The 285,167-nt window shown below is 40.5% G+C and overlaps 15 protein-coding genes, 3 long non-coding RNA genes and 2 other non-coding genes across 41 annotated transcripts in view; 6 read left to right on the top strand and 14 right to left on the bottom strand.

Moving 5' to 3' along the window:
- LOC129350930 (uncharacterized) overlaps nt 1-1,077 on the bottom strand; it is a 4,258-nt gene extending 3,181 nt beyond the window's left edge. The window contains exon 1 of the long non-coding RNA XR_008604524.1: nt 905-1,077. This is a non-coding gene — a long non-coding RNA (uncharacterized LOC129350930). The remainder of the gene's footprint in view (nt 1-904) is intronic.
- A 1,689-nt stretch (nt 1,078-2,766) lies between these two features.
- On the bottom strand, nt 2,767-29,859 carry camsap1a (calmodulin regulated spectrin-associated protein 1a). Of its 6 annotated transcripts, none has more exons than XM_035949045.2 (20): nt 29,502-29,859; nt 28,787-28,983; nt 18,214-18,476; nt 15,859-16,020; nt 15,698-15,778; nt 13,864-13,923; nt 13,329-13,470; nt 11,690-11,829; nt 11,068-11,164; nt 10,750-10,876; nt 10,022-10,107; nt 9,325-9,409; nt 6,858-9,201; nt 6,635-6,771; nt 6,319-6,527; nt 6,073-6,135; nt 5,721-5,808; nt 5,504-5,625; nt 4,533-4,651; nt 2,767-4,382 (listed from the first exon to the last, which is right to left on the bottom strand). In XM_035949045.2, exons 2-20 carry the CDS (start codon nt 28,980-28,982, stop codon nt 4,092-4,094), a joined length of 4,812 nt encoding a protein of 1,603 aa, XP_035804938.2. In that variant the 5' UTR covers nt 28,983; nt 29,502-29,859; the 3' UTR covers nt 2,767-4,091. The 6 variants fall into 6 exon arrangements, with proteins under 6 accessions (XP_035804938.2, XP_023127977.2, XP_035804940.2 ...); XM_023272209.3 differs by lacking the exon at nt 13,864-13,923 and adding an exon at nt 14,463-14,495 and having other exon boundaries at nt 29,502-29,858; XM_035949047.2 differs by lacking the exon at nt 6,073-6,135 and having other exon boundaries at nt 29,502-29,858.
- Nucleotides 29,860-36,899: 7,040 nt separating this feature from the next.
- Nucleotides 36,900-60,457, bottom strand: notch1a (notch receptor 1a). Of its 2 annotated transcripts, XM_023272164.3 has the most exons (34): nt 60,206-60,457; nt 58,981-59,062; nt 51,542-51,804; nt 51,094-51,432; nt 50,004-50,126; nt 49,688-49,921; nt 49,441-49,596; nt 49,170-49,355; nt 48,939-49,052; nt 48,226-48,339; nt 47,912-48,145; nt 47,708-47,818; nt 46,321-46,513; nt 46,084-46,229; nt 45,880-45,993; nt 45,172-45,291; nt 44,914-45,066; nt 44,583-44,811; nt 44,265-44,466; nt 43,998-44,151; nt 43,692-43,876; nt 43,410-43,542; nt 43,063-43,320; nt 42,866-42,978; nt 42,181-42,752; nt 41,638-42,078; nt 41,375-41,520; nt 41,042-41,255; nt 40,846-40,930; nt 40,570-40,732; nt 40,169-40,467; nt 39,912-40,059; nt 39,709-39,806; nt 36,900-39,451 (listed from the first exon to the last, which is right to left on the bottom strand). In XM_023272164.3, the coding sequence occupies exons 1-34, from the start codon at nt 60,261-60,263 to the stop codon at nt 38,189-38,191; spliced, it is 7,443 nt and encodes a 2,480-aa protein (XP_023127932.2). In that variant the 5' UTR covers nt 60,264-60,457; the 3' UTR covers nt 36,900-38,188. The 2 variants fall into 2 exon arrangements, with proteins under 2 accessions (XP_023127932.2, XP_054875363.1); XM_055019388.1 differs by lacking the exon at nt 45,880-45,993.
- Nucleotides 60,458-82,727: 22,270 nt separating this feature from the next.
- sec16a (SEC16 homolog A, endoplasmic reticulum export factor) lies at nt 82,728-101,457 on the top strand. Of its 4 annotated transcripts, XM_035949034.2 has the most exons (32): nt 82,728-82,804; nt 84,330-86,632; nt 87,230-87,766; nt 87,910-88,061; nt 88,296-88,384; nt 88,568-88,691; nt 89,008-89,206; nt 90,150-90,333; nt 90,453-90,595; nt 91,105-91,166; nt 91,650-91,788; nt 91,903-92,145; nt 92,233-92,330; nt 93,068-93,149; nt 93,270-93,387; nt 93,469-93,580; nt 93,679-93,784; nt 93,970-94,110; nt 94,216-94,329; nt 94,671-94,872; nt 94,961-95,412; nt 95,529-95,573; nt 95,948-96,112; nt 96,207-96,293; nt 96,417-96,473; nt 96,581-96,701; nt 96,832-96,969; nt 97,175-97,257; nt 97,604-97,675; nt 98,085-98,144; nt 99,815-99,883; nt 99,981-101,457. In XM_035949034.2, exons 2-32 carry the CDS (start codon nt 84,404-84,406, stop codon nt 100,053-100,055), a joined length of 6,498 nt encoding a protein of 2,165 aa, XP_035804927.2. In that variant the 5' UTR covers nt 82,728-82,804; nt 84,330-84,403; the 3' UTR covers nt 100,056-101,457. The 4 variants fall into 4 exon arrangements, with proteins under 4 accessions (XP_035804927.2, XP_023127934.2, XP_023127937.2 ...); XM_023272166.3 differs by having other exon boundaries at nt 84,330-87,766; XM_023272168.3 differs by having other exon boundaries at nt 82,733-82,844; nt 84,330-87,766.
- Nucleotides 101,458-105,276: 3,819 nt separating this feature from the next.
- LOC111569826 (uncharacterized) lies at nt 105,277-112,926 on the bottom strand. 2 transcript variants are annotated; one of them, XM_035949027.2, is made up of 6 exons: nt 112,510-112,926; nt 112,254-112,368; nt 111,859-111,971; nt 107,408-107,507; nt 107,100-107,217; nt 105,277-106,931 (listed from the first exon to the last, which is right to left on the bottom strand). In XM_035949027.2, the coding sequence occupies exons 1-6, from the start codon at nt 112,598-112,600 to the stop codon at nt 106,803-106,805; spliced, it is 666 nt and encodes a 221-aa protein (XP_035804920.2). In that variant the 5' UTR covers nt 112,601-112,926; the 3' UTR covers nt 105,277-106,802. The 2 variants fall into 2 exon arrangements, with proteins under 2 accessions (XP_035804920.2, XP_023127992.2); XM_023272224.3 differs by having other exon boundaries at nt 107,100-107,221; nt 112,510-112,925.
- Nucleotides 112,927-113,169: 243 nt separating this feature from the next.
- Nucleotides 113,170-115,522, top strand: rpl28 (ribosomal protein L28). Its single transcript, XM_023272218.3, has 5 exons — nt 113,170-113,199; nt 113,690-113,777; nt 114,520-114,643; nt 115,139-115,257; nt 115,384-115,522. Exons 2-5 carry the CDS (start codon nt 113,697-113,699, stop codon nt 115,471-115,473), a joined length of 414 nt encoding a protein of 137 aa, XP_023127986.2. The 5' UTR covers nt 113,170-113,199; nt 113,690-113,696; the 3' UTR covers nt 115,474-115,522.
- Nucleotides 115,523-119,301: 3,779 nt separating this feature from the next.
- Nucleotides 119,302-127,311, bottom strand: LOC129350893 (uncharacterized). 2 transcript variants are annotated; one of them, XR_008604472.1, is made up of 4 exons: nt 126,926-127,311; nt 126,137-126,295; nt 124,901-125,201; nt 119,302-120,701 (listed from the first exon to the last, which is right to left on the bottom strand). It is a non-coding gene; the product is annotated as an uncharacterized LOC129350893 (long non-coding RNA). The 2 variants fall into 2 exon arrangements; XR_008604471.1 differs by lacking the exon at nt 119,302-120,701 and having other exon boundaries at nt 124,701-125,201; nt 126,926-127,307.
- Nucleotides 127,312-128,877: 1,566 nt separating this feature from the next.
- pdcl (phosducin-like) lies at nt 128,878-148,708 on the bottom strand. The gene is made up of 14 exons (XM_035949029.2): nt 148,402-148,708; nt 148,160-148,243; nt 145,369-145,485; nt 143,490-143,630; nt 143,259-143,402; nt 142,058-142,239; nt 140,776-140,859; nt 140,140-140,386; nt 138,693-138,979; nt 137,473-137,620; nt 135,270-135,628; nt 130,976-131,159; nt 130,387-130,568; nt 128,878-129,945 (listed from the first exon to the last, which is right to left on the bottom strand). Exons 1-14 carry the CDS (start codon nt 148,406-148,408, stop codon nt 129,382-129,384), a joined length of 2,730 nt encoding a protein of 909 aa, XP_035804922.2. The 5' UTR covers nt 148,409-148,708; the 3' UTR covers nt 128,878-129,381.
- Nucleotides 148,709-154,187: 5,479 nt separating this feature from the next.
- rpl37 (ribosomal protein L37) lies at nt 154,188-158,433 on the bottom strand. The gene is made up of 4 exons (XM_023272211.2): nt 158,305-158,433; nt 157,406-157,541; nt 156,627-156,711; nt 154,188-154,298 (listed from the first exon to the last, which is right to left on the bottom strand). Exons 1-4 carry the CDS (start codon nt 158,305-158,307, stop codon nt 154,229-154,231), a joined length of 294 nt encoding a protein of 97 aa, XP_023127979.1. The 5' UTR covers nt 158,308-158,433; the 3' UTR covers nt 154,188-154,228.
- Nucleotides 155,834-155,912, bottom strand: LOC111569832 (small nucleolar RNA SNORD72). The gene has a single exon (XR_002746230.1). It is a non-coding gene; the product is annotated as a small nucleolar RNA SNORD72 (small nucleolar RNA).
- On the bottom strand, nt 157,610-157,689 carry LOC111569833 (small nucleolar RNA SNORD72). The gene has a single exon (XR_002746231.1). It is a non-coding gene; the product is annotated as a small nucleolar RNA SNORD72 (small nucleolar RNA).
- Nucleotides 158,434-161,914: 3,481 nt separating the features above from the next.
- st8sia5 (ST8 alpha-N-acetyl-neuraminide alpha-2,8-sialyltransferase 5) lies at nt 161,915-179,508 on the top strand. 6 transcript variants are annotated; one of them, XM_023272183.3, is made up of 9 exons: nt 161,915-162,837; nt 168,157-168,264; nt 168,591-168,677; nt 171,992-172,084; nt 174,269-174,430; nt 175,170-175,314; nt 175,480-175,592; nt 177,110-177,202; nt 177,316-179,508. In XM_023272183.3, exons 1-9 carry the CDS (start codon nt 162,692-162,694, stop codon nt 177,776-177,778), a joined length of 1,410 nt encoding a protein of 469 aa, XP_023127951.1. In that variant the 5' UTR covers nt 161,915-162,691; the 3' UTR covers nt 177,779-179,508. The 6 variants fall into 6 exon arrangements, with proteins under 6 accessions (XP_023127951.1, XP_023127953.1, XP_023127955.1 ...); XM_023272184.3 differs by having other exon boundaries at nt 161,917-162,837; nt 174,344-174,430; XM_023272185.3 differs by lacking the exon at nt 168,591-168,677 and having other exon boundaries at nt 161,916-162,837.
- Nucleotides 179,509-183,353: 3,845 nt separating this feature from the next.
- Nucleotides 183,354-216,413, top strand: LOC111569827 (lipoxygenase homology domain-containing protein 1). Its single transcript, XM_055019063.1, has 41 exons — nt 183,354-184,548; nt 187,290-187,404; nt 189,102-189,182; nt 190,782-190,966; nt 191,779-191,877; nt 192,190-192,338; nt 192,458-192,581; nt 193,408-193,658; nt 193,735-193,870; nt 194,029-194,189; nt 194,305-194,391; nt 195,124-195,259; nt 195,388-195,542; nt 195,645-195,805; nt 197,542-197,618; nt 197,704-197,900; nt 198,004-198,196; nt 198,326-198,486; nt 198,571-198,907; nt 199,066-199,217; nt 199,963-200,096; nt 200,484-200,632; nt 200,762-200,866; nt 200,954-201,082; nt 201,180-201,347; nt 201,457-201,638; nt 201,778-201,894; nt 202,641-202,803; nt 203,076-203,230; nt 203,414-203,623; nt 205,388-205,517; nt 205,637-205,845; nt 205,978-206,163; nt 208,098-208,225; nt 208,341-208,458; nt 210,277-210,454; nt 213,731-213,916; nt 214,636-214,806; nt 214,963-215,101; nt 215,388-215,543; nt 215,634-216,413. Exons 1-41 carry the CDS (start codon nt 183,816-183,818, stop codon nt 216,112-216,114), a joined length of 7,284 nt encoding a protein of 2,427 aa, XP_054875038.1. The 5' UTR covers nt 183,354-183,815; the 3' UTR covers nt 216,115-216,413.
- Nucleotides 216,414-218,348: 1,935 nt separating this feature from the next.
- Nucleotides 218,349-233,138, bottom strand: ark2ca (arkadia (RNF111) C-terminal like ring finger ubiquitin ligase 2Ca). 2 transcript variants are annotated; one of them, XM_023272163.3, is made up of 8 exons: nt 232,986-233,138; nt 226,359-226,659; nt 225,620-225,745; nt 225,353-225,482; nt 224,697-224,801; nt 224,267-224,362; nt 224,060-224,160; nt 218,349-222,252 (listed from the first exon to the last, which is right to left on the bottom strand). In XM_023272163.3, exons 1-8 carry the CDS (start codon nt 233,044-233,046, stop codon nt 222,135-222,137), a joined length of 1,038 nt encoding a protein of 345 aa, XP_023127931.1. In that variant the 5' UTR covers nt 233,047-233,138; the 3' UTR covers nt 218,349-222,134. The 2 variants fall into 2 exon arrangements, with proteins under 2 accessions (XP_023127931.1, XP_054874981.1); XM_055019006.1 differs by having other exon boundaries at nt 226,359-232,100; nt 232,986-233,124.
- Nucleotides 233,139-239,137: 5,999 nt separating this feature from the next.
- On the bottom strand, nt 239,138-249,938 carry ark2n (arkadia (rnf111) N-terminal like PKA signaling regulator 2n). 4 transcript variants are annotated; one of them, XM_023272160.3, is made up of 5 exons: nt 249,697-249,938; nt 247,660-248,562; nt 242,597-242,767; nt 242,058-242,169; nt 239,138-241,962 (listed from the first exon to the last, which is right to left on the bottom strand). In XM_023272160.3, the coding sequence occupies exons 2-5, from the start codon at nt 248,495-248,497 to the stop codon at nt 241,773-241,775; spliced, it is 1,311 nt and encodes a 436-aa protein (XP_023127928.1). In that variant the 5' UTR covers nt 248,498-248,562; nt 249,697-249,938; the 3' UTR covers nt 239,138-241,772. The 4 variants fall into 4 exon arrangements, with proteins under 4 accessions (XP_023127928.1, XP_023127927.1, XP_023127930.1 ...); XM_023272159.3 differs by having other exon boundaries at nt 247,660-248,565; nt 249,697-249,936; XM_023272162.3 differs by lacking the exon at nt 242,597-242,767 and having other exon boundaries at nt 247,660-248,565; nt 249,697-249,932.
- A 1,917-nt stretch (nt 249,939-251,855) lies between these two features.
- On the top strand, nt 251,856-258,925 carry atp5fa1 (ATP synthase F1 subunit alpha). The gene is made up of 11 exons (XM_023272190.3): nt 251,856-252,012; nt 253,321-253,396; nt 254,978-255,147; nt 255,666-255,839; nt 256,307-256,473; nt 257,329-257,629; nt 257,743-257,967; nt 258,046-258,153; nt 258,234-258,378; nt 258,462-258,612; nt 258,704-258,925. The coding sequence occupies exons 1-11, from the start codon at nt 251,953-251,955 to the stop codon at nt 258,780-258,782; spliced, it is 1,656 nt and encodes a 551-aa protein (XP_023127958.1). The 5' UTR covers nt 251,856-251,952; the 3' UTR covers nt 258,783-258,925.
- Nucleotides 258,926-259,903: 978 nt separating this feature from the next.
- On the bottom strand, nt 259,904-263,948 carry hwa (huluwa). Of its 2 annotated transcripts, none has more exons than XM_023272193.3 (3): nt 262,988-263,948; nt 261,633-261,819; nt 259,904-260,451 (listed from the first exon to the last, which is right to left on the bottom strand). In XM_023272193.3, exons 1-3 carry the CDS (start codon nt 263,549-263,551, stop codon nt 260,285-260,287), a joined length of 918 nt encoding a protein of 305 aa, XP_023127961.1. In that variant the 5' UTR covers nt 263,552-263,948; the 3' UTR covers nt 259,904-260,284. The 2 variants fall into 2 exon arrangements, with proteins under 2 accessions (XP_023127961.1, XP_023127960.1); XM_023272192.3 differs by having other exon boundaries at nt 261,633-261,822; nt 262,988-263,898.
- A 35-nt stretch (nt 263,949-263,983) lies between these two features.
- On the bottom strand, nt 263,984-267,788 carry zgc:122979 (uncharacterized protein LOC641576 homolog). The gene is made up of 4 exons (XM_023272194.3): nt 267,520-267,788; nt 266,725-266,983; nt 265,805-266,358; nt 263,984-264,913 (listed from the first exon to the last, which is right to left on the bottom strand). The coding sequence occupies exons 1-4, from the start codon at nt 267,625-267,627 to the stop codon at nt 264,680-264,682; spliced, it is 1,155 nt and encodes a 384-aa protein (XP_023127962.2). The 5' UTR covers nt 267,628-267,788; the 3' UTR covers nt 263,984-264,679.
- An 11,531-nt stretch (nt 267,789-279,319) lies between these two features.
- LOC111569824 (urea transporter 2-like) lies at nt 279,320-284,492 on the bottom strand. The gene is made up of 9 exons (XM_023272222.3): nt 284,357-284,492; nt 284,039-284,228; nt 283,715-283,843; nt 282,208-282,337; nt 282,060-282,128; nt 281,802-281,949; nt 281,445-281,579; nt 281,322-281,371; nt 279,320-281,206 (listed from the first exon to the last, which is right to left on the bottom strand). Exons 1-9 carry the CDS (start codon nt 284,478-284,480, stop codon nt 280,940-280,942), a joined length of 1,242 nt encoding a protein of 413 aa, XP_023127990.3. The 5' UTR covers nt 284,481-284,492; the 3' UTR covers nt 279,320-280,939.
- A 475-nt stretch (nt 284,493-284,967) lies between these two features.
- The window catches only part of LOC129347320 (uncharacterized), a 2,302-nt gene continuing 2,102 nt past the window's right edge, over nt 284,968-285,167 (top strand). The window contains exon 1 of the long non-coding RNA XR_008599350.1: nt 284,968-285,147. This is a non-coding gene — a long non-coding RNA (uncharacterized LOC129347320). The remainder of the gene's footprint in view (nt 285,148-285,167) is intronic.

The following is a 285,167-nucleotide window of genomic DNA, read 5'->3' as shown; positions in this document are numbered from 1 at the left end:
ACTTTTAAAAGTGGACTATAAATGTGAAGAATGTGAGCAGCAGCAGACTGTGAGCAGCGGAACAGATGTGATCAGAAAGAAGTCATTTTCTTTTTTCTTTTCTTTCTGGTTGACTTGATGCTGTCAGATGCAGATGTTGGAGCTGATTCTGATCTTTCAGGATAAAAAAGCTGCTTTTCCTTCACAGACTTTTCAGGAAGTTATTCTCTCGGGTTTTCTCTGCTATTTATATTTTTATTATCTGTGATTATTTCATTATTTCTTTATTGTAAAAATAAAGTTTGAGGCATAAAGACTCATTTAGTTATTTTAATCCTGAAATCTTTGATGTAGCAGAACTAAACTTCCATTTTCCTTCTTGCACTTCTGATACTAGAACTAAACGTATCTTCAACACAGATCATCTGGTTTTAATGAATCAGCAGCAACATCACAACAACAAATGAGACAATTTTCAACAAATTAATGAAACTGATGTCATTTAAAACTATCAGTCTGTTTTAGTGTCAAATGAAGCTGATTACTGACAACTAGAACATTAATGTTACTGTTTTAATCACATTTAAGTTTCCTGAACGTTACATTAATGTCAACCAGCCACAGTTTTATGAACTTAATCAACCACATTACAGGAGCACAACACACTTCAGCTGTTTACATGAAACTCAACACATTAGCTTAATGCTACGTTAGCTTTAATCAGGCTACAACTGAGCAGCTAGCTCGGTTAGCATCGCTAACATTAAAGCTAATATTTACTATGCTAACTTTCTTCTCTGGTCAACACACACTGAAACAAACTCCACCAACATCTGGAGTGCATGGCACACATTACATCTGACACTAAAGTTGCATATAAAGTGCATTAAAAGCGGCACCGATACGAAAATAAACATTTACTTACCGAACTATCAGAGTCCTTTCAGTGTCTGCTGGTAGAATCAGCCGAAGGCAGAAAACTGGTTAAAACAAGCCAACGGGCAGGAAAACTGTCTGTGGAAAATGTTGTGCTGCTCCACCGATAAATAAACCAACAGTTATTATATCAGAATTAATCCAAACGAGGAGAGCAGAGTCTCTGCTTCCTCCATAGAACCTGTCAATCATTCCAGACCGGACTGTCAATCAAGTAGTCCCGCCCCCTGGCTTCGCAAAACTTTAACGCTCTATAAAAAAAAATCAGTAGTTATTTATTTTAAGATCGGCCACCTGATCTCTCATTTTGACCATGAAAACTAACGAAAAAATATGTCTTTACGGTCTATGTACCGTACTCTGGCTCCACACTTGCTGATGACCACTTCCGGTCTCAGAAAACGAAAAAACGGACCTTTTTTCGTTTCTGTCTCTTACTGATTTTACTTTCTTGTTATTCTAAATATAAAACAAAAATCAAAGCATTTTAAAAAAATCGTATATCCCTTTTTGATCATGAAAAGGAGAAACGCCTTGTATTTCAATTTTATTTTTTGTATTTTCAAACGAAAATCAAATAACCACTCGTTTTTTGTTTTTCAGTACCCGTTTCAGAACGGAAAATCCAATTACCAGATCCGTACACGGACCGTGGTGGATGTCTGGTGCGTGTGGGGGGTGGGCTATGTGTCTGAATGTTTTTGTAAAAAAAAAAAAAAAAAAAAAGTGGGACTGAAACGAGGGAGAGCTCGTGTCTCTGCAGGATGCAGCCGAAAACTACAGTTGAAGTTGTCGGCTGAAAAACTACAACTCCCGGCAACAACGTCACTTCCTATTGATGGGGACGGGAGCCTCTTGGGTATGGACACATAAGAATCATGTGACAGGTCATGGCCACAACGTGATCACGCTTATTTCAAATACCAGTGGTCTGGTTTATAAAGAGTTTTGCTGTGTGCGCTTTATTGTGTATTTTTACAAACCCATCACTGCAACGACAAAGCACCCTGAGACCTGGTGAATGTGTGAAATGTTAGTGTAACTCCCCAGATTTTATATGCAAAAATAATTATCGATCTATCTTATCTGGTTTAAAATTTACAGCCAATCAAAAATCATTCTGCAAAACGTAGCGCCAGCGCTACCCTGGGTTCGAAAGGGTTAAACTGGGGTCTGCTCAGTATTTCTAGAATTGTGACTCTATTTTCCTGCAGCTTGGAAACCTATCATACTATAATATTGCTCACAATTCCAGGTCAATGTGCAGTGCTTGACATTCAGGTCAGAAAGATCAGTCTATGCCTCATTAGGCAACAAAATCTTTTGCCTTAATGCGCTCACTTTCAAGTATCATTAGGGAGACTGTAATGTGCTTTACACCAAAGAATGACCTCTGTCTAGACACCTAGTCATAAGGGCCTGAAAGGAGGAGCTATTTGCCTTTCTGGCTGCAGGTTTTTCATCTTTACAGCAGAGCAATGCTGAAATTCTGCTCGAGAGATCAGTGGTTTCTTGGTTAAGTGCCTAACCAGAAACCACAACTATTAGCTGATGTTTTGTTCATCTGGCAGCTGACCTGATACCGTCCACCATTTTTTTTCTCCATTTATTCCATCTCTAGTTTTGCCTTTAGCTTCCAACTGTTGTTGCCAATTATATAGAGTTATGTAATTTATGTATGAACGGCTTTACATTGTTTTAGAAACACATTTTATCTCCAACATGCCCAGCAGAGACAGAGGTAATTAGAGCAGAGAGCAGCAGAGAAACAGAGACAGATGTGACGAAAAAGACAAGAAAGGCCACCAGTGAGGAACAGATGCACACACTGTACACACAAACCACTACAGCTTTAGCAAGAAAACATACCTAGTTGCATTTTATTATATCTCTTCAAAATAAATAAACATACAATTTAACACAATGAAATCAGACTTAGAACATCTGTGGACGCCTGTAACAGAATAAACCTCAAAATAGTGCCTGCTTTTTAGTAAACATAACTTGTACGTAACATACAAAAAATACTACTCAAAAATGTACAAAATGCAGCAAACAAATATCAAGTATTGTGCAGTTTTCCCAAACATTGTACCAGCCGCTGACAATCAGTCATTACAGGGAAATTACTAGTGCTGAGCGCCAGAAGCTACATTAAAAATGCACAGAATCCAGTGAGCAGTTAATGAGCAGCAAACAGCTCAGTGGTATAGCTCAGTCATTTTGGTTCGGCAATATGAGCCAGTCAGAGATCTCAGATGGCTCATATGGGCGGTGGAATATACATACGAAGTAAATACAATATGCACTGCTGATATGGTATAATGCAGTCTCAAAAGCGCTTCCTGTTTGGAACAAATACTAGTAGAATTTCCCTTAGTGTAAAAATAACATCATTTGTCTTCCACCTTCACAGCAGCACACAGCTTCCAAAACTAAAAAAAAAAAACAAAACACAGTTGTTCTGTTGCATAACAGAAGTTTTAAAGCATAATCATGAGAGTAAACACATTCAGGGCTGAACGCATGAAGAGCGCATTCAGCTTTCCCCCTCCCTAACACAAAGACTCACACACTTCCCCAAACACACTAGATAGAAAACAAGACGAGACATTACCATGGACTAACATCCATTCCATAGGTACATAAAAAAGTCTGTTCAAAGCCCCCTCCTCAAAAAAGCATGTACCAGCAGTAGAAGTAGTGTCTGTATGAGCAGCCCGGATTAATCACAGAAGTAGGTTTTTTTTTTTTTGTTTGTTTTGTTTTTGCTAAGCTGAAATAGCAAAACTTACAGACGCTATCAAGTTCATCGCTGCCTGTCTGTAGTTGCACTTGTCAGTAGTACGCTTGATACTGTGAGTAGATCCAGTAATATTCAACTCCAGGTCCAGTCTCTCTTCACTGCTACATAAGGAACCAAGTGCCTAACTGATGTAGGACGTACCCACAAATTAAAATACTGACAGGTGACATGCAGAATAAAAACAAAATGAAAAGAAAAAGGAGAGTACATTGAGTTGGCAGGTGTTTCATAATCTCTAACTGCCACATCCTTCATTAATGAGAACATCTAACCCTCCCCACTCTAATGACAAGTCAAGATTATTGGGTCCTGCCCAACAGTGGTGGATAGAACAGAAACTGGTGCAAGTGTCCTCCTCCTCACTTCCTCCTCACTTCCTCCGTGCACTCCCTGGTCTTTTGACCTGCCAGAGGTGGTTGTGGATGGTCAGAGCGTCCACGCTGACCGACACAGTCTTAGCGGGGATGACAGTGAACTGCTTGCGGTCTGAGCTGTATTTGTAGAGCTTGTCGATCATCTTGCGGCTGATATGACGCGGCCCTGTGCCTGTGAACTTGACTATCTCCTCGGTGTCTGGTGAGTACGAGTAAATGGCACGGAACTGGCAGCCACCATCGCGGAAAAGGATGATAAGGTGATTGGACTCACACTTTTCCAGCTCCTGTAAATCAGGAAGAAAAACATAACTTTTAAACGTGGCAAAACTATGAGTAATAAATTAAGGTTCACATACAGGTTTACAGGCACATTTTCTATGTATTCAGAATGCATAAGCACTACTGATGAACTCGTTCCAAGTGATAACACTGACCTCAAGAACAACATTCTTCTGGGACTCATTAACTTTTCCAGCCAGACAGCAGTGGGCGATGGCATTGATGATGATTGGCTTGTTGGACTTTGAGCTGGGCTCTTTGAAGAGTTTAGGACCTTTAACCAACAGAACATATTAAAAGTTGAATAAAAAATAGATGCAACTCAACTGTTCAAAAAAATAGTTTACAACAGAATAAAGACTGACTTAATTGCCTTCTTGCTGAGTTAGATGAGAAGACTGATACCATTCTATCTGTGTCTTCAGCATGAAACTGGCATCAGGACTTGCATAAAGGCTATAAGTAGGGCCCCACTTAACACTAAAAACTGTTGTTAATATTTTTTTCTTCAAATTAAACAAACATGTTGAACACTAAACATATCATTTGTTGGTTCTGGTTTCATATTTAGCATACAAATATCAAAATGTTATCAATCCTCTCTCGTAGCTCTTGGCAAGAAAGCAAATAAATGCATTAAACAAAATTTCAAACCATTTATTTAAGGGTGAAATTTGTAGAATCAAAAAGGGATCTGAAATAGAATATAACATTCCTAATTCTGTTTTCATTAGTATAATGTTTTTGCAAGTTTAAAATGAACCTCTTATATCTACAAAGGGTTCTCTGCACTGTGCTGCCACATTTCTACAGTAATTCAGAACACATGAATCAAACACTGGCTGTAGAGAGAATCATTTTAGTTTTTAGGTTAGGCAGCCACCATAGGTTCTCCTACAACCTTGGAGAGAGGAAAGAGAGGAGTGAGGGAAGGGTACTTAGTTCTGTGCTGACTTTTCTGCAACTTCAACTCTAGATGGCACTGAATCCTACATGCTGTTACTTTAAAGAATATGACCAAATCATAAATGTATTTTATTTATCTTTAACCTATCTTCAAACAAACCAGATTTGTTTGCGACCCTGAAAAGGAATCTTTTTTGTCTTTTTCTGCATTTCCGCTCACCATTGTACTCAGTTGAAGTGATGGATGAGGCTATGGAGCCGTTCTCCCAGTCTCGCTCCATGTTCCTGCTGGATGCCCTGCTCAGCAGGGGGAATGACTCCATGGAGCACACAGATCCAGCCCTAGAAGACACACTTATGAGTCAATCAAATAACTACAAAACCACACAAGATGGAAATGGATTACCTTCTCTGCGATTATGTACAGGAGTTCTCACCTGTGTGATTCTGCACCTCCAGAAATGACACTGTCTACCTCAGTCGCCAAAGAGAGCGTAGATCCTCGATGACTGCAACTCAGATCAGCTGAAAATGGAGAGAGAGGTATTTAGCATCACTTATTTTCAGAACAAGCAATGACCCAAATTTATAGTAAACAGTTAACCTCTGACAGTTCACAACCCTGTGACACAAATGACAAATGGAAGGTAGACTTGGCTGCTCTAAAAAGACTCATTGATCTTTCTAGCATGTAATCCATGGCTGATTTCCAGAGTTTGCTACATAAACTATTTTAATCAGCTGTGCATGCTTGATATCACATCATGCAGAGCAGGTTAGAAGGTTCACCTCCCCTGCAGCCTGCTGCTGAGCCCTGGCCTTTGATCAACATGGACACCTTCAGAGAATTACCTGCACAACACACATGCACAGACTCAGAGGACGACAACAAGTACACAAATGAACTGAACACACACAGCGGACTGTCAGATTATGTAACACCCTGTAGACAAACACACAGTTGTAAACACACAATAATGAAGACAACATGGAGCACCAGACAAAGACATGCAGACAAGTGCTAGATGTTCTTACGTGTGGTGGATCCTTTGGAGAGGCTGTTGGACTCTTCACGGTGCAGTGATTTAGGCCTGTTCCTGCGGGATTTAGTCCGTGGACGAGGCTTGACCAGGCCCTGCTCCTCCATGAGGGCTTGCTGTTTCCTCCGCAGGTATTCCTGTTTAATTAGCTCTCTGCGTGCCTTTTCTTCCTCCTTACGAATACGGTCCTCTTCCGCCTTTCGTCTTGAACAAAGAAAAGGAGATTTAACACAGATTTTCACTTTGCTAGAAGGACATATCCTCGCAGACACACCTTAGAATTCCTCATCAGTATTAGTGTGAAAACTTACCGAGCCTCATCACGCTTGATTTCACTCTCGGCTTCTTGCTGCTGTTTGCGCAGTCTTGCCTCTTCAGCTTTGCGCTGCTGTTTGAGGAGGAAGGCAGCTCGACGTTTCGCCATTTCATCCTCCGCCTTCTCATCATCCTTTATGATAAAAAAGATGGTCTTGATGTGCTGAATCACAATTTATACACAGAAGCATAATAAATAAGCAAACATCTGAATTTTACCTTAAAGAAGAAGCCTAACACATTCTTCTGTTCTCCTTCTGCCATGCCATCTGTAGCGTCTGTGCTGCCATCCTCCAGTCTATCTTTCACCTCTGACAAGTCTACCTCAATGAGTTGACCCTTAACCCTGGTAGAGTCATCGCCACCAACAAACTCCTTCCCTGAGATGACAGCTTTGATCTCTTGTTCTGCATCCTGTGAGTCTGAGTTGGATGCATTGGAGATGACTGGTGGATCCTGTGATTGAGGTTTATCTGAGCAGCGTCGAGTTCCTTCTCCGATGCCGTCACGGACTCTGAAGGTGGTGCTTCTCTGAACACTTTTATCAGTTCTGGAGCTCTCGATGATACTTCCTGTCTCAGCAGAAAGTATGCAGTCTGGGGACGGGACGTTTAACTTCACCAAAGCCGCCCTGCTGTGTTCTTTACTCTGTTTCCGCTCTGAGGCTTTGCTGCGTTGGCTGGAGCTAAGCTTAGGAGGACGTCGGGCCGGGACAGGATTTCTGCCACTGATATCTACAAAATGAACTGCATAAGATCTGGAGTCTGAGGTAGAGAGTTCTGTTTGCGCTGTGTTGGGGTTTGTGCTTGGGTCTGATTGTACAGAGTCTGGGGGTGAGACCACACTCTGCTTCATCAGCAGGTCTTGCTGTAAGGAGAGATGCATCATCTGCTGCTGAATAGAACTGATAGCTTCATTGAGTAGATCTATGGAGCGAGAGCATTCATTCAAGTCAGGTTCAGCCCCATTATCTTGAGACATGGGGTTCAACTTGTTGTCTCTGTTCACCTGTCCTCCCTCAGTTTGACCTGCTCTTGCCTGCACCTTCAGAGCATCAAGACAGGAATCATCTCTGCAGGAATGTGTCTTTGATTTACTCCTGTCAGCAGCTGTTAGCTCTGCGGATTCCTGGGGGTGTTTCAGGGGTAAAGGAAGTGTGTCACTTCTCCCTCCACCCTTCTTAACAATGTTCAAGAATGCTGCTTTCCCCAGCTTTAGTCTCTGCCTTGCCGATAAGGTCTCCATCTTCTTCTTCTGATACTCTATTGCACGTCTTTGCTCTTCCAGCTGCATGTGAAGTTGCAGCAGCTCTGAAGGCACAACTGGAGGACTAGCCATCATATTCTTCCCCAACACAGTGCTTGGCTCCTTCCCCAGCCAGCCTGAGGTGGGCTCACTCCTCAGTTGCCAGGGAGGGCAGGGGGCAACCTCAGAGCCATCAGGTGTGGTCTTCTGGGAGCTGCTGGTGCTTGAGTATCCATCCCGGAGACCAAGTTTAAGGAGCTTTCTCTCTGCAAAGCTTGTCATCTTGACACTGGCACTGCCTGACGCGCTGCAACTGCTCGCCCAGGATATGGTACTGGGGCAAGGGCTCGAGCGTCCACTACCATCCTCCTTATCATCCCGCTCGCTAACTTTTGAGTCTTCCCGCAGTTTGGCAGACTCCCCTTCTCCCTCCCCAAATTCAGTCAAGTCTCCCTCCTCTAAGAACCTCCCCCTTCCTCTCTTTACCACCTCTTTAGTCAGCTCCATCTGATCATCGTCGTCATCATCTTCTTCGAGGTCTGCAATGTCAGAGTCAGAGTCATGTCCGGCCTCCAGCCCAGTGGAGAAAGGACTGTGACAGTCTGATTCTCCTGACAAATGTAAGAAAAAGCCTTGAGACTGTTTCTTCCCAGACTGAGAGATGCCAGCTGAGCCCTCAGTGGGTGGCCTGAGAGAGGTAGGGACTGATTCTACCATCAGTGTGGGTGTACAGATACTTCTGTTTGACTCAGCCATGGGGGATTTTCTCTGTGAGGCGCTTGGGACATTGATAGCTGCTTTCCTTGCACCTGCCACTGGTCTAAAGCGACTCTCGCCACTCTCCTCCTGCTTGTTCAAGCTGATGCTCTTCTCTTTGGCTGGCTTAGGGATTGCGGGTATCAAAGGCTCTAGAAAGTAGCTGTCTGCCTGGTGGTCCAGAGTAAAGGGACCCGTATCAAGACGGGGAGAGCAAGAAGTTTTAGGAACCCTTGAGGTGGAGGCTGCACTCTGTATTTCCAGCTCGTCCTGCTCCATGTCACTCCCAATTCGTTTACGAGAAAAGGCAGAGGGGTGGATGACAGCAACCAGTTCCTCCTCCTCTATTTCCTCTTCTTCATCCTCTATGCGCATGTGACTGAGCAGGCTTTGGCCACTGAGTCTGTGCTGGGACAGACCTGACCCCAGCATGTGTTTGGGGGTGATGCTCATGATGTTAGAGGCTAAACTGTCTTTGCTGATGGAGCGAGCAAGGCTGATACTGTCGGCATCGTCCTCCTGGGCAAAATGCAGAGCATAGGGGGCTGGCTGTGATAAAGGTCTGGATAGGTTAGGGAGACAGAGGGATAAATATGGGTTAGGTGAACTCAGTTACAAGAATTTTGTGTATTATTTCCATCTTTGCTACAACAGAAACTGTGATGATTGTAATCACATTGCTCACCTCGCCCTCCTTTCTGGCCAAGCCAGTATGGAGCCCTGATGTTGTCCTTCTGTACGTGTCAGAGAGTTGGACCTATTTCTCACATCTGTGCAGAGAAAATACAATCCATATTAGAAACATGGCAACTTTTTTTTCGACAAACTCCCTTTCCCGAGATGGAATATCAAACTGGCAAAGTATATTGCTTTGAAAGGTTACAACACTAAACTTTCAAACAGCTTAATACCATGTTTTTGTTTGAGATGGACATTCACATATGGAAAGGTACACAACTTAGGTACATTTACATCACCAAAATGTTCCTCCTGCTCGCAGTCCTTTCTTATTTCTTATTGGCTTAGTAGAAGTTCAGGAACAGGACCACAACTCAAACACTTTCAATCATATGCCTATAAATTTCTGCCCTGCAAACCAGATGGTTCTCCTTTCTCACACCTCACCCGATCTTCCTCCCTTATTCTCTCTCCTACCTCTATCATCTTTCGCAGAGTCCCCTGAGGGTCTATCGAGCACAGAAACCATGATTCATCCTGAAGCTTTTCCAGCACCGCAATCATCATCCTTCCCCAACATCCCTATCTACTCCCCTTCAATAAACAATTCATCTGATTTGAAGCTGTGGTCCCTCCGTGCAAAAAGACCTTTATTTGTGACTTGAGGCAGCATCAGAGCCTGAGTAAATATTTCCTTATATTACCTGAAGAGCTCTCCTCAGTCACCTTCTGTTGTCTCTGTCTCAGGGGCAGTAAAGAGTGAGATGGACTTGTTGAGCTTTGTTTAGTGCTGTAAGACAAACAGAAAGAGGTCTAGGTTTTGCAGTTTAATCTGACTTTGTCAGCTGAACAATAAATTAACAGTCTAAATTTAGTTAAGTAAATCTGCACAACTGGAAATATTGTAGAGTCTTAATCTTGATATGTAATTTAGTGAGGTAAAATTGTATTTTATGTAATGTATTTTATGCAAGCCAAACATTCCCCTATCACTGTGTATCCAAATGAATGCTAATGTAATTGTAATTTACAAAGAAAAACACCTTTGCAAAACTGTTTGGGATTGTGCCCCCACATGTTTAGTGCAAAGACATTTATAATATACTAGTACTGAGTAGCATGAAAGTGCTTTGTTAATGTATAGCAGGAATAACCAAAAACACAGATCACGTGTGACTTTTCCCATACTAGCTAGTGTATAAATACTAGGAATGTAATATATAATTTACTTAAGTACTATGTTTTATATTAAGTTTTATATTACAAGCACACAAATACACAAAACGGCAAAATCCAACAGAGAGAGAAAAACGAAGCAGTGCCGTAAGGCCTGTCTACAATTGAAAAACAACGATAACTGGCAAATCTGTAACTTGAACATTGATCGGTCTCTGTTTGGTGTTTCTAGAAAAATTAAATTAGTGTGTGATACCTGAGGTCTGGGCTCAGTGGCGTGGTCAAAACATCTGCAGAGCTTGATGATGTCAGGAAACTTCGTTTGGTAACGTTAGAGATGGGTACATAGGATCGAGAACTTTTAGGCTGCAGCAACAGTCTCACTGTGGAAATAGTATAAGGGGATACAGCCCATTAAAAGAGATCCTTTAATATAGTAAACTGTTGTTTAAAAAGCCTCAGGCAGTTCAGCAGATTACAAAAAATGCACAAAAGCCATCTTTGTACAGCTTGTGATTGTGTGCTTTTTCTGCAGCTACATCTCAGACTAATACACAGCAGAGAGATGTTATACCATCTTTGACTTCCTGAAGATCCCTGGGCTGTACGAAGTCTGGCTTCACATTCTCAAACCACCAGAAAAGCTCAGCAATGAAGACCATGACATTATTCTGCAAGACACAATTAACAAGGTCAGGATTAATAGCAAGATGTGACAATAAATACTCCAGCCTGTTTCTTTAAGTGAGACGTTCCAATTTCTGCTGAACGTCACAGTTAAAGGATGATGGTACGTCGAGTTTCTCTTTGGTTGCTTTAAAGACAAATTATAAGATGACTCAGAACAAGATTAATGGCACCACAAGACCAAAACTACAAAGACCTAAAAAAAACTTTCTTGTTTTATGCAGTCTAACAGCAGAACAAATAGAGTAATAAATTCAGCAAAGTGGCTTGGCAATGTGGGCAAAATTGTAATAAATACCTAATAATATCTGCCATTAGCCACCATAGAAAATTAATTACATAAAAAAGTAGCAGCAAAACCTATGAATGTGCTGAATGAAGTGTGAATTAAAATTTGTATTTATTTTTTAAACTGTTACAGGCTCATATTATTTGAGTTTTGCAAATTTTACTTTAAAATTGCTATCAGGTAATTTTAAGGGTGACAATAACAGAGTTTCTGGACTCACCTTTAGTACTGGCGGAGAGTACAGCAGATCCTCAGGATTTAGATAAAAGCATTTGTTCAGGTACTCATTAGAAAACTCCCTCAGTAGCTGGATGTTGTACACGCTGTCTGCTATAGAAGGAACCTCCTTCAGACAGATATCTGCACAGAACAGGATGACAACAGTCAATAGCTTTGCACTAATACTGTGCACTAGAAATGTTAAGAGTTATATCAAGAGTTTGGCATTTTTAAAAATCTAACAAGAAGATTGATAGTACTGTCATATCTATATACTACATATGAGGTTAGAGGTAGCTGACTGATGGCTTAGCTGTATTTATGTATATACAAAAAGGCCACACACACACAACATGAAGATTATTTTGTCAGATGGAGCAATCATAGGGCAGTACACCACCTAAAGTACCTAAAGTGATGCAATTGGGATGCAAATATAAACAACATGGAGACTGTGGAGCAACAGTTTGCTTTAAGACTAATAATACTTGACAGTGACAAATAACAAAAGCAGAGGGCTAAATGAGTCTGTATGAGAAAACAGTTGGAGAGGTGCAGTAAACCAGTATTTTACTCGTCAGCAGGAACTCAAGATAATGTTATAATTAGTAGTTTTACCATCTGTAGCTAGCCTCAGCGACTAAAATGTTAACTTGGCGGCCAGAAATAAAACCGACTGTAAGAGTCTCTTGGCTCTTGCTACATATTTAGCCCCCAGGCATGAGAGAGTGCTATGGATCTTTTTATTTGACTCTTGGCATGACAGTAAATAATTGGGTCATTTCATCTCAAATCATCAAATTTTTAGAAAGCTTTCTGCTCAACCATCTACTGCGTGAAAAGTGAAAATGTGCCCACATTTTAAAAAAGAAGTCTCTTGGTTACCATTTTCAAACTCCAGAAATTTTTTCTACTTGGATTAGGTTATCTACAAATTTTGTTTTTTGTTTTTGTGGTACAACTTGTCATACCTGCTCAATCAGTAAAAGTTCAACACACACACAAAAATAACCAAGTATGCCAAAATAAAAAAGCATTTTATATGTTTTGTTATTATTGTGGCATGCAACAACATATGGTTCAGAAAATATCACAGTTAATGAACTGTGCTCAAAGATGAGACTTTTCATGATGGCTTAAATTTTTTTTCATATTTCAACTCATCCACATTCAGAGACAATTTGATACTTTTACAATTATTGCAGATTCAATGACATGGTGAGAAATAACAGTAAAATATGTCAGGCTTTTGCCACTAATAGTTCCTGAGATATTGTCATTCAAACATAGCTTCAACTTTCAATGTGCGCAAAAATGTGCGACAGGCAACAAAAAAATATATAGTAATTACCCCAGAAAGTACTTGATATATGCATCTAAAATTTCACACTCACACCATTTCAAATATCCATAGCTTATGTTAAAAAAGTTTCAAGCAAATCCAGGGTGGTTGAGCAGGAGGTCCCTGATGATGTGTGATGGAATAACTCTACTGTGTTTTCCAAAATGTCCAGTGATCCCGTGAAAGGATCATATAACGTCAAGAAACAGAGTGCTGGACCGTGGCTTCAGGAAGTGAACAGCTTTAGTATTTTTTTTAGCATTTTTACAGTGGATCCAATGACTCAGTTTTACCATACCTTCCAGTCTGATAAGTTCTGGGCAATAGAAGTGGATCACAGCCAGCAGAGCTGTGCCGTCACACACATCCTTGAACAGGTCGTCCAGCAGGGGGAAGTGCTGAAGTGTCCGACCTGATAGGTGATCTCTGCGGTAACGCACCTACACAGCACGAGACAGCCCAAATTTACAGTGTAAACAAACTTATCTAATCAAACACTGAGTCACATGTTCACTTGTCACACACAAACACAACATTTCTCACTATGTAAATTATTCTCTGCCTCTCTTTCACAAATATTCTAGAGTAGGTGTAACTGGCATCTAGTGCATCATAGGCTTTATTTATCTGATATCAGATCAGGTCAGGGGGAGTCTTTTAGAGTGTCCGCTTGTGCATCTGACCGGTCATGTGGTGTATTAATGCGTGTCATAACGACTGGAAACGATGTTCAGGTATGACAGTTTAATTAAGAACAAGGTATATGTTGGTAGATATGAAAGGGAAAAATAAAAAAAGGTGAGAATGAAATGAAGAAAAGGTGAGTATATTACCACACGAGAGAACTCCACAGGCTCCAATAAGCAATGGGCCAGAGCATGCATTATATCAGGCTGGTGAGGGAAGAAAGAAATGATCGGATAGAGGTTAACGATGAAATGAGACAAACTGTGAGTGTATGAGTGGAGTTATTGAAACACGAGGCTCCACATGTTTCTTTATGGGGAGGATGTGTTTGAGGTGCCTGGATGCTCATGTTACCTCTGCTGAATAGCAACAGAAAAGAAAGTGTAGAGATGTGTTCATGTTTTGGGAAAAGGAGGCGATAAATGCAAAAGGTCCGTTGAAAATGAACAAGGTGAAGGCAAACAAACAGGGAAAAACCTTGTGAGCGTGATGTTTCTTCCTTTACCACTAGGGGCCACTGTGGTTTCTTCACTACACACATTATTGCATTTATACACAAACACACCCTCCATAAAAATAAAAAAAAACTGTTTTCATTTGATTTCTGGCCTATCAATCCTATTAGAGTTTATTGTCACCCTCGTTCTCTAATGTGCTGCCTGAGCTAACACAGACCAACACAACAATACACACCTTAAACAGACGTACATACACTCACACGTTAATTGCAAGCGGTTGCACTTACAGGTACAAGCTTCCAGTACCATTTGGAAGGAGACTAGTATCCAAGAGGCACGAAGGGAAGGAGTTTTTGGGGAGGGGGACATAAACAAGAAGAGCAGCAGACAAGGGTCAGATACAGCAACAAGGAATCAGATTATCTCCTGTTGGTGAGGAGACAAATCTGATGGTAAAGATAAGTGGAAAGGACAAGAATGAAAGATTCAAGAAAGCCTAATTCTACAAGAATAAGCAAAAGTCAACACCATTACTCTTTGAAAGATGGCTGAAGAGGTAACCCAGTAAGACACTGCGCTAACACTTGTGTTTTAGTAACACAGTTCAAAGGAAGTCGACTAAATGTAGGGGCTCAAATTAAGAGGACCACCAAGGACGTAGAATGACAAGTGTGAAGCATAAACTGCTGCTTGTGTTAAACAAACTACTAATACCTATACTGTTGTAATCTTAAAAATGGGTTGGCCAAGTTGTAGCCCAACCCTAACAAGATGATGCCATGGCAACACTATATTTCCCAAAGGCTCCAAATTATTAGAAATGTAAATTCTAAAAATATAGTGTACAATATGACAGATTTCCCAAATCAAAACAGGGTAAAGAATAAAATGGAACTTACTAGTTGGGATTTAAGACAAAGGAACTCTTTGCACATGTATTTCATCAGACAGGTGCAGAAGAGTGGGACGAGTATATCAAAGCATTTCAAACTGTCTCCTGCACACAGTCTACCTTGGAAAATTACATTCATTTACAACATTTCAGTGCTAAACCTTCATCAGGCAAATGGTTTGTTCCAAAGCCATCTTAATCTTAAGACAGCTTCTCTTTGTAACAAACCATTTGCCTGATGAAGCTCTAACACCAAAATAAAACAGTGTGCATGAGTGTTTGAAACATAGAGTTACGAGTGGGAGACCCACAGCCAGACTTTGAAAGACCCCTGACATAGGGTGTTCACACATAAAATCCAAAAACACATGTTAATCTGTGATCAGAAGGTGATGTGAGGATTACAATGGAAGCAGGAGCAGCGAATCTGACAGATGATGTACAGAAGGAGGAGATGCAGAAATGTAACATTATAGCCAGAGGGACAACAGACAAAAGAAACACCATCACTAAAGAAAGATAGTATTCAACACAGAGGAAGCTTTTGTTGTGAGACACTGAGAGAAAGAGACAGGGTGACAGAGTGTGAGACGAGGGAAAAAAAAAACAAATTGACACATTGTGTTTCACCTTCTGGTGGCTGGGAGACTCCAGCAGATGCTGCTTCATTTTACACTCTTTTTCTGTGATCTCCCTCATCTTAATGTTCACCTGAAGCAACAAAGATGTTGTATGAACGCAGACAGAAGAACACAAAAATCCACACATTAACACCAATGTTTGGCTGTTACCTTGTTAATCCAAAAGACCATTGCATCTTCCAGGTCAAAAGGAAGCTCCTTGGAGGCACTGAAGTTTGAAAAGCGCTTGACACTGGACACCACCTTCTCTATGCTGATCATTTCCACTGTGTAGGCCATTATCAGGGCATCAATGAGGTGGATGTGGGAGTTCTGATGAAAGAGAGATTTTGAGCTGAGTTGAGGAAACAAAATAATTTCGAAGGCTTTTCCAGCCACATATCACAGATTATACAACCCTTCTGCTACTATTTCTATGTACACAGTAAATCTTTCTCAAAATCACAAGTCTGCTTCTAATTTACAGTTATACTAAAGCCGACAGTTAATCAGAATCAGATTTAATGGCCAAGTATACACACAACATAAAAGGAATTTGGAATTTGTTGGAGTCACTCTAGGAATAAAGAAAAGAGAATAATAATAAAATAACTATAGAAAAAAATGTAGATAGGTATTTACACAAATAGAAAAGAAAATATATCCACAGTAGTGCAAAATGACAATTGCTAAAGCGAGAACAGCGCATAGTGCAAAAATATTGCACAGGTATTGTATAGAAAGTTAATAAAAAGTCATAAGTATTTTAGCTGAGAATGGCTCAGCTGTTTAACAGGGTTAAGGCAGTGGGGAAGAAGCTGTTCTTGTGTCTCGTGGTTTTTGTGCACAGTAGTGCCTGCCGGAGGGGAAGGGGGAGAACAGTTCATGTCCAGGGTGAATGGGTGAGTGGGTAAGGGTTCGTTTACATGTAATTATGGCCTTGAAACTCTTCTGTGTCTCTACTTGAGTTTGATATTAATCTCTGGAAGCAGGAGCAAAAAACACATTATTTGACATTTTTTATTCCTGATAAAAAAAAACAAAAAAAAAAAAACACCTTAAACTGTTGCTTCTCAGACAACTTTTGTCCTGTTGTGTTTTCTCACCTGTGGGATACAACTAATACCTCACCAGAGTGGGATCATATTAAATGAAAAACGCTGAGCCTTTGGTTCATTTTGCCTCATTAATATTTTAGTTACAGACTCTAAAACCTGTAAAACAGTCACATTCACTGATGCATTATTTATCTCAGCAGTCTTGACTCACTTTTGACTCTGGAAAGCAGTCATTTTAGCCTTTTACTAGATGGTAAATGTAGGTTTTCAGTTCACTAGGTTATACTACTGCAGAGAATGTATCCTAAGTTTAAGAAACATGAATGCTTCTTTAATAATGTTTTGGCTAACAATTATTACAGCAAGCCTTTAATATTTTTTGGCTTCTTGGGGCCATGGAACAAGCTATAAAACAGCACTGGCATTCAAAATCATGATTTGAAGCAGTGCGATTAGCAAATAGCAAATACTACAATTGAGGTTAATGTTATTGCAACGTGTCCACATTGAGTTTAAACTGTTGTCAACAGTATCTCAAATTTAGGGCTCCCTCTTTGAAGTCACCCTTTTGATGGTAGGTTGACGACGCATCACAATTTAAATCTATTAAACAGTGAATATTAAACTGAACTTTGGCTTTTTTGTAACAAATCAAAAAGCAATCACAAAATTGCAAAGACATACACTACCAGACAAAAGTTTGGACACACTTTCTCATTCTTTGAATCATTTATACACACACTTTCTCATTCTTTGAATGAGAAAGTGTGTGTCTAAATGAAAACCAAGCAAAATAAAAGGTCATTTTACAGGGAAACAGGCAATGATTGCTGTTGCTTTTTTTTTAGCAGTTACAGCTGCTAAAATATTAATCACAGAATCTGAAAGTATCTCAGAGTTGTTAAAACTTCACTTGACTTGCAGTAAAACTTAAGGTTCTTTAAATCTAGACAAAGTGAAATATGTATGTTAATATCAATCAATACTGCTGCTTGGTTTTTAAATTGCAGCTTGAGGCTGTCTGCAAAGGAAATGAGAAAGTTTTGCTGCTTTGATCCTCAGATCGGAGAGAGGGGAGAAGAAATTAAAAAGCAGACCATGGCTCTCTCTCAAGTTACTGCAACTGAAAAGATTTTGAGCAAGGCCTTCAACCTCCGAGTGCTTCACTGAAGCTGCTGAGTGGCTAAAAAATCAGGCAGTGCTTGCATTGAGCACCTGACAGATGTGGATGTATGCAGCTGTGTAATACTGAACAGCAGCTTCCTAAAATACTGATTTCAGCAAAACACCACTAGAAAAATAAATATTAGAAAAGAAATTCAGAAATGTAGATGAAAAACCATGCACAGCGTAAATACAATATCCCCTGGCACTCTCCTGACTAACTTAAGTTAATGTACAATGCACTAATTAACTTACTATTATTAAGCTAATGTTGGTATTTAATTTGACTTCAGGTACTACCAACCATTTTGATGGGGAATGAACTGAGATCCAGATCAGACACTGGTGTGTTGTCGGCCTCCAGGACATAGATGCCTTTCCTGGACAGGTTCTGGATGACAGACTGGTGGCTTTGGAGCGAGGCAGCCTGCTCAGCATGAAGGATGTGCCCACATACACGGCAGTAGAGCTCTCCAGACAGCAGCAGGCGGATGATGGGGGGCTTGATGTGTTCCTGCTCATACTGGTCTGTATAGAAGGGATCCCGCAGGTCTGCAGGGATGTCATCTGGAAAGAAGAAAGGCGACAAGAGCACATGTATTTTTTAATTACTTTACGTGTAAATGATGAGAGATTTTATTTTCTCATCAAAGTCGTATGATTCCACAAATCCACACTCAAACTATTTTCGTACAGGCACGTGTTCACCAATGCCTCACCATGTTACATAACATAGAAGCTCCCAGGTCGCAGATTTCCTAGGTATTAGACTGTCTAAGACGAAACCAGTGCAAGAGCAGGGTGCTGAGACAAAGTCAATGGTTAAAAGACATGCAGGGTAGCACTGCAATAGGCGGACCTGAGGCCTTAAGCCAATGATTTAACAGGATTTAGCGGTGATGCATAATCTGACTGTGTTGTCCCAGCCACCCCAGTGTTGTCCTGCTCGTGGACACAGACATGGGGAAGCTATTTTTATTTGCCTTCGACATGTTAATCCAAAGGCCTGAAGCACTCAAGAAATTCAGCTTCCAGCATTTTCTGGATAGATTTCAACAGGAGGCAACAGGAGCACTGTTGTTTCTTTCCAAGCAAGAAACCAGCAAACAATCTGATAGTTACAAACTGAATTTAAACTTAGGCTGATGGGTATTTCTTAAACAAATGTGTTAAATATTACAGAATCATCCCTAAAGTGAAGCTTACTTAACAGCCTGGTGCATATTTTAGTAGTTCTGTCCACCACATTAGTCTAGATTGTAAAAATTTGACTTTGCAGATACATTTCAGATATGCAGGGGTATGCTGATTCCACTCAACAAGCTCTATATACACTTAAAAGCCAAAACATTAAAACCAGTTGCCCAGTATGATGTAGGTCCCCTTCATGGTACCAAAACAGCCCTAACCTGTTTCATCATGGATCCAGAATATCTTGGAGTCCCCTGTGATGTCTGTCACTAGAAAACTAGCAGTGGGTCCTTTGGCTACTGCGGATCAAGCTTGTTCTAGCACATCCCACAGATGCTGGATCAGGTTTGGATCTGAGCCAACACCCACGTCCCCTGGTCTTGGTTCTGAAGCCATTACTGTGCAGGCCACTGAGCAGGACACTGAACACTCCACAACTGCTCGGGCATGCCATTATCAAGAAGGGTTGTCCTTGATCTGCCACAATGTTTAGGTGGGTAGTACATGACAAAGCAAGAGCCACAAAAGTACCATGACTCAAGGTTTCCCAGCAGAACATTCCTTTATAAGAAGGTGATAAACGCCCTTCACTTCACCTGACAGTGATTTTAATGTTAAAGCTGATCACTGTACTCTTTCTTGCACTTAGCCAGCCGAGAGGATCGATAGCACTCTTATATCAGTCCATTAAATATGAAACAGGAGCCAGGAGGTGGTTAGTTTAGCTTGACATAAGGACTGAAAGCAGAACAAAACAGCTAATCTGACTCTGTCCAAAGTTTTAAGAAAATCAGTCTGACAGCACATCTAAAGCTCAGTAAATAACACTTTCTATCTTGTTTGATTGAATAAAAAATAGAGTATTGGCCAGGTACAGTGACTTCCAGGAGTCTCCATGATTGCCTTAGTCTGAACCAGATATGGAGATATATGACAGGTTGATTATTCACCTGTGAAGAGCCAGCTTGTTTGAGCATGTTTCCAATGTTTATGCTAAGCTAAGCTAAGCGTCTCTGCCTATAGCTTCATAATTAATGCTCATAAGGAGATGGTATCGATCTTATTTTCTAACTCTCAGCACAAAGTGAGTAAGTGTATCCCCCAAAATGTGAAATTGCTCTATTGTCATTACTCATGACAATAGAGCAACCCTCAAAGGCATTCAGACTGTGGTGAACAGATTGCTGAGCTGCTTTCTCATTTACCATTGCTATAAAACTACAGTTGCACACACAGACTTTCAGAATTCAGCATCCTTATTGATTATTTTGTATACATTTATCAGTTTTCTATCAAATAAGTGGTTTACACCCTGTCCTGATTTGTACAGACACTAAAATGAAGACATTTAACAAAGAGGATAAACAATTATATATCAATATTTTACAACTCTGAAGGCATTACAGTAGAAATAACAAAAGCATGTTTCCTCATTTTGCTTCACATTAGAGGCCATATTGACTGCGATAAACAGACAAAAACAAGACATCCCTCAGTGGAAAGCACACACAGCAGGCTTGGATTAGAACTACAGCATGCTGTGAAAACCTCAGCTGCATCTTTTACAACAGACTGCTTGCTTGGCACAGTCTACATACAGGATCTATCTCACTCTCTACTGATGTAGTGCTGTCATATGTGCATGAGAATCCCAGATCATGTGAGAAAATGCTCATTGTACAAGCCTCCATGTCTGATTTCATGTGGCTTGCTTTCCTCCAGCTCCGTTCCAAACACCATTTCTTGCACTCCCGGTTCCTCAGCCTCAGCTGTCCCAGAAGGCCATCTTGTCCTTTCTGGTTGCCGTGGCGATGGCGATGGGGAATGCCAGCATGGCCAGGGGAGGGGGCTGGGTTGCTGTCCCATCTCCCGCTCATTGGATCGTTTTATGGTCCCTGACATCGGGAGGTGTATGTGTGGCGAGAAGAATTGGAGGGGGGTGGCAGGCTCTACTCGCTAATCCCAGCTGCTAATACTCCTTAGATATTTATTATCCACCTGATCCAAGCATTAAAACCCACCCTGGTGTGCATATGTGAGTGTGGGATATAAAGAGGAGGAGGTGTAGGACAAGGCTTTGTTTCTATTCTTTCAGGCGCAAGGTCAGATTGACCAGCAGAGATCTTGCTACCAGTAAAAGCAGGGCCGTCAGACTCGGGCTCTGCAGGCCAAAGATGCAACTATTGTTTCCAATAAGGAAAGCATAATGGAGAATCCTCCCCAGGAGATAGCATAGCATAGCTTTTAAGCTAAAACACTCATAGGCACACTTCAGACCCAACAGAAAACAATGAGAACGGTGGAACCAATCTGTCAGGTTCTTTAGTTTAACCATGTTCCTGCTTTCAACGTGGCAACTGAGCAAGCTCTCAGACATTTCAGTACAACTCATAACCACTGATTCATACTATACACAACACATAGAGCATATTCACATTTGATTTTATGATTTATGGCACTTGCACATCCTTGAATAATGTCATGCAGTTACTCTGCACAATATCAGCCAATGTTATCTGTAGTTGTGGCATAAAAGCAGGCATGTATTATTTACATGCCACAGTAAAAAAGGAAAAAGTGTTAAATTAGTAAATATTAGCCTTTTGAGTACTGGCATACACCAGGGATTCTCCAACGTGTTATTTAAAGGTCCGAATTTCATTTTAGTTCAAGGTCAGTCGTCTGCTAAGATTTTCACTAACAAACAAACATCTAATCAATTAAATTACAACTTTTAAGCAACATACATCAAGTTTCCAGACAATCAAAATGCTTTTGAGTCAAGTAAGAGAAATAGTCTTGTTTGCCTGCAATTAGCTGCATCACTGTGACCCCTAAACTTGTGATTACACCACAAATGACATATCTGTCTGATTCGGCCTATATAGCAGCTTAAGAGGTTAGTTCATATTCATTTCTGACTCAAGCATATTCATGCATTTAAACAAATTGTAGAAATTGTGTACTAGAGAAAATGAGACAGATTCTCTATGTGCCATTTGGCAGCTGATAGCAAATTCTCAGTCCTAATATTGATGTGAGAACCCAACGGCAACAACACACACCAGTCTCTCCTGTAGTCAATGTTGTCATGAAAACAGTGTAAACAATAAGGAAATAAGCTAAATTAAAACCACATATTCATCATTATCATTGGGGATAGTATGACTGTGAATAATTTCCAGCTACACTGTGATGTCAATAACAATTCAGTGCGTAGTTTGTCCATTTTCAACTTTTTCATATGTTCTTTGTCTGTTTACATATGAAATATTCATTAGCCAAGGTTTTAATTATCAATAAAAGTATCGATCTTAAAAATCCACGATTATAGAAGTTACACAATATACCACTGTACATTCTCAGAAACTAAACAAGCAACGCATTTATTTTTGTCTGTGCCGAGAGTGACAAGTCACAGCCTGATAGAACATGAAACTAGCATTATTGTTGGTAAACATGTCTTACAAACGGAAAACTAAGATATATAATGCAGAACCTGCTCCAATTGTCAAATTTATGAAAACCCCAAATGGGAGCTACTAAATGATTTAGGAGTACTTCACACTTCTATTTTCTATTTATTTTTCCAAGGCAATTCTGAAAATAAGAGAGTAAGCTTAGGATTTTGTAGCGGTATAATTAAAAAAGGCCAGTGGTCTTTTAGTGTTCTGTAATAACATTTAGAAAAGATTTCGAGGTTTCTCCAAAGGTCATTAATAAACATGTCACGAGTCTAAACAAACAGGCTGTGTTGAACAAAGACACAAGCCTTCAGGTACAATCCCATTAAACACTTAAACATGTGACTGGCTGTGCTGACTTTCACACCAGTACAAACAAACAACACAGCCGTCCAAGCACTGCTGTGTTTGCGAGTTTGTTTTGCAAACCAGGGATTGTATCACAGGAAACAAACAAGCACATACCTCCAATACATTTTGGATTAGTTACTGTAAATAATATTGAATTAACAGGAATGGAGCATTCCTAAATGTTTTAAGTTGTCCTAAATTATGAAATATTCTTATCACATTCTCAGGACAACCACATAGTTCTCTAATATAAAGCCATGAACTGACAATAATGCTCAATTAGGTGTCTATCAGTATTGCAGGATATTGACCAAAATCTTTAATGCACTGCAATACTGTGATGGTAACACTGAGTAGGGAGAAGAGAATTAGCATGATGTGATAAACCACAGCCTTAGTTTAGGGGCATCTTGAAGGTACCAGGCCTGGTGAAGATACACCAATTCAAGGACTAGAGGCTGAACAACTGATTTAAACTGTCATATGAATCCCATGCAGTCTATTACATGGTTAAAATTGAACTGAAGTTGAATTTAACAATATACACACGGACAAAATTGTTGGTAGCCCTCGGTTAATGAAAGAAAAACCCACAATGGTCACAGAAATAATTAGAATTTGACAAAAGTAATAATAAATAAAAATTAAATGAAAATTAACCAATGAAAATCAGACAATGCTTTTGAACCATGGTTTGACAGAATTATTTTAAAAAATAAACTCATGAAACAGGCCTGGACAAAAATGATGGTACCCTTGATATTTTGTTGCACAACCTTTTGAGGCAATCACTGCGATCAAACGATTTCTGTAACTGTCAATGAGACTTCTGCACCTCTCAGCAGGTATTCTGGTCCACTCCTCATGAGCAGACTGCTCCAGTTGTCTCAAGTTTGAAGGGTTCCTTCTCCAGACGCCATGTTTCAGCTCCTTCCACAGATGTTCAATAGGATTTAGATCAGGGCTCATAGAAGGCCACTTCAGAATAGTGCAATGTTTTCCTCTTAGCCATTCTTGGGTGTTTTTAGCTGTGTGTTTTGGCTCATTATCCTGTTGCAAGACCCATGACCTGCGACTGAGACCAAGCTTTCTGACACTGGGCAGCACATTTCTCTCTAGAATACCTTGATAGTCATGAGATTTTATTGTACCCTGCACAGATTCAAGACACACTGTGCCAGATGCAGCAAAGCAGCCCCAGAACATAACAGAGCCTCCTCCATGTTTCACAGTAGGGACAGTGTTCTTTTCTTCATATGCTTCATTTTTGCGTCTATGAACATAGAGCTGATGTGTCTTGCCATAAAGTTCCAGTTTTGTCTCGTCTGTCCAAAGGACATTCTCCCAGAAGCTTTGTGGCTTGTCAACATGCAGTTTGGCAAATTCCAGTCTGGCTTTTTTATGATTTGTTTTCAACAAAGGTGTCCTCCTTGGTCGTCTCCTATGAAGTCCACTTTGGCTCAAACAACGACGGATGGTGCGATCTGACACTGATGTACCTTGACCTTGGAGTTCACCTTTAATGTCTTTAGAGGTTGTTCTGGGCTCATTTGTTACCATTCGTATTATCCATCTCTTCCATTTGTCATCAGTTTTCCTCCTGCGGCCACATCCAGGGAGGTTGGCTACAGTCCCATGGATTTTAAATTTCTGAATAATATGTGCAGCTGTAGTCACAGGAACATCAAGCTGCTTGGAGATGGTCTTATAGCCTTTACCTTTAACATGCTGGTCTATAATTTTCTTTCTAATCTCCTGAGACAACTCTCTCCTTGGTTTCCTCTGGTCCATGTTTAGTGTGGTACACACTATGTCACCAAACAGCACAGTGACTACTTGTAACCCTAAAAATAGGCCGACTGACTGATTACAAGTTTGTAGACACCTGTGATGCTAATTAGAGAACACACCTTGATTGAACATGTCCCTATGGTCACATTATTTTCAGTCTTTTCTAGGGGTACCATCATTTTTGTCCAGGCCTGTTTCATGAGTTTATTTTTGAAAATAATTCTGTTGAACCACGGTTCAAAAGCAGTGTCTGATTTTCATTGGTTAATTTTCAAAGAATTTTTATTTACTATTACTTTTGTCAGATTCAAGTTATTTCTGTGACCATTGTGGGTTTTTCTTTCATTAATCAAGGGATACCAACAATTTTGTCCACGTGTGTATATATATATATATATATATATAGACTTTACAAATCCAATTGCAATATCCACCAGAAAAAAAACACATATTTTCCTAAACGTTAACTAAGTTCTTTGCAGCAAGGTGTATAGATTTTTATTTTCTGAAACAAAAAAAAACAATGAAAGCAAGGATTCCTTGATATCAGTGGGTACTTTGAAGAGTGTCAGCAGATAACTGATTGATTCGTAGGTCATTTTTAAATTATAGCATTACAAAGCCAAATTAGATAAACAATTTATCATTTCAAGGAGAAATAGCAATATTCTATAGGTTCAGCTTCTAAAATGCAACAGTTTGCTTTGCCCAGATAAGAAAGTAATTGGCAGATAAACTAGTAATCACAATAATTTGTAGTTGCAGGCTTCTGAAGTGTGCAAAGCTACATGCACTGTGAGAACTTAAAGTTGCAATAATTAGCAAGTCACACAACACTGGTACTGTTTATTCTATGAGGAAGGGCTGTGTAGTTGTGCGGTTAAATGTAGAAATCAGTCTCTTGATTAAAACATTTGTTAGGATTTCTGGCACACTGACAATAGGAGGAGCCAATCAGATTAAGGTAAGCAAGAAGCTTGATGAGGTGATGGTGGTGGTTTGGTGTTTATTATGGGCTCCTCATGTCAACACAGTATTGAGTATTGGAGAGGTACAGCTCTAACCAGCAAAACAGACCTCATGATATTTACATCAATGCCAAAGCAAATGAAATGCTACAGCTCTACTTGAGATATCAGTCATACTCATATGGCACAACACTGGTGGAAGATGCAGAATTTTTCAAGTCTCGTAAAGTTACACCTTCCCTCTGAAAACAACATGTGCATATCTGAATATGTGTTAACATATTTGCAACAGAATGTAAGAGTAATCGTTTTCATTTTAATGGCAATGCTTCCTAAAATTTTAGGGTTTGGTCCCATCTCAGATGCAATTTACTGAGCCATTTACAGCAACACAGAAGACGACACCACAGCAGGGAAAGAAACACTTAAACGGCAGTACGCCTGACTCATAAAACAGATATGATAACAATGAGTTTTCCTTTTCTAAATGGCTGCCTGTGTGTCTCCCTCCAAATGCATCGCTGTCACACTGATAATAAAGATACAGAGATTCGCAGAGCTGCATGAACAGCACAGCTGACCTCCTGCTCACACTCCTTGGAGAGCAGCCATTGAATGACACAAAAACCCACATTGGAGGAGTAATTTCCAGACATTTACTTACAGCCTGCCTATGTAGAGCAATCATTTTTAATGTTTTAGAAGACCTCATCAGAGCTGGCAGGGCTAGTGACCTGTGTATAAAAGACTGATCACGAAATGTCAGCCAAAGTCTTCACACACAAACATGAAGGTCTGAAGCATCCTGATATGAAAATGTTCTCCTTAGAAATCTTGCTGACGTGTTTGATTGTAAAACAAAACACACAACAAAGCGTGCGATCCTCTTTGAGAATGCTTTTAAATTTATCATTGTAAACCAAACAATGATACATGTAAGTCTAGCAACTATATTAACTCATTAATAAATCTATGAACACTTCAATACATGACGAACTATGTGGAAACCGGAGAGCTCTTTCTGGATCAAATCACAACATTTGCTGTTTTCAGATTTTAGACCATGTAATGACAACAATACTTCTAAATCTCTTTCTGCACAGTTGCACTTAACATGTCTGACTGCATTATCTTCTGCAATACTGTTTCATTGACACCAATATGCTGTTGACAGCAGTTTCCTGCATTGATATATGGGATATTTAGATAAACTGCCCTAAAAAGAAAAAAACACTGAATAGACTTTAAAAAGTAAAACACTCATCTTTATGAGAGAACAGCAAAATACTTGTATTTTCTGAGTGTGACTGTAGATGACTGCAGTCTTGAGATCTAAAATGCATGAAGACATGGGTGGCTTACATCAACAGTGTTTCAGTATATCAGCTTTTAGCACTCATTGTCTACTATACAGCTGCAATGGATCATTTTTTCATTCTTTCTTCTTCTTCTTATTTTCCTCTCCTCTCCTTACTCTCCTTTGACATGACTATAGTCCACAAAATGTAAAAAAATTAAATTAAATTTAAAAATAGCCAAAAAATTAAAGCCTCCACATTATATTTTCATTAATCACACTTTTTGTGTGTGTCTCAGCCAGTTTACTATCACATTTTACAAGGAAACGAAGCAAAACCTTACATTTGAGAAGCTGGTTTTGGTTGAAAAGTGACATTATTTATCCTAACAACTGCTGACTGAGAAATTATTGGTTGACTAATTCCGTTGACTTAATTTTTCAATCCCTTATGTACAGTTCTAGTTTATTCATTTGACTGCATTATTTACTGTGTTTCTTCTGTGAAGCTAAACTAATGTCATGGTCTTGAAATACAACATCTATTAGTACAAGAACAGCAATGTACTTCCCAGGCTGAGTGACTATATATAAACAGATGTTGTTAAAATATATATATTATTTATCTTATGAATAAACATAATCTTTATGAAGGTATGCTGTTTTTACTCTCCTGGAAAGTATGCCAGAAAAAGAAACCGTTATTGTTAAGACTTATTTAATAGAATTCAAGGTCTGTGCAGCAACTACTGTCCATAGTGCACAGATACCATATAGACTATAACTTGTGCAGCTGCTTATCTTTTATAAGTACTAAAAATATAATCCTCCTCTAAAATGTGGCTACATGACCACACAAGACAAATTGTCAAAGTCTCATAATCCAAGTCCAGTTTAAGATTGATTTTAATTGTGACTTAGATCTACATTGCAAAGGAAATGTTCAGAGTCTCCCAAAATATCTGGACAGTCACAATAGTTGTGAGATTCATAAAAGCCTACTAGGTGACCAATAGAAAAATACATGTATCACAACACTGAAAATGTTTTGACTGTAAATGAATTAGGCTGCCATGCAAGCTCGAAGATAGCACTCGAAATAGCTGTAACAAGCTTCAGACAGATGTCTCAGTTCATCCGATATGTAAATCTTGTTCAAGATTACCTGCATTAGGATAAAATGGCATTGAATCGTGTGATATGTTAATAGTTTTTTGAAAAAAAAAGAACATAGCAGGCCAAGAAACTGCTCAGATCCCTTCCACCAGCAGAAAATATTGACTGGAGAAGTTCAACAGAACTACCATTATTTTCCAAAGAAATTTCAGCAAAGAGCACAATGTAAAAAACAAAAAAGGGTAAGAAAAAAGGGCCTAATTTAGAGAAACAAAACTGCAAAATAAATTAGCAGCAGTCTCAAAGTCAGGCCCAGGATTGCTTTCTTAAAAATGACTTGCTGCTATATCTATCCCCACACATTACTTCACTCTTTACTTTCTCATTTCTCCATAGTCTCATAGCAAACAACAAACTGTGAGCCATGCTTTCATTTTGTGCTACTAATCAGCATGTGTCTTAGCATAATCAGAGTTAACCTAAGCAATCTAACTTTTAAGACTAAAATAAGTCTAATACAATTTATACTGTTTTCGACAGACAAGTCAGAAATCTTTGTGAAATTGGCCCCAGAGTTCTGTTCATGCGCAGCTGATGTTTGCTCCAATAAATGAATAGAACAAATAAAAACACTGTAGTGTGAAAAAAGACATCATTCAAGGTCTCAGTGGTGCGAGACAAACTCAGAGAAAGCCTTACCTATACCATAGGCTTTGGCAAACAGCCAGCGGAGATTTGCTTCTATTTTGGCTCTTGCGGAGTCGTAGAGCTCCAGTGGTACAACCTGAGCCTCCACGCCTCCTCCTCCGCCTCCACCTCCACCACCATCATCATCGGCTGCTGCTGCTGCTCTCCTCCAGGTGCTGTCCCTGCCAGCACTCACCTCCACATCCATCCTGCAAAGACGGACACAGAAACGTTACTGCTAGTAGCAGCCGACAGCATTACATCATCAATATTAGAAACAACAACCAGGGCCTGGCTCACTGACAGCACCTGCTCTGGGACAATAAGAAGCACAGCACACACTCACCTTGTCTGACCTGCAGGTGCAGTAGGTGTCTGCTGTCAGTCACTATGATTCATGTACCATGGTCATATGTATGCACCTTTAAATCCCAATTAGCAGCCATTTATTTGCATGTTGTTGATTATTAGCAGGTTGAAGTGAAATAAAAGCTATACTGTTGGACATAAATGAATAGTAAATCCAGTTTAATTAACTAAATAACACAGTAGCATATTTGACAGCTGCTGATAGATATTTTGTAGCTTGTCCAGGGTGAAAAGGATGGCCAGTGGCTGACCTAACATTAACCTAGCACCGCTAAGTTCACTGTAATAACGGTAGGGTAGCTAGCTAAACTGCGCACGAACACCTCGCAATTTAAGACGACAGACACGACAGACTCACCTCTAAGAGCACATTTGGTCCTCTCCGCTGCTTTGTGATGGATGTATTGTGTTAAAACGCCGACATGCTGGCCTGGCTTCAGCTAACGGTGAAATAACAGACTCCTCCCCGCCCAGCGATACAAATCTCCGGCCTCTCAGAATAAAGCTGCGGCTGGCGGCTGATGGTCGTTAATCCAATAATAAAAAATGTGATTGGCAACCGTCCGGAAGTCTGTTTTCGAGGAAAATATTAATGTCCCACGGCCGGCTGCTTCATACAGCGGCTGTCATCGCCTCTGACAGAGGACTAGCGGATGTAGCGGAGCCCTGTTGTAGGAGCCTGTCTCTATGGGGACGGACGGGTGTTACCTTCAGTCAACTCGGCTGCAACACACCTGTCCGCCTGCTGGGGGCGCTGACGTTCCAAACACAGGGAGTGACAGCTCTGAGTACACACTTAAAATATTGTACTACACTATACTATACTATGATAGATAGATAGATAGATAGATAGATAGATAGATAGATAGATAGATAGATAGATAGATAGATAGATAGATAGATAGATAGATAGATAGATAGTATTTTCTAGTGAAGTGCAGTGTTGTATATTACAAAATATTGTAGTGCAGTATAGTGTAGAATTGTCTAGTATTGCCTAGTGTAGTGCAACATTGCTTAGCATAAAACAACATACTGCAGTGTAGTCTGGTATCGTATTGCATAGTATGGTGCCTTAAAGTGCAGTATAGTACATTATAGTACAGCATAGCACAGTACATAATAGTATAGTATGGTACATTACAGTATAGTACAGTATAGCATAGCACAGTAAAATACTGTATAATATAATGTAGTACAGTACATTATTTATATGTGTGTGTGTGTGTGTGTGTGTGTGTGTGTGTGTGTGTGTGTGTGTGTGTGTGTGTGTGTGTGTGTGCGCAAAGCATTTCCCCACGGCTGTCCCTTTAAGTTAGAGGTAGTACTTTTGGTCAGATTCCAAATTGTTCCTGGTTAGACTGAGGTGAAAGAGCTGGAGGATTTCCTGGTGGGGTCAGTTATCCGCTGGGTACTTTTTGAGGTATTTTTTTACTGGTGTCATTGCCAGGGTCGTATCGATGTTCGTGTATAGGCTGTTCACATCCATTGTGAACGGGATGCAGGGTTCCTGGATTTTCATTTTTCTGGATGAAGTCTTGTGTGTCTTTGAGGTGGCTGGTTAGACAAGGGGGTGAGGAAGGAATCCAGGTATTCAGCGACCTACTCCCATAGGGATCTTGTGGGGAATGGTCCAAGATTCTGGGGGTTTATGTATGTTTGGTAACAGGTAAAAATACCTTGGCCTAGGGGTGTGTTCTCCCTTTATGTAGGCTTTTTTGGTAAGTTTTTTTTTTTTTTTTTTAAACTAACGTCTCCAGAATGTTTGCGATTCGATTTGCTGTTTGACGGTGTATTGGTTGTTGTAGGGGTATGTGATAGGTCTGATCCTGTAACTGCCGGAGAGCTTCGTGGACGTAGTCAGTCCTTTCCAATATAACAGTGCACTTGTCGGTTGTGCTGGTAATGATGAATGATATGGCTGCATTTGAATCAAAACTGAGCCTGTTTGAACAACAGCTTGATGTTGGAAATTTCACACACTTTCCTGTTCCACAGTCCCAAGTGTCACAATCGGATTGATTTTCACCCACCCCTTACTGTGCCTACCTCAGAATTGAAAGAGTTTTCCTCCCAGTTCGCGGACATGTAAGCATCGTGGGTGTTTGGGTGCATAAAATAATCACTTATCACACATTCTGGATCTTCTCATAACTTTTAGTGAGCTCTTCACGCAATACATGCAAGTCTGCTCAAGCCCCCCGCTCCCGTACTCTTCTCTTCTATCCCTTACACCAGGGGTGGGCAATTAATTTTCATATGGGGACACATGAGAAGCTTTGACGGTTGTTAAGGGCCGGACCAGTACACTTAAAAGCTCTGCTCAATATATATCTCAACAAAAACAGTAAATTACACAATACAATGATGTACAATGCCCAACTCTTGAATCTCTGCTCTCAGATCCCAAACTCGTTTAAGCACCTTGTCCAGACTGAGCCATCTGACAGCTGTCTGGTAACCAAGGTCACCATGTTCACTATCATCTCCTCCAAAAAGACAACAAACTGTCTGTAATTCAATGCTCTTGCCCTGATGAAGTTAACTACTTTAGCTACATCATCAGTCACGTGGTTGATTTTTAGCACTGACTTACACAGCACCTCCTGATGTATAACACAATGCAAAAAAATATCAGTTTCTGTTCTGGGTTTATCTCAGTCACTTTCTCTTGCATCCGTTTCAAAAGTCCAACATTTTTCCCTGTCAAATTTGGACAGCCATCAGTTGTAACACCAACCAAATTCTCCCATTTTAGTCCCAGCTAGTTCATGCGTGTATTTACCTCAGTGAACAAATCACTCACCGTCGTGGTTCCTTCATTGGCTGCACAGCTGCCAGCTCCTCCGTCATCTCAAAGGTTTTTGTTAGTCCACATACAAAGATGAGTAACTGGGCTGTGTCACGGACATCACAGCTCTCGTCCAGAGCCAAGGACAAAACGTCAAAATCGTCCACTGTTGTGCAGCTGAAGCTCCAGATTTTCGGCGATGCTCTCCACCCGCCTCGTTATGGTTCGCCTCCAAAGGGTCACATTAACGAACGCTTCTTTTTTCTCCGGGCACATAAACGCTGCAGAGTCCACCAGACATTCTTTTATAAACTCTCCATCAGAGAATGGCTTACTGTTTTTGGCGATTTTGTAAGATGTTACAAAACTCGTCTTGACTGCTGCATCCCTTGATGGGAGCTTTGGTAAAACAAAGTCATTGCTGCTTTAGCAGTTTAGCTAGCAAACCTTCAGACATCCTCCCCGCTCTGCATCAGTCAAATGTTTGTACTTCTCGATTATAATCCTTGAGCACCGCGACCTGTTCGCCACAAACTAGCCCACAGCTTTACCTCTGACTTCAGTGAAGAAATACTTGGAAGTCCATGTCTTGTTAAAAACTCTGCATTCGGAATCAATCTTTCTTTTTTGCCGTTAGCTGACATCTTCAGCTAACGGCAATCAGCATAAACCTTATGCAAAGTGTGGAAAGCACGCGCGAAAAAACGTTAACTTAGCAGATCTTTCAAAATAAAAGCAGTGCAGGCGTATTGTTTGCATGTATTGTGATGAAATATATTTGCACTGCCTTTAATATTTTCCAGTGACCTCATACGGGCCAGTCAGGGTCATCCGGCGGGCCGGATGTGGCCCACGGGCCGTATGATGCCCATGTCTGCCTTACACCAACCCTTTGCTACCTCAACAGCACTCCCTAGCCTCACTACCATTTCTGTAAACTCACATACTGTATGTGCAACCAACAGCACAAATATAATGAAAAATAAATACGTCTCCAACATTACAATATTTCTATCCAATATTTTGCTCATTTAAAAGGGTAAGTCCTTGAAACTCATGCTGGCATTCACAGAGAATCCATTTGCTTGTGACGTACAGGTTACCTAACTTCTTCCCTTCCTCTCCTTCCACCTCCCCGCCTTCCTCCGTTGGGTAGTAAAGGTGCATCACCTTGTGTTGGGGTGTGGACCAGAGCACTACCCTACAGCTATTGCAATGCAGTCTGGGATTTGTAGGATCAATAGATGCATCATTTGGATGACCCTGAGAGACGAATTGAGATGTGTCACTGGTTTTCCAATAGGTTGGATGAAAACATCTGTTTCACCGAAGACTGTGCTTTTCAGTGATGAAGATTAGATTCATGTGAATGGTGAGGTTAATAGACAATGTTTGACACTGATCACAAAGCAATCCGCATTTTGTGGATTATTCCAAACAGCAAGGAGAGCAAAAAATTATGGTGTGGTTTGTGGAAAGCTCATGTGTTGGGGCCATTCTTCTTCGATGAAGATGTAACTGGTGAGACTTTTCTAGCCCTGTTGAGAGATCAGTTAATGGCCCAACTTGAAAGTCTAGGCGAAGGACTACCTGATTAGTTCCAACAAGATGGGGCCCCTGCCCATTTTGCCACGGTGGTAAAAGAATGGTTGAATCATGTGTAGTGGTTGCCACGTTCACCAGACCTTAGCCCCCTGGACTTCTTTTTCTGGGGTATGCTAAAAAGGAGAAGGTGTACTCAATGAAAATCACAGATGCAACACACTTGAATGAACGCATAAAGAGTGAACGTGCTAAAATTGACGGCAATGTGGATTTATTACATCGAATTCACGTGAATCTTACAAAGCGCATCAACCTTTGCATCACAAATGATGGAAATCATAGTGAACATGTTATTTGTTAATAATCCTGTTAAATAAAATGTTCAAAAATTAATTTTCTTGAAAATATATACTTTTGCCCAAGTGTTCAGACTGAGGGACACCCTGTATGTATGTGTGTGTATGTGTGTATCCATGATACTTTGGAACTGAACCAGAGCTGGTGCATTTTAATAAGGTGCTTAACCAGAAGGGGGTGATATTACTCTATGTAAAAGTGAATCAGGTCAGACACACTTTGATTTACAGAGCCAATCAGTGCTCCAAAATCACATACAAGAGAAACACAGGAAAACTTTGTGCAAGAGAGAGGAAGTAAAATAAAGGTCAGTAAATTGATAATTCATGGCCTATAGAAAACTTCCCAATAGAGAGACACTGAGCTAACCACATATTTCACAGCTCTGTTGGTTCATCAACTCAGCTGACTTGTTTACCAGCCTGTATGTTTTCATTACTGGCTTCTTCTACATATTTTAGTTACACAACTGACAAACAACTTGTGATTAAGTGGTGCATAACAAATAAGAATTGTGTTTATTAAAATAGGAGAGCAAATAATTGGTATTTAACTTTTTTAAAAAAGTGCATATAACAGGCCAAAGTCAAGTTACTTTATTGTTGTTTTTGTTGTTGTTGATTTTAACAACTTAACAGGGCTTCGTATGTATGTGTCTATATACAAATACCCTAAAACATAATACAGTCTCCAGCTAGCACAACTGAAGAATTAACATACCCAATCCACCCTCCACTCCATCTCAGAAAATAACAACTTATAAAATAATAATAGGAAGAAAGATTTGGTTGAGGATTGTGTTATGTCAGGATGACATTGCAGCCTGTGTACATGTTAACTATTAACTATTCATTTACAATACATGTTGGATTTTTCATTTTTTGAAAGAACCTTTGACGAATTTGAAGCTGCAGAGGGTTTCTTATACATCTTCTGCTGCTGCCATCTTTATGTGCAAAGCCTGCCCTCTCTAGATAAGCTATGAAGGAACTTCAGATGTTGTGAAACACTGACTGCTTGGCCCTTACAGCAATCATTTTTGTCAAAGGGGAGAGCTGTGGATAAATTTTAAATCCATCTACCCACACGCTGCCTACCGACCTTTTTCTGTAATAAAGGTATGACTTTTTGGGCCAGTAAGAAACAAAGATTTGTCATTTCTTTTAATGTTGCATTTGTCTTGACATAAACCTAATATGAAAAGCTGTGGCTGCAGTGGAATATCTATGGACAATATATTCTGAATATGCTCTCTCACTGCTTCTCAGAACTGTTTTATTTGATCACACTCCAACTTAAGCTTATTTTAAAAATTCAACAGACTGTGCAGTTGTATATTTTAGCGTATCATATAAGATCGACTTCCTCCCATTGTGCAAAAACATGTATGGTAAGAAAACCAGTGATTCCAAAATAGACAATGGTTGTTAGGGTGAGCGTGCATGGTTGTCGGTCTGTTTGTGTTAGCCCACCAGGGTGCACCCTGCATCACACTTAATGTCAGCGAGGATCCAATATTTTGTCACCATCTATAGGATAAAGCAAGTACAACTACTGGATGGATGGATAGATTCTATCCATATAACCTTACACAATAAAAACACAGTATTTGCATCTGCAATGAAGATGTAATGTTGCATCTTAACACTGTACACGTCGTGAGGGACTTTCCGATCCACTGAGAGATGCAACTTAGATAGATAGATAGATAGATAGATAGATAGATAGATAGATAGATAGATAGATAGATAGATAGATAGATAGATAGATAGATAGATAGATAGATAGATAGATAGATAGATAGATAGATAGATAGATAGATAGATAGATAGATAGATAGATAGATAGATAGATAGATAGATAGATAGATAGATAGATAGATAGATATAAATGAGGAGAATATTTTTTCATTTGAGTGGTAGTGTGTTTTCCATTTTGGAAGTATATGGATAATCTTCGAGGAAATCCTTGTGCTGGGATTTTGGGAGCCATGAAGGCCTTAAAGGCTCCGTATCTGTGTTTTTTTTTTTTTTTATTTCGATTTGGCTTTTCAGTTCAATTTAGTTTCAGTTGCTTTCCAGAAGGAGGATTCTTATTCTAGATTAGGATTTAGTTGTGTTAAGTGTCATTTAAATGTTATTATTAGTTTCAGCATTAGTTTTAGTTTATATATTTAAAGGGTAATTTGTTTGGGGCAAATATTAAGGATGTCAGAACAGATATTGCAGTGCAAATAGTCATGCAGACATTCCAGTTTCAACAAAACATACAATACTGCATTCTCCTGCATTATCATGGTGACAAAACTGACAAAAACTAAAGGTGGCTCCTTTTTATAATAATACATTTTTAAGTCATTTCCTAAGTACACAAGGTCATTTCAGTTAGTTTTTATATTCTAAAGTCTATTTTTATATTTATGTAAATTAACAAAATCTCTTTTCACACACAGTTTTTAGTTACCTATACCAACCACTGTGCACACCTCCAAATATATTCTCCATCACCAAAGAACTCTGATGCCATGCAATCATTGTGACTGTCAGTTTCATGTGAATACAAGGCCTAGACAACACAATAACCTTAAACAACAGCATGTTTAAGTGATGAATAGATGAAAATATTCACTGCTCTGTTCTTTCTTCCAGTTTAGCAACAGATATAACACAGACTCATGTGATGTTTGCAATCACAGCAAGAGGTTTAACCCTTTGATGCACAACATGGGTCAAAAGTGACCCAAATCCGATAGAAAATGGGAATCTCCTGACTCACACTGTGCATCAAAGGGTTAAGCAGATATCAGGTCATTTATAGATATATAGGTAATAGATTAAAAACTGTTTAAATTACATTTCTGCTTCACAATAATTAAATCGAAACCTATCTATTCTACTCTAAAATTTCAGCTGAAATGAACTATGAAGCTCATTTCAGTCATGTTTTCACCAGTGGAGAGCAACAGACACCAGTTCCTGTGGTTTATTTCTCAGATTATTAAAATAGATGTTTATCAGTTGCATAGTATTTCAGGAGAGAATAAAATTGCGAAAGACAGTCATATTTTAAAGCTTAACAGTAGCTTTTATTGAATCAAGACAATTTTTACAAAACATTTTTAATCAGGAAATATTTCTTTGCAAACTACAACTTTGCATGAAGATTGATTTTGAATTACTTTTTTCTTTTCTTAAAAACATCTTTACCTCTGGATTAGTTTATAAAACATGACATTTAGACACCCTAAACCACACTCCTTCACAAAGTGCAGGCGATGTCATTAAACACAAAGGTCCCCATTTCTTTCACAAACAATGTTTTCCATCTTGAAGACATTTTTGTACAAGAAATCTCACAAATACATTGCTTTTCTTAGGAAAAACAAAACTCACACTGGCACTATAATAAACTGTGGCAAATGTAACATTTCAATGTTCTACAACAGGTCTGCAATTTAACACTTTATAGGTTAAACACGGTAACCATAATCACTGATTTAGGATACAATATGACATAAAGAAACAGTCCTTAAATCATAAATTATCACAAATCAATTACTTAGCTCCAGCCCAGACCATTATTTCAGAAACATACATTAAGATTTGTTTAGATGCTTTTCTACTCATTTTGAAAAGCATTTCTCAACCAATAAAGGGTTTTGTTCTGTGCTTTAAGGTCCAAAATCTCCAGAGTTCCGTATCTTATAAACCTTTGCTCAGTTACTGTCATTGTAATTTTGTTCAGAAAGAACAGCGTAGTAAGCAACATTATTAACGGTGATATTTTGTATATATATATATATTTGATCAACATCTAACACAGATTCAGTGATAAGACTTAGTGAAATGTAGTTCAGTAACAAAACCTGTCACTTTAAAAGACAAAGGAGGTTAAAATATAATTAATTAATACTGAAAATTTCAAATAATCTATAAAAGTTGAACAAAAAATCTGTACAAACATAAAGCAAGCATAACCCAAAAATAAAATTTGACTGATGCACCAAAAGATTAAAATAAATCCAGTGAATATATCAACACAAGACACAAATAAATAGCCAGTGTACATATCTAGGAAAGATATTTTTGGATATAAACTCCTTTTCAGCAATTTCTAACCTTCCCATACATAACAAAACAAAAAAAAATGAAAAAGCATAAATATAAAAGCATCTTCTTTATTTTTCAGATCAAAAAAAGCACATAAATAAATACAAAATTACTAAAACTTATCATTAGTATAAAAACTGATAATAAAAAAGGAGCATCTTCAGTCTTGAGACAAGTTTGTCATTTTCTTTGTGTATGAACTTTGTATATACTGTTTTAAAGTTCGGGCCGTTTTACAAGTCTCTACTTAAACTGGTCTGGGATTAGATTCATCTGTGAATGGATACTCGTGGGCGGGCTGGAGATGCCCTCCGACCAATCAGACATGTTGGAATGTGGGGACGAGCTGGACCACTGGTCAGGGGAGCCGGGGGAGGGCGTCAGAAATGGGTGGTCGGGCACCTGCAGCTGGTGGTTAGGGGTGTTGTCCATGGGGCCTGAATAGCTGTGCTGGGAGGGAGGGGTGAGAAACTGGTTGCCAAGGATCTGCGTCTCCTGCGGCATCACCGTGTGGATTGGCACGGAGCGGCCCGAGCCGTTGTTCTGCTGCATGTCGGAGCTGCTCAACTCTACATTTGGAAAACTCTGGCTGAGGGGCTGCCCGGCTGTGGTGGAGTTGGAGTTCTGGTGCTGGAGCTGCCGAGAGCGAGCCTGCTGCATCATGTGTGCAGATGAACCGAGGTGGCTGGTCTGCAGATTCTGGTATCCCATTATGTGAGACAGAGTGGCTGTACTGACGGCATGCAGAGCACCCATCATGTTGTGGGTTATGGATGGCGTCTGGGTGAAGCTTCCTTGCTGACCAACTCCTGGGTGCATCCTGGAGACCCAGTCACACTGACCTCCTCTGCTGCCACCTATGGATGCTGTGCCCTGACCGTTGGGGCTGGACACTGGCAGGTGGGAGAGACGAGGCGGGTTTGGGTCAAAAGACATGCAACCCATATCCTTACCCATGTTCATCTGGCCCATGTGGGAGTCTCCATTGCCTTGTAGGTGATTTAGAGACACCGGTGGGGACTGCTGGAAAGGCGATGGCATGGGAGGAGAGGCCACATCGGACAGGTAGCCATGAGGTGACTCAAGGGAATCAACTGGGGAGAGGACAGCTGATGTGTCAAGCAGATTATTCTTCCCATCCAGTGACTTTTTCTTCTTCAACCTGTTATCTTTTCCCCCATCCTTGCCTCCTTTTCCCCCGGAGCTCAGCTTACGAACCTTCTTGACAGAAAGGTTGGGCTTGAGGTTGCTAAGATAGTCATTGGGTGAGCAGAGAGGTGGGGAGAGGCTGGCGGCGCTAAGTGGGGCGCTGTGAAGCCCAGGACTCCGAACCACATTGTACTCATCCAGAAGGCGGACGATGTCGTGGTGCATGCGCTCCTGGGCAATATCTCTGGGCAGCTGGTCAAGGTGGTCAGTTATCTCACGGTTGGCAAAGTGCTCCAGTAGAACCTTTGCTGTCTCGTAGCTGCCTTCACGGGCTGCGAGGAAGAGTGGAGTCTCCTCCTAGAAGACCAGAGAAACAGTTAATATACTGTGGACTATCTGCTGAATATTTATCTGACTTGCCGGTTAGTTATGCTCCTGCTAGATCCCTAAGATCCTCTAATGCTAGGCCTCATTTCTGATTTAGTAAATAGCTTTAAACTAAACCTTAAAATGTATCTTTATAGCTTTAAGTTTATGTAGTTTTTAATGTAGTTGCATATAATTTACTGGCACCAGATGTATTTATTACTCTTATAGTGGCATCATTTCAGTACCTTGTTGTCCTGCATGTCTTTGTTGGCACCATTTTTCAGCAACACCATGGCAGCCTCCACATTATTTACAGCCGCAGCCCAGTGCAGAGCAGATTTACCTGCAGAGAGAGTGCAAATTCAAAGGTTTAATGATCATAATACACAGTACAATGAGGCAGCTTTAAAGACGTGTGAAGGTGATAGATTGATAAAATATTAGCTACCAGAATCATCAGTGGCGTTAGCGTCGGCGTGGCAGTTGATAAGCTCTTCGACCATGCCCTCAACTGCCAATCGGGCTGCCAGAATCAGCGGCGTTGTTCCGTCGTGCATGCGGGCGTCAAGATCGGTGGCGCGATTTCGGATTAAAATCTGTAAGGAGGCAGATTTGTTTGTTTAATGTTTCTAAACTGCTGGACAAATTTTGTCAAAAATAAAAACCCTGGAGTAATGTGACACTCCTGAGAAAGGAGGCAGTTACCTGGAACACTCCCTGTGCATCCGCTGCCACAGCTGCATGAAGCGGCGTGCGGCCCATGTTGTCCTGAACGTTGGCGTCGGCGCTGGACTCCAGGAGGCGTTTGGCGGCGTCAGAGCGGGCGTACCGGGCAGCCAGGTGGAGGGCGGTCTCACCTGTGCGGTCAGTCTGGTTGTGGAGGTTGGCGCCCTGGTAAATGAAGTCAGAGATTATTTCTGCTGACGGATCCTCTTCCTCTTCACTGTTGCCAGTTTCCAGCCCTCCACCACTGCAGGAGGCGATCATCAGGGGAGTGAAACCATCTGAGAAGGAAGACAGAGGAGCATAATGAGATATTTAGAGGGTTTTGAGGATACAAAAAGATATATTAATTCGTAAAGAATGTATTTTAACAGTGTACACACCTGGTCCTCTGACATTGACATCCATGCAGTCATTCTCTATCTCTCCCTGAGGAGGCGTAGGGGCAATTGATGTAATACGCAGGTCAGCTGCATCCAGATGCTGCTGTGTCCATTTTCTGTGGTCGGTATGATCACTCAAATCCAACATGGCCTGCTCCTCAAACTGAAAGAGTCATCACAGTGTCAGTATCAATACCACACAGGAAAAGGGTTGAGAGTAGACAGTTATTTGTCTGCTAGGACAAGAGGAGACTCGTATCAAACTGTTCATCTTACCCTGAAGCGTCTGCACTCTGGATCCTCATCACCCCATTCATTTTGATTGTCATCCATAAGATTGATGTCAGAGTTTTTCATAGGCCTGTTGAAAAGCAGAGGACAATTAGACTACCTACATTACATCAAATGATAAAAACACACTGTCTGCTGCGAGCACAGCTCCGTTATTATTCTACTTTCAAACTCTACTTACTTCAGTCCAACAGAATCCTCTCCCAGTGGCTCTCTGCGTTTCTTTTTACTGGGCTCCGATGCTTTGAATCCTTCAGGAAACCAGAGCTGGCCATGCTCTCGTCGTCGTTTACGGGACACCAGAACACCTAGGCAGATGAAACCCAGAGCAGCCAAGCCCAGGAAGACTACATACATGGGATAGAGCTCTGAATTGGGAGGAGTTGGTCTCACACCTGAAAAAAATGTTTAAATCATCATATATTATTTAGGATGTCAATACAGTGACCATTTTTAATGTATACATATGTATATGTATTCAAGAGGGCAGAATGGCTGGATATGGGTGACATACTTGTGACAGCTTCAATGTATGGAACATTCAGATTCCCACTGGAGGCCAATGCTCCAAGGAATGCAGCCACATCTGTGGCACTCTGGAAGCATTCAGTCGACTGCTGGTAACACTGACGGTTGTCAATCTCCAGGTACACCACAGACCTATAGGCAGAAATCGGTAGAAACATTAACATTATACACTTTACAGTAATCCAAATACAAACCACTTTACTGTTTAACTTTTATTGCTATGTACTGCTATGACTTTGTGGTACCCACCCTTTGACTTGCACAGGATCCAGCTCTCTGCGTTTCCGTGGGCTGACCATGGAAGTCATACTCTCCTTCATCTGACCCAAAACACTGGCAGGCACCGAAGCCCACTCAGGCCAGCCATCTGCCGAGCGCTTCAGCACATTATGCTTAGCCAGGTCTTGTTCGTTGCCATAATAAGGGAAGATCATGGGTTCTCCTTTGGCATCACGGCGGAACACCACATTAGTGTGGAGAACACTGCTGAGCTCTCTGAGGAACGATGAGGAACGATTTTTAAGTTGTTCTGGGGGAATGTGGACCACAAGCACTAAATGTCCGTCAGCCAGCTTCTCTGGCATGTTGTTGGCACAGTCCAGACCATCCCATTCACATTCTGCATTGTTGCAGCCCTGGTCACAGTGACCATCAGCATAGTGGTCTTTACAATACTGGTCATAAAGAGGGCTGGAAAAAAGAATAAGAATGGGTTAATATTCTGCAACAATATGACAAGTTCCAAAATAACCTTGCTGATACTAAATATTTTTTTCTGTTTTCCAGACTTACTTGCATTGTCCTTCTTGTCCTTGGCAATCAAAGCCATCATAGAGACACCCAGGGCTGTTACATTGGCCATCACACTTGCCATCATTGAAGTAGCGCCAGCACTGCAGAGCAGCGGAGCAGTTTTGCCACGGATCATCAAAATTAAGTGAGCAGTCTCCTCCATCCCAGCCGCAGGCATGATTGTTGCACAGTGAGTCGCAGATGTGGTTCCCCGCCCACTCGTCACACTGTGGAATCTCGCAGCTCACCTCCACTTCCGGAGGTGGGGTGATGTCCCGGCCAAACCCTCCAACGAAGGAGTAGTCCAGTATGTGGCACAGCAGGCCATTGAAGTTGCTGGGGCAGCTGCACTGGAAGAACGGAGCATCTGGGGTGATCTGGCAAGTGCCACCGTTGTAGCAGGGGTTAGAGATGCAAAGGCTGTCAGTGGGGGTTTGGCACTCAGGCCCAGTGAAGGTTGAGGGACACAGGCAGCGTGGGCCTAGGTGGCCTGACACACATGTGCCACCATTTCTGCAATTCAGACTCCCACACGAGCGAGAATCATACTCGCAGGAAGAACCAGTGAAGCCCTGGTGGAATAGAAATGGAGTTTATGACTATTGTGCTAAACTTGAGAAAAAAAAGACTGCAAAAGTAATTTAAAAGATGCAGTTGTCTTAGTAGATCATATAGCTGTACTCACAGGTGGACACTTGCAGATGAACCCATGAGGTGTGTTACTGGCAACAGCACAAGTCCCTCCGTTTCTGCAGGGTCTTCCTTTGCAGCCATCAAACACCTTGTCACAGCGCTGACCTGTAGAACAAAAGGCATGTGTGAGGTTCTTCTGCAAACATTTAATCTCTTTTATATTTGTTGCTGCTGGTTGCGTATCAGTACCTGTGTATCCAGTGCGGCATTCACAGCGGTAGCTGTTGGTGAGCTGGATGCAGTTGTAGGAGCCTCTGGGGTCACAAGGGTCTGACAAGCATTCATTGACATCGCCTTCACAGCGCTCACCCACATAGCCCGGAGGGCAAACACACTGGTAGCCTCCAATGCGGTCCACACACTTGCCATTGTTGAAGCATTTAGGTTCATTTGTAAGCGGGTCGGTGGATGGGTTGCAGTCATCCAAGTTAATCTCACAGTGCACACCTACAGGAAACAGAAAGGTTGGGTTAGACGACATGCATATTATATTTGTTTGTTGACTTATCAGTTATATTTGGTATGCAGGTATGCACCTTGTGTTCCTCTGGGACAGGAGCACTTGTATGTGTTGATGAGGTCGATGCAGGTGCCTCCATTCTGGCAGGGCTGAGACTGGCATTCATTGATCTCTTTTGAGCAGTTCACACCATGGTATCCAGGGAGGCACTGACAGAGAAAAAGAAAAATCATAACTTTGCCTAGGTGTCGGTGTTAGTGCGTTACCAAAAGCAGATCAAGAGAGACTCTAACAGAAGAAAAATAAGCAGCCTGTAAATGTCAATCTGTACTGTATGTGTAATCTTATATCTCCCTACCTCACAACTATAACCTCCTAGATAATCAGTGCACGTGGCTCCATTCTGGCAAGGATTGGGAGAGCACTCGTCCACCTGTTCCTGGCAGTAACTTCCAGTGTAGCCGGCTTGGCAGCGGCAGTAATGTGTGTTTCCAGCGTCCAGACACTGGCCAGAATTCCTGCACAAGTGAGCCACTTCAACACCTGCAATCAAAGACAAATGAAGGAGTTACAGAATGTGACAAAAAAAATCACACACACCAGACTTACATTCAACAGATTTAAGACTTGAAGCAAATATAACACATGATGGAAATGGTCGTACCTTGCTGTTTAGCTGCTACCTCACAGGACACACTTGGGATGTCACAATAGAGGCCAGTCCATCCAGTCTGACACTGGCAGGTGTAAGAGGCTCCCTGCTGCCAGCATGAGCCTCCGTTTTTACAGGGGGAAGAGTCACACCAGCGGACAAGGTTCTAAAAAGGAAACAAATATGAAACTAATGAATAAACTACATAAACGGAGGTACTGCATGAAAGCAGCACAAAGTCCTGTATGATTACACAAACAACAGAATATTTCTCCCTACCTGACAGTTCATTCCCGTGTAGCCATGAGGGCAGGTGCACTTGTACGTCCCATAACTGTCAAGACAAGTGCCTCCATTGAGGCATGGCTTGGAGTCACACTCATTGATATCATACTGGCAGTAACTGCCAGTGAATCCAGGCAGACACAGACACGTGAAGGCGTTGATTCCATCCACACAGGTCCCGCCATTGAAGCAAGAGCTGTTGAAACAAAAGGGAACAAACATTTGAAAGCCTTACTTAATTTCCACCTGCTTTGATTATGCAGCTAGTCTAATAGACATATAATTACAGAGTATTGTGAGAAGGTGAGTTACCTGTCAGTGCAGTCGTTGGTGTTGATCTCACAGTTGATGCCACTGAAGCCAGGTGGGCAGGTGCAGGTGTAGCTGTTAACACAATCTGTGCAGTTGGCCCCATTCCTACAAGGGTTGCTCTCACACTCATTTATGTCCTGCTCACATCTGCCACCACGAAACCCGGGCAGACAGGTACATGTGAAACTGTTGATACCGTCGCGACACAGACCTCCATTACTGCAGGGATCTGAAACACAGAAAAGAGGATGTGAGGTCACCATTCAAGACTGATGTGTTAAATCTGAGAAAATATCTGAACTTGAATTGTGTCATGACATGTGTTCCTTACTTGGTTTGCAGTCATCGATGTCTGTTTCACACTTCTGGCCAGTGTAACCTGGCTGACACTTGCACTGATAACCACCCATGGTGTTGTGACAAAGAGCACCATTGCGGCATGGGCTCTTCACACATTCATTGATGTCAATCTCACATGTTTGACCTTGAAAGAAAGAAAAAGAAAACATTATCACACTGCCCAGTGGACATATAGATTGAAAGATACCCATAGAAAAGCTGAACATGACATAAATGGATAGATGTATACCTTGCCATCCTTCAGGACAGATGCAGGAGAAGCTCTGGTAGTCTTCAGACTCCTTACACATTCCACCGTTTTTACAGGGTCTGGGGCTGCAGGGGGCCAGCAGGGTCTCACAGTTTTCACCTGGTAGCAGAAAAACAATCAGGGTCTGCAGCTGATTCAGCTTTAGACTATAATATCTAACACCACATCACAAAATTAACATGAATCATATCAATCATATCAATCATTAACATATATCAATTCCTCTAAATTTGCAAGTAAAATATTTCATTTTTAAAGTGGCATCAATTTCTAAATCCCAGTTTCCATTCCACTTCCTTATCCATTTCCATGACGACTTAGCCAAACAGGAAGGGCCTTCCTGTTTCCTGCTATTGTGCGGTCATAGACAGGAAACAGGACGTGGCAGGAAGAGGGAATAGGACTCTGAGCAGCGTCCAGCTCTCCAGCTTATATTAGCCACCGTGGCATGTTATTCCAAAACACACACATTCTGTTATCCCTGCAAAGCAGACAAGCAGATCTTTCCACACAGAGACGCCAAAAAACAGACATCCTTGTTAGTATCCGCTGGCCAATGTTTTCTAAAACAACACAGGATGGGATACTGTGATTGTGTGGAAACTAGAAGCTTGTCTTTACATTTTGAGACAGAGCTGAGACAGCAGCAAACTTAATTAATGAAAGATAAGCAGCGACATGTCATACCAGTGTAAGGCAGCAAGCAGTTGCACTTGTATCCGGCCACATCGTCGATGCAGGTGCCCTGGTTAAGGCAGGGGTTGGAGGCGCACTCGTTGATGTTAGTTTGGCAGTTAGGTCCTACAGTAGCGGGATTAGAGAACACACTTGGGTTAGGTATAGGCCAACAAGGCACCCATTCAATCTCTATAAGCAAAGGTTGTAACTGACCGGTGAAGCCGACTCTGCAAGTGCAGTGGTATCCACTGGTCATGTCCTTGCAGGTTCCTCCGTTCATGCATGGGTTCGACTCACATTCGTTGTTGTTGATGTCACAGTTTTGGCCGCTCCAGCCGGAGTCACAGGTACATTTGTAGCTTCAGTAGAAATGAAAATGCAGTTCAGTAATTGGCTTTTTGTTTGTTTGCCCCACTTTTTACTACACCTTAAATTTGGCTCTGTGCTCACCCATTGATGAGGTCCTGGCATCGGCCGTGGATACAGGGGTTACTGCCGCACTCGTCCACCTGTGACAAACAGGTGGCGTCATTGTAGCCCTCTGGGCAGAGGCAGGTGAAGCTGTTGATGCCATCGACACATGTGCCCCCATTATGACAAGGGTTGATGGCGCAGTCATCAATGTTGATGTTGCACATTGCTCCTGCAAGACAGTAAGGCGGGAATTTAGGACAGTGTAGCAAATATGGGAACTGATAAATATCTTCACTGGCCATTCTGGCAGCCAAACAGCTGGACACTTTGCTCTCTAGTGTGGTTTTCTTTTAAACCTTTGTGAGCTGCAAGCTGAGGTGCTCTGTGTAGCTTTGGGCAACAATAGCGAAAGAAGGAGCTGTAGTAGCTCCAATGTGTGTCTAGCTTGGTGGCCCCTGGAGGCCCTTTTACCTCTCCTCCATGGGTTGAATGGGGCCCTGTTGAATAGGCAGAAGGAGGGTTTCAGCTGGATCTGAGGGAGGGAGGTGCTGCCAGGGGAGAGGGGGAGGGCTGTAGCTACTCTCCCTATTCACACACACCCACACCACCCCCCATCCAGGGAGAAGTAACCTCACCCAGGCCTGTTTACAGGGACAGAAGGCCAGACCCATTTCACACACGGCCGAGTAACAATTAAACCCCCCTCTGATCTCCTACCCAGCTCCCTGCTCCTATGCTCTTCATCAATCAGGAGGGGAGGGCCCAACTGCCTGATCTTCAGTTACAATAGTCCTCTGTCCCTCTTTGTCTCAGTCCTGCCGTGCCCTCCACACTCACCCCGTCAGCACAAAAAGATGGAGGGGAGGAAAAGGAGGAGTGATGCACAGCAGCACACACACTTGTTCCCCCCACTGCCCCCTTTTCAGCATAATCACACAGCCACTACCAGTCAGAACCGGCTCTGTTGGACCATGAAAGGGAGGAACACAAGACCGGCCCACTTAGATAAGACTTTGTCACTGAAGTTCTATACAGGTAGACGAGCGCCAGCAAAGTAAATGAAGTGAAAACACTTCACTCAGTAGTGAGTGGAGTTTGTCATCCAGTTACGCACTAATAAACATCAGATATGTAATTAAAGGCCAGTCTCTTTTCCTTTTAAAGTATCACCTTACAGAGTCTTTCCCGGCTCAGCGTCACAGCCTTTTCAAATGGCAAACAAAGTTACTGCTTTGTGTGTGTGTTTGTGCATGTATCAGGTTGGGGGGGCTGTGTTCGTTTTCTCTACCAGGCCTCCCTCCCACTCAGGCAATCTGACACCATTGTTCTGCAGGAGTGGACCAGCCAGCCACCTGTCCTACCTGCCTCTCCCAAAGCTCAGGGGACCCTCCCCCTGCACCTGTAAAGTCCACCCACTGCTCACCTGTGTAACCTGGCTCACATGCACACTCGTAGCCATTGATTTTGTCGATGCACTTCCCGTAGTCGCAGGGTTTGCTCTTACAGTCGTCCAGATTCACCTCACAGTTGAAACCTGTAGATTGGAAGAAGGAAAAAAAGATAATGAGAATGCAAACATTTTCACTGAATGATTTTTAGAGGTTTTTGAGGATAACTAAAGTCTTACCAGCAGTGCCTTTAGGGCAGGAACAGATGTATGTGTTCTCCCTGTCTTGGCAAGTGCCACCGTTCTTGCAGGGCTGGCTTAGACACTCATTGATGTTGGTCTCACACAGGCGGCCAGTGTATCCAGGGCGGCAGTAGCAGGTGAAGGAGGCCAGGCCATCCTTGCAGGTGCCATAGTGGCAGGGGTCAGAGTAGCACTCATTGATGTCAATTTCACAGTGCTGCCCAGTGTAACCTGTAAAGGAAGAGAAAACTTCTTAGTAGCAGAACAAAAACTATTACAAATTACCTTAGAAGAAAAGCAGTTTAATGTACCTTCAGCACATTCACAAGTGTACTTGTTGGGTCCATCAGTACATTTAGCTCCATTCTTGCAGGGGGTGCTGGCACACTCGTCAATATCCACCTGACAGAGATTCCCTGAAAAGCCTGCGGATATATATTTTTAAGTATAGAATTAAACTTATTTTCAGATTATGGAACAAATTTCAAAAAGAATTTATCTCAATATATTCTGTGAATCATATCTATAGTGTGCATAATGTGCAAATCGACTACAGAAAAACTCCATTTGCATCTGAAGTGGGTCTGCAGGATGTCGAATGTCCTAACAAACTACTCCTCAACATTCCCTCCACCCCCTCCTTTCTCTGGTCTTACTGTGCAGTGAAATCTTTCTTTCAAACCACAACACAATGGCCTCCAGCTTACCAACTATAAACCAATCCCTGCCCCCAATTTTGGCGCTAAGCTCAAATACAAACTCTCATGCCCGCCAAATATGCTAATGTTCCTGCAGCCTGCTCTGCTCTGCCCAGTTCACCCCTCAGTGACACAATTAGAAGAAGTAAATCATTCACTTTCAATCTGTGAACCATGTGTACAATATTCAGTGACAGATAGGTTAATGATCCACTCCTTTATTGCCTCTTCCCTGCTCCTATTGTCTGACCAAAAAGGAGTTAAATTAGACCCAAAGAAGCTTACTTTTACTCTAACATTTGACCAATTACCAGATATTTTCTCACCTTTAGGGCACTCGCAGTGGAAGGAGTTGATCTTGTCGATGCATTTGCCGTTGTTGAGACAAGGTTGGCTGGCACACTCATCTGTGTTGATGTGGCAGAACACACCCTCATATCCTGCAATGAGATAGAACTGTTAAATGTGGCTCAGATGCTTCGAACAAAAGCTTGCATGCATGAAGATACATGTTTGACCCTTTTTCTTTTTCTTGCAATATAAACTAATGTTCTTACCTGGCATGCAGATGCAGTGGAACCCTCCGATCTGGTCCAAACACGTGGCATCGTTATGGCAAGGATTAGACATGCATTCATTGACGTCCATCTCGCAGCGTGGTCCTTCATAACCTTGAAGACATTTACACTGGAAAGATCCTTTTGTGTTGAGGCATCGACCACCATGCTCACAGGGGTTGGCACCTAAAACATTTAAAGTACAAGTTTTATATATTTGCAGAGATTGAATATGTAGGCCAAATCAGAAGAGAGAAACTTTATAATTTACCAAGAGAGCACTCATCAATATCCAGATTGCAGGCTGAGCCGGTGTAACCTGGGGGACAGGTGCATATTGCTTTGCCATTGACGGGGTTAGTGTCACAGTTGGAGCCCTTTTGACATGGGTTGCTGATGCAGGCATCATCCAGGTGGCACAGCAAACCTGAAAGCATCAATATATTACATTTAACATCTTCATTTGGACCATGAGCTGTCTTGTATAGAGTGTCTGGAAGGGCTGCAGATGGCCGAACCTGTGCGTCCATGAGGGCACTCGCAGAAGAACGAGGCCACGCGGTCGTGGCAGGTGGCGCCATGGTAACAAGCCGCACTGGCACAGTCGTCGATGTTCTCGCTGCAATCGTCACCTGTCCACCCGTTGACGCAGACGCAGTGATAACTGCCATGGGTGTCGTGGCACGTCCCGCCATTCTGACATGCGTTGGGCATCAGCTCACACTCGTCCACATTTTCAGTGCAGTATTGGCCTGAGAGAAGAAAAGAGCTTGAACATACTTTGGATTGAAGCTTGTGAATAAATTTTTGAGTGTATTTTTACTGAAAGGTCACCTGTGTAATGTGGTGGGCACTGGCAGTTGTAGGTGTTCACCCCGTCCACGCACACACCACCATTCTGGCAGTTGTGACCTGGACAGTCATCAATGTTGTGCTCACAATGCTGACCTGTGAAGCCTGATGGGGGAAAAAAAGACAGTGAGGAGTAACAAAGACATAAAGCACAATCCGGAAACACTTGCTTTTTGTTAATAATAATCAGACCTTTCCTTCCTCTTTTTATCACAGTGCACTCAAAACAGATAAGCTGTCTAATTCCTCGTGGCAGACTGATTTAATACCCTGTAAATGAGGGTGCAGCTTGTCTCCTATTTAAACATCAAAGGCTTGAGTGGGTGTTTTACAGGCACGATAGTCTGATTAACAATCAACCCCACAGCTCTGCAGGTGCCCATGCTGCTTCGCTATCTAAACGCATTCCAGCACAGACACCCACCAGAGACACAGCATGGATTAAACTTTAACACACAACCCTGTAATATCCCTCATTCATCTGCATGTTGACACAACAAGCTTTGTGCTGACCATAAGCACAGCTTCAATAGCAATAAATTTAAACTTTTCTTTAATGCAACATTTAGAATGTGGTTTGGAAGAAGAAAAGTTTCTCAGCAGCTGGCGTCCTGCCTCCAACAGCCTCAGCTCTGCAACAGCTTTCTGTACCAACACAATAAAAATGGCAGATAGACTGGCTGTATTTAGCTGAAAAACAAGATATTTTTGTGAACCTGTGACCTCATGGACAGGGCGTGTAGATCTATACGTTTATATGCATGTGCGTATCTCTGGCGCTGTGTGGCCTCGCTGGTGATTATCAGAAGGAAACGTCTGTGTGACTGCATCCTGCCAGTGGAGACTGGCAGCGAGAGAGCGAGGAGGGGGGCAACCAGAGATTGCTCACTCCACCCAATCAGATTTTACTACAACAACAGACTTGTTTTTAGGTCAACTGATGTAACAGCAAAACAAAAGTAGTGTGTGTTTTGTTGCTACACTAACCATATGCATCTCCATATGTCAACAGAAAGAAGTTAACCGCCTTTATTCTGCTTGTTCATGCATAGATAGATGTTGTTTGTGTTACCTGGCAGGCAGCTGCAATCGTAGGCGGTGTCTCCCTTCTGGACGCAAGTGCCTCCATTCTGGCAAGGTGAGGGGCTGCATGGCATGTAGGGGGTCTCACAGTGCTGTCCAGTGTACTCTTGAGGACAGCGGCAGTGGTACGAGCCCACCTCATTCACACATACGCCACCGTTGAGACAGGGCGATGGAGTCTGGGCACACTCGTTGACATCCTGCTTGCAGGTTTGTCCATGGAAGGCCGGCGGGCAGGTGCAGATGTAGGTGGAATCAAAGGCTGAGCACTGGCCGCCATTTGCACACGGATTGGAAGCACATGGGTTGGCAAGCTGGCAGGTTTTGCCTTGAAAATAACACAGTAAAAGAGAGTTAATCATTAGTGTTCATGGTGAAGTAAGGGAGTAAGGAAAAGTGTTGTCATGTCATAAAGTTTGAGGCTTTTATCTCCATACCTGACCAGCCTGGTTGGCAGTGGCAGCGATAAGCAGTGAGAGTGATGAGATCGCATGTCCCTCCGTTGCGACAGGGGGAACTCATGCAGGCGTGGTTGGTGGGGGTCAGGCATAGCCGGTCGGTGAAACCCAGGCGGCACACACAGCGGAAATCAAACGTGTTGCCATGGGAAACGGGTTTGCATTCGCCACCGTTGCGGCAGGGTGAGGGGCTGCAGGGGCTCGGATACTGGCACCGGTTGCCTACGTAGTCACTGGGACACCTGGGAATGTACAGTGAGGAGGAGGAAAACAGTGATGATTAGAAAACCAGGATCTCCCCTTTTTTTTGTTTAAATCATGAGAGCAATTATCTAAACCAAAGGGGAATAATAGGAGAGTGGGGTAAAGGGGGAGGAGTGGAAGTTTCCCGCCCAGCAAAGTCCCACTGCAGCGAGACGGGGACAGCATGTTGTTCTAGTATGTCTCTCTGGATTAGACTCCCTCAGAACCTTGAAAACACATTCTGCCGGGACAACAGACGCCACAACACAGTCTAGCCGTAACAGTCTGTTCCCATCTACCTTTCGCCCCCACGCTGTCCACCCTCATCCTGAATGACCGTAGAGATCAAGGGGCCTGTGCCGCCTATGGATGTCCCATATGAAGCCCTGCATTCAGGCCCTAAGCCCTTGGCTGCTTCCCTCCCATCCAGGCCAAGGACAGTAACTGCTCCAGTCCCATAGCTCAAACTGGCAGCTTAGTGAAACATAGAAACTCAGGTTTGAAGTTTCACAAAGATAAAAACTGGCCACCCATCTCAATAAACAGCAAATTACAAAGAATTCACTGATTTTCATTTCCCATTTGCGAGCTGCTTAGACATCATTTTATATGCAGGTCATACAAGTCCCATCTGTTACGTGAAGGGGGCATTAAAAGTCAGCAGAAAAGTGTTTATGTTTGAATTGGGGCTTGTGTGACAGTGTGTAGTTGTGCGTGCGAGTGTTTATGTGCAAGGGAGGGCATCTGTTGGCCTCCTCGTATCTCCACAGGGAGCAGGTGCGCATGTTAATGAAGGCAGCTGTTGGACAGGATTCCTCCCCCATCCTCCTTTCTCCTCCTCCTCTCCCCTTATCCCTCCTCCTCCTCCTCCTCCTCCCCTCTGTCCCCTTCTCAGATGGGGGCGCTGACAAGCCAACCTCTCCTCCAGGGACATAAAGAACCCATGTGAAGTCAGCTGTTGCAACTTCTGTCTCTTCGACTCCCCCCCCTCCTTCAACCACGCCACTCATTCTTAATTCCTCTCTTCCTTACCTGTTTCCCTTTTTGATTTCCTCTTTTACACAACATTGTGTCTTCTTTCTCTGTGTTTTTCTATGCATCTCTGCTCTGACGCAAATTCAGCTTTTTAAAGTCTGTTAGTGTCCCGTTGGGGCTTTTTATAGCTCCCAGCAGTTTGCTTTTTACAGCGTTCTCCTTATGTCACACATGACTGCTGAAAACTCCATTGTTGACTTAGTTAGGTGGGACCAGTCAGGGAGTTTTTAACAGTCCTGTGTGCCCCAATAGGGAGCCCAGACAGTTGCAATTGGCAGAAGACTGTAAAAGCATTTGGGGGAGCTTTGAAGTTTCCACATGCTTCCCATTTCACTTCACCATGAAAACAAACTGAATAACTTGAGGGAATTCACTAATTTAACATAGAAATCTCACCCTGTATAATGAAACAGAGATCTGATTAATTGTGTGTGTGTGCACTCGTGTGTGTGTCACCCCACGCTAACTGACTGTAATAGATCCCCTTTGTCCCGAAGTCAGTCCACTCTGAGATAAAGATCCACCCACATGCTGAAAAGACCAGCAGCACACACCACGGCAACAGGTCTCTCCCAGCGATGCAATGTCCCCTCAGGCCGGAGCAGATGCTTCCCCGACCTCTGACCCTCAACACTTTTGTGACTGTGGGATGGCCTCCCTGCCTTCTCTCCCCTCTCTCCTCTGTCCCTGCTGGGCCTGATCTACCATCTGTCACTCTGAGGGTGACTTTACCCTCCTCTGACACAAAACCAACTCAACTGCACACTGGAAATGCCACCGCTGTGGAAAATGTCATGTGAAATGATTGAGGGTGGCGTACAGTAATCATGAACCCGTGTATGACATCAATACTCCTGTTTCCTGGCTGCTTATGAAACTATTACATGATCAGCGTCTTTTTTTCTCCTCTCCTCAACTCTCACTCCTCCCTTTCTTTGTTGCTCTCTTTAATATTTGTTTCTGCCCTTTCCTCCTCATTCATTTTGTCTAGTGAGCTGATGTTCCCTTGGATGTGTCTAATCATTAGCCAAGACCCGACCCCTGGGGTCCACATCTGTTAGTAAGACAAGAACAGAACAATGTGGCTCAGCTAGAAAAAAATGAAACGTGCAGGATCTGAAAGGCTCTGAACACCAACGACAATGAATTTATTGCACAATGCTAGATGTAATGAGTGAAGAACAGTGTGCCAATAAGACACGGTGCAATAATCATACAAACATGCATATAAACATTTACAGTACAACTACCAAGTGCACTGATTCTTTCAAAGGTGACCTGCTGTAAATGTATCTATTATCACTCAAGCTTAGAAGTAATTAAATTGTTAAAAAAAAAAAAAAAAAAAGCTGTTAAAAAAATTTCATGAGAACTTAATAAACACACTCGGATGTAAGTGATGTGGCTCAAGAACAAAAAATGCTGGTGGTTGAAAGTGAGGAAAATCTACAATCAGATGCACTTAAAGAATATATGTTGATATATTTAGATATTGTTGATATATCAACCAAAGGTATCTGAGGAATGGACTTAAATATATACATATTCTAATAATACATGGATAAACCAACATGTTTTGAAAATAACAATGTTATTCTCCTATACTGACACTGAGACAAAGTCTGAGATAAATAATAATAAATATTTCATACAAGTATCGGTTCTTCAATCGGTAGTTTTGTGAGAAATCAAGCTGATTCCTGTCTCGCTCTCTCAAATATGTGAAGTTGAAAGATTTATGAGGGTCGTTCAGAGTGACAAGACCTGAGCAGCGGCTGGACTAATGACTGCGAGATCACTTTTCTGCACAAAATAGCAGCAAACACACACCAGGGTCATAACTTCAGCAGAGTGTGCGTGTCAGATACACTTTGTTCTGCTGCTGGTAGATTTATTCAAGTGGCTCACTAGTCTACACACTGTGAGACACCTTACAGTTGAAGATAAAACACCTCACTGCAACTCCACTTGGTGTGATGGTTATCAGTGACCTCTAGCCTGGAGTCTATCACTCAGATTACTATCAGTCAGGTGGGCAGATAACATGTGACTACAGCATCCTCAGTCAGAAACCATTATTACACAGTATGTTTATCAGTCTTTCTTGCTTTTCGTAGTAGAAAAACTTATTTGTATTTAGTGTCACTGGAGATGATGGGAGTTCACTAGCTGTCCTAATGTTTTCTTGCACGTATGTCATTAGAGGCAAGGGTTAGAAAAAATAACTATGCATCTTGTAAAAGAGTTTCTACATTGGACAGCTGGTGCTGCTGGATGTGAACTTTCAACACCCACTACAGTGAAACAGCCACTTATCTGTGTCCTCTGACAGCACAGCTCTGATTGACCCGCTGTGAGGATCTCCAGATCAGTCCACTCAGGGGCCCCACCAACAGCAAATGTGAGAAAATGTGTCTTTGTATTGAATGTTTTCTGTACAGTAGCTTTATGAGTGTTTCCAAAGGTTTAGATATTGATTTTGCTTCTATGTTTGGTAAAGAAGATTGGCAGTTCTTCCATCACCGACCTCGTTTAGAGCTCCATCAGAGGGACCCTGGCATCTGGGGAATGGGCCCAACCAGGGGAGTGGCAGCCTTACAGCTTAAACCCCAATAAAAGCCCAACACCAGCAGGCACACTTAACCCCACCATGCTCCTGATTCGCTTAAGCCCGCATGGAGCTGAGCCTTCACAGAGACCTGCCTGGTAATCCTATAGGAGGACAAATGAAGAGCGGCATTCCTTGAGGGAGAGTGTAACATCTCTTTAGTGGTGGTTGACTCGCTCTAGACAGTCTTTATGGGTGAGACATTTTATCATCAATATGCAATACCAGACAGCTCCGTGCAAGGTCACAGAGGCCTGATCGCACAAGCAGCCACAGACTTTCAGCCGATTCTCCCTTTCGCATCTATTTCTGTCGGACTTCTCGCAACATTCGAGACATGTAGGGAGACAGTTGAGATGTTTTCGGGGTTTATTATTAACATCTACCTCTGACCAAAACAGTGTCTATTTCAGCAAAGCAGCATCAACAGTCAGTCAGTCATGCAACAGCGGGGCGGAGGGCAACAACCTTTCAACTTCGCTGTGCCCTCATTACTGACTCACAAATGGAAACGAAATTTGATTCACACGATGTTGTGCCCTCACATGCTTTCGCACTGCCTACATAACAAGACCACTACAATTGCATGGGAAACAGGAAGTCCCAGACCTTCAGATAACCTCTTACTTCACAGAATCATCACCGAGTGCTTCCCCATTATAGCTGTTTGTTGTTGTTTCCACATGTCTGGTACCACCACAAACTCTGCACCACGGTACTTTACTGCTGACAACTTTCTGATCTCTACGAAACTCAAAACCTTTTGCTCAAGTTTCAGATGTAAGCAGAAAGGTCTTCAATCAAACAAACTACGGTTCTATTTCCTCCCTAGTGTAAGGGTTTAAAACAGGTTTCGTATTCCTCTCTTTGTTATTTTTAAGTATTTTAAATATCTCTGTGTAGAATGTGAACCTCTTCAGATAAATGCTGTCTCATGAAGTGGTAAAAAGCTTTTTGACAACTGTTGCTATTTTTGCATAAAAAGCATACAAAATTTAATCAATTACACAATAAGAGGCCTGTAGAGACAGTCACAGCTATTTTTGGCTCAAGTAAACTTTATTCTGCCTGTTTCCTCTAATTGCAATGTGTCCATTTTTGAGAACAAACATCTTGATGATATATTTGTTTACTATCCCGTACAAATACTACAGCACTTAAACCCACTCATGGACAAAAAGAAAAGCTAGATTAAGTCTGTGGTTTGTGGAGTAAGTGACTTTTACTACATTCTGTCTGTGTGTTTTCATATTTGGACCACCTCAAAAAATGTAGAACCACTCTCTGCCTCAGGGCAGACAATGAATGATCAAAGACAAAAGCAGATCGCAATCCAAATCAGAGGGATAAATACACAAGTTCCAAGCCTTTTCCTTTTTTAAGGATGATCGGTGTCCTAAGGGGGGACTATTTTTACAACCAGGAAGCAGTGAAAACATCCTCTCTGAACAGATTTGCTCTTAACACAGTCCAAATAAACTCATCCTTAAGACATCTGATTACCACAGTTTACGCCGAGCCTAACCTCGTTCTCTATGCCAGCATGTGATTTCACTCTCGTACTCGTGGGAACTGTGTTGAAAGCAGATTTAAATCTATCTTACCACTCAGATCTGTGTCGCCATATGCTTGCACGCTGCTGAATAAACCACAACGCAGATCGTGACTCACTGGTAACGTCAATAGCTGCGTGCATGGGTTTAAAGCATTTTAAACCTTTTGACCTTCCATTTAACATCTTGTGATGGGAACTGCACCAATCTTCTACTCATGCAATCAAATCTGAATCTGGGCTACTACATTCACCCACAGTGCCAGTTCTATGCTTCTTCCTAACCACAGCTGGACTTTCCACCTGTGTCATCAACACGAAAGCAATTCAAATTTGCCGGTGAGAATTCAAAAAGTGAATTTGGAACCGCCGTATGCTACAGACGCTACCCTCTGACCCCTGAATTTCCCAGTACACCCCATGACTGATGGCTGCTCAGCTTGGCAGAGGCGATGATTAAAGAGGAAAGCACGGAGGAAGAAGGAGAGAGAGAGAGAGAGAGCGGGTGAAGTGATGCTCTTATCCTGTCTGGTTTTAATTGGACGGAGCAGAGATGGAGACCTCAATACCAGCTTTGTGGGAGTGGAGGGAGTTTCTGTGCGCACACGTGTGGAGATTTGTGTGTGTGTGTGTGTGTGTGTGTGTGTGTGGAGTGTGCAGATTAGATATTGTGAATCGGTGGCCCTGGGCTACTAGCACAGGCCTTTCAATGGCTCCCCCTTGTCCCCACAGACCAGAGAAGCGGCTGCCATGACCACATGCCCCGAGGGTAAATCAGGCCACCTCAGAGTTTCCTTACAGATGGAGGGACCAAAAAATGATGCCACAACTGGAAATCACAATACAAATGTTCTGCTCTCTAAGCACATCTGTTTCTGCTTCAGGCCTGTGTGCAGATAAAAGCTGACATCCGCGTTTCACCTCATCTTTTAGTGTCTCGCACAACAACATCTAAGAGTGAATCAGCAGGCTCACAGACGTACATTAAGGTCAGCTAAAGGGAAAGCGTTAGCATATCATATGTCACGCTATTAGCATCAATCCACAGGCTAAACAAACAGCCCACAATCTGCCTCTCTGTCTGTTCCCACTTGTTTGCCTTCAAATTTCTGCACTTTATTCCAATTAATCTCACTCCCTCGACATCCAATCCAATTACATTTCACAGCCATCTGGCTTTCAAATGGAGATCACAAGGTGGGGGTGGGAGGTGGAGATGGAGGAGGGGAGGGGTGAGGATCCATTCAGAACGAAGGAGACAAGCCATTTGGAGGAGGGGAAGGGTGAGGTGGGGGGGTTGGTGGTGGTTATGGCAGGGGTTTGGTGTGTGTTGTGGTGTTTGGGGTGGCTGTGGCATGATGGGAAGCCCCACTCAGATTAGTCACACAGCATTATTCTGACTGCAGGACAATGGGTGACGGGCGGCGGGCGAGCCCCAGCTGTCGCCCATGAAAAGGCAGAAAAACAAGATTTAGGACTGGACGCGTCCTCTCACTTCGCTGGGGATGGGGTCCTGCATTCATTAACGGGGTCTGCTGATGGAGGAGGTGGAGGACGGGGGGGTGGGGGGAGCTTTTGTCCTGCTACTCCTCTTTCACCTCTCCAACACTCTGGAACTCTCTTATTTTATTTCTTCACTTCTTAAAAGTCTTTTTTTCTATTTAAGGGAATGTGTGCACAGAGCAACACGGGCTTCTGGAGGGCTACTGGGGCACACCGGCCCAGAAGAAAACTTAAGGGCCTCTGGTTGCTGGGCACGGGGCCTGCTCAAAGGCTGGAATGAAAGGGGGAATATGTGGCCCCTTTTTCTTTCTAAACATAAAAAAAGCACTTTCAAGTACCAAAATTACGCTACGCTGCACTACTAAGGCAAATTCCAGAGAAAGCACAAAAAGACAGCAGTAGATGCTGTGCTGTGGCCTGCAGTGGAACATCTGGTGCATCGCATGTTGCTGATTTTTCAGGATTCCTGCTACTTACTTGCACTCTCCATTTCCATTGATGGTGGCTTCACATCTTCCTCCATTCAGGCAGGACTCAGTTGGTAGGGAGCATTTTAGACCTGTGGAGTGCATGAAAAATATTAGAACACACCTTCAATTTAATAAAAAAAAAACTCAGTGCAGACAGTGTAGCAGAAGTCTGTACTGTTAAAATGACAGGATTAAGTGGGATTATCCAGAGTTGATGTTATTTAGCGGGAAATTATTCATCAGTGAGACTTTTAATACCTCTTTACTCACAGGAATGTACATTTTTAATGCACACACGCTTTGCACATCCTCATCTTTTAATTGATTTGTTACACGAGTGTCCGTGGGGGATACTGTGGACACCGGTGAGGCCAGAACGCGTGGTGCGTGGCTTTAGTGGAGGAGGGGGGGGGCACGCTTTTTTTTTGCGGGCAAAGCGCAGCAGCTGCGGGGCTCAGATGCGGAACAAAAGAAATCAGAGTCCAGCACGAGCCATAAAACACTCTCCTCGGGCATTGTTTACCGGCAGACGGGAATAACAGCACCTCCTCCTCCCCCCCTCACCCACAACACTCTCCCACACATGCAGACAAAAGGTGCCCTGCCTCCCCCCCCTCCTCCTCCTCCTCCGCGTCCTCCTGCCCCAACACACGCACCGACTTCCATTATCTGCGATGTTATTTAAAACCTCAGAACACTTTAAAAAGAGGACTTTCAATAAGATGTACCTTGATTTTTTTTTAAATAAACGTAACCAAAAATGTTGAGAAGTTGTTCCAATATGCGTAAAAGTCCATGTAAAAGGTTTTAAATCATTTAAATAAGTCACAGTTGCACCAAAAGTGTAAGATTGGTCACAGTATTAGAACATGACTGGACAGTCTGTGCAGAAAACATGACTAGTGTCAAATCTCTTCCACTTTATTGAACTCTGAGGTAGTCAGCAGCCAAGCGCAACTTTTTGGCTTCTCCACTTGTAGTGAATTCGTTCCCACGACCAAGGAAAGCTCTTAAAAACAATCCAAGTCCATCAGAGATTTAATATGCTTCAACCTGCCAGTTTCTAACCCTCCTCTCATCATTATAAAGCTGATAAAACAGACTAATCAAATAAACTGAGCTCGTGTCTTTAACTGATCTTCCACTGACTTCTCCAGTTCCAGCTTTAATTCCACATTCACCTTAATGCTCTGCAGCCTGCATCAGGATTTACTCTGTTTCAGAGAGTTTACCTTGTGAGATGACGATTGCTGGAATCAGAAATGTTAGTTTCACAAAGAAACGATACATTCCTCCTCTTCAACTTCACAAATGTCGTGGACTCCCGCGTTGGGTTCGCATAGATCCGCAGTTTGATAGTCCAGGAGTTGAAATAAATATCCCCAGTCAAAAGGAAAACAAAGAAAAAGGGAGTAAATCCAGCAGAGATAGGAGAAAAGTCTTCAACGGGACTCTGTTCATAGATGTTAACCTGCTGCTTTCCGAGTTCTCAATGAAGTCTAGAGGCAACTCTACAAGTTCCTCCCACTCATCCTCCCCCTTTCTCCTCCTCCTCAGGCCTAATTCGAGCTTCCTCCCTCCCCTCATGCTGCAGGAGGGACAAACTCTCACATCTCCTCAATGTGCAGCATTAAAGTTATTCATATTTGACAGTGATGTGAAAAAACTACGACAGTTAGGCTGTTTTTTTGGAGGTATTTATACTTTATCAACTCCTTTTACTGCCCCTTCATACAACTTCTGTGCAATCTTTCACAGGGAAATATTGCAATTTATACTCGCATATATATATAAATACTGGCCTATACATACTATTCAAAATAACATTTTGGAGATACACTATAAAAAATGCTCATGAAAAACTGTCAAACCATGACAGTAAAATTCTGTAAAAAGTTTCATGCAGTTTATATAACACTAAATCACTGTAAAAAAAAAAGTAATCAGGAGAAAACTCTTGCACAGTTATTCAATAAGTGCATAACATTCAATACTGTAAATCTGACATTTATTTCTCAAAGAATTCAGTTTTTCACAGTTAAATGTGTATGCTGTTGAGCTGATGATGAAAACATGCCGTAATATTTAAAACAACTAACATTTTTGCATTTATTTCAAGTAAAAAATACAGTTTGTCCCGGTCAAATTGATGTACTTTTTTGTTAACGGACATATGATTTAAAATTTATGACAGCTATAACCAGAATTTTTACATATATGTGATGCTACAAATACACATATCTGTGAAAGAGAGCTACAGCAGTCTGGCATTTGACTATGGATGTGTTTCTTTTCCTGAATCCATGAAAGCTGCAGTTGTTAAGGCCTCTGCACAGAAAGACAGTCTGAGATCCTCAGACATTAAATCTTTAAAAACCCAAAGCTGATCTAATCTTTTATTGGAGCATGACTGTGAAAGTTGTTTTGAAGTGACTTGAAAACTTCTTTTTACTGTAAATGGCCTTTTGGACACATTTCAGTCTGGTTTCAAACTGCTTTACTGTTGATAAAAGGTGTCTCCCTACACTGTCCCAATAATGATTCAGGTAAAACAAGGACAATTATGGACCATACACTTCTACTTGACTGACTTGGAAAATTGGCTGGATTATTTGATCCCACCCTGACTTCAAATGTTGAGGGCAGATTCATGCTGGTGACAGTGTGGAGTCCCTCAGGGTTTGATTTTCAGGCTGCTGTTATAAAACCTGTAAATGCTCCCACTACATTAAATCCCACCTAGCAATAGTGTGGCTTATCCCAGATTTGTAGACAGAGCTTTGACTCATTCTATCTATGCTTAGAGCAAATACATAGATTGATGTATATAAATACAGACAAGATGGAAATCAAACGCTACAACTGAGCTTAATGACTGAGCACCAAAACTGCACTATAAAAAGTGTATTTTAGCTGTGTTTAAACTACTGTTTTGAATAAATCTCTCTTATCTTTCTCCTTTGGTCATGGGAATGTGTGGATTCTATCAACCCGAATTTATATTTTTGCTCTTTTAACTGGTATTCCAATTTACGCAAAAGTGTGAAAATTAGGTTTACTGCTAACTTTCTCCTTTTTTGAGTAGCATTACAGAGTAAGGAAAAGGAAAGAACTGCAAGTCTAATGACAAAATCATGTTTTAAAGTTGAATTTTACGTTGACTTTCCTTAAAATCAAGCTGCAGCAATGCTCATTTTAGAGAATCAAAGGATTTAAGTATGCAGTGGCATTAATATTACTTGCTATCTTAATTTGGATTAACTTAATTCAACTGTGTGTTACCATTAGAAGCAATTCATTTAAGTAGGTAAAACAGTTCTCTCTTTAGTGTAAAAATCCATTTTAGAAAATTGTCTTTATTGAACAAAGTCACTGCAGTAAGCGAGTCATCATTTAATTATCTTAAATAAATCACACATTAGAGATCTTGTGTTCCAAACTAAATTTAGATTAACTTACTTATGCGTAAACTTCCAACAGGGTGTGAAACTAATGCAAACTCATCTACTGTCTTCCCAAAAAAACCTGGTAGATGACTTCAGCTCATTAGTCAAGCTGCTGCCCAAGTCCAGACAAGAACCAGGAGAACTAAGCACATTAATCCTGTTCTTAAAACTTCACTCTCACTTACTTATAGAGCTTATAGATTAGACTCGTTCATAAATCACTGAATAACAACACAGCCTTTAGATGCTTTCAGAGATGAAACCAGCTATGAGAATAATCATCTCAAAAATGCTTTGACTGTAACCATATTTAAATCAAAATGTATAACTCCTCCTGAGCTATTAATGTCTGCTGCATTTTTATTTCCCATGTTACATTCAAAACCTATTGCCACATTATTACACAATATATTTGTTTTAATTTTATGTGCTTTTTCACTTTGTTCTGACTCTTCAATTGCACTTCATTCAGTTGTAATAGAATTTTTCACTGTTTCATGGCTTATTCAAGTAATTCTAATGCGTTTCTCTGCTGAAATGTGTTATGTGAATGATGCTAACCTGCCTTGTCGAATACAATACATAGTAATACTGCATCGAGCCATTCTGCTGCATAACAAGCAGTTTAACTATAAAGTTTTCAATACATTTTGCTGGTGATTTAAACTTGAAACAGTAAGAGTAGATGAAAAAACAGACCTGACTGCTTTTTCCACACTTCAGATTTAATTAGGTGTAAAATCAGACACTGAAACTGCAACCAGAAAAGCCAGTCTGTTGTGTTTTTGTCCCAAACTACACACTTTGCATGTGTGTATGATTTAACAATCCCAATCCTCATGTATCTCCTTGAAATGTGATATTACAGAGTCCTTTATTTCGGGTAATAAAGATACATTTCACTGCTTGCTACAGTTTCACTTTCGTGTCATAAATCAATACCTGGATCCTTGTTTTGCAGGATCTTAAAAGCACACGTATGCAGCGTGAAACTGCACTGTATTGCTGTCATATTTCATCTACAGTGTACAGTATTGCACAGATAGTGACACTGCATGTCTATACGCGATTCCAATTATTCTTTTTTCCCTTCTCTCGGGGCAAGCGAAACTGTCAGGGAGTTGCTGCTGGAGTTTCAGCACCCCAGGGCAAAGATTATTTTCTTATGAAGCCCACGCACATGCTGGTCCTTCTGTCGGTGTGACTGCCAAATGGACCGCCTCCAAAAGGGGCTAGGTCTCTTGAGGTGCATCAAGTGTGGGAAACACTGGGAGAAGAGAGAGAAGAAAGAAGGAGTGTGAGCAATTCAGCTACAAATTTATTGCACAACAGAAAAGCAAATGTGGAGCGCTGAGGGAATCTGTTGGATGCATGAAATAAAAGAGATATGTATGGGCATGCAGCATGATAGTATGCAAACACCTGACCTACCGTGAGAAATGTCAAATCTATCAGGCACACGCTCAGCTTAAGTCATAGTATGCTGTTAACACTTGCCCTCCGGCATCCCCACCACACGTAGTAAGGTGTGGTTTGGCCCTTAAATCACAAAGTGCTGATTTGAAAAGAAACGCTGGCAGAGCGTGTTGACTTTTATCCGTCATGAAACTGGAGCTCCTGTTTTTGCTTGTCCGACTCCGTCTGACTTGAGATGCTTATTTGTTTGGGGATAAATTTGCAGGCCATGAGAAAATGCTCTGTAATGGATTCACAAGGTTGGAGAGGGGAAGACCCAAAGCTGGGAAAACAAATTCTATCAAAGCTTAATATAGCAACAAAATCTAGAGAGGTCGATACAAAGTGCAAGAAAACAGAGTAATTTCTTTAAGATTAATTATAAATGGGGCAGTATGAACCCTGACCGCTCGGGGCTGCAGAATCAGACCTGGAGCACATTGCATTTCCTACAAATAAGACTCCCTTCCTTCCTTCTGTGGGAGCAGGAATGGAGCGAGGTCAGAGGTTGTGATAAAAAGTGTCTGTCTTTGACAAGGACTACATGATGTCATCTCACTATCAGACCTCACAGCCCGACCAGAGCTGGAGATATTACTGTTGGTTCACATCCACCCAGTTGTAACAAAATCTAAAAAAGCCCGGTGACACAAGAGAGTAAGCAGCCACAGGATAATCTCATTTTTTCCTTCCGTCACATAAATTCAACATGGTTATCTCTGCTGTAAAATATGTGACAGTAAATTACCCACTGTTAGTTGTACTACTTTCAGAGAGAGTTAGTTATGTAGTAGAATGACAGCTGTATACTGTGACTTCAGGGTCAGTTGTGTCATCCGATTATTGTGATATGACTGCTGCTATAGAATCACAGGATACACATTAAAAGCAAAGCAGCTCAGTAGTCAGTCATTTCCTGTAAACGTGTTAAAACAACATTGTAAAACATTGCAGATTGGACCCTTTCACCAGTTATTAAAGTAACTAAGTAAATGTGCTCAATTAACTTTTTCACATTTTAGAATTAAATATTGTTCTCTCATGTATTAAGATCCTTTTACGACAAATATTTTACACAATGAGTAATACAACAAGCTTTTAAATTGCAACACATGGTTGAAGATTAAACCAATTACCAATGGCTTCTGACAACAAAAAGCAGAGTCACATTTCAGGTGTTAGTAATTCTATCACATTACATAATAATATATCAGTCAGAGAGACCAAACCAGTATTTTCACTTTATTTTTGCATTGTTGTATTGGTACTTTTACTTAGATAAATAATCTGAATACTTCTTCTACCACTGCCTTTCACTATAGACCTGTAACAAAAAAACAAACAAAAAAAGCTTATAATTATGTAATTAAGCATGACACTGAACCAGGAATCAGGACTCCATTTTGATACAATAGTTTTAATTAGAAATTTGTTGACTTTTTGATTAAATCAGTTGAATTTCCAAAGTTTAGAGCATCCCTTTAAAGATAAATCAAAAGTGGTTTTTTTTTTTTAAATCCCTCCGTGACTTTTCTGGACTTTTTCTTGCTACTGAAGGATAAAATAAAAGCAATTTTGTGAAACACTGACATTTCCAGCTTATAATAATACAGAAAAGTTGACATCTGATTTGATTTATCATGTTCTTACAACAGCATCTGTATTAATGCTTCACACAGAATTCCATAACTTGTATTTCTGTTAGTGTATATGTGTGTGTACCTCATTTAAATTTGTAATTTAATCTGACCATAAGAGAAAATCAAAAAATAAACATTCACTAAAGTTAAATGAGTGGTTGCTCTTGTATATGAAACATGGAAATAGTAAAACAGACAGACAAATATTATAACTCCATATTTGTTCAATTTTGACAGAAAACAGCATCTTTTCTGTAAATAAGCCTGATAAAAATATGTTAATCATTCATGCAGACTACGTGCTATGAAGTTTTGGAGATACTGGTGCTTAAATGATGCAGTGGTTGTGGAAGGTTTTCTAACAACTACTGGTAAGATTTTCTATTTTAAAGATGACACAGATCACCAACAATTTAAAAATCCATCATGTGATCTTGTTCCCTGAGTAAACAATAGCTTTGTGCTTGATCTGCTATAGCTGAAAGTAGTTCACACCTTTGTCTTTGCCTGCCTGATTTACTATTTACCAAAGGGCTTGGACTGAAATGTTTGCTGTTTGTTGGAAAACAAGCCCTTTGTTGCCTATTGAAAGATAAGTGATTGGAGAAGCATCACTTTATCAGAGGAACATTGTCTCCCCGGTGGTGTGGAGCCTCTATTTGTTTTCCCTCTCTGGAGTCCAGGATCAGACAGCAGAGGTCCTCAGGTGTCCCAATTATCACCTTCTGCTGATGGCCTTCACTTTTTAGACAAGCCTCTCATGTAAGTCATGCTAATGTCGAACAAGCCCAGACACTCAGCAATGAGGAGGGTGTTATAGATCAAGCACTTTGCCACATGTGGATCATGTCTAATCCCCAGTGGCAGGTCAACACACAAAACAGAGCTTATCATCCAGGTGAGAGAATGAGACAGCAGAAGGGCCCCACTTAGCACAGATAAATATGATCTATTGTTGATGTACGCTGAATAACATGCCCACATCAGGTTAAAATATCAATTTGAGAGGAGTTTAATGGGGTAGATTTTGGAAGAGTATGGTCTTGTAATGTCATTTTGCATATAGACATTAGCATGTATGTGTTTGCATGTGTGTGTGTGCTCACATATCTGCTGCAGCAGGACAATGGGAGGCAGGAAGGTGGCAGCTCAGTGCTGTCCATGCAGACATACCTTTTCAGGGTCCTCCCCCCACCTATACAGCCCAGAGTGAGAACAGTGCAGGAAATGGGCTCTAATTCACAAGCTTGTGACAGAAAGGACAACAGGAGAAAGAGACACACACAGCTGTACTTCTATACTTGTGAGGACCTCATCGGCATCGATCACAACCAAGCGCATTATCCCAACTTTAACCAACATAATTAAATGTCCAACCCAAGCTGATCTTAGCTTAATTCTAACCATAAGCTCAACCTTTTTAACTTTTAATTTGCCCTTTGATCTTTTAATATTTACCACCTTTTTTGGCTAAAACAAAGATTGGAGGCAACCTGTTCAGAATGAAAGTAATGAGCAGCACATAGTGATTCAGTAAGTGAGTAACCCAATAGATGGCAGAAAAGGTGAGAAACTGCTGTTTTAATGTGAATGCTTTTATAACAAAGTAAGGAGCTGCGTGTGCATGCGTGGCAGTCTGCATCAGTCATGTGGAAAACAATAATTGGCCTCAAAGGTTTGTTCCATAGTGAGGAATGACCAAAAAGACATCCCCGACTCCAGTGTTCCAAACTCAAATTGGTCCTCACAAAGATAGAAGACACACATTTACACACATAGGACTTAGTACAGAAATCACCTGTATCAGCAAATCACCAAAAAAGACCATAAATTAGATTTGCTGCTCCACTAAGCAAACATTCAAAGGCTCTATAGAGGGACATTGCCTTGGCTGAAGACTGGAGCAGTGCAGCAGGCCAGGCAGTTGGTCTTTATAGGCCCACTGATCCGAACCTTAATAGTTGCTCGAATGGGTTGGGGTTGCACAGTTGGAAATCTGTACTCCACTCTGTGAAGCCATATAGCAGTCCCTGTCTGTCTGCCTATCTGTCTGTCCGCTCGTCTTTTCACATCCACCTCCCCATCGTGCCCCGAGGTCTCTCTTTGACCAGCATGTCAGTGTGTATCTCCTGCCAGCCAAATGCTGAGACATTGAACAAAGACACTTGTTATCCTGATGAACCCACAGGCCCCGACAAGCCATCACACCAATCCCTGACCCCCCTCCTCTGCAGCCAGTCTGTAATCGGGTCTGACTTGTGTTCTTGAGTTAAGAGAAATGATGAGAGACAGAGTGAGAGTCAGACAGCTGACACAAAATGACAGAGAGAACTGAGAATGTGACCTCCTCGTGCATTTCCTGTCGACGTGCTGCTAGTCCACAGCAGAGAGGAGAAGTAAACCAAAGTCTGAATCTGCTGAAGGCATTAAAGGCATAAAGTTGATCCTTGAATGATGCCTGTTTGTGTGTGTGTGCACATGAAGACAAAGTGTGAGACTAGGAGAGGAGATATTTGTTCAGCCGGGAAATTTACTGATGAGATTAGGCGCTGGAGCTCTGGTTAGGGGCTTTGGAGGGTGTGGAATGTAAACAAGAGGCAAACAGAGAGAAAGAAGACTCAACCACCCTCCTCCCTCCCCATCACCATCACCACCATTATTCTTCACCCTCTAGGGCTCCAAAGACAAATAGGGTTCAGGGTCCAGCCTCTGTAACTTGTGTTGACTTTATTAATGGAGGTTTCTGCAAGCATCTGTGTATCAGTCTGAAAAGAGCTTTGAGTGCAGTGTAGCTTTTCTTCTCTGTCATAACTTATCAAACACTGGTTATAGTGCGGCACTGTAAAGAGAGCAGTGATGATGAAAAATGACCTCTCTCTTTCGCATACATCAGTGAAGCTGGTACTAATGGACGCTAATGGATACCAGTATGCCTTCTGATAGTGGGCCAAGTTTTGGGGTACACAGAGAATGTTTATACAATGTCAATAGTCAAGCAAACCAATTAGAAAGTCCAAACACACAGATCCGGACAGCAGTGAGTATTGACCGGGCAGAAGGCAATCAGAAAGGCATCTAAACTACTTTATGCAGTGATAAAAAGAAAAACAGGGATGCCTAAAATGTTGTATTTCATAGCAGTTACAGCAAAACTTACCTATTCAGTATATGGTGCTACTTATTGCATTTCTTGCCCCACCTGGCCTTGTCATAGTGAAGATGTTTTTTCCTGGTCTTATATTTTGTGTGTGAATACAATTTTATTAATACAGATACACAACTAAGGGTCAACAGCCATAGCTGCTGAGGCTTTATCTAAACACAGCAACTGAAGCCCACATAGAAGGGTCAGAAACAGCAGTACTTCTGATGGCCACTTGAGACTAACTCCAGAAGCAAGTCGATCCCTATAGACCTAGATGTTAAAATGCCCAAATTTACAACAGAAATAAGCATGTTTACAGCCTGGTACAAAAAACGGTTTTGGTCTCTATAGCTAATATCCCTGGTAATTACAGCTGCACTGAGGCTTAAACTATATTGACATTTGCATTAAGGCTTTCAGTTACGTATAATACAGGGAGAAGCAGATGTTCATATATAAAAATTTAATAATTAAATCAATTCATTAAATGTGGAAATGTTTCTCTAAATGTGTGAAAATTATGACTGGTGACACCAGATGAAAAATAAAGTTATTACCAAATGCATATGATTCAATCTCTGAGGAACCCTGAATTTCTGTTCAAAATTTCTTGATAATCAATTAAAAATTGCAGTCTTTGGCCAACCAGCAATGCAATCTCTGGAGCTTTATGGTTAAAAACAGCATCAACGCTGTAATGAGCTGGAAAAATCATTCAGTAATGAACATCACAGGACAATAATGCATCTGGACTTTTCTCTGTACTTATGCAATATACACTACCAGTTAAAAGTTTTAGAATGCCCCAGTTTTCCAGTTTTTTAAGTTGAAATTCAAGTAGTTCAAGTCCAATGAATAGCTTGAAATTATAAAAAGGTAAGTGGTGAACTGCCAGAGGTTTAAAAAAAAAAAGCAAGGTTACCCAAAACTGAGAAATAATGCACATTTCAGAATTATGCAAAAAGGCCACTTTCAGGGAATAAGAAATGGGTTCACAACTTAAAGCTGTTCTGCAGCAGGGGAGGTTGATCAAGCTTTGAAAGTTGGTGCTACCAAATCCTACAGGTGTCCCAACTTTTCTTGATTACTTACAACCCACTCTGTCTGCATGAAAGTAGTGTTGCAAAGCACTATGGCACCATACCATCCAGGGCATTATTTGGAGAGTATTGCACTGCAGAAAGTAGTGTGTTCCTGTAAAAATGGCGAGGAAAAGGCAATTAACAATAGAAGAGAGACAGACCAACAAAACACTTAAAAATGTAGGTCTTTCCTACAGAGAAATTGTGACGAAAGTCAAGGTGACAGTGAGAACAATTTTCTTCACCATCAAAAGGCTCAGAAACTATAGGGGAAACTGTGACAGTAAGAGGACTGGAAGACCCAAAGCCATAGCAGAATCAGAAGACAAGTTTCTGAGAGTCAACAGCTTGAGTGATTGGCGGCTCACAGGACAAAAGCTTCAAGCACAACTTAATAGTGGTCATAGTAAGCTGCGAAGAGAAGACTTCAAGTTGCAGGTTTGACAGGTCAAGTTGCAGCAAGGAAGCCATTGCTAAGATGTCAGAATAAGAAAAAGAGGCTTGCCTGGGCCATGAAACAGTGCCAATGGACTACTGAAGACTGGAAGAAGGTATTCTGGACCGATTAATCAAAATTTGAAATCTTTGGTTCATCATGCAGGATTTCTATACGCCGCCAAGTTGGTGAAAAGATGGTTCCTCAGTGTATGACATCAACTATTAACCATGGAGAAGGAAGTGTGATGGTCTGGGGCTGTTTTGCTGGATCCAGGGTCGGTGATTTGTACAGCGCCATGCAGTACCCTCTTGTATGCGTCTAGTTGGTCAAGGGTTCATCCCACAGCAAGATAATGACCCAAAACATAAGTCCAAGATATGCCAGAACTACGTTAGAAAAAAAGAACAAGATGGGAAGCTTGGAAACCTGCAGTGGCCAGCACAGTCTTCAGACTTAAACGCCATGGAGCTGGTTTGGGATGAACTGGACGTAAGAGTGAAAGCAAAGCAACCTACAAGTCCCACACATTTATGGGAACTTCTGCAACAGAGTTGGGAATAATTTTCTGAAGAATATTTGTTTTCCATTGTGGAAAGAATGCCATAAGTGTGTTCAACTGTTATATCTGCCAAAGGTGGTTGCTTTGAAGAGTCAAAAGTTTAGAACACATTTTGGTTTCTGATTTGATTTTTTTTAAATGCCATTTGTTTATTTGTTCTATGCCTTCATTTTAGAGTCCAATGAGACATTAACATGCATTGGGGTGTTCTAAAACCTTTGACAGGTAGTGTAGTTTAAATGGGACACATGGTCTTGCATATCACAAAAGAACATCATCTGCAGGGAAACTGTAGACTTACCGTATACTATGCAGTATCGCTAATTAACGTGCTTTGGCTCATTCTGTTCCATTTATACCTCCTTGTATCCACATGCTGGTGCTGAGGTCATGTGTGTAACCATTTGAAGATGAAATATCTGGTGACCAGGGAGCCTTTTTTCAGTTCCCCTCTTTTATTTTAGGGCACACCTGATATGCAGCCCGACTAGTGAAGGAGGAAAACATTCTCCAAGGGGCTCTAATCATGAGTGCGTGGGTGTGGTGAGATGTATGGAGGACAGTGACAGACCATGCCCCAGTGACCATGATTGAAAGAGTTATGGGCACCGCATGACTTTGTGGCTACAAGACAACCTCAGGAATTTGTTCTGTGGCCTCGAGATGTTGACTGTAACTCAGCATGCATGTGTGTGTGAGAGAGAAAGGGGAGAGGTAAGTAGACAGAGATGCTGAGATTTCCATTTACCCCCCAGTTGCACGTTCATTACAAATCCGTCCAGAGCAAAGTGAATGTTAAGACGCTCCAAATTAACCCTGAGAGTGACAGAAGCAGCCTCAGCTGTCTGTGGTATCACTTTCCATCCAAATGGTATGGATGGGGGTCTGACAACTGTCACCCTGACCTTGCTTCTCCACACAGCTCTCCCAAGACTCACTACACTCTGGGGCAGGGTGGGACGAGATTACCAACATTCACAATCTCCCCCGTCTCTCCAAAAACACAGCCGTCTGCCAATCACAGTCGCAATGGGGGAGCTGAATGCACAACGTCACAAACATGTCTGGATCTCAGAGTATGCGTCTGTTTGTGTCGCTCTTGCATGTCACCTTGAATCACAGCAGAGGGTGACAACTAGCCAGCCAGAAATTGCTGACTGGTTTATTGGCTGATTAACTCACCACATCTGATTGACAGAAGTAAATGCCACAGAGATAAGTCACATACTTTTGCCTTTCCCGTCCACATCTTAGCATATCGATTGTTCTCTCAATTCATCTTCCCTGAAACTTTATTTTCATCTTATCATCTGTTCACATTTTAAGCTGACAGAGAAAAGATGTGACTTCTCTTGTTATGTGGATTTTATCACGTCTTTCTCTCTCTTGTTCCTAAACAAGATTAAGTTTTTATCTTTAACTATCCATAAACTATGGTGCATTATATTTACTTACTGCTAATTTGTTTTGGTGTCTAAATGTTTTTCTTCTTTAGAATACTCTCAAAATTATTTGTTAAAAGTTCCACAATGCAATTATCATCATTTTTAAGACATAAAGCTGTCAATAATGACATAAAATCATATTGATTAGTAAGTAAATCTCAATTTACCACTCACCATTGCACTAATTGTTGACTGGCTCTAATTTACAGAGTTGTGAGGGAGTGAACAAGGGAGTGATTTTGGACTCTATGGGTGCTAATGTATGTGTTTGGCTGTATTTTTGCACCGTACTGCTAAAAGCGAAAGAGTCACATCTTAGTTTAGCATGTTGTTAGCCTTTGCTAAACAGCATATAGCATGTACTGAAGCTGATTTGGATGTTTGCAGGTATTTGTTCAAAAACCAAAGTATTGGAATTCATCAAACCACCCAATATCTATACCTGTTTTATCCTGTGATGTGTTGAGGAGGGCTGTATCCTTTCCTAGTTGACACTGGGCAATAGGTGGTGCACACAAAGCATGTCGCCAGTCCTTTCCAGGGCTAACACAAAGAGAAAAAGCAAATATGCAAACTCACACCTATTGCTAATTTAGAAACACCAATGAACATACCATGCATGCTTCAGGACTGTGGGAGGAAATCAGCGCCCTCGCGGAAAACTAACACATTCTACACAGAAAGGCCTCAGCTGAACCCAGAACTTTCCTACTGTGAAGCAGCAGAGCTAACCGCTGCACCGCTGCACACTGCTCCGCCTCCACAGGCGTGAAAGTCTGTGCACAATTTTGCAGCAATCCAGCAAATGCCTGTCAAGATATTTCACTCAAAAACTATAAATATCAACCAAAATGCATTGTCTGTACTAAATTTCATGGAAATCCATCAAATACTTGTGGAGACATGGCACAAAACACCAAAAATATAACCATGTTGGTGGCCCTTTAGAACAAAAGTCTGGAGATCAGCAAAGCCAGATGGATTCATCCTCTGGAGATTCTAAATTTCTGTACAAAGCTTCATTGCAGTGTGTTTACGGCATGGTAAAAAGAAAGAGGCTGTCATATGTATTCTTGAGGTGAAACTCTACATTGCCGTTTTCCTTGAGCCCCACTTGTGGTTACAGTTGTCTGGCCAATCAAAGAAAGAGGTGACATGGAAAATGCAATGACAGGGGCCGTTAATCCTGCCAATGACAGACATGACATTAGCTGTTGCACTTGAATGAATTTGGTCTGAACATGTCTGATACTGTGTATATAGAGTACAGATCCTCCTTGCTGACACCAAATTTACTTCTCCTGGCTCAGACTATATTGTCTGCAGACTGAGAGGCCATCAATTAAAGCCAGAACTGTGTCTTCACATTAAACTGGTATCTGATACCCGATCAAGGCTACTGGTTTCCACCAAGGCCAAGTGAAGGGGCGAGAGGAGGGAGGGGAGGGTCCTCAGGGGGATGCTGGAGGGTGTGTGAAGCAGTGGCCTGCGTGCCGTCGGCCAGCCGCCCGAGGGGGAGGCACATGGTGCCAACAGCTGCCTTGGTGAAACGCTAACCCCTCTAAATGCTCCGTCCAGTAAACAACGCTGGGTTGAACACATGCCAATGGGGGAGCCTGGGTGAGGAAAGGGTGAAGAGGGTGAATGGGGCGACCCAGCTGACGCCGTGGAGAAAGGGGAATTGACCCCTGTGAAATGCCTTATTAAAGTGTGGTGGTCACCATTCTGGGGGGCCAACACAGGACATGACAGTGAAGGAAACTCAAAACCATCCTTGGCAAACTAAGCGTGGTGCAGGCCACAAGCCGCAGACAGGAAGCCCCAGATTCAAGAGATACTTTTATTGGATGTATTTACACAGACTGAACACGCCACATGCATGAAATACTGATGACAGATGCTTTTATTTTCCTTACTCAAAGGCTAACCATGCTGAGTTTATTTTATCTCACGACTGGATGCTTGCTGGAGAGGGACTCTCGGCGTTCATCTTTCACTGGCCCAGTACAATGCAGTCAGGCCCCTGTATAACTTCATTTACCTTTTAAATTGATAAATGAAATGCACTTTGCAAGCCTCTTGCAACCATTGGGGCTGGTGAAGGTTCCCATGCTCCCGGGCCCCCAAGGGAGTGGCAGGAACAGATGTGACGTCTACACTCCCCCACTCGGCCTGTCCCTCCCACCTCCAGTCTCTCCCTCTGCTGCTTGTAAAACAATCCATCTTCCACTTGTAAAAACATTACTTTCTACTTCTATCGTCCCTTCCCATAACTCTCACTTTAATCAACAGAAAAACAAAATTAGCCCTAATTATGTAATTGCATCCAGCCCTAATTGATGGTTAAATGTGATCCAGGGGGGCTGCACAGTGGTGTAGTGGTTAGCACTTTCGCCTTGCAGCTAGAAGATCCCTGGTTCGCGTCCCGGCTTTCCCGGGATCTTTCTGCATGGAGTTTGCATGTTCTCCCTGTGCATGCGTGGGTTTTCTCCGGGTACTCCGGCTTCCTCCCACAGTCCAAAAATATGCTGAGGTTAATTGATTATTCTAAATTGCCCGTAGGTGTGAATGTGTGAGTGATTGTTTGTCTGTATATGTAGCCCTGCGACAGACTGGCGACCTGTCTAGGGTGTCCCCTGCCTTCGCCTGAGTCAGCTGGGATAGGCTCCAGCCCCCCCCGCGACCCTAGTGAGGATTAAGCGGTGTATAGATAATGGATGGATGGATGTGATCCAGGGCCATTAGCGTAATCTAATGAGTGCCCTTCAAGCTGTTATTTTAATTCACTCAACAGGCACACTCAATAGTGCACATACGAAAGCAAATTCACATCAACAAAGTAAGCTTCAATATTCAGCTTTTTTTTCCCCTCCAAAAGTCTGAAATCAAATCAGCAGTTTGAATCAGCAGGGTTAATATCAGGCGCTTCACTCAAGTACTTTTCACATGTCTCCAGGAAAGTCAGCTGAACTCACCATTGTCTTATTATTAACGCCCTGGGCAACAACATCTCCATCTGGTGGTATTTTCAACAGCCAGAAGATAATCCATCCATCCATCCATTATCTATACACCGCTTATTCCTCACTAGGGTCGCGGGGGGGGCTGGAGTCTATCCCAGCTGACTCGGGCGAAGGCAGGGGACACCCTGGACAGGTCGCCAGTCTGTCGCAGGGCTACATATATAGACAAACAAACACTCTCACATTCACACCTACGGGCAATTTAGAGTAATCAATTAACCTCAGCATATTTTTGGACTGTGGGAGGAAGCCGGAGTACCCGGAGAAAACCCACGCATGCACAGGGAGAACATGCAAACTCCATGCAGAAAGATCCCGGGAAAGCCGGGACGCGAACCAGGGACCTTCTCGCTGCAAGGCGAAAGTGCTAACCACTACACCACTGTGCAGCCCGCCAGAAGATAATAATAATATAATTCTCTGGCTTCTTTCAGTGTTATTTGTGACACCTGCTGCTACACATAAAAAGTATACCAGGGAAAAGGCCAGGATCACTTTTCAAAATATCCTCTTGAGGTGCGATGATGCATCAGTGCTGTTGTAGTTTTTCAAGAAAGACTGAAAATCAAAAGTTATGAGTAAGTAATATTTCTAGTTTTATCAATGAAGTGACAGAAAAATGGCACAAAACCAGCTCAAACTCTCATGAGAGGAAAGCTGCCATTCTGAAGAGAATTTATAACAAACTGATGCTCATAGAGGGTCTGAGGCTGGAAATGTGTCAGTTTATAGGTGTATACTTCTCTTGAGCATTACCATTTTATCCCAGTTATTCTGAAACTTCATGACATTTCAGAGGAATGAGATGTTCTACTATTTACCCCACCACATTTATCCAGCAGCTTTGATTATATGCTGTTTGCCAATTCTTACTTTACATATTAAACCTATGAGCATTCTAAGAAACCATTACAGATTCCACTTCCCAGTGTTATAATCTATAGTCAGCACTGCTCCCAACAAACCACACACACACTTACTTGATGACATTTAGCCAACTGTCATGTGCAATAAACCCAAGTGCAATTAATTTGTGTATATATTCTTAAATTGTGTGTTTTTAGTATCCTGGTGTGTATTATTTTCTTATTTTGTCTTATTTATATTGTATATATAGTGTATATATTTTATGTCTTAATTTCTAGATGTGTCCTCTTGCTTTTCTTACTGTCACTTTGCCGCTGTGAAAGTTTCCTCTTGTGGGACTAATAAAGGATATTCTATTCTATTCTATTCTATTCTATTCTATTCTATTCTATTCTATTCTATTCTATTCTATTCTATTCTATTCTATTCTATTCTATTCTATTCTATTCTATTCTATTCTATTCTATATATAATACTTAAAAATAGCCAAACAAAAACCAGCTGAAACACCAAATGTTGCTAATATGCATCAGTGAATGAAATATACAGTTGACTCACATTATGTTGATAAAACTTAGGAAAGATTTTGATGACAGAAATTGTACTGGGATTACATTGTTAGATTTTTGTAGTCCTACTTTTACTTATAAGACACCTTGTAAGGCATCTAATTCCAGTATACCACCTGTTTATTTTCTCCTAAAAAGCTGCATATCTGCAAATATTGAGCAATATGACGCAGTTTGATGGATCTCTGATGCAGTCAAAGCTCATCATATAACACTGGTTTATTATGAGGGGATATGAGAGATTCTCTGATAGGAGATGCTCCTCTATCATGCTAATCTTTGCTTCCCACAGTGTTAAACCAGGCCCACACTTGCCCGTGCAATCTCTTCTATCGCTGTATTAACCACAGGAGTGCATGTGTGGTTGCTTGTATGGTAAAATTATTGAGAACCGTTTGGAGGTTTGGACTATTAGAGTAAGAACATTTTAGCAAAGGGAAAACATTTTGACCATGGCTTACTTTTCATACCTCTTCAATGGGTTTTTTGAGGGTCAAAACTTGGTTTTAGGGTTAAGGTTGGATTCAGTTTAGCTTAGTTTAGTTGTAGAAAGATGATGGGAGTCTAGACCTAAATATCTGTTCTTCTCTTCAGAACTTATCTCTGTGCTTAGCTGCTATCTCAGCCATCACACACCTGCTAAACATGACAGCTGAATACAAGCATACATGCCTCAGCAAGGATAAACTCACTCCGGTGCTATTATCTAGAGACCCTGCACCGTTTACAAACCACAGGGCTCAGGTTGATGTTGAGGGGCTTATCAGGAGTTTAGACAGTGGTTAACCAAACATTAACCACTCTCTAGGCTTTCTTGCAAACATGACCTTAATGAGGGTGTAGGTAGAGTCTCTGAGGACAAACACTGTCAGTGCCACAATCACTGTGTACCCACAGTAAGAGACGGCCACAGCTAGTGCTGACTGGCCGGCTGTAAGGAAGTCATGAGATCTGCAGAGTGCATATTGACCATATGGAGCAATTGGGTGTTTCCTTACAAGCTGCATTTAAGTTTTAAAAACTTCACTCTAAAAAAAATGTTTGGGCTAAGTGAGGGGAATTAGCTTTTTCTCTATAATCAAAGGTATTTTCAATTTCCATACTGAATCATTAGAAATTGCCCAACTATGTCAAGTAGGGAATAGCAATCCTGAACTTAAGCAAAGAAAATGAAGCTATCAAGTGAATTTTATTAAGTTACCTCAACTTGAATTGAGTTTTAAGTCAGCTAACTCAGAAATTCAAGTTTAAATTACACACAATATTACGCTGATGTAAGTACCAGTATTATTGTATCAACACAACTCATCAAAATAATGTTTGCAACATGTAGGCTTTTGTACCCTACAACCATGCAGCTAAGTAGGTGCTGGAAATTGGTTCCTTGAATTACTTTCTGGAGTCTAGTTACAGGAGTTTCTACAGTTTTTCAAATCTTTATCATTGTATCAGAACAGTGATGAAGCTGATTGGTGCATACTGAACCAGGGGAGGACGGAAGAAAAATTACAAGCGATGTGTCTGTGGTTGTGGTGTGCATTTACTGCTGGGGTGCAGATGTTTTTTACTGTGTGTGTTTAAAAGAGAGAAGTAGTGAGTTCATACCATAATATGAAACCTAAAAGGCCACATCAAGCCCAGAAATGTACGCCCTGAATGATGTAATCAGGTGTACATTTCGGATTTTATATGCACCGTATACTCCTTTAATAAATGCTTGCGTCACAGTATAATGTAATGAGCAGAATATTTATTAAAATGCAATGTATTTGGCATCGTCCCATTACCTGTTTACTCAGCAGCCTCCACTTGAGGTTGCCTACAGGGCAAAAGTGTCATTGACAAATATATTAATGACAATGTACAACCTTGTATTTTCTTATTATATCATAACCTTATAAAACTATTATTAAGTAGCTGCATGCACTGCTTATAAAGTAGTATTCACCTGTCATGTTTGTGTTACTCATTTGTTTGATTGAAATTAGATTTACTGATTTAATAGATGTGAGTGCAGAATGATACAAAGCAGACAATCAAATACAGGTGAAACTGTAAAATAATACGTGGAAAAACCTGCCGGTGCCACGAATCAATAGCCTCTTCTGTCATTCATGTTGAATAACTGCCTTTCTGTGTTTAAACAATGTAAAGCAGCAATTGCTCCAAAAAAACATAATACAAAATGATCCCTTTTCCAATGCTTTAGATCAGTGTGATTTATTCCTTTTTTTCCTGTTTTTGCAGAGACACTGTTCTTCTGTTATCAGCAGCTAAGTCTTCACACAGGTGCAACTTGGGATTACTCAACCCACTCTTCCCGCACCATGAGGATGAGCCAGGGGGTTTTAGATGTAAACGTGAAGGTCTGTTCCAACCTGCCCTGTGGCCTGTAGTCTCCAGACACAGTCTAGTGGGAGGGCAGGTTTCGGTTGACAAGTCTGAGCGAAAGTGGAGGGAAAGGAGGTGTGTGAACAAGACGTAGTTATACTCGTATCGTGTGTTTAAACACCATGCTGAGAGAGCATGGTTTCTCTCAGTTGAGCTATTAGTCCAGAATTTTCCATGGTGGATTTTTCCATTTCTTTTGAAAAAGGAGATTTGCACATGTCGATTAGAAACCCAGTGTATGTCATGTAACTCCACACCTCCCAGTGAAGAATGGCATTGAAAGTAACTTTGCACTTATTCATCACAAAGTATTTAAAGAGATTGTGTGCAAACTTTTAGACTTTTGTATTGCATATAAGGTAAATGAAATAGTTTAACATATGCTAGAATATTATGATTTATAAGTTGATTCTATGTTGCTATTTTACTAATTAATATCAAATCCTGAACATGTGTAATTGTAATCATGCCTCATTTTTGATATTTTGATATACATTAAAGAAAAGTGCATGTATTTTAAAATGTATATTTGCAAGCAACATTGTTCGCACATTTAAACAAAAATTATTCAAACACAACAAAGTCTACATTTATGCACCTGTCCTTTTAGTGTCACTTAAATGACTGTGCACCTAATTCAATACATGCATTTAATAAATAATCTCTAAAATAAATCATGAGGGTTTTATTTACTATAAATTATTTTTTTCTTCTAGGCTTTATAGGTAAAGTCAGAAATACAAATTCAAATTATTTGGATTTCAAAAATGTAATGAAATTCAAATCTGATCTAAATTAGGAGCATAAACTTTTTTCTTTTATTGTTGTTAATTTTTTTTGTTGCAAATGATTTTCGTCGTAGAATTTTTTTCAGCAGTTTTTTTCATCCATTTACTTCTGACATGGCAGTTAAACTTCACATATCTGTAGAATAGTTCTACAAATATTTTACATGCCCAGCTATTTAAAATTCCATTAAGACATTTTAAATGCAACTCAGCAGCCTATGACTATGAGCGGACTGTGCTCCACATTTCCATTAACATCCACAACTGAGTCTATGTATGAACTCCTCTATATCCGCTGGTGGAAATGGGACCCGCTGTTTAAATACATTGATAAGTGACATGTTGTATACTATCCAGTTGTAAGTCACAATGCAACATATTTTATGACCTTAACTAGCAATGAAGTGAAACTATAATAATGTACTGTAATTATTTTTCTTCTGTACTGTTGACTACATGGCAATGCTTTCAATGAAACAGTGCATTATAAGAAAATGGCACCACAGCTCCCCCTAGTGGACAAACAAATGCTTTGTCCAAGCTGCCAGCTCTCCTAAAATTGCTGTATAGCTTTGCCGTAGAAGTCTAATATAACCTGTTGTTACCTATGCACATTTATCTTTGTATGATTTGAGCACTGTTCTGTTGTGTATTTGTTGTTTTCTTCCGTTGTATTCTGCCATCTCATTTTTATTATCTATATGGTAGTCATAGATGAGGCATGTAGATGTATTTATCACATTATATTCATCTTAGCACTTTTTGCTTGATTACAGTTATTGTGCATATTATTAATATGTATATATTTTGAATATACTGATTCTTCATTTTCACTCCTGAATGTGAATAGTCAGTTTTGGCACAGTAATCTACACTAAATTACTGTGCATGGTTTTATACCTTCATATAATATGTATGTAGATTTGTTTATGTTCTTAACCCTTGTTTTTTTCTTGGGCTATTTTGAGCTATTGCTACAATTAAATATAGTTCCACTGGGTTGATGACATATGTTCTGAGTAACAAAGCAAAGCTGTGGACAACCTTTCACGCTCAACTTTTGGCATGTGCCACACAGACATATGTACTTGTTGTCAATGCGTATCTTAGACAAGTCAAGTCACTGTTATTTATATAGCACATTTAAAACAACAGCCGTTGAGCCAAAGTGCTTATCAGCCTTACTGCTTGGGGGATAGAAACTGTCCTTGAACCTTGAGGTTCTGCATTTCAGAAATGGCAGGAGGGTGAGGAGATGGTGCTGTAGGTCGGTGGGTTCCTGACGACGGTTGTGGCCCCTCTGAAGACTCTCTCTGTGGACAGATGTCCTGTAGAGACGGGAGGGTCGTACCTGTGATGCGTTGGAATGATGTGACCACCCTCTGCAGGTGCTTCTGGCCACTTGTGTTGTTTTCCTGTACCTAACATGATGCTACTATTAAGACTCGACAGTGCACTGGAGGAAACTGCAGAGAAGGGATGGTGGCAGTAAAAATGTTCTCAACCTCCTCAGGATGACTGTGCTGACCCTATTTACCTCAGACACACCGATACACACTGAGTCATGGTGTCAGTGGCTTCTCTCCTTCCTCAGGTCCACTATCACGTCCTTTGTCCTTTTGACATTGAATGTATATTGTTTTGAATTTTTACTATGTTAACTGTCTACGTATTTTGGGGGCCACGCCTGACCAGAAACAACTGCTGTCTAAAGAATTTGCAGTCTCTTTGAAATATTTACTAAAATTTTAATTCAAATTTTGTTTCCAGTTTGCCTGATTAAGTGAAGCATAACCATTTGTTGTTTTTAGTATTGCACTGAAATTACATTGACACAGTGATTTTGTTAGTCTCCAGTTCCAAATGTTTAAGGCACAGTCCTGGACCTTAATAGTTTTATTGTTTTTTTTTCCTTTAGAAAATAGTCATGTCTCATAACTGCTCAATAAAAATTCTAAAGGCAGCACTGAAATAAATGCCACCATAGTAAACATGATGTATTTCTAATTTTAAATATATCTATTATGAACACTAAACAGGGAATACAAGGGCATTTTAAGCAAAGATCAACAATAAAAAAAGTAACATCAGGAGTAACTAGAAAAGCAGACAAAACCAGAAAGAAAACTACAAAAACAACTTCACATAAAAGGAAGCTCTGAGAAGAGTTTTAGTAGTGAAATCAACATCTGCTGAAAACGCACAATCAATAACACCTACAACACTTTTTAGGAACTCAAACCATATTTTCTACAGTTTTGAAGAAGTCAACTTCTGGATTGTAAACACTCCAGTGCAACACTAAGTTTTGTTTGTCACCTCTAAGCAACAGATTTTTAACTAAATACTAATAGTTATTTGTTAGGAGACTTAATATGTGATTTTTTTTCTCCTCACCAGCACCTGCATCTCTTCTCTTGGACTATCTAAAGGGCCAGTCACCTAAAAAACTATAAACTTATCACATATCATTAAGAGTAATTTATTTATGAGACATGCCAACCTCACCCCTCGGTGACTCTGAATTGTTTTTATTGCAAGGGCAACTTTACATGTGATTATAGCTGTAAATCATCATAAATAGGATAAATTTCAGGGCTCAGTCAGCACTCACTGTGGTATACATTTAGAACATGGGCTAAGTGAAGGAAGAAACTGGGATGACCTTGCTTTGCATGGAGCACAATGTCTCAGACTCTGAAGCAACGTGAAAATGGTGCCGTTATCAGGTTGAAATGTCAACGTTTATGGGCTGGGCTAAACCCCCACTGTGTCAAAGTCTTGTCAAAGCCTTTGCATTGCCCATCATTCTTGATTGCATCTAATTGATTAAGATTAACACACAGATTGACCCTTTAACAAGCCCCGCCCCATCGTGACGCTACCGTTGTTTGGCCCGTGACGCTGCTTGTACACGTAGCCTAGTAGGATGTGTTCATTGAAGATGGTGGCGGTGTGTCAGACTCACTGTCCTGGACATTTGTAAGAATTTATTTATATCTTTACACATTTCCGACATCGGGTAAGAGTAAATATATAACACTACTACTAATGTTTTACTCGGAACGGTTTATTCTGGTGACTATAACAAGCGTGAAACTGTTACCCCTGTAGTTAGCACAGGCTAGTTAGCCAGCAGTGCTAACTAAGCAGCGATGCTAACGCTAGCTGAGCAGGCAGTGAACCTGTTAAATTATGCTCGACGAGTGCCCAGCGACCCGAAACTTATCGCTGTGTGTCCCTGTCACTGCGGAAATTGTACGGAAAGGACAAATATTTATTTTTGTTGAGAAATTCTTAGCTTTGGGCAAAACCAGGCGACTTTAGGTAGCAGTGTTTTGCTGTGTGTTATGGCGTTCATGACATGTATAGCAATGTAGCGTTACCGTTAGCTGTTGAGCAAAGCACCCAGGACCTTTCCTCTTAGGCAGCTTAATGTGTAACGCTACCTTCATGTCCTGCCAAACCAAACAAGAGCCAGTCATCGGTGATATTACAACAATTGTCAAGTATCGGAGTTAAGTCGAAAGCTTACATCTCAGTAGGATAACTTTGTGACTTTTGTAAGTTGGCAGGTCGGCGGTGCTAACATTAGCTTACTAGGCTGCAACGGCTCCAGATGGATATATAACTCCTGGCGGTTGAAAGATCCGGGTTCACGCGACTGCTTGCCTGCTACGTTACCTCTGTCTGTGGCTATTGATCTCCCTTTGTAACATTTGAAATGCTCATTGTCAGTTGGTGTTAGTTCCCCTGATCTTCTGTCAGATGCACAGTGTTTGTATCTGACAGATGATACAATTTCGTCAGAGCATAGTCAAGAATCTGCACATTGCATGTGTGATATCGTTATTTAAATGTGGTCCTGTTATTAACCTTGCCATTGAAAGTAAGAAAACGGTGCAAAGCTGGCAGCGGGATTATTTGACCATAACATCGTCGAGTTCCGGTTTCGATCATTTCGATCATTACAATCAACATTTTTTCTGTTTTCGTTTTCAGCAAAACTCACGAAACAAGTGTAATTCCAATGCCGTTGAGCTCTTTTGTTAGTCATTAGTAGAAGCAGAGACAGATTCAATATGTCCTGACAAAAGCTGTCTGTGTATCTTAAGCTGGTACTTAAGAATTTCTGTTTTATCAGTAACAACATCAGTCTTAGCTGAGCTCAGTGACAGTTTTCTTTGCATGTGTGAGTTATGTGGACTTTTTGAAATGTTTACATGTTTCCATTGTTTAAGACAAGCAATGTGCATTTAATGAAGCAATATGTATATAATTGGATGATATTGTTGAAGTTTGCATTCATTGTAATCAATCACTCGTGTTGTACTCAGTTTTGTAGTGTCGATCACGATGTGTTAGGAGTGATGCAGAAATTGCCACATTGTACCACTTGTTATAATGAGACCATAGACTATAACACAAATAAAGGTGTGGTAAAGTCAATCAAAGAGGCATATGTAGCTTTTTGTTAACCGCTCCCTCTTTCCTTCTCTTTACCCAGCTACGCCTGACTTCTGTCTCTTCAGTGATATCTATTGGAGTGGCGTGGTCCTCGGACCTGTTAGCTCTGCAGACATGCAGCCCCCTCCTCGGACTGGACCTCCAGGAGCTTCTGGCCCTCCTCCTTCTGGGCCCAATATGTTCCGCAGAACCAGGCCTCACAAGCATACAGCAGCAGCAGCAGCTACTGCCACAATGCCACCTGCTGCCCAGCCCATGACTGACCCTTTTGCTTTTGGTAGAACTCCTCCCCCTACAGCTGCAGGTGGTCTCCCAACAATACCTAACAGCAACCCTCCACCAATGCAAACCCCACCTAACACAATGTACTCTCAACCTGGCTTAGGGCTGCCTCCACAACCACTGATGATGGAGGAAGTCCCAGCTGCTCCTCCTGGTCCCCCACCATCCTCTCTTCCAGGAGTGCCCCTGTTCAATCCTCACAGTACAGCATCTGCTGGTGTTTTCCCCGCACCAGTTCCGACAGGTTATGCATCCCCACATAGTGAACAGGGCTATTTTAATTCGAGAGAACAGACACCATCCATGCCCACAGAATCACCACCTATGGCTGTAGCTCCAGCACCTAGTCAGACACCTTTTAACCAAGAATTTCAGGGACAGCCTGCGCCTCTGACTGTGCCCTTCCAGCCACTGCCTCCCACCACGTCCCCTTCTCAGTGGGCCCCTGATCACGGAAGTCGCCCCCCATCTGTTCAGAACTATTTCCAGCCTACTAGCGACCCACAGCCTTTTAATATACCTCCACAGACTCAGATGTATCCCTCCCACAGCCCATCACCCCATCACAACACCTCCGCTCCCCCAACCCAACCTGGACATCCCCAGAACCAGGCTCCTGTTCCTCTTCAAAACCCAGTGAATTCACCTAGTTCTCAATGGCCAGACCCAAATGGACCCCAGCAGCATAATTCCCATTTCCAAACTCAGAGTTATTTCAGTCAGAGCTCTGCCCCCCAAGACTCATGGTTTAACCAACCTCCACAGGACTCAGGCTATCACCAAATGGGGACTGGCCTGGGCCATCCACAGCTTTTGCCTGACTCTGCTGGATCTCAGCCTGTGTCCAATACAGGACCTGGACCCAGTTCTGCCCCTGCCCCAGTTCCATACTCCCAGGAGTCTGGTACACTCTCAATGTTCTTTAAAGACAATGATGTGGAAAATGAGGAAACACTTGCAGGAGAGAGAAACAAGGCAGTGAATGGCATTGCTGGGTCATTTCAGCATCACAGCAGCCCACAAGCTCACAGTGGCCATGCAGATGTTTCTTTGGATTACCAAGGAGCTTCTGTTCAAGATCATGCACACTTACCTTACATGAGTGATGGCAATCATCCGCCACAGGGAAACACGCAAAAGCCACCTGATTCCCAATTCGATCATGTGGAGAATTTGGAGTGTGTACCGAACCAGGAAGTATTGCCCAGCGAAACTCATGGTAGTCCTGCTGCTGCAGCACCCCATGGAGTAGACCAGTTTGAAACCGGGCCGAACCTGGAGACTCCAGATTCAATTCCAAGACCAATTAGATCTGCCAGTGTTTCATCCAATTATAGCAACATGAGCCATGGCAGTGGAACTAGCTCTCGTCGGCACCAGGGAGTAGTAGGTACCTTTATTCAGCAGGAAAGCCCACGTCTCACTGATGATGTTAGTCTGTCAGCCGCCACTGGAGGCTACTTTGAACAGATTGACAGTTCTCCTGCTGGAGATGTGGGTGTGCAACAGAATTCCCTGGAGCAGATGTGGCCTCCTACACCTAGTCCTCCTAAACCAACTGGTATTTTTCAAGCTAGTGCTAATAGCTCTTTTGAACCTGTTCGCTCACATTCAGTTGGGGTGCGTCCTGCTGAGGTTGATAGGGCTAAAATGGTAGTGGAAGGTGGTGCAGATTGTACACCAGGCAACATGGAGCAACCACCAGATAATATGGAAAATATTTATGGCCCAGGACACCACCTTCCTGCTGGGGCTGGAGGTGGCATACCTCATGTGACACACCCAGTGGTTCATTCTCACTCTCGGCCTTCATCCCGTGCTTTTGGGGCCAGTCGGCCCTGTGAGAGTCCTGCTACTACCCTGTGGGCTCAGAATGACCCCGCTAGTTTGGCCGCTAATATCCTCCTCGCCCCTGCTGCACCAACAGTTCTCGCCCCTTTACGTGAACCCAGTGCTGATGTCATCCAACCTCCAGAGGATTGTCCTCTGGACCAGCAGTCCTCCCAGAGAATTCAGCAAACTTCTCAGCAACACTCAGAGAACCTAGAGAACCCACCAAAGGTGAGTGAGGCAGAGCCAACTGACTCTCAAGACAGCCTGGGCTATGCATCTCTCCTTGTTTCTGGCTCACTCCACCAGCCTGTTTTGATTGCCCCACCAGTGTCCAATTACAGTGTGATTCCCCCAAGTACTCAAGCAGCCAGTAAAAGTAGCCTTAGGGAAACTACCCCACCTGTGAGATCACTTGCACAGGGATACGGTGCCAATACCTCCCAAACACCTACTGTAACTTCTAATCAAAATCCACTCTTTGCTCCTGGACCCTTAAGCTTCAATCCGTCTAACCAGGCTCCGCTCAATCTGACTCGAGACAACACAGTAGCGGCAGCACCACCAGAAATCACAGCTCCGCTGCCGTCTCAGCCGGTCGTCCCTCCTCTTTCTAGGAGCCAGTCATTGGGTGGAGACAGCCACTCTGCTGTCCAAGTTAATCCACAGGCTTCTCTTGTGACTCCTGCTGTCTCGAATCATAATCAACCATCAAATTATGAACTGCTTGATTTTTCTATGCACCAATCACAAGCCCAAAGCCAAGCACCTGGCCACCCTTCCTCTCTACATGAGTCTCCACAGTCTAGTAATGGATTTTACCTACAGGTCACCAAAGATGCTCAGCAAGGGGTAAGAGTGGAAGGGAATGCCTCTGTGCAGACCCCAGCTTCTACATCTGCCCCACAGATACCACCGGCACTCTCTCAAGCAGCTGCCACCACCCAGCAGCCCCCAAGTGAGTCTCCTAAGACATCAGATTCTCAGGCTGCACAGCAGGAACAGAAAGACGCTCCTCCTGTTCCTGTGAGTGGAGCACAACCTTCCCTTGGCCAGTATGCAGCTCCAGTGCAGGGGCCTGCTGCAGGAAGTGCTGCTCCTCCTCCTCCTCCCACCGCGGCATACCCTCCTGGGCCTCGAGGACCTGTACCTCCAGGGGCTTCCCAGCCAGCTCCTGCAGAACCACCTCGACCACCCTCCTCTGCAGGCAGCCATCAAAGCTATGGGCCTCCTCCTCCGGGTCCAGGACAGATGTATGGTGGCTATTATGGTAACTATGGAGAATACCCAGATAGCAGAGCACCATATCCTCCTGGTCCGTACCCACCTCCACCTGGGGATCCTAGGACACAGCCATATTATCAAGTAAGTGTAAATTCTTTTTTTCTCTATGCTAGCTGAAGTTGTGCAATCCTCACTCCTGATGAGACTGTCATGTATGAGTAAATGTTGCCAATAAATGTAAAAATGTGAACATCAGTTTGCTTATTGGTGCTTTTATCTCTCAGGATGGTTCATACAGGGGCAGAGGAGATCAATGGTATGGTAGATATGAGGGGCAGGCCCCAGGTTATCGCGATCCAAACTACCAGTACAGAGAGCCTCAGCCAGAGCGACCCAGCTCCAGGGCCAGTCAGTATTCTGACAGACCCTCATCCAGGTTTGTAACACTCTTTCTCAGTCTTTCACCATTGTGTATGTCACAATGTTTCATTGTAGCCGTTCATTTGTTCATGAAGTTTTTAAGTATCTTATTTAAGAGAATATTAAGAGCTAGGCAAAGAATCCTCTGTTAAGTATGGTTTTGTGTCATGTAAGTTACTTTCTTAGCTATATTTAGGTGGTTGTCACACTTGACCTGTAAGTCTCACCTTTTGTTTACTTTTTTCCAAAGGCAAGGCTATCCTGACGATTACCACAGAGCAAACCGAAGTGCCTATAGTGAATATTATGCAGATTATCCCAAGCACTATGATTATGGAGGTATGAGCACAGAGCTGAAAGCTGTTGTTATTTCCTACCATAAATCTGAACTTATTCTCCCCTCTTGTTCAGTGAACATGTTTTAAGCTAATTATTTCATGAAAGGCATTAATCATTGTGGGTATATTAATGTTTTCTATATGTGAATCACCTTCTCTTTGTCTCTGTATTTTCTCTGAAAAGGATACAACTATGGACAATATGACCCGCGATATAGAGGATATTATGATCAGTCCTACTGGTCTAATTACGATGATGCCTACAGAGCCAGAGACAGCTACTATAATCAACATATGTATCCTGCCAGGTATGCAGAGAAAACCATTTGCACAGCCTAAGTGGTGCATGTCAGTGGAATTGTTGTCATTACATTTGGCAATAGGTAATGTCAGGCAAGATAAGAAACTGTTGTTGTCTCTATCTGCTCTATGATGCATATAAGTTCTGTCTGTTCTTATGTATCACACTAGATGATATATTTAAAACAAATGTCCAAGGTTATCTAAGTTCAAGTCTTGTGAAGTTGTTTGCTTTCTCGTGTGTTCTAATGGGTCACATGATGCATTATAACAGGTAGCTGTGTGTGCTATTTGATTTACAAATGCTGTTTGCTCCACTCGCAGGAAAGATGGCTATGAAGACCAGTGGCGCTACTATCCTGGTTATGATGCCAGTTTTGATGATGAGTACCGTCGTCGGGGAGAAATGTACGGCGACGACTTTGACCGACGAAGCGTCCACAGCGAGCAGTCTGCACACAGTGTACACAGCTCTCACAGTCACCACAGCAGACGCAGCAGCTTCAGCTCACGATCACAACAGGTAAATAGATTTTGCTTGTATGCATTTTCTAGGTGTTATTATAGGTTGCTATCATCTGGTTCAACCACAGCTCAGAGACTTCAGGACTAAGCCACACATGAATATATTTTAGACTGTGGACTGACCGCTGCTCTCATTGCTCTGTGCCTGCCAAGCAAATTCCTCCTACCTTTGATACCTTTAGTTGTGGCTTTCTTTAGCACTACACAGATAAGCTCATGAATAAAGGCATAAACACAAATGTAGGCAGTTGGAGTTGAGGCAAAACCTTTTCCCACTGAGGACTGACATGTTGATGCTTTCTGCTTGTAAATTCACACCAGAACTCCTCCTCATTGTCACTTCTGCAAGACCCAGACGTATAAGTTGATAGTCAGTCAGGAGGAAAGGTGTTGTTTTTTTGTTTATTTGTTTTATCATAACTGTTGAATCTGTTTCAATGAAGATCTTTGAGTTATTGAGTTCTTATATGTTTGGTCAGCTTTATTAATATTGATGCATTCAGTCCTTTGACAGTAGTTTCTTTCTTATATTGTGTTTACAGAAGAGTGTTTATCCATGTGCTTGTGCAATAGAGTACTTTACATAACTGCTTGCTAAGTTGAACAGAGTACTTTTGTTGTTCTTGAAATGGCTTACTGTAACCTCAAAGACAAATATAAGATTATGTTAATTTAAATATTTAAAAGTTTTATATAGGCCTCAATTGCATTTTAATTGCATTTTAGACTATTTGTCACTCATGCAATGAAATTATGTCAGAAGGCACAGAATGTGACTGAAACGAAGTCGAAAATGTTTCACCACAATTTTTGGATTTTGTAGCTCCACTTCTGTATTGTGTGAGTGGAAAGAAAAAAGTCTGTTTATGCTAATGTTTAATTTGTCCTCTTATTTCTGATACATTCATATATTCTCCCTTTAATGCTATATCTTCCTGCAGAGCCAGGTATACAGGAGCCAGCCTGACTTAGTATCAGCAGTTTATGACACCACATCATCAACTCTGGCTGTGGACTATTCCTATGGGCAGTACCCGAACCAGACTGATGCCTCCCAGAACTACAGTCAGTACCTCTATCCTTCTGAGTACCCTGCAGAAAGCACCTGGATCGCTCCAGAGCAACGTAAGTAGGCAGTTTTTAGTTTTAGGAGAGTTTGCATTTTTTCCCGTCCTTAAATGCCAGCAGTTTCCTTTCTGTAATTCAATTAAGTGCTCCTATTCTGTCTATTATGTCCTCTCTAGCTCCCCCTCGTCCTGCAACCCCAGAGAAGTTCACCATACCCCACCGCTGTGCCCGCTTTGGACCAGGTGGTCATCTGGTACAAGTACTGCCAAATCTCCCCTCAGCTGGACAGCCTGCTCTGGTTGATATCCACAACATAGAGGTACATTTTTAACAGACTGTGTGTTTCAGTGTTGCATTGTTGGAAGCTTTTGTTCATTGTGTTACGAAAAGATTTTTTATTTTAGAGGTGAGGTAACTGTAAGAAGGAATATCAGTATACAAGAGGGCCTTTTTGTTGCCGTTTTATTGTGTACATGATAGAAAGCAGAACAGAATAGGTTTCCCTTAAACTGCAGACCTTTTTGAGAATGTTTCTGATTCAGGGGTGTTAAAAGAACATGAGTATTGTGGTTTAAAGAAACCTAACAGACTGAGCAGTGATGAAGCTGTTAATGGATTGTGTATCTTTTGAGAAGATTTTCTTTTGGATAGATACAGGCAAATAATTCACTTTTGTAGACTAAAAATGTAAGATCTGCAACACTAAGTGATCGGAAACCATTGACGTCATGTAACCTGCAAATGTATGAGTGATTAAAAGAAAAAATACTCGAGAATACATGAACACAATGTACGGAATAAGAATATACCCTACACCTATTTCCTCAGACCATGCTACAGGATACAGCGGATCAGGCAGAACTTCGAGCGTTCCCAGGACCCCTTGTCAAGTAAGTGTGTTCTGCCATCTTTATCCATCATTATTAGATCTTAATCATTAACTTTTAAATCCGAAGTTTGGAGATATTTAATATTTTGTTTTTGTCAACAAATCCCATTAAAAAGGCTGAATGTTTGTGTTATTTAGGCTATGCTAATTTATACATATGGGGTGGACACAAAAATACAAGCACTTGTCAGTAAAATGCAATTCAGCGCTACAATCTGTAAAATGACAGTGAAGTTGAGTCTTAAGCCTGAAAACACCAACTGAAAATTGAAAGCCTGATGCAGGTAGGATTTATTGCATTACTGTTGCATTAATTCTGTCAGGTGTTCCTGATAAACTGGCAGCTGAGTGTGAATTCATACACAGTAGAGTTTATTTTTTGCTGCATTCGAGCGTCTTAAAATCACTCAACAGTATATAATAGGTAATGTTGATTTGAATACTCACTGCCATCTTGTCTCACATCTTACATTGTGTCCTTCAGGGAGGAGACACATAAGGTAGATGTGATAAAGTTTTCCCAGAACAAAGCAGTGGAGTGTTCCCGTGATAACAACCTCCTGGACAGAGACTCTGCTCGCCTGCTCTGGGACTTCATTATGCTGCTGTGTAGACAGAATGGGGTAAGACTGTCCAGACATAACTGTGAATCTCTTGGGCATAGAACTGAAGGCGGAAATGTGACCTTTTATGTTTGTTTGAAACAATGTCCTCACTGTCACACTCTATTTCTTAAGACTGTCGTCGGCACAGACATTGCTGACCTCTTGCTGAAGGAGCATCGCTCAGTCTGGCTTCCGGGCAAGAGTCCTAATGAAGCCAACTTGATTGATTTTAACAATGAGCCTCTGGCACGAGCTGAGGAAGAGCCTGGAGCTGGACCACTATCCCTTCTTTCAGACACTTTCATGACTGTGCCAGAGAATGTTGGCAAGGAAACCGAACGCTTTAGGGAACTGCTACTTTTTGGCCGCAAGAAGGTATGAAATGCACATAATACCTACATTATTGTAATGTAATTTTATTATGCAGGATCTGGCATATTTTCAACTGTTTCTGTGGAATAGGATGCACTAGAAGCGGCCATGAAGGGAGGTCTCTGGGGTCATGCCCTGCTGTTGGCCAGTAAAATGGACAACAGGACACATGCACGTGTCATGACAAGGTGAAGTACCAATGATATAAAAAACTATGATGCCTAAGTTTGACTGACCCTTCATTATGTGATGACTGCATTCACACTTACTGTTAAGTTTTCTTGATCCTGACAGTCCTGAGCGAAGCAGAAATTGTTCATGTAATTATTGGCCTGTTTGGTGTTTACAGCGGCATTATTAAATACAAACCAAAAGATGCAAAACAAATCACATAGATAAGGCTGGAACCTAATTGGACAGCTTTTGTGATGTATATTTTGCAACCAAACGTATTGTACTTCCACAGCAGTGCTGTCTTGCTGGGCTAAATGTGCTTGTTAGATATTTGGAACAATATATATAATGATATTTCTACTAGTTTGTAATTCACAAAGAGCTCAGAAATAAATGAAGGAGTGAAAATGGCACCAGGAATTACTGTTTTGTAGACAAACAAAAATATGCTGCAAGGAGACAGTGGTTTCAGTGCCTGCACTGAACTATAATGGACAACATGGCATAGGCATAGATTCTGTTTTGGTTTGTTTATATGTATTGGACTGCACCAGAGTTCCTTTGGAAGCAGACTTTGATCCACCTGTTAAAGAGTATCTTGATCTGCTTGTGTGGTATGTGTCAAGGTTGGCTGCTTTCACACTTTAAATAAACCACACAAACCGGGCAGTTGCACAAGAATTTGTTTTAATTGAACCCAACCTGCAAAAAGCGAACATCCTCACTGACATAAGCTTTCTTTGATGTATAGGTTTGCCAACAGTTTGCCGATCAATGATCCTCTTCAGACAGTGTACCAGCTGATGTCGGGGAGGATGCCTGCATCAGCCACTGTAAGTATTGTTTCATTTTTCTGTCCTTGATTACGAATCATTTTCTAGTCATTTTAAAGGAGTTGTACAGGTGTCATTTTCAAGTGTGTACGCCTCAGTTGAGCTCTTGTGTTCATCCAGTGCTGCGGAGAGGAAAAGTGGGGCGACTGGCGCCCTCATCTGGCCATGGTGCTGTCTAACCTCACACATACTCTGGACCTGGATACTCGCACAATCACCACCATGGGAGACACTCTTGGTAGGATTATATTATAAATCTAGTAACTAACAACGCTGAACTTAACAACATTCATAGAACACTTGTTGTGTCTTGTGCCAGTTTCTAAAGGGCTGAATGATGCTGCACATTTCTGCTACTTGATGGCCCAAGTTGGTCTTGGAGTTTTTACGAAGAAGAGCACCAAGATGGTTTTGATTGGCTCCAACCACAGGTTAGTGAAAGAGGCAGACATACAGCGCTTAAAGATCTATACGTAGTTTACAGAAAACAAGTCACACGTATAACTCTATCATTGTCTCTGCATTACAGTTTGCCCTTTTACCAATTTGCAACCAATGAAGCAATCCAGAGGACTGAGGCCTATGAGTATGCTCAGTCTCTGGGCTCCCAGCCCTGTTCACTGCCCAATTTCCAGGTAGATTTTTATTGGTTTTACCCACCAAGATCCTAAAAACTGACTGTATGGACTATATTAAATAGATTGAAGAATTGCTCTTATTTGCATTTCTATTATATCTATGGCTCAGTACATGATTACAATAATGTTTCACTGGGATGTTTTTGAGCAATGACACTCTTCTGTTTATTGTTTCCCATTAGGTGTACAAGTTGATCTATGCATGCCGCTTGGCTGAAGCAGGCCTGAGTGCTCAGGCCTTCCACTACTGTGAAGTTATCTCAAGAACTGTCCTCATGCAGCCTGCATACTACTCCCCTGTTTTCATCAGCCAGATCATACAAGTATGCACTGATTATCGTCTGTCCCTCTTATCCCCCCTCTATAGTCATTATAAATACATGCCAGTGTTCACATTCTGACAAATGTATTTTTTACACTGTTAACAGATGTCTGAAAAGCTGCGGTTCTTTGATCCACAACTGAAGGAGAAACCAGAGCAGGAGTTGTTCAATGAGCCTGAATGGCTGATTCACCTCAAACAGCTGGATGGACAGCTCAAGGTGAGTAGGAGGAAAAGTATTTTTAGTCATATGAGCTAATTTACCAAAATGATATTCAAAAATTTAGCTCTCTGGAGAGCATAGGCATTTTCACTGTAATATGTGTACTTAATTGTAATGCTAGTTGGTCGAGGGAGTCACAAAACATATGAAAAGAATTAATCTTTGCTTTCCTTACAATTTACGAGGTCCAGAAAGGACGTGTGTAAATGTTTTTGTTTTACCCATTCACAATAATCCTGTTGTGATGATTTGTTTTTCCAAATTAGTTTTGATGTTTTATTGTTTTTTTAGTCATTTGTACTCATGTAACAATTGCTTGATGCTTTTGTTTTTTGTAGACTGGCGTGATTACATACAGCGCCAACAGAACAACTCCTACACAGTTCGACTGCAGCAGCCCCAGCTCTGACTTGGATCAGCCGAGTCCACCTGAACCTTACAGTATACCGCTGGAGACGGATGGCCTAACCCCTGACAACCCACTCATGAGCTCACTACTGCCTGGATCTCAACCACAGGCAGTACAGTTGATGCCTCCAGGTGTGTATGGACATGTGGAAGGTTTTTTTTAACTTCTCTGTATTATGATATGAATTCAAAATGCTCATCTTTTTGTACTTTGTTTCAGCTCCCACCTCCATCCTCCAAGATGGGATGGCCCCTCCTCAGCTCTTACCCCCCAGCGATGGGCCCCAGTTCTACCCAGTACACCCCAGTGGACCACCAGGCCAGATCCCCATCTCAGGCTACCCTCCGCAGGATCCTGGCTTTGCCCCTCCCCCTTTCCAGCCTCAACCTGAGCAGCCAGAAATGTATCCAGGAGCCCATCAGCAGCCGTGTCCCCCTCCACAAATGGGCCAGATGTCACCACACATGCTCCCTCAGATGCTGCATTCACCTGTGCAGATGAGCCACCCGCCTCCGCAGATGGCTCCACACATGCCCCCCTCTCCCGGGCATATGCCACCTGTAGAGCAGCAGGCTCTGCCAGAGATGCCAGCTGGTCAACCGATATCATCCTCCCCACCCAGAGGCTCTCTCACACCTCAGAAGGACTTCTATGACCAAATGGCTCAAATGGTCAGTACCTGGTGGTCTGAATGTCTGAAAAACATCCTTACGTCATCCTTTATGAACTTCTTAGTATGTGCACTCCTCACTAAAATTCTTACTATGTTGTCTTTGTGGCACTGCAGGGTACTGGAAGATCACGGGCTGCTTCACGATCTTCAATGTATATGGTGCGTGCGTGTCATGTATAAACTGCTACTGTACTGTATTTTCTTCTGTTTAATCTGTCTGGTGCTAGTTTGTGTTAGCCCTTGTTTTCAGAGCCAACAGGGAGCAGAGTGTCTTACATGCTCAAGAAGGCAGTTGTTGGGCTGCTCAGCTAATCACATGCTAGACATGGTATTTTAACTTTAGTCTCCAGAAAAGGCCCTTGAATTTTTACAGTGTAGTTGTGGAAATCTGTGGAATCTGTCCATAACATCTATAAGACAAAATTAAATTAGTTTAATTATCACATTAAGGCCTCCCGTTAAGCTCAAAAGACACTTTAGATAATCAGACTGTAAGTATATACTTTATTCTTATCAGTATTTCTCTTGTGCAGCCATCAGGACGGCGCTCTCGCACAACCTCCGAGTCTTCCAGTCACTCAATTGGAAGAGAACGGAGCAACTCGGCTGTGAAGCAGGCGTCTCCCCCTCCACCTTCCATTCCCGAACAGCCCCGTAAAGAAGAGGCCAAGAAAGTCAAGAAAGACTCACCAAAAAAGGTCCATGTTCACACATAAGTTCTCAGCTCTTCAGTCAGCGTCTCTCCAATGTTCACTGGTGTTCAGTGCAGTTTTCCTTTATTTTCACGCACAGGGCGGTGGTGGTGCTGGCTGGCTGGGCTGGATCATGAGGGGGAGGGGGAAGAATGAGGCTCACTTGCCAGATGACAAAAACAAATCTGTAAGTGATAGTTATTAAATGTGCATGAAGTATTTCCACTTTACTAATTTTACCAGGTTTTGTTTATGTAGTTCTACATGCCAGCTGTGCTGATCAGAGCCCTGCGTTCTTTATTATTATCAGATTGTATGGGATGAAAAGAAGCAGAGATGGGTTGACTTGAATGAGCCTGAAGAGGAGGTCAGTAATCGTTCAGAACTGGAGTACAAGCCAGAAATATGATTTTTCAACAAGCTTGAAAGCTTTATTTATCAACCAAATGTAATCATTTTCTTACAATCTGTTAGAGTAAGCCGCCTCCGCCGCCTCCCTCTGGTTTCCCCAAGATGGCTCCGATGCCTGGCCCTGGAGGGCCCCCTGCACCCCCGAGTAGTGGCCCTTCAGTCAACATGTTCTCCAGGAAGGCAGGTGAGAAGGGTTGTACACTGTAGTTTTTGGCTACACAAACACTATGCTTGACCTTGCACAATCCCTTGGAATATAGGATTACTTGGTCTTTTAAATGTTTCTTACCACTCATGTGTTTTTGTCTTCTCAGGCACGAAGAGCAGATACGTGGATGTTTTGAACCCCAGTAGAACTGCTAAACCAGGAGGAATGGCCCCAGCGCCAGCAGACATCTTTGCTCCTTTGGCACCGATGCCAATGCCTGCTAACCTATTTGTGCCTAGTTCAGGTGTGTGACATGGATTAAGATTAAACAAACACTGTAAAATACTTAAAATATGTACATACAGTACATACAGTATGCATGAATGTTACAATACAGGAAAAAGCCACAACTCTTGGTAGTTGTAGATGATTTCTGTTTGATTTTGGAAGATGGAGCTACAACGCAGTGAAGGATTAAAATGAAGTGTTTCTCGGTATTTCTTCTGTAGCTCCTGACGATCATCAACCTCTGGAGGGCAGTGAAGGAGGAAATCAAGAGCAGAATTCACCAAACGCCAGCGCTGCTCCACAGGTATCTAATATTTCTCTTTGTTGCTAACTCTCCTGATTTATTGTTTCTAAAACCTTTTCATGCTGTTGCTTTACTGCTATAAATAGATTGTGGCTTTCAGCATGTCTGTGTTTTGATCTATTTTACGTCATTGATCAAATGAAGTAAAGTACCACTCAGGTGTCAAATCTCAGACTATGTCAAAACAAGTTAAGACATAAAACCTTATAAGAGATCCTTTATAACATGTAAAGATAAAAGGTGATGTTGCTGGAGGTTGTAGCACATGATGTAGTTTAGTCAGTTCACATATTGTACAAAGTTCTGTTCATTCAATATCTCTTCTGTTGCACTTTAATCTGTTCAGATGTTCAACCCAACGTTGTTGCCGCCTGCCCCAGAAGGTCCTCCTGTGTCTGATGGCTCACAGTCTGGAGAGGTAAAACCAATCAGTCCCTGTTGGCTGCTTCTGTAGCTACCATTGTGCCACCACAGAAACATGTTGCTCAACAGCTAACAGCCAGCGCGTGCAATTTGCTTATTTGTATGACTAAGTTAAAGCGAGAAAGATCAGGAGAATGCATGCATGTCAACTGAAAGTCTTTCCTTATAATCATGCTAAATGCTTTGTTAATTAGTGCAAACTCTGTTCCATTTGTCGCTGGAATATAGTTCTCGCCATGTCTGTTTTTTCAAGAACCATAATTGTTCTAACGCTGATTTATTCATTTTCATTCTGAACTGGTGGGTAGTGTGAACAAATCTAATCCAGTGCATGGGAGATTATTAATATGGGTTTGTGGTTTGTGTTTTTTGTCTACTGTTTATTTCCCTCCTGCTGTCTTTAGCTCTCACGTTCTAGCTCAATGAGTTCTTTATCACGCGAAGTGAGTCAGCATTTAAACCAGGTACCTCTAACTGGACTTCAGGCGGTCCGTCACTCTCACCCCCACCTGCCACCCTTCTAACTCACCGCATCACTAGCAGCACGCTTCACCATTTGCACCCAAATCTTTGCTGCCCCCATCAAACCCAGGATGTCTGCCTGCTCGCCTGCCTGCTGTCTCCAGCATAAATGAACTCTACATTTGTTAGGAAAAGCTCAACCCTGCAACTAGTCAACAAATTATAACTAACTATAGAGTTTGTAGTGAAGTTTCTTAGATGATTCTGTGGATCTGAAAGTCGGTCTGTAGGTTGGTGCAGAGCTTCAGTCCAGACTGAAACATCTCATCACCTGTTGAAGAGATCGCATTAACATTTTGTGCAAAAGTTCAAGGTCCCGAGAAGATGAATCCTACTGACTTATGTGATCTCTAAAGATACAAAATGAAAGTTGTTAATGTTGTCCAACAATTCCTTGGGGCAGCAATGTTAAAAACGGCATGGCAGATCTGCGTCAACAATATCTGCCTTAATTACAATTTGCTAGAGTAACTGCATATGGATTCTCTTCACGTAGCAGTTGTTTTTTCTTTGCTTCTCTTGAGTTCATGTGGAACACAATAAATACCATCGCCTTTTGTTAAAGAGAAGTGTTTAGGAAAACACAGGCTGTCATTTTCATAACTATTCAACTGCCATTACTGTATCTTACTGACACGGAGTAACTGACTTTTCTCGTGCCACCTTGAGGTCGACGTGTGGTTTTAAATGAAATGTGGTTTTGATTGAATTGTCATGAAATTTGGCACAGATATTCATATTGTTCAGATGTATTCTGACAACCCAAGCGATCCCTTCACTTTGCATTTAGGGTCTTCATTTGATTTGTTCAGTACTTTGGTTTAAGAACAATTTTTTTTTCAGGGCTTATAACTGCACATTTGAGACTTTTCAACATAATTCTTTTGTGTTGATTGGCTTTCTGGTTGTGTGTAACCCATCAGATAGTGCTGTAGAAGGGACATTGCTCAAGGCCACAGAGCAACTATAAATAGACAAAGGCAAAGTGGCGCATTTCTAAATTTTAGTGTGAATTGATTAGAAAAGATAACACTAATGCTAATTGGAAAAATGCTGAAAATTGGATCTGATCATCATCTAGGCTGATAATTCAGGGACCAAATGCCTGTGAATCTGTGACATTCTCACCAGCCTCAGCTGTACTTTTTGTTAATTAGCAACTGTTAGCAAGTTATACCAGGGTTATGAACATGGTGAGCATAATACCGTCAGCATGTTAGCATTATCGGTTTGAGCTTGTTGATGTTAGCCTTTAGCTCAAAGCAGGTCCAGCTTCACAGAACTGTCTATAAATGAAGCTTTGACATGTAAAGTTAACGATCAGAGAGTGAAACATGCTGGAGACTGTTGCAGGAGGCCTCCCTGCTTGTTGTAATAGGAGCACACAGCTTCATTAACCCGTCATAAAGCTTGCATGACTACTAAAATAGGTGTAACAGTGGTTAGAGAAACCGCTTTGCTGTGATTCCAAATCTTCTTTCACATTACTTTCCCACTTTCTTTTACAATGTCTGTGTGACATTGGGAGTGCACTCTTCTCTCCATCTCTGCTGTAAACTAATGGTACTGTATCGCTGCACACACTTCAGTAACTTTACTTGTCTTTGGACAGAGTCATCCTGCCCCAGGAACTGCACCCACTGGAGGCGTCACCTTTTATAACCCCGCACAGTTTGCACAGGTATGGATTTTTAAACTAAATTTCATACTTTAGAAGTTGCAATATGCTTTCTTTCCTTTTCACTCTATAATCCTGTTGCCTTGCTGTTGTTTTCCAGACGAGTGCACCATCAGGAGGTGGACTACGCTCTGGCCGATTGGGCGGTCAGCGCCAGTACCCAGTGTTGAAGTAAACATCATCTCACAGAGAGATTGTGTAAACAGACTTGTTGGATAGAACTACCTGGAAGTAAATGAAGCACATGGACATCCTGCTCTCTGTCTTAAGGACCCTGCTTTCTGCCTGCACCTAAGAAGAGCATAATCACAGTCTCCGTCATGTCAGTCCTCGTCCAACAGCTTAACCACTCGTCTTTTTCTTTAGCTCTGTTACTGTCACTGTTTTTTAAAAGGCACGTTGTTTTCCTTCGAAGGGCTTATTACTGCATCCAAACAGAAAATAGACGGTTCTATGATTAACACATGTAAAGGCTTATCTGTGGATGCATCCATACAAAAACCATATGCCCACGTAGGCATAATTTAGTGTACAATAAATATGTTTCTCCCGTAAAGCTGCCCAGCTTCTCCTCAAATATGACTGTCAACAGAACGATTATCCCATGTTCTGTTATAGATTTCCCTTTCTGTCCAAAGTCCAAAGGTGTGTGATTGATTGTATGAGTGACGGGTAGAAAGAAAGTGGCACCTTTTTAATTTTATATTGTGGACTTGTACACGCAGCTCTTCGGTGTTCTTCTGTCAACTGGAGAAAACATTTTGTGTGAGAATGAACTGTCAGTAGTGCTTTGTCTGCCGTGTCGTTTGCTTTTCCTCAGTCACTCGCCAGTAAAGGAAGCATGTTGGATGACACAGGAAAGAGAGAGAAAGCCTGCAGTGTTGGGATGTTGCTCGTTTCAGATATTTATTTAAATGTCCTCCTGCCCATCAGTTCTTCACTTTTGAAGATGTGTTCGGGGTCTTTCGTCCAAGTTGAGCTGGAGTTTCTCTATCGAGGAAATTTCAATATCATCGAATCGAGGGTTGGTGTTCAGAGCAGCAGGAACCAGCATTAAAACTGCATTTTAAGTGTCGCTAGAAATGAATCTATCCAAATATTTGTATATCAGATTGATTGTATTTATGAGCTGTAGGCATAACGGTGTGTGTGCGCGTGTACGTGTGTGTGGAGAGCAACTAATTTTTTTCTGATAAGCTTTGACAAAATGCATTTATGATTGATGAGATAAGATTCATATTCTGATCATTTGTATTGGCCGCTTCTGCAAACAAATAAATCTTTATCGAAATTGTGACCTGAGAGCTAATTGTACTCTAAACATTTCTTGTCATTTTAATTTACTGATGTGATGTTTTTTTTTAAAATTCAGTCATTTGTCATCCTAAATGTTTCTGAATCAATGATTTTGTAGACATCACTATGATTTTAAAAGTTCCCCATTTGTTTCAAAAAAGCAGTTGTTTTCCCCAGTGTTTTAGAATTCCTCATGTAAAATTCCTGACAGAAAAGCGTGAATACAAAAGGTAGAAGCAAATGGTAATAAAGGTATTTTTGCGCTCTGTAGCACTTTGAAAGAGACGTCTACTGGTTTCATTCATTATATAAAACAGTGTTTTAAAATAAAGTGAATGAGGAAAGTGTGGCTGTCAGCCGAGTCACAGGAAAAACTGCCACATTATAAAGCACATAAATATTAATGCAAATGTGACCTGAAGTCCTGTAGTGATACTGAGTAACATTGAAGGTATCAAAGCTTGAGCTGAGACTGCACTCATTTTTCTTCTGAAAGTGGAAGGTTAAATGTATTGTGAACTGAATAAGTGTGGCTTCCGAAGTTTTGAATTAGAGCATGACTGATAAAATAGCCGGGTCAATATAGAATTGCGGGACAGTTTATAACATAGGTGACATTTTTGCTGTTTTCAGGCCTAAAATCAACATGGCCGCTTATAACCAAACACCACATGACATTTTTAGAGAAAGAGTCTTCTAAAATGTTGAGTGAAATTAAAAGTTATTTATAAAGATATTGTAGTAAACCTGTTAACATGATAAATCCACACTACTTTATATTAAATAACTCAGAAAGCCTTGGAGTCTTGACAGTCTTTTCTTCAGAAGGAAATTACATCATGTGGAGCAGGTCATGTGATCTGGAATTAACACACTTCCTTGAGAGGTATTTTTGTAATGGGAAACTTAGTTGAAAGCCATAGTCATAAATGGTGTCACCATCAGATAGTTCATAACATGATTTTCAGCTTTAATTATATTTTTATCTACAGTCAGGTGACAAATTAAAGGCGTCTCAGTAATGTGTTGGTCCACCACACCAGCTTTAATTTGTGCTGGCATTTGATTCTCAGAGTCTAAAATCTATTTCATATCCAGAAGATTGAACACCATTTTTACAAAAGAAATTTCATTTATAGTTTGGATGATGGTGGAGAGTAGTAACACGTTAGTCCAGAATCTCCCATAGGTGTTCAACTGAGTTTAGATCTGGTCATTTCAAAGGCCATAGCATGGAATTCACACATCTTCGTCCTAATGAAACCATTCAGTTACTCCCATGTGACTAACGAATGGAGGTACTGTCATCCTGGAAGAGACGACCCCTATCAGGATAGAAATATTTCATCACAGGATAAAGATGAGCTCTCAGAACAACTTTGTACTGGCCTCTACAGTAAGGGAGAGCCACTGAGTCCATTCTATTCACAGGTCAAGTTTGTTTTTAGTCGCCATCCATCTATAGGTCGCAAAAATCATCCAGACTGGATAGTTTGTATCTAATATTAATCATATTGGATACAATTACCCACGTTGAACAGCTGCATAATTTTCTTAAGACGCTAACACTAAGCTAAATGCTAATCCCAGTTTATGCCACTTGTGTATCAAACCCACAAATATTTACTGATGATTTGAAGGTATTTCTAGAATCCTGAAGCCATTGGGATGAAACAAAACATTATTTGCTGGATGAAAAAGAAAGGTTTTTCACCTGTAACTCTTTATTCAAAGATGGCAGCAGGTGTCTAGAATGCTGCTCTGTGATTAAATGACTTCTGCTGCGAGAGAAGCACAAACTTGACTACACTAACAGTAATCTGCCATTTAGATATTTTGAGCCACAACATTTCATTTATGAGCTGGCTTGTTTGTTTTTTTTTAAAATGTGCACTTTTTCCCATTTTCATGAGCTTGACAAAGAACTAAACTCATAGCTCTTGGAGACAATAAAAATAGATCTTCAGGAGGTTACATTTTTACAGGGTGAGTGTGCAACATCTACATAAACTCCAGTGGTTTGTGTCTTTTTTTCATGCCATGCATTGTTGCCAGATTGTGGAGGACGCTTTATAAGCATAATCTTAGTACTATAAGACATTTTAATCTTGTAAGGTATAAAGAGGAGGAGTTGATGACAAAAACACTGTGACGTGAAAGGTGCAGGGATTCAAAAAACAATGAGAAGTTAAATTGTTGCACTGTGGTTCACAAATGACCATGTTTAACAGTTTTAGCAGCAGTGGCAGTCATACACAGCTCAGGGGAGCATGAATGTGTGTACAACATTTCAGGGCAATGCATCCCACAGCTGTTTTCAGAGTGAACCACATTGCCATCCACAGAGTCTTGTCACTGTCTGCTGCATTTTCTGTTTCAAGTTACAGTTACACCACGACTACAGCACAAAAACAAAAACAAATAGCAGGATGGTTGGCAACATTTATATGTGCACTTCCTGTAGAGCAGACCTGGGCATCCTACGGCCCGCGGGCCACATCCGGCCCGCCGGACGACCCTGACTGGCCCGCATGAGGTCACTGGAAAATATTAAAAGTCAATGCAAATATATATCATCACAATACATGCAAGCAATACGCCTGCACTGCTTTTATTTTGAAAGCGCTGCTAAGTTAACGTTTTTTCGCGCGTGCTTTCCGTACTTAGCATAAGGTTTATGCGCTGATTGGTTTGTTGGTTAACTTCATCCCGGGAAGATGTCAGCTAACGGCACAAAAAGAAAGATTGATTCCGAATGCAGAGTTTTTAACAAGGCATGGACTTCCAAGTATTTCTTCACTGAAGTCAGAGGTAAAGCTGTGGGCTGGTTTGTGGCGAACAGATCGCGGTGCTCAAGGATTATAATCTGAATCGACATTACGAGACCAAACATGGCGGAGAAGTACAAACATTTGACTGATGCAGAGCGGGGAGGATGTCTGAAGGTTTGCTAGCTAAACTGCTAAAGCAGCAATGACTTTGTTTTACCAAAGCTCACATCAAGGGATGCAGCAGTCAAGACGAGTTTTCTAATGTCCTACAAAGTCCCCAAAAACGGTAAGCCATTCTCTGATGGAGAGTTTATAAAAGAATGTCTGGTGGACTCTGCAGCGTTTATGTGCCCGGAGAAGAAAGGAGCGTTTGTTAATGTGGCCCTTTGGAGGCGAACCGTAACGAGGCGGGTGGAGAGCATCGCCGAAAATCTGGAGCTTCAGCTGCACAACAGTGGACGATTTTGACGTTTTCTCCTCGGCTCTGGACGAGAGCTGTGATGTCCGTATCACAGCCCAGTTACTCATCTTTGTATGTGGACTAACAAAAAAACTTTGAGATGACGGAGGAGCTGGCAGCTGTGCAGCCAATGAAGGAACCATGACGGTGAGTGATTTCTTCATTGAGGTAAATACATGCATGAACAAACTGGGCCTAAAATGGGAGAATTTGGTTGGTGTTACTGATGGCTGTCCAAATTTGACACGGAAAATGTTGGACTTTTGAAACGGATGCAAGATAAAGTGACTGAGATAAACCCAGAACAGAAACTGATATTGTTGCATTGTATTATACATCAGGAGGTGCTGTGTAAGTCAGTGCTAAAAATCAACCACGTGACTGATGTTGTAACTAAAGTAGTTAACTTCATCAGGGCAAGAGCATTGAATTACAGACAGTTTGTTGTCTTTGTGGAGGAGATGAGAGTGAACATGGTGACCTTGGTTACCAGACAGCTGTCAGATGGATCAGCCTGGACAAGGTGCTTAAACGAGTTTGGGATCTGAGAGCAGAGATTCAAGAGTTGGGCACTGTACATCATTGTATTGTGTAATTTACTGTTTTTATTGAGATATATTGAACATTGCTCTAAGTGTAGTGGGGAGCTGTTGTCTTTCTTTATGCTTCACAGTCATCTTAATGTAAATTTAGAAAAACTGACAACACCTCATAGCGTTCATGATGAACAAAAACTGACATGATAAGGCAAGTTTCAAATCTCTGCCAGCTGATGGTCATATTGTTGTAGAATAAGTTCTGAGTGATGGCTTACTTGCTTCGTTTGTAAAAACAGTGACTGCTGAAAAGTAATTAAAGCACTTGGAAAATCAGTTTCACATTTTAAGTATGTCTTTATGATAGTAAATATCTACAACTCAATAGGCAGCAATCATAGTTTGAATGAAAAAACAAAATCTTTCATTAAATACTTGTGTTCTGTGTTCCACATTTTCATTATATCATTGTATTGTTTCATTTACTGTTTTTATTGAGATATATATTGAGCAGAGCTTTTAAATGTACTGGTCCGGCCCTTAACAACCGTCAAAGTTTCTCATGTGGCCCCGTATGAAAATTAATTGCCCACCCCTGCTGTAGAACCTGACAAGAAAATCTTCCCTTAAGGCTCACTGTAAACAGTTTCATCAAGTGACAGGTCAGTTTGTTACATTAATCTTATTTCTCTATTGGAAAGCACTTCAGGTCAACGTCTGTTCTTTTAAATGTTCTGTATATATAATGGTGACTTGACAGGAATTCTGATCTCATGTTTAGAGCCTGATCACCTTTGAAGGATGCGATTGTCGAACTCAGTGTTGTTAAATTAGACAGTCAGACTATAGAGAACTCTCTACTGGCATCCCCACCTGTTCTCTTCATTTTCCTTGCATTTGCTGCTCCTGTTGCCCATTAACATTGACAGCTGAAGTGAACATCTGGACAAAATGGAGCTGGAAATTTAGATTGTTCTGTTTTTTGTAGTTTTATCATATAGTGGAGGAAATACTTGCATTTAAAAGTGTAATCTTCAGCTGCTGAAGTATAGCCTGCAGAGCCTGCCATTGTCTCTAAAATCCACTGGAACATGCACCAGATCTTGGGATAGGCTGGGCCATGACGAATCCACCCATTAAGTCCTTTGCAGGCCGGGAGAAGAAGGACAAATTTTTAGCTGCATTTAAAAGAACTCTCGAAATGCAGCGTTAGAAAGATGCAGCCACTGAACTGAACACAACAGTAGTTCGTCCAGCAGAGCAGCTCTGACTCCGTTGATCACAACACTCTCAGCACTGACTGCAGCACATGCAGCAGAGCATGCATCATAGCTGAGCAGGCGGTGATGGGGAGTCCTCACAGTAAGTTGATAACTAGATTTTAAAATAGCTTAATTGCAAGTTAATAAACGATGCCGTCATTTCTCCTTTTCAGTATAACTCAAGCACATACGTAAAGTACTTCTAAAGATTTGTTTTTACCTCCTAAAATCTGTGCTGGCTCCAAAATTCCAGTATCAGTTGGATTCAACTCTTGTTGTGGAGGTTTGGCTTTCAGGTGAAACAACAATGGTAAATCATCGTTTTTCAATAGACACTGGCACATAATCAGTCCGTTTATCTGAGAAAGATCATCAGTGCTTCCATATCAGAGGCGGAAAACTTTGTTTGAGTTGGCAAAAAAGCTCTTCAGACTCCACTCACACTTTCTCCTCAGTCCATACACAACAAAGAGGGCTGATTGTGAAATCAGTAGCTTGTAGTACCAGGATCTCCTGCAGTGACTTGTCACCTCTTACCAGTCTTATATCATCTTAGTTCATCAATAATCATTAATGTGTTTTTGTGTTCGTCAAGTGTTACTGGAGTACAGAAAGCTCAGTTCTAAGTTTCCAGTGCTCCTTGTGCTTTCTGAACAGCATTTTCCAGAACTGTGTGGTCAGTGAGCAGCTGTTGGAGGGCAGCTGGCGCCATCTCCAGCAACATACCTACATAGATACACAAGAGTACAACAGTGATGTCATTAATATTGTGCTTATATACAGTATTTAGTCTTTATTCACACCTGGCAAGGCCTCTATGGTAAGAAAAACGGATTCCAAAATATATTACAGTGGGCTAATCAATTATACATAGTATTTACAGTATCAGATCACCTGTGATATCATTTGCATGAAGTGGATCAATTTCCTCCACCAGCAAGAAGAGCTTCTCTCCCAGCTTGTCAGTATCATCAGCCTCAGATGAGTCACTGACGTCAGTCTCCTCCACATTCTGCCTGAAGGAAAGCAGAACCATTAATACAGTTCTTCATATTATGTAAACCTGATCTGCTATGGCCCGTTTAGGCAAACTAAAAACTGAGCTAAAAATGAAAGAACATGAAACATTCACAGAAAAGAAAATGAATATGCCCTTACAAGCAAATATGAGTGTATTCTAGAAACTGTAATAAGCCACATACTCCTTTAGTGTCTTCAGGGCGAGGGTCACCTGCTCCTCCAGCACTTTGGGGTCTGAAAGGAGGTTTAACACGGCATCTTTGTGCTGCTCCAGCAACATTCCTAAGGAGGAATAGGGAATCACATTTTCACTGTAATACATACTACTAAAAACATAAAATTATACCAAGCCTAGGTTGTTCTAGCTGCTCTGTGAGGCTGCATTAAGGTGCAGCAATGCTTTGAGATAAAAGCTAATACAAGCACAGCAGGATGTTCACAATGACAATGCTAAGGTACTTTTTTTTACACATTTCTTTTATTTAATTTTGTGTTACCTGTGAGCTGAGGAGAGTGTGATAGTTTCTCGGGTATTTCGACAAAGCTTTTGTTATTAGCATGGCTAAAAATGTAGATTGGCTTCGTTCTATATCAGTTAAACAGTAAACTGGAAAATCGAAGTGAAAGACCAAAACCCATTTTATATTTTGCAATTTACAAATTTATTCAGAAAGCTGTTCAAGAAAAATAACAGAGAAATCAGAAGCAGCGAGGCCATCATTATGAGGAGTTACTACAAAGGTAACTTGATCATATATCTGCTTTAGATACAGCTAAGCTAAACACGGAATTGATTTATTCTAGAAATTGTTTTAAACTTGGCATACAGTTGTTACAGCTTGTATTGTAAATCCCTCTCTAGTCATTGATTTAACTCCTAAAAACTGATCTCTATCTATGAGAGTTACCCATATAGACATTTTTCCAGTCTCTGCATTTTTCTCTTACCACCCCTCCCTGTTCACTGCAGTTTAAGCACACCAGCTCACTTACAACTCTGTTCAAACACTGTGGAATGTCAAGTTTGTGGAATGTCAAAATTGTCCAGTATATCTCCAAAAGTCTGCTGTCCTCCTCAGCCTCTCACTCCTGTGATGCAACCATCTGGTCACGGTATTTGCCTGTCATCTCTTTGGGCAGCGGCGTGGTGCAGGACATGGCACCTGGCCCTCCACCTTTTTCACAACATTTTGAAAAATTACATTTTTCGACATAGTATACTATGGCGTTTTTTTGCGCCAAAATTCATGATGATTTTTTTTTCAAAGAGAACCTTACCATAGTGTTTTTCATGGCCTCCTTTACATTATTTCATCATATGGCACATTTCTATAACATGTTGAAAAATCACATTTTTTTTTCGACATAGTATACTATGGCGTTTTTTTGTGCCAAAATTCATGATGATTTTTTTTTTCAAAGAGAACCTTTCTGGAGTGTTTTTCACGGCCTCCTTTAAATTATTTCATCATATGGCATGTTTTTAAAACATGTTGAAAAATCACTTTTTTTTTCGACATAGTATAGTAAGGCGTTTTTTTTGCGCCAAAATGCATGATGATTTTTTTTTCAAAGAGAACCTTACCATAGTGTTTTTCACGGCCTACTTTACATTATTTCATCATATGGCACGTTTCTATAACATGTTGAAAAAATCGCAAATTTTTTTTCGACATAGTATACTATGGCGTTTTTTTGCGCCAAAATTCATGATGATTTTTTTTTTTCAAAGAAAACCTTTCTGGAGTGTTTTTCACGGCTTCCTTTGAATTATTTCATCATATGGCACGTTTTTATAACATGTTGAAAATCGCATTGTTTTTTTCGACATAGTATACTATGGCGTTTTTTTGTGCCAAAATGCATGATGATTTTTTTTTCAAAGAGAACCTTACCATAGTGTTTTTCACGGCCTACTTTACATTATTTCATCATATGGCACGTTTCTATAACATGTTGAAAAAATCGCAAATTTTTTTTCGACATAGTATACTATGGCGTTTTTTTGCGCCAAAATTCATGATGATTTTTTTTTCAAAGAAAACCTTTCTGGAGTGTTTTTCACGGCTTCCTTTGAATTATTTCATCATATGGCACGTTTTTATAACATGTTGAAAATCGCATTGTTTTTTTCGACATAGTATACTATGGCGTTTTTTTGTGCCAAAATTCATGATGATTTTTTTTTCAAAGAGAACCTTTCTGGAGTGTTTTTCACGGCCTCCTTTACATTATTTCATCATATGGCACGTTTTTATAACATGTTGAAAATCGCATTGTTTTTTTCGACATAGTATACTATTGCGGTTTTTTGCGCCAAAATTCATGATGATTTTTTTTTCAAAGGGAACCTTTCTGGAGTGTTTTTCACGGCCTCCTTTAAATTATTTCATCATATGGCACGTTTTTAAAACATGTTGAAAAATCACTTTTTTTTTCGACATAGTATAGTAAGGCGTTTTTTTTGCGCCAAAATGCATGATGATTTTTTTTTTCAAAGAGAACCTTACCATAGTGTTTTTCACGGCCTACTTTACATTATTTCATCATATGGCACGTTTCTATAACATGTTGAAAAAATCGCAAATTTTTTTTCGACATAGTATACTATGGCATTTTTTTGCGCCAAAATTCATGATGATTTTTTTTTTTCAAAGAAAACCTTTCTGGAGTGTTTTTCACGGCCTACTTTACATTATTTCATCATATGGCACGTTTCTATAACATGTTGAAAAATCGCAATTTTTTTTCGACATAGTATACTATGGCGTTTTTTTGCGCCAAAATTCATGATGATTTTTTTTTTCAAAGAAAACCTTTCTGTAGTGTTTTTCACGGCGTCCTTTACATTATTTCATCATATGGCACGTTTTTATAACATGTTGAAAATCGCATTGTTTTTTTCGACATAGTATACTATTGCGGTTTTTTGCGCCAAAATTCATGATGATTTTTTTTTCAAAGAGAACCTTTCTGGAGTGTTTTTCACGGCCTCCTTTAAATTATTTCATCATATGGCACGTTTTTAAAACATGTTGAAAAATCACTTTTTTTTTCGACATAGTATAGTAAGGCGTTTTTTTGCGCCAAAATGCATGATGATTTTTTTTTCAAAGAAAACCTTTCTGGAGTGTTTTTCACTGCCTACTTTACATTATTTCATCATATGGCACGTTTCTATAACATGTTGAAAAATCACATTTTTTTTTCGACATAGTATACTATGGCGTTTTTTTGCACCAAAATTCATGATGAATTTTTTTTTCAAAGAGAACCTTTCTGGAGTGTTTTTCACGGCTTCCTTTACATTATTTCATCATATGGCACGTTTCTATAACATGTTGAAAAATCACATTTTTTTTTCGACATAGTATACTATGGCGTTTTTTTGCACCAAAATTCATGATGAATTTTTTTTTCAAAGAGAACCTTTCTGGAGTGTTTTTCACGGCTTCCTTTACATTATTTCATCATATGGCACGTTTCTATAACATGTTGAAAAAATCGCAATTTTTTTTCGACATAGTATACTATGGCGTTTTTTTGCGCCAAAATTCATGATGATTTTTTTTTCAAAGAGAACCTTTCTGGAGTGTTTTTCACGGCCTCCTTTAAATTATTTCATCATATGGCACGTTTTTAAAACATGTTGAAAAATCACTTTTTTTTTCGACATAGTATAGTAAGGCGTTTTTTTGCGCCAAAATGCATGATGATTTTTTTTCAAAGAAAACCTTTCTGGAGTGTTTTTCACGGCCTACTTTACATTATTTCATCATATGGCACGTTTCTATAACATGTTGAAAAATCACATTTTTTTTTCGACATAGTATACTATGGCGTTTTTTTGTGCCAAAATTCATGATGATTTTTTTTTCAAAGAAAACCTTTCTGGAGTGTTTTTCACAGCCTACTTTACATTATTTCATCATATGGCACGTTTCTATAACATGTTGAAAAATCGCAATTTTTTTTCGACATACGGCGTTTTTTTGCGCCAAAATTCATGATGATTTTTTTTTTTTTCAAAGAAAACCTTTCTGTAGTGTTTTTCACGGCCTCCTTTACATTATTTCATCATATGGCACGTTTTTACAACATGTTGAAAATCGCATTGTTTTTTTTGACATAGTATACTATGGCGTTTTTTTGCGCCAAAATTCATGATGATTTTTTTTTCAAAGAAAACCTTTCTGGAGTGTTTTTCCACAGCCTGCTTTAAATTATTTCATCATATGGCATGTTTTCACATGAACTGGAGATCAATTCTGAAGTAGAATAATGCCGTAGAAAGCTCGACCCCACAAGTTGACAGGATTGGTTACTTTGGTTTATCATGTATGAAAGCCTTAAAGTCTGAATCTTTGTTTTTGAGACTGTTATCGGTACACTGCAGTTTTAAGATGGAAATGTTCAGTCATGGTGTTGAAAGCCTATTTCAATAATGATGCATCTTCCAGCATATAAAACCATACAGAAATGTTAACTAGGTAATAAAAATAAAAATTCTCCAGACAGTGTCTTTCACTGAACCTGTTCTGAAAGTAAAATCACTCATTATTTGCTTTGTCTCTTAGTGAAATTTCATTGCAGGATATTGGATGTTTATTGAGTCTGGAGACATTTTGCTCACCTGTGATTTTCTGTGAGTGTCCAGTGTTGTAGACGTCCACCAGCTCAAACAGCTGCTCGCCCAGAGAGTCAGATGACACAGACACGTCATCCTCATCCTTACACGTTACTTTGCTGTAACGAAGTGCAATGACATGAGAATACACAATTTTAAGGAGTGTGATACTCAAATATATTTCACAAATGTGTCACGTACACATGTATTAATTGTTTCTCTTTTCTGAAATAATATTCTAGGGCAGAAAAAAAACTGATGTTGACCCCAATTACTGTTTGACTGTTTAATAATCTGTATTTACAATGACAGGACCTCATGCATCTAAAAGACTACTCCAATCTGTTGGGAATCAGTCAGAAGTTACTATTACAACCACCACCCCATGCCTAGTCCTGTACCAGGGTTCCTGTGGCAGCTGCAGGGCTCTGAGGGCTTTCTCCACAGCTGCCATCAGCAGGGACTCATCCTGTAGCATCTGACTCAGCACAGGACCTGGCAGCTCCAGTAACATCCCTGAAACACACAGCCAGGCTTAGAGACTTTGGTCTTACAACAGTTACTATCATGCAGTAATACTAACAACATACCAGTTACTTCTTTTATGTATAAAAAGCATTATTTTTAATGTCACAGAACAATAAAATGTCACCTCACCTGTAAGTTTCCCAGCATCCTCTTTGTGTTTGGGGTAAATCAGAGAGTACAGCTGCTCACCAAGTGTCTCCAGATCTTCTTCATCCTCCATGCTCAGCTCCTTACATCAACTTACTGGTTCCACCTGCCATGCTAAACCGGACTGTAACTTTTAAATTAGACTTTCACCTCTGACAACTTTTCGGTTCACATCCTCCAATCACATCAGCACCTGGACAACATCCACAAAACACTGCACGAAATCGGCATCCAAAAATGCAGATTTTCTCTACAAGGCTCTTGCTGTTTACTCTGGTCGGGCTCCGCGTTTACCCGTGCCTTAAAATATAAAATATCACTCCCGTGTGATGCGTTAAAAACGGCTGCAGAATTTCTGACGGTTGTCTGTAAACACGAGGCGCACAGCAATGACGTCAGGCTTTCACCCACAACGGTGAACGTGTTCCTCCGCTGCTGTTACGACTAACTAGTACTCCTAGAGATGACCCTCAAAATTTAGTAAATAGTCCTTAAAATTCAAAAAGCTACCATAAAGATATTTTTTGTTCGTTAAGTGTGTTTTCATTCATAGAAATATGGTTTAACTCTTAAATATCTTACAATAAAGGTAGGTTTGTGTGCGCAACGATCTGAGACAGAGGTTCCGTAAAGCGGTTTCCGCTCTCTCCGGTCCTTTTCCTCCGCTAAAAGGTAACGTGGTCGCTTCTGCAGCTAATAGCCGGTCACTAAAGTAGATTTATTCTGCGTCTATAATTGTATTTACACTCATAAAGTAAGACATTATTCTTGTGTTTAGTGTTATGCACCACATTTGGCAGTAAGTGTCCCTGTTACATGTAGAAAAATTATGATAAACTTGTCACCACGTCGCCCTGGTTAGGCCTCGTCGTGTTCGGTCGCTAATGTTAGCCAACCGCGCTAAGCTAATTCAGCGACTCTTCGTGTTTTCTTGGTATGGGCGCAAACATTAAAATAAAGCACCATATTTAACGTTATAGCTGTTGCTCACTGTCTAACGATATCACTGGTTTAATTCGGGGCACTAAGCTAACTCCTCCAGCTAAGGTTAGCGGCTGAGAAATGAGAAAACATGAATGACGCCTGTCAGGAGCGGCGAAGGTTTCAATGCGTTGAGCTGCAACTGGAAAATATTCACTAACGCTTGATCCTTTTTTCTCAGGTTCACCATGTCGTCCCATTTGCAGTGGATGGTCATCAGGAACTGCTCCAGCTTCCTCATCAAGAGGAACGGACAGACCTACAGCACTGTGAGTACACTGCTGAGACTGAAAAACCTGAACATCACAGTAGAGTGTGACCACACCTGAGTTTGACTACTGAAATGTTTGGGGTGATTTCGATATTCAGTCAAGTCAATAAAAGATCTGTGGTGCCAGATATTTTGCTTTGTCTTTGAACTTTACTTACACACTTTATATATGTATACTTATATTGCGTAATTCCTACACTGTGAATGGATTACACGTATGTTAATATGATAACAATGTATTACTGAAAACATACTGTTAGTATTTATCTGGAATCTACAACTATTTTAATAATAACCAAGAAGATCAATAACTAATCGGAACCTACATATTTGCTGTAAATAATACTTCATTGAGATGTGTCTCTAGCTATTTATATTTTTCATGTCTATTTAACAGGCAAGGTTCAACATTCATTCTTCAGTCTTGATAAGTACTCATGACATGTAGCAAATCAGATGGTGCTGTGGGCGAAATACTACTCTAGACCACAGAATGATGACTACAGATAGACGATGCTACCTCAGAGGCAAAGCATCACATTTTGAAGTATATTTATTTTATTAATAGTTGGGGGTTTTTTTTGGTTGTTTTTTTTGTTTTGGTTGACCCCTAGTATGTACTATGGAACTTTAAATTATCTCCGGTTGGATCCTGTTACTAACAAGATGGCAGGATTGGGCTTGATAGTGACATATGCTGTTCAATAGGATTATCTGAATTTTATCAATTTGCTTAACAGGAGGCCAACAACCTGAAGTCCAGGAACTCCTTCCGCTTCAATGGGTTGGTGCACAAGAAGACTGTAGGTGTGCAGCCAGCAGCCGATGGCAAAGGTGTCGTTGTGGTGCTGAAGAAGCGTAGAGGTAAATATCTGACGCTGTTTCTTTTAATTGTTTGGATGACAACACTGTCCAGGTCTGAATCGTACATGTTTGAATGTAAAGAAAAGCACTTTTTCTTTGCAAGAAAAACTGACCTGAGTTTGTTTAAAGGATGCTGACAGATTAATGATATTCATCTACGTGTTTGTTGCATGCAGATGCTTTGGAGTCAGTGTAAATCCTACTTCTACAATAATTAAAAGTAGACATGTTCATGCTTGAAATTGTAGAAATTAAAATGGTAGTTCTCCAGTAGATTTGTATCTGTACTCACTGTTGCTACCTGGAATCTGCTGCCATACACTGAGCTGTAAAGTCAAGAATCACGTGACTGAATTGAGCACTGTGCATAGAGAAATTTCCAGAGCAAGTTTACGTAACCCAATGTTTTATCTGGTGGAACATATTCATTGTTGGTGAATCAGAGCTAGTGTGAGTACTTTAACATGCCTATTTTGGTTTTCTTTTGTTACACAGGCCAGCACAAACCTGCCACCTCTTACGAGAAGATCACCATCAACAAGAACTCTCGTGCCACCCTCAACAGCCTGAGGCACATCATTCGCAAGAACAACTACAGGAAGGACCTGCGCATGGTGAGCTCAGCTTGTACTTTTAGAAGGCAAAATGTGATATGTAGTTAGCGTTTTGGTTTGTGTAATGGTTTAGGAGTATCCTTTATACATTAGAATTTCAAAAACATGTCTGTTGTGTTTCCTTAGGCTGCCCTCCGTCGTGCCAGTGCTATTCTGAAAAGCCAGAAGCCTGTTGTCATCAAAAAGAAGCGCACCAGGGCTGCCAAGACAGCATAAACTGATACACAAGATAAATAAATAAAAGCGTTTTGTTTGGAAAAAAGCACTGTGTTGTCCTGAGTCCTAACTTAACCACAGGTCTTTATTAAATTGGTTTCTAATGTGTTTCTAATGTGCAGGATTTCCCATGTATCTGACACTGATTTTTTTTATGGTAATGAATGTTTGGACAAAGTGTAGACCTGGTCAGATCAGCCACAGGAGAGTGTAGTTTTTCATTCAGCTGAAAAAATGATGCACACAAAGGGAACTGAATATTTTTTTTTCCTCGTGTGATAATTCAGTGGAACAAATAGTTTGTTAAATGTTGCTAATTCCCTTCTGTGCACCTGACACCCCACAACCTGATGCAGTTGGTTTTGTCATCATTACAAATTGTTCAGTAAGTGGGCACTTAGTTTTACTGACCTATTTCCAAGTTTGTTCCCTTTACCTCTGCTGCACCACACTAAGCTCTAGGGGCTGTTAGGGTCAGCTTAGGTGAAATCTCAATGTTTATTTAGGGACAAGAAGTCCTGCAGTGCTTTTTATATTCAGCCATATTTCTACCGGTTAAATATTTATATATGAATGAACTTGTAATACCTGCTTGAAGTACATCCTCTTGACCTCATTGGTCCAGTGTTGCCCCAGTTATTACATTGAGCTGCAACTAATTAAATAGGAGGATCTCTGATTGATTATCTTTGCATGCAGCTGAAACATTCCTTCATTTTTCACCATTATTTTTGACAAATTCAGCACGAACACTTGACAAAGTGAGCACCTAGTTTTTTGTATACACAGTCTACGTAGACAGCATATCATTTTCATTTGAATAAGATCATAATGAACAGGCACTCTGCTGCTGTGGTAACTGATGCAGAAACATCAGATTGATTTTTCAAGCAGGCCACTGGTAGCTTTCTACCCGTGGCTCTGGAAAAAACGAACGCCACACTCCACCCTTGATGAGTTTAAGCTGAATAAATATCCAGCACCAATTCTTTCTGCAGTGAAGCACACCTCTGCAAAGGGGATTTAGATGTACTTCTGTCAAGGTTCCGTGTCTCTGAAGATGTGATAGAGTCTGTGTGGCGGACGTGATGAGGGGAATCAAGCTTTTCTTCTTGCCCTTGACTCTGCTGGTGCTGGAAAGTCGGAGCTTTGAATTACAGGATACGATTCATTCCCTGATAGAGGAGAACATCCACCTCCATGACCAGCTGGAGAACCTCACCAAGGCCCTGAAGGAGCTCAAACAGATGCTCTGGCATCATTCAAATGGTAATGATTCCTCCTTACCATTTATACTTACATTTAAAACATAGATTAGAGGAAAAAAATATTGGGGATTTGATTTTTAATATTAAAGGAACTCAGCAATACTCAAATATATTTGTCATAGTAGAGAATTCCTTGAAGGGTTCTTCATATTCTTAAACACTAATGTGAACTAAATTGAAAGACAAAGAAGTAAAATATTACCTGGAAGCACTTCTGATCATTTTACTGCTGTTTTTCATCACTCGTGCACTTTGAGTATTCACAGCATTACCATGACTTAGCTCTGAACATTTTCATTTCACCATGTGAGGGCTCAATTGTTCCTGCATGTTTGTTGTAAATTAAATAAGCACGTGGAAAGATGTTAACAAAGACATCCTGTGTTTATATTACAGATCCAGACCATCATGAACACCACGAACATCACAACGAGGATGTTCAGCATCTGTGGGATGAATGGTCACTACATGGTGTGTATCTTATTCATGTCATTTAAATAAGTAAAAAAGCCATACAGAAAAGTAAGAAAAATCCAGGTCTTCCTTTTTTTAATATGTTAATGTATATGTGTATATATATCTGTGTCATGTTTCTGTTGTAGCTGCTGCAGGGGGAGTGAGTTTGAACTACTTCTTGTAGTTTAATAGACGAGAACAGCAGATAAATCCGATATATTAATAGGACAGGAAAAAAGAAAAACAATGCTCTCATCTCTGAACTTTTTTCGAACATTTATTACATTGAAGGCATGTAAAAAGTTTACTGGACAAAGTCTATATTTGGTGGAGCTGCAAACGACTTAGTGACATCTGAAATCTGACCCTAACTACTAGCTGCTTTCTGTAAGAAAAAATAAAAAGTTTGCTATATTTTAAAGCTTGTTATAATATGAATTGTGTAAAATGTTCATCTCAAAAGTAACTAAAGCTATTATATATATGTAGTCGAGTATAAAACACAATATTTTCCTCTGAAATGTAGTGTAAATAAAGTTAAAAGTAGCATGAAATGGGAATTGCACTAGATTCTACTTGCATGGAGTTACTCTCCTCTGCTGCATTTCAGTGAATTCCCAGTGGTCATGTAGTGGCGGTGTTCACTGCATTGAGGCCAGACCATTAATTAACGTCGATTTCACACCCATGCAGACGGCAGTATGGCTTTACGGTTCATGTACGCACCATGGAGATAGCAATGTGTTCTGTAAATAATCTCAAGCCATAAGTGAGATTTCTAACAACACACCACCAGCTGCACTTAGTAAAAAGCTGCTAAAACCGTCCTGTATGAGGCGATAGTGACAGTATTTCTCCCTTCCTGACAGGCATCGATGAAGAAACACATCTGCTGTTGGAACATGCCTTTTGTGAGCACAGACTGCACGGCTCGGCCGCTCGGCTGCATGAAGAAACAAGCGTCCCCCTGCTGGTGTTCCCCTGCGTCGCCCTGCTGCTCATGAGCTGCCTGTAGGCTGCATTAGCCCCAAGTCACAGCTGTAGCCGTCGTCCATGTCGCTCAGGATTTTTAAGTTGAGTTGCCCATCGGGGATAAGTTCAAGCAACACTGTGTAAATTGATCCAATTGAACTGTGAGCTTTGTTGCCGTCGCTGGGATTAGCAGCACCCCGGACTCTTCCTGTTAGGATGCGATTATCGAACTGACAGGATCGGATGAGTTGACCTATCAATCTGTTACACAAAACACCTCTGGGGAATTTACTGCACTGGAAAGTTGATGCTGGTGTATCATAACAGAGAAAGCTGTTACTATAGCAGGTTAAACCCAGTGACTTGCTATTTATTGTAAATGTAGTTCTAAACAATGTTCCCTCTAATTTTTCATGAGTGTGAGCAAACACACAATCTCCCTGAGCGTCCTTTGGACCACTGTGAGCAACATCAGACGTGTGCACTGTGGTCACACCAGCATCACATCCATTCAAGTTACATGGTTCATTAAAAGAATCAAATTACAGCATTTACATTTCTGTTAAAACACTTTGTCAACAGGAGCCAGTTGAAGGCTGCAGTGATTTTAGTGACACTACAATGTATAAGAGTGAAGTTATTGAATATTTGTCTCTCTTTACTGTTGCAGTGGTTTTGCAAATTGCAGACGGACCCTGTTCACTCCATAGACACCAATGTTATTCCTGTAGCTTGAAAGACAGCTACTTTTGATAAAACTGGGCTTGTAGCACATTGTCTGCCTTGCAACAATGGGAAAGAGGCACCGTTTATGTTTTGACAACCTATATCTAATGAGTTATTGATGCTGGAAGTCCGAATCTATGAATATCTTTCCAACTTTACTGAACTTGGGGCCACTACCACCTAAGGAGTGATATATTTAATTTTGAAAAAAGCATTTAGCCATACTTAAAGCTTTAAGTGCTTTATTAACACGGAACTAAAAATTTTGTATTGTTTTATTATCACAGGTTCTGTCTGAAAAGAGGTGGCATCATTTTAAACAGTGAAATCAAACTAATAAAATGTAATGACCAACCAGTGAGCAATACTGGATTCTGCAAAAACATAAACAACTTTTTTTTAAAAACTAAATCTTATCTTAACACAGTTAATGTATTAACTTATTTATGTGTGGATGCATGTATTTATTGATTTATTTAGTACTGTTAACATAGCAGAGTTCTGAGTGAGTTTTTCTTAAGATAGACAAAGGCCATTTATTGATTACATATAGGCTCTTAAATGTTTATTAAAAACTAAAACGCATTAAAAAAAAAAACAACTTAGGCATTTATTGAATCACTAAAATACTGTAGAGTACAGACTACATCAGCATGATTATAAGCATCCTCTGGTAAATTAACAACCAGACACTGATGTCTCTCACCATATGGACTTCAGGAGATGACTGGGGGATGATAAACTGTGACCTACTGGTTGGGTTCTCTCTGTTCTCATGTTTCTTACATGTTTGTCCCCTGACAGCTGGGTCCTAATGTTTTTTGAGCAACACACCATACTATGACGTTTTTACAATGATGGTTCTACTATGGAACCAGTTTGACACGTTCAGGTGTTCTTTGTGTGAAAACTCAGAGATTTCAGGTATCAGAAGGTGGTTTTCAACTTTCTTTGTTAACTTTCTGCTTCAACTTTAAATTAAATTTCCTTCACTAACCCAGCCCTCTGGACTTCCAGGAAGCTGTGTTCCTATTGGCTGTCCAGGTGGCTGCTTGGTGTTATCAGGAACACCTGAGCAGCTCAGTGTCTTCCTGCTTTATTTAGCTGCAGACAAACATTTCCTATGTTTCTCTTCACCACTGAACCGGGTTTGGCTCCATTACTTTAGCTTGTTCTTTAGGCGTTGGCTTGCAGCTTCCAGCAGTAAAATTGTCTTTAATGTGTTTCTTGGTGTGTTTTAGGGCTTTGTACTGGATAGTTGTCTTGGTAAATGTGGTTCTTTAGCCACAGTTAGCACATGGTGCTAATGTGTGCAGTGATTAGTGGATTTGGTCCACCTGAGTTGTGTCTTTATCTTGGCTGTAGTGAGTCTTCAGAGGTTTTTGGTCAGACACATTCTGTATTCTTGTTTGTGAACCAGCGTTGGTTGTCCAGAAGGTAAGAGTTCCTGTCCTGATTCTCTGTTCTCAGAGGTTCTCTGGTAGGCTGCAGGAGACTTTAGCGTTTGGGTTGTGCTAGTTTGGTTTTTGTATGGTTTCATTTGGACGACTATCTTGAGGCCCCTCCATGTGGTTTAGTGAGGTTTTCTGGAACAGTTCTACAAAGCAAGCTGCAGCAGAAGAGACTTTGAGAGTTTTTAGGAAGTTCTGGAGACCAGACTTTGGAGCAGCAGAAACATTTGTCAGCAGTTTGAGCAGGAGAAGGTGAGCTTCAGAGTAGAAATGAGATGGAAACCTTCTTGACCCGTGTGGTGAGGTCCTGTACGAAGAGTTTGAGCAGGTTGTGAAGAGTCTGTAGTTCTTTGGTCTGAAAGCACAAGAAGAGTCGACTCATTAAAGGAGAAAACAGGAGATATTGTTGGTTCTTCTGTCGCTCTGCAGTTTCCTTAGACTGAATATCAAGTTTATATTTTAAATGATTTCCCATGTGAGCCCAAGAATACTTCAATAAACTCCCTCCATCCCCTGGACACAACATATTTTATTACCATGTTAAATCTTTTTTGTTTGTTTGTTTTTGAGTTTTAATCATGGTTTTAGCATAGATTTTTCTCTTTGCTTGTTTAGTTTTGTAATCTGTGTGAAAGGTGCAAAACAAATAAAGCTGAATTGATAAACTGAATAATTGACTAACTCCTGACTGACAACAGAAGTATTTTCATTGTGATTTAAGGGTTTGTTTCATTTGTAAGGTTGGGGTTAAAATCTTGACAGAAAAAAAAGATTAAAGAAATAAACTATAGTAAAAAAGCAATTAAATCAAAGGAAAAAAACTATAATATAATAAAACTTTTAAAAAGAAAATTAAACATTAAATACAATTAATTTATATTCGACAAAATATTTAATTAGATAATTAAATGGAAGATACAAAGCATGTAATTATGAAATTAAACAATTTTTTAAACAAAAATATTAAACATTAAAGATGAAATATTTTAGATAATTAAACATTTAAAAAATACAATTAAACAAGAATATTACACATTTAGAAAAATACAAAACATTCAATTAGATTATTAAACCTATAAAAGTCAAAACATTTAATTAAAAAATTAAATGTTTAATTAGAAAATTAAATCTTAAAGACAATAAAACTTTAAATAGGAATTAAACAGAAATTCAATGAAGCATTAAAGAAGAAAATTAACCATTAAAATGTGGTAAAATATTTAAAAAGAAAAACCTTAATAAAGATTTAATCGAAAAATTAAACATTGGGAAAGTCTGAAATGAAAACATCAAGTTGTTTCTTTAAACATTTCCTCTTTCTATGTTCTTGGTTTAATTGTGGACAGATTTACTAAGAACTCATTTCAGAAAACTGATTTCCATATAAAGTCTACTAGTAGTTGAAGGTATCGATCAAACTAATGTTACCTTCTGATCTCCACAAACTTTACCGTTCAGTGAAGAGAATCAAAGTTTGTTCAGGATTTCTAAAAAACCCACAGGTGAAAGTCTGAGAAGAACTCGGATGGATGGTCTAAATGTGAAATCAAGACTCATGGTCACAAGTTTTAAGGCTTCTGTTAACCAGAAAGTTCAAACTAACAGAGAAGTACTGAGAAACTTTTACGATTTCAGTCCTCAGACTGTCGAAAGGTTCAAACTAACAGAGAACTACTCAGGAACTGAGAAAATATCAGCCCTCAGACTGCCTGAAGGTTCAAACTAACAGAGAACTACTCAGGAATTTAGAAGATATCAGTCCTTGGACTGTCTGAAAGTTCAATCTAACAGAGAACTACTGTGGGACTTAGAAAATTTCAGCCCTCAGACTGTGTGGAAGCTCAGGTCCTGAGGACTCGGGAGGTGTGGAGGCTTTGGAAAGTCTTGGAACTGAGGGTTCAACCCTTCAGCACAAAGGCTGAAGTCCAACCTCCTGAGAAAAACGGTCGAGTCGAGATTCAAGTTAAAAAAAAAAAAAAACTCGAAAATGGCAAAAAATAGATGATAAATACGCAAAAAAAAGAAGAATTAGTATCTGAGCGAGTAGCTCAGGGGGTAAGAAGACAGACTCCCAAGCGGAGGGTCGCAGGTTCAAGACCCACCACTGGCCTTTTCTTTCTTTGTCTTTGTCAGAATTTTGAGAAAACTTAAGAAGGGTCTGGTCTTGAACCAGCGACCTGCAGCTCCATAGGCAAATCCTTAACTCACTGAGCTACAGATCAGATGAAAAGAAATAATTTCGTCGTCCCTTTGGCATCGTTGTTCCTGAAGTGACCATATGGGCAGAGCCAAGGCGGAGTCTGGGTGGAGTCAGGGTGGAGAGTAGGCGGGGAGGTGGGTGGCGGCCTCCCCCCTCTACTCCCCCACCTCCCCCCACCGCCCACCACACCTTCCCCCGCCCGACGAGTTCTTCGAGTCTCGACGAGTTCCTCGAGTCTCGACAGGTTTTCCCGAGTTTCTTGACTTTCCACCAGGTCGGAGGCAGAACAAGATGTCATGAAGAGGTGTTGAAGTCGGCCAGGATGGAGTGAATTTTTACAGCGAATAGAAGGAAGACGACTAGAAGAGCAGGTCTTTAACCACCATCCATAAAATCCATGGAGTCAGCTCCAGAGAAATGAAGGGAGCTCAACTTTTATCAACCTCCATCCAGATGTTCAACTTGATATCTTTACTTTGACATTTTTAGCACCACAAACCTTTAGTATCACACTTTATTATCCTTTATTAGGACTTTAATGGAATCCACCAGCAGATTTAGTTTTTGTTGAGAAACTTTATTCTTGTCGTCGTGGGACTGCAGTATTTAAAACTGTTCCTTCTATTTCACCTCATGTTTATTAGTTTCAGTGGAGAAAGTTTGAATTGTCAATTAGTCTCTTAAAAACTAAATAATAAATAGGATTTGTCAAGAGGTTTAAATTTCTTACTTTGTCATATTTTAAATATGACAAAAAAAATAAAAATAAAGCATCTTGAGACAATTTGACCTGTAATTGGCATTATATAAATAAAATTGAATTAAAATCATATGTATCTTGTAATGTTGGAGTAAATCAGCCATATATGTTAGAAAACACATTTTCTTTGTCCATTAATCTGTTGATTGTTTTCTCCAGTAATTCATTTCTTGTTTTGGTTTATAAAACGTCAAGCCCAAATATATTCAGTTTACGGTCATAAAAACCAAAAAGATTTACATTCATGATGCAGGAATGAGGCAGTTTTTCACTTTTTATCTTAGTTTAGTTAGAAAGATAGTTGATAATGTGTGAATTGTTGCAGCTTGTGAGCCGTAGAAGGTTTTAATCTTTGGGGCCGAGTGTCAAAAAACATTTAGAAACCAACATCAACAAAGCACTCAACAAATATTTGAACATCATTAAAGGGAAATCCAACTTTTGCATGACAATGTCTAATTAAAGGACATTTATTTCCAACGTAAATGTGTGATATTCATCCTCTGGAGCTTTCTCTTCACATCGTCTTCCACCTGGACTGGTTTGGTCAGGAGCATGTGCAACAAACATTTGAAAAACTGCACTTTAACATCAATGAATGACACTGAAGTTTAATCTCTACATAAATGAGACTGAGTCTGGATGTGCTGCTCTGTCATTAACTCTTAAGTTTAGGGAAAGTTCAAACAAAAGAGGACAGTTCAGATAAGACTTGAGAATGAGCTTATTTTCAACAAACATCTCCGACTTTCTGAGCTTCAGCACCTCCAGCAAGATATTTTAACAACAAGCAACTCAAGAGATCCAGAAGTTGGAGAGAGTTAGCTTTAGCTGAGCCAAAGAACATGTGGGACGCTAACCTAGCAAACATTTCAGACTTTCCTCTGTGAATTCTGAGAAATAATTTCCTATTTAATGACAGAGCTACACATCTTAACTCAGTCTCATTAAAACAGACTCTAATTCAGTGTCATCCATCCATATTAAAGTGCAGTTACCCAAAACGTTTGTTGCGTGAGCTCCAACAAAACCTGTCCAGGTCGAAGGCCACTTTGACAAACAGGAAGTGGAAGATTCCAAGCAGACTTATAGAAGGGGGAACCAGACTGTACTAAGTGTCGTCGAGTATAGAGGAGTGTTTTGTGGGTTTTTAAGGCTGATAATGATTATTAGTGAGACATTTGGAGTAGATATTCATTTGCAGTAAATGAAAGTATTTAAAATCTTGAGTTAAACTTAGAAGAACACAAACTCTAACAGCAAACTTTGTTGATACGTTTTTGTTTTGTTTACAGATGTTAAGGTAAAGGAGTTTTATTTGTGACGTATAACCAATCAAATCACTCCAGAAGACAGAGCGACCACAGGTAGATAAAGGTTCAGAGCCAAAGTAGCACCATTTTTAAATGTATTTATTACCGTAAATCAGTAAAAAATAAAATACTGATAATCAGTAAATAAGTCAGCCCACAATTACTACAATTCTACAATGTATGTCTCTTTCCTTTGACTTGTTATTTGTACAATATACGATGTATATGATGGCGTTTTTTCATACCAAATGCTATACTATGATGTTTTCTAAGAGACATACGATGCTACTCTGTTCTGGCCCTGGGCCGCTGCACTCCTCCTCTGTTGTTTTCTGGATTGTACTCAGCTGCATGCCTTCGTCCACCAGGCCTCCGTTGACTCGTCCCGCCTGCCGTCTCTGGAGCTGAAGCTGGATTGGAACAGACCAAAGTACAGTCCAATCACGATGCCAGCTGCCTCTCAAAAGGCTCCTTCATCTGGCAGGTGGTGGCACTTCTTCTGAGGGGAAGCTGAGCTGGCCCGGCAGAACTTTGGAGATGTGTTCCAGTGGTTGGTGGATGTGTGGGGAGATAGAGAGGGACCTTTGAATTGTTCAGAAAGGAAAACAGGAAACCCATTGGTAGTTTTAGTTTAGGGTGCTACTGCGGTGTGATTTTGGGTTTTAAGAGGTGAACAGGAGTTTTTTTTCGTATTGATTATCTTTTACTTTGTTCCTGGTTGGAATGCCCATCAATGTCAACATGAAGTTCACTTTTAGTTCTGTTGATTTATTTTTATTTTACCAACACCCATTTGTTTTTAATCCCCTCACATGTTGTGTTGTTGTAAACTTACTCTTTCAAATAAATTCTCGTCTAACCCTCTGGAAACCAGCGTTTGGACTGTTTTGGTGTTGCTCCTCACCTACTGACAGCTGTGGACTAAAGGCTATACTGTGACGTTTTTAGAGCGACATGCTATACTATGATGTTTGTTGGGCGACACGCTATATTATAGGCTTTTTTAATTGACATATTATTGTGACTTTTTTTTGTTTTAGTTTTTTTTGTTTTTTTAGCAACATATAAGAATTTGAACAGTTTTAAAAGTTACTATACTTTTACTTGTGCAATGAAATTATTATTCTATGGCATTTTTTAGATGACATATTATATTCTGATGTTTTCTTGAATTACATACTATTTTGACAATATACTGCACTATGACATTTTTTGAACCACATATCATACATGACAATTTTAGGCAACATCCTATCATTTTGCACTTTTTGAACCACATAATAATCTATGTTTTGTTTTTTTTTCTTGCCAACATGCTGTACTATGAACTACAGGCCATACTATGTTATTCTTGAGTAAAGCATACTATACTTTGACATTTTCTGAACTACATCCTATACTATAGCGTTATACACAGAGTGCTTTGGTTACATGTTGATTTATAATCTAGATTTTTTTCTGTTTTGTTTTTTGACAGGATTACCACAGACCTGACCGTGAACACCGTTGACACCCACCTCAGGGAGACGCTGCCTAAGATCTCAAGGCTGCTTGGTCGTGGTCTTTCTGGCACGTACTCTTCCAAGATGAGCTGGGAAGTTTAACACTGATGGAATGACACCAGATCTAAGCCGACAAACTTCCAATTCCTCCTCAACCCATAGTCTCTGGGAAACCTACATGGAGTAAGAAAAGTAGACAGAGAAGTAATTAAGTCTGTACACAACATATTAAAAAGGCACATACATATTAGAAATCTAATAAATTAAGTACAAAGAACTGAATTCGCCAATATACTGGAGACCAGAGCTATTTAATTTGATAAGTATAACCTTGTTGAGTAACATTTCAATTATTTGAGAGCCTAAAGAACTGCCTGTAATCCCAATCATAAAATGGGTTTGGAGGAAGAACATAGATGGTAATCTGGATATACATGAGTTAGGCTTTATAAGTACTATTGGTAGTATTGGTGGTAGTAATAGCAATGTGACTACTACTAGTAGTAGTGGTACACTACTGCTGCTGATACTGGCACTGCTACTACAACTTGTAATACTATTACAAATGCTGATACTACTTCTACGACTCTAACAGCTGTTTATACTACTACTGCTGCTTGTACTTTTAGTATTACTACTACTGCTTGTACAACTATACTACAGCTACTATTAATCGTCTGGTATTTGCTTGTCAAGCTGCTAGCTCGCCTTAGTGTTTTGCTAGTGGCTAACTAGTTAGCTCTCATAGACTGGAAGCTCTCAACAAGATTTCATCATGAAAAAAGAGCCAAAAACTATTCTTACCTCTGAAAAGTCATTCCAAGTTTCCTTGTCTCAATCGTACGACGCAGTGTGTAATTGTATGCAGCACAGTGAGCCGGCATACTTCTTGTTTCCGTTTTCACGCCGTCTACATCAACGGAATGCACTGAAACTTTGACCCCACTAGCTTAGCCTCGCATTAGCACGCAGCTCAAAGGGACGTGTCCTATCTACTCATTCATATCTATGAGAACAAGGGTGGCTGCACATAAGGACGCCTGACGTTGATTAGCTGCGTAAATACCATTATATACAGTCTATGACAGGGGTCACTAACTGGCGGACCGCGGTCCGGATCCGGACCCAGACGCCGTCTTATACGGACCGGACCTGTAATCAGTAAATTGTAACGGGATTTTAAATTTGACCGGTCGCTTGTGTTTACGGCATTAGTTACCAGCTCAGGAAACACACAGACCAATTACGTACGAGTTCAGCCATCCCACGTGACGCTACTCAGCCAATGAAGTCTCTGCATTGCAGCTGCTAAACGTCACAGCTCTGCGTTCAGAAAACAGTTGAGAGGTGAGGGACAGACTGAAAAGGAAAATGAATAAAGCGACACCGAGAGGGAAATAGCCCTGCACATGCTGACCATGTTTGGCTCAACATACAGCTGGAGGCACCTTTCTCAACTATGAACATAATCAGAACTAAATATCGTTCCAGACTGACCAATGAGCTCCAGATGTGTTTGAGAACGGCCCTGACACCATTCAGACCACAATTCAAAAAATACTGGCAGGGCAAACTGCAGCTCAGTTCTCCCATTAAGCAGCATGGGATATAAGGGGAGTGACAAGACAGGGGGAAAAAATGTAAAAGTGTTCAATTGTTTACATTTTTTGAGATTACGTATTGTTAAAGATGTATATAAGCTGGTTTGGGTTGTTTAGTCATTATTTTTTCAAGTTCTGCACTTAATTTTAAGATGTACAGTTGTATCAAAAGTTATTTGTTAATAAATGTTGTCAAAATGTTTTTGAACCGTACTGAATTTATTTGATTTGATGGTCAGTTATTGATTACATTCACACGCTAATAAAACTTCAAGGTTACATCAACATATATCGCACTAATTGAAGTTAGACTTTATGATGTTCCGGACCTTTGCTTTAATACATTTTCTCTGACTGGATCGCTTTGAATTTTAGTTGAATACCCCTGGTCTATGGTAAATACGTATGTGAATCGCATCATTGGCTGCAGCAGCCAGTCACCGGTCACTCACTGACTCACATTGAAAAATAGCACAGAATGAATTGTTACGTGTTTATTTTATTTACAATTTAGGTTGGATTTTTTTTCTGTGCGCGGAGACCGTGTCAGCAGTGCACAATTGCGCACGCGCGCATCTTAGAGGGAACAGTGGTTATAAATGGGATTAACCAGGAGTGTTTAACTTTAAATTACTAAAACACATTCAACTCAATGAAAAAATTTATATTAAAGCTGTATTTGTTGATTTTTGTTTTTTATTCTTTGACAGAGTTGAGCAGAGGCTACAACTGTGGCAATAGCATTAACATAAAATTGCATTCCTGGCCACATTAAGCCCTATTTTCCATCTGCTAAATGAAATATTTGCCTCTATTGCTACTACATGGTTCACTAAGTGTCTGTCTGCCACTTGGTGCTCAGCAGTTTGTATGCAGTGGGTTCATCAGAACTTGTGTGTCTCCTGTCACGGGAAACACTGCTGATGAAAGAGGACTTATTGCTCTGTAGAGCTCAGGGAATGTCAGGGAGTGTCAAATCATTTGTGCGAGCTCCTCTGCACGTATTACACTTAGTCGTATGATCCACTGTTGATATAAAGAATATTGATTAATGCAGCTTCAACTTCACTTGAATAACTTGTAATAATAATAATAATAATAATAATAATAATAATAATAATAATAATAATAATAATAAATGCAACAAACAGTGAGTCCAAACACTTTACAGTTTATTGTTCTCACTATTTGAAACGGTACAGCACATATAAAAGTTAGAAAATTAACTAAAAGCCAGTTGGGCTGAAGGTTTTATCTTCTGTAGAGTGAAAACATAGAATTCGGTGGAAATGAAACAAAACAAGGAAATGTGTCTTAACACAACAAATAAATAGTTTACAGTCACAGCTCAAACAAAACATTTAACCAAACACCTACAGCATTCTCTCTGTTTAACAACATGAAGATAGCAAGTATTTACGCTCATTAAATATAACTAATGTTTATGATGGAATGATATGAAACCCACTGGTGTTTGTTGTGTGTGCGCATTTACTTTTGGTTCTGCTTCGATGCTGGTTGTGTAAGTGGTTACATGGCAATCCAGGCTCAGTCCGTCATCACTACATGGGTCCACATATATATATAAATTATCTATAGTCCATGCAGACTGTGTACGCATGATTCCCAAGCAAATAATGCATGTTAGATTTGTTGGCTCTAGTCTATATCAAGGTCAGAGTCCTCGTCGCTCACAGTGTTCTGTATGATGGCTCCGTTGCGGATTGTTTTGGAGACGATGGGGGGCTTGTCGGGCAGCAGGCCGTACTCCTGCAGCAGGGCCTCCAGGTCTACAGCAAAGAAATCTTCCCCGAGCTGGTCTGTGAGCCGCACAAAGTTGCCGATCAGGTCGCCTCCTTTGTACACGAGCAGAGCAGGCAGAGCACTGTCTCTGAACAGTGCGCTGGTGCTGATGGCTGAACTGCGTACGCTGCAGAACTTGACCAGCGGGTATTCCTGAGCCAGACACATCAAGCTGCCGCTCATGGCCTCGCAGCCCGGCACTTCTGGCTCATAGATGTGGATCATGACCAGCGTGCTCTTGTCCTCCTTGTCTAAAGCCTCCAGGAAGTCCTCTCCACTGTTGAGCTCGTAGACCTGCTCGAAGCGTTTGCCGCGGCAGAGCTGACGCCGCATCTCTTCAATGCGCTGCATGCGGTAATGCTGGAGGAAGTCTTCATCGTCCTCTTCTTCCTGGAGCATGTTGTACTCCTGCATGGTCATCTGTAGAGCGCACATAGCGGAAAACATTATGCTTATTAGTGGTATTGCCAAGGGTTAGGAGAAGATTGACAACATACAGTCAGGAAAACTAACGTAGCTTAGCTTAGCACAAAAAAATGTGCAGAGGGCAAAACAGCCAGACTGGTTCTTTATTAGCTTATTAAATATGTTGTTCCCTTAATACGTTAAAGCTATGCTAAGTTAATTCAACGTTACAATTACAGTGTCAATAACTTCAATATCCATAGCTAGATGTCAGGAAAAAGAGGATGTATAGTGGATTTTGATTGCAATCTTATATGATTTTGATAATTTGGATTAAAAATTTGCCTTTCCCTACAGCAGGAACTCTATTGGAAAGTGTGGCACAGCTTTAAGATGGGTCTTCACAAGAATTTCTTTCTCATGTACAGCATATTTTTAACTCCTCATCCTACTTACTTTGCCCTTGATTTTTTCCTGCAGCTCTTTCTGTTTCTCTTTGTCTTTTTCCAGGTCGAGGTCAGAGCGGCAGGACATTGACAGCTTCTTGATCAGTCTTTCCATCTCTTTCTTCTGCTCTTGTTTCTGCTCCACTTCCAGCTGCTTGTACTTCCTCCAGTCATTGATCACACCCTTTGGTCCTGAGATAGAACAGCCACTGTCATTGTCCCCGCAGTAAATATATTCATATACATATCCCGATGAATGATTATTCAAAGTGAAACACCAGTGTGGGTTTAAAACTATGGAATTTGGTTATTCACAAATACAAACAACCAAAGTCGAAAATATTTTGATTGTTACAATGGAATGTTTAGTATGTATAATCCAGATTATTGCAGTCTACAAATCATTTATATCTTAAAATCCAATTATGTGTTACTAAAATTTTACCAACGTTAAATTTTTGGTAATTCTGTTGATACTTGGGAAAAGTAGATAAATATCAGACACACTGGTCACTACAACTCTTTCCCTCTCATATATTATAGTTAATAGATTTGCAAAATAGTGTAGTTTTGTGACTGTCTGTCTGAGATTATGGTACCTGTGTTAACAGCACTTCCATCTGCACTGTAGTCTATCTCAGGTTCACCGACATCAGCGTTCCGAATGGTCTTTCTCTCCCCATCGTCATCCTCATTGTCGCTGCCTTCATCCTCACTGCTGCTGTAGTAATACTGCAGCTTCTCCCCCAGGAGCTTGTCATCCAGGGTCGTCATGGCAGCAGCTCACCTGCCAGATAAAGTAAATACAAGGACAACAATGTGAACTAATCTAATGCATTTACTCCCTGTGTTTACAGACTGTATTTAATGAAGCACAACAACTGCGATGTTGGTAATTTGACTAATAATTTGCATGAGCATGGCAGCTGACAACAGGGCTGAAGGACACACAAACACAGACATCACATGCGATATGAGTCACAGCTTAAGTGAGAATGGTCATCTTTGAAAAAAAACATAAAAATGAGGATATTATATTTACTGAGCTAACTTGTTCCTTTACGTCTGGAAAATATGATTTGTAGAGTGCAGGTTTTCTGTAACACTACAGCGCTTCTTTTCTAACATATTTTGTTACACTCTGTATGTGTAGCCCTGTGATAGACTGGTGACCTGTCCAGGGTGTCCCCTGCCTTTGCCCCAAGTCAGCTGGGATAGGCTCTAGCTCCCTGTGAGCCTAATAACGATTAAGCGGTGTATAGATAATGGATGGATGGATTATTTTTGTTACAACCTTCATCAAAACAATGCAGCACCTGCAATTTGGATAGTGCACTGGGCGATACTGCAATTCAGACACTATTTCAATTATTTGTTTGGCCCTAGTTCACAGTAACAACATTATCACTTGCCTCATCTTTAACCCTTTGATGCACAGCGTGGGTCAGGAGATATCCATTTTCCATTGGATTTGGGTCACTTGTGACCCATGTTGTGCGTCAAAGGGTTAACAATGGCCCATCTCTTCACACTTACACTCATTGTCACATTATAAACACACAATTTAGTGTAATATAATAATCCACACTGACAGTCATCCCAGCTGTCACAGGTCGGATATAAAGAGCTTAATTCAAAAATAGGACATCTACACTATACATAGCTTATAATAAGTGTGTCAGTTTATCAAACTTGGGCTGAAAGGCCTTTTATGATGCACTGATCCGTATCTAAGCCAGCCTGAGTGCACAGATGGAGGCTCATGCCAGATCCATACTTCTTACATATTAGGTCTACCGCTCTCTTGTTAGGTTGCAAATTAAAGACAATGGAAAACAATTTCTCCCCCCGTGTTTAAACATGTCTCCAACACTGACAGCAGCTCCGAGGGCCTGCAGCCAACACCTAACGTTAACTCAACTGTCCGGGAATCTCCGTCGATGTTACAGCAAAGATAGCAAACTGTTCAGTGTTTGGGTAATTTCTTCATGTGCTCGCACATTACTGAAAAGAGGACAGAGGCAATCCAATTAGCCTACTTATGTAAGTAGGACCGTTGGCGGCTGTGAAAGTGAGCTAAGTTAGCTTTAGCCAACTAAGCTGGCAAGTTTTGCTATGCTGACTTCCTGTGACAACATTAGGTTTCCGTAAACTAAAGGCATTAACTTCAACTCGACTTCGATACAATACACTGCTTTAAAAACAGAGAAGGTCTTTTCTAACGAATGTTTGTCGTCTTACCTTAATTTTATGGCCAGTAAGATGTCACCAACAGCCACTGTTCACTGTCGCTAAATCTGCTAGCTTAGCTGCTGCAAGCCACTCCCCTGGACTCTGACGCCTTCGAGATTCACGGAGATGTCCAATTTAAATAAAAAGCGCAAAGAAAATCTACATTTAGCTCGAAATTACTATTCAAGCTATGTTTATCACGTGAATCAAATTGAAGTAGCTACGTTGTGTAGTCCATTATGTTTTTGCCACCCAAATTATAATTTAAAACTAACTGACTTTACTGTAAGATTGCACTTTACTAAGAGCAATCAAACGCAACACATCTGACATGTAAAATCTGGGAAGATGCTAGGAGTAGTGTTATGCGTTTCCTACTTTTACAACTAGAGGGCAATATGAATCTGAAATATACCACTTGCACTACAACTACTACTGCAACCTTGGTTGGCAGCACCAGGTTTGCCAAGTCAAACATTTTGTTTTCATTGTTACTTGTTTTCTTTCACATACTTTCACACAAGTTCCCCTGATAAGAGTCCAACAGGATATGGTTCCACCTTTCCTTCTGTTAAGGCAAACCACTACAGAATTTAAATCATCAAGACAAACAGCAAGCACACATTACCAGAATTTGCCATAATGTCTGTCTGGATACTTGTGTTTTTTCCAGACATAAATAATCCCTTACGTATTTAAATACACAGCAAACAGCAGAGGTGATTCCATTCCATGCATCACATTAATCATCACTGCATCACCTCTCAATATTTGACTTATTTGAAAGCTGACAAGTAGTGTTTTGAAAAATCAAAACAAATACTTTACAAAGACTGTATTGAAAACACAGGCCTCAAAGTAGAAACCTAAAGCAACAAAAGTCAAACACACTTGTGATTACTGACACACATGTTAGAAAACCTATGAACACTGAAACGAAATTGAGCATACCTGTGATTTCCAGTTAGCCTAATTCCATGAAAATTGTCATGAAGTGACCCATGAACACCAGAACTTTTCTCAGTTTTGGACTATCTGTATATTTGCATCATGACTTCACGTGAAAAGAAATTGCCGGATGTATTAAAAAAATAACCTGTGAGATTTTCACAATGTTTGGCAGTGGATGTAGGAAGATCAGTGACCAACTAAACATCAGTGGAAACAACTGCAGCAGTAATGAACATGCATAGAACAAGCTATAGTACCACTAATCAGTGCCAAAGAAGGCATCATCCTGAACTGATGCCCATGACATTGCGCTGCTTGTACAATCTAACTCTGAGAAACAAACAAGCAAGTGCTTCAGATGTGGCACAGGAGCTATCAGTGGGAACTGTAGTTTCTGTGACAGCTCAGATAGTGTGAAGGACAGTTCATAATATCAGCCTTAATGTTTGCTGTTCAGCTCTAAACTGCAAGATTGTACTTTGGTAAAGAACACGAACAGAAGCCTGATTAATATTGGGAGCACATTCTTTGATCGGCTGAGACCAAGATAAATTTGTTGAGCTCAGATGGGTTCCAGCACATGTGGAATGAATCTGGTAAAGGCTATCACAGTGAATGCATAGTCCCAACAGTGAAGCACAGAGGTGGAAGTGTTATGGTATGAGGCCGCATGCGTGCAAAAAATGATGGGGAGATTTATCGATGACACCATGAATGCCTGTGGCTGTATCAGAATACTAGCTGACAAGGAGACTTCCAGACTGCAGAGGCTTGGCAGAAGAGGAATATTCTGGCATCATAATGATCCAAAGCACCCTGCAAAAATCACATAAGCGCTTCTAAAGAAAGAATAAGTGATAACTATGACCTGGTTAAGTATTGCCAGACTTGAATTAAACAGAACATTAAAAAGTAGAGCAACACAATTCCTCCTGCCCCTAAGGTGTACTCGCTCCTACTGTGAGCTCTATAATTCTAATATCGTAAATCCAAAATGCTACCTTTTAACTTTTACAATGCAGGTTGGAAGGAATTACTGTAGCGTCATACAATTGCTGAATCATTTGCCATTTAGGTGATGATGCACAGGGTTAGGCTCCCTTCTGTTGTAAACTTTATATCCCTCACATCCTGTTTATTAAAAAAATGTGCCTTGCGGTATTGGCTGAGTCTCCCCTCTATCTCACGCCAAAAGAAACACAAGATTTACCAGAAACAGTGGGCGAGAAATGGAAGCGGGAATGGACACTCATGAGAGATACAGAACAATGGATAGTAAAAAATATTTAAATCATTGCCAGTTTAAATAAACGGACTATAATCCACTTTGTGTCTATAGTTTTATTTCTGTGAATGCTTATACTGCATGGCAATAAATTCTTGAAAATAAATCTACAGACAGCACATACCTTTATTATCAGACAGTGTGAACATGTATAGTTGTAGTATTTCAGTCAAAGCGATTTACAAGAACTCATATGTTTCGGTCCTCTCTGATGTGTTTGTTCAAGTGTGTGAATGAAAGTGAGCACATTAAGTAAAAGGCAGGTTTGATTTCATACTGAGCTCTGAGTCCTGTGTGACTCTCCAGTGCTGTTCAAACAAGTATAACTGTGTTCTCCACACGCACACCTTTAACACTTGTTTGTTTTATAGCAGCCACCTCTTTCACCTTCACATAGAGATCTCAACACATTACGTTCTGGGTCATAGCTCATCAGTCCGTACGTTACTGCCATCTTTCTCTTGTTGGGAATTCTCTTCTGTTGGAACTCTGAAAGCCACGTAAGGACACGTCCTGGTGTTCAGACAGACCAGCTTCTTGAGTGTGGCAGAGTTTACTATGTCAAAGCCGACTTTGCCTCCGAAGGTGCTGGGCTTCCAGTAATCTGGTGAGCATATAGGGTTTCCCAGGAGGCCTTTGAGGGAGAAGGGGGCGCCCATCTCCACCATGCTTTCTCCAAATATGGCCCCCGGTCGTGTTTTCTCCAGCATCAAGCCGGGATAAAACTCAACTGCGTCAATATCGCCATAGTACTCTTCAAGCGTGCGGGCTATCTCCTCATTATCTGGAAATGAAGGGAAACAAACAAAAACGTATTGCACAGTTTAAAAGTTTATCAGTGACAGTGCACTGAGAATTGATCATTCTAAGCCACACTAGCAGCATGGATCTAGCCAGGTCTCAGTAATCCTAGGAGCTTCAGTAAAAGGGCACTGGACTTTTCTTTCAAGTTCTACATGCAGGACTAAATACATCTCCCAATCCGTCAGTTAGAACTAAAGAAGCATCTTTAACGAGAGGTGAAACATCTTCAAGAACCTAAAAGAGAAGTCCAGTAGCTTTTTGCTAAAGCTCCTCGGATAGTGATGTTAATGTTGGCAGGTCTGTCCACCTCTTTGGTCCGGACTGAAACTTAATTATCTGACAGATTACTATGACATTTTGTACTGGACTATTTTAAGAACTACAGGACAGCGCTGTGAAATTTGGCGACGAGATGAAGAAGCCTTATCGCTTCTCTGGACTCCTCCTGATGCATCACCAGCAAGTTATAGTTTTTTATTTGAAACTTTAATTGAAACTCTGCAGTAGCTATGCATTTAATGAAGGTTAAACATTGGTCCTGTCCTTTAAAAAGTGCCGTATGAGAGTCTTTTGTACTTTTCCAAAGTTATATTTCTCAACAAACTTAGTGAAAACTATGTGACATTAGTTGTTATTTCATGTTTAATGTTGACTGTTAATGAGAATATATGCACAAATCTACCGCATGGGGGTGAGACCAAGCTTTGTGATGATGTATAAAAAGGGTTGGGAATTGGATATTCCTGAGATTCTGATGAATGTGTAGCGTCAGTATATAAGTATATTGTATATTGTAAATGAGTATATTGTTTGTTTATTTTCAGGTGTTCTTGCACTGGGACACTTCTGTGTCTCAAATTTTGTAATCAGTGTGCCGATGCCATCTGCTGCCAGGTGTCCCAGATGATAAATCCCAGTCGTTTTGATGAACTCACGACTTTTCCGTGAAATTTGGTTCAGCCATATTCTATTCAGAATGGATTATACTAACTTTCCAATCCCCTGACTTTCATTTAATTTAGGTCATCAGATGACTTTGTGCAATACTTCAGTTTATGACAAATGATCTACACAGCAAATGACATTCAAATCAGTCCCAGCTGTTTTGTGTTTAGTTCTAATTCGCAAAGGTTGATGCAATATTCTAAGCTGGTGAACACAGTATGTATTATATCAGGTAAACATCATCATTGTCACAGTATTAGCATTTAGTTTCTAGTATTTTAGCAGGGCCTCACAGAGTCAGAAGTTAAATGGACTAAGATGCAGTTTTCACAGCTCTGGACTCCATTAAACAGCTTTTAGGGTGTGAATATCATTTACAGCACCAATGAGCAGATGCTACATTGAATGCAACAAGAAATTCATATACCTTGGTGAAGAAAATGAGCTAAAGTGGCATATTTTGTATGCTGATTCTCAGAGAGAGGCTCTATGAACTGTGATAACCTCTCAGGTCTCTTAGTGAAGGAGCTGGAAGCACCCTCAGACTCAGACAGAGTGACAGTAGACTCTGCCATATGTTTCAGTGTGACATGGAAACTACATGTTGCACACCAGCATGAAGTTAAAATACAGTTTGTACATTTATAGATGGCAAGCAAATCACAATGTCATCAACAGCAGAAGAATCTGAGCATCTTTCACAGGATCACAATGAAAGATATAGAGAATACTCTTTAAAATGCCTGCAAAGGGAGCAGATGCATTTATTCCAAGAATGCACCTTAAGCTGTTCCCATAAACATGTAAAAGCTGTAAATCACATTCTTTGAAGGCTGCACTTCGTGTTGTGTGGGCTGCACACAGAACAGTTTGTCTTACCGGTGAATTGACTGAATGATGTGTACGGCTTAAGGTTAAAACGTTTCCTGTACTCGTTGAAAGGCTGCATTCGGAGTTGGCGGGACTCTTTTATCGCCCCCACGGCTACTTTGGTCACCACAGCATTGATGTTATGGCCTCCACCGATCTGTAAGACAAAGGTTTGAGGATTAAAATGATTTTCAGTCTGTGAGATTTCTATTTTTCAGATGGTTTATGTAAACAAACCCACACCCAAATGCCTGCCTTCATGCATGCAACTCTGCAGTTTGACACGTTGACATCTTTGTTTAGTTTTACTGATGCAGCACATGCAAGATTGTGCCTTAGATATCATCTACGTATATATGCAGCATAGTGCTCAGCCTTTACGCACAAACTAAACCAGTATATATATATATATATATATATATATATATATATATATATATATATATATATATATATATATATATATATATATATATATATATATATATATATATATATATATAAAGTATTAAAAAAAAAAAAACAAATATATAGTTTGTTTCTAAAGAAAGCTTTTTATTCCAGGTCGCATCATTTACATGCTACGCTAGATAAATAAAGTTGCAAACATTATTTTGGTAATTATTTCAACTTAATATTGTGTTTAATTTAAACTAAAATTTCTGTGTTGGTTAATTCAAAACGAAATTATTTAGTTCTTTACTTTTTAAGATATAACCTGAATGACAGGGTTAGATGATGCAGATCTACGGTATAATACTTCTTGTTGAATTTTCTGCTGGACTGTATGCATTTACATGTGGTTGTAATTCAGCTATTGCATGGGCTGGAAAATTTTATGAAACTAATTCTGTTTCCAGTCTATTAATACATTTTCCTATATTGCAGGCAAAGGACAAAAAACCCTATAAAATATTACAATTTTCTATTTCCATTAAGTATATAAAACTCTATTTTTGTTGCAAGACAGTCATGTGTTATGAATCATTGTCTTCCCTCGTCACCAGTTTCAGTTCAGTGAGAAAAACACTTAACATAATTATGCTTATCACTTCCTGAGTACTAAAGAAGCAAAACAGAAAAACCAAGTGTGAATGCTAGAAAAAAATACTTCACACAGTTCCCTGTAATTTGCCGTTGACAGCTACTAAGTGCATAACTTTGACTACTGTACTCTGAAAATTGTAAACTTCTTATGTGCTATCATTACAGTGTTTGTGGTTTGCTACCTGGCCAGCAGGCTGCCGAGAAAAGGCATCCACCAGCTTCTCCACGCCGTAGTGTGTGAGAACAGACGTGTTGAAGAGGAACTGTGTGTACGACAGCTCATCTCCATTTATAAGAAAGCTGTCGGGCATCAAAGGGTGCCAGTGGTAGAGCTGGCTGAACTCCAGGGCGATACGATTCCCGTACTGGAAGTGGGAATTAAACAGCAGGGTGGGATCGAACTTCAGATGCAGCAGGTATCCGCTGAGGTGCTGCACGTACTCCTCAATCACTATTCGTATTGTCTCACCTGACAAGAGCATGCAGAGACACAAAAACAAAGAGCAGAAAGATTAAATTTAAACTCAGCATGTTTACACTGAGTCATGACTGAACAGGTTCATACTCAGGTTGACACTAACAAAATGAAAAGGTGTTAACAGGCACTATAATTAAATAAATGACCTCAAATACACAAAACAAAACAAAAAAAACATTTTGAAAGAAGCATTAAAGAAACTGTTTTGTTAGTGTTAGATCAAAAGTAAGATACTGTTAAATATGAGGCTGTAGTCAGTTAGCTTAGCTTAGCATAAAGAACAGGGTCTGTGTGAAGGCAACAAAAAGTGTCTGCCTACTTTCATTTATTGGCCATTAGATTGTCCAGCACATAAATTTCAATAAAACCCTATAAAACTGTTGTTTCTAAATGTGAAAAAAGCACCTTAAATAGTTAATTAGCATAGCATATCTAGTATAAGTCAAACTCGTACAAAACACCCATAAGTAAAGTCTCTGCTGACCACCTAGTAAACTACTCTGAATTAAAATATAGTGCAACACATAAAACCAAAAATATATATTTTCTGTAGGTTTTGTATGAATTAATCTAACAGAATGTGAAGCAATCATCTCTGAGTTTTAGAGAGGTCAGTAGCTGTTTGTTGTTAAAAGAGGGGTAGATTCAACGGAGAGCTTGAGCATTCCACACATGCTGATGAGGTAGCAACTAGTCGATCACCAGGTAGCTGCACCTTAAAGGATATCTTTCTTTATTTTTCATTTTACTCTAAATGGAGCCATAATTTACAAAGTGTATATCATGCTGAGCTGAAAGAGATGTGAAAGTAGCAACCAAGACCATAAACCTATTAGAAAAATTTTCAGTGACGTCACAAATCAAGTGAGAAATTGGGGGATTTTCTCATAGACTTCTATAAGTCAGACCTCGTACTCTAACCAGAGGAGCTGCCCTCTGCTGGCTGTTAGAAAAAATACAGGTTTAAGGCACTTCTGCATTGACTTCATTTTTGAGACCATGTCCAGCTTTAATGTGCCAATTATCTCTTTCTGAAAGGCTAACCTGACAGTGATGGTGCTTTTAGCTTCAGAAGACATCAAGGTCTTATCAATCTCCAAGAAAACAAACATACTGTCCAAAATATTCCTTTTAAACTGTGTCCGACTCACCGATGATGATGAGCCGTGTGGTCTGGAAAAGCTGCTCATCGTCCCAGGTGGGATGCTCTGCTTTCAGGATGTCACAGACTCTGTTGTGCTCCCTCAGCCACAGGGTGGCGTATAGTCCTAAACCAGGAAGAAGTCCAAACACTTCCTGCCCGATGGCCATCTGCTGGTCCACAGGGACTCCAGGAGGGTAGCTCATCTTAACGGATGCTTCAGCTACAGAGGGAGGGTACATCTCTCCATCAATTAACTGACGGGTAAAAATGAGAATTAATGTTGATACACTGCAACTCACTTCAAAATCTGATATTTATGATTTTTTTCTCTGAGTGCTATATAGATATATATCAGTTTAAGAAAGCATCTTCAGCATGTTTACACCTTTAACAGTTTGCAGCTGCTCTTCTGGGTGAACAATCTTGGCAGACATATCACCAGCTTGAGAAACATTTTTGGCTGACGTGCTTGCTTGATTAACGACAATGCCATCACACTGTTTACTCTCTTCCCATGAAATGGAAACAAAAGCCAGGTGCTAGTATATTAGCACTTAGGATGACAGCATGTTTATCATTTGTGCCAGTCTTGATGAACATGTTGAGACGGGACATTATAAGATAATGGTTTTAACTCATTTACCTGATATTTAAGTTTTCCATCTTTGTGAATCCTCAGCTGGAGTTGACGTTCCAGGTTGTCTCCATAAACGTGTCCTGCATCCACCTGTATAAAGGAATGAGAAAAAAACACACTACATGATACAACAACATTCTCCTCCTGAGACTCGGCCCATTCATTTATGCCCTCTGTACCGGACATTTGTGTTTCATCTATATCTTTTGACTCATTTGAGCTACCCTACTACATCCTGACGTGCTTTATAGAGGACATCCTGGCCTTTCCAATGATATCTCAAGAGATTGGGTGGGATGAGGGGAACTTTGTGTTCATGTTGAGACAAAATGTAGACTAGCAGCAAAATGCACCAAGAAAAGAGAAAGGTTAAGTCAAAAATTTTTACGATATCGTTGTTTTACCTATGGAATCATATATTTTCTTGTTTATGAATATGTCAGGAATTGCAAATTGGGGTCAGAGTTCAGTTAAAAGTTTTGCCAGGAAAAATAATAGCCCCTTTATGAATGTCAGCTGTTATGGACATGAGAATGATTTAATGGGGTTAGCTAATAGCTAACTAGGCTGGCTAGTACTTTGTTTACATTCAAATTTCTGGCTCAAAATAGATTTCTTTGTGGGGTAATAAACACACTGAATGTAAAGTAATAAATGTAATAAATAAATAGTTGTTTATTACTATGTTACATTCAACCTCTTAATTTTTTACACTATTGCTATTTAATTTAGTTTCTTAAAGTTTCATCGTTTTCTTGTTGGCCTATTTTGATTTCGAAGTGTTGCTGTTTTGTTTTGTTTTTATGGTAAAATTGTTCTGTTGTCTCTAAAATAAAAATATTTTTATAAAACTCTAAATTGTGAGTTGTTGTTTTAGCTCCAAAAAGGCAATAAATCACAAAAAAAGTTACAGTGAGAGATACTTTTTTTGATCTGTTCTCAGGATAGAGCAAAGCTCTCACCAGCTTTTGTGGCTTTGTCCAAACAAAAATAACCCATTCCACCGACAGGCATCCCCAAAGCTTAATGATAATGAACATGTCGCCTTTTGTTCAGTCAATCCACAGAAAAACAAAACTGTAAAAAGCCAAATTACCCCTTTAGAAGTGTTATCTGTGTGCTTTATACTGCAGTGCACTTTTTAAATTATTGGTTTGAAATGATTTCTGTTGTTTTATGTTTGCAAATACTTACCACAGCATAGAACTTGCCATCATTTTTTTTTCTTTTCCTTGGAAAGCACTAACTATGTATACAAAACAATATAAAAAGCTCTAAATGCACCAACCCCATGTGCCAGTGCCTTGGTGTAGCCCAGGCCCATGCGATTGAAGGTCTTGAAGAACTGGTGGGTGAAATGTTGTGCGAAAAAGGCGAACATGAGGTTGGAGCCCTGGGGGTCGGCTCTGAACGTCCTTCTCTTCAGAAGCGTGTCGACCAGCAGCTCAGGGTCAGGTAGCCCAGACATGCCTGAATAGAAAAACCGCAGCGTCACACAAAACAAGTGAAAACACAGATGCGCCAGTCATAATACTGAAGATGTGTGTCTGTGGAAACAGTTAACACATCCACAATGCGCTTCTGAACAGTCCAAGGTCTGTGTGTGGTGAAAAGCTTAGTTAGATCTAAAACAGCGCTGATCAAAGGACGTGTTCTGAGCTAGATATTAAAATGATCCACTAGTGGAAAGCAGCATGTACATACTACTCAAGTGCTGCACTTAAGGAGAATTTTAAGGCATTTGAGCATTTTATTTGGCCAAATTGTTGAAGAAAATATTCTCAAGGAGATGTGGATTGAAATAAAAAGGGAATTATTTAACTGTTATGTACAAAACACTGTGGGTTTCATTATTAAAATGATTGTTTATATAACATAAAATAATGCTGTAAAGTGTAAAATAATAATAGATAATATAATCAAATTACCACATGCTCATTTCACCACTGAAAGGTACATAGCATTACTATGAGTAAAGATGTGTAGCATTTTTATACTAGTGCCAAAACAGATATTCGGTTTTGGTGCATTGGTGCATTTTTTGCTACAAAATTCCTTTTTCCATTGACAGAGGAAGCCAGAGTTTTTAAATACTTAACAAAGACAGTCAAGCAAGCATCTTTTCATGAATAAATTCAAATAATTTTCTAAACAAAATCCGATTTTAAATCAGAAACTATCTGACCAGACATGTGATACCAGGATCTGTTGGCATAAGTTTAAATGTTAAATGGTACAATTAGCATGTTTCAGTTGTTACTTCTAAAAATATACCACTTGAGAAGTATACTTAAAAGTACAATGATTGATTTTGGCCACTTGAGGGCAGTATAATGAATAGTTTGGTTACATATTTACACGTCCAGTCGATGCAGAGCAGAATTAGCATTTATGTGAAGTCATGCTTCTGTCCATGTCATGGATCTAATTCCAGAAATGACTGTCTCTATTTCCCTCCTCAGGTAAAAATGTGGCTCCATAAAGCTAACCTTTGACCCCTATAGGTGTGGGGCAGTCCTCGGGCACCGGGGGCAGAAGCCGAGTGTAGTAGCTCAGATTATAGTAGGACTCCCAGCTGAGGTAGCCATATTTCGAGTTGAAGGTTGGAGGGGTGGGTATTAGGTTGGACCTCACTGTTGGTGCAAATAAAGAATCATCAGACAAACTGAACCTGTGACGGTCCTGAATCGATTTCTTAGAACGAGCCGCCGAATCTGCACCTGTCAAAACCAGCCGCATGAGGACGTCCCGTAGGAAGGTGTAGTTGATGATGTCCCACAGCCAGCGGAAATGGGTGAGAATGTAATGCACCACATCTGGGCCGGGTTTGAGGAACTGACGCACTCTGGTCCAAAACTCAGCTGCAGGAGAGAAAATAAATGCTGTTACTGGAAGTCAGGGTCTCTGGGAATTAAGAGTGGAAATTCACTCAACATTAGAAAATCATTATGCCATAGTCCAACAGAACGCTTAGCAAGCTGGGTCTTGTTTTCATCGCCTGGTTCCAGTCTTTTGAGTTGCCATCCGCATCTCTGGACACTGATTCACTGAATTAAATCAAACGGAATGAAAATTTCTAATTATCTCATTTTTAGGCAAAGCACCCTGCTTCAAGGCTGGCCCAGGACGCCGAAACTTCAGGGGCCCCGGAAACCCCACGGTTACTGTAGGTCAGCTGATTTGTGTTGATTAAGTTACACATGAATTTGAGATAACATACCTGCAAACCACAACTTCAGTGTACTGTCTGCTATCAGAGCCTCCCTCTACCTCTACTTTTTGAGTTTTAAATGTTGTATTCCTCAATTAACTTTACATATATAGTTAAGTAATAATATATAAGATCATATCATCAAACCAATTCTACACTGCAAAGCCGGTTAAAGATTTTATTACAGCACAGAAACTGCATGAACTGATAAGGCCTATTAATAAACTGACAGGAATTACATTCCACAACAGCTCCAGTGGGAAGTTAACATTCGATTTTATTTGATTAGTCAATGACAATAAAAATCATTGTCAGTCATTCTGATGATCAAATAATAATTTCACTGATTAAACAACAATATGAGGATTTCTTTAAAGCATAATCTTGAATCATCATATTTGGACTAACGGAAATTTGAAGTGGAATTTTTCACTATTTTCTAACATTCCATAGACAAAATAATTCATAAATTAATTTTGAAGAAAGTGTCCAGATTGTGTAATTTATGACCCAGTGTATTTAATTTTGACCATTTCTTGGCAAACAAAACTTTGTATTTTTCTGTAACAGCCTATCAATGCTGACAGATGGATGCTGAAAAGTTTTCTTTTTAATTTAACTTCTTTAAAACATACCTTAAAAAACAGGGGGTGGGTGAGGGTGAAGCAATTTTCGGTACAGTTTGTATTGGAGTTTGTGTTTTTACAAATTAAGTCAACAAGATTTTCATTCTTATATTTACATATTTATTATTATAATTGCAATTGGTGTATTTAAATGTGTATTTTCTCCTTTTACTTTGAAGCCAAAGCTGGCCTGAAGCTCCACGCCGATGCTTTACAGCGGATTCTGGATGTACATGTGTTTTCTTATTCCACCTTATGTAAGAAGTGATAATATTATTTCACATGTACATTATCACTCGGTACCATTTCCCCTTTTCCTGTTTGGCCTTGCTTCTCTTACCCTCCCACTCCGTCTTTTTTTATTGTCCTCTCACACAATTAAAGCACCGGTTAACTGACATTACGCATGATGTAAAGTCAGTCAAATGCATCCGGTCTGATGGAGGACTGAATGTGAGGATTCTTTTGTTAACGAAAAGAGCAGCAGAGCTTGTAGGTGGTTCTGCTGGAGAAATCAGCAGAGATGGCCCTGATCCAGCTTCTGCCTCCGTTCCTCCAAATTTTCCACATATTTGGGTCTAGACGAGAAGATTTAACTCTGTGAGCCAGGAGCTATCTTGCACTATTTCCTGGTTTAACAACAAAAACATTAAACAATCTTCTGACCCTTGTTTCATGTACAAAATAATATTACACATTCTTCAAAAGTGCAATAATAACAGAGGATATGAGAGGAAGTCTCATAATGTTAAGTGGACTCACGGACTGTGCAGTTTTCACCGTAGAAGCCGGTGCGAGTGCAGTCACACTCATACTTGCCCTCACCATAGCGAACACACACACCCCAGTGCTGACAGGGGAAATAACAGCATGGGTTCACTGTGAACACAAGAGGGGAAAGTCATGCCAAAGTCACGCTTACATAAAACAGGAAAGCAGATCATATATGAAGATGTGACATGGAAGATCAAATATTGACATGGCATCGTTTCAATTTGACTGCAGCTTTGCTTCGTGCCAAAAGATCCATTTCCCACAAAGAAACATCTGCCTCAGTGCACATCTGGACCACTGCCTCTGAATTTCTAAGCTGCAAATAATGCGTCTTTCAGCCAAATATAAGGTCTGAGTTTGAGCCTTGAGGACTTGGTTCATTAAAAATGCATCTGTTAACAAGGCCAAGGGATCCCGTTTTACTTCCTGCTCGCACTACAAATCTTGTTTTTCAGGATTTTTGTAGAAATTATAGTCAGTCCTGAAAAAAACAAAAACAACTGACACCGAAAAAAAATCTTAAAACTAGTTTTTTGAGCTGACATCAGGTGAAAATGTTTCAGTTAATGGCTGTTTTTGCTATTGTATTATTTGTTATTATATAAACATTTCTCCAAACTGTCTTGGGAAAAACCTACATTAGGATAAACAAAGAAAAAATGTAGCCTAGACTTGTGTAATTGCAGTTCACTGCTCATTTCCAGACAAACATCATCATATCTTCAATTTAAACCAAGGACAATATTATTCACCATATCAGTTATTCCACATAGACTTAGGCTAAATTGAATTCTTGCACAATTCAGTCTGGTTTAGTGTCAAATTACAGGAACGTTGTATTAACCCCATGTTAATATATGAATAAATGTTTTTATCTGTGTCAAAGTCCAAATTTGACATTTTAAAAAAATGCCTTTATTAATTTTCGGATAGATAGAAAGATAGTTGAGATACAACATGTCCATTATTTTTAGGGTTAGCTTTGTTGAACAGACTATATATATATATATATATATATATATATATATATATATATATATATATATATATATATATATATATATATATATATATATATATATATATATATATATATATATATATTTATACGGGTGCATATTGGACATAGCATACATGCTAATACTGATACATCAGTGTCAGGCAATATTAAATATTATGAACCAAGCAATATATCAGTCGACTCCGGCTTTAAGCACTGAGTTATTTCTTGGCCAGGCACAAGAACAGTCTCTGCAACTGCGATCAATGAAGAAATAATCCAATACATAAAACAGCACATTGATTTTTACAAATATACAGTTTTATAGCGAATTTAATAACCGGTATATAATGTATTAATTAGTGACTCTCCAAAGGACAGGCAGGCAGACTAACTGTTTCCAGCCTTTATGCTAAGCTAAGCTACTTACTTTAGTGATAATGAATATATAAGGGAGGTTTTAACAGCAAACTCATCAGTAGAAGGCACATAGCATGTTTCCAAAATTTATTCCATTAGACAGTAAAGATAAGATGAAACAAATCTTTACAGGTCAAACAAATCAGTGTGGGAAAGAACAGGCACATGAAAAGGCCTTTGTTCTTGCACAGACAGAAACAGAGGAGAGAGAGTGGAGGAGGGTTGTCTGATGCTTTGGCGCTACTTCGAGTTCATACATGCTTGGGTCAGGATAAGAAAATGAATCTTCCTATAAAGAGATAAGGCAGTTTTGGACATCCCTTTAGCCTAAGATTTGTCCACAAGATTATAATACAGATCTCAAATATGCACATAATCTGAACTGTGTGCTAAACTGTTAAACATCCAGTAAAGAACTTGTAAATACTTCCTTGCACATGCAGAGACATGCTTCTGGCAGCCCCTATCTTTCTATCTCTCTGCAGCACACTCAACAGATCAGCAACCTCATCTGACAGCTATGTAAACTATATAGACACCCTCTGATTTCACAGGTCGACAAAAGTTCAAATATCACCCGTTTTGACCTTACATAAGACGCTCCACTGCACTGCAGACTGAAATTAGGAAATATATCCCTCAGACTGAGCCTGAGGAGAAAGTTTTTGTCCTGGGCTGCAAGTCTTCCTGTGTGGGCAGTGATGCAACATTTCATTCTGAAATAATAGGAGCTGGCAGCACTTAAAGGCTGGAATCAGATGGACAGAATGAAGTGGGGGAGAAATGTGTGAGAGCTGATAACATTTGCCTGAGGGCCAGGATGGTATATTGTGTATATAAGAGATGTGAGGAGGCCATACCGGTCAGGCAGGAAAAGTCTGCTCGGGGGGCTTTGCTGCTAGAAATATAAATATTTCAGTGCTGAGGGCTGACTTTCTATCTTCAATGAAACTAAAAGATAAAATGTTCAGATATTCGATCTCATTTACTTAATTATAAAACAAGCTGATATGCCTTCTTTTTGATAGGCTTTCCTTGTTACAGTCAGTTTTAGAAGAAAAATAAGATATCAGGCATGACGTTGTGTAAATTATCTTCTTTGCGGTCCCTCTTCTACATGGTGATGTCATGCTATTGTACTAGGAAGTGGCCTGCCAGGGCCTGTCTTTGTTTATTGGGGTTACAGGAATGCAACCATGCTCAGAGGAAGACCTGACAAAACCACAGGAATTATGAAAACACAAGCATTTGATTAAAACCCTACACGTGTTGCCTGCATCACACCCATTAGAGCAACAGATGAACAGGTTTTTGTCAGACAGTGAGCTTCAGATTCACACCTGCTGACCTCTCACCTACCTGTGCTGGAGGTAACCTCATCCCCCCGACACACAGGCTCCCGCAGCAGCAAGAGAAGAGCGCAAACTGATCCTAGGACAGAGGCTTCCACACAAAAAAAAGTTTCAAATCAATTTCTGTCTAACAGCAGACAGATTAAGTACTTGGCAATCACACATGCAGCCATCAGCTCGGCCCCAGTCTGTGCCTCATTCAGCGTGCTGGTCGAGAGAGGCACCAACTGGGGCTCCAATCACACGTACCTCTCATTACAGCAGCCTCAGTTCAGGAGAATTTCATTCCAACTCATAAAACAGTAGGAGAAAGTGCAACAATCCAGCCTTTTGCAGGAGATGCCGGTCGGTTCGGAGTTGTGAGGGGGAGATCCAGCTGCAGACAGAAGAGACGGTGACAGAGCAGCAGCAGTCCAACAGGTTAACTCCAGTCTGTGAGTGCTGCAGCTCCGCCGCACTGCGCCTTTACCTACTGTCAGAGGGGGAAAGGGAAAGTGGGACGGTGACTTCAGCCAAGCACAGGTTTCACGTTCTTTATCGCCTCCTGCTGGTGTTCTCTGCTGCTTTTACACTGTATGCTTCCCCAGTCCTGCCTCTCTTTATATCTTCATATTAAACCAGATCCAAACAACACCAGCTGTCATGTTTTTCCATGTCTTCTTATCACTCTTTAGTTTGGAGCTTCATACTACAAGTACGAAATGCTGTTCAGCTGCAAGAGGCTGTTTCATGGGAAGGAACCTCCCACCTTGATCTCTTCACTGTTGGTTTATTTTAGTAGGTCATAATACTAGTAGAAATAATACAGTTGACATTACCTCAAAAAATGTCAGATGCAAAGAGTAACCCCACATTCTTTATAGACTATAATTCCAATTTCTAATGAAATGACTAAAATGACTCCAAAAAAGGCTGGATGGAGAATTTTAATCGTGATCGTTGTGACTTTCTAGTATGACTTTATGTCTTGTAAGCAGTGAAAGATATGGCAGATGATGAAAAACCATCATGTTGATTTGTCTTACATTTGAACACTGTTTTTGCAGTAATATTTGCAAAATGTGCATTTACCAGCATCTGTGGTGTCTTGTAAATCCAATCCATCCATCCATCCATCCATCCATCCATCCATCCATCCATCCATTATCTACACAGTTATAAAAAATACATATTTTAATATACACCAGTAAGAGCCTGTAGTCATGCTAGTGGCTCTGTGAGGCTGTAAATGTGTTGCTTTAAGCTACATGCTAATGTCAGCAAACCAAGACTTTCATTTGTCTTTTTGAGGACTGTCCCTCTGTCATATCATTAACCCTTTGATGCACAACATGGGTTAAAAGATACCCTTATTCTATTGAATATCAGTCACTTTCGACCCACATTGTAGATCAAAGGGTTAAGTGCACGAGGGCTCTGGTGTGGACATTTCATTATGTGCCCTATATGACTTTGCAGAGGCACATGCTCATAATCCATCATCTATACACAGCTTAATCCTCATTAGGGTCATAGGGGAGCTGGAGTCTATCCCAGCTGACGTAGGGTGAAGACAGGGGACACACTGGACAGGTCGTCAGTCTATCAGGCAAATAATCACACTCACATTCACACCTACAGACAATTTAGAGTTACTAATTAACCACAGTATGTTTTTGGACTGTGGGAGGAAGCTGGAGAACCTGGAGAAAACCCATGCATGGACAGGGAGAACATGCAAACTCCATGCAGAACGATCCCAGGAAAGTTGGGACACGAACCTGGGATCTTCTGGCTGTAAAGCAAAAGTGCTACCCACCAAGCCACTATGCAGCACCCACATGCCCATAATTCGTAACTTAATACATGACGTATAAACATAGTTGTTCTGCCGTTCAAACCAAATGTACACAAACCCAGCCTGGATGGTTGAGGGGAAAAATCTGCTCTCTGTTGTGTTTATTTATTGCCTGTTTGTAGAGCTGTTTGTCTTTTCAGTTAAATCTCTTTATGAGATTTACAGATGTTTCCTGACTTTTTGTGCCTTGCTAAGTTGTAGAAACACAGAGCAGGTAGTAAAACTGCAAACAAAACATGAGTCCAAATTCTTTATACAAAAATGGCAAGCAAACTGTGCTGTCACAATAGTGTGTCCCCTTCCTTCTTATTATACCCTTAAAAACCACTCAGACACTCAAGCACTACAGCTGAGACATCAGTCTGGGAGGGTTCTGTGTTCAGGCCTTAGAGAGCAGACTGGGTTTGGTCCAGGGAATGGACTATTTGTTTGTGATCTTGGTGTGCGCAGTTTACATGAGGTGATGTTGTGCATTAGTGGCTAAAGCTGGTGGTAACTCTTCTAGTGCTTACAGTCACTGTTAGACTGTACTGAGGAATAAGTGCAGCAGAATCAGTCCACATGTGATTCCTCTCCTTGTTGATGGACCATTTTTTGGAGACTACCAGAACCAGGAATAGGGATTTATCACTGCTTGGTAATCTAACAGGCTCTTGGCAACACTTCACTTGTGTCTTGTGTGTTTTACATTTAAATGTGGACAAAGGAGGAAAAACCTGAGGCCTAAGGATGCCCAGGTAGAAGGTATTAGGGTTGCATTAGATCAGGGGTGTCAAACTCATTTCAGTTCAGGTCCCACATTCAGCACAATTTGATCTGAAGTGGGCCGGACCAGTAAAATCACAGCATAATGACCGATAAATAACCACAACTCCAAATGTTTCCTTGGCTTTAGTGCAAAAAGTACATTCTGAAAATGTTCACATTTCAGGAATTATCTTTTTACAAAACATTATGAAGGACCTGAAATTTCTTAAGAAAAATAAATTCAGTTTCAACAACATTATGCCTCAGTTTATCATTTACACATTACAACTTCCAGATCACAGAGTGTCTACAAAGGAACAAAACATTTAGTCACAGGTATCTGGAACTGAATGATATAGTATTTTACTTTATGATCAAAACGACAAAAGTCAGACAAAAAAAGACAAAAAACAAGACAAAATATTGCAAAAATGAGACAAAATGACAAAAATGAGAAACAGAATGACAAAAAAATGAGACAAACGACATGAAACAAAACAAAAAAAGGGACAAAACATTAGACAAAAAAGTTTCAAAGCAACAAAAAAATGGACAAACGACAAAAAAGACACACAAAACAGCGAAAAAAGCAATACACAAAATGTCAAAAATAAGACAAAAAACACAAGCAAAATAAAAAGAAAGCACAGAACGACAAAAATGAGAAACAAAATGACAAAAACATCAGACAAAAGACAAAATCAAGAAAAAATATAAAAATGAGACACAAAACAACAAAAGAAAAATGAACAATCTAGTATTTTACTTTATGATCCAAACAACTTGCCATGGTCTAGAAATTAGTTTTAATTTATAGTTTTACAAATTTACAATCTGCAGTTCATGTCTTCTCTGTAATTTTTACACTTTACAAAGTCATCCTGGGGGCCGGATTGGACCCACTGGAGGGCTGGTTTTGGCCCGTGGGCCACATGTTTGACACCCCTGCATTAGATGGATCAAACTAAACCAGTGTTTCCAGAATACACTTTGAACTTTAAATCACTGCAAAGCACATCACAGTCACTGGATTCTATATAATTAAATTGCATATAAGTAATTGTGCATACATACAATTTTGTTGGGCAGATTCTTTCAGTTTCAACATAAAACAACGTGTACAATATGTACTTACGTGCAAGTATGTGGTAAACCTACAACTGCAGAACAAAAGATGTTATTTTAATCTATAAATTTTAGATTAAAAGCAGCGCCCATAGCAGCCTCATCAACAAAACAGGAATTACAAGAGATGAACTGTAGTTGCAACGTACGACTTGTGCAAAGCGTGTTTTACTTGCAGAGAGCTGGAGGAGGAGAAACCCTGCAGCAGTATCAGGAGGTATGTTGAAACACTGCATGCCGCAAAAGCCTTCAGGGCTTATCTGTGATTGAACCACACTCCCCCATGCACATCAACTTGCAAGATCCTCCAACAGATAGAACGATTAGGTTTGCTGACAGTGCAAAGACAGGTACTGGAAATGAAGGAAAGGAATAAACACCCAGAAACAAAGGATTTACTGTTTGTGTGTTCTGTGAGGAGTTTTCCCACGTTTTAGGAGGCATTATGGTTGTCTGTGAGGCGTGACTTTAAAACATTTGTCAACTGGAAGCAACCAAATGTCAGTTTGGGTTTTCTCCCAGCTTAAATCTTGGGCATATCTGTTGAAATATGTACTCAACCTTTCCTAAAACACCACCTACTGCTGCTGGTTTTCTTCACTGTAGTGCCTCCTCAGGCGTTTTGCAGCTGCACCCATAAAATCCAGCCTTTTGACTCATTTGTAAACCGAATTCCCTGCAGTCGTCATCTGAGACATTTCAGCATTGTTTGGCTCCTGGTAAATATTTAGACTCGTTTTGTTGTTGAGGATGTTTCAAAGCTGCGGATTATCATTTATTTTTCAGCTGAACTTTAAGTCATGCAGGCAGAGGTGCAGCTGGAAACTCTGGGCAGCCGGAAAACAATTTGCCAGGCGCCATGCAGAGTATGTATATAAGAAGGGCTCCTGGCCAGCTTTAGGCCCCTGAATGTGACTGTTTTGCACCCTCAGAGGCAGGGCAGAGCCTTCTGTGTGTAGATGTTATCCAAAAGCAGCTGCTGGGCCGATACACTGGTATTTAAACTGCTGCTTTCTACAAATACCTTTGTCTCAATCAATCTCCATTGTGTGAAAGAGACGTTCGTCCAGCTGCTATTTGGAAACAGTTCAACTGAATAATTTGGTTTATAAATCTCAATCTCAGTATATTTCCCAAGGCTTTCACAGTAGTAGGAGATGAAACAGAACAGTTTCAAGCTCTTGTATTGATTGCATGAAATACGTGGAGGCAAAACTGGGTGAAATGTGGCTTTCTACAGCTATTTCAGAGTTTAACATCATACAGAATCGTATTCAAATGAGCAAAATATGATTAGACAAGCATTTGTACATGATTTGTCAGAACTTTACTTTTGACAAAAAGCAAAGTGATTAGGTTCAAATACTTTAAGTGGAAATCCTGTGGTTTATTATTAAAGAGGTGAATTATGCTCATTTTACACCTCCTGTGTGACCCCTTTTCCCAGCATGATTACTGCACCCACACACCCATTTGGCTCTTGAATAGGAAAAAACAATGATACATAACAAGAGATTTTTCTTCCAGCCATTGGGCAAATTCTTATTTTCCTATGATCCACAATAAGCAGTACGTTATGTGATTACTTTTACCTTTAACCCACAGATAATTAAAGATTTATTGGGCAGTTTCACAGGACTTCACACTCATTTCTTCTAGCAGCTTCTCAGCTACTGATTTGAACAGGCTTGTTTTCAGTGCAGGTTGTTTGTCCAAATAATGAGAGGCTTTTAGCTTAAAATGCAGGACATAACCTCCCCCACCTGCAGGCATTTCACAGCATAATGTGCACAGGTTTGAGATTGTTGGCACATTTAAGTCCAATAGTTCGGCTGATTTGTTCAACAAAATACTTAATTTGGCTAAAATCTATGTATTTTCCTGTTATTTTTGATAAACAAAATGTCTATTATGGTTGAGGGAAGTAAACCGTCAACAAAAACATGTGAATAAAACATTTTTTGTGCTTGTTTTTAATCATTTTGGTGCTGGCTAAAATCTCTTTGGGTACAAACGAAGTCCTGTCTGCAGGAAAAACCTGACAGAAGTCATTTGTAGTTTTCATGCTAACAGGTCCTGCTGGTCTCACTGAAAAACTTCAAACATTGATACAACTGCTCATGTTTCTAAAAACTTTATTTCAGGTTTTCTTAGTTTTGATACAATAACCCAAACTCTTTCATTTTTTTAACGGGAGATTTGTATAAATGGACGACATGAATGTCACCTGCTGTGAATTAATCTACTGATAACATCAATCATGACCTTCGTGTTTGGCTTCAAAGGGCCGACAATAGCGCTTTAAAGATCGAGACAAGACTGGAACTCCTGTTTAACATCACATTTATTTAACCAAAAATGTGTCTTTTAGGATGAGCTGGAGGCGGCCACTGCAGCACGTCTGGGTTTGGGGGTGGTGCCTTCCCGGAAACCATTCCTGGAAAATCACAGAAAACAAAGGCAGCACATTAGAGTCATCTTAACAGAGATAAAAAGGAAAAAAAGCCGCATTCTAGATTACTTTAAAAGCTTTACTTTTCCCCCCACACAGTTGACTTCACTGTCAGTAGTTACGGGCTGGTTACAAATTGGATTGCTTGATGATCTGGTGGCACCGCCGTACAACTGACTGATGTTATGACATGAAGGAGGTTACTGTTTTGTCGTGTCAATAAAAACTTTATCTAGAGGAGGCACAGTGCTGACAGATTGAAGGAAACTGAAATGTGGCATCTAATTACAATAAATAGCAGTTTTAAAAAGCAGCTCGACTGGTCCTAATAGGGCTGGTGCAGGTGTAATAACAATGACTCGGTTCCACAGAAGCGTTCCAGTAAACGCTGAACCAATGCGCCAAAAACCTGGATCTGATTCAAATAAAAGCAATGTGACCTTCGTTAATAATGTCATCAGTTACAGTTGCAATAAAAGCAGGTCAAAGGAAATCTGCTGCCAAAAGACATGAGTCAGTAGAGATGAACCTGGTCTGAACTCCACTGCAGGACTTCTGATCTACTGTGCCTTGTGTATTTTAGGCCGAGATTAAACTCCCTTGTGGCTGCGCACACGGACAGCTGAGGACACACAGTCGGTCTTTCACTACTTTCCAGTCTGTGTTAAGGACGTACTCCATGTGCAGCAAGAGTCAAATAAAAGAAGTCGGTGAGCTTCATCATTGACACTTGCATAGTTGCAGATGTGGAAACCATAACGTTAGCCTTTGGTACCTTTGAACTGAGGTAGTTCTGCACAATGAAGTCACAACGAACACAATAAGCTCAGTCATATTTAAGAGTTTTTGTTACTTACCCATCTAAATTTCGTAACAGCTGATAAAACTGTGCCACTAAAGTGATTAATAATTTAAGTTCTAATTACAGACATTTTTCTGGCGACTCCTGGGACTCTCTCAAAGCCTTACTTCAAAACAGCTGCTGTCTGGGCTCAAAGCCCAAGCTACCACAATGGACTGACAAAAATTAGACTGATTCATCAGAAAAGTAGCCAAGATTTATTTTTGTAAATGTTTCATCAGCATAGTTAAGCCTACTAAACCATGGATCATAATGAACAAGTAAAATGGGAGTCATATATTTTATTTAATTAGTGGCAGATGTAAACTTTTCTTACATCACAGATCTGTATTTGCACTGTTTTTATATTCTGTATGTTGATACTGTATTTTTGTACACTGTGTGACTTTGTGGAAACAGCATTTAAAATTTTCTGCATGTACTGAACATGTAGAGATACTGATAATAAAGGTCACTTTGACAGAGCAATGACAGAATAGCTCATCATAGTTAGCAGTCAGTGTGTGACTGGGATTCAACAGGGATTGATATATGATAATGCATTTTGAAATATACATATACACAAACCTTTTGTAGGTGTAAATTAAAACTATCACACTGTTCCCAAAGGAATTTCAGCCCCACACTGACATTAGTCACCGATCTTGTCTTACAATGACGCTTACCTCAGAGAAAATACTGATATCATGATAAGTTCATTTGTTCAGACATTTATTTTTCACCATCATTGGTAAGCGGCATTGACGAGGTCTAACAGGATTCTACACGTGCTGCACAGAATCCCACCTTTTTTTTTTTTGCAAAGCATAAGCAGAATTTATGTAACAAATCTGTGATATTTCATAGAATGCACATACTATTTTTTATTTAAGACAGAATTTGTAAATGTATGGTTGTCCCATGACCTTCTGCTCAGTTCTGCACTGCAAAATAACCGAGGAAGGAAAACATCTCCTAGTTTAGGCAAACCTGCATGTATACAGTCTCCGAATAAAAAGCTGCTATATGGTACTTTAAGTTAAACTGTCAAAGCCGTTTAGTAATGACATTTATCTTGAAGTTATTGTAAACACTTGTTTAAAATTGTTTATACCAATAGTTGTTTGCATATATCCAATATCTTTCCCAAACCACAAGCAACAGATAGTAGTCACAGAATTCTTTTTTTTGTAAATATTTCGATTGAAATGCAGACATTCTCTTCAATCTTGCTGATGAAAGTAAAATGCAGGAATCTTGCTTACATTTCCTGCTACAAATATGTGAACACTACACACAACTCGGCAGCAGATCCAATGTTTGTTTTAAACTGATAAATCAAATCAATTTGCCACTATCAGGTTTACGCATAAAGTAAGCAAACAGGTCCTCGCTGCAGAATGAGCACACGGCTAGCAGAACATCTAGAAAACGCTTATAGTTCTGTTATGCTTAACATTAGTACACCTCACCTGAATCTGCGGTAGACGACCTTCAGGTGTCTCAGACGGCCGGTGCCAGTGGTGTTCCTCCTCTTGGCCTTGGCGCTCCAGTTGTCTATAAAAAGAATATCACAATAAGTCAAGGCAGCCTGGCACAGATCAATTCACATAGGTGTAGAGTGGAATAACAAACCAAAACATTGTACAAAAACAAGTGTTGCACCAGAATAGAGAAGAATACATATTATTTAGTGAAAGCTTTAACAGTCAAATACTCTGTGCTGAACTGCAGTGTTTACAGAGAGCAAATGGGAGAAAAGTATGGAAACACATCACAAATGTAGTAGAATATTCATACTACATCATGCTACCAGTTTTTCATAATACTTAATACCTCTGTGTGTATCGGGAAAATGTTTATTATGCCGATTCCAGCTGTGTGTAGATCAATGAAATTTAACTTTTGCATTGTTTTTTGTACTTCTGGCATTCCACGTGTGTCATACAGCACAAAATCTTGTTAAGATCTCTCTTGTCACAGGTGTGCTGTTTCCATACAGGTGCAGGGCTTTATATCCCAGTAAACAATGAGCTCACAGTCAGTAAATTTGTCTAGAAGGCTACATCACTGCAAGCTGTAACACTAAACATGTTGGAAGACAACCACTGCAAGAACGTCTATACTGAAGACATGCGTGTTTACTATTCTCCTGCATGTTCAGCGGCATTTTTTTCAGGCTGACAACACACTCCAATACAAGGTTTCTAATAAAAATACTCATAACTACACTTATCTTTCGGTCACTTACACTTTCTCTTGCGCTTCTCGGGGTAGCCACACTTGCCACAGGAGGATTTCTGCAGGTGATAGGCCTTGGAGCCACAGCGACGGCACAAAGTGTGCGTCTTGTTCCTGCGCTTACCGAAAGATGATGTCCCCTTGGTCTGAGAGGTGAGAGATGACAGGTCAGAAACAACTCACTAAGACCTCAGTGCAAACTATAGCTAAAGTGGTCTTGTCTCAGTTAAAAAGAATGAATCACAGAAAGTCATTTGTTCAGACATTTGTGTTTAAAAGCATCACTGACAAGACATTAGCTTCGTACTGTACGTGAGAGATGCAACAATATTGAAACTCACTGGAGTAGTTAGCCAAACAATTCAAATGCAAGCGCCTTCATAGCCACTAAAGGCAACGACTAACGTCCTCTCCAACAACATAAAAATCAACAAAACGCTCATACAAATCTTCGTTTGGGACAGAGGTGTAAAGACCGTGTGTACACTCAGCTACAGGAAACACATTCACTACATGATGCGACTAGCTAGCTACGCTAACCACAGCGGTAAAGCTAGTTAGCCATTTCACAAATGAATAATTTGTACTGGATAAACAATGACAGGTCGTCGGTGTTAGTTATTTACCATATATAAACGAATGTATTTTAATTCATGTTATATATCTTTCTTAACACCAAATGAAGGCCAGTCTGTACACCGGACCTCAATGCTAATGGAAGCTAATAAATGCTGGATGGATGCGACTAAAATCAACGTTTATTTGATTAAATTAGTGCTTCATCTTAAAAATACTTCGTCCAAACGGTGATTTTGTTTATCCGACAACATAACATCCACAGTCCATGTCAGATAAACGACACAGTAAACAGATGTTTAAAGATTTTCGTCTGCCATCGATGCTTCTTACCATTTTCGTCCGGTGGCTAAGGGAAAAGAGACCGGAACCGGAGCTGGCGCTGCATCAAATTACGTCCGTGCGGAGTCCTGTGTAACACTGAAATGTGACCCCGTCTAGCATTTTGCCAATGAATCGATCTAAAATGTCAGTGAACAGAACTAGGTTAAGTTGAATTTAACCTATACTTCTCTTCGTCGTATTTAAAGAAATTGTTTCTTTAGTAGAGTCCAGTTTATTTCCATACAATGCCTCTTATCTATTTTTATTATGAGAATAAAAGCCTGCCAGTGCACAAACCACAAAAACTACAAATACTTGTGCAGCATTTTCAAAATATCCCTTTCAATAATTATCAAGAATTTATTTATCATATATTTTGTCGTTTTGAAAAAGCAAACAACCCACATTGCCAAATTAAATACATTTTTGTATACACTCTATTCTCTGAAAATACTGATTTATGAGCTGCAAGACAGATAATGAAAAATATTGTAGGGTAAACTGAGGTAAGACGCCTTCCAAAAGAACAATTTCTTAGAAATAAATGTGATATGTACTAAAGAAGTATGTGTCTGTGGACAACTTGGTACTTTTACATAATAACTTTATATAAAGTTTTTGATGCTCTGACTTCTAAATGCAACATATGTTTGATGGATCTTACAAATGGTTTGACTGTTTGAATATCCATTAAATTAGAAATGATGGGCTCAGGACAAAAGTTAATATCACTGGTATTTAAATTTCTAATAATAATGTCATATGATTAATTACCAAGAATTTATCAGTGCATCTTCCCTCAGAAGTCTTTCTCGTACATTTTCACATTTCACAAAATATTTGTTATTTTTTCCTTGAAACTAATGGATAAACATTTTTATATATACAGTACAGTCTTTATATTCTAAACAAACAGAGGCTTAATGTGTACTGTCAAAATGTCATATCAACATAACTCAAAACCCTTTCTTTTAATTAAAAAACAACAAACCTTGTTAAAATGTCTATGTGGAGTTTTTTATATGCTGGAAGACATATCAGGAGCAAAATAAACAGTCTGCACCATTTCTGAGTATTTCCTAATTGAAACTGCAGTGTACTGATAATCATCTTAAAAACAGTAAGAATAAGATGTCAGATACAAGGCACAAAGGAGTGTCCTTTGCATTGGTGTCTTGACTCCGCCTGAGTAAAGAGCTCATATCTTGAAGGAGTTTATTCAAATCAATGCTTCTTTGTGTGAAGAGAACTGATCAAAGTCTCTTGCATGCTTATTTTGGAGATATGCTCGGCAAGTCCAACTGGTTGGACCAGTCCCTGGGGCAGACCCAGATCACAGAGCTGGAGGGACTACATATCCCATCTGACCTGGAAGCATCTCAAGAGCTGCAGGATTTGGCTCACAGTAAGCTTGTGTGAGCTACTTTTGCTCTCCCTGCTGGTACTAGAATCTAAACCAGATAGAGAACAGATTGATGGAGGACTCAAAGTGCAAAGAAAATCTTTCAAATATCTTTCAAATTAGTTAATCGGAGATTTACAATTATTGTAGGTTAATGAAAAATGTGTCCCCCATGTACATGTGTCAGTCAGAAGTTGGTCCAGTGGTTGGCAGAGAGGCTGATCACTTGGGGATGGGGGAAATATGTCAGTGTTTCAGACGACCTCATGTATAAAAGTCTGACATGATTATATATTGCATCAAGACAACAAAGATACTCATGTTCCACCATAATGTGATGCTGTCGCTGAAAAAACAACACTTACAGCAAACCAGGGACAGTGCTGATGCAATAACTCACAATAAGAGGACAATTTCTCAGATCTGTCAGGTAGTAAATAAGTTGTCAGCAAATGCAAAAGACTTGATCGGTTTATTATGTTTGCTTTAGATCTGGAAAAAAGTTCATGTGTGAATCACATGGGATAGTTTAAACCAGAGGAATCAATCCGCCTGGACATCCAAGGCTTTATCCCCAAATGTTTTTATAACCCTGGATCCATTCTTCTTTTATTCCATTCAGAAAACAGGCAAGTAGTCTCCATTTTAGGTCCTCTGTGTGTCATTCAAGCAGCAGGTTGATTTCATACCACTTGATAGTTGCGCCTTTTGTGTGAGAGTGTGACAGAACGTAGAGAGTTTGTCATTGTTGGCATCTGGTGGAAGGTATTTAACTAATTCACTAAGACATGAATGGAAGGCCTCAGATTTAAGAAGCATTTTTCAAAGGAAAAATAATGAAGTCAGTGAGGTGCTGGAGGAAGAGTCATATCTCAATCATTAGGAGAATTTTCAGTGTTTTTCATCAGAAAAAACAGACTGCAGATTTGGTTTCATTTTTAGTATTTTTTTATTTTGATTTATATGATAAGATAGGACAAGATAAACATTATTGATCTCTCACTGGGGATTTTCACACAGCAGCAAGATAAAAATGACGCATCCCAAACAAAAAAAATCCAAAAGTAGAATAGAGATTTTAAAAATAAGGGTACTAATGGACTATGTACACCCTTTCACATGTACAGATATGGCATTGTGGATACTTGTACAGAAAGGATCGGACACATATTGTGTGTAGAATTGTACACAAGAGTTACAAAGATAACTTGTTATTGCACTCAAAAAGATATAAAGAGAAGTAGTGTTGCATGATGTTATTGCACTTACAGAGCTATAAAGAGAACATTTTATTCTATTATGGGACTTTCTAGGTGAATTTTCCCCTCGACAGCACCTACATCTCTTCACATGGACTATTGGTCACCCAGTTTACTTTGCATTAATAACTCATAAGATATACCAGTCTCACTCCAGCTGGTGGCTAAAACTAGTATCCCTGGTCCACAGTATATATTTTTTAGTCTCCAGACATCCCTTCACATATAATTCTAACTTTAAATAATTAACCAAGACTAACTTAAATGCACGTAGTTTGAGAACCACTGCTCTAACAATCCTGCACTCACTGTGATAGTGAAGGGGAACATGGGCTGAGCTTAAAGATGATGCGGGATAATCTGACTTTGCAGACAGCACAATGTCTCACATTTTCTATTGATTTAATCAGAAATAAGCATGAAAATGGTGCAATTATCAATGTAAAATCCGGTTTTGTGGGCTGGACTGAGCGCTCAGTGTTCAAGATCCTAACAACGCCTTTATGTATGTAGCACCTTTCAACAGATCTGCTGCTTTCTGTTTAAGTGCATACAGCTAAAGCAACTAAACCTGTCTCAGATGGACTTTAATGACGTGATCTAAAAGCAGTAGATGAGAATTCTGGCAGAAATCAGCACTAATGCAGTTATTAGCCTCAGTGCAGGAAAGAGGCACTAATCTATGTGTGAGTCATGACAACAGATTTATGCAATGTTGTGGGTTAAAAACTCAACCCCAGAAACTCTTCACTTCAAATGAAATCTTTGAAGCAGCCGAGCAAACGGCACCATACTGTAAACGCAATGTACGAAATCGTTCGCCACTTTGACATGAACTCCAGTGAATGATAAAAGGACAGAAAGTGTGGAGGCAAATGGTGGAACATGAAACCACCTACAGGAACCAGTGATACTGCAAAAACAAGCTCATTAGCAGTGGTGCAGCAGCCATGTCAAATGTGAGGAGATTCCAGTGGAAATGCTCATTTTAGATGCTGTAATCTGTTCAGTTCAGTGGCAGCTTCTGTTCGGGTGATTTGCTCGGTTGTAGAAGTTGTGGGCGCGCAGGTGCATCCTTGAAAAGCAGACCATGACCTTGGGTTTTGGCTGAGTAAGGAGCATGTGAATGAAACGCGGCGCGCCCCCGGCTGCCAGGCTGAGAAAAGGCGCATCCTCCTGCTTCTGCATTTCAGTCACGCAGCTTTGCTCAGATTGGAGATGAAGCATGAGGGATGTGTGTGTGTTTTCGTTTTTTGTTTTTTTCAACTCCTGTCCAGCTCATCGGTAATTTAAAGACATAAATCGCGCTTTGCGTCGACGCCTTTGCTTTGTTTGCGTCGAGATTTTCCGGATTTATCGCAGACTGAGAGCGCGTAATTTTGGATCATCTGCATTGCTTGCATCCGACCGAGCGACCGCATGTCGTCGAGGCGAGTAGCGCGAAAACAGAAGTCAAGAATCTCAAATTATATAGCTTATGATATTTAATGTTTTTGCACCTGCGTCTGCAATAGATATATAAACATCATTTTGGAATTGGGGTGCAGGGTCGATAAAAAAAGCGATACATTGCGATGCTCACCATCCAGCGCCAGTGATGCTGCGGTCAGACAGCAGCAAAACAGCCTAGAAAGGTGATGGACGATGTCCAGTCCAGCGGGTACAAGACACCTGCCATCCCGGTCCTGAATGCAGCGCAGAGAGACACCTAAGCGGGTCTCACCGTCAGCCCTGGATGCTGCGCCGAAGGATGGGATACTCCGACCCATCGTCGGGTAAAGATATACTCGGCAATAGGTCTCTTTGTTTCATATTTATTTGCGCATTTGGACTCGTCACACTTTTGCAACAGATTCTCTATGGGAAAAACTACATCAAGAGGTAAGTGTAGATTTTCTTTTAATCCTCTTTAATCATCATTAACAAGCAATTAGAGCGCAGGCCTCGATATTAATGTCAGAGTTGTAGCTGCACACTGCTGTAAGGTTAATTTTCAGCCCTAAGACGCATGAATTCATTGATTCTAATTAATGACTGAATGGTGAAAGGTTAAATATGAATGATAAACTGTCCGGTATAAATGGGAGTAGTCTGGATGAAGCACATGTCAGGACGCATGGGGAAAACAAGCTTTAGTGGCTGGAAAGAACAAAAGCAATTAACCATCCATCTTTTTTCCCAGTGGCATAGTAAAACAATCTCCATTGGATTTATTTTTTTGATATTTTATGAAAATGAAGCATCACATTCATACCATACACAGTGCCTCAGCTGTGTATGGTAATGTTTTCCCTTTCTTTTTCCAAAGATCTTTCTTTGATTTTTCCGTTTCAGCCTTCTTGACTGGTCGTAGCCTACATCTTACAGAGGCATCAGATTATCCTAATGCATACTAAAGCTCCAGGAGCTGATGATGATGATGATGATGATGATTACAGACAGCAACATGTTAAAGATGATGTGTATTTCTTCCTGATCCCTGTTAAATAAATCATTTCCACCAAGACTAGTGCACAGCTGCTGCAGAGCCACGCGTTGTAATATTTATAAGAGCTCTGCAACAGTATTTTTGGTAGCCCGCTTTCAAGTCCATTTATTTGCTAAATTGCAGGCCGCTTCCCTCTTCACTCTATGAAAAATTCAGTGTGAGACGAGCAGATGCTGAGAAGCTGGGATGTTTGATCTTTAGGTGATTTTTAAAAAAAAAAAAAAAAAACACCAAATCTCACTCCAAAACAGGAAAAACAATCCAAATACCCCACCTCCAGGTATTTTAACAGACAGCACATGCATGCTTACGTCAAAGCAAACATACATGTGCTGCAATCTGAAAGCTCCCCCACAGCTACCTCCCCCCTCCTCTCCCCCCCGCCACCCTGCTGGGCTGGTCTGATGATACTCAAATTGGATTCATGGCATCCTGACCTCTGCAGCGAGATGCATGAATCCAGACCCGACACACACACAACAAACACACCTCTCCTCGCCTGTGCCCTGACTTTACTCCTCATTCTGGGAGAGAGAGAGAAGGAGAGAGGGAGAGAGGGGGAACAAGCCACACAACAGAAACCAAGTGGGCACAGCGGCAGCCATTTCACTACAGTCTGTCTGCACACACACCTCAGTGCAAGTGGGGGAGACAGGGAGAGACTGGAAGGGAGTGATAAAACTGGATGTGTTTGCCTGTGTGTGTGCGTAACGGAGAGAGAAGACGTCATGAAATCTCCCCGAGCGTGAACGGTCAGGAGTCCACATGGGTCCGACCACACCCAGCCTCTTCCCCCACGAAAAACCCAGGCCTGAGAACACGTTGGCAGCTTTTTTATCGCTGCACTAATGCGCTTTGGGGCTTCGCTGGAAGGGGAAAAAAAATGCAGTTCTGTAAATTACCTGAGGCATGTCGGTTTGAACGGCTGTAGAGGAGACATTTGGGTGCCTGCGGAGTCTAAGCTCAGGGATTTACAGTTTAGATGCATCATCACTTTTACATCAACTCACCCCACAGTGCAAAGGATTTCTCTTTTAGATGTATGAGGACACAAATTAAAGCCAAGCCATCCTGTAGATGTATTTTATTTTTATAAATCTGGCCGTTGAGTTCCCTCAGAGTTGCTCCCGGCCTGCCTCCTCTGAAATCAGGTTGAAATTGTGGAGGGTTGTAAAATGGCAGAGGGCTTATTAAATGATCACAATTAGTGACACACTTCTGAGTAGGAAGACAAATTAAGTTTCAACTCTACTTGACTTGAAGAGGGTGATGTCTAAAAATACCCTCGGCTAGAAAAGCTGCAGGCTGGTTCAGTTACAAACCGTTCAAAATTAAGTGGCTTCGCGAATTAGACAGTGAATAATGATTATCTCTTTTTATCAATTTGTCAGTCTATTGGTGAATCATTCATTTAACCTGCAGTACAAAGCATTACAAACTGGTTAAAAATGTCCATCCCATCTCACTTGTTTTTCTGGGCAACACTCCTGATTCAATTTACCGTGATAAAAAAAAAAAAACAGCTGATCCTCACATGTCAGAAGCTGGAACCAACAAATATTTGCTTGATAAATGATAGAAACAGTTTTTTAAATTATCAAAGCTGATGTCAATTCATGCACATGTGACTCTGTGAACCTCTTTTAATGTGTTATGTAAGTGGGCTTTCATCAGGCTGTTGAAACAGCTGCACAGGAGTGTACTGACTGTAGCAGCAAATCACAGCACTTAAAACATGTTAAAATGTAATACAGAGAGGAAACAAGAAAGTATTTTAGAGAACCAAATGGACAATAAGTGAATTTCTTGTTTTGGTACAAACAATAAACTACTTACCCGTCTTTACCGTTAGAGGAAATTTGCCTGGACGGATGGCCATCTGGATCGATGCACCCAGCCTTCCCTAAAAACCCAAGTCACAGAACCTATTAGTATTAAAGTCCTTCCTACTTTCCAGTCCCAGAGCCTCAGGGGAAAATTAGTGCACATTAGTGCTGCAGAGCAACTTTGTGCATGTTGTTTGTCTACGGATGCTCAGATTACTGTCTCAACTGTGCTCTTGATTGAGTCAACGGGAGATCAACGAGTCGCTAATGTTTAAATATAAAAACTGCTACTCTTGACATGAGATTGAAGGTTATATTGGTCACTGTCATTTTGAAAAATTTCAGACTTATGTAGTCTTATGTACGAGTTGCATTAACCAACCTGATGCATTTTAGATTAAAATCAAGCCTCAATAGGCTGCATGTTTTGGTGATGCCGAGGACGTGTGTAGGAAAATAGCAACTAATTGTGCTGCTTTGATTAGCTCTTATCCTATTTCAGGCAGATGTTCTAAAGCGAGGCATAGACATCTGTGATTTCAGTGTGTTCACTTCTGCAGCCACTTAGTGAGTGTTATGGAGATGTTGAAGTGGTACTCAGAGAAGCCAAATGTGCCTGCAGATCAGTATTGACACGGTGATGAATGCTAGATCACATAATGCACCCAGAAAGGCTCTTTGGGTTCGGTCTCCCCACTGAAATACACCCACAGAGCACTCACAGAAATGAGTCACACATGAATACTTGCATGATAATCAGCCAGATAACAGGAGAAGTTACACACCCACGGATATTTGGACATATGGAATGTGATTAGTCTGCTCGCAGAGAAAGAATTTTAGTATGTTAAGCAAATTCCAAACATTAAATTTTATGACAAACCTCTTGAAAAGACCAAAACCGATGCATCCAAAGCCTGATAGGCCTTACTCCTCTGTGCTACAGAGTGCAGGATTTGTCAAAAAGTAGGTAAAATACTGTTTCACTGGGTGACATTTTCTTTTTCACGATGATGAATAGTCTGAAGTGAACCCAACATACACCATTCTGGGAAATGCACCAAATCTGCAAATGAAAAAAAAGCTATTTCCTCCTGTTTGAGTGGCATTTGCTAAAACAGCAGTGCCAGGAGCTTCAGGAAATCACTCTTTTTTTTTTTAAATAGAAGCACATATTTGTTTAAATTCTGTCTTTAAATGGAGCCAGTGGATGTTGGGGTTGAAGGCTACAGACAAGTTATGGACCTCAGAAAGGATTGATCTAAAGGAGATGGAGTTACACTTTCATGGTTTTGTTCTTTTCATTAGATTCACTGGAAATAACACAAATGTAGAACATTGGCAGTTTTATCTCATAGTTAAAATTGTCCTTGATATTGTGTAATTCTTTCATTGTTCTCTTTTGAAGAAATCCAACACAAAGCAGGGCTGTTTTTGGTTTACTGCAAACAGGCATGTCTCTAGACCTGCTCTGTCTCCCTAAAAAAATCTGTTCCTATACAACTAAACTCCATCCTTATTTACATTTTACAAAAACGAGAAAAAAAAAATGATGTAGAAGGCAAGACTTTCACTTTGAAGAAGCCACAAAGTCCATGGCAGCAGGATAGCAGCATAAGTCTACAGCAGAACCTTCAGCCAAGAGACCAGGGTTTGTGTCCAGTGAGAGACCATCAGGGACTTTAGTTTTCATTCATAGTTAGGTTTAGACACCAGAACTGCATTTTCACAAAAATACCTATATGCAAGAAGCTCAGTTAAGTTAAGGCACCAAAATTACTTGATTAGATTTGGGAGAATATCACGATACGGGTTAAAATATGATCCGTTTTGCAAGATTTTCGAAGCTTCTCTTCCATTTTCTGACTTATCGGGGTGATAAGTCCTTTCCCATCTAATATATAATTGGTTGAAAAGGAGAGGCTGGAAAGCACTATAGCAAATGGTAATAAAATGCTGATTTGAAATGTACTTATGATACCGAACAAATGTAATCAGAATATTCCCTCAAAATGTAATAGACATGCAGTTTAGTTGTATGGGATCGTCATTTTTGGGAGACAGGGCTGCTCTAGAAATAGCTGATCACTTCATGGCACATTTATAACATCTGTATGTTGTAGGGGCTAAAAAGCATCTGCACCAAATGTCTTCCTCTGTGATGGTAGCCATTAAATCTCTTCAGCCGAAGCTGACATAACCTCACTTTTAGTCTCTAAAATGGGTTTAGCCGAAAACATTGGTTCCTGTGTTCCATAGTATGTTTTTCATAGACATAGAGTCCACCTTTATGCACAGTTCCAAGTCAAGATCCTGCTCAACTGCATTTATTTACCCGCATTAGGTTGTCAGACTGAACCGTTTCCACAGTTTAACTGATATTAGACATGATAGGGAAACTGATCATTATGTGTAAATCTCTTTAATCAGGCTGAAAAGATAGTCGAATTTGGCAACTTTATCGTATCTACAGTACTCTTAGCAGATCGGTTGGCACCTCTCTCTTAGATGTAATTTGACATTTGCAGCAAATTGGCACAGATTATTGTTCCTCCCTTAAATCACTGTGACTTTAATATATTGACTTACACGTCTAACACTTGCACAAGCCAATGTTGCAAAGTGTGAATGTCTGAATCAGGATAGTGGCAGCAGCCCAGCAGAGCATAAATTAACCATTCAAACCATGGTGTCATTAACTAAAAATATCATTCTAACCATGTTTGGTGTCATACTGTTTTTCTTGAGCCAAAAAGCTGGTCCCCCTTCATGTACCTGTGTGTGTGAGTGAGCGCATGGATGTGCAGATGTGGGTGAACATGTGGGCTTGTGTTTGCAGAAGAAGGACAAATAAATCCCAAATAAACTGACTCATTTTCTTACTAGTGCACAACAGTTTAGCCGACTCAAAGGGGACGAGACAGGAAATTGGACCGGTCCCGTTAATTTCTCGGATGATGGATCTCTGAAGCCTGCGAGAAATGGAAGGAAAAGGTACCTTTCCATCGTGACTGATTGCACAACACCTCTGAGAAAAGAGAGTGTGTGTGTGAGAGCGAGAGCGAGTGAGAAAGGTAGAGTGAAAGAGAACACAAATCCATCATAGTGACGACCCAGCCCTGCATGCGTGGACTGGGCCGCTGAGACGCCCATGAGTCTCCTCAGATGCTGTAGAAAGAAACACAAAAGCGCAGCACATTTACACTTTTTCTTCTCTACTTGTTTTGACATCTGCAGGTTTAGGAGGTTAGCAGGGGTGGTGGTGTCACAGGACTACATCACACATTTAACTCTAACTTAACCTGTCTGCATGTTGACAGATGTTTCCGTCAGAATTTTCAGCCAGATTCACAGCTCTCCGTAATAGTCACACCCTGCCTAGCCGATATTAAGAAGAAAAAAAAAAGGTAGGCCAGTTTGAAGGCATTTTTAGTCTTTTCACAGAAACCCAAGAATGCCTCTTTCTTTTTCATTAGTCTGAAAGGTATAAACTCTCATATTTTTTCAGTGGTGGTTGCACTTCAGATTTGCTCTTGCATGTTGTCTGATCCCGTCCACCTCGACCTCAGACCCCTGAACCCCATCTCCCCCTCCTCTCCCCCTCCAGAAGCTGGTTGAACCACGGTCTCCTGTTGATGTACTGGCTTCTCCTTGTTACCTCTGTGTCCCATCCAGCACCCATTTCCAAATGCCTTGTCCTCCTCAACCTGTGTCTCATGTGTTCTGCACAGCTCTGTGTTTATGCTATGTACATAGTGTGGACACTTCTCTCTGCTCCCCCTATCTCCCCCTTCTCACATCTGCATTGTCTCTCTCTGCGACCTGGATTTACCCCCTTTTCCACTTTCCTTTCCTTGTTACAAGAAGACAGGAAGGTGCCAGATTTTTCTCTCCAAAGCTCCAATTTCTCATTTTTCACTGAGCAGTAGATGTCAATATCTGTGATAGACAAATGCTGGTTGCTCTTTCTCATCCTGGATTGGTTTTGAACCAGCATTGTAGAGCTAAACTAAGAGATGAAATTCATCTCACCAAGTAAAAGTCTTGCTTTTAGAACTGAACAGAGAACACTTGCAAAGGTTTCATCATCTTAGCTAAAACAAGAATGAACAGCTCTATTCAGTGTGTCAGATATATTCTATAAGGCCGAAGCTCCTCTCAGTAGAACCTCAGAAATACACTGCATCATCAGGTGGATGTAGACAACCAGTTTCATCGCTCCTTATTTGTACAGTTTCATCCCAGCATCTTGTTCCTTTTCTGCATCTCTCCATTGTATTGCTCGTTGTGTTCTTTTATTACCTTTTTCTTTTCAAACTCACCTCATTTTCCTTCACAGCCACAGGTAACGTTTCAATTTTATTCATCTTTCAAAACACTAAGCTCCATATCTCAGAAAAAAACATTCATTCTACTAAATACACATCACAGCTGCCGCCAAATCCCTTCATGGTTCCTGAACAATTAAAAATATTTTATACTATCCTAAGAGCTTTCTTGTGCCCAGAAGGAATATACTTGTAAACAGATTACTGTAGACTTCCGTGATTTTAATTAAAATTTCACAGAAAAGCAACATTACTACTGTGCAACAGCAGGGAGAATTTACCCAAAAAGATACTCTATGGATCATTATTTATACAAAACAAGTTTAGTTAAATGGAGCCAGAAAGAGATGAGTCAGTCAGTTTTGTGGCCCACTGCCCAAAACTAACAGGAAATGATGGATCACAACTAAAGAGATCAACCCTCTGGGAGCGAGACTATTTACAGCTGGATCATTTGGCAAATGTAAAACCTTGATGTACATTTAGTGTCTATTTATCACCACCTCTGTTGTGTCTGTTAGCTATTGGAACAAGGATAAATTTGAAAGTTGAAAATAAAATATGAATGAATAATATTTCATATTTTCCAACTGTTTATCTTCTATGTTAATGTTTAATTATCCTTCAGTTAAATATGTCAAAACACCTTTCTCGGGCAGTTTCACAAAATAGACACTTGAGTTTAATTTCTATTTAGGTACAACCTTGGTTTAAATTAACTGGAGGTATAAAAATGTAAAAGCACATTCAAAAATGTAAAATGTGTTGAACCGAAGTGAAGTTAAGTGCAGTTATTGTTCTGAAGCCTCCATTCAGCATAAGACACAGAATTTAATGTGGATTTAACTCATCGTTAAAGCAGGGTGGACAAAAGTGCCAACTACAACATGATCATATTTTGAATTTCCCTTGTATTTGCTTAAAGGACGGTATATTTACCTATGATAACCTAAAAATGTAGAGCACAGTTAGAAAAATCTTGCATGAACATAAATTTGTGACTGGTATCCATCTAAAGACAGCCGATATGAGCTGACATAAAGCTGCAGCAGCAGAAACACTGAGCATGTACCAGATGCTGGAATGTAATGAGCAAATAGAGAAATGTGTTATGTCCCCTTACAAAAGTTGCACAGCCTCACTTGAATAGATGACCTCTGAAAAGCCAAACAAAGCTCCGAATTTTGGAACTACGGCTCAAACTCCTCCTCAGAGATTATAAAGCAAAGTTACAGTTATGTAATTCTATTTATAGCCTAATTAAAAATCCCTTTCTCTCCCAAACACGATTGCACATCAGACAATAGGAACAAACAACGTTGCACTGGTGGTTTCCTTTTCCTCTCTTTTCAATTTCCATCCTAACCGCCTCCACTCCATCCCAGACACACACTCACACACATTTTAACCAGACCACATTTTTTTACAAAATGCTGCGCTGCAAGAAATGAGGCATCAGTGCATGAACAAATGGCAACCAAGTGACATCTTGGTTTAAATTGCACAACCAGCATGAATCCCCCCAGCTTTTTCTGCACAGTCATTTTGTTAAATCGGCTAAAGCACAGCCACACCACCACACTGAAGACATTACTTTGTGTACTTTTTGGTTATTGTTGCCATTTCAATGTAATAATTGTTTTACATGTGTCCAAAGTGGATTTCTCTAGATTCTTCAGCTCTAGTTAACTGAGGTTAAGCTCCAAAAATCATTTCTAGGATTACTCGTTTGCATGATCACTGGTGTTTGTGTTTATGTTTACCAAAATATGAGGAAATCTCAAAATGTCATGTTATTGCAGCCAGCACAACTGACATACAGGCTTAATTATATGCTCAGACAAACGCACAGCACTCTCATGTTCATATCCACCAGACACTATCTAGTCCACCATTTTAACAAGCTATGCACTGGAAGTAACACTCCTTTTCCCCTTCCAAACTGTTTTCTGTTTCTCTTCTAAATTAATGTACAGCATAAATACTCATTTGAACCTCACAATACCAGTATTACACCATGCAAGTTCTCATCTTAACTAGTCAAAGACAGGAAAATATGAGAGGTCACATTGGTTTAGACTAAGATGTAACAGAATCTGGTGCAAGTGTCCAGTAAACAATATGTTCCTCTCCTGTTTGTGACGCCTAAAATCAGTTACATCACTTCTGTCATTTGTCATCCCACAATGCTATACTGATATTCTAGTATTTCATAAAGTTAAGCCATAGATGTTCTATAGTATTTATGCAGTATTTTTTTTCTTTACTGTACCCTTTAAACACACTGTTTTGAATATATATTGCATTTTATCTCCACAGTTTGTTGTTAATTCTGTTGATTCTCTTGTGTGCGAGCGGGTGCAGGCAGAGGATGACTGTGTTTATCCCTCCAGGTATCTGGAAAACTATGATGGCTCCTTTGAGTACAACTCTACTGCATGCAGGGAGCTCAGACAGGAGATTATGGACGTCAAAGTCCTGACAATGTGAGTTTTCATTTATGATGCATCCAAAACTTGTGTTTTATCCCCCTGAGGTGATCCTCAATAATCTGCCAGGTAGGTAGTTTTTGGAATAAAGTAAATGATGCATGTTTAGACAAAGTGCAGGACTCATACTTTGGAATGAGTGTTTAGATGGAGGCCGGTGGGAGCTGTACAGCTGGCAGAGAGTGGGTGGATGGCAGCGGTGGAGTGAAGCAGAGCGTGTAGGCAGACTGGCTGGCAGGTAGATTACCTGAAGCCCACAGAGACGGTTTGTGTCAGACAAACCACATTCACTAAGGATAAAAAGAGGATTAGATGCGATCTGGCAAAGACTGGATGAAAATCCATCGTAAATGTAGTGCAGGAGCAGGGAGGCAGCGTTGCCCATCAGAGAGAAAACACAAACAGATAAACAAGAAAACACGAGACAAAAAGGAAGGGAAACAGGAGAAAACAGAACAGTAGGCTATGACAGTACATATTATACAGGTCTGTGGAAACCAGTATGAATAATCATCATAATTTTGAATAGTAACTAAAATATTTGCAGCCCTTTAAAATTTCATAGATGTAGAGTAATGATTTCTTGCATAATTACTTATTTTTGGTAGAGGAGAAAGAAATAAGTCTAAAGATTTCAACATTCCAGCAACACCAGTAGCAGTAGGACCAACTTTCCTGTTGAACCTATCTGTTTGGCATCACATTGTTGAGTTTGTCTTGAGGCTGGAGGCTTTTCTTGACTAGGAGAGTGAATATAAGCTAAATGCTAAATGCATCCTAACATGCTTGTACTGACAGTGCTACATGGGGGCAACTCCTCTGGTTGAAAAAGAAGTTAGCTGGTATAGTCTATGAAAAAATGAATGTACTTCTCCCTTGATTTGTTACTTCAGTCAGCGGGTGACATCATAGTTGCTTCTTCTATATGCAGTCATGCACAAAACATTGAATATGCTGAAGCTGATGGTCATTAGCTTTTCAGGTATTTGGTCAAAAAAGATTTGGACAAATACAAATTTTACTAATGATGATGGCAGATTTTACGTTGACTCGTCCAATAGTTCTTGAGACATTTCACTCAAACCACAAATGTCAGCCTCACAGTGGAGCTTTGAGTGGAAGGGAGCACAAAAAGTCTGACGATTGATCCTCTGGGGGACTGACCAGCTGCACAAAACTTCACAGCAATGGTTGCCATTTCAGTCTGGACCAGAAGTAGTGAACCAGTTGATTTATGGTTCCAACTGACCATACAAAGGATGTGTTGTGATTTAATATTCATGCAGATTGCAAAGATAACATTCAAGTCACAAATACTTATATCAAAATTTTAATTAATTGTATACCATTTGTCTGTTTGTCAGGTCATTGATAGGATGCATTTGATTGCACACATTTTTTCATGACTTTTAATTAGTGACTTGTCATTAATAGGGACCAGCCTGTTTAAAAGATGAAGAGCTGTTGAGTAAAATCGATGTTTTGACCATGCATGAGTTTGACAACACTAATAAAGAGCATGCTGTCTACTTCATTTTCCAAAAAAAAGAAGGGAGCGCAAAGTAGAACTGAAGGAGAGCAACTGTTAAATAATGCAGATGGCACATAAAATTCAGATTATTGCCAGCACTCGACAGCTGAGCTGTTGCTCTCATCTTTTATGATCATTTTCACTGCAGAACACTATAAATAACACATTTACACATCATGCAGAACATCACTGGCCAGATTCATTACACTCAATGACTCAGTTGTGCTCACAGCAAATCTGAGCAGCATCTTTCTTCTGGTATGAGTATGAATATTGTCCAGTGACCTTTTGTGCGCGTCCCTTTGGCTGTTGAACTTTATTGTTAAATGAATTGTGGGCACTCGATGAAGAGCCTTGAGCCACTCTGGCAGAGAACAGCTGCTGATACTCTGCCAGGCAGCAAAATAAAGCTGTGGGCCTGCCTCCCACTGCAAATCCCATTACCCAGTCATCTCAAAGGAAATGTCAGCTCAAGGACAGCTATTTCAGACAGGCTTGATGAAGCCGCCGTCTTCCTGCTAACGAGTCGAGATCCAGTGGAATCAGTAGAGCCACCAGAGTCCTCACTGCAATTTCTGGCCCCTCCTGTGTGCTTGTGTTCTTGAGTGTTTTTCCTTTTACAACATTTCTTCACTTTACTACCCCTGTAGAAACATGGTTAATCGGAAAAATCAGGGCCATGGGTGTCCTCCCTCACTCTACAAGTCTCTCTGCCTGTCTGCCAGGGTGAAAACCTCAGATCTGTTTGAGAGGTGGCGGAACCTGCAGGTGTGTAGGTGGGAGCAGAACAAGGAGGAGACCAGCAACTTTAAGTAAGCATTACTCACTCTGACTCAGGAGACTGTACATCTAAACGTCTAGACTTGAGAAAAAAAACCTAATATTTTCTGACTATTTTTTTTCTCTATGTTTCTGTGTCTGGGGTCGTGAGACAGTTCAGCAAACACACTGCACATTTATTTTACAATGTTTTTTTTAACATACTTACAGACAGACTTTAGGTGAATAGCTGGAAGTCATTGATAAATGGCTGTGCATTTCTTCTGTTCAAGATCCATCAAACGTGGTTAAATCCAACAAATTTTCATTTGCTCTTTATTTGTGAATCTTTTTGACAGTGCCTCTTATGCAAATTATAACTCAGAAAGAAAACACAAATAGCACTATTTGGATTTCACCTGTTGTCTCATGTAGTAGAATAAAATACTATAATTTCTTTGTCTGTAAAAAGAAATGTTAATATGGAAATATAAAATGCAAATGTAATGGAATTATAAGGTTTAAATTATTTCTTATTTTAGTATAAACTTAAAGCTTTTTGCTCACTCCTGTATTTTGTCATCAAATGTACAAATGTGTCTCAAAATGCTTTCCATTTCAGTGCTCAAGGTCAGCAGAGAAGGGAAAAACAAATTGGATGATTTGTAATTATTACACACAGTCCAAACAATTAGGGGGTAAAAAATGTCAACAGAACAGGTTAAGCAGGTTTCGTGTTTCTGAGATGCATTCCTCTACAATTGAACTAACTTTTACTTTTCTTTCCTGAAGGATGTCTCTGTCTCGCTGCTGCAATGCTCCGTCCTTTCTGTTCACCACCAAGAGGAACACTCCTGCAGGGACCAAGCTGAGGTACGAGGTGGACACCAGTGGTATCCTTCCCATTACCACCGAAGTCTTTAAGATGTTCCCAGATGTGAGTTCATCACTTCTTTATGAGGGTGTCTTATCTCCCAGACTACCTGCTCTTTTTATTCAACCGTCGGCCTGATGTTTCCAAACCCGGTGATAAAATCTATTTAATTTCAAGCCCTTCTGTTCTGTCTGTGTGACACTAACACACCATGTCTGCTTCATCCAGGATATGCCATATTCCAAATCGCAGTACAAGAAATGTGCTGTCATTGGAAATGGCGGCATCATCAAGAACAGCAAATGTGGAAAGGAAATTGACTCAGCAGATTTTGTTTTTAGGTATGCAAGATATAATCTTTCAGTCTTTGCTATATGAGGGCTGCAGTGTGATAATCATGAGTAGACTTTGGTTTAAGATGGTATATAATCAGAATGTTTCTACATACACTCTGTAGATTGGGGCTATTTTACTTGTGCTGCACTTAGTAATAATGAAGCGCTCACATGAAGATCCCCAACCATTTCACTGAACTTTAACAGGATCAGTTCAAAGCTGTTATTTTTTGATTGAGCAGTTTTCCACCTGTGAGTTGGCTGCTGCTAAACCTTAACTTGTCAACAATTTTTGGCAACTTTTGAAACAAGTATCACTGACTTCACACAGAGGTAGACAAAAGTTGACTTCTCATTTCCAGCCATGGTGACTGCCAATTTGCCGCATGAAGCGATTTTCGCTGCTGGCAGTTTGTCACGACCTGGTTCAAAAGCCATGACAAAATAATGAGATACACGCTCTGAAAGCTAAGTGGCTCAAGCACTTACCAAATGGGCATATTTGCCGTGAGCAGTGGGTACCCAGTGTGTGTTGCGTGTCTCTCCACACCGTAATATCAAATAAAGGTTAAAAAGCCTGAAAACAAGTCTTTAAAATGAATCTTAAAAGAAGACTTGGATGTAAGGTGAAGGCCAATAATGAATTTATTTTAACAAGAACACGAAAAATATATTCATATTTCAGTCGGAATTCTGTAATAATGAATGAATTCTGTCCTTGATAGACACCAAGGCTAAAGTCGTATGTCGCAGCAAAAAAATCTGTATTGGTAGAAAACTCAAGTGAAAACATTGAACACCACATTGCTATGACAAAGCATCATTTGTTAGTCCTCATATTAAGTGCAAAATCAGATTACTTTGGTCATTTTGGGATGTGCACTTTGCTGCTGTAATCTTCAGCTGCTATTTTTTAATACCACCAAAGAAAGGCTTTTAAGATGATGAATTCCGTGTGTATGGTGAACTTAACTGTATATTAAATTACAAGTCTGGCTGTGGTTTGGGGTATAAATATCTGAATATAGAGCAGCCAGTGATACCCTACACTCAGATATGGCATTGAGGACCAGCTTTCCTGCAGCCATTTGGTTATTTTGAATTCTCTTCTTATGTAATCTATAAATAATTAATTAGGACACCACTTGGCTTTTATAGCACTTGGTTTGGTGAAGCTACTTGTGAGAGCAGACAAACTCACTGTCTGATCTGATCTTGACACTTTAGCTCTTGGTTTTGGAAAATGCTAAAAAAGACAAACTCTTCTTTATATAACTCTAAGTAAAGCTTAAAGTTTCAACAAGAAAAATCCAAATCTGGTATCTTTGCATATCTAGTTGTGCTTGCTAAGCTATTAAATATCCACTGGTCATGTCTAGCAACAGCCAGTTATGCTTGATCTGTTGTCCAAGCTCCACTCATCACAACTTTTCTATGATTATTGTGCAGCTCTCCATTAGGTCTCACAGTCTAAATAAAATGAAATATGAAATCTACTGAACTGTTAATTTCCCTTTTTGCAGATGCAACATACCACCCATCAATGACAAGTACTCGGCAGATGTTGGCACTAAAACAGATCTGGTGACAATAAATCCAAGCATTATTACTGAGAGGTACTGTAAATATGGGTCTGAACAAGAAGTCGTATGTCTTCGTCTCTTACTCTTCTTCTTCCTTTAGTCTTCTTCTCTTCTGGCTTTTGTCATCTGTGCAATTTTCTCTGCAGATTCCAGAAGCTGGAGAAATGGCGGCGACCGTTTTATGAAGTTCTCCAGAATTACGAGAACTCCTCAGTGGTGCTACCGGCCTTCTACAACACCCGCAACACCGACGTTTCTTTCAGGGTCAAGTACATGCTGGATGACTTCGACTCCCAGAGAGGCGTGTTCTTCTTCCACCCGCAGTACCTGCTGAACGTGCAGCGTTTCTGGGCCGTGCAGGGCGTCCGGGCCAAGCGGCTCAGCAGCGGCCTGATGCTCGTGACCGCCGCCTTAGAGATGTGCGAGGAGGTCCACCTCTACGGTTTTTGGGCCTTCCCCATGAACCCCTCCGGCATCTTCATCACTCACCATTACTACGACAACGTCAAGCCGCGGCCCGGCTTTCACGCGATGCCCCATGAAATTTTCAACTTCATCCACATGCATACACGTGGGATCATCAATGTGCACACGGGGCAGTGTACGTGATTTGTCTGCAGTAATGTGTGAGCGCAACATTTTACCTTTTAGTTTGTTCCTTTTCTGCTTCATCTCAGTTCACTATTTCCTCCCTAGTTAAACAGAGAGTTGGCCTTTGGAGCGCACACTTCTTCTGCTCCCATTAATTCAACTACATGTTGAAAATTGCTTGCTTTAATTGCCAACAAATTTCTCTATTCAACGTGTACCTTAAGTTTCTTACTTAGCCAGTTGAATCGCTATGGTTATCTCTGACTGACCATAGGATGCTTGTTTTTAATGTGAAAAGTGGTCTTCATAGTGATGTTGTTTCTGTGAAGTTTTCTAGTGGCTCTGCTGTACAGAGGTGTTGTTTTCTACTCGATTGCACAGATATTTACGCTGAAACGGGGCTACAGTGGGAGTCTTTGTGCCCCTCATCCCAGTTCTCTCTATCTCTTCTTCTCTATCTTGGACACTCTGTGGGTGTGGCAGCTTTTAATGTTTGTGTAAAACAAAGCCTGAACCTTCATATTGAGCTAATATAAAAAAACAAAACTAAAGAAAAAGGATAAAATTGTACATCTAATTGTCTACTTTTGTAATCTATTTCCTATTCACCAGATTCATTGGGTGAATATTTTGAAAACCCTATTGAAATGGCCTGTTTTCAGCGGCCTACTTACCCCCATTCAAAAACAATCCGATATTTCTGGTGAAAAATTATCGGAGCACGTTTGTCGTGGTTTTGGAAACCATCTCAGCAAAACTTTGACTTGCACGGCCATCCGATTTGTAAAGCTACATAGCACTGTTGAGCAACCCAGCCTCTCGCTGTCATTCATGTCTTAAGCCATATTGCCTTATGAGGTATCGAACCCCTCTGTATGATCTGCAATGCACCCGAGTGCTTTGCTTATCTACAAATACATCATCATCAAACTAAAATCTTAGTTTGTCTCTTGAATTAAAGGACACTTAAGACTTGCTAAGGTATAGAAATCCATGTGCAGTTCTCAGCATATATTCTATTGGAACTACTCCCTGTAAGCTCCATTCATAACCATGTAATGCTCTGCATGACTTTATACTTGGCGTTGTGTGTGCCTGCTTCAATGATCACTGAAATATGTTTACACTTAAGCCTCTATCGAAGCTCACAGTGCTTTTAGAGATGTATTCACGAACCTTTTCACAGAGAGATTCAAGTGAAATGTGTAATGCAGTTCTCATTCACAATAGATGCAAGAATGAAGATGGTTGCTGCCCCTGTGCGAAGTGCTACAACACGTTTATTACTTTCATTTTCCACTTTAAACTGTGAACATTCAGTTTGCACTCAAAGCGAGCATTGTGCATTTAAGTACTGGAAAGCTGTGTAGGTTTTTACTGTTTATTTTGATGCAAAAGATTTTAAAAGATTGTAAATTAATAGTTTTGTCACTCGTCTGTTCATGCTCGTCCATTATTTGCTTTGCATTTGAGTGATGCACTGCTAATACGATTTAAACATGCTGTTTCTTTACCATCTATAAAGACTCTTTGTGTGTTTATGCACAAGAGACAAATAGGAACACCAAAAATTTTTGGCTTAACCACTAAATTGTTGTATGTCACAGCTGAATTAAGAATGAATAAGGAGAGGAACTGGTCTATGTAATGAATGGAGGTAATATATAACACAGTGCTTCTTAACTGACTCTGGATCATTTCTTTCTACTGGAACTGTGTTTGTAAATAAACTTGTTTGGATTTTCTCACTTGTATGTTCATGGATTCATTATTATTATGTGTGTGTAAGAGTGCACTGAAGTATGTATATAAGTGTACATTTGACACAGATAGCAGGCATTAATATACAACCTGATTTATATATAGTTTATATTATTTTTTTCCATCACGTATAGTATGCTTGCTGATTTTGCACATTTCAGATGAGTTAGGTTTGGATTTGTTTGCTCCACTTAGCTCCTTAGAGTTCCCTTCCACTCAATATGTTTTGCTGATGTTACACTAAACTGTGTTTTCTGGTCAGAATGATGTATGTGCAGCATTTGACACTGTACGGTTGTTTTTACACCCATCTGCTGCAGATGAAAGTTTTCTCCAAGCTGACCCTAAAAACTAACTTTAAGACATGCATATAAAGCACAGTTTTCAACCCAGTTCAACAAGCCACCTAACCCGTATGGAGACACACAAAATTTATAACGGGACTTACATTATGCATTAAAACATGCATTTTCAATAGATTTAAGACAGTTATTCCCAAAGAGGTACTCATACCACTTCTGAAGTAGCGAAATGATACATGGAACGACTGTAGAGTAACTTGGCTCAAGTTTGTTGGAAAATTTAGGAAGATTTGGTTAAAAATATACAAACAAGGACAAAACTGTCAATATTCTTCCATTAAAGAAAGAAAAACCTGCCATGGTAACTGAAATAACTTGAAACTGACAAAAGTAATACTGCATGACATTTTCCTGGAAATTAACTAATGAAAATCAGACATTGCTTTTGAATTGTAGTTCAGTAGAATCATTTAAAAGAAAAAAAACAAAAGCAATGAAACAGGCCTGGACAAAAATGATGGTACCCTTAATATTTTGTTGAACCACCTTTTGAGGCAATCACTGCAATCAAGCAGTGTCTGTAACTCTGAATGAGACTTCTGCACCTGTTGACAGGTGTTTTGGCTCCCTTCTCATGAGCAAACTGCTCAGGTTTGAAGGGTTCCTTCTCCAGACTACATGTTTCAGCTCCTTCCACAGATGTTCAATAGGAATTAGATCAGGGCTCATAGAAGGCCACTTCAGAATAATCCCATGTTTTGTTCTTAGCCATTCTTGGCTGTTTCTGGCTGTGTATTTTGGGTCAGTAACCTGTTGGAGGACCTCTGACTAAACTTTGTGGCTTGTCACTATCCATTTTGGCGTTGTTTTTTTTTTTTAAGTGATTTGCTATCAACAGTGGTGTCCTCCATGACGTCTTCCATGAAGTCCACTTTGGCTCAAACAGCGAAAGATGGTGCCATCTGACACTGATGTACCTTGACCTTGGCGTTCACCACTAATCTTTTTAGAAGTTGTTCTGGGCTCCTTGATTATCATTCGTATTATCTGTCTCTTCAGTTTGTCATCAATTTTCCTCTTGTGGCCACGTCCAGGGAGGTTGGCTACAGTCCCATGGATCTTAAAATTTCTGAATATGTGCAACTGTAGTCAGAAGAACATCAAGATGTTTGGAGATGGTCTTATAGCCTTTACCTTTTACATGCTTGTCTATAATTTTCTTTCTAATCTCCTGGGACAACTCTCTCCTTAGGTTCCTGTCCAATAATTTTTCATTTATTATAACTTTTGCCAGTTTCAAGTTATTTCAGTGACTGTTGTGGGTTTTTCTTTCTTTAACTGAAAGGTACCAACAATTTTGTCCACAGGTGTACATGTTGAGCCTACTAGATGTTGTGAATAAATAGGAAATGAAGCGGCAAGCAAGGAAGACTTAGCAAATGCATACAGTTGACTGACTACATTTTTGAAAATGATATCTGGGTAATAATATGGACAAACAGTTTAGCAATAATTAAAAATAATACATACAGTTGAAGGGGTTGCACAGTGGCGTAGTGGTTAGCACTTTCGCCTTGCAGCGAGAAGATCCCTGGTTCGTGTCCCGGCTTTCCTGGGATCTTTCTGCATGGAGTTTGCATGTTCTCCCTGCTAGCTAAACAGTTTTACATTGTTAATTTGCTAAATGTCGCTAATGGAAAATTGGTTGAAATGTCCATCTAGCTAAAAGTAATGGATTAACAGATTCAGTTCTTAGTTAAAAGTAGTTAATGGACAAATTTTTTGAATTAGTTGGGTACTTGTAACACATCAACACTTATGTAATATTTACTGTACCAAAATGATAGGAAAAAGTTAGTGAGAAGTTGCCAGCTGATTCAGTTAGCTACAACTTATGGATTACAGTCTATGGGATAAACAGCCTAAACTCTTAGCTAACTTAGTTACAATGTATTTTAGTTTAAATAGTGAGCTAAAAATAATGAATAAATTGTTGAATTTCACTTTCAACACTTTGTTTAACGTCAACTGAAACAACATTTGGAAGACGAAGACTGTTGACAATGAAGGTAACACTACTTGGGCTCATGTAGCAGGAAACAAACTATAACGGGATTTAAATCACTGTGCATGTTCAGTTATATTTTTTGATTGAAGCCCATGCTGAATTAGGATTCCAGTAAAAAGTTATGATTTGACTCCAAAGACTGAAAACATTAAAAAGCCAGTTCAGGCAGGTGTTGCATCACTATTTACATGCAGCTACATCTAAATTAAATACAATGAGAATTTGGAAATTATTTACCAGCTAGGAAGAACTACAGGAACAACAATACAGGATCTTCATATATCTTTGTACATATACACTGTATGTATTGTTATACCTGTTATGTTTGGAGAATAATTCCATTAAGTCAAATGAGGTTTGTCTCTGCTGCCATCTTGTAGATGGGTAATCTGATGTTGAAAGATCAATATGACCAAACTCTGCCCTTCCCCTTGATGCCTACATTATCGGGTGTCAGATGGCAGCAATAAGGCTAATGGGATGATTTGGCTCATAGTCAAGTGCAGATGTGTTTGCCAGCATGATAGAAGAGATAAACTAAGGAACTCAGACTTGCGAAAGACAGAAGCCATATACACAAAGAATACTGTGTTGTTTTTTTCAGATATTTCAGTGGTTGATTATATTTTTAAAAATAATCCGTGTAATGAGTAATGCCATGCCTGAAAAAGAGAGCTAAGGAACTTAATATTGTCTAGATAATGTTACTTTGCCTTGAAATGGTTTCAAAATACCATTTCTCTCACTATCAAGCAACACAATAATACTTAGCCTATTTGATTATTAATTAGTTAACGACGCATCTTTTTTTCTGAGCAAATAATCTGAGAAAATTTCTAAAATAATTTCTGACATTGCATATTCATACATTTACACTGTGTTGATCCAAATTACAAATGAAAATGTTCAGCATTAAATTACTGAATCAAATTCTGATTCTTACTAATGAATTAACAGAGTTGACATGAATTTAAATAGTATCTAACCAGTAGCATCCCTTAAACTCACATGGTATAGTTTGAGTGTTTGATTAGCAGACAGTCGTTCACCTAAAAGTTGTGGTTTTGCAGGTTTTATGAATCAAAGAAACAAAATGTAAGTTGCTATTTGTGCTTTTAGGCAGTTTTTTTTGACAAAACTAGGCTAATTGTTTTTTTCCCTCTTTACAGTCTTTATGCTTGGCCAAGCTTATTTACTGTGGCTTTATATTTACTATATATGCTGGATAGTCTGGTCAATCTACTCATCTAACCCTCTGCATGAAAGCTAACACATATTTCCCCAAATGTGAAAATATTCCTTTCATTGCAATTGGCTGAAACTTGCACTGAATGGAATAAATCATTGCCGCATGAGTGTTTGACGATGCAGTCGGTTTGTTGCGGTCATGAGGTTCCTTTGCCCCGGTCTTGTGAGTGTGATTTAGACACATTGCTACAGTCAATATACAAAGAGAGGCAGTTGTAGGGGAGTGTGTATGTGTTTGTCTATGTGTGCCTGTGTGTGTCTGTCTATCTGTCTGTGTGGTGTGACTGCAGGTAAAAGCGAGACGCCCCGGCCCGTAAAGCGATCCTGACACCATGAATAATGGAGAGTGCCGTGGCAGAGAGGATAAGTTCTCTGGGCAAGGCTCCTTTTTCACAGGGCTTTCTCCCATGGATCACGTGAGTGCTGAGGTGACAGTAATTTTTCATGAGTAGTGTGTGTGCGTTGTATGGCCATATAGTGCCTTGGTACTAGATGTCCAGGCTGCCATCCCTCTGTCTGTCCGCTCTAAGTCAGCATATCTGCAGCCGCGAACATCCAGTCTGCTCCGAACCCCAGAACCTCACCGCAGCCAAGGGTCAAATGAATTGTCTTACACTATTAGAAACTCAAGGCAGCACTTACGAAACTAAAGGCCAGGGAAGTGGATGAATTAAAGATGCCGTCGAAACAGAAAAAATCCACAGCTTCAGAAGAAACCGAAGAGGTTGATGACGAAGTGGAGGAAACTGAGCCAAAGTTAAAGGAGAGGAGTAATGATGTGACCCATGGGGACACCACAAAAAGAGATAAGAGTCGGAAGAAACACAAGAGCGCAGAGAGCTCTGAGAACCAGGAGGCCCCGGAGAGAGAGGAGCCTAAACAAGAGAGTGAAAAAGTAAAAGAGAAAAAGAAGAAAAAGAAAGTAGATGATGATGCTGAAGCTGGTGCTGTGATTGAAGACAATAATGATGCGGGTGAACAAAACAATAACGACCCCTCGACCAATCCCAAAAAGGAGAAATCAGAGAAGCTCAAAGAGGAAGTGACTGAAGGAGTCAAGGAGGAAAAGAAGAAAAAGAAGAAGAAATCCTCTGCAGAGAGTCCAGCGGGAGAGGAGGATATGGGGTCCAAGGATAAAAAGTCGAAAGACGGCAAGAAGAAGAAGAAGTCTCACGATGACGATGAGGAGGAGCTTTTAATTGAGGAGCAAGAAGAGGAAGAGGACTCAAAGAAAAAGAAAAAGAAGAAAGGAAAGAAGGGATCTGCAGACAGTGATGAAGACAAAAAGAAAAAGGGGAAAAAATCAAAAAGTAAACAGGTGGACTATGCTGCAATCTACCAGGATGAGCTGCTGAACTACCACACAGACTCCTCTGATGGATACGAAGATGAGTACTACAAAAAGAAAGGTAAGAACTAACATTGTAGTGCAGTCAGAGAGGCCTCACATGCTGCATTTGAAGTAAGTAAATATCAGCTCCCTGACATACAGGACATACACAGTAAGGTTGCTGGAGTGCACCGACTGGTCAAACCCTGAATCCAGGTTTCCCCCAGTTCTCCTCAGCTCTGATCAGGAGCACCCGGGGAATCCCTCTGTGATTGACCTGGGTGAAAGCACAGTTATGTTCCACATGAATGGAGCCAAACAGAGGCTTGGGGGCAGACAGGTGCTGGGTGCCGTCCCAGTCCCAGGAGCTGGGAACACTGCTGGGGCAGGAGGCAGGGCTGGGAGCCAGGGGAGCTTTCTTAAAGCAGATCAGGGGCTCTCAAACAGTGGGGAACAGACCCTACAGAGGGGCACAAGATGGTTTTGGGTTTTTTTATTTAGTTGAGGGAGGTTGATTTATAAACTAAGACAATAAAGCCAGTGTGGCAATGTAGCGTACAACAGGAAATGTTTTATTTATTTTATTAGCTGCTGATTATAGACATAAAATGGCCAAAAGTTTCTGATCCACTTGTGATGAAGCTGTTTTAGATTATCATGAAATAAGTTATAAAACCAAACTAAAGGTCTATTGCTACCTTCTCCTGAGTTTCAGGTGTATTTTGTCATTAAATCCCCAGAAATAGGCATTGAGTGGACCTTTCACTTAAGATTATTGTTATATCACTGCTCCTATAGTCAAAATGAATCTTGCATATGAAAACTAAAACAACAATAGCAACTGTGTCATTTTACGTCCACCTTGATTGTATTTGCAAAAGTTCACTAACAATATTTCAGTTCCTTTGTAGCAACCACAGCAAGAGATTGTTGTTACATTTCGACACTCCATTGGGTTAGGTTATGGAAAAATTGTAGTCTTTGTTAAATAAAAGATAACATGGTGTGATGCGTTTCCCTTCTTAACACTAAACTGAAACTATAATCTTTCCCAACATTGACCTTAGTGCTTTTGTTACCTCAACAATGCAGAAGATTCAGAACATAAACTCTGGCCTAAGAAACCAGAGGACTGCCATAAAAGAGCAACCAGCTATACTCAGCCGTGTTTTGCTCGAGGAAATTTCACATAAACACCTACAAAAAAGTCTGGACTAATTAAAGGTAATGAAGTGCCGGCTCTTCGCCCTGAGTCCACTGGGATAGGCTCCAGACCCCCACGATCCTACAGAGGATGGACGGATGGATGTGCAGATTATGAAAGGAGCAGCATTTATTACTGTTTAGCATCAGTAGCACCTGAGCACTTGTCTTTATTCCCTCACTAGGTCACTGAGGTCTCTGACACTCAAGTTTATCTCAGCTCAGTTTTACCAGGCCACTGTCTACCTGATTTTATCAGGTGTCTCTCTTTCTCTTTAATCTAGTTTTAAAAGCATGGCTCACTGTTAATTAGGTATCCATGTCCCTGCTGAATTGACTTTGGTCAAATTGCTGTTTATCAGCTCTCTATGTGTTCTTTCCTCCACTTCTGGATGCTTGTAGGTCATTTGTCACCTATCTCCAGCTTACCTGAACTTTTGTCTTTCATTGTGCCCTGTTCCCTAACGAATTCCTTTTTGATTTTTGGAGTGAACCTACAGTTATTCTAATATTTTGACTCCTTTAGTCCATCATGGCTTCTTTAACATTCACACAAAACAATCAAAACCCTACAAGGAGCCAAGTCTACCTGTGTACAGACTGGACTACACTTTTGTTTCTGTCTAGTTAGGCTTTTTAGTAGAGTTCTGACTCACAGTCCAGTACCTTGAATTCCACATGACAGTCACTGTTATGTAATCGCAAGACAGTGAAGTTTACATTTACGTACAGTAAAGCAGCAGGACTATAGGCTTACCATTGTACATTCAGTCCGTGCCGGTTCATCTCCCTCTAAAGATTTAATGTTGTTGCAGAACTTAAAGGAAGGCTGTCTGACTGGTGTGCCATTTAAAATGCTCTCTACAAAAACTGCTGTTTCTTTGTTTAGATAAAAAACAAAGAATCTAAAACACATAGTATAGCTCAGGTAAGCAGTAATTTTGTCACTTATCGATAAACCAAAGTATTAGACACTACCCATAAAAATTAAGGGATTCTCGGATTTGTTCAAAGCCCACTGAGGGTAGCATGTGTGTCTGTACCGTATTTTATAGCAATCCACAAATCACAAAGGCCAAACTCATGCTGGGGCTACAGGTAGAGTCAGGAGATCACTAAAGTCAGTCTGATCCATTCTCTGCACATCATAAATGGCTGAACACATTTTATGGCAATCCATCAACATTTAAACATCATAAACAGAAACTGGACAGATCTTACAGGCTGCTGAGTTGTCGACTTGTTTACCTTCTCATCGACTCCTTGCCTTAGTCAGATGAAGAGACACTTTTGTGAAATGTGAGAGAGGTTTGGCTGGTGTATCATGCCAGACATGGATTCACTGCAGATTCGCCGCATTAAATTCCCTGGCAAGTCTGCATGGAAGGAAACATAATGCTCCCTAATGTTTATAGATTATTGGACATTGTCTGAGGATGTGACTTTGTGTTTGTCCTTTTGTTCAACTTATTATTCTTGAAATGAGTCACTGTTTGGCATCATAGAATTTATTACCTATGCAAGGACGTATTACTTCAGAATTATGGTTTATTACAGAACAATGCAACTTTTCATCTCTCCTTGTCTCGCTTATTTCCATTCTCCTCTCTGTTTCAGTGTATGAGGTGGTCACTGTCACTGGTGATGTAAAGGGAGCCGGGACAGATGCTAATGTGTTTGTTACCCTTTTTGGAGACTTTGGCGTCACGCCCAAGGTTCACCTGGCAAGCAAGTGAGTTTAAAAGGGTTTCTGTGGATGTTAGTCAATTTGTTTGATTAATATATTGTTTTGAACAGTCTAAATTAGCATTCAATGGCTCACTGTGCTCTGATTTGTTTGCACTTAACATGTCATATTTTGTGTGTTCTTTTTCAGCTAATGTAATCAGTAAGCTTTGCTCGTTTGGCACTTTTTCAGTGTCAGTTGTTAACTTTTAATCTTTTCTATTCTTCTCTGATCCTCCAGCACAGAAAAGAGGTATTTTCTAATCAGTCTGCAAAAGGATGTTTATGACTCTGACCTTGTGTTGAATTGTATTGTGAATATAACGCTGTATGAGAGAGACTTCCTGTTCAACATTAACCTGATGGTTGCAGAGCCCATGAATCAAGAAAAATTTGCACTTGACCTACTAAGACGATATCCAAAACTTCTTTGATGCCAGAAAAAGAGAGCATCTTTATCGCAAAGGTTTGGTTGTAAAACAGGAATCTCTTTTCTATACAGCTGAATAACATGTCGGACTCAGAATATCTGGAGTAAGGAGGAACTATGTGACATGGCCGGTCTTCTTTTCCATTTAGAGACAAATGAAAGAAGACCACGATGTCATTTACGTGGATGATCAAATGACTCTCAGGGGATCTTATCAGCAGCAGGCTCCTTTTATCTCTGCACACATTGATTGACAGATACTTTACCTGTGCAGCGTATAGGATATACCAACTTATTGTTGGCCACTCTGGACCATGTCACCCACACCTTGTGGTGGTCTCATTCATCCACTTCAGACAGCATCAACATGCCTTGTATTCAGTATCTCCATGCTGTGTGACTGTTGCGTTGCTCAGCTGATGAAATACCATACATAGATGCTGATGAGTCTTTTTTGTTATATAATAAGCATATTGTATAGTAAGGAGTTTCACCTTACTCCGATATATGTTAGGTCCTGCCTGTATTGTGTCATGATTCACTAAAGGTACCACATGATACAGGTAAGGGAGGGTTGCTTTGTCTCCAAGCATATTTGCCCGACTGAACAGTTGAGGCAGATTAAAAATGCAACTCTTTGGAAATTCATTGTAATTCTAACACATTCAAATTGCATGAATTCCAAAGTTTGCAGTGGGTTTGCTTTCCGCATAATCAGTGTCTCCTCATCATTCTCTTGCAGGTGATTTAACACTGAGAATGAGGGCATGTATTCATGTGTGTTGGGCAGTATTTCATTCTTGGCAGTTTATTGCAGTATATGACACTGTGCACCTTAATTATGTGAGCTCTGGCATTGTCTGTGGGTTGAGTATAGCAGGGAGGGGGGAGCAGATGGAGATGTGGGTCAGACACAAAGGCAGGTATTCTCTGTTAATGGAAAAGAGGGTGTCTGATTCGCAGTGTTTGGCAGAGGGGGTCTGGTGCGCTCACAGGCCCAGTTCGCCTCTGTGAGGGGTAGACATACATGAGGAAGAGGGAGTGATGAAGAGGCTGAGTCTCAGTAAGGTTTCAGATTTTACCACTGCTATGGGTCCACCAGGGAATCCTAAGCCGGATCAGTCAGGAGATGCCATTCATTGTTCCAGTGTTCAGCTCCTTTGTCAGTTTGGACAGTTTATTTTCCTTCCCATAATCTCTCTTCAATTAAAAGAGAGAAAAACTCAATATGTCTTTCTCACAAATTCTGAATGGGCTTTTTTTTCTATTTACAGAAGCCGGACTGCATTTGAGAAGAATAAGACTGATGTTTTTCGTATCAAAACACACAACGTGGGTCCTTTAAAGAAGCTGAGGTACCATATAGCAAACTTGATGTATCAGAAACTTCCTCTACTGACTGTGATCTGTGATAACCTACACTACCAGTCACAAGTTTGGACACACCTTATTGTTCAATGCTTTTCATTTATTTGTAATATTTTCTACGTTGTAGATTAATATTGAAGACACTTTTTTAAACAGTTTTCTTGTTTACAAAATAATTCCATATGTATCGTTTTATAGTTTTGATGTCTTCAGTATTAGTCTACAATGTATAAAATAATTAAATAAAAACCATTGAATGAAAAGGTGTGTCCAAATTTCTGACTCATTGTGTATATGTGAATATATACTAAATGCTATAATGCCCCTTTGTTGATGACATAACGGACTCCCAGAATGCACAGCTACAGGTCAAAGATCACATCACAGTTTATACGTTATAATCAAACGGTGCTCACACAGGATAACAAAAGCTTATAGAAAGGATTCCACAGGAGCAGTTCTCACTTTTTTCCAGTTGTGCTGCTGGCCATCAAAGGCTTTCATCCAGTGACAGAAGGTTAAGCTCCATCTGTTGTTGGGAGTTAGAGCCTTACTCGAGAGGAGGCAGAGTTGCATCACTGCCACCACACATGAACAGTGAAATGAGGAAACCAAATGCATTAAAAAGCCAGAGATCGATAAAAGATGCTGCAGATGGTGTGCTACATCTTAGAAATGAAGAACTCTGAAAATGAAAGAGTTTCTGTTGCTTTTTCCACAGCACGTTGCACAGTTTTTTGACAAAGCAGTCTCAGGGCAACCAGTACTTTCTATCTCTTTTCACATCATGTGGGGACAGAGTTTTCTCAGCTGGATCTGTTGATATTCAAGCTGAACAGCTGCTCTAGAACATTCTTTACTATGCAGAGCAATCCTAAGTCAAAGATCACTTACTAGTTCTTCAACTATTTTCAAGCTCAACCAAGCTTCAGGGTGGATCAGAAGTTCTAACAGTGCTACAGATAAAATTACAGCAGCTACTGGAGTTGCATATGAGTTCTATCCCCAATAAAACTGATTGAACTCTACTGTAAAACAAAACAAACAAACAAAAAAAAACCTCTGATATGATTTAGCTCACTGAAAAAACTCAGTATTGGAAGTTAATCATGAGTGGGGATTATTTAGCCAAACGAGAACTTAACATGAATGTACTTAACTTGTATTCAACAACAGAGTGAACACAGATGTTATTAAAGCAGACTGTCAGTAGATAAAAAGTGATCACTCCCTATGTGTAGTTTAGACTACAAACCTAGAAGCTGATCATTTGTGACATTGAAGAGGGCAAACTTTTACTCATGTCCTGAAGTCTATAAAGCCTGTAGGACTTTATCTGTCTGCATTCGACATGGCAACAATTTATAAACTGAGTGCATTATTCATTTTGTTATTCTACCCCATCTTGTGCAATCTTTCTGACATTCCTGAAATGTGTGAGTTGCAATGCTTACAGACTGGTCTACCACTGATGAAATTAAAAAGAAACTAATAAAAGTCCTTGTACGTCTGATGCGATGAGCTCATTTGAGATTACCTGCAGGGCGAATTCATGCCAGACTCTGACTCTCTGTTTATCTCCACAGGATCGAGCACGACAACACAGGGATGAACGCCAGCTGGTTCTTGGACAGAGTTGTGGTGACCGACATGAACCGACCCCATCTGCGCTTCTATTTCGCCTGCAACAACTGGCTGAGTCGGGAGGAGGCTGACAACCTGTTTGTCAGGGACCTGCTGGGCAGCCTGAACCCCATGGACGTCCCAAAATGTAGGTCACATTAGGACAAACGCATAACCCAAACACAAAGGTTTACAGAGGTTAAAATAAAATGACAAATGACTAATGACTGAAATACATCCTCCACATTTCAGACCTAATCTCTCAGCTTAAACATTGCAGTAATATAATGTCTAAACAGTCATTTATACATACGCATGCCTTGACAGCTCACAACTAATCAGACTGAGCTTCTATACTAATACTATCTCACTGTCCTGGCAGCACCAATTTCATACTAATGTTAAATATTTTCAAAAAATGTTTAATTTACAAATGCAAGTCATGTTCAGTTACTATGCAGCCATCACAAATGAACCAGAACTTATTATTTGATAAAACCTTCAGTGTTAGCAGTATGTGTCTGGCCACTTGTACACAACAGTATCTGATGGCCTAAAGATCTTCCTAATGTTTCGGGTTGTAATTGAACTCCATCAGAGTGTAATCCTCAGGTAAACCTGCCCATGTGTCCTCTGTTGCAATGTGATATAACATGCTAGCACCTGCAGTCAATCAAGCTGAACATTGTGAGACCGAGGCTCAGGTAAAGATGGCAGGACACTGTGCTGTAAGGGAGTGGTCACCGCAATATGGCACTAATGAAGACACAAACACACACAGACTCACACTGGTATGAATATTTAACATGGAAGCCATCTCAGTGAGGATTAGCAAGGAACCTTCCAAATGGCACGTCTATCTAATTACGATTACATAGTGCAATCAGCATTTTACTACCTTGTTAGTTTTATAGTCTGTTATTTATGTAAATTACATGTCTTATGTGTCATGTTTTGCAGTGAATAAATACATCGTGAGTGTGTTTACTGCTGATATGAAGGGAAGTGGAACTGATGCTGACGTCTTTCTGAATATCTTTGGAGAGAATGGTGACACAGGTAAGATAGCAACAAAAGCTTTATTTCGTTGTTGATTATTTGATTGATGTACAAAGTAATATATTCTCATATAACTAGAAAAAAATGCTTGTCACAATTTTAAGATAGTACATTTGCAATTATACAAACAGAAAAGCGTTAAATTGTCACACCTACGAAGCTGGAACCACTAAGTGTTTAGCATTTTGGCTTGATAAATGGAATATTTGGCTGTTATTTTAGACTATTTTCACTGATATCAACTAAAGCCATGTCCTCACAGTAACTTCAGTGAATGCTACTCATATCAAAATGGTTTGCTTGTTATAAAAGGAGAGAGAAGATTGGACAGCGACAAAGACAACTTTGAACGGGGGTCAGAGGACAAGTTTACAATAGAGGCTCCCAACCTTGGGAGGCTGAGGAAAATCACCATCGGTCACAACAACAGAGGGTCGTCGGCTGGATGGTTTCTAGATAAGGCATGTACAACCAGCACATACATGTGTAACCTTTACAGATGTACATAAAGACACTCATGTTAGTGTCAAGAAGTTCCTTTGGGCTTAATAGAGTTCTATCTTGTAATGTTTCTTCACAGGTGGTAATAGATGACATGGGGAATAAAGAAGTATATGAGTTCCCAGTTAATCGTTGGTTTGCCATGGACGAAGATGACGGCAAAATCCAGAGAGATGTGTTGGTTGGATCCATGCAGCCAATGGGTGAGAAAAAAAACAAGCTTTAACTCCAATATCCTTACATTTTAGCACACATTTTCAAAGTAGTCTAAAATATTGTGCATAGTTTTCAATTTTTCAAAGAGGATAAAACCACTTTTGGATTTAAATCTATGACATGCTTCAAGTCTCTGGAAAGTGTTTCCTATTGAGACAGATGACTGACGTTGACGAGAGCAAGTATTTGTGATTTCAACGTGCAAAAGATTGTAGAATTCCACAGCCTTGAATAACCTGCAAATGTTAATACAATCCCACCTTTTTATTTTCCCATGTAGTACTGATTTATTCACATACTGAAACTGTAAAACCACCAAGAATTAATTAATGCCCGCTTTAGGATACTAACATGAGGCTCGCTATCACTGTAGAAAACACTGGGTTCAGACATTGTTGGAGCTCAGTTAAATGTGCTTATAATGCACTATGACAATGGTTTGCAATAATAAATCATCTAAAGGGCCACTGGAACAACTTGCTGAGCACCAAACAGCAGATGAACAGAGTTAGTGAGTGGTGGATTTACTAAGGTTCTATCAACTGAAGAGTCAAACATTTCCCTCAGAAATTGATAGAGAACATAAATACTTAAAGAGCATGGATATTTTACTCAGTTAAAGAAACAACTGTTTGCTAGTAAGTACACTGTCAACTTAAAAACTAATAGTATTTCAATGTTTATGTCAACGTCCACACTTTAGGCCAAAAAATATTTCAAGTTTAATAAATGGATGCAGGCAATAATGATACACCGTGTTCGAATTCAGTGTTAAATAGGCAATATTTTATGTATTTTTCTGGATCTACTTAGGAATCGTTTACAATGTGCAAGTGATGACTGGAAATGTGAGAGGTGCGGGGACCAACTCTAAGATCCACATGGTCATGCACGGTGCCAAGGGCATAAAAAACAGCGGCAAAGTTTTCCTTGAGGGTGGTGCTTTCGAGCGTGGCCTCATTGACATTTTCAACGTGGAGATTTGTGAACTGATCAGCCCGCTCAGCAGAGTCACCATCGGGCATGACAACGGTGCCGTCGGCGCTGGATGGTACTGTGAAAAGGTACTATGTGTTTCCTATTTGTTACAGAGTGGTTCTCAGAGTGTCATTCATCCTCCAAGCACCATTTCCCTTCCAGGTGGTGATATACTGTCCGTTCACGGGCATTGAGCAGACATTTCCATGTGGGATGTGGTTGGATGAGGATGAGGGGGATGGACTGATTGAGAGGGAGCTGTATGAGATGGTCTCTCTCAGGCAGAAAAAACAGAAAAGTAGGTGGCCTTTACTCAATGAAAGAACAACATTTCACACATATTAACAATTCAAATCACATTTATTTATTTATTTAGGTATTCCATGAATCTAAGAAGTTAACTCCTGATTAAGAGCAGCCTACCTTAGCATCACATCTACTCTTTTTCGACTCCAGAGTATCCGTGGTCCCTGTGGATTTGGACTTCGGATGTGAAGGGCGCCGGCACAGATGCCCAGGTGTTTCTGCAGATCTATGGCGAGAGGGGCAAGTCTGATGAGATCAAACTGGAAAACAACTCAGACAGTTTTGAACAGGGGCAGCTTGATAAATTCATTGTAAGCCTGGGATCACATGCTAAACTGAGTTCATAACAGCTTGTTTCATTGTTAATTTTTCACACTAAATAATCTTATTTCAAGTATGTATTTTACTTTGCTGGGATCCCTGTAGATTGAGATGCCAGACATAGGAAGACTGCTGAAACTGCGGATCTGGCACGAAAAGAGGCATCCATTTGCTGGCTGGCATTTAGCGAAGGTGAAACTCTTGTTCTGCCTGTCTGATATGTCAGTGTAAGCTCTTAATTCTGTTGTAGACTGTCAGCTCTGGGCAGTGAGTTAGGCACTGATATAGACTTTAATCTTACACCTGAGACTATGGCTAAATCATACTGCAATTCACAGTATTCCACAGACAAACCCCCAGTTTTCTGTGGATGACAATGCTGGTCGATCAGTTGATCACATTGGTCCTGATAGAAGTATCTCAACCATTCTTAAATTTTGCACAGGCACAGATAATCATATCAATTGCAATCATAGCTATTGTTATTCCTTGCTTTTTCTTTAGCGTCATGAGCATTTGTCATTTTAAGTACAACATCTCAAAAAAATGATGGATTGTCCTCATTTTTTATTTCCCAATTTAAAATCACCCAATCAATCACATTCCCATTAGCAACAGCTAATTGACAGATGTTAGCATGTTATGGCACTTAACTTAAAAGGTTATAATAGTAAACATTATGGCTGTTAAAAATCAACACATTAGCATTGTCCTTGGAAGCATTTAGTGTGCTGATGTTAACATTCAAGCTCTGCTGTCTAAAACTTCGGCATCAAGTAGCTGCTAGCAGAGCTGAAGACTTTAATTGTTCTGGTAAATGCATATTAATGACATTGCTGCAGTCTTTATTTGTGTAAAGAGAAGATCATGGACCAGAGATGAACAGTAAGATATATGTTATGTTCCAATGGTGATTTTCTGCAGGTCACTTTGCTCAAGACCCTTACCATGGAGAAATATTCATTTGAATGTGGCCGTTGGCTGGACATCAATGAAGATGACAATGAGATCGTCAGAGAGCTTCCAGCTACAGGAGCAGTGATTGATGAGCCGCTGCCCTGTAAGAACTGAAAACTCAGACAAACTGTACACAAACTGGCTGGTTTTTTTTTAAAGGTCTGGACATTGTGGGAGTCCTGAGTGAATGTAGCTGCTTTATGTCATATGTGTCCTCTGTTTACTTTTTAGTGATAAAGTATCGTGTGACCATCTGCACTGGTAACGTCAGTGGCAGTGGCACCGACGCCAGCGTTTTCCTCAATATCATAGGTGACCTGGGTGACACAGGGGAGCGACTCATGTTTATGAGCAAAAACAATGTCAACAAATTTGAAAAGGGCAACGTGAGTGCATTATTAAATAGAAATTCACACTAAAACAGGTAAATGTTGTTTGGAAAGTAGACTGTAAGCATCTTTACCCAACTGTCTCTCTGTCTTCCTCAGCATGATGAGTTTCTCATTGAGTCAGTGACCTTGGGCCAGGTGCGTAAAGTCCGTGTAGGTCATGATGGCCGTGGTGGAGGCTGTGGTTGGTTCCTTGATAAGGTGATGGTCAGAGAGGAGGGCCAGCCAGAGTCTGCAGCTACTGAGTTCCCCTGTTTCAGGCAAGGCAATACTTTACACATGACTTACAGTGGTAGTTTACATTCATTTGCTTTCTATGAGAAGATCATTTCCACCGTACAGTAAGCATGAAGCTAAAGCCAGCAGCCACTTCGCCACGTTTTAGCATTTTGACTGGATGCAAGGAGAAACAGCTAGCCTGGTTCTTAATTAAAAAAAAACCCCATATCAACACCGCTGAAGCTCTCTACTCACAAGTTATGTCAATCAGCATGTAAAAGTGTCAAGTTGAAGTTTTGCAGAGATGTATGTGCAAGACGATTTATTGGCATAAACTCAGCTGATTAATGATTGATAGCACTTATTCAGTTCCTGGACATTTTCTGCTTCTGTCATATTTTTATTCACTATTGGCAATTTTTTCAGTGCAACATAGAGTCCTGCACCTCTATGGAAAGAGAACAACTATGGCTCTTTTTTGCAGTACAGCAAAGTTATAATGCCATAAATAATAAAAAAGAAAAAACACAGCCTGCAGTTCAGCCCAGTTCTGCCAAAAACTCTCTGAATTTGCGTCACTAATAACTTGTCAGTTGCGGAGTGCAGAATTTTTTGGGTTTTTTTACAGTATCTGGTTTGAGCAAATAGTTAATTTGTTATAAGTTTTTAAATGAGTCATGTAGATCAATGTTTTTTTAATTGCGTCTCACAATTTTATGTTTAGATTTAATTTGTGTTTCATTGCCAATCATGATATCTACAAGGGTTGTCAAAAAGTTTGAATAATGACAATTCTTTCTGTTTCTTTACTATTTCTTGTTCTGATGAGTGATTAACCTCATAATAAGCGTACAGGCATGATAGCAGTATTGATCTTCTCATCTCACACTCAGCAAGAAAAAATAAGTGTATTTTCCAAAATGTTTTACTATTCCTTTAAATAAGTAACTTTTTTTTTATGTTAAACACACATTTTTTTCTCAAATTGCTTTATCTGAAACCCACTGAGTCACATGCCAGATGGACAAAATAGTGCCTACAGTTGTAAAACCCTCTTAAGTGATGTAAATTGGCCACGCTTATGTCCACTAGTTCTCCAGTGGCATGTGTTTAAGTAGTTAGGCAGCTGATGGATGAGTTTGCCATTACAAATGGACACTAAATGCACGCGGCCAGCCAGTTCTCTCCCTGTGTAACTGGAGCCAAACCGCAAGGCTGAGGTGCAGTGTTACTCTGGAGGAGTCTCTTCCTGTCTGTCCATCTTCTTAGTAGGGAAAGGTTTGATAGCATCCCATGCAGAAACAGTGTAGAACAGGTAATTGTTTTGTTGCTTTAGAGTTTTGCGTTGCTTGTCCTGCTCATGTTTTGTTCTCTCTCTCTCTGTGTGTATGTGTGTTAATGTGATTCCATTTCCTCATCAATGTGAATAATCTTAGGATGCTTAAAATGTTTAATTTTTTCAATCAATAGTTAAACCAATGAAATGTAAATGTTAAAATGCATAGATCTGATCCAAGGTTGTTATTTATTGTATGTTTGGGTATCATTTCTTTTTTGTTGGTTCTATTAAATAAGGGTGGAGCACTTTCTTGAATTTGAGAGATTATGTCTTACGACAGTATTCCAGTTGTAAAGTTATAAATAGACAAACAATACTTTAATCTTCTTACCACATATTTCCATTTTCAGGGACGTTTAAGACATGGGAGGATTGACCTCATTCTGTGTTTACTGCTACAAAAATACAGTTGTCAGTTTCCATTGTATTTCTCTTCAGGTGGTTGGACCGTAATGAAGATGACGGACAGATTGTCCGTGAGTTAGTTCCAGCTGGAGATGGACTACGTCTCTTCAGTGAGTGCATAAAGAACATTTTTAACAAATGATTCATCGTGGATATATAAATTACATTAAAACGCTTAATTTTGCTCCTCTTTAGATGTCAACTACCACATCGCAATCAAGACAGGTAGTGTGAATGGGGCCAGCTCCGACTCCAAGGTGTTTGTCAAGCTGTATGGGGAGAAGGGTGATACTGACAAGGTGATACTGGCGGTATCTGACAATGACCTCAGGAATTACTATGAGACGGGACAGACTGACATCTTTATATTGGAAACCTTTGACATCGGAAAGGCAAGTTCTTTAGACACACATTATAAACCTCAAAGTGAACAGAGGTTCAGATATTTCTTTGTGTTTCCTAATTGTATTTTATCTGTGTATTCTGTGTTTGCAGATCAACCGTCTTCTGATTGGTCACACCAATGAAGGCCTGCGAGCTGGATGGTTTCTGGACAGTGTGCAGATCTCTGTTCCAGTTCACGGGATGCAGTACATGTTCCCAAGCCACCGCTGGCTCTGCAAAGATGAGGCTGATGGAAAAGTGGAGGTGGAGATCTATCCCAGTGAGGTCTTGGAAATCGAACAATGTAAATGAAAAAAACTTAAAAAGTTCTGTTGTAATTTATCAGTTTAGACAACAGAAGTAAACTGAAACATGTTTGTCTTCACTGTAGTCTTTCCTTTTGTCATAATGCCGTCATGCCTCTCTCTTACAGTGATCAGCTACGAAGTAACTGTGGTCACAGGTGACGTGCGTGCAGGTGGGACCAATGCTAATGTTTTCTGTCAGATCTATGGAGATGAAGGAAAAACTGAAGTCCTCGCTCTAAAAAGTCGCTCCAACAATTTTGAACGTGGCACCACGGAGATCTTTAAGGTCTGTATTTGGCCTTGTGTTATCTCCATGTGTGTTGGATACTAACATTCCTGGTTTGACTGCTGTTTCGTTCCCACAACCTAGATTGAAGCTTTGGATGTTGGTAAGATCTATAAGATACGTATCTACCATGATGGGAAAGGTATTGGAGACGGCTGGTTCCTGGAGACGGTGGACATCAAGCGGCTGACAATGGCTATGGTGCAAGTTGAGGTGAAGAAAGAGGAGACAACTAAGAAAGACAAGAAGAAAGACAAGAAAAAGAAGAAGAAAGATGAAGAGGAAGAAGTAGAGATAATTGAGCAGCTGCAGGAAGTGGTGGAGACATTTACTTTCCCCTGTAACCGCTGGCTGGCCAAGGACGAGGAGGATGGGGAGATCGTGGTTGAGTTGCTGACTGAAGATAATGAAGAGCTGGAGTGTAAGTAGAGCATGAATGTAATGCGTTGACCCCTTGATATCTGCCTCTAAAGGCTGCAAAGCAATGCTCTAATTGTGACATTCTCCGTCAAATTTGGCAAATGTCACTCTATGAATTATTATAATGTCACTGATGATTTACTGATGTTTTCCTGCCAGTGAACTCATATGAGGTTCATGTGTTCACTGGGACAATGTTTGGGGCGGGAACTGATGCCAACGTGTACATCAACATCTATGGAGAGACTGGCGATACGGGGGAGCGGCGGCTCAGGAAGTCCAACAACCTCAACAAATTTGAGAAAGGAGAGGTAAACTTTGTGGCTGACGGTCGGCGCTAAATGTGACAATTAGAGTGTTACATAAACCTCTCTGTGTAACAACAATAGTTTGGCACTTGAAAATATTCACTGTCTTGTCAAGAGTTACAAGTGAAGATTGAGGACCGTTAGCTTAGCATGAACACTGTAAATAGAGGATTCAGTTATCCTAGCTCTGTCCAAAGGTACAATAAATCTGCCTACTAGCATCTCTAAAGTGACCTGATAATCATGTTATATCTCATTTGTTCATTCCATTTGAATAAAAAATAGAGTTAAAATGGTAACTTGTTGTTTTGTTTTTTTACGTCTCTGCTAATTGCTAATGACTACATGTCTCCAGGAAGCCGCTGCGGTATGACAATTTCTAGTTGTAATTTTTAATTTGCTTTATGCACTAGCCTACTTACTAGTTAGCTTTCAGAGCTTCATATAGCAATATACAGAGTCTTACTAAAGTATAGGACATGTTACATCTTCTCTTCATTAACAAGAAGCATGCTGTTGCCTTTGGTTCTCTGCAGAGGCTTTATTCTTTCACTGTTCATAATGTATTGTTAAGCTTGTTATCACTGATACTGTTTTGCTGGCTAAGCCGCTTGTCAAACAAATGTTGGATCTCAGGAGCCTTGTAAGTTAAATGAAGATCAAGTAAATAAGTAATGAGGTTCTCATGAACTGCTAACCTGTGGCATTTCTTGACCCTTTGTCACCGGTTTGTTCTTATGTGACCCAGGAGGACATTTTCAACATCACAGCAGTCGACCTGGGGATCCTGAAGAAGCTGAGGATCCGACATGACAACAGCCAGGCCAGTGCTGGCTGGTTTTTGGACAGAGTGGAGATTGTAGACAATAAAGACGACACCACGTAAGTCATGAAGATGTTAGTGAGACAGCAGTGATCTATCAGGACTATAATTTAACTGCATCTTTATACAAATTCGTTGTATAATTTAACGTATTTTTTCTCACCAAAAATAAATATTTAAATCATTTATTTCATGAAAATGTATTTACAATTTGATGAGTGATGCCAAATCAGTGAGCCAGGCTTCACAGAACAGCATCATCCTATGGAGCAGACTGAGCCTTTGCACATTAAATGTCTGTAGAGCTCCACTGTGTGGTGTGAAATGGTAAAATATTCTGACTTGGGATCATTTAAAGGAAGCTATAGCCCTACATAGAGACTCTCATTATCCCAGTATCCCTATGTTCAGTATGCTGCATTCATATGGTGCATATTGTGCTTTAGGTACTTTTTTCCTTGTAAACGCTGGCTAGCTGTTGATGAGGATGATGGACAGCTTGCCAGGGAGCTGGTTCCTGTGGATGAGGCCTTCATGAAGAAGGGAGATGATGATGAAGAAGACTCTGAAGCTACACTGGGCCTGGAACAGAAAGGTGAGCAACATAATGGTTGCACTGAGAAAGAGAGCAATGGTAGCGAAGTATCAAACTGACTAAACTTTTAATATCTTAATTAATAAGGATAGTGTCATAATAACACAAAGAGGTTTATTTTTATTGCAGCCATGTCAACAACATACACAGTACGGTTAAAAACTGGTGACAAGAAGTACGCAGGAACAGATGCTAATGTCTTTATGATCTTGTACGGTACCAAAGATGACACAGGTAATACTTCGGACCGTTATGCTGCAAAATGTTTGTCTTCGTGTGAATATAAATTATTAAATTACTCTATGTTGTGCACATCCACAGGGATAATTAACCTTAAGGCTTCAAAGACTCATAAAAACAAGTTTGAGCGTGGTATGACTGATGAGTTTACTGTAGAAGCTGTCGACATTGGACCCCTGAAAAAGCTGCGTGTTGGACATGACAATCGTGGTACATTAGGATAGTCGCCTCTCTGTGCAGTAATATTACACAATTCCTCAGAATAAATCTACATATGTGATCACAGTCATTTCTGTTGATGTTTAAGGAGGAGGATCAGCAGGCTGGTTCCTTGACTGGGTGGAGATTGATGCCCAGTCTCTGGGACAGAAACTGCGATTCCCCTGCGGTCGTTGGTTGGATAAAGGAGAAGATGACGGAGCCATTGTCAGGGACCTTTTCCCCAACTCTCTTCAGACAGAGTTTTATACACCATGTAAATCACAGTGTTTGCTGCAATGTGTTCTACATCACATTTATATTGATTATTTGTCGTTTGATGTGCTTTTTTTTTGTCATTTTTTCTGCTTTTGTTTGTTTGATAGTTGTCCCTTATGAGATTAAAACCTTTACAAGTGACGTGTTTGGAGCCGGCACAGATGCAGATGTCTTCATTGTCCTGTATGGGCGAGATGCAGTGTGTACTCAGCAGAAAAGTCTTTGTGTCAACAAGAGGGAGCGGAGAATGTACTTTGAGAGAGGAGCGGAGGACATGTTTATTGTTGAGGTACAATAACATTGTGAAATTGTAATAAAAAGAGGAGGTGCATTCATCAACAGCAAGATTCTTTGTGTGTTTTTGCATTTACAGTAGTGAATGTGAAATACTTTGTGAGATCAGCATTGTTTTTCTGCTTTGTGTGCAGCTAGAAGATGTGGGGGACGTAATGGAGAAGATCCGTATCGGCCATGACAACCGTGGAGTCAATCCAGGCTGGCATCTGGACAGAGTGGAAATCAGACGTCTGCTCAGGAAGGGAAAGGTACCGTCTATAAAGGACAGACAGTGGTGGAGGATCTTCTACTCCATTCAGAAAAAATAGTTTAATACTATTACAATGGTGAATTATCATTACTGGTGCATTAGTGTGTAAGGAACATTATAGAGTGGACTGCAGTGAAGCTCATTTGAACTACTTTTTATGGTATTGGTGCTTCAAATTTTATCAGGTGATCATATGCTTTGTGTGAGTCAGTAAACACAAGCTGTCAGATAAAACCATAAATTGTATTGGAATAGAAGTAGAATTTCATTTTATTTCAGTGCAGTTAAACGTATTAATAATACAAGGAATTCAAGCAAAGTACCTCAAATTTGTGCTAAAGTTGGGCAGTATAAGTAAATACAAAGTTATATTTTATCTCCGGCTTGATGACTGACGCAATCATCACAGAAACATTGTGTCATATCAAAAACCATACAGATTAATCAAAGATTTTGATCTCAGTATTTCTAAAGTAATGCTTGAAATTCCAAAAAGTTGATGTAGAGGACTTGTGTTTCTTCTCACTCACACCTCCTGGTGACAGAACAACTCTATTTTTGGTCAGCAGGTGGAGATGTTCTCTTCACAGATAGATGGGAGTATTTCAGCAGAGTGGCTTCATTTTGTATCTCACCTACTGAGTCAAGACTGAGAAAAAAGCAAAACACTGTGCACTGATTCCCCTTTTAGACACAAACACACACAGATTAAGTCATATGATTAAACTGTCTCTGTCTTTGTAGGGTTCAGAGACGATCATCTTCCCCTGTGAGTGCTGGCTTGCCAAGTCAGAGGATGATGGAGAAACAGTGAGAGAGCTGGTGCCCTCTGACATCATCACTGAGAAACTTTCACGAGATGGAAGTCTGAAAGTGACTGAAGTCGAAGTGGAAGATGCCCTGGAGAGTATGTAGACTGCAATATTATACACACAAACATTCAGAAATATCTGCAAGCTCTGTCTCCTTGCCGTGTCCTGCCTTTTCTTGGCCTTTCTGTGCATTAGTTTAAAAACCAGACAGTTTTTCCTTTGGGTTCTCTATATCCCCGAATGAGTCCCTGTTATGACAGCAGCATCAAACAGCGATAGTAAATCGCTTTCTTCTCACACTATTTTGTGGTAATTGCCTCAAACCGATCCCCTGTGTGCTTGTCTGTGATCATCGTCCCCATTACAGCGCACACATACAAAGTGTCAGTGATGACAGGTGACGTGTACGGAGCCGGCACCGACGCCAACGTCTTCCTCACGATTTATGGGGACCTGGGGGACACCGGGGAGAGAAAACTGAGCAAGTCGGAGACAAACAGCAACAAGTTTGAAAGAGGAGCTGTAAGAAAGCACACATTTAGTGACCGTTTTTCTGTCTCTGTTGTTTACTTTTCTCAACTACATTTTTTGAAATGAAGACAAACAATCCTGACATGATAAACTGCAGCAGCTTACAACAAATTTATCTTACAAAAAAGTACAAATAGCACAATCATGCTATTGGATCAATGGCTTTTGTTCCAGGTGGACAAGTTTACTATGGAGGCAGTTGACCTTGGTCAGGTTTTCAAGATAAAAATTCGCCATGATAACAGTATGGTGAGCGCCGACTGGTACTTGGACCAGGTGGAGGTGTTCGATGTTGATACAGAGGAGGTCTTCCTCTTTTTGTGCGAACGCTGGCTGTCCAGGAAGAGGGAGGACAAACGTATTGAGAGACTCTTCTATGTCAAGGTAACATGAAAGAAAAAGTGTGAAAGAGAATGCCTTCAAATCACATGTACAAATGGTAAAAGAGATATCACATGATGAAAGATGTCAAACATAAGCAGAAACGAGAATAAATGGCAGTAAGAAATTTTACACAGTAATAGGCATTAAACAATTAAATGGTCTGTTAACCCAGTTTTATAGTATCTACTGCTGAGGTACTGAAAATCTGATGTCTAAACACATGGCGCTTTCAGCTAACATGCAAACAATGACAATGTTAATATGCTGTTGTTTAGAATGTTTAGTGTTTACACTCTTTGTTTTCTTAGGTCAGCATACTAACATGCATAGGTGTGGATTTTGGGAAGGGGATGTATGCGATGCGTCACTCAAGATTTAGACCACATGCAGTTATCCACTCAAATAAAAATATGACAAAAACAGAGAACTTTTGTTTTTGAAAAACTCTTATACCAGTACTCATAAATGCACCAATGTCACCAATAGGGACAGGTGCTTTTTTTCTTTGGAACTGAAAAAAAGAGGACAGAGGTCCTCCTAAAGACATTAGGATATGTCTTTTCAAAGAGAGTCAAAAAACTGACATTGTTACTGTCATAGTTGGTATATTTAAACTTTGAAGCCTAATATTTTTTAAAAAGTGTTTTTATCAGTTGTGGCTAAAATATATTCTTACCCTCAGTCAGTGTCAGTAACACCTTAGACAAGTACATGATTCCTAAAAATCCCCCAAAGCATGAACATCAACATGAGCAGAAATCTTGTTTAGTGGTTATGAATAATTAAAATGATTTTAAAAGGTGCCACATGCACATTTACAGAGGTTACTTCACCAAACAAAAGACACAAAAGAGAACCGCAGAGTAAATGTGTGTGTTGACTCAGTTGGAATAATGGCAAATGAGAAAAGTTGATTGACTGGAGAACAAATATTTGAAAGCATTACAGATGCCTGAGAGCCTTACTGCGTAATGTACCATTATGTTTTGAATAGTCATCTGGTGCCTGAATGCTTTGTTTTCCTTTACATAAATGAAGAGATTTCTACCTTAAAATGATGCAGAAAAGGCACAAATTGGTGCACAAAAAGGTGGGAAAGGTCTCCCAGCCACACACCAGTTAGTAGATAATAGATTGTCTTTAGTTTTGCAATTATCTTGACAAATTGAACATTTCAGCTGATGGTGGCACAAAAAGAAAAGTCAGGAGATCACTAAATTTAATACCATTCATCCTCTGTACACCAATAATATCTGTACTAAATTTCGTGGCTATTAGTCGGATAATTGTTCAGATATTCAGTCTGGTTAAATCGATCAGCCACCCGACAATGTTTCCATCCACAGAATAATGCACAGGCCTCACATTAAACCAAACTTTTGGTCTTTTTTGAAAAATACCCATATGAGGAAAACTGTTGGTCGCAGGTTATGTGCATCATTTCCACTAAACTGGATCTTGTTTGTGGAAAAACAATTTTTATATTTAAGTTTTTAACGCTCCGAAGTATCCAAATGACATTCTCATGTACCTCCTTTAGTGGGACTTCAGAAGTAAATAAAAATGAAAACCTCAACAAATTAACTGTTACTATTTACATACTCAACACCACCAGAAGTATATATGTTTTAGAGAGCATTGTATTTTATCGTATACATTTCAGCGTAGAAACTAATGGTAATAAATATTTATTGCATTGAATGTCAATCCCCACATGTGTTGGTTTGTTTGTCTGTGTCACTAAGCAAGTGTTGCTTTTTTCAGGGCTATGAAGGAGTCAGAGAAGGCCTAAACAGTAAAAAGAAGACCTCAGCGCTCACACTTAAGAGCGTTGACAGTAACATGAACAAAAAGAACAAGAAGAAGAAGGAGGAAGACGAAATTGAGCTCCCAAGTAAGAATAATCGAGCCTTCAGGATGTCTCATTCATTCACTGCTCTGTGAATGTGTGGTATTAATTGCATGATCATGTGCATCAAATGAATGAATAAATGCTGTGCCCTTCCCGTGCAGTCATACCGTACCATATCACCATCTGCACCGGACTGGAGCGGGATTCGAGCACCGCCAGCAGGGCTTTTGTGATCATTATCGGGGCCAATCACACCCAGACAGAGAGGCTGTGGCTGGACCTGCCAGACGGGAGGAAGGGCTTTGAGGCTGGTTCTCTGGAGAGCTTTGAGTCCCACGGTTCAGATGTGGGGGAGATCAAAAAGGTCGAAGTGAGTGAGGGGTGACACTTTTAGACATTCACTGAGGATCGTGCACTCTCACGCACACACACATGTACACTTAAGCACACTGAAAAATACACCCATGTCGCTTGAAGTGATTGTTTCTCTCCTTCCCTGCAGCTCGGCCATGATGGGGCCACTCCAGAGAGCTGCTGGCTGGTTGATGAGCTGTCTGTTGCTGTGCCAACCAAAGGGGTCAAATATATCTTCGCTTGCAAGTGTTGGCTGGCCAAAGATCGAGGAGATGGGCTGACTGCTAGAGTATTCAACGTGCTGGATGCAGAGGCCATTTCTATCTCCCAGAAGGTATGTAAATGTGGACAAATTACCATATGGCAGATAATATACATCACAGTTATATTAAATTACCTCACATGACAAATGATAATGATCCGTAAAGGGAACCAATGGAACAATTTACATTCTGAAAATTAATGTATTAAAATATAAACATGATGCAATGATAATAGATCAGCTTTTTAACCTTAATCTCTCATAGTCATGATTACACATGAATAAACAATAACTTCTAGTTAATACCTTTGAATGGTAAATGAAGATCCAGACGGGTTTGAAATGGGAAAAGGGTTTGAAACTCACCAAGAACCTGAAGTTTCTTAATATTATTGTGCTGTGACACCAGAATTGTATCTAAAAAGCCTAATTCACAACATTATCAATGTAGATTTTAACTATCAATGGAGTTTTATTTATTTTTAATTTACATGTTTAAGAAATTTGTGATTTTTTTTAAAAAAAATTTAAACAAGGGTTTCTCTTTGTGGCAGAAACTGAAATAGTTTTGACAACCTTACATGTGATTATGTTTATACCGGTAAATGTTTGTAGTCTTTTTATTTGTGCAGACCTTTAATAAAATGAGTGAAAGTATGACTGTAATATGTGAACTATGATTATAAATGATGGGCTGCACAGTGGTGTAGTGGTTAGCACTTTCGCCTTGCAGCAAGAAGGTCCCTGGTTCGCGTCCCGGCTTTCCCGGGATCTTTCTGCATGGAGTTTGCATGTTCTCCCTGTGCATGCGTGGGTTTTCTCCGGGTACTCCGGCTTCCTCCCACAGTCCAAAAATATGCTGAGGTTAATTGATTACTCTAAATTGCCCGTAGGTGTGAATGTGTGAGTGATTGTTTGTCTATATATGTAGCCCTGTGACAGACTGGTGACCTGTCTAGGGTGTCCCCTGCCTTCACCTGAGTCAGCTGGGATAGACTCCAGCCCCCCCCGCGACCCTAGTGAGGATTAAGCGGTGTATAGATAATGGATGATTATAAATGATGTGTATCAATCCCAAGATATTACAAGAAGATGTTTTTCATATCTATTTCTCTAGCAGTATAGCAGTCACTACTTGTTATGGGGGGGTCAGAGAACCCAGGCGCAGACATGGATACAGGAGGAATATTGGGAAGGACTTTATTTAAACCAAACAAGAGCTAAGACAATACAACAGGAACCAGGGTTGAGGGGTAAACCAAATCTAGCTAAATATGAAATATGCAAAACCAAACAAAACTATCAAATCCAACACCAAAGTCCAAAGGAAAAAAACCCAAACACTAACAACTACACTAAACAGAGTACTCACAAACCAGGGGAAAAACTAGACAGAAGGGGCAGGGAAGCTATCTTGGGGAATCCAGGGGGAGAGGAGCAGAGTACATGGGGGCTGAGGCAGTCAAGAGGTAGCAGGGCTCAGTGGGGAGAACAGGATCCAAAAGGGGAGCAAAGTCTCTGAAGGGCTGTGATTCTTTATGATCCAGCAAGGTGTAACTGAATGAGTTGAGCTTTATACTGCAAGAGGTGATTGTGAACAGGTGTCCAGAGTGAGCTGATTACTGCAGCTGACACTCATTGTAGTAATCAGCAGGTAGCAGAATGCAGGCAGGTGAAGCAGGGAGAGCAGGAGGGAGAGAGACAGGGAGAGAGAGAGAGACATGAGGGAGAGGTGACAGACAGACAGACAGAGGGAGCCAGAGAGAGACAGGTCAAAGCAGATACAACTCAGGACTCAAGGGAGAAAGGAGGAAAAAGAGGAAGAAGGGGGAAAAAGGGCAGGGGCTGGAGCAGGATCATAACACTACTACAGTCACATGGATTTACATTTTCATTGTCCTTCTCCATAGTCCTGCCTATATTTTAACTGTTAAATACAGCTTTTCCAAACATCTTTTGCTTTTTTTGCAGTAAAATGTAATAAGTGAAATGTTTAATCTTTTCAGGTTATTTATGAGTTGACGGTGGTGACAGGAGATGTGCAGAATGCAGGAACAGACACCCTGATCTTCATGTCTGTGTTTGGGGCCAATGGCAGCACAGAGGAGATGCTGCTGCAGAAAAATGAGGACAGGTGGACAAACATTTTCTATTTTTATTTCCATATTTCCACTCGACTTTGAAATATAGAGAGAATTTCATTATGCTTTCAGATATAAACTCTGTGTTGTTTGTGCGGTGGACAACAGGTTTGAACGTGGTCAGGAAGACACTTTCAACATGGAGATCGATGACATCGCCCCACTGAGGAAAATGAGGCTTCGTATTGATGGCTCCGGGAGCCGACCTGACTGGTTTCTTGACAAGGTCAGCTCAGCTTATCCAGCCTAGCATCAGCACGCAGAAACATATACGTTCATGAGATGTTTCCATGGTACAAATGCTAAAGATTTACAGCAAAAGGAAACTGCTGAGCTGAGGTTTATCTGTTTAAAATAATTCATTCACACACACTCAATTGTCTTTATTCTTGTCAAAGGAGGGCTAATTGGTCATAAAGAAGAAACCGCAGATCTCATCCATAAAACATTAAACCAGGAGCATAAAAAGCAGAACAGTAATTGTTATCTTCTTCCAAAATCAATAGCACAAAGCAATCACAGGTTTGTGTTTTTCATCCTGGCACTGTATGCTGTAGGTCACAGGATCATTCAATCTATTATATCACACAGACACACATCTATCCTGCCCGCAGCAAAATAGTCAATGATTCACCCACCCACAAAAATACAGGCACACACACACACACACACACACACACACACACACACACACACACACACACACACACACACACACACACACACACACACACACACACACACACACACACACACACACACAGACAGCAGGGCTGAGAACTCCTAGAGTGAGCATATTGACCCATTTTATTCACCATGCTGTTGTTGCTTGGATTACAGACACTTCTAGCAACCACACACACACACTCAAACAGGTTCAGAACGGGCGTATATGGCGTATTGTATTTGAGAGAAAACATTTTATTTTAGCTGTTAAATACTTAATATTTATTGTATATTCCTGCAATATTATCAACTGCATTAATGCACCATACAGAAAATGGTTTTCTCTTGACATTACCCCGTGAAAGCAACATCACTGCCCACCTCCAAATTTAGTCTGAAGTCTCAGGCAGTGAGCTTTGATGAAATCGAACGCATTTCCTATGCAAATGTCTTCTGTGGTAAAGGCACCATGCCTGCAGAGCAGCAGAGCAGTCAGGAACAATACCGAGCCCTGTCTGTCCGTGCCTGGGACTCAGCGACTGTGAACATCTCCTTGACTTGACCCTGCACAGAGCCTTGTGTGTTCAGCATCACAAGCAGATGTGCTGCCTTTATGGATTGCTGGGTCTGTGTATTGAAATGGACACAAGAGTGCACCGGGTTGACTTCCAGCATAGTAATCTGCTGAAATAAATATGCAGAATGGGGAGCTAATACGAGGGTGGCTGCCCGAGCTGACTCTTTGTATAACAAAGAAATGTTTCCCTTTAGGACTAACCAGGATTAACCAGACACCTTGAGAAGGCAGAATTTGTTTACATATTGGTAACACGTTAGTTATCCATCCATAATGTGGCAATGTAAAACACACTACACCTAGAGAAGATTACTAATGGTCTGCTTCTAGTAAAGGCAATATCAATCAGCTGCTCCATTTTGGTCCAGACTGAAATATCTCAACAACTATTAAATGCATTGCCATGAAATTTTGAACAGACATTCACAGAAACCAGAGGATGATTACTATCGATGTTGATGATCCCCTGACCTTCCTTCTAATACCACCTGCCAGTTGACATTTATGGTCTTGATTGAAATATGTCAATAAGTGGATGTATTCTTATGATGTCTGGTACATATTTTCATGTTTCCTTCCAGCTAAATTTCAATAACTATCCTTTGTCTTTGTATCTTAATTGTTAATTAAATTAAATGAATTAATTGTATTAAATACCAGCAGAACTGATGACATTCCCATCAACCTCAATGTATTTTTGTTTTTTTGCAATACGTCATAGCTCAGGAGTAACTATAATACTGGTGAAGTTTCTAAATGAGATCTTGATTACATCTAAAAAAGCTAACTCTGTGCATCCAGGTGATCATGCGCCACCTGACAACAGAGGAGGTGTCTGTGTTCACTTATGAGGACTGGCTGTCAAAGACACACGGACCTAAAAGGACAATGATATGTGAGATGGCTGCTGTGGTGGACGAGGAGGTCATGGTGGAGCTCACCACATACATCATCCAAGTCAGGACCAGCGATGTTGCAGGTAAGTCCTCAACATATGCAGGTGGTTCTGTGGGTTCATATTTTCCAAGTTGTGACAAGTTAAAACATATTTTTACACATGCAAAGATAAAGTCAGAGTAAGGGCTACTGTTTTTTTTCCAGCACAGTTATGAAAAAAATATTTCTGTGCAACACTGGGTATGTTTTCTGTATTCCAATACTTAAAGTAATTCATCAACATTCATTCATCAAGCACCGTTTTCTAACCAGGATAGTGATTATTTAACCCTCCTGTTGTCTTCATTTACGGGAACCAAAAAATACTGTTTCCTTGTCTGAAAAAAATCCAAAAATTCAACGAAAAATTCCCCAAATTTCCCAAAATTTGCAAAACCTTCAGGAAGAAAATTCCAATAATTCCTGAAAAGTTTCCCTTAAAACTTTTATTTAAAAAAAATTTAAAAATCTCCCAAATTTGGCAAGAAAAGTCTTGGAAATATTTTCAAGAAATGAGTAAAAATCTTCCAAAAAAATCCTAAAAATATTGAAAGTGATTACATACATATCAGTAAAACTTATCGAGTGAAATTCACTGGATTTTGGTAGAGTTTGTCTGTGAATGTTCTTAAGAAACGCTTTTTTTAACATTTCTTTTTTTTTTTACACCAAAAAATGTTCAAAAATGTCCCAAAAATGTTGAAAATGTGGACATCAGAAGTTTCACTGTGAAAACATTTTTTTCCCACATTTTCAAACATTAAAAGAGGTCAATTTGACCCGCAGGACAAAATGAGGATTAAAACAACATTATTCTCATCATCACAGGTGACATATGTCAGTGTTTTTCTTTGTCACTTAAGTCAAAGATTCTTGTTGTTCTATCTGAACATTTCTTGGGGACTTGAAGTAGCCCTGAATGATTTGGGGACAATTTTTCCAAAAAATATCACAATTTGTTTGTTTTTTAAAGTCAAGCTTCAGTTCAGTATTGTGTATTAGATTTAAACAATGTGACAGCTCATAAGATGCCATGAAATGCTTGACTGTCAAACAGTGAGGACAGCATGAATTTTTTAAACCACAGACATGACAGTTTAAACTGTCGGTCAGACATGCTGCAAAATGTACGAGTTGTGAATTAAATAACAAGGCTGGGCTTATGTCAGTAGAACCACAGCATGCATGCCTGAACCATGTAAAAACATTGATCAATTAGCAGCAAAACAAACCCATTTAACTTTAAAAAGCTTCACCTCCTATTTCTACATTGCAGCCTTTGTAAATTATTAAATGCACGGTGTCAAATTGCAATTGTGATCTGAAATTGATTCATTGTTTAGCTGTAGCATAATGATATGAAACATTTCAGTAATTCTCAAGCAAAAAGCAAAAGATTCTTGTGGAGGAGAAATGTGTTTTTCATCCTTCCTATCCTACTATTCATCTTTCAAATCCTCAGATTTATCTGCCACAAGTCTTAACCTCCATGCTGGAAGCCACTGATCTAAAGGGTGCTGTATAAAACCACATAATAACTGAAATGTTGAGGGCTGATCTTTGGGGAACACATTTATGATAACATTTTGAACAGACCTGTGAGGCAAAGGAACCTGAAGGTTTCAAAGGCAGTCAACAGATGAGGGCACTTTGGGTCTAGTTACCAGACATGGCAGTGCAATCTATCCATCCAGCCTTTCATCTCTTAGCATCCTTGGGCCCAACCTGACACTGACCCAGAGTGAGCAGAGCAGCTCAGACATCGGCTTTCATCAGTCACATCCTCCAGTGGCCAGCAGAGACATTTCATCTGTCAAACGTGTCCTGAGTCACATCATTTCTCTCAGCTGTTCGTTTTTAGACCACTTTCAAAGGGACGCACCTGAGGGCGTCCTGCAGGTGCTCAGGATAATGCTGTTCACCATCCTGCAGGTGGTTTCACATTGAGGAACCCTCTGATCAGTGAATGTTTCACCTACGACCTTCCAGAGACTAATTACTGCATGTCTGTCATCCAGTGCCTTCAATCACAACCCAAATCTCAACGCTGAGTTAGATGTTTCATGTTTTAACAATCCTCATTCGACCTGTCCTTGTGCAGAGGTTTGTATTTTCCAGGAGAAGCGGAGGTGGAATAATTCATGTTTGACTCCCACATGGTAATGAAAGAGATCCTCTTCAGAGCCCCTCCACACTCTTGCTCCATCTTTTCTTCATGCAGTATTTTCTATAGCTCAGTTGTGCTGCTGATCAATATGATAGCATGGCGAGAAGTCTGAGCCGACTTCAAAGGACCGCTCTGTGCCCCTGGCAGTTATTGGAAGCTAAGATGTAGCGCTGCACCGCTGCTGAGGCTGTGGAAGGAACAGTGAGGCGGGCTGACAGACGCACATACACACATATACAGGCACACACACATGCAAACAGCATTAAATTTGCGATTCCATGCATAATCTAATGTAATTATTTTTGTGATTTTATGAGTAAATGCATTTGCAATATATTGTGAAGAGGTACTGAGTATAATAAATATATATGGATGTTGGTGGAAAGAAAAATAAGAATTTAAAGGTAACCAAAACAAATGTTACTAACATTTTAATTTCTCATTAAAAATGCAGGACTGTTATTATATCAGCGTTCTTACTTGCTCTGCAGAGTTGAAAAAGAGGACACTGAAAAAAATGCTGCATACTGAGTGAGGCTCGTCCTCACCATCACCTAATACGCATTCACTCAGTATCTAACCAGCTGTAATAAAATATTACAACACAGTGGGATTATAGATGTGCTCTGTGAGTCAGAGAGTGCAGCTCTCTCTGCTCCTCACTTTATTCTCCTGTTGGTATATTTGGTTGTTTTGCAGCTTTGCAGTCCATTTATTTACTAGCAGTTCAGCAGTTCTCTGCAATAGCGGGAATGTATTGCAGATATGCAACAAAGTGCAAGTATGTTTAAAATTTTAATCAGCACACTCTAAAACTGTTCACAGATGAGATCAAGTGCTTTCTATGCCTTTCAGCCAAAATATTATTATAGATGCAGTAAGAATGAGCTTAAATAACATTCAGCGACTTTAAAATAATTAGTTTCCTTTGGTGATGACTGGGGCTGCACAGTGGTTACCACTTTTGCCTTGCAGCTAGAAGATGCCCAGTTCATGTCCCTGCCTTCCCAGCATCTTTCTGCATGGAGTTTGCATGTTCTCCCTGTGCTTGTATGGGGTTTTGCAGAGAAACAAGACAGCAACTTAAGTTTGCCCAGGAAGGCCAAATTTCAAATTTTACTTTCTTGATGAGCGTTTCTTGCGTCTTCTCAGCTGCAGGTACTGATGCCAATGTGTGGATCATCGTTTTTGGAGAGAATGGAGACACGGGGACACTGGCATTGAAAGAGTGCAACAAGTCCAACAAATTTGAGCGCAAGCAAGTGGACACATTTCGCTTCTCAGATATCCTCAGTCTAGGAGATCTCTCCAAAGTACGAGTCTGGCACGACAACACAGGTCAGCTGCTTTAGATAAACAGCTCCTCTGCATAGCAGGCTGCTTAAAATCTGCTACTGTCATTTTGAAAAGTTCAACACAAACAAAATTCACTTACCAAAATGACGTTTTGCAACATAAGCTGCAGTCACACAAAATATACACTACCGTTCAAAAGTTTGTGGTCACCCAGGCAATTTCATGTTTTCCATGAGAACTCACACTTATATTCATGTGTTAACATAATTGCACAATGGTTTTCTGATCATCAATTAACCTTTCAACACCATTAGCTAACACAATGTAGCATTAGAACACAGGAGTGATGGTTGCTGGAAATGTTCCTTTGTACCCCTATGGAGATATTCCATTAAATATCAGTTGTTTCCAGCTAGAATAGTCATTTACCACATTAACAATGTCCATACTGTATTTCTGATTAATTTAATGGTATCTTCATTGAAAAAAAAACTGCTTTTCTTTCAAAAATAAGGACATTTCTAAATGAGCCCAAACTTTTGCATGGTAGTGTAAATCTGGTGACTGATCTGTCAGGGAGATGACTGGGTCACCACTTGTCTAATTATTAGTGAAATCTGGACAGTGAATGGTTTAATTGTTGTCCAACACTTTCTCTTTAAACCTGAAGGAGTGATGCAGATTTTTACTAACTGGCCTAAAAGATTCCTGTGTTGAATTCCTCACTGTCTTTGTTTGCTTCCTCATCCCATCACATCCAGGTCTTGCTCCAGGATGGCATTTGGAATACATTGATGTGAAGGATGAGATAATGGACAAAACATTTCGTTTCCCCTGTGACCGCTGGCTTGCAAAGAATGATGATGATGGACAGATAATGAGGGAGCTGGCCTGTGCTAACAACGACTACTTAGACCTCAATGAGAAGACCAGTAAGTACAATATCCATTTCATACTAATTATCCCATTTATTTTTATGTAAAGGCATCTTTATGTGTTTTTAAATTCTGTGTGGAAATGATGCATTTACTGTTTGAGGGCAACTGAGATGACTGACTCTAACTGTGTCCGTGTTTTCTCTCTAAAAGAGTATGAAATTTGTGTCACAACTGGAGACATGGCTGAAGCTGAAACCAAAGAAAACGCGTGGATTGTACTTGAGGGGAAGAAGGGCCGATCAAAAGAATTTGTAATGGAGAACTCTTCAAAGAAGAAGAGGTTCTTGCGGTAGGTACTTGTTGCAATCAGCTGCAACTTGTTTGCATGAAAAAGGACAAAGAAATGTGCTTCATCTCCCTCTTGCTCTCCTTTTACACTTGTTATGATAATCCCACCAGCACCAAGTACTTGAGCCCAGACCAACGCTGCACTCCTCTAACACGACATTACGGCGTCCTGTTGAAAAATTTATTCTGTCACAGAACAAAGTGGCGATACCATGAATTTAAACTATGTAAGCCAATTTACCAGAAATGCTACTCAGTCTAACATTTCTACACTCTTCTGTTTTTAGGGGAAATGTTGACAGGTTTGAGTTTTCGTCGAAGACTCTGGGTGATATCGCAGGTATCTGCTTGGGCCACACACCCAAGGATGGAAAGAAAGTAAAGGGGGAGGTTTACTGGCTTGTGGAGGAGGTTGTTGTGACTGAGAAAGAGTTAGGAAACAAGTAAGTCACCTGCTACTGCTCAGTGACCCACACTTCTGTTCATTATCAAACCATATTTTGTTTCTTTGTTCTCTGTTCCATCAACTTCAGGTACATCTTCAGCTGCAATGCCCTCATCCCTCTGTCTCCTAAGAGGGATGATTTCTTGACCTTCGAGTGCACAAAGACCATTGAGAGCTTCGCCAGTAAAGCTCGAAGCCTGGTGCCCGTCAAGTACGAGATCATCGTCATCACCGGCGATGAGAAGGGAGCAGGAACAGATGCCAACGTTTTCATCACCATCTACGGCACCAATGGAGATTCAGGCCGTCGGCAACTGCGTCAGAAATTTCGCAACCTTTTCGAACGCGAGCAGACGGACCGTTTTGTGCTGGAAATGCTGGACATGGGGGAGCTGCAGAAAGTTCGAGTGGAGCACGACAACTCCGGTCTGAGCCCCGGCTGGCTGCTGGACCGTGTGGAAGTGACCAACACAGCCAATGGTGTCACCACCATCTTTCTCTGTGGGAAGTGGCTGGACACTCAGAGAGCCGACGGGCAGATCGCCAGAGTCCTCTACCCGAAATACTGACAATGACACTATTTCTGAAAACTTCCACAGCAAACAGATGTTTAGATGAAATGACCAAAGAGATTCTGCTTCTGGCAGGTTTTATATCTCAGGAACTGTGACAGATTTTTGCATTCAGAGATGTTTTTTTACTTTTATTAACGCCTGCAATGAAATACTATGATGATGTCTTCTTTGGTCAGGAAAAAAGAATGTGCCATTCTTTTTAAATTTCATGTCAGGGATGGTTTGCTCAGTTTTTTTTTTTTGTTGTTATAATGGAGGTTTTATAAAAGATTAAACTCTTTTGTAATACTCAGGATGACAGTTTTCAACCTGTTTGGTGTTTGTACACACTTCAAAACCTTTATTTAAACCCACAAATCAAATTTTGCAGGAGCATTTTAGCACCTTTTAGCTAAATGATCGAGTTATCTCTTCAGCCTGTTTCCACCACAAGCAACTGTTCTGGTGTAGATGATCTAACAGCAACCCCAACCACACATCCAAACCTCAGACATAAATGCAGTGTGCTCTTGCATCGATCTGCCCCGCTCTGCTGGAGCGTGCACTTTTTCTAACAATAACAAAAGGCAATTTCTTCAATAAAGGCACACAGGTGTGTCCTGTGTCTCGCCAGCCTGATTGGTCTCAGCACGCTGCTGCATAAGAAGCAGAGACTGATGAGGCAAAGCGTAGCAGCTGTGCCAATCAGCTCACCCTGGTACTGCTCCCTGAGCCAGCCTGCCCCACCTCTCGCCCTGCAGCTGAACCAAAACACACCTCCAATCCAGTAACACTGTTCACAACTTGTCCGCCACCAAATGGCAACAGACAGACAAAATTAGCAGCCAGCTGTGGAGCATTAACTAATCCATAACAGAGGTAAAAGGAAAGTGATGATTGGATATACATTCAAGAGGTGACAAAGCAGTGCTAATGTTGTTCTTTGTCTGTCTGGTTTACAAAACTGACAGTTAAAGGGTTTAAGTTAACAAATTTATGAGGAGATGTTATGTCAGTGTTGTGTTTACAGGCTGCTCTTTGGCCAAAAATGCTACTTTGACATCAAGTTCATCTTCTATTATGAACTTATTCAGGAAAAACCTGAATAAATGAGTGGAGAAACATCACAAATACAGGTGTTTGCATCTGTATGGTACAATTAAGCAATTAACATCCAATAAAAATGGTTAGCAGGCCTGATTTTGTATCAAGATGGCCAGAAGATATGACATACGTAACTTTGAAATAGGCTTCATTGTTAGGACACGGATGGCAGGAGCTTCAGTCACAAAGACTGCTCAGCTGCTTCAGTAGGAACACTGACCAAACTGACATTTGCATTTAGATGTTAGGGAAGCACATCAGTACAAAGGGTTGTTGAAAACTGTGGTCAGCAGCTCACATTTGATAATCGTGATGCAGAAATGGAAAAACAGATGACAGATGATCCATCAGCAGCCACACAGAGGAATATTATAGAAGGCATTGCAGTGCATGAAATCCTCATTACAAAGATACTTACACATTTGAGTTACTGGTCCTGAAACCATCGGTGCTGGTTTATAGAGAGATTGAAAAAAGTAATATGATCAGATAAGCGATGACTCCCCTCACAATAGTCTTAGCACAGGTCTGAACTTTTGACCCCTGTATTGAGTTGATTTGGTGACTCTGTTTCTCTGGCCTGGTTTGGGTTCACTTGTCCATTTACAGGGAAGGGGATCTGCAAATCAATACAAAGTTATTCTCAGGGATCAGCTTTATCTATGATGAAACACTTCCATCTTGATGGGAGTTGGCCCTTCCAGGACAATGACCTTATCCACAGGTCATGAGGGGTCACTGAATGGTTTTGTTAGTATGAAAAGAACGTGAACCATCTTCTATGACCTTTACAGTCACCAGATCTCAACCCAGCTGCAAACCAATGAGAGATATTGGATTGATGTGATCTCCACCGCCATCATCAAAACACCAAATGAAGGAATATCATCAGGAATACTGGTGTTTATCCCTTCACTAGAGTTCTAGAGACTTGGAGAGTCAGTGTTAAGGTGTATTAGAGCTGTTTACTAAGACACTTTATGTAGGTTTTCCTTTGTCACCCAATTGTATAAACATTTCAAAATTCAAATATGCTTAAGGGATGTGCAAAATCCGTTTCCACCTGATGTGAACAAAAATAGCTGTTTTCTTCTCATTATTTGAGGGTGAAATCCTAGATTTAAAAAAACAATAGCACACAAAAATAAACTCTTCTCCATTTTGTCCAGTTTATTACAAAAAGAGCACATATAAAAGGATAATATACAAGCCATGAAATCAAATTAAAATTAAAAAACAAAACAGAACAGTTTGGGTTTAGCAATGCAACTTTTGAGATCATTATCATTATTATTAGTAGTAGTAATAATAAATAAAGTACAAAATTCCACCAAATGTGAATCTAACATTTACCCATAATATGCTCATCCATTTCTTCATCAACACACTCATCACCATTAATGCGCTATTGCTTTAATATTAATGATAAATAGTTCTATTTTCAGATAAAATATCCTATATTGAAAAACATTGCGCAGTCACAGCTAAACAGCAGATTTTCATACAAGGATGGCGGCAGCCCTTTCACTGGCACTTTTTGGGATATTTTCTCTTCAGTTTTGTTTTTCAGATTCAAGCAGCAACAAAATTAATATTTTTTTCAGTTATATTCTTTGTATATATTTTCACCATATACTATTAAACCATTGAGACTATATTGAAACCTGAGAAAACATGCATTTTTAGAAAAGGTTGTGCTTTAAAGTCCTTGCCTTCCTTTCTAGACTGTGAAAGGAAACAGAGGATAGACTGGGAGGGGAGGGACGGACGCTAAAAATTTAACAAATGGAAAGAACAGGAGAAGGAGAACAGAACAGAGGAGTGAACTGAAGAAAGACTACTGTAGTATTTGGAAAGCCCACAGTGAAGCATGCCTCTTTATAGTCGGAACTATTTCCACTACATGTAATGCTTCAAACCAGCAGTTAGTTTGGACAGTTTGAACTTTAGAGTAAAATGGCTTTTTGTAGACTCCTGTCAAATGTTGTCTTCTCTCCTTCATTCCCCCGTTCATTTCTATAATTATGCAACCAATAAGGCATGGTGGCTTCATGGATTGATTGTTGTTCATGGTTTCAGTAATATGGAAATATCTCCTAACACTTAAAGCGAGGCACTTGTTATGCTTAACTCTACACACTACTTTGGAAAAAGGAACTGAAGAGAAACACCAGAGAGATGAAAATTAAAGAGAGATACAAAAGAGTTAAAGCGAAGGAACATGCTTCATTAAGACCCATAGTGCATTGTGAGAAGCAGAGCATTACAAAAAAAAACTAAAAAACAAAAGCCAGTTAGTTTAAATCATCTAAACAACTAAACTTTTTTTGCCAGTGAGAGGGTTCCCATAGTTAAACAAGTGAGTGCAAAACAACAAAAAAGGAGAGAAAGAAGTCACAAACTAAAACCTATTCACTTCAACTGCAGTTTGTCCACTACATCACAGCATGGGGGATCAGAGAAATTGCATTGAATGGAATGTAACCAAGATCCACAGCACCACATGAGAGAGAGAGAAAGATAGAGAGATACAGAGAAAGACAGAGAGAGAAAGAGACGGAGAGCGGGCTCAGTAGCTCAGCCTTGGACAGTAAACATCGCACAGCCAGCTTGTGGAGATCAAACAGCAGGGCTAAATTATTATTATTATTTTTTTTTTTTTTACTTTTAGTGTTCCAAAAAGTACAACTGCATGCAAAGCATTCCCATTTAAAACAATGCAAAAATGAGGTAATAGTTTTTTTCATAGCGTTTTTGTGTTATTTCTAAATAAATAAATTATGATTCAGTTGCCCCTCCCTCAAAAAAAACTATATAAAATTAAATACATACCCACAATATCTACAGTTAGTAATAAATTATGATTGTTAAATACTTAAGGCATCTCAACTGACAACACCCTGTGTAAACTATGAAAGCTTCATCACAGATGACTCCACTACAGGAGGAGGCAGTGTCAACACTGGCAGTGCACAAGACAGGGAGAAGTAATCCTTGTTAATTGATCCTCAGCCCTCGAGGCTCAGAGAGTCTCCGGGGCCTGATCTGATCCTTTACTATCACAGTGCATAGGACAATGAGGGTCCTAAAGGCATCCTGCAACACAGCTCCGTGGAACTGAAGTTACAAGCCCACACAAAGGTGATAAAAGGGGAAAAAAAGAAGTGGTAGAGAGTGAGTGAGTGAAGCAGTCGACTTGTTTTAACAGCCTGACTGTTTCCCTGCTGTCGTGTCGTCTCGCGTCTGTGTGCACTGTGAGAGGGAGGCTGCCTCCGTCGCACCACGTTCTACATGTTCTAGCAATACAGCATAGCAACCAGCATAGCAACCACGAGGGGAGTTCTGTCACACGAAATACACAAGATCAATACGCAAGCTCCTCTCCCAGCTGAAACACTGCATGAATCTATACCTAAATATAAACCAAATGCAATACCGAAGAAAAAAAACTTTTTGTTGCTATAACTATTGTCACATGTGCTTGTTCTTTAGGCAATAAGGTAAACATCAAAAAGAGGATCCCATCGTCGCCACCGAAGGGGACAGGATGAACACACGCTACGAGTCAGGGGAGCAACCACTGACTGACTTTTTTTTTTGTTTGTTTGTTAGTGTTGAGAAGATAGTCACAGCTCAGATTAACTAAGTCATGCACAGGCGTCTCTGTACCGTTTTAAATTGAAGTAACGCTACCAAAGCAAACAGCCCAAGTCCACAATGAAACATGCATTTTTAGCACACACTGTTCTGCCACTGGCCCCGCGCCAGATGAAATGCAGGTACAAGGGCAGCTAAATCCTCCTACCTCGCTCTGCAGTGCATGATAGAATTCTTTTTTCATCCCTTTTTTGGCTTTGTGTTGTATAAGCACTCCAGTGGCCATGCTATTAACCTACAGTGAGTTAAAGACTTGGTGTCGCCTCTAACCCTTGAAACGCACTCAGTCACTCTAACACACATTTGTTAGATACATTCTTTAAGTCTCACACAGCAGGACAGAGCTGACACACAGACACACACACACGCATTTGAAACCTGTGTGCAGATTCAAGCTACAGTGACAAAATGCATTTTGGTAAAACACTTTCTACCTTTTTTTTTGTTACCTTTTTAAATTTAAAACACAAAAACAACTCGATCACTGGCTTCGGTTTGTACGGCAGTGAAAGAGACCTACTCACATGACACCATCTCACATGACACCAACCCAAAGTAAATGTACAACTGTATTGCAAAATGTCAAAGCTGCATGATAGAAGTAAAACACTCAGCTAGCTGGCGCTTGGCCCCGAGAAGGCGACAGTGCACCAGATATCACTTGTTGGTTACTGCTACTCTACTACGACCACAAATGATCTTTAGGTAAACATGGCATCAGAGCATTTAGTTTCTGTTAAGCTTCCTTGTGTGGCAGAATATTCATTTTGACTGTGTTTGAAAAGAGAGAAATATATATGTATTTATATATATGTATAGAAAGAGAGAGAGAAAAGAGAGAGAAGTAGCCAGCTCAGTGTGGGGTTATGTGTTTTCCACTCTCAGGACATTAAGTCATGGCTTTGAGAACATGCTACACAGCCCAGGGCTACCTACAGTACGACACCACAACAGCGACAACACCCCACTTACGACCAGCAAGCTACAAGTAAACCCTGTGTACATGAGTATGTGTGTGTTTTTGCGTGTCTTTTGCTTCCAGAGGGATGTGCTTCTATATAAAGAGAGTCCGTCGCGGCCTCTCGTGCAGTTAGTTATCCTGGCTTGGCTCAGTAAAGCGTGAGTCAGAAGGGTAGTGATGTCACATGAAGTCTGGAGACATTTGGCAAAGCACCGAACGGAGGTGGGGGGGAGGGAGGGCCGGCAGGCCGGGGTGGAAGAAGAAGCAGGAACCACACGGGGGTGATCGAATCACGAGGGTTAGTCGAAGCCCATCAGCAGTCAGGGTTCAGCTGTGTTTCGATGTCAACCCGACAGATTGGACACTTCCTGCTGGTGGCCAGCCATTGGTCCACGCAGCCCTGGTGGAAGAGGTGCATGCAGGGTAATCTCCTGCAGGACAGAGAGACAGAGGGACATTAGGACAATGGCAAGACTGACTCTCCCACTGCGCACAGCGATGTGCTCGTTGAGAACTTCTGAAATGAGCAGGGAGTTAATTTTGTTCATTCAGGCATGCAGAGACATCTTCTATTGAGTCATCAGTCCCACACGGCCCTCAGACAGCTGAGACGCCATATGCTGTAAGCCGACCCTCCTTCCTCTTCCCAGGGCACAGTTCTTATTCCCTGAAATTCATTACGCAGCTTGGCTTTAGATACATGTGCAAATCTAAGTGTTCATATCAGTGCCTAAAGCTGAGGTAGGCAGTATATTTCTTAGCTGCAATGGACATCAATTCCAGGCTTTGCAATTCAAGTCAATTTAGTCAATCATAGCTTTTCACTGATCAGATGAGATGGTAAAAATGGCAGCAAAGTCTGTGGTGACAACACAGGGATGAACTATGATGCATTATTACTGGCTCAGGAGGTCTGTAAGTCAGAGTTTTTAGTGTTCAGAAGGAGGCTTTCTTTTAACCTGCTAGATCACCGTGGTAACTCATGCTGCACAGCTAACTTGAGTTTGAGAGTTAAATCAGCTAGAATTCTTTCCCTGAGAATGCAAATACATGCACGGAAAACTGCATTCATTCATTCAGTTGGTGATGCAGAAAATGCATAAATAAGTTTTTATGCTTGTTCCTGATTCGCTGCAAAGTCTGTTTTACACTGCTGGCACTGCAGCTAATAGGAGACCAATTAGAAAATTTGCATTTATCTCAAAGAACTTTGATCTGGCCAAAAACGAAAAATGATTTCCACATATTATTCATTATGTGACTTCTTGAGTATCTTGTCTAAATGTGTGATGCTTCAAATCAGAGCGCTCTAACAAGCAGCTGTCACATTAGAAATAAGTGGCCATACTGAGAGTGTATTAAGTGGTAAAATAAATATATCAACGTACACCACTAACAACTTTCCACCAGCATTCCTCTTGTTTATCAGTTGCAGTGGCAGCACTTTTCACTCTAATAAATTTTAATATTCTTCATAGCTCTCCATTATTACAACCTGTTCCTCCTGACTGAAGTAGGCGGCACACAAATGGTTCATTTTGTGAAGAAAAATAGTCAACTGACATGACAAACGCCCCTTTTATGGAAACACACAGAGCCTGGTGAAGAAGGGAAGAGCTGCATGAGAGCTGCTGTATATTTTCAGGTTTTTAACTTATTAATTTGCCTTTTCCAGATTCCTGCTTACTTCAGCTTTAAAGGAAAAATGCACCTTTTTTATATTTATCTGATAAGAGGATGGGAACTACTTTCAAACTTGTGCAACAGATATGAAGACACAAACAGGAGTTGGTTAGCTTAGCTTAGCATAAAGACTAGACACTGGTGGAAACAGCTAGCGTCACTTTGCTAAACGCCTACCAGCTCATCGATTAACATTTTTGTTTGTTTAATTCATAGAACAAATTGAGTGTGAGTGTAACCAAAGTGTAAATATGTGGGGGAAGAAGTGTTGGACTATTTCTTGGCCAAGTCTACTAACCTCCTGGAGTTTCCACTGGTTGCCAGGCAACCACACAAGACAAATGATCATTTTTTACAATTAATCAGTGATTTTGTCTCCATCTGGCTACCTGATTTATAGCTTTTAGACTAAGACAGGCAAACTAACTGCTGGCTGTTGCTTTATATTCATTATACAGACATTAGTGTGGTATTGATCCTCTTATGTAACTCAACACCAGAAACAGAATAAGCAACAATATTTGACTAATTGTGTGGTAACAAAGCATTTCTGACCTGACGTCCTCTCCGTCCTCCAACATGGACAGACAGATAGTACATTTCTCATCCACATCTGTTTCCTCCTCCTCCCCAATCTTCAGCTGTAGGGGCTTTCTCTGTTGGCAGGTCACATTACAGGAAGACAAAAAGTAGGGTCAAAAAAAGGTGAATTTGTTCAGTAGATAGTGTCTCTGTGCTATTCTTGTTATCTGCCATATTTACCTTCTTGTATTTGTGTGGAAAGGTGAATCTCTCTATAGTTGTCTGAACAGCTCCTCTGTTGACGCTCCCCAGTCGGTCCTCCAACTGCAACAACTCCTGCAAAAACATTTAAAGTCGAGCAGAATGAACCAGAACACCAATAAAACGGAAGCTGAGCTGAGATCATTTTGGTAACTGCTGTTTTCAAGGTCAAATTCGAATCATTAAGTAGAAGCAGAGCTGAGTAAACTCCGTCTGCTGACGGAAATCATGTGATATGATCTAAAGCTGCAGAATAACTTCTAAATATAACTTGAAGTGAATTTGTCTTGTCAGCTAGAATAGAGTTCAGTGCAGATGGGACTGCCCAATGACACAAGACAATCTAGGGTTTGAAGGGTGGATGGAAAGTTTGGAAAGGATGGAGCATTTTAATTAATGACAGATTTACCTCGTAACTTTCCCGCACAGCAGTGGCATGCCTCGACGGATTCAGACTTTGCAGGGCCAACAGATGTAGCTGGGGGTAAGGGTAGTTTCTGATTTCATGCACAACCTGGAAAAACACAGTTCTTTATCTTTTGACAGTAATTTTAATCCTGCAGTCAGTTTTACTCCGTTGCATTGATGCATTGCCTCATTTTTAAGAACCCCCATGGTGACACAAAAAAAAACTGTGTTCCCGGTTTGCAAAAGTTGCTAAAGATAGTGTCTTCTCAAAGCTTGTGATACAATCATTAACATCATACCCTAGCGTGTCCTTTTACATGTGACGTAATACTAATTACTGCCAAATGTTTGTACTTGTTGGTTTGGATCAGTGGTTTGTAGTCTCAGATGTGTGTAAGAAGATGTATCTATGAAAAACTGTCAAATAAAATATTATTCTGACAATTAAACTCAGAATAAGGGGCAACTTGAGAGCTGAGTGTTTTATGGCCCATACCACATGGTGCAAATGCCACCAAGCAGCAAGTCTGACCTTTACTGCATACCATTCCTCTGCACTCTTTCCCCACATTTCCTGTATGTCTCTACTGTGACCACATAAAAGTCTTAAAATTCATGCTAAAAATAGCAGCGCGGCACAGTCTGCGTCCAACATACCACTTGTGCAGAGGATGTGTTCCTGGGGAAGTGGTGCATTCGAGGGGAGGCCAGGTAATGCTGATAGTGCTGCGGCAGCTGCTGGAGCTGGTACTGATGGTGAGGGAGGCCAGCATCAACGCTGAGATCCCTGCAGAAAGACAAGCAGGAGACTAAATCAGCATTGTTGTCCGTGCTAGGCAGTGTGACAGATGGGTGCAGAGATGAAAGGACGGGGATAATTTCTCAGCTCGGCAGGACTCTAGTTAATCTCCGACGGCGACTCACCAGTCGGTGCCTTCGGCCAGGTACCGAGGCTGCTGTGTCATTGGCTGGGGAACATGGAGGGGAGGGGAGTACTCAAAGCCGGAACGCAGTCGGTGAGGGTTCAGGGGGATACGCTCCTGGGTTCTTCTGGAGATGGAAGAGGAGATAAAACGTTTGTTTCGGTTTTCTGTGAATATACAATGAATCTGAAAGTGTGTATCTTTAGTTTTAGAGTGAGGGTTTAAGTTAGGGCTAGAGCTAGGGATAGGGTTAGAATTAGGTTAGGTTAATTTAGGTTTAGCGCTAGAGCTAGGGTTAGGATTAGGGTTAGGGCTAGAACTAGAGCTGGGGTTAGGACTAGAGCTAAGGTTAAGAGTTACGTTAGAGCTAGAGCTGGGTTTAGGGCTAGAGCTAGAGTTAGGAGTTGGGTTAGAGCTAGAGCTAGAGCTTGTGTTAGGGCTAGAGCTAGAGCTTGGGTTAGGGCTAGAGCTAGAGCTTGGGTTAGGGCTAGAGCTAGGGTTAGGAGTTGGGTTAGGGCTAGAGCTAGAGCTTGTGTTAGGGCTAGAGCTAGAGCTTGGGTTAGGGCTAGAGCTAGGGTTGGGGTTAGGACTAGAGCTAAGGTTAAGAGTTGGGTTAGGGCCAGAGCTAGAGTTAGGAGTTGGGTTAGGGCTAGAGCTAGAGCTTGGGTTAGGGTTAGAGCTAGAGCTTAGGTTAGGGTTAGGGCTAGAGCTAGGGTTGGGCGTTGGGTTTAGGGCACTACCTGGAGTGTGGGAGAATCCTGCGATGCTGCGCTTCAAGGAGCTGCTGTTGGATGAGGTATTGCTGGTGTAAGGCCTGAGGTAGGAATGAAGGCCCCGGCACATCCTGGAACTGAGGGGGTGCAGGCAGGGCAGTGAGGGGCGGATGGTGTGCGGGGGGCAGGTGGGTGGCCAGGCCTGTCTGTGGCGGCTGGCTGCCGTGTCCCAGAGGGAACTCGGCTGATATGGGCGCCTGGGGAGCTCCCAGGTGAAAGTGTCGGCAGGAGGTAGCATGGCTGTGTTGATGCCTCGTGAAGTGTGCTCCTACGAGAAATAAACGCGAGCCGTCAGGATTGAGCTGGATAAGCTTGTGGTTACTTTCATCCAAGCAGACGCCACAGAAAGACGAACCAGACAGGAGGACGAACTGACACATAACTGCAAAAACAACACACTTGATGAGACAAATTTGTCCTTTCTGGCTTTCACGCTCACACACAAAAACATACAAAAACACTTAACAAGCAAGCACACAGAGAGAACATAAAAACAGGACAGACTTGACAGAGGAAGAGACAAGACAGACATAACAGCAGATGGACGACACGGACACTGAGACCCCTGTGGAGCAAAATCTAAACCCACAGACAGTTTTCACCCAATATCCTGCCTCTCTGCTGGCCATGCTGGAGTCTGCAGGGAAGACGGATTTTCTCGAGTAGCCTGAGGTGTTTCCAAGAACGTCTACAGCACCAATCGCTGTCTGTGGTCCATCTCCTCAGTAGTTAACTTAATAGATTATTATGTCTCCAATTTGAAGGTGCACATCAACTGTAGATTTCTCATTAGAAGAGTCTGGTAACATTAGGGCACCGCGGCAAATAAGGTCGGCTCAGAAGATTATGTGCCTCCATTTCTACCTTCCCCCACTCTCCCTATCAGAGGCGGAGGAGACATGAGATTGTGTGGTAGTCCCACTGAACCGCCTCGGTGTTGACTTGCACAGAACAATCAATACAAATTACTCTGTGCTCAGAGAAATGAGGGCTGCAAGGAGGGTGAGGTTGGGACAAACAATAAGTACTTCAACTTCCCATTACAGCTTTTCTCTGGCTTTCTGGACCGGTAAGCAGACAACAGGGTCTGGAGGATGGATGGTGCAGAGTGTAAATTAAGTATTGTGTCTTTTCGTGGCCCACAAACAGCCCATTCATATGATTTACACAGTTTCAAGCTCCATCAGGCAGAGTAGATCAGTATAACAGTAATATGTAGTGACACTGCATGTCTAATATGAGCAGTAGGGAGGATTTGGCTGTTAGTTAATGGTTTGTGATATGTTTAACATTTGCTGACAGATTTAATTAACAGTGGATGGTTCACTGAGTTGAGATCTAATACACGAATGATCAAGTTCAAGGAAATAATCAGAAGATTTTCAATGTAAACACTAAATCCTGTATGCATATGTGCATCTAAAGATTTCATTTTTTTTTTAAAGCAAAAGTTCAACATTTTGGAGAATATGATGATAAATAGAGAAGAAAATTGAAACCAGTCTCAACCTGCAGCTGGTTAGCTTCGTCTGGCACAAAGGCTGGAAACAGGGGAAGAAGAAAGCTTTGCTGTGATTATAAAAATCTGTTGATCTGCTGCTCCAGAGCTCACTAATCAACATCATCTTGTCCATTTAATCTGCAAAAACCTAAATGCAAAAACAGTTGAGACTTAAATTAGCATAACATATTAATTAGTGAGCTTGAGAGGTGCAGGTGGGATGATGTTGCTATCTATAGGGCAGAGTCTTTGCAAAACAAATCAGTATATTTCCCAAAAGGTCAAACAATTAAATTCTTACTGAAATGACGTATTTACACGGTTTTGCTTGGTTGCATATATTAGCCTTGGGATACGGGAAAGAAGTGACCCTAGAGAGCCATGAGCAAACTGAAAACAACATTTGGCTGAGGAAGTAGAGCAGAAATGGCAGACTGGTGGTTTGGATTAGTTAAAGGCTGCACATCAGTTTTGTATGAAGCCTGTGACCCGGTAAGGCTGGACTCCATGCAAGGCTCAAGGTAAATATCAGATTATTTGTCTCTGGGCTCCTCCACAGTGTGAACTTCTGACATTAATATTTGACATATTGCAGAGCATAAACAGCCCTGATGTTGTTATTGTTACATCTGGGCTTCGACACAAAATGCCTGATTGGTGCAGCGCGAACCCCCACCCATGCACCCATCCACCCACCCATCCCATCCACTTCTCCTCACCCCTGAGCTGCTGCACAGGCGGCCCCTCCCCCACTCTGTGGCTGCGGCATGGTGTCCCAGTGTGAGTGACAGCCCTGTAAGCCCCGCCCACCTGCGACTGCAGCAGTCTGGTATTGAAAACTCTCCCTCCCTCCCTCCTCGGCTTCCATCACTGCAGCTTTACAAATCACACCTCCTCTCTAACATAATCCTGTCCGGTGGTCCTCCATCATGTGACGCACGACCGTCCCCACACCTGCTGATATCACTGATTTAAACCCTGGCATCAGGTTGGGTGGTTGATGGGTGAAATCAGCCTCTGTGCCGTGCAGCTGCACCGAAAACCTGCGTCCAAACGGCTCAGCGTGCTACATGCTTGCACTGACCTTGCTTCTGTGCATTGGTCAAATAAGGACAGGGCGGGTGGAAGACATAAACGCCGGCCTGTGGCTGTGCAGCTACTGTGGAATAACATATGCATTACAGCTGCTGAGTTATTTAAAAGTCTGTTGCTGGAGCTTGGTGGAGAAATTCGCCGAGCACACATGGCTGCGTCTCAGGCACACCTTGTGTCTGCACATAAATAACTCCCGACTATTTCAGACATTGCGAACAGATGTAAGGCTCAAGTGGTCGGAACGGGACAGCAGCAAGTCCCAGACTTTGAAACTGTTTAAATTTCCGAGCGTATATTTAAAATGTGCTTCTAAATACCACAGCGTGTGCTGCATGCTTTGACCAACTGTTCCACTTTCAAACTCCTAAAAGAAGCTTTTAATGTTGTATTCAAAGCGTAAGCAACTCTTCAAGGCGGAGAGCAGATTATAAAGCACAATCGCGATCCTTCAGTGGTTGTTATTAAATACCATTAGCTAACACCATAAACTGAATTATTATTTACTAACACAAATTGTGACCTTTATGCCTTTTTCCACTATTGCTTGATGTTTAACAAACCTTATCTGTACTCGTATTGCAATGTGAGCCTGATAGGGTTTATTTATGCTGCAAGTCACAAGCTACAAATTCACGACTAGACGATGAATCAGTTTGTTTTCACTTTATAAAACTGCGAGCAGCAACGTGCCACTTTGTGATTTAAGAGTTTATTTATAAATGTGTCAAGGTCTGTTCTGCTAATTAACAAGACAGACTTGATAAGAGGCCACTAGCTTAGTGTTACATAAAGACACAGAGGTAACACTTGATGTAACTTAACACAAAGACTGGAAGCAGTCAGCCTGGCTCTTTCTAACACCTACCAGCCCCCATTAAAGCTCATTAATTAACACATTATCTGTTGTTTTGCACACACAATATCTGAAGTGTAACAATGATGCGTTGCAGTTTTGCCGCTAACAAAGCACTGATGGACGTTTTAACACTTTAGTTTCTCACATGATAAATAATGAACTTTCAAACTGCTGATAGGTGCCATTTTTTTTTACTGTAGGACCAAGTCGGCTATTTCCCTGTTTCCAGTTGCTGTGATAAGCTATGCTAACTGGCTGCATCTTCCTATTTTTCTCACATATGAAAGTGGTATTGATCTTCTCATCTGTTACAAAGAGAACAAATAATATATAATTTAACAACACATAGTGCAGCCTGCAGAAGAGTGCAGCCGTGTTTAATGTATATGTAATGAACAGAGACTTCAGAGGTCTGTTGGGTTTAGATACCAGCAGATACTGAAGGAAGGAAGGCTGAGCAATAACATGATATCCCTGCAGACGATTCATGCTTCATGTTGTTTATACCATTGCATATAACCCTTTGTAATGTTTGAGTGTATTAGAAGGGTGTTGGGCTTGAAGCACCTTAACTTGTCAGGTGTTTAATTTACTGGGTTAGTTAAAAAAAAACAAAAAAAAACAGATATTCATCTCTGGCTGCTTTTTCCGTTAAAATCTTCTCAACTGACTTTACAGAAAACTGATAACCATGATTTTATGTTTCATTCCAACACCAATGAACACCAATGGGTGGATGTGAGTGAGGCTGTGTTTTGTTGTATAGATAGTGTATGGATTAGGAGAGAATGACAGCATCTAACATGAGATATCAATGCTGGTGTTTCTGCATAAACATGCTTTTTTTTTCTCCTTTTTTTGAATGAATTGAGAATTTGGTTTTCCCTACTCCAAAGTCAGCAGAGCAGCAACTTGAAGAAACTCTGTCAAAGACAGCTGAGAAATGAGAGCACATATAGAGTGAGGGGACCGTCTCAGTGACAGCACAGTGTGGAGGGAGGAGGGGAGGAACACATGGAAATCAGCAAAAAGCACACTGAAGGTTAGGAAGAAAACTACAGTCTTTATTGGAAAATATTAGTATGTGTGGCACTGTGTGATAATAGTAATAATAAGAGTAATATATCCTACATAACCATAATAATACCATGCAAATAAAGACCAAAGGCAAGGCCTGACCATGCTCTCTGTAGGGTTAACAGAACAGAAGCAGCATCCAATGAGTAGATGTGTATGCTTACAGCACATTTCAGTACAGCAGGGACATCTCTACACAAAGATTACATTGGAATCTGCTGTTCAATGTGGAAAAACAAAAGTATAAAATGACCATGCATTAGGATCTAATACAAGAACATAAGGTAGAAAACCACAACCAAAGAATAAAAGACATTTTGATTCTAAAAAGGAGTTCTACAGCAGTGCAGGATATACACATCCCTGTAAAATGGATAGCATTCTGGAGGTGCTGGAGGAAAGATTTGACAGGGGGCTGTGCATGATAGTGGGTTGTTTTTTCAAAATGGCAAGATGAGTTAGACCTGAGTCTCGCCAATTTATTGCGAAATCAATTCAGCTAGCAGGAACAAAGGCTTTGACACATGGATAGGAATATGAGCGGACGTTTGGACGCCACTTTAACAGGTGCAGTGGACCATCAAAGGTGAAAATAACACCACAGAAATTACTGTGATTTCAGTGCTGCAGACACAGGCCAATTAGTGAGCGTTAGGATAACAGGATGATTGATAATAAAGTGCTTTATCAACAACAAAAGCTGGTACAATGCACCTTTGCAAATAGGGGATGGAGACAGTAATCAAAGAGTTCGATCAAGCTTGGCTGTAATCGAATCGGGGAGGATCAAAATGTATCCACTTTACAGAAATTTACAGCAGAATGTAGTCTATCCACACTGAATGGGAGAATCACAATGACAGTCTGTAGTCAAGTCTAATGCTACAATGGGTTATTCACTAAAGAGCAACATGACAGTTTAAATAAAGACAAACTGTTTTCTACAGAAAGTGTTATTCTTTAGTCTGTTACACAGAAGGATACGGTATGAGTGGGAACTCGGTTTTAATGCCAATGTCGTCTTCAGATGGAAAGAGGAAATGAGGAAGAAGGGGTTCACAATACAGCTAGATGCAGAGAACAGGCAGAGGCTACGGCAGACAGCAGCAGATGATCGTTAGCTACACAATGGAGGGGGACAAAGGTCTGAGAAATGCGGAATGTAGAGCCAGCCTCGATACTATGGAACAGGAAAAAAGAACACAAATAAAAGCACAATGAAATCATTGGTGCTACTGCATGTAGTCTTTAACAATGCACGTCAAATTACCACTATTATTATTACATAATCAACACAGACAGCCTGCTGCAGTGGGAGATGATGTTATTGTTGGTTTGTTATGGCCAATTCAACGCCTTTATGCTGTTACTGGAGCACCTGCAGCGAGATTTGCAGGTTTTTTTTTAAGGTTGAGGGGGGAAGGAAAAAAAGCCACCATGTTTAGAGCCCTGTTACAATACAGCCAGCCATATCTGTAATCTAATTTATAGCCATTACGCTATCTGTCGTAAATGGAAGAAGCTGTGATGAAAACTACGAGATTAAACGGAGCGCAGGAAAAATCGACAAACGCGATGCCAGTTGCACACAACCCCTCTGTCACTTTGGATTCAGATATTTGGCTATATTAATGACATTGTTAGCTAAACCTGAGCTAGCGTTAATCTGCTGGTTTTCTAGCGGAGACCCCTCGTTACACACTTGATCTCGGCAGAGGATGAGCGAGACAGCACCGCGCTAGCAGCGGAGGATAAAAGGAAAGCAGGGCTGCCATTTGACAGCTGCAGTCATTTGGTGCCGCTATCAGACCCAGAAACACCCGAAAATACCGTCTTTAGCTCCGTCACACGTCTTCAGGCACACCGGAGGGTTTTAACGGTCGCGGTTCTGCTACATTCACGCGACGCTACAGCTAGCAGTTCGGCTAATGTTGTCGCTATTACCGCTGGCTTTAGCTAGCAGGTGTCAGCTCTGTTTACATCATCTGTGGACACTTGAGAAAAAGACGAAACGCCGAGAAGATTTGTTAGGGTTAGAGTATGAAAAACACAAAGCTAGTCATACCTCTGTTTCTAACTGAGCCGAAGACGGGCAGAACCAGATATCCAACATGTACTAACACCATCCTGGGTCCTTCTTTGTTGTGTGCGCAGCCAGTGAGACAGATGGTCCATGGAAATGATCCCTTCCAGTCCTCGGCACATTCAAACGGACAGGCTGCGCTGCCTGCACACACGGACCCGGGCGACCAATCACCGCGGCCCTCCGAGCAGGACCCTCCGGCTGTGGCAGCCCGCTCCACCAATGGGAGCAGCGGTGGGGCGGGGACGTCTGTGTTGTGGGCAGCTCGCCCCTCCATGACTGGAGTCTCCAGCGTGGATCACTGGAATCTTGGTGGCCCTGTTTTCATGTCAGGGACCCTCAAATAAACTAGTAGTACTGTTTCCATAAGAAGAAAATTAAATGATAAATAAATAGTATACGTTAATCTGCAAAATTAATGCAACGGAGATGGAATCTAACAAAGCACTCTACCACAAATCTGAACTCTGAGTACTTGACTGTTATCTTTTCACAAAAGTTTCTTTTTCTCCACTACATTTATCTGAGATATTTCTGGAGCTTTCTATTTTCTCTGACTTCAGGCCAATTACTAAGGTATTAGGGCTTTTCTCGTTTTCTGAAAGTAGACAGCAGGGTCTGGATGATGGATGGTGCAAAGTGTATATTAAAACACCTCAGTATTGTAGAAGATAGATAGATAGATAGATAGATAGATAGATAGATAGATAGATAGATAGATAGATAGATAGATAGATAGATAGATAGATAGATAGATAGATAGATAGATAGATAGATACCAGTAGCTCACACATTAGTAGACACAATAAGGGGCAAATTGATAGTATTGACAAAAAATTACAATGTTTTGAGAGTACAAAATACATAAAAATAGAAAATGACAAAATACAAATGTGCAATGTGATAAAATAGAACTAGTAATATTGTGTCTTTTCACAAACAGTCCATTCATATGATTTACACAGTTTCAAGCTCCATCTGGCAGGGTAGATCAGTATAACAGTAATATAGAGGATTTGGCTGTTAGTTAATGGTTTGTGATATGTTTAACATTTGCTGATAATTTTAATTAATTTCACTGAGTTGAGATCTAATTCACATATTGTGAAGTTTGTAATATGTTCAAGGAAAAAAAATCTGAGGATTTTCTGTATAATCACAAAATCTCTTGCGCATATGTGCATCCAAATATTTATTGAAAGCAAAAAATTCAACATGTTGGAGAATATACTGATAAATAGAGGAGAGTATTGATACCAGTCACTTGGTTACAACCTGCAGCTGGTTAGCTTAGTTTGCCACAAAGGCTGGAAACAGAGTAAACAGAAAGCCTTACTGTGATTACAAAATCTGTTGATCTGCTGCTCCAAAGCTCACTAATCAACTGCATCTTGTTTGTTTGATCTACAAAAACCTAAAGGTAAAGACAGCCAAGAAAAAATTAGTCACAAGTTCCAACCAAGAAATGTTTTGTTTATCACTTTTAAATGTGTTAATTTTTTCATTAATTGATCGAACTAACAAGTTATAATATAATTAATGAACTTCAGAGGTGCAAGTGGGATGATGCTGTTATCTTTGTGCAGCGCCTTTGCAAAGCAAATAAGCATATTTCTCAAAAGGTCAAACTATTCCTTTAATTATTACTTGAAAGTAAATGTATTTACATGTTTTTTCCGGGCAGTATGTACACTTGGGACACAGGAAACCAGTGAACCCAGAGAGCCATGAGCAAACTGAAAACAACATTTGGCTGAGGAAATTTATTATACTGTTAATGTCTATTTAGAAAAGAAATTAAATCAAATCAAATGTTTCATAGTAATCTGCCACATTAATTCAGCAGGGGATGAATCTAGTATTTGAGCTATTGTTACTTTACTACACTCTTATCCTTTCATGAAACTTTCTACCTCGACTCCACTACATTTTTATGGGTCATTCTGGCCTCTCTAACTTTAAGCAGATGTCTAAGGTAGCTTGTCCGTCCAAATATCTCGAGAAGTAGCCCTTACTCAGACTTTTAAAGAGAAATATGGCATTTATGAAAAGTTTCCGTCTGGATTAAACCATGTCACAGTGCAGAAACAACTCTTTAAAACTTTTTAATGATCATCTTTTAATTCTTGTTTCAGGAAACTCAGCCATTCTGGTTCTTTAGGCCTGACTGCTGTCTTTGACACTGTGGGTCGTAGTATCCTTACATCACTACTTGAAGAGTGTGTGGTATCAAAGGTTTTGTCCTCACATGGTTTGATTCTTTTCTGACAGAAGCTTCTTGGTTCTCTTGGAAGAACATGCTTCAACTGCAGCTCCTCTTGATTGTGGGGTCCCCCAAGGCTCCATTTTGGGCCCATCATGTGCTGCCCTCGGGGTCCATATTTTACAGATTCCTTTTTATCGTTTTGCAAAGGATCTGCAAATCAACCTGCCCGTAAAAATCAAGAGAAAAGACTCAGAGCAGCCCCTGCTGGACTGCAAAATATTAAAACTTGTATGGGTTTAAACTTTTATCATCCTAATGACAATAGGACTGAGATTATAATGTTTGATCGACCAGACGCTCTCCAGCACTGTAATTTTGCAACATTTGTTAAATGACTGTTTCAAAAGTAAGAGACATGTTTGGTCCACTACATGTATTTATCAGTTAAACATTAACCACTTATTCTGATTTTACATACAATATGTGTTCAAGATTGAAGGCCCTGATCATCCACACATATGTTTCCAGTTACTGCAGCTGATTAGACCTGCTCAGGTTGGAGCGTCACACAACTATGCAGGGGGTTTACATGAGGTCACCAGATTCTATAGATTAAAACACATAACAGCATTTAAACGTACAGGACAAGCTTAAAGTTGTCAATAAACTTCAGGCTGTGCAAATCCATACAGTCCTGCTGAGTTGTAATTGAACAAAATAAAATCGTGTGTTTAGACGGACCATGGGTGCAATAACAATCAATAGCAAAAATCCAATGTTTTAATATATTTAACAATCTGAAAGAAATTATTCTGCTTAGTAGATTTAGCATTACTCTTCTGTAACACTGTTGGACTCACGACAGACAGCTAGAAAATGAATCAAAAATCGATGCAGTAGACACAGAGATGTCTTTTTTATTTCACATTCTTACTTCTTGTCAAAATCTGGTGCCTACATTACCCACGATGCTCAACATTTTAGCAAAAAAATCAGTTACAGTTAGACCAGCAGTCTAAGCTAGACATCAGTTGAGACAGATGGTCAGATTCTAAGGAGCACTCCCAGTAGCGGGACAACCCTTAGGTAGAGTGCTTCTGCAAAAGTTTCCAACTGCTACCAAAATCACAGTCCAGGCACCAGCAACAATATGAAAATAAAATCCTGACACCTGATGGAGGGCATGGCAACATGTGTGCAAGCACAGCTGCTGGACACAAGTGCAGTAGAATCATATTTCAGCTGTATATACAGATAGATAGATGCAACATGAAGTTAAAAAAAAGGGCCCTAAATCACAACAGCGCAACATTTGCACCTGTATGCACAAATAAAAAGATAAAACAGCTGGGGCAAACAATCTGAATGTCTCACCTAGTGACTGCACTGATGTTATTTCATTATAGTCCAATTTGGTCGGGTCTATTTCAGTAAAAGCATGAAAGAAGTTTAGTCTTGCCACCGCTGACAGTTCAGTTTGTCGTGTAGTCTGACCAGAGCCTGCAGGACGTGATTCCACTTATCACAAGTCACTGCTGGAGAAAAGTAAGTGTTGACAGGTTGATTTATGGCTGAATTAGTACCCACATCCGACCATTTACTGTCCAAATAGTGCGAGTCACTGGGCAGCTGTGAAAATGACATCTGAACATGAACTTTTTCTCCTCCTCACAGCAGTGCCATGCGTCAAACTTCCACTTGATCTGAGCTGTGTGTCGCTGTAAACTGTGAGTCGGAGGACAACTGATGGACAGATGAGGGTCTAAATGTTTAGGCACAAAGAGTTTTTGGTAACAGAATCAAAACAAGTGAAATGTTTTTATTCCAGTTGTCCTAAAATTGAGAGAATATTTCAAAATAGTTACTTCTTGGTATCCGATGTGCTACTTTGGAGCCACAAAAAGTAAATACAACTTGTTTTTTATCCACATATGCAACAGTATGACCCAACAGTTATGTATAAACAGATAATGTATAAAATTGATTCCCAAATAAGTAAAGAAACATAGAAACAGAACTTATAAAATCACAGTTAATGCATAGAAAACGTCTTCCATTGACTAGAGCCAGTTTGCAATAGGAATCTTTGATTTTTAAGGGAAAGATAACACATTTGATTAAATGAAATTACAATGTTTGCTTATCTTTTGCTTATCTTTGTCACTTTGGGACCCAGTAAGTCCTCAGACACCCCCATCAGGTAAATGTAGCTGAATAATCTGTTACACATCATTAGGTAATACTTAATTCTCATCATAATTCCTTTGACTCTTCCTAAACATATGTTGCATCCCTTTTCTTTGCAGCAAAAATCCTGAAAACTGCCCATGTCCTGAAAACCTCTTCGCCTTCAGTGCTAAGCCCAGAGGATGAAGGAACAGATGGGCATGGAGAGGCTGAGGGGGCCACAAAACTCTTCGTCCCATATGTCCTTGTCTTCCAGTTCCCACCATCTAATGCTCTAAGCCTGCAGTGAAACACAAAGAGCCTTTCACGCTGCTTTACTGTCACTGCAGGTCAAACTGCTGCAGTCAGCTGCCTTTCCTCACAAAAACACGTATTTGATCTCCTCACACTACCACTTTGTACTACATATTATTTACAACACAACCGTACCACTGTAGTGTTTGTCTTCACAGTCATTTAGCCTTTCATTTCAATGCAACATACAAGTTATCTTTTCGAGGCTGCAGCTAAAAATTTGTGTCATTGAAGCCTGAACAGCTAAATTTTGCCCTTTTCACAATTTTCTCTGTAAAAACAATGAACTAATTATTAATTTTTTCAAAATAGCTGTTGATTCTTTTTAATCAGCCTGTTCTTTCGGCTTTAAATATTTTACCATTTTCACAGAAGGAAACTGAGATTTTGAGTTCTCTTTAACAGAGACTGGCACTAAAATTTAATGTCCTGACATAAAATGCTCCTAATTAGAAGTAGCTCCATGCATTCCTCTCTGCAAAGCCCTCTGGTGGTGGATGGAGCAGTCAACAACAAATGAGCTGCCATTTTGAATAAACCTGGAGATACCTCCGAGGAGCACACGTGCAACACAGAATCTACAGAAAGTGGCATCATTCAGACTGAAAAGACATCTGCAAGATGAAGAGACTCTCATGTCTGTCTTTGAGAGTGAGCCAGCACATTCATGCTCTGTGAGGCCACCGCTGCCCTGTTAAAAAAAAAAATAAAAAATTTGCATACAGCTGATCTTCTGCCCCGAGGGTGAAAAGAGCTGGTTAAAGGGCTTTGGTTTAAGGAAAAAAAGGGCCCTGCAGACTGCATTGCTCCACTCCCTCATTGTCCTCTTCATGTGAACTCCATATGTCCCCCTAGCGGCAGGTGTCACAGTGTGACCTCTAACCCTGCATGCCAGTTTGGTGGGTGAGGGTGAAGTCGTATTGTTCACGGTGAGGCAGTTGTCTAGACTGTTTGTCGACGGTGTGAAAGAAAACAATAAGACATGCCATGAAGAATTGTACCTCTAGTGGCAGTTATTGTCACTCATCAAAGAAAGAAAGTACAAGTGCAAAACTCTTCCTCACAAGCAAGAGTTTTGGATTCAGATTCATTTATCAGTGTCATTATCATTCCATTTAAATATGCAGCTTTGTAAAGTGGAATTTAAGTAACACTGTTTAAAAAATATGTAAAAACATAACGACTGTCACTGTCAGCTCAGTTCATCTCCATTAAACTACTTCTAACTGGCAGAACTGGCAATTTTCCAAGTAGACATTCATTCACTGAATTTAAATGAAACTACAAAGAATAATCCTCAACTCTCCAACTTTCCTTGTGCTTAACACTCGCCTTCTGACATCCCAGCAGTCACAGCACATGAGCACAAACTACACACCATGCATGTAAAATGAATCACTTTTGTCAGTTTTCTGGGAGTACAAAACACAAATTACTGTACAAGAGATCATTAAATAACGCTCTATTTATTTAGTTTTAAAATAGTTTCTTTTTGTTCTACAGACAATTTCAAGGAAGTCAGGGACTTTCAGAAGCAACAAAATAAACAGTTTTTTTTTTTGTTAATTTAAAATACTGACAGTAAAATAGAATAAAAATAACAGAAGAGCAAGGCTGAATTACTGGTAATGAGGATAATATCTGACTTGAGGTTTAAAGATGCCACCGAACATGCTATGTGCAACCAAAGTCGAGCATCACTGCCCTGTTTTCTAGCACACCTCTATCACTAAAGACATGAGCAATGTCTTACTAACAGTTCATATCAATCCCACGGAACAATAGCAAAAAGTGGATTTTGCAAGCAGAAGTGGTCGGATCAAGAAGTATTACAGTGGTAGCTGCATATAGTAGAAAGGACTGGCCAAAGGAAAAACAAAAACATACCAAACAATATCTTGAATTCGAAATAAAATTCATGTCACATCTTCACAACAAATGCGCTGACTTCCAAATTAAAAGATTTAGACTTTCTAAGAATAAAAAGGGAAATAAAAGAAACTCAGAACATAAATTCCATTTAGACTTTGGTTTAGTTATTTATATTTAGGATTTTCCCTTTCTGTGACCTGCAGAAATTAAAATAATAACTCTATGTTTCTCAAGCATCACTTAGGAAAGTAAATGTTATTCAATATGCAATAGAACAAATCTAAGTGTCAAAATATTGGGTGACATTTGGATTGTAGATAAAAAATTTGCCAGCGTGGCTGCAGTACTGCATGAGGACAAAATAAGACTGCAGGGAAAGAGAGCGAGCAAGCCCTGAGGATCAGGGTAAAAACAGTTCATACAGTAAATGTCTAGAAACGCGCCACACATGGGCACAAACTCAACACCACTTTTACTCTTTTTATGTGTGCTAAATTCACATCTATTATTAAAATATTTATTGTTGAGATAGCAAAATCGGCTGCTTTGTAAGGTAAAAGAATAAGCTTTATACCATTCGAAAAGAAAATAGTGCACATTTCAAGGCATTCAGGCCATCTTGCTTTGCAGTATTTCAATGGAAGATGCACATCCTCAGTTATTATAAAGGGGTCCCCAGAGGTTTAAAGGAGTTTGCATCTATTCAGGAGAAGCATGCGAACGACAAGTACACCCAGTCAGCACTGCAAGGTCATACATTCACTGAGAACGACGTCACCTTGGACACTCTCAGACTCAAAAACTTGGCTTCTGATAAATCGTAACACAAAAAGCTAACTCATTTCTATTGTCAATAGACCACCAGTGCCACGCAGTGTGCTGCAGTGATGGAAATCAACTGTATTTTGTAGTGCATTTTAGTTTTTCCCTCAGAGTCTAAACAGTGGTTTTCTGTTCATTTTCATAAAAAGGAAAAACTGTTTGTGATATAGCAGTAACAGACAACTCAAATCAAAAGACATTTTGGGAACTATGATTATTTGCATTCCTCTGAAGCACTAACAGCAGATGAGAAGGCTGATACTACTCCGGTGTCGATCTGTTGAATATGAAGCTACAGACAGCAGCCAGTTAGCTCAGCTTAGCACAAAGACTGGAGTCAGGAAGACTCACTGAGCCTGTATCTGTTCAACTATTTCACAAAACGCGACTCCAGGAAGTTATTGTGCCTGGTGAAGAAATAGACACATAACCCCCCTCACCCAATCAGAGGATGTAATTGATGTGCAGATTCAAAAACAAGATATGGCATATTAAGTAGTGAGCTTTAGAGGAGCTAGTAAGAGTCAGGCTAGTCATTTCCCTGAATCTGATCTTAACCTGAGCTAACTTCAGGTATTTCTAACAGATAGGTGTCAATCTTCTCTTTTAACTCTCGGCAAAAGTTTCCCAAAATGTCCAATGATTCCTTCAGGATAAACCAAAACAATCTGACAGCATCAGAGGCTATGCAGGACATTGTATAGTAAAGCAAACTATAAATGCAGATTGATCTGAGTGTGAATCCAGTGGTGAGACCTTAGAAAATTAAAATCACGCTAGACAGGTGCAAAGTAAACTTTGCCATCTGGCTACAGTTTACTGTACAATAGAAAGTTCACCAGCGGCCATTTTGTCTTGACCGCAGGTGACAGCAGATAAAAAAAGCCGAATCCAGTCTCAAAATTTCCCACTCAAAGTCTGTAGTGAAGCAAGCCAACGGCAATGTTGTGATATTGACCTGCTCTAAAGCAGCAACTTGAAGGTTTCACTATGCAGCTTGCAAGCACACAACACAAAATGACTACCTACATCCTGTTACTGAGGGAGAAACTGAGGTATTAAATGAAGGGAAGATATTGCTAGCATTATCAGATAAATCACTCATGTACATTTCCACCTGCATTAAAAGTGTTGTGCCATTTTATTACGACTAAATCCACAGCTGATGAGCCAAGATCGGGGAATCACATCAGTAGAATGGCTTTGATACATGATTGTTCAACGGTGAGTTAAAAACAAAGAGTGCTCTGGGGCAAGAAGAGTCCACAAGCGGTTACAGGCGAGGCCGCGACTCTAGAGAGAATTTCAGCTTTAACACGGAAGGGGAGGTGAGATGGATGAGGAGGAGTGAGAGGGAGAAATGACGAGTCTTCAGTGTAACAAGTCGTTTAAAGTAGGTATCTGTGTCCGGGGTCCTCGTCCAGCGTGAGGTCCACCACTTCAGGAGGGGACACCCAGTTGGGCTGAGGGGAAACAGTAGTCCAGAGCTGTGATTGATTTGTGCTGTTTAACTGCTCCACTGAGCTTTCCTTCCAGGACGACAAACTCTTTATCACCCCTCCGCATGGATGGGCGCATCTGGATTTGAAAAGAAAAATTTGAAAAAGTTGAACTCAGGCAGAGGGGCAACAAAACTGACATTTGACAGAGTTTCCCCCACTGAAAGTCTTTACCGTGCTTTCTCTTGCACTCCCACTATTTCCACCTCACTGTCAGAGGAAGCAATGTTAATCTGGCCCTTGTGCTGAGAACTCTCCTTGTGCGACAGCTCTGCCTCCACGTGGCCTGAAACAAATAAAAGGAACACAGTCACGCATTGTGAGGAGGACGGCAGCAGTAGAGAGTTTCAGGCCTTGCTGACACATGAAGACTGCAGCTGCTTTGACACAGACAAAAACAAAACAATGATGACACTTGTGTTTGAACAACTGAGCATGGAGTGACACATTAGATGGTGGACTTTAAATTCACGTTTTGACAATGCCGGCTAGTTGGTCAGAAAAAGGCTCATTTCTTTTGTCTTTCAATAGCACCAAATGTAAGCCAGTGGTGTGTGGGCTGAAGAGTACTTCAAAGGTGTCTTGCTGAGATTAAAAAGACCGTTCCCCCACATAGCACGTTGCTTATTGATGACACCCATGTCTTTAAATGTCTTGCCTTCACTGAGAGGAGTGGAAATTATCAGTTTGGATATACCGGGTTTGTAACTGACCTGAGATTGAGCTCAGAGCTCTTATACACCCAGAGTGAGGTGCCATATCCTGGTCTCTGTGTGTTTTTAGCTCATGCTTTATCACCGTAGGCCGGACTGTCTCCACACTCATACTCTCCTGGTTAGAATCAGTGTCTGAAATATCAAAGTGACCCACTACTGGAGGCCCGTCTGCAGAAAACAAAGAAAACACTTCATTATTCAAATCATGCCTGAGAATAGTGGGACTCTGTTTGGAACAGAGACTGGACACTGCATCCACAGTCCTGCTAGTAGCAGCATCTACAATATACACAGGGAAACATACCCCATTATCCCAAAGGCTTGCATTGATTGTAAAATAAAACATTTGGTGTAATCAGTTTGATGGCACTGCTGTAAAACATGAACAACTGTGAATGAGGCTATCATCAGTTCTTAAAGCTAAAGTAATGAGGTCTTTATATTATAGTGGTGGTTGGGTTTGCAGTGTATTAATAAACCTTTTTCGATGAGCAGGTTGTTTTCTTTCCATTTATTGCTTTTAAAATAACAGCCATTCACATAAAAACTACACTACAATACAGTCATTACAAAACATTTTCAAATAATGTTACTCAGTGAATGAAATGTAGTGGGACAATAAAAAGCCAAACAACAGAAGAGTAACTGTGGAAGAGCGGGAACACGTATCTTTGTTCTACCCTGTAAAAGGAGTCCCTGGGAGAGAGAGACACAATGCTATCCAGACATAACTGTGGGTGTGTGAGGGGGTTCGTCTGGACTGCATGTACTGTGAGAGAACACTGCCTATGAATAGCTGATTGGGCTGAAATAGGCAGGTACCAGGGTTACCAGAGAAACCGAGCACTTGCCAATGTAAAGGCCATGTATTAAAGATAGAAAAAGGACTAATGTAAACCAGGATAGTCTCTTTGGTAAACAATCGACTGTCCTTAGTGTTATTTGTAATGCACAGTTTGATTGTATGCACAAGGCTCTCTTTACTGTGTTGACACAACAGTTGATTTAAAGGTAATTTCAGTTTTGACAAATGATGGGATGTTGGATCCTTTTAAATCCAAATGGCAAAGGATTTATGCACCATGAAACAAAAACAACAAATATTCACACAATTTGAAATAAAATCATTAGGCCAGGAGAAAACAACTAAATAGCTCAAATGTCCTGTCAGTCACCACTTCATCAGCATAAGCAAAGCTATACCTTGCACACATGCTGCTGATGAAAACTAATTTGGCCTTGCACATTCTATATACTAATATAATCACATGCAAACAGGTGGGGAAACAATGCGTTCAGCTTCATGTTCTGTAAAACTGGCCTTCATAGGGCTACATATACACATACAGAAAACACTTTAACATCCTACCTATAAATATGATTAGGCCAAAGATTCCCTCATCGCTGTCTGTGATGTCTGATAGTGTTAGCAGTGTTATGACTGTGACACTAATGGTCATAGATATCAGTGAAAGTAGCTTGAGAAGAGGATTGAGGAGGTGTGTTTCCCCCCTCAAAGACCACAGGATCTGAACCAGAAAAGGCCACTTGATCACCCAGATCAGTCCGTTTGTTTTTTTAGAAAATCAGTAAACATTGCCATGCACCATACTGCAGCTGTATCACTGCTGTGTATGTGTTAGTTTGATGCCTGGGTTTTCAGTTTAAAGTCAAGCTGCGAACACGCAGTGCCTCATATAGACACAGGCCAAGCTGGCAGACCAGTGCAAATAAAAAAAATTAACTAGACAAATATTATGTGAGAGAAGATTTGAGGCTCTTGTCATTGCAGCTATCAGCCACAACAAAAGGAACCCATGCCTTATGTCCATCATCTATACATAGGCTACTAAAAATAAACACTGGGAGTTATTTTATTCCTCCCTCACTAGTTTCTTCTTACTGCACAAAGGCAGCAATAGCAGCAAATGTAACAGAAAGGCCAATATTAAAAATGTAAACACATCTAATCTAAATATGTAATATGATTTTTAAATGCAAGAAATCATGTGGGTTAGAATATTGCGTTCATATTTATAGGCAAATCTATGCTTAAATGTTCTGCTGTTAGTAAAGCTATGCCACCAAAATAAAGGTTGTCACAAGATTTTCCTGAACCACTTACAAGCAAAGTGCAAACAGTTCAGGAGATAGAGGGGTCATGTGGAGTGTTAAACCTGATTCCTAAAGAAATAGCACTATAATGCTTTATCTATCATTCCCAGCATGAGTTCAGAATGACAAGGCACATGCTATTATGCAGCAGCACCCCACCTAGCACTGTAACGATGGCTGCCCAGGTGCTGTAATGCAAACTCTGTATGAATGAAATAATCAGCTACTCTGAGCGTGTATGTGTGTATACAGCTGGTAAACAAAAACAAACAAAGCCATACAGTAAGCAATACAATAAGAGCCCTGACTCAACAGTATATTGACATATGCTCTGTGTCCGTGTCACAGATGCTGCAGAAATCAAACAGGTGAGTTGAATTATTCTGAATGTCAAATCTCACAGTGATTCAGTGCCAGCAGATGCACTGAGCCTCGGGTCTGCAGAGTCAAGTCCAAATGACCAGCTCAGGCCCAGCTGCTGTTGATGATGTGTCTGTTTAGTGACCTCACATCATTTACCTATTAATACCCATTGCCATGCTTTCTGTATCAACTACTTCTACACTTGGTGAGATCAAAGTATGAGACTGCGAGAAGTGAAGTAGAAGTGAAATCTAAACATTCAAGAGGCCAGGGTCTGGAACACCTAGATTTCCATTCTGAGTGACAACTTCAGGGAGGATGTTGTTGTTTAAGGGGGTGGGGGTGAGACTGTTGTTCTCTCGTGCCAACATGTAGGCAGCCATAGTCTCTGCAGACTCTGACGATGGCAAGAAGGAACTGGGAGGGGAAGGCCGTGCCCCCTGGGGATGCTGCTGACCCTCTAGGGCATCACTTGAGCGTTTGGACGAATCGTTGTCCGAGTCGAGGTGTGCAAGCTTTTCCATCCAGACGCGGAAGCGCTCCTCAGTCTGACGCTGCATCACAGCAAAGCGCGTCATGGCCTCCTCCAGAACACTGCCGATGCCGTTCCTGTCCCACGAACCGCTGTCCAGCAGCCCATGAATCTGGGCTCCCACTCTGGATCTCTCCGATGCACGTCTGAAGCCAGCTTTAAAGACATTGAGGCCAAGCCATAAGAAAATACAGTAGCACGTTCATGCTTTGGAGGTGGACTTTTGAATTAAAGAGAAAATGACAGTTTGTTTTTTTTTTTTTGGTTACGTGCAGTTCGACTCTTTCATGCTGATGGACTACATCATGCAGTTGTGGCACTCTGTGTGCGGGATGTAAAAATGGCTGAAAACATTTCATGTACTACAGATCCCTACAGGAAGAAAACTGGATGTCTGGGGTGATTGATTCAGTGACTGTGGTTTGGAATATGTATTAATTGGTGAGACTTTGAGGTAAACACACCCATCTAAGGCAAAAAAAAAAAAAATGCAAATCTATAGAGCAAGAGCAATAGATATATCTAACTATATCTGCAGCTAAACCTCTTCACCCTTATAAAATATGAGAGATTGTTAGTATGAGCCAAAATACCTCTATAATGATCCTAATCAAAAACCTTGATTGAGAGTTCCAATATGGAAGCACACCGAGAAACAATAACTGAATAAACAAATGCTTTGAGACACCACAAGCTAAATTATGAATTTAATGAAAATGAAACACTGTCAACCAAAACAAATCCAAAAGGTCATATTCCAAAAGCCCAACCACAGTGAAAAGATCAACCTAAAGCAATCAAAATGACCTATTTTCCAACAGCAATGGCAAATCTGTAAATACCAACTTGCTAGAAGCTACTTCTAGTAAACTCAACTCACCCAAGAGACTTCCACAACTACTAAAGGAATACACACAGGCCAATGTGTATTCAGACAATATGATCGATGTTTGCCTACCAGTGTTTATTACTATTAGACACTTTCAGTGCCTAACAGCATACAGCCATCCTCAGTCAGAGGAGTGTATGCATTAACATTTTCTAGTGGATGACACAAGAGCTACCCTACTCTTCAAAGGTGCTGCAGAATCCATTATAGAGAAGAAAACCACCTGAGTGCAATATTAAAAAGATTCACTGCCTCCTGTGTAGGCTGAGTGGAGTGTATGAGAAATCAAGAGCTAAAAACTATTCACAAGGTGCAGGCATATTTGATATGAACAAAAACACATGATATACTAAATGCCTTGTAGGCTTTGGGTGATGTAAACATTCAGTAAATCCCCTTAAATAATAATATTATATAAATATTTGCATTTGTATGCAATCTAATGAAATGGCACAATAAATAAGATTTACTACTCATGTATAACACATTATTTAAACAGCATGCTAACACTGAGCAGTAGCTGCAGAGCCTTGCAGCTCAGTGAGATCATAGTCTATTTGTGTCCATTTATAGCAAAGGCTGAGGATACAAATGGCTCACTTGTTAAATTGCAGAACTCACACTGCAGGTTAGATTAACACAACTCTGCTTCATCACTCCACGAGTTGAAGAATGTTGACTTGATTTCGACAGCATGCAAACGATGAGACAAAGTTCCAACAAAACATATATTATAGTACTACAAGTGATTGGGCATAAGCCCTCTAAACACAGAGTCTATGTATATCTAAAGACAAGGTGAATGAATATAGATGATGAATGAGAAAAAAACTACAAAGAGAGAGAAATGACTGATAAAACAAACACAAACAAAGCAGGCCTTGCATTGATTTGACATTACCAAGGTTTTGTATGTGTAGTTGCATCAAGTTAACAGTTTGTTTTGGGTTGCCTCAATATTTAGGTCAAGTGGGCAACTTTATCATTTTAAGCACTGTGTCTGACTGATGATTTATCTTTACTGTCATATATTGTAGGCCTGTATTCAATTACAATGCAATAAAGAGTTTTAAATGGAATATGTAAGTGGCTGCTACTGTTACCCTGGACAAGTGGTACTAGTACTGTGGATTAGCATGTGTTGTGAACATTGGATGTTACCTGGAATATCTGTCTTGATTGTCTTGCTACCTCCTGAAGTATCGTCGTCGTCGTCCTCAGATGAGCTGGTGCTTGAGTCGCATGTGAGCTCGCTGTCACTCGTACTGCTGTCCTGCAGCAGGTTATACTTCTTCCGTGCTGCTGCCTCTCGTTTTTGCCTCAGCAGACGTATACGCTCCTTGTGTTTCTGGCTCCGGTGACCTTTCACTTTTGCCAGCTTGCCATTGGTTTGTTTTTCCTGCCCTCCTGCTGCTACCACAGTGGGCTGGCAGCGATTCTTCTTTGCAGCCATTGCATTGGGAGGCATCTCACTCTCTGAACGTGACCGCCGAGACTTCCTACCCCCTGAAGCTGTGGCGGAGGCTTGCCTTGCTGCTGCCTGCCCAGGATCATTTGCAGCTTCCATGCTGCCCTCTTCTTCCTCACCAACAGGAGGAGCGGCCCCTTCTTCCCCTGAGGAGAGTGTGTCTGAGTCAGCCAGGTGGCCACTGGATGAAGGGGAGAGCATGCAGGGGTTTGAAGAGTCACTCTCATAGATATGACGAGACACAGGCTTGTCACTCCCCGTAGAGGCATGCTGGGACTCTGGGGAGTCTCGGCGGAGCTCCTTCATCAGGAAAGGCATGGAGAGGAGACTCTGCTCTCCCTCTGTATGCAATGGGCTGTCTGCCTCCTTTTCCCTTGGGGGTGAGCTGGTACTGGTGGTGGTCTCTGTTTTCAGGTGTTCATCCTGCTCTCCTTGACCAGAAGCGGTGGCTGATTGTGCTTCATCAAGGCACTCTGGAGGGCACTCAGCATCCACAAATTCTTCTGCCTTCTCTGAATCAGCCATCTTCATGCTAATTGAGCCCAGAGCCCAAAGGTCCAACAAACATGGACCAATGTGCCTGGACGGGAGCTCACCTGCTGGAAGAAATACATAACATTCAATTTTATTTATACAGTGCCAATTCACAACACACAGTAAGGTGGAGACGTTACTAAATTATATAGAGAAACCCAACAAATCCAAAAGTTTTCTTTGGATTCCCTTTGAGCACATACTTGGCAACAGCTGGAAGAAAACTTTTCATCACAAAGTCAAATGAGCAGTGTAATTCAGTGCAGTCTTGTGCATCTGTGCAAGATTCTGGAAGTCCGAGAGCAGAGTCAAAGTATCTACTTTTTGTCAACAAGGCTCAACTGTCATTGCAGTGGGAACTGTTTTTAAAACTGTGCTGCCACTTTGTCTTTTTGCATTTTAAATGCTTTATAAAATATATTATGGATCACTAAAATTGCAACAAATAAATCAGTGTGAAATATTAGGCTTTTACTAATACTTTTCATTTAGAAATATTCAAAGAGATTGATAAATATAGAAGTCATTTAAAACTATTACCAAAACCTCCACGTCGTTTATCTACAGTTCAATTATATTGATTAAAAAAACTGGTGACTCTTTTAGGTTAGTTTTTGCTTTCTTTTAAAACTTACACAAAAATACGTTTTCAAAACTGATTTTGTGTGCTTTTTGCAGGGTTAAAGTGTTGTATAACGACTGACTGGTCACACAACTGAAACAACATATAATGTCAACAAATTTCAAGCAATATTTTTGCAAGAATTCTCCAATAGCGGTATCGCCGATAAGCAACAATCATTGTCTTAATATATGTCTGGACCTCGCGTGAACAGAGAATAACTTAATGAAGTTAAACCATATTATATATAAACTGTAAGTCATTTATTTCTGCCTGGATGAATGACTTTAGTTAGTTGTGTCCGTAGCTAGCTGTGGCTAACGCAACCTTGTAGCTGCGTAGTGAGGCTAATCTCGGTCATAACCTTAGACTCCGCAAACTTGCCGAGAAGTCATGGAAAAATATTCAGGTTGCACGACAGCTGCTTCGCAAGATCCTATAAATGGAAGCGGTATCTATCCGGCCGGAGTCGTAACAGGCAGGATAATGTCAGCAGCTAACAGCTAATAGCTAACGCTATTTCAGTCAAAACCCAACTTAGCATTTAGAATCGGCTGTGCTAGTTACAACTTACCACAGCCTTAGTTATATTCTTCTTCTCCCAGCGACGCACTTCTCGACATCTTCGGTAATTAGCAGTTTCTCTGGTTCGCGATGCACAAACAATGCACTTCTGAATGCACTTTACTTCTGGACAACTTGGATCAATTTGAACGTGTTTTTTGGCGCAGTCCGCTCGCACCACAGCGAGCCCTGTTAGCCGTTAGCAGTTAGCTGTGTGTTTATTTAAAATGTCTCCGTCGGCCGTCGTTCACAAAGCTACGTGCGCCACTTCCGCCCTTTTCCTCACGGTCGAGCGCCCCCGCGGTCACATATCAGTACTGCAGCGGAGAACACAGGAGCACGGACAGCAGGGCAACAGATGGGGTCAGTTTCAGGCTGAGTTTCATCCCGTTTGCTGTCGAATGAAACAAGATCTAACTTAAACAGCTGTGTTTATGTGGCGCGTGTAAAAATAAAATAAAGCAGCTGACTATTGGGTCAGTTAATCTGCTGCACACTGAGTAGTACTTTTTGTTCTCTAACCCCACGCACCTTAGGGCACAGTCGGCTGTTACCATAGTTACTGCCTTATAACTGACATTTTCTAAGTTTTTACGTTTATTTTTCATTAAATTACAACAATAACCTCGAAGGAGAAACTCTAACTCGCTACCGTCAGCTACATACCGGATTTACCTGCTGTGACTGTTCTTTTACATTATTTTGAAGTACTTTTTTAAAAATAAAATGTACGTTTTTACAGGTGAGTTGAGGTGGAATTGTTGTCATAACAACCAGGTGAGACTGCGCTTTTGGTTTCTGAAGTGAAGTTTTATAGTTAAAAGCTTCTTCTCTGGGTGAGGGAAAAGAATGAATGACTAATATTAAAAAAAACAGGCTTTTGGATGTGCACATTATGTACAGTTTTGGACTTTTTTTACTCATCATGTAAATTCATTTTTTTCTGTGATTTTACTACATAAAGAGTGTATTTACTGTTTTTCTGCCCTCAATATGCATATTGTTTCTTTCAAATACTGGCAAAAATCTGCAAAATAATGGTATTTTTGCTGATTTAAATACAATAAAATGTGTAGTTTTATGGTGAAATGTTGTAAATGAAGAAAGTACCATTTGAAAAATACAGATTAAATACAGCACTGTAAAGTAGGGACACTGCAATCCAGGACCTGGGATTTGGCTATGCAAGGTCTCCAAAAGATCCCTGTGGCTGTGCACTGCAGCACTCAAGTTCATTAAGGAGTTCATACACACTCTGACTAAAGATTTATTGGCGACTTAGTTCAATATTAATATTGAGGTAACGATTTTGCTCCAGCGAGTTAAGTGGTGGGGCGGAGATTGCACGTTCTCCCTGTGCCTCTGGCCTCTTCCCACAGTCCAAAGACATGCTTAGGTTACATGGCCATCTCAGGCAGAGTCCTGAGATGGTGTTGATGTTGAACAACTGGGCCTGACAGATAGTTGTAGCCAGGTCATGTATCATTCTTTCAGTACCAATACATTTTTATATGCACATTTTGTTCCAAAATACTTTTCTCATTTAACCAAACAAGCCAAAATTCCAGAATGTTAAATGCTGTCTAAACACAAGTAGTTATACAGAAACTTTGTGTAAAAAAAAAGTAAGAGAAATGGCCCTGTTTTTGTGGCAGAACAAAAACCAGCTCTTGCAGGCGAGAGGAGAGCTGCAAACAGGTTTCACTGAAATGAGGTAGAAAAGCAAGTTGTTGGTGTTTTGATGGAAAATGTGTATTTGATTGTGCACTGACAAAGTCTCAGAGCCACTTCTGGCAGAATCTCAATCTGCTGGAATTTTTGTGATTTTTATCAACAAGAACAAACTAAATACTCAGATAAAGGTAGCAACAATAATGGAATAGTGCTTGACTGTAAATTAACCATTTTATTTTATCATTTCCTAACTAGTACATGTGGTGAAATTCAAATAACAAAATCAAGTTTATTGTATCTGAAGCAGGAACCTCAGTAAATCTGTTAGCATTTACCGACGTTGATATGCCCTTACATAAGACGGATTAACTATAATTTTAACATATTTGCATATTTATATTTTTTCATAAAATAATATAATTCAGAATTACCATTTACACACCATATCATTGTACAAAAAAAAAAGAAAAATAAAGAAGTAACTGACGTTGAAGTACTTCCGGGTCGCGGTGACCTTTCTCCAAACCACTGCCGTGTCCGCCATCCTTCTCTTTCCGCCCCGGGAGCAGGACAGACACCGCAGGACACCAACATGCTGTCAGTTCGCGTCGCAGCGGCTCTTGCCCGCAATTTACCTCGAAGGGCTGGATTTGTAAGCAACTTTAAGTTCCTTCTGTTTTGTTTTACGGTCACTTCGACCAGAAAAACTGAATTAATTCGCAGTAAACCGCGGCGCTGTTGTGCGTGCACACGTCTTTGCACCGGAGGACACCGGGCCCTTCATAGAGCCAGTCATTACTGTTAGCATTTGTAGCTCACAGACAGCAACAAACCGCCTTCAGGACAGCACGGAACACTATTACGGGTGGCTAAATGATTAAATTAATCTCTGGTTTGTGTGATACGCTGATAATGCGTTGTCAGTCGTAATGGCTAAGCTCAAGTGCAGCTATGACGAATGTAATTTGGTACTGAAGGTCAGGTTTGTTCTCTTTGCATGCTAGCTTAAACTGAACAGCATCCACCAGGCTAGCTTTGGATAGTTGTTGAGATGCTCAGAGCAAAACTCTGCAGGATTTTACATCATTTTGGTTTTATATTATGTGGTTGACTTGTTACTGTTAGTAGTGAGGACTGTCCTATGACTGCAGACTGCATGACCTGGGCCCTTTAAATACTTACAGACTTTAGGTGAAAAAAAATTTAGGGTCTCTATATAAATATGGATAACCTAAAATAGGTTTTGGCTGCAGATAGTAATGCACAATGTAAAGTTAGTAGTCAAAGCCCATACACATACTCTATAATTAGCCCCAGTTGGTGTACTCCAGGACTAGTTGTACATTTTGGTCGTATAGCTGAGCATCCCTTTCTCTGTCACGTAAACATCAGGAAATGTTTGAAAAACTTAGAAAGTCACTTAGCAACATTTACTACTTTAATTGTTTCTGAAACCCTCAGATTCTTCTACCAAAGATTTATATCCAGGTTTGGACAGAATTTCTAATTCAAGATGTTGCAAGTCATAAATCTGTAACAGTTATTGTGTGTAGTATTTTCACAATCATCATTGTTGACTTGAAGCATGTTAGCAGTGTTATCAGGTGGGCAGGACTCTCTTCAAACTTTCTTCATTATTGTATTTAATGTATGTCCTCTATTGAAACTGCTCTATGTAATACAAGTCAAATTCAGCATCTCTACAAGCCTTAAAAATGACTGTGAAATTGAATAAACGCCTCTCTTTTATCATCAGCTTTTATACCCTTCAAGAAGGGGGGCGTTATTGTAGAACTTGGTGCTTGTGGCTGCTTCTGTTTTAGTTGGTCTACCTTATCAACTGAAGACTCAGTTTATTATTGATTTGACAAATTTTTAAAAAGTAATTAAACTTTTAAAAAAAACTGCATTTATCACCGAGATCTAACTGATTACTATGGTATTTCCCTTTGTGGTAAAGGTATCCAAGAACGTTGCTGCAACATGTGTAGGAGCCAAGAATCTACATACTACCCGTCCATGGCTGCAGAAAACAGGTCAGTGTTTGAAGAAACACCGACCTACAGCTAGGGCTGCAACTAACAATTATTTTAATAATCAATTAATTGGTCGATTATTTTTTCGATGAATTGAATGAAGAAAAAAAACAACACATTTTTAATTTCCGCCACTTTATTCAGAAATAGAAGATTTGGACTGACAGAGCAAATAAGATTGTAGTGAAGCCTTCGTCTTCAACCATCGACAGAGGCCTCATGTCAGTGACGATCATGTTGAGGATGCTCTCAGTCAAGACAGCTGCTTGCTGTGGTGGACATGATGCCTTTCTCATCATGAAGCCTGTCATTTTTTTTGCTGTTGATGAAATGAGAAAGATAGTATAGTATGTATTATAGCACAATTTACAACAACTCAATAATTATGTTTTATTTGCAGTATTAGGTTAAGGCATGCAAGTAGCCCAAAGAACAAAACACACATATATAAATATGTATGTATGTATGTATGTATGTATGTATGTATGTGTGTATGTGTGTGTGTATGTATGTATGTATGTATGTATGTATGTATGTATGTATGTATGTATGTATGTATGTATGTATGTATGTATGTATGTATGTATGTATAAGCACCCTAAAAAATACTTCACTACATAAATTGAGTAGAAGTAAGAAGTTACTTTAACCTGTCTAAATGCAATTCATCCTGCCTCACTCCAACACAGACCAGTGTCTTCACTCAGACTTTGTCAGAAAATTAAAACTTGAGGCTTAATCTTTAAATTACTATCACCATTGTGTGCAAGTTACATTTATTTATAAAGCATATTCAAACCCTGCTTAAGCTGATTAAAGTGAAATAAAAAGTATCTCTCTCACACACACGTGCCCTATCACTGTCATTAATCAGCTAACGAACGCTAGCATCAGGAGAGCTACCAGAGAGACTAATGTTATGTTTCCGCACTTTAAAACAGAACAAACGTAGGATACTGTAGTGACTTACCTGCTGTTGAGCTTCTTCATCCTCATCGGTGACTCCAACATGTTTCTGTTTCAGGTGCTCTATCTTCATTGTGGTGCTCCTATTCCATCTCATATCACTTTTGTAAAGTTTGCATGTGATGCATGTTTGTGGTTTTGTGAAGCATGAAATGCTCCCACACTTTTGAGGACTTCGGTCAAACTGTTTTCTCCATGCCGGTCATGTTTCATTTGTTGAATTTACTCTTCCTTTGAAAATACTGCCTCCGCCCTACCTCCACCTCGCTCTGTTCAACTTGCTCTGCAGGTGAAGTTTTTTTTTTTTAAAAAACTTTATTTCAGTCAACCAGCATTGACAAAGCTCTGCAGGTGAAGTAGACCATAGATATATAAAGTAGACGGCTCCGCGACGTGGCGAGTGACGCATGAATCACGCGACACAACAAACCGATAATGAAATTCGTTGCCAACACTTTTAATAATCGATTTTAATCGATTTAATCGATTCGTTGTTGCAGCCCTACCTAAAGCTAAACAAAATTAGTTATTTTGGCACATTTTCACCCAGCAAGGTTTCAAATGTGTATTATTTCATATTTTGCAAGATGCTTATGTAATTTTCACACATTAAAGGCACAGCCGAGGTGTCATCCATCCTGGAGGAGAAGATCATGGGAGCTGATACCACCGCTGATCTGGAGGAGACTGGTCGCGTGCTGTCCATTGGTGATGGTATTGCCAGAGTGTACGGTCTTAGGAACGTGCAGGCTGAGGAGATGGTGGAGTTCTCATCTGGTCTCAAGGTGATTAAAATAAGCCTTGAATACTGGCTTTTTACTGAATGGCTTGCGTAGATGTTTGAGAATATTTGCTGAAGTGCTTTCTAAATCATTCTAAGTCAGTGGTAGTTGGCAGTTGACAATGATTCTTTCTCAAAAAGGACTTTGAGTAAAATGTAATCACCAGTTTTAGCCGTTGTTGAAATTTGTAATGCCAAAAAATAGTAATTCCTCAAAATTAGTCTGTGTATCTAGAATTATTAGTACAGCAGTATTAACTTGCTTCATTTGTGCACTTGCTGCAAAAATTTTTAGGACAGATGTTTTGTGGGAACCTTACTGTTATTGAAAAGTGACAGAGATATGTACAGAAAATGTTGTTAAAGAGGCGGGTTGGACGGCCAACATTTGTGTGATACACATCTTAACCTGACAGTTATTTAGATAAAGGGCAGTTGACACCGTTTGTACATCTATCTGTAGGTGTACGGTGCAAACTACAGGGAACAGTGGTAGTAATAGTTGTTTCTTCTCTAAACCAGGGTATGTCTCTGAACTTGGAGCCTGACAACGTTGGTGTTGTGGTGTTCGGTAATGACAAACTGATCAAAGAGGGCGACATCGTCAAGAGAACTGGTGCTATTGTCGATGTGCCTGTTGGTGAAGAGCTCCTGGGCCGCGTTGTTGATGCTCTGGGAAATGCTATCGATGGAAAGGTAAAGAGAAAATTCCTTTTTTAAGAGCTTTATTCTTATGTAGGGATGTAAGCAACATAATCTGCAGAACAATTGATAATGAAAACATTAATTGTGCAGCAGATTATTCTACTGATTCCTCAGTTTTCTCTTTTAAAATGTTCAATGTAATGTCTTTACATTACTTGTTTGATCAAACCATCACTTAAAACTCCAAACACATTAGTTTTTCTATAACTTATCACACGAAAAACCATCCATATACCCCAGATGCTTAAATTTAAAGGAAACTTTGTTCCATTGAAAAATACCAGAAACCATTATCAATCAGTTTTCTGTTGATCATTTCAGGTCTGTGAATCACTTCAGTTTTAGTGTACAGGGAATTTTGCCACCCTGTTGTGGCCCATTCACCTTTGATGAATTCATTTATAAGCAGTTTTTTGATAGTGCTCCTGATCTTTTTTTATTTGCCATTTCCTTCAAAGGGCCCTCTTGGATCCAAAACCCGAAGGCGTGTTGGTCTGAAAGCCCCTGGCATCATCCCCCGTATCTCTGTGAGGGAGCCCATGCAAACTGGCATCAAAGCTGTGGACAGTTTGGTCCCCATCGGTCGTGGGCAGCGTGAGCTCATCATTGGAGACAGGCAGACCGGGTAAGAGGATTCTGTTCAAAGTGAATAGTTAAGCACATGGCAGCATTTGATGTTATTTCCAGTGCCTTTTAAATGCTGTCTCAGTAGTGAAAGTGCCATTTACTAAAAACAATTGGAACTCTCTGTCGTAGTAAAAGCTGTTGCAACAAGTTAAAACTCTTCATCGTTTGGATTTCTGTTAGTTCATCCTGTTGTCAATTTATTGCTATTGACATTTCAGTACTGACATAAGACTAAACATTTGTGTATATTGGGTTAAAAAAAAATCACTTTATGTAGTTAGTTGCGTAATGTTTATTTATAAATGTCAAATCTGTAAATCTGATTCATACAGCTGGCTCAGTCATGTTTTGTCTTTTGATTGTAATTCATGTTTAAGGGCTTTCAAAACTCATTCACTTATGTAACACTTTTTTTTAAAAAAAGCATTTTTTTTTTAACATTTCAACACTAGAAGTAAAGTGCATAGCAAAGATTTACATAGCAAATAGATTACCACATTCTGCTATCCTGTTCTCCACACTCACATTCCATGTATGAGATAAATCACCAAGGAGAAGCTGTTATTGTCGTACTTGTGAAGTTGAGTCCATGGGAAGAAAATGTTAGAAGTCAGTTTTAGAAGTAGAAAAGGAGAAATACAAGCATTCATACATTTTGTATTTCTGACAAAGAGCGACAAGAGGAGAAGAAAATGAGACAAGAAGTATTTCAAGGGGTAGAGACTTCACTGTGTTTAACCTGCAGAACATTTTGGTACTAAGGACCAGCATGAGAATCATCTTGACACTGCATGAAAACTTGGTTTTAGTGTGAACATGGTGCTAAGTCTTTATCTTTAAATTTGCATTGCAGCAAAACCGCAATCGCCATCGACACCATAATCAACCAGAAGCGCTTCAACGACGGAACCGACGAGAAGAAGAAGCTGTACTGTATCTACGTCGCTATCGGCCAGAAGAGATCCACTGTGGCTCAGCTGGTGAAGAGGCTGACTGATGCCGATGCCATGAAGTACACCATTGTGGTGTCTGCTACTGCTTCTGATGCTGCTCCCCTGCAGTACCTGGCTCCCTACTCTGGCTGCTCCATGGGAGAGTACTTCAGAGACAACGGCAAGCACGCACTCATCATCTATGACGATCTGTCCAAGCAGGTGAGTTTTCTTCAGTCTGGTTTTGGAGGGTGTTTTGACACAGGGGAAACCAGTTGCTGTAAACAGGCAGTTTTCTGAAAGTCTGGAGCTAAGTTCGTCCTTCTTTGCTGCAGGCTGTGGCCTACCGTCAGATGTCCCTGCTGCTGCGTCGTCCCCCCGGTCGTGAGGCTTACCCAGGAGACGTCTTCTACTTGCATTCCCGTCTGCTGGAGAGAGCTGCTAAGATGAACGACAACTTCGGCGGCGGCTCCCTCACAGCCCTTCCTGTTATTGAGACACAGGCCGGTGACGTGTCAGCCTACATTCCAACCAACGTCATCTCTATCACTGATGGACAGGTCAGCGTCTTACTGGAGGTTCTCATTCAGCCTAAATAAAGTCTTGAACCAGTTGTTAAATGCTGTTTTCTCTCCCAGATCTTCTTGGAGACTGAGCTGTTCTACAAGGGTATTCGTCCAGCCATCAACGTCGGTCTGTCTGTGTCACGTGTCGGATCTGCTGCCCAGACCAGGGCCATGAAGCAGGTTAGTCTTCCTTTTAATCTTGCAGCTTTTATCACAGTGAAACTCTTCATTATGACTTACCGATTTTGGTCCATTCTCAGGTGGCCGGCACCATGAAGCTGGAGCTGGCCCAGTACCGTGAGGTGGCTGCCTTCGCTCAGTTCGGTTCTGATTTGGACGCTGCCACTCAGCAGCTGCTGAACCGTGGTGTTCGTCTGACTGAGCTCCTTAAACAGGGACAGTACTGTGAGTATTTACTGTTTAGTCTAGCATCTTTTTTAGATAATGTGTCCATGCTTGTCTAACCTCCTGTGCCTGTCGCCTTTCAGCTCCAATGGCTATTGAGGAACAGGTAGCAGTCATTTATGCAGGTGTGAGGGGACACTTAGACAAAATGGAGCCAAGCAAGATCACCAAGTTCGAGAAGGCGTTCCTGCAGCACATACTGAGCCAGCACCAAGACCTGCTGGCAGCTATTAAGTAAGTTGAAAATCTTTGAGGCAACAGACTGTGATGATTTTGTTTTGTTGTTTTTTCTGTGTGGTTTTAACCAATCCCTTTTTCATTGCAGGGCCGATGGCAAAATCTCTGAGGCATCTGATGCTAAGCTCAAGCAGATTGTGTTGACTTTCCTCTCCAGCTTTGACTAAAGTGATGCTTTTTGGTCTGGTTGTTTTCATGTTTGCATAGTGCAGCGTCAGTCATACTTTCTATGAACTAAAAATACATTCAAGTGGCACTTGATCTCTAATGTACAGATATATCTCAACAGAGAATAAAATATTCCTACTTAGTTGCCTCTGTGTATTTGCGCTGCTGATAACTGCAAAGCATTTGTTCACAGGGTTTTCTGTTTTCCTTGCTGGTCTAGTTCCTACTTAGTAATTTACATCTAAACGTTGAGACACCGTGCTGCTAAGTTGTCTTTTTCTTTCATTCAAATATCAGCTTCCTGCAAATGGATTGTATATTTATAAACAGTCAGCATCCACTTTATTTTACCAAACATTCAAGGCATTATCTTTCCAGAAATGACATTAAAACTGTGACTTAAGTAATAGGTAAGATGACAGTCTTTTTAACGTGATGCTAGCAGATCCCACCCACAGATCAGTCACATTAGAGAAAAACATGTGTTAGGAGAAAGCTTACGAATCCATCAGAGTGTGGGGAAAAATCTTAGTTAATTGTACCCTGAAGCTTATCTCAATGGGTTCTTTTCTGTGTTCCATTTTGTGAGTTGTGATGGTTGAACAAATAAATGAAATAGTCTTGGTGGTTGCTAAAAATTGTATTTATGAGTGAGCAAGAAGCATTACATAGTGACTATTTATAGACAAAGCTAAATCTGGTGCCCTCCATTGTATTTATTATGAGCAACAACTGATTTTTAAAATCATTTTTACTATATTTTATATTGTAGCAGAAATCTACAGTAAAAACAAGCTATTAACTTGCATTTGGAGTCTATACAGTAGAATTAAAGAACATGTAAAACCCCACACTGTGGTGCCCTCTGCTGGTCAGGATTAGCAAACGTCAGAAGCCTGCATCATTAAATGAATAGAATGCCTTTAAGATTTGTTACCTTTAAAGAGTGATTGATGCTACAGACATGCCAAACCAACAGACAGCTTTAAAAATTGAAATAATATTGTGTGAACCCCATGAATTTGATTATCTTCCATAATTTGACTTTGGAGGCTTCTAATCTCTGTACTGACACTTTTAATGTAACTGACATAATGGAACAGACGACAGTAACCATTAATATGATTAATAGGCACTTTATTAAATTGTACATAGTCTTTATTGATGAGAGTGAATCAAAACATTTCAAACAGTGAAACAAATAATGATGTGAATGCTTGTGAGAGTCAGAGCTGGCTGAAATGGTGACGAATTAAAAATAACAGGAGTGAGGGGTGCACAATAAACAGAATTTACAACAACTGAAGTCAAAGTGCAGAGTAAATATACAATTTGAACAGGTTCAGTAGCAGAGTGCAGTCTCAAACATCAAATTATGCCCATATTAGTGTGAAACCATAGTGATTGTTAGTGAGACAAATAAAATAAAGACTTAAAAAATAAACATGAATATGTTATTTAAATAAGTGGTTAAAAAAAAAATAAACATTAAAACTACTGATTACACCCAGTACTGTTTTGTGTGCACTGCAGGTCTGTGATGTTTCTGTTTGGGTACATTGTTCTGTTTGACGTAGCAGGGGTCGTAATAATCCCACTCCAGAGCTGAAGTCAGCACACCGTTGGACAGACCGTCACTGTCTGCTGACAGAATCCGCAGGGAGACGCCTGGAAGAAATTGCATTCAGAGCTTTTTGTTCAAAGGTAGCTACTTTACACCATCAGTCACATAAACCACTCTGCTTTGAATTAATTGTCACTGATATCCAAACCATACATTTTTTCCTGGTAAATACTATAATCTGGACTACACTGAGCAACCACAGCATGCACACAACTGATTTATTTGACCAGAACAAACTGAATAACTAACCTTTGGTTCAGACTTTAAGCTACAATAACAAATGTGACCGTCTAGTATGTTAACATTCAAAAATATACTGTCCAAATGTTTTTTCAAATACACTACCGTTCAAAAGTTTGGGGTCACTTAGAAATGTTCTTATTTTGAAAGAAAAGCAGTTTTTTCAATGAATATAACATTAAATGAATCAGAAACACAGTCTAGACATTGTGAATGTGGTAAATGACCATTCTAGCTGGAAACAGCTGATTTTTAATGGAATATCTCCATAGGGGTACAGAGGAACATTTCCAGCAACCATCACTCCTGTGTTCTAATGCTACATTGTGTTAGCTAATCGTGTTGAAAGGCTAATTGATGATTAGAAAACCCTTGTGTAATTATGTTAGTACATGAATAAAAGTGTGAGTTTTCACAGAAAACATGAAATTGCCCAGGTGATTTTATCCATATTGTGCATATCAAGTCTGTATAAATAACAGCAAGATGTCATTCTAGAGCTGCAAGTAAAGATTAATTTTACTATCACTCAATCTTCTCATTAGATTTTCAATTACTGCTACGTCTAGTAAACGTGAGAAAACCGTTTAAAGTGTCTATTACAGCTTTTCAGAGATGATAGCCAAAAAAAACAACAAACTATCTCATTTGAGAGGCTGGAGATTTTTTACAATTTTTTCCACAATCAAAACAGCTGCTGATCCATTGATCACTAATTAACCCACCACCTGTTCAGCCCTCATCACATCTATGTTCTCCACTGGTGAGATTTTCTATGAAACATCAGTCAATATCTTATCACACTCTCATTCCCAATTTAAGCACTTCTCACAGCTAGGCAGAAAAGTTTGGGGGTGATAAAAGTGATAAAACTTTCATATTATGCTCCTACAAGTTTAATCATTCTGTGAGATCAAGCAGCAGCAGCATTAGTTATTAATGACACTTGTATTGATTGCAGTGCAGCTGAAGGAGACTCAAGTACCTGCACTCGCTCCGAAGTCGCTGTCCAGTCCAGGACCTTCTGCAGACGTGTTCATGCAGGACGTCTCCGAAGGTGGGTTACTGAACTCACACTCCATGTCCACTTTGTCAAACACATGGACTGCAGCAGCTGGGTTCACATCTGTCAGCATCTCATAAGTACAGCCCTGGCGAATATGTTCTTCCTCCTGCTGTGAACAAAGGAAAGTGTGACGTTCGTATTGACATTCTTTTGTTGCTGGTCACAACTTTTTCCATTGTTTACATCCCTTATTCAGTGCTCTGAAAAGGTGGTTAGTGGACGCTTTAACATGTGCTGCCTTGTATGAAAAAATCACTTCTCAATCTGTTTGGAATAAACAAATAAGAATATGATCAATCATATATGTAGTCACACACATTGATAAAAAGCGTCTGAGGCTGACTGAACTCAATGAGTGACATGTGATGTATGAAAACTGCCATATCCAAACAGCACCATGAGCACCGATTACATCAGACAGAAATAATTATAAATGTGACTGAAATATGTCACATGATGTTGATGCTTGAGACCTGCACACATGAAACAAGATGTAACTGATTTAGATCAAAACCAGGTGACTGGCCAACCCCTTAAGTCAAGAAGAAAACACAACTGATGTTAACATTTAAATACTTTCATATTTTCTATACTTGACAGCAATAAGCTTAAATATTGTTACTATGTGCTGACAGGCAAATGAAAGCTGTTTTTTTTCCAGGTCGAGTTTGGTCAAAACGTTAATTTTTGGATCTACAATACCTAAAAAGTTTGAAAGGTGCAATATCAAGCACTTAGAAGGCAACTACCCTATTACCCCAGACTTACAGAAGCCCTTTAAAAAATCCCAAATTCACTATGTAGCAATTCTTTTTTAAAAAAAATCTTATTAGCTTTAGCTGGGCCTAGTGATGTGGGAATTTGCAACCCTAAAGCAAAAAAAGAAAAAAAAAAAAGTTAAAATAAAAGCCAAAATGTGGGTTCAGCTTTATTACCTGCTGATCTTGAGGCCCGGAGTCTAAACTAGTGTAAGATTTTCACTATTTTACCTACTTTTGGCCTATTTCTGAACTTGCACTTAATGAAATTAACACATATAAAACCTATGCTGTCAATAAGCTTAAAAAAAAGAGTAGTAACATGGGTTAATAGAAGCTAAAAAGCAGCTTAATCCAGCTAACCGTGCAAATATAGGAGTTTGATCCAGCCTGTATTGGCTGCATTAAGGCACATCTGTATTAGGCTTTATTGCATTGCATTTAAATAGAGCTCCACCATCACCAAAACCAATCTTTACTCTCTGACGCCCTTGGAGGTAATGCTCAGTAACTCACCACAGGAGAGTTTGGAGGAACCAGGTTCACTCTGGTTTCACCCTCTGAAACACTGGACTGCCGTAACACCGGTGCACTTTTACACCAGCCGGAGTGCAGGTCGAGTCTCGGGGTGAAGACAGCCGGAGAGGAGGAGGTGGCCCGGATGGTGCTGGGCGCCCTCAGATAGCCTGATCCGGTGGCACCGTCAGGCCTAAGGAGCCGGATCCTGTGATCCGCACCGAGCCTCTCCCTGGATGAGGCCCTGGAAGAGGTGACCGGATGCGGCAGGACGGGCTCCGACAGGGACGTATAGGCTCTGCTCCTCCCGTCCTGCAGCGGAGGAAAGGCCGCCCTGTGCCAGCCTCTCTGCAGGCTGGAGCGCAGCAGCATCTCCTCCGGGTCTTCTCGCTTCTGCCTGGTGTTCCTCTTGGACAGGATCACGAACTTGTAGCCCAGGAAGAGGCAGTTGAGCAGAAGCAGAATGACCACGCAGGGGATGAGCAAGAGGACGACCAAAGTCAGGTTTGTCACAGGGAGGCCTTCAGTCAGATTTGGTGCTGAGGTCTGACTTGTTTGAGACATTTCATTCCTGAGCACATAGAGGTAAGATTTTAGAGAATTGCTGATCCCTCATGAAACTTCACGTTGTGTCTCCGTGCGCAGGTGCTCTGATGTCTCAATCAATGCCGACTACTGTGAGTTTCCATCTCATGTCATTCTGGTTCTCCAATATATACAACCTCCAGATGTGAATGTTGCTTTCCATCCTCTCTGCCTCTATCACTTTAATACTGTCAGAAAGCAAAAGCTTCATATGAGGCGACTCTGCAACACCACCACATAAATTGCACATCAACAGGTGTGTCCTATTGTTGGCAGGATGATGCTTGTTGTCATAGCAGCCACTAGTCACTAGGTGGCAGCATGTGGTTCTTATTGCCTCATAGCTCATTGAGGACGTGCTACATACAAATGCACAATTTCAGTAACACAATCAACATCGGAAAACAGAAGTCAAATTCTTGTTTTTTTATTATTTATTTTTCATGCCTTTTCAATATATCAAGTATGAATACATCAGCAGCTGGCTCATTGCAGAATATATACAAACATTTCAAATAATTCAATAGAACATTTGACAGATGAATCTCTCTTAGAGACAATGTTTTTGCATTTTGCACACAAAGTAGATCTTTGTACACAAGTACATTTGCTATTGTAATAAATCAATGCAAAAGGTCAGTCATATGAACACCATATAACTATAATAGTACTAATAATAAGAATAATAGTAATAATAAATTTTTTTTCTTCACGTTTCTACCATTCAGGTTTAAGGAAGTCTATACAGACTTGAATAGCACACTGATATCCTGCTGTAGGTTTGCAAGTATAACAGTACAGATAACTTTATCCCTCAAGAGAAAGGCTGTTGAGTCAATGGATGCCCTCAGATACCAAAGACCCCATTCATCAGTCCTCAACTCCAGGCTCATACGGCATCATAGTTGTGCGACATGCCGATCACCTGCAGGCGTTCTCACAAACTCCCTGTCTGAACAACAACCCACGTCAGCACTGCTTGCCATCTCCAAACACAATAAGAGGTTGTGATTGGTTGTGATATTAGCACCTTGGGCAAGGCTGTGTTTGTGAATTGATTACACACATGGTGACGCCGTGTCAGCTAGGCCATTTAAAGAAGGCAGATTAGCACTGGGCCAGGCTGTGCTTGATGATCTCGCGGGACTGCGGTGGGATCCTGTCGGGGAAGAGCACCTGGAACTCCACCACGAGGTCGCCCCGCTGGGAAGGGCTTTTGGGCAGCGGCAGACCTTCACCCCTCAGCCGCCGCACAGCACCAGGTTTGATGACGTCGCTGCATGGAAGAGGCATCATCCGGTTGTCAAGTGTTGGCACGTTAACTGTGCAGCCACAGAGAGCCTGGAGACACAGGAAGGAAGAAAAACTCAGTGTTAAAATGTTTTCCAGGTGGCCTCATTATGACTGGAATGAAGTTAATGTGTAAAAAAACCCTGAATTTATAGCGTTAAGTGTGTCAAGTTACATAACGGATAAATATGGAGTGTCTGTCTTTCTCAAAGCAGAACAATTTTCCATGTTATGTAACAAGCCAGTGTTACAGATGTTATAATCGCTAATCTATTTACTGACTGTGAGTGGGAGTTAAGTGTTTTAGTGACTGAAGGCATCCATAGGAAGATGGAGGAGCTCTGTGAAATGTCAGTCTCTGTGACTGCTACCCTGCTAATCTGTGCGTGGGCTCGGATGAAGTGAGAGCCAGAATAGCTGTCTCTCTGCCCTGCCTGCTAGAGGCATAGGAGTCTGCAGCAAAGCATAGTAGTTGAGAGGGAGAGTGAAGTGCGATTTCGTGGGGGCAGTCAGTGCTGAGGCTAAATTTAGCTCCTGCTCTCTCTCGCTCTGCAGGAGCTGATGAGGTAACCGAGGCGTTGGCAGGCTGCTGCTGTTCTGTTTGTGGGGGTCTGTCAGCCCATTGTAAACTGCAGGCCTCGGATGCCCACAGCAGAACACTGTGTTCCGTCTCCAGACTGCAATCGGAGATATTGCCCTTCCTGCATTTGGCAGAAATTGAGCCTCCTGGCTTATGATGGTTTTCAGTAATCGATTTTCTTTAGTGTTCATGAAGAACCATTACTCAAAAGTTACATAAACCATAAGAAGTGGTGGGTGGGTTTAAGCCTTTCTGTGCGTTAGTGTCAGTGGTTGTATCTACTTATAGACTAGTCATATGTTTCATAACATCACATTCAGTTGGACAGTGATGGAATTTGAAGCCTGATGCACCAAACTCACCTCTTTCAGGGTGATCTTGGCCGTGTAGACGATGTTGGAGCCGTCTCTCTTGTACTGGGTGTGCTCCTTGTCCCTGAGGATGAAGGTGATGTCTGCAGGGGTGTTGTTGGGCGTCTCGTCTCCCTCCCTGGGGAAGGTGATCTTGGTTCCTGATTTCCAGCCTTTCTTCACCACCACGTTCAGCACCTTCTCCTCAGACCTCAGGCTGCGGCCGTCGGGGTTGAGGCGACTGCGGGTGATCTTTACATGCTTCGTACAGCCGTGCATCACCTCCTCCAGAGTCACCAGCAGGTCGTGGACCACCGCATCGGCCTGCAGCCGCCGCTGGCCCCTTGGCAGACCGCCGTCGTATCCGGCAAACCCGCCAACGTGGCTAAAGGTGAACCGCCTGAAGGGGTTGAAGAGGTCATCTTCACTGTCACAGTCGTTGCCGAAGAAGATGTCGAAGTGGTCAGAGCCGTGGCAGAAGGAGGAGAAGGGGCTGTGGGGGTCGCTGCTGAAGTTATTGCGGAAAATGTTGCCTTGGCCAGCCACTGACATTCCATTTTTAAGGCCTAAAAACACAGACAGAAACCACAGAGTTACATCATTGAGTATGTTGCTTTTGATTTATTGCCTCTCAGATCCTCTTTATAGACATTCTGCCTCTCCTTCTGGAGATTTTACTAAATTTAAGCACTTTATTTTCTCCCTGAATAATTTATTAGTCTCACAGCTGCCATTCTTCACATGGTGAGTTGCTTTAATATGGGTGGGAGAGTTTTAGTCATGATCCTCCCACCACGCAACAATTTTTAGTTGCAATTCTGACATGAATAGTTAATGTACCCTCCCGCACTACAGTAATTATTCAGTTGACAGTTGCTGTTCATGCTATTTAAATCACATCAATGAAATCAGCACCAGATCTTCATTCTCACCTTCTTCTCCAAACTGGTCATAGATGCTTCTCTTCTTGGGGTCAGTCAAGATCTCGTAGGCCTCTGCGATCTCTTTGAACTTGTCCTCTGCATCAGCATCGCTGTTCTTGTCTGGGTGGAACTTGAGAGCCATCTTCCTGTAGGCCTTCTTGATCTCATCTTCATTGGATTCAGGGGAGACACCCAGGACTTTGTAGAAGTCCTTGCCTGGGGGTTTGATGGAGAGGCAGGGCGTGTCTTGCTCAGACTTGGTGCCTTCCTGAAGAAACACAAAAATTCATTCATTTAGATCATTTCTTCTTTCACAACACCTGATCAGAGGATTAACAAAAGCATGTAAATTCAAATATTCATCCTATTGCTGATGCACTGAACATCTTCCACACTGACTGCTCTACAGTTTCTATTAATAAGCAGGAAATCAGCCCCACGGCAAACAGTCTCTTTGGGAAAACACCCTTATCTGTGTGCAGCTGCATATCAATGAATGCTACAGGCTGGTGCACAGGGCAACGTGTGGGAAGCAGGGAAGTGAGGGGCAAAAAGATTCCCCCCTCAACGACCGACATTCTCTGCAGCGATTGGCTGAACGAGAGTCTTGCGTTTGAATGAACTCTGTGCAGCAGCAACAGCAGCAAAGATGCCGGTACAGTGAAGATTGCAGCTTTACAGAGACTGTAACCATCTAACATCACTTCTATGAGATTTACGCTGTCTAGAAATGAATTCAACTCATAATTAAAGTTTATGATTTGACAAACAGGTGAAAAAAGTTTCTCAAAAAGATGTACTCACCGCTGAGGATGATGATCCGGAGCTGTCTCCTCTGTGCATAACTCGCACTTTGCACTTAACATTGACATTTTTGTGCTTCACACCGAACTGAGTCCAGATCAGAACCATGATGGAGGCTGAAGAGAGGTTTTCAAGTCTCGGTGCTGCTACTAGTCGCTGTCCGGTGCCGCTGGTGCTGAAGTCGCTCCGCTGTTCGCTGTCTGAGCTCGGCTCGGCTCTCTGAATAAATACCGCCGCGGCAGCTCCTTTACTATCCACTCAGCCGCCCACGCAGCGTGACCGAGCTTTCCCCGGGACCGCCCATTTCCTCACGCGCGGCAGGGGATGCCGGTGTCCTCAGCGCGCGCCGTCGTCGGCCATTGGTGCTCCGCCGGTGATCACGCGGATGTTGCAGCCTCCTTCTCCTTCTCGAGACTTGCTTCCGGAGTTCTTGAAGGCAGATCGGAGCAGACAGTCACGACACACGGCACACTCAGTCCTCTCTGTGCTGCAGACAGAACACAGCCAGACAAATAATCCTGCTGATGTCCAGACACAGTGCAGACAGACACCTGCTCCTGATGGACGAGCTGTCCTCAGCTGACACTTTATATAAGTCACCTTTTCTAGCATTTCAACACAAACCCACATGTTTTTAATATCTATTGCTATTTAACATTGCTGTGGATGCGTGGATTCTGTGAACTGAACTATATGTCTCCACTATTTTAATAATTTGGATGAAGATCCTGGAGTAGATGCTGCACATGTCCTTTTGCATCTTTGCATCTCTACTACAAAGCATCGTCATTTACAAGCACTTCATACACTGATCAAGCATAACATTATGACCACCCGTCTAATATTGTGTTGGTCTCCTTTATGCTGCTAAAACTCCTCTGACCCAGTGGGGCATGGACACAGGACCTCTGGGGATGTCCTGTGGAACCAGTGAATTCTGTCAGTCCTGTGGGTTGCAGAGTGGGACCTACCTAGATCAGGCTTGTCGTGGCACATCTCATAGATGTTCAGTAAGATTTGGATCTGGGGACTGTGGAACCTGGCTGAACAGCTTAGCTCTGTCGTGTTCCCCGGGCCACACCTGAGCAGATTTTGCATTGTCTTGCTGAGGGTGACAACTGGCATCAAGGACTGCTGTTGCCATGGGGGGTGGGGCATTGCTTGACCTGCAATGTTTAGGTGGGTGGTACATGTCAGACATCCACATGAATGTCAGGATGCAAGGTTTTCCAGCAGAATGTTGCATTATAACAAGATGATCAATAGTATTCCCTTCACCTGTCAGTGGTCATAATGCTGTAGCTGATCGCTCTATAGTTGTATGTAAATTTAAATGAAGCTGTAAAGTCACTAGTACTAGTAAATATTAACTTGCTCAAGATTTCACCTAAATGTAAGGGAGCAGAAGTAGAAAGAGTCATGAAAAGATGACACTCAAGTACACAAATGTGTACTACTTATTGCACTCTAGCTGATTTATTTTTTTTTAAGTTAAAGCTCCATTATCTGCTGAGACAAATCTTGTTCACTAATGGAGCCCCTGTCCTCAAGTGACCTTTTATGCAGCCTCCATTTCGTAGAATTTCAACCTGATCTAATGCCTTTTAAAGATTAGGAATCTATTTTCGTTGCTCTGGATGAGAGGATCCAGCACAATGAGCTCCTCGTGCCTTATTTTGGTGCCTTCTTTATAAGCTGTGTAAAGGATTTTGCACTGAAGCTGTGGGAGATGTGAAGGAGCATATAAGGCTGTATGATCAAGTGTATGCATATGGTACCATAAACCCTTAATGCAATCCAATTAAATAGCACCAGTGGTGGACAAAGTATTCAGATCCTTTACTTGATCAAAGTACAAGTGCATTAAGGTAAAAAATACTACACCAGAGTAAAAGATCTGTTCTACTTTTCAAGTTACTTGAGCAATATGTGCTTAAAGAATCACCATGAGGCAAAGCAGCTCCTTTGTCTGATATATCAGAATAGTGGACTTCTGTTATCGATCATCACTGGATCTTATTTTGTCTGAACCCAACAGGACTTTGTGGGTTGGTACAGCCTATGATTGATTAACACCTTTCTCAGTAACCCGTTAGCTCCTGTAAGTTCAAACACTGTCATAGCTTTTAGCATATTGGTTTCAGTGCATCACAATTAATTACAATTTCTTGCATTAAATTTAATTTTTCCAAAGCCCCACAGCTGTTGCAAACACTGGAAATTAAATCTAAAACTATTTACATTTTTACAGCCTCTACAAACATTTTTAGCACAGTTTCACCGTGCTGGCTGTATCTTCCAGAGAAGATGTGTCCAAACTTTGACTGGTAGTGTATATAGTTGCACAATTATCTCATTTGGATGGCTGATTTATCCCAGTGAACCAACACATTTAGTAGGAAACGTTGCAGAATTACAATGCTGGAGGATGTATCCAGATCCTTTCATTAATTAATATAGCCACAATACTGTGAAATTGTATTACAAGTGCTGCAATGAAAATGGTGCTCAAGAGTATAATCAGAAAAATGTCCTGTGTGACTGTTGCACTGTTCCACACTGGATCAGTAGACTGTTGTCACACATACACTGACATGAATTGATTTTACTGCTGTAATTGGTTGAGGTAACTTTTAAGTATTTTTTACCAGGCAGGGAAAATAGTAATAATTACACACTAAAATTAGTCACAACCCAAAAGTGACACCTTCACATCCAACAGACTAAGCCTCAAAATTAAAAAAAAAAAAAAAAAAAAAAAGATTAAAGCCATTGGAATAATTACAAAGAAAAGCAGCAACCTTGAAATGTTTGGCATCTTTACAGCTCAACTATGAAGCATCATATTTTTAAGTATTTCATATATTTTGCATGAGAAATTTAAATTCAGTTCTAAAGCAATAGTATAGCTAAATGTTATAGTAGCATAAGCAGAGGTAGTAGTAGAAAGTTCCAGGAAAAAATGAAAGTACAAATGAACAGATTTGTAGTACTTAGTTATATTGCTTAGTTACAAGGTCTATTTTTAGCAAACAGGCTGACTGCTGGCCACCCAGAAACACTCCAGAGAGTCTCCTGCTCAGTGATGGAGTCTGTGTCCTCAGCTGGCTTTATGTAGCTCACACTTATCAACATTTCAACACAAGTCCATGCATTTCAAAGATTAAAGCTCTGTATTTGTGTTGTGGATGAGAGGATGCAGCAAAATAGACTTTGAGTAATTATACATATAAGGATGTAGGATGTGTGAAGGAACAGTCTGTATGATCACATCGCAATCCAATTAAATAGCACCAGTGGTGGAGGGCTGATTCAGATTCTTGAATACATGAAGGTAAAAATAATCTACTGGAGGTGAATGTTTTGCATTTAAAATACATTAGAAACCACAAATGTATTATTAGCAGATAGGCTGGCTGCTGGCTGCCCAGATAAACACCAGACAGTCACCCGCTCAGTGATGGAGCCCCTGTCCTTAAATGACTGTTTATATAACCTACATAACCTGCCCACACATTTATATTTTTGCTGTGGATGGGAGCATGCAGTGAAACGAATATGCTCCTTATTTTGATGGATGTTTCAAATTGTTTTCAAGGCATTTGAATAATTATACATCATGGAGCTGTACATATGATGACAAGGTAAAAGATCTGCATTGAAAAGAATTACACAAAAGCGCTTTTTTTTTTTATTTTTAAATCAACAAATAGGCTGACTGCTGCCCCTCCAGACACACAGCAGTGATAGAGCCTCTGTCCTCAAATGACTTTATATGTAGCCTTCATTTAGTAATATTTAGACATGAGTCCCTGTAAGAATAGATCTTTATTGTTGATTAGAGGATGCAGCAAAATTAACCGCCTATTTCATATTTTGATAGGTTTCTAGGATTATTTTAAACCTATAATCGTAAAACACTTTTCTTTCAAAACTTTACGTACAAGATGCTTTACAAAAGAAAGAGCTACGATTAAACATTAAAAGCCATCATAAAATATTCAAAGAAGGCACTAAAACATTGCTAAAAACAATAAAACTTTAAGAGAAGGCACTGAAACATTAGTAACGATAATAAAACATTAAAAAGCAATAATAAAACATTGAAGGAAGACAATAAAACACAAAAAGGGGCACTAATAAAACATTGGAAAAGCAACTATAAAAATTTATACCAACATCCGTCTGTACAGGTGGCTTTTTGAAAGCTTTTTAAACTGACTGTGCTGTTGGGGGTGAAATAGTAAAGTATGATCTCCTTTGTTTTAAGCCTGGACAGTGGGATCTTAGTTAGACTGTAGGATCAGCTGTGTAAATATGTTACCATGGTCACTTACACAGTCGATGCAATCCAAATAAATGTTGCCAGCAGTGGGAGAAGTATTCAGTCCTTTAGTACAATAAGGTAAAAATAATCCACTGGAAATAATAAAAAAAAAGAAAGAAATCTAATATCTTAAACGTACTATCTGCAAATAGGCTGGCAGCCCAGACAGACTCCAGACAGTCACCTTCACAGTGATGGAGCCCCCGTCCCCAGGTGACATTTTCTGTAGCCTACACTTTAACACTTCAACGTGAGCCCACGTGTTTTCTTTTTTTGCTTGTTTTTTTTTTTTGGCTGTGAATGATATGATGCATCAAAATGAGCAATCCATATTCCATATTTGGTGGGTGTTTAGGATTATTTTTAATCTATTTAAATCATTATGCAGGGATACCGCAGGGGAAGCTGTAGGAGATGTGATGGAGCAGGTCTTTAGGTTAGACTGTATGTTTAGTTGTGTGTATATATGATAGCATGAAGCCAAATGCAGTCCAAATATATAGCACCAGTGGTAGAAGAAAAATTAAGAACCTTTCCTTAACCCTCATGTTGTCCTGCGGGTCAAAATTGACTCGTTTTAAAGTTTGAAAATGTGGGAAAATATATATATATTTTACAGTGAATCTTCTGATGTCCACATTTTCAACATTTTTGGGAAATCTTTGAACATTTTTTGGTGGAAAAAAGAAATGTTAAAAATGTTTCTTAAGAACATTCACAAAAAATCTACCAAAATCCAGCAAAATTTGCTGGATTTTGGTGGATTTTTTGTGAATGTTCTTAAAGGAAATAGAAGTTTTACTGATATATAGGTAATCATTTTAGATATTTTTAGGATTTTTCTTGGAAGGTTTTTACTCATTTTTGGAAAATATTTACAAGAATTTTCTTGCCAAATCTGGGGGAATTTTTTAAAATAAAACTTTTAAGGGAAACTTTTAAGGAATTATTGGAATTTTCTTCCTGAAGGTTTTGCAAATTTTCAGAAATTTGGGGAATTTTTTTGCTGAATTTTTGGATTTTTTTCAGACAAGGAAACCATATTTTTTGGTGCCTGTAAATGAGGACAACAGGAGGGTTAATATAAATTCCAACAGATTAAGGCAGAGGTGGGCAATTCATTTTCCTGTGGGACTAGATGAAAAACTTTTGACAGTTGTTAAGGGCTGGACCAATACATTTAAAGCGCTGCTCAATATATATCTCTATAAAAGCAATAAATGCATCCAGCTTTGTTTAATTGCATTACCTCAGTTCTTTTTTTGTTGTTGTTGTTCAGTGAGAGAAATGAAAGTGCCCTGAAGTCAGGTTGAATATCTGTGGTGGATATGATATGATATATATTTGCATCAACTTTTAATTTGCCAATGACCTCATGCAGGCCAGTCAGAGTCAGCCATTGAGCCAGATATGGCCTGTGGGCTGTACAATGCCCAGGTCTGGATTAAGACAAAAGTACTTCATGAGAAGTCAAAGATCTACATTGAAAATAATGAATTGAAAACACAGCAGTATTTATTAGCATTACATGTCCAGACAAACTCCAGAGTCTCCTGCTCAGTGATGGAGCTGCTATCCTCAGCTGGATTCATTTTTTAACTTTTCAACACAAGCCCACACATTTTAAAGCTTTATATCTTTGCTGTGGATGAGAGGATGCAGCGAAATGAGTTACATGACCCTCATTTTGGTGGGAGCTCGGGATTATTTTTAAGCTATTTAAATAATTATACGGTGATGCTGCGGGAGAAGCTGGAGGAGATGTGAAGCAGTAGGTCACATCAGGTCACAGCTGGATTCAAAGGTGATGCAGGGAGTGTGACTGTCTCAGTATTTAGAAAATGTGCATTTATCATCCTAATTAAGGCATGGAAGAAAGGGGTTTGATATTTTTTGCCCAGGAGGTTATAAATCATTTAAAATGAGGTAATTTACCATTGATGTGAAAAGGTGCAATGTGTACATTTAAAGAGGTGTAGAGAGTAGAACACGCCTAACTATGTGTTGTTTTAGTAGCAATATAATATTAAATAAGAAAAACTGACCTACAGTAGAACATACATATATACATATTCCATTACATTTTGAACTGTCACCAGGTGCTTGAATTTTGTTTAGTTTTTTTGCGTAAATAAATACATTTCCACAATCAATTGATGCAGAAAAGTACAAAATGGTGAACTTTGAAAAGGCCAACTATATACACTGCTGTTCAAAAGTTTGGGGTCACCCAGGCAATTTTATGTTTTCCATGAAAACTCACACTTTTATTCATGTGCTAACATAATTGCACAAGGGTTTTCTAATCATCAATTAGTCTTTCACATGATTAGCTAACACAATGTAGCATTAGAACACAGGAGTGATGGTTGCTGGAAATGTTCCTCTGTACCTCTATGGAGATATTCTATTAAAATCAGCCGTTTCCAGCTAGAATAGTCATTTACCACATTAACAATGTCTAGACTGGATTTATGATTAATTTAATGTCATCTTCACTGACAAAAACAACTTTTCTTTCAAAAACAAGGACATTTCTAAGTGACCTCAAACTTTTGAATGGTAGTGTACCTTTAAAATGAAGTTGAATAGAAGTGGAAAGCGACAAAAGTGTGAATATCCTACTACTGTGCCTAAGTAGTGCAGTAAAAGATAAAGCAAATGTATGATAGACATTTTGTGAGGCTGTATCAGAGAGGCGTGGATTTTTTGAGTTGTTGTGTTGTGTTGCCTTGTACCATGTCCCCGATTCCTCACGGCTTACATAAGGAGTGTGCATCACCCAATCCAGGAGAAAAACACCACAGATTCCAACATTTAAAAGTTTCCGGACACCAACAGTTTGAATCGAAGTAGAGCTGAAATTAGCCAGTAATGCCTAGAAAGGTCGAGGTAGTGGCTTCTGTGTACATTAGATCGTGCAGGTGGTCATAAAAATGCTTCCACCTCCGTAGTTCTGCATAGCAATTATGTATAATGCTGCAGACAATAAATGCAAAGCAATGCAAATGAGCCACTTAACAGCCAACAGCAAACAGCTGTGGAAGGAAAGGGCGGCCTCAAGTTATGTAACTGAATGTGTTACAAAAACACAACCTTGTGGTGTTTGCTAAGTATCTTGTGAAAATTTAAGATATTACCTCAAAAGCTGAGTGAAGGACACTGATTGCATTCCAAAAAGCAATGATGGACACTTTGTAGAGTCTGATGTTGAGTCCATGATAACAAAGATCTGCAAGGAAATTATAATTCAGCTCAGGTTCCAAGTTTTATATTTTTATAGAATAGTTTTACACTATAACTAAAGTTAGAAACACTGCTCTGTGTGCTTTCTGTAGGCTCAGTGTTACTGAACTAAAAATGACCGTATGAACAGTTTTTAATACTGTCACTGAAAAGGCGGATGAGGTGTTTGCACCATCATGTTTTCACTTCACCCATTAGAAGAATGTGCTGGATTGTGTTGAAAAAGCATCATATCATGGGGCAACTCTTCAGCTCTGACACAGTTTCATTATAATGCAGAGCAAGGTGAAGGCAAATGTTGTCTACTGGAGAAATGTCATCTTCAGATCCTTTGGTTCTTTGATGCTCATACAGTAAAGCAGTCCTGCTTTGCCCAACTGAAATGGCTAACCAAGATCAGGTCATTCCTTTCTTCTGCACACTTAGGAAGGCCTGTCCATGCTTTTATCTCTTTTGCTCTCAGCTTTTGCAAAGCACTTCACTCTGGTGCCAGCAGGCAAAATATCCAAAGACTGCAGCTGATGAAAACATTGCTGCTGCCAGGCTTTTAACACATTCTGAGAGAGAGCAATACTCGCTGTCCTTCACTGCCTACCCCTGAGTTTAAGAATTGATTTTAAGACTTTATTGGCTGCTTTTAGAGCCTTGAATTGTCTGGCTTCTCTCTATATCTGCAGTCTGCTCCCAGTGAGCTGATTGTTGCCTGAGATCATCTGTCAGAGCCTCAGTAATGCTTCCTAATTCTCATCTTGTCACCAAAGGTACCTTTCAGCTGCTGAACTTCCTGCCAGAGAATTTCATGCAGGCAAACTCAGTGTCATCTTTAAAATCTCATCTTAAAACTCAGTTTTACCATTTGGTGTGTTTGTTAACAGTTTGTAATTACTTCACAAAGGAACGTGGCGGAGTTATGTGACGATCGGCATGTGTTTGTCTGTCCGTCTGTCTGTCTGTGTGCAACATTACTCAAAAATGGACTAAGGGATTTGGATGAAATTTTCAGGGAAGGTCAGAAATGACACAAGGACAACCTCATTAGATTTTGGCAGTGATGCGGCTTATAGTCTGGATCCATGGATTTGTTAAAGATTTGTGTATCATTGCGAGATAGCGACATGGCGTCACTGTAACTATGACAAGTGAATGCTACGTCGATCACATGATTGCGATCCTACTCCAAATCAGCCGCTGCAGACTTATCGGCATGTATCTGTCCGACGTTATACAAGGAGCAATTGATTAAACTGTGGGGGTGTTTCGGAGTTCCATCAATTCCCGCTGCCTGCTACATATTTAGGTCATGCAATTCAGTATCCGTACATAACGTACACATGCATAAGGTCATTTTGTTTGTGGGTACATCTATATTAAATGGCCACATTCTATGGTGCCATGATTTCTGATCATTAATAGCTAATAAAAAATGCTGCATTTCTGACAATGCCATATGGGGGAATGAACAGCCTTGGCAGGGTACTGCGCTCTCTGAGTGCTTTTTTTGTTGTTGTATTTAATCAAATTACTGTATATTATTATGTCTTAAGCTATGGTTCTTGTTACTGTATTATATGTTTTTATTGAAAACATTTTGTAACGTATTAATAAATAGAAATAAAGTTTAATATTATTATTATTATTATTATTTAGAGAGATAATATCCAGTCCAAACAGACTATAGAGAACCATGACTCCTGTTTCTCAAATCTGATATTATATTTTTACGAGTTTGTCATCTGCGTATGGCAAAATATATAGTCATGGTACATGGAGTGCTTAAAATGCATGTTTTGGATATATATATGACCATTATAATCATTCTTTAGTAACTATTCTCTCTTTTCTCAGTGAATTTCATAAGTAAAGATGAAATAAAATATTCTATATATCTGGAAAACTGCCACTTCCCTGTTCTACCAATACAATCCACCCTTTAACACTCCAAGAGGCGACTTTATAAAGATGATAGATTTTTAAAAAAAAGAATAAAGGATGTGAGAAAAAAAAATCTCACAGAGCCTCGTACACTTCTTGATTTAGAAATTGTCACGACATGAAGGTCACACTTTTGCTGAAAGGCAGCAAGTCATCTGCTTAAGCACCATTTTTGCTCCCATTGCAAAAGAGTCATTGTTTATATTTAGAGATCATACTACACATACTACAAGATTACGACATGCAGAGTCGACGGCAGCCATGGATATGGAAATCAGTGTCACAGGGAGCGTACATACATGGCAGTGCTTCCTCCTGTGATGTTTCATACATCCAATGAGGCATGGAGTTTCCTGGGGATTCTCCTTTCGTCCTACAGGAAACGGTGAACAAATTTGGTTTGAACATGTTGTGCCAGCAGCGTCATGCTGCACATAGCAGCTCTTACATACTATTCACAGACTGAGAAGGATGGAGTGAATCAGAAGCAGCCAGCATTCATTCTTCCTGCCCACGGGAACAGTTTGACTGTGTGCTGGTCCTGTTTTTCACACATTCACTCTCTCGCTCTTTCTCACAGAAACACATCCAGAGCCGCCTGTCAGTCTCGGAGAGAATAATGCTAATTAAAGTACCGAGCAGCACTGACACTGTTATTGTGTGGTGGCGAGAAGGCGGACAGCTTGCATGCAGCCCAGTGTTCTTGTGATGTTTGCTGCTCTTGTATGTTCAGTGGTAGCAGAGCATTGAATAACCACTGTCTCTGTTTGTGCCCCAGTTTTCAGGTAAATAGATTTTTGGAACCAAATAAGTGTTGTTGTATAATGTTTCACGCCCTTTTATGAAAAAAAAATCTTTCTAAAACCTTTCTAGTAAATTATTAGTTAGTAGTTTTAGTAATAAGTAATATAAATCAGTACAGGCAGAGGTACATGGTTCGAAAGGAATGTTAGCATTTGTTTTTTTGCCACTTTAGGTGTTTGAAATTGAACTTAAAATGTGACAATGAGACAAAATTGATTTTACCTTTAGATAATTGCTATTTACAAGCAAAACTGATATAAATATGTACATAATTTATCTACACTACTGTTCAAAAGTTTAGGGTCACTTAGACAATTTCATGTTTTCCATGAAAACTCACACTTTTATTCATATGCTAACATAACTGCACAAGGATTTTCTAATTATCAATTAGCCTTTCAACACCATTAACTAACACATTGTAGCATTAGAATACAGTGTGATGGTTGCTGGAAATGTTCCTCTGTACCCCTATGGAGATATTCCATTAAAAATCAGTCGTTTCCAGGTGGAAAGGTAATGTACCACATTAACAATGTCTAGACTGTATTTCTGATTAATTTAATGGTATCTTCACTGAACTTGCCAAACTTCTGAACAGTAGTGTATGTGTAAAGTATGTAAACAGAACAATGAATTTGTTTTTACTGTTAATGTACTTTTGAATATATAACATTTAGCAACAAGGATCAGATTTGATTGTTTTCTTACTTGCATCTATCTATCTATCTATCTATCTATCTATCTATCTATCTATCTATCTATCTATCCATCCATCCATCCATCCATCCATCCATCCATCCATCCATCCATCCATCCATCCATCCATCCATCCATCCATCCATCCATCCATCCATCCATCCATCCATCCATCCATCCATCCATCCATCCATCCATCTTAATAAATACAGATATAAAATGCATCTTACGGTGTTGTTTAACTGCTGCATCATACTTCCTGTTCATTTAATTTCCAAACCTGAAGGTTTAAATGCTGTTTCAAAGCTCTGTCCTTGCTACAACCTCACTAACATCCTGCTACTAAATTATTTATTTACGGAAGCGTAAAACCTTATTGCATCTTCACCTGGTACAACTATACAACTGAATACCCACCGAAGGTTGACAGGGCGGAGGAGACACAAAGAGGAAGGCTTACAAAGCTTAGCCTCAGACGCTCAAAGACTGCACAATGTGACTAATACACACCTGCGGATTAAATCCTGTCATCTCCTCACTATTTAAATATTTTATAAAAGGCATACAACCTCAAACAGAAATGGAAAAATACAGCAAAAATGTAGTGCAGCACATAGTTTCATGAAGAAAGTCAGTAGAATTAGAGAAACTTTACTTTGTGCGACCAACCAGATCACCATTAGACAGACACACAATAGGCCTGTACTCCCATTACTGTGTCCTTTATGCTGCTATTATGTTCTCTTTGTTAATACTGTCAGATTTTACCAACAGTTATGAAAGACTCTGGCCTACTTTGTTACATGAGACTTGCTATTCTTAACTGACAGGAGCCGGTGTAGACATTTTGTTCCAGACACAAGCACAAGCTCTTCTTTGTTTTTTTGCTGTGCTTTTGCTTTGTTTCATCCTTCACGGGTTAAGACCTGTCTCACCCCCGAACCCTCTTCCCTGTTCTGTTTTGTGAGAGCAGTGGGAGCTGCCTGCAGGGGGCTTTTGCAAGGTGAATCACACTGCTGAGTGCACACAGCAGCAGCACAGGCGAAGTGACACAAACTCCATCTCGCATCGTCCCACTGCCAACACTTACCCCGTCCTTCAAAGGTCACTGGATGAATCGACGTTGTGAAAAAGGCCACAGAGAAATCTACCGACTGAGGTCATTCTTACCTAGAGGCTGCAGCAGATCAGAGAAAGTATTAGGAAGAAAATTTTCCTCTGTGATGCCTTGAGAGTTTGAGTAGATTTAATTTGAGGGGGTATTGTGTTCAAAGAGTGGCTGACAATAGAAATGCATATTAGACATTCAACAAGAAAAAAAACACAGTCATAACAAGTCATATTTTATCACCAGGGAAAAAAATGAAATGTTCTCATTTTTCCAACTTGGTCCCCTTCTCTCGTCTCGCACCTTCTCCCCCGATGTACTGCAGCTCCCACACATGTCTGCGAGTGTGACTGGCTCTTCTGTGTGGCTAGACGAATGCCATGTGCCTCACTGGCGCAATAGACACACACACAGGCAGATGGCAATAAAGACCCATAAAGGTACACTCATGACTGTAAATATCACTGCAGACACTGACCCAGACAGAGCTCTTTCATAAGCTGACACCTCGGCAGCCTGGTTTCACAGAGATCGAAATCTTCTCGCTTCTTGAGGAAAAAGGAGAAGTTTGCCCTCAAATGAGGAGAAGAAGACAGATAATGCCAGAAGAGGGGAAATTGGAGGAAAAGAAAAGTAGAAGATAAGCAAAAGTTGATAAAAACGGGTTAAATTGGGGGAGAGGTGCAGCTGAAAACACAAAGAGGAATGACAAGAGAAGACAACAGGACAGATTGGAGTACAGAAGGCAGTGATGGATAATGGCTGGCAGTGAAGGAGGTGTTTTTGCAGGGGGAGCACGTCATGAAATCTCCCCTGCAGCTCACTGTCTGCACTGATGAAACACTGCTGCATTTTAAATCCTCCACCAGCAACCACTGAGATTCTGCTGCTGAGAGGGGAAAGTGTTTTTTACTGTTTGCTTCCTCCCCCCATTTTTGCTGTGTGGCTGTTGTATGTGAATAACTAAATGGCTTTATTTGCAAAATGAAATGCTTAACAATATATGCTGCTGGTGCACATGAAGATCTGCACAGTGTTTCCCCTCAGCATTGCTGGATTTTCATGCACTGTAGCTTATGTTTCCTTGCAACGTGCTGCCCTCTGCAGTATAGACAAATTATTACAGATGAAGGTATTCAGAAAACATTTGTCACTACAAAATTAGGCGATTTATGTAACAACTTTGCTTATGTAAGGCAGGAAATGTCAAAAATTATACATAACTGTGCTACTTCTGCAATTAATCTTGTACAGAGGTAAATGTCAGGACAAACATCTTCTAAACATCTAGCATCTTCTAAAAATCACACACATTCACTGCAGCCCTTTTCCGCTTGGAGCTGGACATTTGGTCGTCCCTTCTCCTTCGGCCGGGCCTCTTCTTGGCTGCCGTTCTGCTGACTGTGCTGAGCTTCCTCTGAGGCCTTTAATTGTCTCCGGTAACGGCGATTTTCCTCGGGGTAGGAGACCACAGACAGAGGCAGTCTGCAGATGGCAGGGATCTCAGAGGAAATGAGGAGGAAGATGAGAGTCGACAGGCAGAAAGGCCACGTGCAGGCCGGTAATGCAAGCTGAAAGAAGGGGATGTCGTAGGAAGAGGGGAGCATGACACATGATATGAGAGACATCTCGGCGTCGGGGTGATGATTATGGAGTTTGACTTGGGGAAGAAAAAGTCTAACTTACCACAGACATCAGTTTTGAGGTGGCTGACGTCATGTACGCGCAGAAAAGTGCTACAAAGAGACACATTTATTGAGGAAAACCTTTTATCACATGACAAACTATCATACTCTTCATCAATCTTACCACATATCAGTGCTAGTAGATGGGTTTGCCATGTTATAACATAGAAGACTCCTCCAATAGCAATGCAGGACAGAGCGCTGTTGTATCCCCACAGCCCTGTGTAGATATCCCTGTGAGGAGCAGCCAGAGCAAGTCCTGCACCACAAAGAACACAACAATCTGTATAATGAAGTATTATTAAATAAACAACTACACAATGTAAAAAAATGGAATATACACAGGCTATGAATCTTGATTTGGGAGAACATGCCACGGTTCATTCAATGTAACGTCACGGTGCCCTTTGAAGAACCAAAGCTCACAGTGTAGCCTCGGCAGACATTATGCATGCTATGCAAATGGTTGTGAGTCTTTTACCAGCAAACATGCCAGCAGCAGAACCCAACATGGCATGGAAACAGAGAGTTGGTGAGCAGAGCAGCAGGGCCAGAAGGATGAGACCTCCTGTCCAAGGACTGTCACAGCCGTACACCTGGCCAACGCCAACCGGCACCGACAGGAAGAGCTGACAACAGGAAGCCTCCATTTAGACCAGTTAGCGCATTTTATTAATTAAAGATGCCACAAAACACGTCACCATAATAACTCAGATTGTAGCAGACGAGCAACAGTCACCTGAGGAATAGTGAGACTTTGGATGGAGTCATTTAGATGGTGCAGGTGGTTGTTTGGCTGAATATCCACCTGAAAGAGCAGAAAAACCAAGTTTGTTTTTTGAACAATTTAAGCGCTTTCCTGTATGTGTAGCACTGCTGCACTATACCTCTGGAAAATACGGATGAGCAGCTCCTGTAGCTGCAATGTGTAAACACACCAAAATATTAAAGGGCAGGGTGAATATTGGGAGGTCCCATTTACTGGCAACTGAAGACAAAGCACTGGAGACCACTGGGCTGTGAACAGAGACAGGAAACAAATTACTGATTGGGCGGAAAGGCGAATCTCACCAGGGTGACATTATAATCCTGACCTGATTATCATATGTTTACCTAAAGGGTGGAGGATTTATGCAGGAATTTGAATGCCAAGAACAGCATCCTTTCTTTACATTAGGAACAAACTGTTTCCTTAAAATCTCTCACCTGAACAGCAATCGCACAATCAAAGTTCAGCAAGTGTTAACCATGAGCTACTCTCTGCAAGGTCCTTTATAGCTCTTCAAAATCAAAACACCGAGAGTGAAAGTGTGAAGAATGGTGCAAAAAACAAAGCCATGTGATCACAAAAGATATTTAAGACCTTCATTATAGCAAACTCATGAAGCTAAGGCTTAATCAGCTGACTTCGGTTGATAAAATCTGCCAGCATCAGTTGTCATTTCAGTAGGAAAAATTGAAGGTCCCTTTCTAGAAATATAAAGCTGCTTTTTTGCCTCTGTGACCAAAACCCACTCATTCACTCATTCTCTGCTCCCTTCATAGCGGATACTAAATAGATTACCCAGTCGTGAGCAGTAAATCCAAATTTCGGACACATATTTATAATCATCATCATTTAATGTCGTCACCTTGGGGTTTAAAATGGCATGATGGTAAACAATGCAATTCGTAAATCGCACAGGCTGCAAGTTATGTCATACAATGCATCAGAACCAGGGTTTAAATTCTAATCTTTATGCTCCAACTCAAATTTTAAATCTATTACAGAGTAAATATTAAAATTGAGCTTTAAAAACTTGTGTAAATGGTGTGTAAATCAGTGTTTGAATCTGCTAACAACCCCTCCATGCAATGTGCTGCATTTTATAGATGCAAAAATCAGAGCTGTGTCCAAACTCACTCACCGTTTACTATGTAGTGCACTTCGTTTATTGCCTATCATTTTATCCCAGTGTCCAAAATCTGAGTGTGTAGCTATATCCACACTCCAAAATTCAACAGTTTAAAGAAAAAGTCCTGTTATGGCACGTATATTACTTTCTGCTCACAATCCTACAATTCGAGGTGCTGCTTTTACAACTCTCTTTAATGTGATGACATAAAATGATGCATTATAATGCCAACATCCTCAGCATTCAGACACTCATATAAAATGGCCAAGATGTAGCATGATATAGTAAGTAGAGAGTGCTCAGATGATGGTGATAAACTGCATGAACATTGATGGTATAGCAGCAGTAACTGAGAGGACAGTGTTAGTGAGGCGTCACTTCTTTCCAAATAGAAAAATTATAGTCATATATATGGTTCCTGACCTCTACCACGTGTCATTCTCTTTGTCTCTTTCATGTTTACAGTCTGGAGCAAATGCATTTAGAAGAACACACATACCACAACATGGACATGAACACATTTGGCAGGAACAGCCACCAGTACCAGCTTCCTTTGGCGGAGAACACAGCAATCAGTATGCCGACCAGCGTTCCATTGTAGCCATATAATCCCGCTGATATGGCCTCCCTGAGGAGAATATGACAGATGTGACTAACACGAGTGCCAAACACAGGTAAATGAGAAACAAACTGTGAAAACAGCAAAGTGTAAAAGCTAAATAAAGTGAAGCTCGAGGGAACAGAAGTGAAAGACAGTGATAATGGCTTTGTGTAGGAGGTAAACATGTTTTTCTACTTTTTCACGAAGATAAAAAGAGATGACCTGTTTTGTCCCAACATGAAGGCAGACACAGTGGAGACCAGGGTCCCCAGCAGACCATTCAGAGCCCACCAGGGGTTCTGCAGGAAGAGGCCGATCACTATGAGGAGCCCACTGAGAGGGTTGTTCACGAACATGACCTGGGCCACCCCTCGGAAAACGCAGTCCGGTAGCTGGATTACCAAAGACTGTCCTGTTATAGATGATGCCCGCTATGACTCTTAAGGCTCAAATCGATCAACATGAAAAAGCATATTCATTTGAATCTACTACTTTTGTTAACTTTTAATCTAACAGAAGATCACATAGATTGTTACCTACTTTTTACCCACTCTCCACACCGTCGCATGTCCCCTGTGAAAAGCCCCACAGCTCTGAAGGGAAAGGAACAATGTGGAGCTTCTCCCTGTGAAGGCTGGTGGTTGTTGTCCATACTTGTTGTCATACCTATGAAATAGCAAATCTTAAAATAAAACACGGTTTCAGTTAATTACTGGGTACTAATATACCACAGGTTGTCACAGACTGAAACATATCAACAACCACCAGAAAAATTTGCACAGACATTCATCCTGCTGACCACTGTTCCCTCTAAGCTGCGCGCGTGCGCCATTGCGCACTGCTGACACGGTCTCCGCGCACAGAAAATCTGCGCTGTACACACACACACACACACACACACACACACACACACACACACACACACACACAAATGCAACCTCAATTGTAAATAAAATAAACACATAACAATTCATTCTGTTCTATTTTTCAATGTGAGTCAGTGAGTGACGGTGACTGGCTGCTGCAGCCAATGATGCGACTCACATACGTATTTAGACTGTATATAATGGTATTTACGCAGCTAATCAACGTCAGGCGTCCTTATGTGCAGCCACCCTTGTTCTCATAGATATGAATGAGTAGATAGGACACGCCCCTTTGAGCTGCGTGCTACAGCGAGGCTAAGCTAGTGGGGGCAAAGTTTCAGTGCATTCCGTTGATGTAGACGGCGTGAAAACGGAAACAACAGGTATGCCGGCTCACTGTGCTGCATACAGTTACACACTGCGTCGTACGATTGAGACAAGGAAACTTGGAATGACTTTTCATAGGTAAGAATAGTTTTTGGCTC

Source organism: Amphiprion ocellaris, chromosome 17 (genome assembly GCF_022539595.1).
Source record: "Amphiprion ocellaris isolate individual 3 ecotype Okinawa chromosome 17, ASM2253959v1, whole genome shotgun sequence".
Lineage (NCBI taxonomy): Eukaryota > Metazoa > Chordata > Actinopteri > Pomacentridae > Amphiprion > Amphiprion ocellaris.
This window is presented reverse-complemented; position numbering and strand designations above follow the sequence as displayed.

Excerpts from the sequence above, each read along its gene's own strand:
- ark2ca (XM_055019006.1), bottom strand. The coding sequence starts at position 226,771 with ATGTGTCAGTTCGTCCTCCTGTCTGGTTCGTCTTTCTGTGGCGTCTGC. Across the intron at positions 224,363-224,696 it reads CTGTGCGGGAAAGTTACGAG|GAGTTGTTGCAGTTGGAGGA; the intron begins GTAAATCTGTCA and ends ATGTTTTTGCAG. Across the intron at positions 224,161-224,266 it reads TTCCACACAAATACAAGAAG|AGAAAGCCCCTACAGCTGAA; the intron begins GTAAATATGGCA and ends ACCTGCCAACAG.
- LOC111569826 (XM_035949027.2), bottom strand. The coding sequence starts at position 112,600 with ATGGAGGATGAAGAAGATCTGGAGACACTTGGTGAGCAGCTGTACTCT. Across the intron at positions 112,369-112,509 it reads GGATGCTGGGAAACTTACAG|GGATGTTACTGGAGCTGCCA; the intron begins GTGAGGTGACAT and ends TGTGTGTTTCAG. Across the intron at positions 107,218-107,407 it reads GCCCTGAAGACACTAAAGGA|AATGTGGAGGAGACTGACGT; the intron begins GTATGTGGCTTA and ends TCCTTCAGGCAG.
- rpl37 (XM_023272211.2), bottom strand. Across the intron at positions 156,712-157,405 it reads CGAGAAGCGCAAGAGAAAGT|ACAACTGGAGCGCCAAGGCC; the intron begins GTAAGTGACCGA and ends TTCTTTTTATAG. Across the intron at positions 154,299-156,626 it reads GTCGTCTACCGCAGATTCAG|GAATGGTTTCCGGGAAGGCA; the intron begins GTGAGGTGTACT and ends GTGATTTTCCAG.
- st8sia5 (XM_023272183.3), top strand. The coding sequence starts at position 162,692 with ATGCTGCGCCGAAGGATGGGATACTCCGACCCATCGTCGGGTAAAGAT. Across the intron at positions 162,838-168,156 it reads GGGAAAAACTACATCAAGAG|TGCACAACAGTTTAGCCGAC; the intron begins GTAAGTGTAGAT and ends TTTTCTTACTAG. Across the intron at positions 168,678-171,991 it reads ATTAAGAAGAAAAAAAAAAG|GTATCTGGAAAACTATGATG; the intron begins GTAGGCCAGTTT and ends TTATCCCTCCAG.
- atp5fa1 (XM_023272190.3), top strand. The coding sequence starts at position 251,953 with ATGCTGTCAGTTCGCGTCGCAGCGGCTCTTGCCCGCAATTTACCTCGA. Across the intron at positions 255,148-255,665 it reads AGTTCTCATCTGGTCTCAAG|GGTATGTCTCTGAACTTGGA; the intron begins GTGATTAAAATA and ends TCTCTAAACCAG. Across the intron at positions 258,379-258,461 it reads CCTTAAACAGGGACAGTACT|CTCCAATGGCTATTGAGGAA; the intron begins GTGAGTATTTAC and ends GTCGCCTTTCAG.
- zgc:122979 (XM_023272194.3), bottom strand. The coding sequence starts at position 267,627 with ATGGTTCTGATCTGGACTCAGTTCGGTGTGAAGCACAAAAATGTCAAT. Across the intron at positions 266,984-267,519 it reads CCGGATCATCATCCTCAGCG|GAAGGCACCAAGTCTGAGCA; the intron begins GTGAGTACATCT and ends GTGTTTCTTCAG. Across the intron at positions 266,359-266,724 it reads TGACCAGTTTGGAGAAGAAG|GCCTTAAAAATGGAATGTCA; the intron begins GTGAGAATGAAG and ends CTGTGTTTTTAG.
- sec16a (XM_023272166.3), top strand. The coding sequence starts at position 84,404 with ATGCAGCCCCCTCCTCGGACTGGACCTCCAGGAGCTTCTGGCCCTCCT. Across the intron at positions 88,692-89,007 it reads CAACATATGTATCCTGCCAG|GAAAGATGGCTATGAAGACC; the intron begins GTATGCAGAGAA and ends CTCCACTCGCAG. Across the intron at positions 93,150-93,269 it reads GGATGCCTGCATCAGCCACT|TGCTGCGGAGAGGAAAAGTG; the intron begins GTAAGTATTGTT and ends GTGTTCATCCAG.
- hwa (XM_023272192.3), bottom strand. The coding sequence starts at position 263,551 with ATGTCTCAAACAAGTCAGACCTCAGCACCAAATCTGACTGAAGGCCTC. Across the intron at positions 261,823-262,987 it reads TTCCTCCAAACTCTCCTGTG|CAGGAGGAAGAACATATTCG; the intron begins GTGAGTTACTGA and ends CTTTGTTCACAG. Across the intron at positions 260,452-261,632 it reads CGACTTCGGAGCGAGTGCAG|GCGTCTCCCTGCGGATTCTG; the intron begins GTACTTGAGTCT and ends AATTTCTTCCAG.
- LOC111569827 (XM_055019063.1), top strand. The coding sequence starts at position 183,816 with ATGCCGTCGAAACAGAAAAAATCCACAGCTTCAGAAGAAACCGAAGAG. Across the intron at positions 197,901-198,003 it reads AAACCTTTGACATCGGAAAG|ATCAACCGTCTTCTGATTGG; the intron begins GCAAGTTCTTTA and ends CTGTGTTTGCAG. Across the intron at positions 198,487-198,570 it reads GCACCACGGAGATCTTTAAG|ATTGAAGCTTTGGATGTTGG; the intron begins GTCTGTATTTGG and ends CCCACAACCTAG.
- camsap1a (XM_035949045.2), bottom strand. The coding sequence starts at position 28,982 with ATGGATGTGGAGGTGAGTGCTGGCAGGGACAGCACCTGGAGGAGAGCA. Across the intron at positions 13,924-15,697 it reads AGTCTCCCAGCCACCAGAAG|CCTGATATAATGCATGCTCT; the intron begins GTGAAACACAAT and ends TTCCCTCACCAG. Across the intron at positions 10,877-11,067 it reads TCTTCAGGAAGTCAAAGATG|TGAGACTGTTGCTGCAGCCT; the intron begins GTATAACATCTC and ends CTATTTCCACAG.
- LOC111569824 (XM_023272222.3), bottom strand. The coding sequence starts at position 284,480 with ATGACAACAAGTATGGACAACAACCACCAGCCTTCACAGGGAGAAGCT. Across the intron at positions 284,229-284,356 it reads GTGTGGAGAGTGGGTAAAAA|GACAGTCTTTGGTAATCCAG; the intron begins GTAGGTAACAAT and ends CATCTATAACAG. Across the intron at positions 282,129-282,207 it reads CTCATCCGTATTTTCCAGAG|GTGGATATTCAGCCAAACAA; the intron begins GTATAGTGCAGC and ends CTGCTCTTTCAG.
- ark2n (XM_023272160.3), bottom strand. The coding sequence starts at position 248,497 with ATGAAGATGGCTGATTCAGAGAAGGCAGAAGAATTTGTGGATGCTGAG. Across the intron at positions 242,170-242,596 it reads AGCTCTGAGCTCAATCTCAG|GCCACGTGGAGGCAGAGCTG; the intron begins GTCAGTTACAAA and ends TATTTGTTTCAG. Across the intron at positions 241,963-242,057 it reads GGAGTGCAAGAGAAAGCACG|ATGCGCCCATCCATGCGGAG; the intron begins GTAAAGACTTTC and ends TTTCAAATCCAG.
- rpl28 (XM_023272218.3), top strand. The coding sequence starts at position 113,697 with ATGTCGTCCCATTTGCAGTGGATGGTCATCAGGAACTGCTCCAGCTTC. Across the intron at positions 114,644-115,138 it reads GGTGCTGAAGAAGCGTAGAG|GCCAGCACAAACCTGCCACC; the intron begins GTAAATATCTGA and ends TTTGTTACACAG. Across the intron at positions 115,258-115,383 it reads ACAGGAAGGACCTGCGCATG|GCTGCCCTCCGTCGTGCCAG; the intron begins GTGAGCTCAGCT and ends GTGTTTCCTTAG.
- pdcl (XM_035949029.2), bottom strand. Across the intron at positions 140,387-140,775 it reads ATGGAAAACTTAAATATCAG|TTAATTGATGGAGAGATGTA; the intron begins GTAAATGAGTTA and ends TTTACCCGTCAG. Across the intron at positions 129,946-130,386 it reads AGGAAAAAATCAAGGGCAAA|ATGACCATGCAGGAGTACAA; the intron begins GTAAGTAGGATG and ends TGCGCTCTACAG.
- notch1a (XM_023272164.3), bottom strand. The coding sequence starts at position 60,263 with ATGTATCGTTTCTTTGTGAAACTAACATTTCTGATTCCAGCAATCGTC. Across the intron at positions 40,468-40,569 it reads TGTCAATGTCAGAGGACCAG|ATGGTTTCACTCCCCTGATG; the intron begins GTGTGTACACTG and ends CTTCCTTCTCAG. Across the intron at positions 40,060-40,168 it reads ATGCACAGGGAGTGTTCCAG|ATTTTAATCCGAAATCGCGC; the intron begins GTAACTGCCTCC and ends GCCTCCTTACAG.